Consider the following 288,358-nt stretch of genomic DNA (forward strand, 5'->3'; position numbering starts at 1 on the left):
AGCTCAGATGGATCACAGCCAACAAAACCAAAACCCGGGGAATGCCCAGCAGATCGATCATGGACCAACTTTGACACGCTCTCATCAAATGAAATCTCACATTGGCTCGGAAAATACGCCAAATCGCAATGCAAATTAGACATTTGCCCTACTAGTCTAATAAGATCTGCACCCAGACAATTCACAACAGACCTCACAAACCATGTAAATCACAGGCTTCAAAATGGGCTCTTTCCCATGGATAAAGGAAACATCCTACTTACTCCGCTGCCGAAAGATGCCAAGAAAAGCACAATGGACCTAAGCAACATTTATTCCACTTATAACCAAACTCATGGAGGGCATAGTGACAAAACAACTTACTGAATACTTAAATAAACACTCAGTTCTGCACGAGTCTCAATCAGGATTTCGGTCAAATCACAGCACCGAAACTGTTCTAGTGTCCGCAATGAACTCATTCAAACAAGCAATTGCAACTGGTAACAACATACTCCTCCTATAATTCGACATCTCCAGTGCCTTTGGCATGGTTGATCATGAAATACTATTACATATACTAGAATACTTCTGAGTAGGAGGCACAGTTCTCAAATGGTTCAAAGGATTCCTGACCACAAGATCATACCAAGTCACAACGAATGCAGACAGATCACCCCCATGGATACCTGAATGTGGAGTCCCCCAAGGATCCCCCCTTTCACCAACCTTATTCAACCTAATGATGATACCGTTAGCCAAACTTCTAGACAATCAAAACCTCAACCCCTACATATACGCAGATGACATCACAATTTACATTCCGTTCAAACATGACCTAAATGAAATCACCAACGAGATCAACCAAAGCCTCCAAATAATGCACACCTGGACAGATGCATTCCAACTAAAACATAATGCAGAAAAAACACAATGTCTTGTACTCAACTCACAACATAACACAAAAAACTTCTCCACCATAATCACACCATACTGTTCTCTTCCTGTCTCACAAAACTTGAAAATTCTTGGAGTTACCATTGACCGAAACCTCACTCTTGATACCTACATGAAGAACACGATGAAAAAGATGTTTTACTCCATGTGGAAATTCAAAAGAGTAAAACTTTTCTTCCCGAGATACATCTTCCGTACCCTGGTACAGTCAATGGTAATAAGTCATCTGGACTACTGCAACGCACTATACGCTGGCTGCAAAGAACAGACTATCAAAAAACTCCAAACAGCCCAGAATACTGCAGCCAGACTCATATTTGGAAAAACGAAATATGAAAGTGCAAAACCCCTAAGAGAGAAACTACACTGACTCCCACTTAAAGAACGCATTGCGTTCAAGATCTGCACGATTGTACACAAAATCATTCACGCAGAGGCCCCAAGCTTCATGCTAAACCTCATGGACCTACCCCCCAGAAATGCAACAAGATCATCCCGCAAATTTCTCAACCTACACTTCCCCAGCTGCAAAGGGCTAAAATACAAGTTGATGCATGCCACTACCTTCTCTTACATGAGCACGCAGTTATGGAATGCATTACCTACAGACCTGAAAGCAATTGACGAAACAACTATCTTTCGCAGATCTCTGAAGACATACTTCTTCAATAAGGCCTAATGAGAACCTACAACATCACTAATCCACCTCATCCAACCCACTCAGCTATGAAAGCCCACCTTCTATACCTACCCTAATTACTCCCTTCTTTCTTCCTTTACTTAATCTCTGCACATTACTAAATGTATCTGATATCCTGGAACGACAATGTTAACAAAACTATGTAAGCCACATTGAGCCTGCAAATAGGTGGGAAAATGTGGGATACAAATGCAATAAATAAATAAATAAATAAATAAATAAAATGCTGAAAACGATTTTTTGTTGTATGTGATATGAAGAGAAAATAGGAGACAAGCCAACTTGTGAATATAGCATGGTTCCAGAAGTGTTGGGGGAGATTTTAGCTAAACTGATGGTAGATGTCTTCTGTTTAGCTCGTGGTAATATTTTTTAAAACATTTACATATTTTAAATATGTTTTGGGTTTCTATAGGTCAGGTAAGTCAGAAGGACATGGGGAAACAGATGAATATTCGTTTACATTTGGATGTTATATTTAATTACATGAAATGGCAATTCTATAAGGTGGAACCTAAATTTAAGTTACTTTTGTATAAATATAAGTCACTTAGGACCTAATTCTATATATGTTGCCTAAATAATCAGCGCCAAAGGAAGTTAGGCATGGTTTACAGAATATGCCTGAATCTGTCCACATGACTAGAATTTAGGTGCAGCCAATTACGCCAAAGAAAACCTGGTATAAACAACCATGCCTAACTTTATGCACAGAGTGGGGTGTCTGGGGGCAGAGAGTGGGCATTTCTGTGCTAATCATTTAGCACTTTGGCATTGCCAGGTGCTAATTGTTTAGCATAGGATTACTGCCTACAAAATAGGTGGCGGTAAGGGCTAACACACTACTTTTTGTTAATGGCTATGCACTGAGGGCTAAAAAGTACAGAGGCAACAGCCCTCACAAACAGAACAGGTACACAATAACAGCGAAGGAGCCAAATAGACGATACTGTAATGACCAATACTTTATTGCATCCACTGACTCAACACAGGTCTGTGTTTCAACCAAAGGCCTGCATCAGGAGTCTAAAAAATGTATATACAGAAATATCAAATCAAAACTGATAAAATACATATTCAAGAATATATAAAATATTACAAAATTGAATAAAATATAGTAAATAAATATTATGATAGAAAATCAGGAAGATGGCTAATCGAAATTCAAGGAGTAAGAGCCATCAGAGAAACAAAGCAGAAAAAACAAAGTTGAAAATAGAATATAACAAACTCTATACGCATGAGAATGGATGACATGAATATTAAAAAGGTAGAATGTCAAATGATCTAGATAAATGTAAAAGAAAAACTATGTAAAATACTATTGAATATAGGCTAGTCTTATCAGAGTCATCACTTTATGCATTAATAAAGAAATATAATAGCTTTCTGCATACAAAATTATATTGATGTCATCACTTTTGTAAAAAGTAACGTTAACAGTGCACATCAAGCACAGACCAATCCAGATCAAAAGTATAGCAACTAAAGATAACGCAAACACTTGAGAAAAAAGTGTGCTACAAAAACACCAATAGTATAAATTGTAACCAACTACGTGAAACACACGTGTGAAAAAACACCAAAACAGTCACGCTATGCAAGTGTCACAAATAATATAAGTGCTGAATGATTCTACTGGCTACAATAATGTGTTGAAGAAACATGCCAACGTGGTGCTGGAGTACAGTAAATATATTAAGATCAATAAAATAAAGTACAGATATACAGAAAAGATAAGAGAAAAAAGAAAGGGAAAGACAAGGAATCTTTCAGTGCAGGGTGAACGGAACAAACATGCTGAAACCACTACTATATCACTTATAGAATACTGTGTGCCTGAAAAAATAAACAGTGATATACAAACAACCTTGCATTGTACCCATTTGTGGATATGGACTTTCCATGCAGTCAAGCAAAGAAAATAAAGGATCCATTTATAAAGGTGCGGTAACCTAAAAACGCTAGCACTCCTTTGAAAAAGGACCTCTAAGTATCTCTCGCTATCAGAGTAAAAGACGCCAGTTGAAAAGAGGCACCAATTTTAAAGGGCAAAATTGAATCATGTATTCTCACCACGTATGCAAATCTGATGACATCATAGATTACAGAAAAGAAAAAAATAACTACAATAAATCTAGAACATGAATCTAGAACATCATGACTATATAAATCATGATTAACAATAAATATAGAAACAGACTTTTCTGTTTTTCTTTGATTCAGCAGAGATAGGACATTACCTTTGTATTAATGGCTTCCCCTTTTTGGGCATCCATAAATTTACATATATATTTTATAACGTTTTATTTTTTAATTGTATTTATTTATTTATTTTTAAAATTGTTTTTCTAGTTACACTGTTCTATCCTATTTGTATTATCATGTTTTTTTTTCACCTTCATTTAGTTAACGAAACTCCAGTATATGTCATTGCAATGATAAGGGACGTTTCCTCTTTAATTGGGATATTTTTGCTCATCCATGTTGTTAGGCAAAATGATGATGACATAGATGAATCGTGGTTTCACTTCATTCGTTAGTTTTGCCAGATAAGAATGTTTTTGTTGTTTATGGGTTAGTTCCATTCCTGTTTGGTTCTGTATGGTTTTAGATATTATTTTAATGTTTTTTGTTTTATTTTTGGATTTTTTTGGCCACTCCCTCCGTTCGCACTTTGACCTTAGGAAGCAGTATATAAGATGTTAGCGCAAGCACAGTCTGTTTTCTCCAGCATTGCAGTGATGGCGAACCTTTCAAAGACCGAGTACCCAAACAGCAACCCAAAATCTAATTATTTATCGCAAAGTGCCAACAGGGCAATTTAACCTGAATAACAGGTGCCGGTACTCATTATGGGCGGGGTCACCGCATATGACTCCACCCCTATGATGGCCACATCCCTTACACCAGCCATGGCACATATAAACAGACATCACTGAAAATATTATGCTAGTGTAGGAGAAAAAAATAACATGATTTTTTTTCATTATAAATCATTTCTGTAAGCTGTTACAGCTCCAGTATACCCAGTGCAAAATAAGACAGCAGATGTAAATTCTCAAATTGGACATATTCCAAAGATTAAAATGAAAATAAAATGATTTTTTCTACCTTTGTTGTCTTGGGATTTTGTTTTTCTATTCATATTGGTCCTAGTCTCTGATTCTGCTGTTCTCTATCTGTTCTCTTAACTCCCTTTCCAGGGATTCCCTCCCTCCCAGCGGCGGGCTTCCCTCCCTCCCACCCACCCAGCACCAGGCATCCCTCCCTCCCACCAGGTATCAGGCATCCCTCCCGCCAGGCACCAGGCAGCACCCCTCCCTCCCTCCAACCAAGCACCAGGCGGCACCCTCCCACCCAGCACCAGGCATCCCTCCCTCCCACCCTCCCACCAGGCCTCCCTCCCACCAAGCACCAGGCATCAGGCCTCCCACCCAGCATCAGGCCTCCCTCCCACCCACCCAGCACCAGGCCGCCCGAGCACCAGGTCGCCCGCCCGCCCCCCCCCCCCCTCCGAGGACCAGGGCCCCCCCTCCGAAATTTAAAAGTCATACCTGGTCGGGGTAAAGGCGGCATCAGCAGTGGCAGTGAAAAGCGTGATGGCTCGGCGCGCCTTCAGCCTTCCCTTCTGTCTCTGAAGCGCTGGTCCCGCCCTCATTTCCTGTTTCCGCAAGGGCGGGACAGCGCTTGAGAGACAGAAGGGAAGGATGAAGGTGCGCCGAGCCAGCACACTTTTTACTGCCGCTGCCAACGCCACCTTAACCCCAACCAGGTATGACTTTTAAATTTCGTAAGGGGGCCCCTGGTGCTTGGAGGGAGGGAGGGCGGGCGGGCGACCTGGTGCTCGGGCAGCCTGGTGCTGGGTGGGAGGGAGGGAGGTCTGATGCAGGTATGACTTTTATTCAGAGGGGGGCTGGAACTGGCTGAGGTGACAGCACGCATGCCAACAGAGAGCCCTCTCTGGCACATGTGCCATAGGTTCGCCATCACTGGTCTAGTGGATTCCCAGTAGCTCTTGCCCTCACAGATTCCTCAGCCAAGATGGCTGCCAGGACTTCCTGCAGCAGCCTTGCAAGACTGCTACGGGAGGTCCCAAAATGGCCACTGAGACATTGGCTCTGCTCCTGGACCTCCCTGACACTGTCCAGATAGGGACAGGGTGATCTGTGGAGATTCTCGGCATCAATATGAGGATATGGCAGTTCTCTGGGTAGCAGCACCTGTTACCCATCTCCATTTATCATATATTATATTTATAAGCTTGTCCATTAAGGGCTAGATTCTGCATATGGTGCCAAAAAATCGGTGCCCAAAAATAAATAAGCACTAAGCATGCTGCAATTTGAGTGCCATTTGTAGAATAGCATTTGGCGCCAGTATTCATGCTGAATTTTGGGCATGAGGATTTACACCAAGTGAAACCTGGTGTATATCCTTGTGCCTAAATTAGGCATGGATTGGCCTTATTCTGTAACAATGCATGCAAATTCCAGGAACGCCCTTGACCTGTCCATGCCCCGCCCATGGCCATGCCCTTTTTTGGATCCACGCAGAAATATTTACACACGTATCTTTATAGAATAGCAACTATAAAGATGCATGTGTAAATTTCAATTATTGCTATTAGTGTCAATAATTGATTGTTAGCACCCAATTATTAGCAATCATTGGCTCATTAAGCAATTAAATTCTGTGTGCAAATTGGGCCTATGCAATTTTGAGCACTATAAATAGAATTAGGGGGGAAATATGTCTTCTTCAAGAGTATTAAGCATTGTTGTATGCTTAGTATCTGTTTCTCTTTCCATGCATTTGAAGTTATTTCATTTAGGCCATGTTTACAAAGACATGCTAGCGTTTTAATGCACACTAACTGTGTAGATGTACATAATGTTTCTGCAGGCATCTACCCAGTTATTGTGCGCTAAGTTTTAGTGTGAGCTAAAATTGGTAGCGCACCTTTGTAAACGGAGCAGGGTTTTTTTGTTTGTTTGTTTTCGATTTTCCTCCAATATATTTCAATTGCTCGATAACTTCACTATGTGGGCTTGATTTTATAACCGGGCATCAATGTAGAACATTAAAAAGGTGTCTATTTTTAATGCCTAATCTATAAGGGTGCCTATGTTCCTTTAATAGTGCTCAGTAGTTCCTGGGTTAAATAGCTAAGGCAGGTTGGTAAACTTGTAAATTCTCATAAAATTCTAATATGGGAATATCAAATTTTTCCAGAAAGAAAAATATAATTTCTTTAGCACACAGTTGGTATATTTATTTTTAATCCCTTTTGTTCCCACTGGTTGGGATTTTGTGATACTTCTAATGGGTCGAAGTAGTGATTTCTCTAATGCTAATGCTTGTTGTCTGTAAGTGCATCACTTGTTTGGTAAATGGATTTTTTTTCTCCCATTCCCAGTGAGTCTTTCAATATCCTTAGCAATATTTACAGTAATTGGAGTGCTACCTACATACTGTTGCTCCACTTGCTGCCATCTTTTATCTTTGATATCTCCCTGCCATTTCAGCAATGTTTTTAATTGGGCTGCTTAGATAATATTGCTGAAACTTGGTAATTCTCCAGTCTCCCTCCATTTTCCCATTGACTAGAACTTCACTGGTTAGTCTAGGAAATCTCTTCTAAATGTTTAAAATGCTTTTCTTGATACTGAACCAAAAAATCCAAAATAAGGGATGATCACAATGAAAACTTCATTCATCCAAAATAGGAGCTTCCTCAAGTTAAACAACTCTTCAAATATTAAGGAAACATTTTGGACCGCTATATGTAGAAGAGGATTCTTGGTTCTGATTTTTTTAACAAGTTCTGAAGTGCTCAAAAACATAAGCATCTAAAGTGAAAATCACATTTATCAGTACAATAATTTGAAAAATATTACTTAACTTACCTTTGAACGGTCTGGTGGTCTAGTGGATTCCCAGTAGCTCTTGCCCTCACAGGTTCCTCAGCCAAGATGGTTGCCAGGACTTGCTGCTGTAGCCTTGCAAGACTTCTGCAGGAGGTCCCAAAATGGCTATCGAGACCTCCCGCAGCAGATAGGAGTTGTAAGACCACCAGTGGTACTTCTATGTCCCTACATCATGCATCACATCATATTACTTTGTGGCGTTACATTTTGAAATGAATTCTGCTTCAGGGACTATTTATAGCTACACAGCCCATCTTAGGTGCATGGTTCATCCAGTAGCATATTCATTCACAGAACTTAGTACTACCTCTGGGATGTTGAAGCAATATGAAGCACGGGCAGCGGGGCTCATTGGATGCACCAAAAAAGCCCAATCTTTGCCCCTGCCCCAGAGCTCTCTAGTGGCTGATGTTATCTTGGGCAAAATATCAGTCAGGTCCCACCCATGTAGACCACCCCATTCTGCTGCCTATGATGTGAAATTACATGACCTGTGATGTTGGAGTGCTGAAATACTGCTACAGCTGGTGAAGTGATCTTACAACTCCTGATTGATTAAGTAATATTTTGAGACAATTCCTTTTTGAATTTAGATTGTTGTGTTTCTGAACACTGCAGAAGTAAAAAAAAAAATCAGGACCTATGATTATAATTACAGAGGAGGGAATGGGTTATGTTGATCCTCGTTTACATATGCATGAATGATCCAAACTTTCTCTTTATACTGTTTCATGTCTATCTGGCATTCTTCTCATGTTACAATCTCTGCTGCTCAGTAGCAGGGTTATGGATAAGGTTTTGCTCTTAATAAACTATTCTAAAATATCTATCCTCACCATATGATTTAATTTTTACAGTTATCTTGGCTCTCTACTTTCCAAGAAAGGACTATTTTGGAAATGTCTACCTGTATCAGCCAGCAGGCACACCTCTATTATACATCCATACCCTACCAGATATACAAGGGGAGGTGGCCCACTTTCATCTGTGCCATAATGTCTTTAGCCATCATTTGGGTCCTGACAATCCCTGGTTTCAAATAGAAGAAAAAACAGGAGTCCTCTACCTCAACAGGAGCCTGGATACAAATGAGTTCAGTCTTATCAGTAAGTACAAATACGGATAATCCTATTTCATTCCATTGTGTTCCAACTAGTTATTATAATGAACATTTCATGACAGAAATTTATATTGAAATTGCATATGCATATTTATATTGAGTTTTATCCCATCAGGGAATATTATAAAAATGTGAAAATTTAACATTTCAAATTATTTTGACTGTGTAACTACGAGGTTAGTTTTCAAAAGATTTCACTTACTGACCAGCTTATTTTCGAAAGAGATCGCCAGCCATCTTCCAACACAAATCGGGAGATGGCCAGCGATCTCCTGAACCCGGCCATATCTGTATAATCAAAAACCGATTTTGGCCGACTTCAACTGCTTTCCGTTGCGGAGCCGGCCAAACTTCAAGGGGGCGTTTTGGCAGGGTACAGAAGGCAGGACAGGGGCGGGACGGGGGCCTGGTTACGAGATGGCCGGCTTCACCCGATAATGGAAAAAAGATGGTCGGCTCTGACGAGCATTTCGCCGGCTTCACTTGGTCCATTTATTTTTAGGACCAAGCCTCAAAAAAGTGCCCCAATTGACCAGATGACCACCGGAGGGAATCGGGGATCACCTCCCCTTACTCCCCCAGTGGTCACCAACCCCCTCCCACCCAAAAAAAACAAATTAAATATTTTTTTGGCAAGCCTCTATGCCAGCCTCAAATGTCATACCCAGCTCCCTGACAGCAGTATGCAGATCCCTGGAGCAGTTTTTAGTGGGTACAGTGCACTTCAGGCAGGTGGACCCAGGCCCATCCCCCCTACCTGTTACACATGTGGTGCTAAATGGGAGCCCTCCAACCCCCCCCCCAAAACCCACTGTACCCACATGTAGATGCCCCCCTTCACCCTTAGGGCTATGGTAGTGGTGTAGAGTTGTGAGGAGTGGGTTTTGGGGGGATTTGGGGGGCTCAGCACCCAAGGTAAGGGAGCTATGTACCTGGGATCAATTTTTGAAGTCCACTGCAGTGCCCCCTAGGGTGCCTGGTTGGTGTCCTGGCATGTCAGGGGGACCAGTGCACTACAAATGCTGGCTCCTCCCACGACCAAATACCTTGCATTTCACCAGGTTTGAGATGGCCGGGCCCAGTTTCCATTATGGCCGAAAACCGAAGCCGGCCATATCTAAATCCGGCGAACTCTAAACCTGGCAATCTCAACATTTGACCTAAATGTTGAGATTTTGCCGGCCCCAACCATATTATCGAAAGAAAAGATGACCGGCCATCTTTTTCGATAATACGGTTGGCTCCACCCCTTTGCGGAGCCGGCCCCGAAGGTGGCCAGCCATATAGATGGCCGACGCCATTCGATTATGCCCCTCCACGGCAGTTAGCATGTTAAATCTGTCCAGTTAAAAATCTCTAACACCTGATGATTTAAATTTTTCTGTACAGAACCACTCTGTGCACAGATTTAGCAGGTTAAAATAGCTAGTTGCAAAGATATTTGATGCTAAATATGGCTGGATAACTTTAAGAACTGCAAAAGCAGGTCTAAAGCCAGGAATCTCTCTCTCTCTGTACATATACCCCTATTTACTAAGCCATGCGTTAATGCCAACACAGCCCATTCAAAGCGAATGGGCTGTGTCAGCATTCAGCACTTAGTAAACAGGAGGAATAGATAGATAGATATAGATATAGTTATAGATATAGATAGGCATAAATAGATTGATATAGATAGACAGATATACAGTAGATACAGATATTTATATAGAGATATATACAGTAGATTTGGGGGGGGGCATAATCGAACGCGAACGCCTATCTCCATGGGCGTCTATGTCTGAAAATGGGTACGCGAAGAGGCGGGACAGTGCGTATTTTTGAAAAAATGGACGTTTTTCAGCTCAAAAACGTCCTAATCCAAGCCATTTGGTCATGGGAGGGGCCACGATTCGTAGTACACTCGCCCCCCCCTGACATGCCAGTACACCAACTGGGCACCCTAGAGGTCAGTGCGGTGGACTTCAGACAATGCTCCCACATGCATAGCTCCCTTACCACGGGTGCTGAGCCCCCAACCCCCCTCTCCCAAAACCCACTACCCAAAAATGTACAACACTACCATAGCTCTTAGGGGTGAAGGGGACATCTACATGTGGGTACAGTGGGTTTTGCAGACCTCCCATTTACCAGCACAAGTGTTACAGGTAGGGGGGATGGGCCTGGGTCCACCTGGCTGAAGTGCACTGCGGTACCCACTAAAAGTGCTCGAGGGACCTGCATACACGCAGACCTCTAGGACTTGTTGCTGCTATATAACATTGGCACACCAGTTGACACCTGAAGACTAATCTCTCCGAAAACGTCCTTTATTGGAATAAGCACGCTTACTCACAGTTAACTGCAGATCAGAGATTGTGCCCCACTGGCAACGAGTCTCCCTGGTACTGAGATGAGCAGTAGGTCAGAGCTGGCAGAATGCTGTACAATGCCCTCTTTCAGCCACATTCAAGGTAACTAAGTTCTGTAACGTGGCCAACACGTGAAAGGGATCTAAAACTGGCTTACAAAAATGGCCACTACCTCATGGACTACCGGAAACAAAACAGGGCACACTCTGACCCAGTAGGCAGGGGGAAAAGCACCATGGGAGTAGAGCGTACCAACTACCAACATCATGAGCATTTGCCACAAGCTAGTGGAATCACGGAGCCCAATACCCTACACCCACCACAATGCATTGCTGATGTGACTCTGCAGTGCGCATAACAGAAAAGGTGTCACACTCACCCGAGAGCCACATCAGAACCAGGGAAAGGCTGTCACAGGATAGAACACATTCTGCTGTCATGGAGGTGGGTACGGCATTTGAGGCTGGCATAGAGGCTGGAAAAAAAGTTTGTAAAGTGGGTTTTTTTTGGTGGGAGGGGGTTAGTGACCACTGAGGGAGTCCGGGGAGGTCATCCCCAATTCCCTCCAGTGGTCATCTGGTCAGTTGGGGCACTTTTTTGGGACCTGTTCGTGAAAAAAAGGGTCCAAAAAAAAGTGACCCAAAATTGCGGTAAAAACGCCTTGTTTTTCGATTATCAGCTAAAGACGCCCATCTCTCCTCGGCCAATAACCACGCCCCAGTTCCGCCTTCACCACGCCTCCAACACGCCCCCGTCAACTTTACCCGTTTCCGCGACGGATTGCAGTTGGAAACGCCCAAAATCGGCTTTCGATTATACCGATTTGGGCGCCCACGGGAGAAAGATGGCCCATCTCCTGATTTGGGTCGCAATATAGGCGTTTTTCTCTTTCGATTATAAGCTGGATAGTGTGACATATAATGATTTTATTTTATTTTTATTTTTGTTACACTTGTACCCCGCGCTTTCCCACTCATGGCAGGCTCAATGCGGTTTACATGGGGCAACGGAGGGTTAAGTGACTTGCCCAGAGTAACAAGGAGCTGCCTGTGCCTGAAGTGGGAATGCTGGTCCAAACCCTCAATCTGCATCTCACTCTGTTCTCATCTTGTTAATAGAGAAGGTGTCATGTCTGATTTCTGTCCCAAACCCTTCAGCACCATATTTAAAAAAAATCTGGCTAACCTCAGCACCTTCCCAAGTTCTTTTGGCCAAGTACAACCCCTGTTGACTGTGAGGCTCTTCACAGGCTGCTTTGTTGCTTGAGCTGCTACAGAATGTCACCACTTAAGGACTTCAGAAAATCTGTTAAGAGTCTTTTATTGTGTCAGGCTTTGATTTCTGCCTGTTTTAACAATAAATATTTACTTTTCTTCTGGGGTCTTCTTTTGAATAGTTTGAGAACCCCTTGAGGGGTACTTTTGATATGATGTCTAAATTCGATTTTGGACATTTTGCAAAAAAAAAAAATCCAAAATCCAGTAGTGAACATGGCATTTTTCAAACTAGAAAAACATCCAACTTTTTGTTTTGAAGATGACAATTTACTAGACATTTTTGTGCTCAGTGCTTCTATCTTTTAGAACCGTTTTTGAAAACAAACAAACAAAAAAATACCCTGCAATGGAAAAATGCACAAAAAACAAGACATTGGGATATATGGGGGGAGGGGCCAGCATTCCTAGTAGACTGGCCACACAGACATCCCAGCAGAGCACTGGGGCACCCTAGGGGGCGTTGCAGTGGACTTCACGCAAAAGGTCCCAGGTACACATCTGAACATTACCCCCTTATATTGTGTGCTGAGTCCTTCAAAACTCACCAGAAATATTGTACCCAACTGTGCCATTTTGCCTGCAGGTGTTACCTCCTATGTGAGTACAGTAGGTTTTTGGTGGATTTTGGAGAGATCACACATTCTACCACAAGTGTACCAGTTAAAGTGGGATATGGGTCTGGGTCTCCTGCACCGCACCAACCACTAGGCTACTCCAGGGACCTGCTTGCTGCTCTAATAGGACTGGCCATAACATCTGAAGCTGTCATAGAGGCTGGTATGTACTGTTTCTTTCACAGATTTTAGGGGGGGGGGGGGGTCATATCATTTTGGGCACCTTTTGGTCAAAAAAGATATAGTGGAATTAGAAAAGGTACAGAGAAGGGTGACAAAAATGATAAAGGGGATGGGATGACTTCCCTATGAGGAAAGGCTGAAGAATCTAGGGCTCTTCAGCTTGGAGAACAGACGGCTGAGAGGAGATATGATAGAGGTCTATAAAATAATGAGTGGAGTGGAACGGGTAGACGTGAATCATTTGTTTTTCCAAAAATGCTAGAACTAGGGGGCATGTGATGAAGCTACAATGTAGTAAATTTAATACGAATCGGAGAAACATTTTCTTCGCACTCTGGAATTTGTTGCCAGAGAATGTGGTAAAGGCGGTTAGCTTAGCGGGGTTTTAAAAGGGTTCAAACGGCTTCTTAAAGGAAAAGTTCATAGACCATTATTAAATTGACTTGGGAAAATCCACTGCTTATTTCTGGGGTAAGCATCATAAAATGTATTGAGCTTTTCTGGGATCTTGCCAGGTATTTGTGACCTGGATTGGTCACTGTTGGAAACAGGATACTGGGCTTGATGGACATTTGGTCTGTCCCAGTATGGCAATACTTATGAACTTATGCAGTTGTGATTGAAACAGGTCTAGCCAAAACCACCTTAATTTTGGCCCTAGATGTTTACATTTTGTTCCAATATTGCAGAAAAACATCTATCTTTTGGTGCTATCCGTGTCCCGCCCAACCTATGCCCCCAACAGGTGTTGTCAAAAATTGCAATGTGGACGTTTTTGAGAGAAAAACGTTCTCCTGTGACCTTATGATGTTTTTTTGGACAACTTTTTGTTTTGAAAATAAGCCCCCTTATGTGTAGCCTTAGAAGTGATTTAGGTGGTCACCTTAGGTGGAGTTATAGTCTCAGTTGTTGAATATTGTGGCTGAAATGTGGGCATGTGGACATTAAAATCAGATTCACCGTTTCCATTTTTACTTATGGTTACTTTTAATTAAACTGAGGCTTAAATCACCAGATACTGGCCTTTGTGTGTTGCTCTGTGGTCTGTGCTAAACAAATAATTATATAGGGTTTTAATCTTACTGAGTGGATCGGAAAGGGAAATTCAGTGCCACTGAATATCCTTTGACTGCTGCAGCATTCCAGGGTTAGTCCAAGGGAAGTGCAGTCTGGATGAAGCTGGGAGTTATACTGGCCTTGGCAAAATGCCGTGCTGAGCAAGTAGGACTATTTAAAGAGCAGACCTAACTTTGCCCGTTTAGATATGTGGGTACAGTGCTGAATATCAGACAAACCTGCTTTCTGGCACTGCCATAGACCCAGATTTTCAGTGCTGTGCCCAGCTATGGCCTGGCACTGGATATCCATATCTGTTTTAACTGGTGGTAGTCAGTGTTAAAAAAAAAATACTGGCCACCACCAGCTGAATATTGACCCGGTAAAAGTTTACTTTCATATCTTAGGGGAATCGAGGTTTTTGGGTTGTTGTCCCTTCATTTGGATGGCTGGTTTAAAAGTAAAGTTATAGCTGTGTCACTCAGAATTGCAGGAGCCTGTATCAACGGGATGCTTTCATGCATCCTATAGGTAGTTAAGCTATTATATTGACAAGACATCCATATGTATTTGCTAACACAAATATAATGGTGAAATTAATCAAAAGCAAATATCAAAATTAACTATTTGAATGTTAACTATTAATTCACTAATGTTTTTTGAAGTTAGCAGAGGCCCATGCTACCTGAGAGGACACAGTGAAGTGTATATAAGAGTCTGACTATAATGGCTGCAGTTTATCTTTATAAATTCACTACTCATGAAGGGGTCCTTTTACAAAGGCATCCTGAAAAATGGCTTGCGGTAGTGTAGGCACGGGTTTTGGGCACGGGTCGATCCATTTTTCAGCGCTCCTGTAAAAAAGGCCTTTTTAAAATTTTTGACGAAAATGGACGCACAGCATAATGAAAATTGCCGCACATCCATTTTGGGTCTTAGACCTCGTGGTAAAGACTCACATGGTAACTCGGCGGTAATGACCTAAGCATGTCAAATGCTACTTGGTGCACATCCAAAAATAAAAAATATTTTCCAGATGCACGTATCGGACGCGCTCCAAAAATGAAATTACCGCAAGAGCCATGTGGTAGCTGGGCAGTAACTCCATTTTGGCGCACGTTGGGCACACGTAGACGCTTACGCGGCTTAGTAAAAGGACCCCTAAATAATGTTTCCAACACTTTGTCAAAATCTTCTGGACAATTGGAAGGCAATTGCTTTTTGTAAACCATGCATACTTGTTTCTTTTTATAGCTAGAGGAAGCACGGTAGCCTTTCCCAAAGTGCATCTTAGAGTCTCGGTTTCACACCAGCTGTTGCGTGAGAAGGAGTGCGACCCTTTGGCTATAGTGCATCTCACCATCCTTAATGCCACCGTGCCAACTTGTTCCTCTCTGAAGCCACAGGAACTTTGCTTTATGGAAAAGAACTTGATATTTAGTATCAAGGAAAATAAACCATCTAGTATGTTCTATCAGTTCCATTTACTTCCTGTTCAGAAGCAGTGCCAGAACGTCAGTATTTCCTACAAGTTAATGACAGGTAAAGATCTTATTCTTAATTGTAATGCGACAGACTTAAACTGTTCATTTGGTTTATAGTATCTGCACTGTACATTTTCTGATAGCTAGTAAAGTCTACTTATGTAAGTCTCACAGAAAGATAAAAGCTATGGCTCCAACATTCCAAAGTGCTTTTCCATATACCAGCAGTCTCTATTCCCCTCATTCTAAATTTGCATGCTGATTACAGATGTAAATTTATGGAATTCTAGCACTTAAATAGGTAACTGTAACCTTATATGCATAAGTGATTGCGCTGCTCTAAGCGCTATTCTATAAGTGACAGGAGCCACTCACTTAGCCATACCTGGCTTTGTAAAAGGGCCCCTAACGTGGGCCTACCTTGCACTAAAAGAACACTACCATGGGACAGTTTTTTTTTTTCGCTTAGGAAGTGCTAATGCCACACTGGAAAATATATATTTTTTCCAGTATGGGAGTTGTGCCCATGAGCGAAATGTAGGTGTGCCTGCACTAATCGGGTAGTGTGGGTACATTACCTGATTAGCACAGTAGTAGCGCAAGAGGCCTTACCGTCTCCTAAATAGATGCCCTTAAGGGCTACCGCGGTAATGGCCAGGCGCTAATGGGGAAATTAGCACATGGCTATTAAAAAAAAAAGTGGCTATTTTACTGGCATGCTAAAGGTGGCCACAGCATGTGGTAAACCCTTTTACTGCACCTTAGTAAAAGGACCCCTTAGTGTAAAATGTAAGGGGGTATTCACAAGGGAGAAGGCCTGGGCAGGGCCAGCATTTACACATGTAACTTATAGAATTCTGTAAGTGACATACCAAGGGGCCCTTTTACTCAGTTGCGTAAGGGCCTACATGCATACAAAGCACGTCAGATCAGCACTACCACCCAGCTAGCATGTGAGACGGATGGTAATTCTGAATTTGGCGCATGCCAAATCCCATGATAGAAAATAATTTTCTATCTTCTACCGTGAGCTGCTTACCCAGTGGTAAACAGCAGTTGGTGCATGCTGTATACGTAAAACATGTGTAGCGTGTAAGACCTTACTTCTAGGTCAATGGGTGGCGGTAAGGTCTCAGGCCAAAAATGGATGCGCACTGTTTCAATTTTAGCGCATGTATATTTTGAAACCCCTTAAAAAAGGCCCCTTTTCCTAGACGCAGTAAAAACGTGACCCAGCGTGCACCCAAAAGATGTGCTCACATTACCGCAGGACACCTTTTACTGCGGCTTAATAAAAGGACCAAGGAAGTAATTTTGTACAGGTCACCTAAAGTTAGGCACCTAAAAAATGTCCACTAGGCATGAATTCTATAACGCCAATTATGCACATAATAGAATACTAGTGTAAATCTACATTTACACGTTTAACTTTAGGGGTGACCACTTATGCCATGTCAAAGGCTGGTGTAAATGCCTGGGCCTAAATGTTGTCAGTTACACACAGAACTGACCGTATTCTGTAACCTTAGTGCATAAGTGCTGGGCATGCCCTGACTCACCCATGTCCCTCCCATATCTGCACTCCCCTAGCAGTTACATGCTAAAGGAATGATGCATTAAGGACTAGATTCATTAAATGGCATTATTTATTTATTTTATTTATTTATTACATTTGTATCCCACATTTTCCCGCATAGCAGTAGGCTCAATGTGGCTTACAGGTTCCAGAGAGGAGAGTACCAACTCCAGGAATATATACAGAGTGGAAAATACAGTAACAGTAGGTGCAAGGAAGCTGATAAGGTTCCGGAAAAGAGAATACAACTCTGGGACGACTATATAGTAGCATATACAGAGAAGTAATTAAAAAAACAGCACCGAAAAAAATCTGTGTGGAGCGGTATTCTATAAATGGTGCTCTCAGTTGCGCACCGATTACTGTGCCAAACGTTGGGAGTGAGAGTTTCCACCAGCTGAAACCTGGTGTAAATTCTGGTGCATAAGTTAGGCGCGGATCCCTAGCAATTAGTATACTGCGAACATCTTTAGTGAACGCTCCTGATTTGCCCATGCCCTTCCCATGGCCACGCCCCCTCAAAGGTTGTATGTGATAAGATTTGTATGTGGATCTTTATAGAATAGCTCCTACCAAGATGCGTACACAAATCCAAATTGTTGCCAATTAACTCCACTAATTGTTAGCACCCAATGATTGGTGCTAATTGGCTCATTAGCCAATTTAGTTGCATGCATATCTCAAGATAGCGTGCAGTTTTGCGCATATATATGTGCACCATTTATAGAATTTGAGGGTAAGGTTATAGAATTACAATTAATTGTAGTTATGCACATAGCTGCAAATTAGTGCCAATTAGCAGCTAATTTATTAATTCAGTTATGTGCATAACTGTCACTAATCTGTAACATACATGTGCAGTTTTATGCACTAAGCCTAAAATTGTGCATAGAAGGTTACAGAATGAGGGGGTAAATAGCTACATTTGGGTGCACCCTGCTATTGACATGGTATAAATGGGTACATCTAAATGTAGGCATGTTGATGCAGATTTACTCTGGTATTCTACAATGGAATCTTGGCACCCAGGTTCCATTATAGAACTAACACTCAGAATGCAGCATCTACAGTATGTCTCCCGTGCACCGGGAGCTACTTTTTCTTGACATTTCCATGCAAATGTAGTCTTTCTTTTCAAGGAAAAGGGTTTGTTTTTTTGGGATACTTTGCAATTAGAGCAGTATTTAAAAGGTAATGAGAAACTGCTATTTTTAGGGTTTAATTTGAGTACTAGATAAATAATCAGCGTCATATTAGTTAGCAGTGCCTAACTTGTTGTATATTTAAAATGGTTTAGCAACCTCCCCTTGATGTGGGCTTGTTGGTTTTCTTATGATATGGAAGATGTTTGTTTAAGTATATTCTTTTGATTCTGTTTTCTTATTTGGAAATTGTACTTTTATCAGTCCACTTCATCGGTCTAGTATCATAGCTCTTGAACATATTTTATTACTTGCACTTCTTAGAGAAAAAATTATTTTTAGAAAACATTTAGCTTATCTTGTTAAAATTCCACTTGACTAGAGGGAACTCTAGCCAACATGTTTCGCCTACCAGCTTTTTCAAAGCTCTCCCCTGCAACAAAGTATAACTTCCTTCAATATAGTAACACCCAATTTAATCACCTAGACAAAACTTAGAAAATATTAAATTCTTACCAGTGACGCCAAACACCACTTAGTAGGTACACCTACTAGGGAGTAGCCTAGTGGTTAGTGCAGTGGACTTTGATCCTGGGGAACTGAGTTCGATTCCCACTGCAGCTCCTTGTGACACTGGGCAAGTCATTTAGCCCTCCATTTCCCCTGGTACAAAATAAGTACCTGAATATATGTAAACTGCTTTGAATGTAGCTGCAAAAACCTCAGAAAGGCGGTATATCAAGTCCCATTTCCCTTTCCCTTCCTGGAACAATATAGCATCCGCTCACTCCATAACCATTTACCTACTTCCTACATTATCTGTCACCCAGTCACACCATATCTTGATTAAAGCAGTGATGTCCACTCAATCTCAACATTCAAGCTCCGGGGAACCACAGCATTTAACTGTAAATCCAGTAATGTTAGGTGTGGTTTATAGAATACGCCTAGCACCCATCCCTGCAACTAAAATGTAGATGCTTTGATTTATTCAACTAAAACCTGGTATAAATGCCCACGTCTGACTTAGGTGGAGATCAGGTGTATTCTATAACACAGCGTCTTAATTTTAGGAAAAGCCATGACATGGCCATGCTCCCTTTTGAGATCCACATGGTAGAATTTGCGTGCATTACTATATAGAATACGCTTAGCAAGTAATGCATGTAAATTCTAATTATTGCCATTTAGTGACATTAATTGCTTGCTAATGTCCAATTCTCAGTGCTGATTAGCTCATTACTTAATCAAGTTATGCATGCAATTCAGCCACATGACCAAAATTGCTTGTATAACTTTAATCACCATATACAGGATCCAGTGGACAGTGCATTCATATCATCACATGCTCTCTTTTGTGTGAATATCGATGAATTCCAGTGAATAGTGTTCATTCCAATATTAATGTCCCAAAAAAGAAGACATATGCAAATATTTGATTGTGAATTCCAACTCACGCATAAGAAAGAGCATGCGATGGCGTGAATGCTTTATAGGTCTAACTACTAGTTAAGGGTTTTCCTTTGGAGTGGCTTAATGATCATTTATTATTTGTTTTCATTATGCTGATGCTTTCTTACACTTTAAAATCTAAGATATGATTCAAAATTCAGAAGTTTGCCATGTAAATTTTAAAATGTATTGTTTGTAAGGGTATCGTGCTGTTTCCCTTTTGTGAGAGTGGTGGTTATTTTGGCCCCTTTGTTTGTGTATATGGATAATGTCACTGAAAATTTTTATTGACTGTCCCAGTATGATCTAAAGCAAGGGCAGAGAATTGATCTCCCGCCCAAGACCAAGCAGGCAATGTTCAACTATCCGTATAACTATATGTATACATTTAGACCAGCAAAAATGTGGGCTGCCGCAGGTAGTGGCACTAAATATAGGTAAAATATGTAAATGCCTTGGTCGGCATTTAAACAAAAGGCTGACTATGATTTCACTGTATATCAATCACTGATTAATATACAGTATACATAAGTGGTTATCAAACTTTCCATTAAAAGTTGACTGAGTCGAAATTTTAGGTTATGCCATTGAATGAGGCAGCAACATGGGATACGCTCACAGAAATGCAGTTTAAATGATCACCGCAGCAATTAATGTACTTGTGTTATGGTTAAATATGTAATGGAGCAAGCTAGTCTGTCATATTTGGACTAGGTGTTATTCCATCTTGTACTTATAACAATTGTTTTTATTTCGATATATTTTAGATTGTCTTATCTTGTATTGTCTTATTATTATGTATGTTATATTGTAACCTGCTGCGATATTTGGAAATTGTGGGCTATAAATATTTTTAAAAGAAGGAAAAGAAGAGGAAGACGAATAACAGGATTATAATCATCCTTGATGTCTCCATTCAGCCCCATGGTGGGGTAAAATTGAATTTGTTAAAATGATGCTAACACACAGAATAAACTGTATATTGTTGATGCATGGCTTCAGTCCTAGGGAATTTGGGGGGTCTTTTACTAATGATGCTAACACACAGAATAAACTGTATATTGTTGATGCATGGCTTCAGTCCTAGGGAATTTGGCGGGTCTTTTACTAAAGCTTAGCTTGAGTTATCTGCAGTAGGGCCCACTTTATTCCTATGGGCCCTACTGCAGTTAACTCGAACTAAGCTTTAGTAAAAGACCCCCCCTTTATTCCCAATTAGATAAGAAGTTACTTAGATTTTATGGAATGGTAAGAAAGTCATGGATCACTTTTTATTTTATTTATTTATTTATTGGGAACCGTCTTTATGAAGAGATTCACCCAAGGCAGTGTACAGTAGGTACAGTTTAACATCAAACTTGCAGTTTTGTTAACAGCATAACAATAGTAAAATGAATACGTATAAACAAATACAATGAAAGAGGACAACTTAAAAACCGCAAATTGAAACCTAATAGTAGGACTACTATTAAACAGGATCAATAACATTTAACAGCACTGAAATTCAAATAACAGAGATATAATATGATGTAAGCATAATAGTGATTAAATATCTAATAAGCACACAATTAGAACATTCAAATAACATTGCTATGATACTAATGCTTTTCTACAGCACAGCTTACCATATAGCTGAGGGGCCCTGATTTGTGGCACAGAGTCGGTTGGGATAAATAAATGGGTGGCTAAACTAAAGGCAAGTTCTTTGTACAGTTAATCAAGATATAAGGAACTGGTCTATGTTACACTGTGTGTAGCAAGCTTTAAAAACACTTAATACATTTAGGGAAAGGGAAAGTCAATTCCCTTTGGCATGATACGGACCCTACTGAGTAGCTGCTGATACTCTGATATCTCATAAGCCATGTGATTTAGAGTGGAGAAAGAGTTAATGATCCACTTCCCCTACAGTTTCTGCCAATGTTCATAATCCCAGAGGCACTCCAGACCCATGGCATTATGAAAGATATCTGGTTGACTCTTCTTGAGCTGGATAAGGGTGCGGAAAATCAAAGTTAGGATTCAAGATTTACATCTATCTGGTATAACCCTAAACATAAAATAAGGTGACACTTTGTATCCTGACTGACTTGGCAAGCTGCTGGTATTTGGGCACTGGGACAACTGGTGGAAAACAATAAACTTAACTTTTGAGTTGTGGAAGTATTCTGTTCCATGCACTCAGAAATATCATTGGTTGCAACTGCCCCTTGCTTTAAGTCATAGTGCTGTCAGGTACAGAGCACTTCAGAGTGATACATCCTTGTGAATTTGGAGTGGACTAACAATAGGTTTTTGAAGGTAGTAGCATTTCCAGTAAAAGTGAGGTTAGGGAAGATGTGAGAAACAGATCTAATATAGCTTGACCATATTTGGGGGGAAAGGTGAACAGACCAGCTTTATCAAGCAGCTTAGCACAATCCCTCTCCTACATGGCACACAAACGTTTTGGAGCCCATGGAGAAAATGGAAGGCAGGCAAGGTGATATATAATCTCTGTTGACATTATGAACAGGAAGTTGGAACACTGACTCATACTGTATAAGTGCCCTGTTATTCAGTGCTTCTGACAAAAGATATGTGTAATGTTCAGATTGCTCTATTCAGTAGGAATTGTTGATTCACACTCAGCATACCCTAATTTACTTTTGTCTGATTTGCAAACGTGTTTACTGGATATTTTAGTTCCACTATCCATAAACTATTATACTGGCACATTGGAAGAATGTGATCTTAATTTTATATTTTGGTGGAACCTATATGTTAACATATAAATACAAATTAAAAACTGCAAAAAAATATGTAATACTAGCAGAGCTCTAAGGTTGGTATAGCTGTTAGCACCTAAATATAAGGCACACCAATCCTGGATTATACTAGTATTCTATAATGCAGGGGTGGGCAACCACCATCCTCAAGGGCCACAACCCAGTCATATACTGCTTCCATTGTCTGCAAATAGATCTCATACATATTCATTGTGGAAATCTTGAAAACCTGACTGGGTTGTGGCCCTCGAGGATTGTGGTTGCCCACCCCTGCTATAATGGAATGCGAATAATTGCTCCCTGAAATGCATCATGGTGCCTACAAGAGGTGCTCATTTATAGAATTCCCACATTTTATCTGTTATCTTCAGACTCCAGTTGTGTCCTTACTGAGGATGACACTGTCGATAAATTCAGATCGGCCACAAACAGAAGGAAATTTTTTCCACCGAAGGAAAAGCACCAAGCAGAAACAAGTAGAGCAATGAAACCTCTCGCAGAACTTTTTATTAAATGCTTTTTTGAACACCATCTGCGAGAGGTTTCATTGCTCTACTTGTTTCAGCTTGATAAATTCAAATCACCTGGATCGAACCCAGGTCCAAGGACTGACTTCAGGTTCTTGCAGTTCATGAAGTAAGATTCTGCTCAGAACAGTAACCTAAAAGATTTGGTTTCAACCAAAAACACCTACTAGTATTTTATTTGTGTTGAAGGTATTGTCTTTCTTTTGAAGAGTTTCCATTTGTCTATAATGAGGACACCATGGAAGTTACCGTTTCTCAATCTTTGGATCGGGAGCAAAGAGAAGAGTACTGGATGATAGTGAAGTGTACAGTGAGAGAAGGGTCTATGGAAACTGAGGTGGAGCAGACCTTTGTGGTGAATGTGTATGATGAAGATGACACTGCCCCCTTTCTTCCAAATGGCACTGACACCGCTGAAGCCATTGTGGAGTTCAAGAGGAAAGAGGTAGAGTGGCTGTCAGTATATGCAACAGGACAGTGAAAAGCTGTGTCTGTTTTGAACTAGTGTAAGTTTCCACTGAACAACAACATTTGTTTGTACTTGTAACATTTTCAAGTACTCTTATTTTGCTCTAGGCGCTCGATATTCAAAGCAAGTTAAGCATTTGTTGGCAGCCAGCAAATACATAATTCACTTATCTAGATATTTTCAGCTTAAATTCAGACAAAATCAGACCATTTAAATTGTTAAGTGATCAGATTTTATTCAGATAAGGAGCCAGGTTTGTGGAGGTGAGTTTGGCAACTATCTATTTAATAGTGATATTTGACCACTGGACAGATGATTTATTTATGTACATTAATTAGTTTGTTTTGGCCAATTTACAAACCAAAAAAACCTGGCAGAAACAATTCTATGCCATTCACAATAGTGCTTATTTTAGAAGCCTTGTTCGTGTTTTGGATTCTTCAAATTGGCATTTAGACATCCATACTGCACGGACATCCAATTGCCAATTTTATAAAGACAGGATAGGGACATTTGATACTGCTGTACATCCATAGGGTAAGGGGGTGTGGTCTGGGCATGTTTGGGATGGGACAGGTAGGCTTAAAACACAGTTTTTTAAAGATCCAACAAAAGAATTGTAAAGAAATGTGAATGTTCATAGAAATGCTGTCCACTGGATCGTAGTGTTCAGCCCCTGTGGTTTAATAGTATGGATCCATCAATTGAATACTATTGAACCACAGGGACTGAACACTACGATCCAGTGGACAGCATTTCTATGAACATTCACATTTCTTTACAATTCTTTTGTTGAACCTTTAAAAAACTATGAATGACTTAATATGATGTCATCACGTATTGCTTTCTGGTCATTTATTAGTTAGGCTTAAAACACAGACATTCATCTCCCATTGCAGAAGGGGAAGAAATGTCCATGTCTATAAAGGTGGATGTCTGGATTTAGACCTGTCACCTGGAATGTCCAGGGGACCCATGTTGTAAGGGTCAGGAACTGTTTGCATTTATTATGTGTTATCTGTAGAACAGAACAGAATAAGTGCAAAGCCTGTGCCCAGCATATGCCCTGCATGTACTGTACAGAGCATGCTAAGCCCCATTACTATCCACAGTGAGGTGGTGCACCTCAAAAGCTCATGTCCCTCCTTCCAGCAGCCAAGCAGCTCCAAAGTCCCATCCAACACCCCTCCATCAAAAGTTCTGAGCCTCCTCCCAGACTTCCCCCCCCCCCTTCTGTGTTCCATCCCCCTCCCAAGTTCCAGTCTCCTCGAACCCCCTCCCCTCATTTTAAAGATTACAATGGGGGGTGGGATCAGAACCAATATGGGGAGAGGGGGATTGAAACCAAAATAGGGAGGGTTGGAAGAGGGATCAAGCACTATTCTGGGGTGGGCTGATAGCTTAGAGCAGTATGAACGTCTATGTTGTTATTTCACAATATAGGCAATCGTGCTGTGAAAGGAACCATCAATGTGCCTACATTTTGGCTGACCATTTTGTGGACTTTACTTTTTTGCTAAAATGGATGGTCATGCTGCACATAGCTGGCATAGACATCCAGTTCACACTGAATTTTAGAACAGGCTCTACGTCGGCAGATCTTGTTCTAAAATACTACTGGACTTGGACATCTGATTTCCGACTTAAACATCCTTTCTAAAATTCCACTCAATACGTATAACCTAATCATGAAAAAAAAATCAATTAAAAATTTGCACCACTAAGGAGCCCTCTTATTAAACCATGTTAACCTTTTCATGTGCACTTGAATATGGTAACAGCAAATGCCCAACGGCAGCAACAGGATTTACGGTAAAATGTTCATTAGTGTGTGGTAAATTGAGCATTAACGGCATTTTCTCTTAGGGGATGTGTGGCCTGGAGGGTGGGCCTGGAGCCAGGACAAACACACAGCAGATTAAGGAGAACAAAATCCTTCCAATACTCAGCTGATCGTCACCAGCTAAATTATCCCCCGATATTCCGTGCTGAACTATATTCGGTCACTGGCACTGAATATTGGTGGATAATTTGGGGCGAGTAGGATGCGGTCCTGGCCGATATTCAGCCGGGGCCGCATTAGAGTTAGGTTTTGGTCATTCAACTGAGTCAGTTCCTAGAACCCAAATTAATCTTTCTAGTCAAAACTATTTAGTAACAGTACAGTATATCTTTAAATTATTAATCTAACTCAGCACATTTTCTACACTAGTATAGTCAACACTCCTTTGCCAGGTCAATAACAACTCTAATGTAATTACTATAGTACTCTAGTTAAGGAACATAGCATTATCTCTGAAAAGTGGAAATTTGCTGCCACCTACTGTGCTAACACAAACATCCTGTAAAATATACTGTTTTCTTATTTTTCTTATCTTAGGGATCCTTTTACTAAGCTGTGGTACAAAGTGGCCTTAGCACGCCCTTATGCAGATTCTTCCTGCGCAATAAGGCCATTTTTACTTCAGCCATAAAAATTGTATTTTTGTATTAATTGCCATGCACTAATGTTTAGTAACCAAATTAATAGAAAACTGAAAAGAAAATATCATGGGAACCCAGTGACACTAGCAGCAGTGCATGGAATTTAATGAATTTTTGATCCTGTTATGCCTTGAAGCAGTCACTCGGTAAAACTAATTGGCTAGATCTTTCTCTGTTGAACACGGTGAATACACGATAAGTCACTTCTTTGGATTTGGGTTACTAGGGAAATTCTATATATGGTGCCTAAAAAAATCACCGCTGAAATCAGTGCTGACTAACCATATTTTATAATCAGTGCCTAAATTTAGGCACCGATTATAGAATACGCTTAGTTGATATTTCAGTGCCTAAATCTACACGCATCTATGTACACCAATGAAAACGTGACATAAATCCCTGCACGTAGATATGGTGCACTGGGCCATATTCTATAACTAGGTTCATAAATTTAGGAACGCCCATTTCCCCAACCCATAACCATGCCCCCTTTTGCCTGCACGCATTAGAAATTCGGTGCACATCGTTACAGAATACGCTTAGCAACTTGTGCGCCTAAATTCTTATCAGTGCCAATTAGTGCTCATTATTGTTTGTTAAATGCTGTTATCATTGCTCATTAGCTTGTTAAGGGGCTCTTTTACCAAGCTGCGGGGAAAAAGGGCCCTACGCTGGCAGTGGGGGCTGTTTTTCCCACATGCCAGGGCCCTTTTTACCACAGTGGGTAAAAAAAGCCCCCAGCATACATGGCCATGCGGTAAGAGAACTCTTACCACATGGCCATGTGACAGGGAGCCCTTACCGCCATCCATTGAGGTGGTGATAAGGGCTCCCGCGCTAAACCGGCAGTAACTGGGCAGCACGCGGCAATGCCCGATTACCACTGGGTTCCAGCCCTGCAAGCCATTTCCAGGGGTTTTCTTTTTCCCCAAGAAATGGTGCGTGCTCAGGGTGGGACTACCGCCAGCAGCCACGTTGGGCCGGCAGCAGTCCTGAAAGAGCAAGTGGTAAGCCTGCATTGGGCTTACTGCCACTCTGTAAAAAGGCCCCTCAGCTTGTTAAGATACGTGCATTGTTATAGTATCCGCGCTGATTTCAGCAGGGATCTCTAAGTGCACTATATAGAATCTGGGGGGGGGGGGGGGGGGGTTATTGCATTGCAAAAAGCCAGAACAGTTTTTCAGGAGGTTTATGCCAGTGACTTCACTATCTGCAACATCCTATCTGTAACATAAGAAGGTGGGGCTGAGGCTTTTTCCTCCCATTTTACCTTTCACTGTTCACCTCTATGCTAGAGTGTTTTATGTAAATCTAGAATAGACCTTGCCACAGTCCCAGGAAAGCGTTTTGAGTGTCATGCACTAATATTGCCATTAGTGCATGGCCATTAAATAAATTTACCATATGAGCACTTACTACCACCGCCTACCAAATGGGTAAGGACTCACGTGTCATCTGTGCCTTAATCCAGACATGCCCCCTCCAAGAAATATTTTTTATTGTGTGGTTTAGCGAACACATATTTGGCAGTTACTGCAGGATGCCTGAACATATCCCGCAATACAATATTAAATTGCATTAGGCACACGTTAATGCCCCTTATTTTGCAAACCCATTGTCATTATCCAACAGATTCTATATAGCGCACCTTGAGTTCCACGATGAAATCCAAGCATATTCTATAACTACACGCATAATTTAATTGGCATAACAAGCTAATCAGCGTTGTTAACAACACTTAACAGGCAATAATGAATAATAATTGGCAATAATTAGAATTTACATTCACAACTCGCTAAGTGTATTCTATAACGCACTACACCTGAATTCTAATGCGCGCAGTCAAAAAAGGAATGTGGTTATGGGTGGGGAAATGAGTGTTTCGTGGGTGTTCCAAATTTTGCATGCACTGTTATAGAATAGGACCTTCTGCTCCTAAATCTATGCACCGGGATTGATGCCACATTTTCATTGGTGTAAATGGAGGCGCAGAGCTTTAGGCGCTAGGAATATCAATTAAACATATTCTCAATATAGCACCTAAATATAGGCACCACTTGTAGAATATGCTTAGGTGAAAATCATTTCCATGTGGATTTTTCAGGCACGCTATATAGAATCTGGCCCTATGTGAATGTAGAAAATAGTTCTACTATATATTAAAATTTCTATTGAATGCCATATGTGACTTTATTCTTGCTTCATTAACACAGCTCATCGTAATGAAGGCCATATTATACCGCAGTAAATATGGGTCTGACTTATGTACAAACTTTTAAAAATGTAAGCAGAGCAAGAGCAAATGAATGTGCTTTAATTAAAGGGCTTTAGGCGTATATAAATAACTGGATCCCTATCATCCCTTCTTGTTCATGTCTTCAATTTTTCACAACCAGGGCACAGTCTTGGCAGCGCTGACAGTGTGTGATGCAGACATGTCTACTTATAACACAGAAAAGAAATACCCAGGCACCATCCTTACAAATGACTCATGGATCAATGATACCTTTCGGTTGGAGCATACCATTAAGGAAATAAAGTTCAGCCCAAATGGTAGATCAGTGCGAGGAACACGGCATGAATACAGTAAGGATTATTGTTTATATCCTATTGCAAGTTTTTTTCAAATGAGTGTTTACTGTTTATCTGGGACTAACCACTGCGAATACTTAAACTTAATCACACTCAACACTGAATGTAACTAAATTATTTTATATTTGTTTTAGGCACTAGACAGCAATTATTTTCTTGTTTGCTTCCAGCATTATTGTTATTAGTATTATTATTGTGTTGTTATGTCTTCTTGAGCCAGTCAGTGCATAAGGCAGACAGACACATCTTCCACAGTAGTCCGTGTGATGTTTCATCACAGATATTTAAATATTTTGAACAGGGGCGTATCTGTGTGGGGCCACAGGGGCCTGGGCCCCCGCAGAGTTTGGCCTGGACCCCCCTACCGCCGCCAACCCGTCGCCAATCTTTGCTGGCGGGGGACCCTAACCCCCGCCAGCCGAGGTCCTGTCTTCCTTTGCAGCAGGCTGCAAGTTGCAAAGCTTCCTGTTCTTCTGAGTCTGACGTCCTGCACGTGTACGTGCAGGACGTCAGACTCAGAAGAACAGGAAGCTTTGCAACTTGCAGCCTGCAACGGAAGAGAGGACCTCGGCTGACGGGGGGTTGGGGTCCCCCACCAGCAAAGGTAAGCGATGGCAGCGGGGGAGGGTTGGCGGCGGGAGGGGGTGGAGAGAGTCGTTGGTAGTGGGGGGGGGTCTGGCAATGGTGGTGGGGGGGTCAGTGGCGCCGGGGGGGCCTAAAATGTGCCCCCTCCCTCTGGCTCTGGCCCCCCCACCGCCGGAGTCCAGATACGCCTCTGATTTTGAAGGCAGCAACCTCTAAAACCAAGCACTATAATTCTGAAGCTTGAAAACTTGTTGTTGTCATTTGTTTTATAATCTTGAAAAGTAGCTCACTTTAAAAAGATTTTTTAAAATCTTGTCTCAGAAAGTATCTCTCCCAGGATTCAAGGATTAATCCCTGAGGATGCAATATATGAACAAGTCATCATGACTTCCAGGCAGAAAAGTGTCTTATAGTGCCAGAATGCTTCTATCAGGCTTAGTTACAAATCCAGTCTATGGTCTCACCTTCAGTGTTAAGACAAACTACAAAATTAAATAGCTTTAGAACATTATGGGCATAATTTTAGAAACATATGTGTACGTAACAGATTTACATATGTATATCACATACATGTGTAAATAGCAATTTCATAAAGCCACTATTTACACATGGAAATCCACACCACAGAGAGATTCCAAGGGGGAATGGTTTTGATGGGGCTTTGGCTGGACAAAAATCTACATGTATTTTCCCCATTTTCCAAACGGAATATGCATAAGTGGGGAAAATATCCATATCAGGTTTTACAGCAGCTCAAAGACACATGTGAAAGGCAATTCTATAAACTCACCCCTGGGGCCCATTCAGAGGTGGACCCTGGTAGTCCAATGTCTGTGGGCAGGAATGCTTCCCCTCTGCTCTTGCTACATCTGGTGCCAGCTCCAATATGGCATTGTTGACCCCTAGCTATATTTTCATTTCACTACCGCTAAGGTTGGCTCCTAGTGGCAGTACGGCAAGGCTACAGCTAGAGGTCATCAATGCCATTTTGAGTCTACAACAGATGAAGTGGGAGTGGAGGGAGACTGTTCCTGCCTATGGGCACTGGACCACCAGGAAGAACATCTGGGTAGGCCCCAAAGGAGGATTGGGATCCAGGGGGTTCCGGAGGCCAGGGAAGGCATCGGTTTTGGTCTGGGGAGGGCCTTTGTTCATAGAAGGAGCTTGGAGGAGGGTTAGGGAGATCAGATTCAGGAAGGGTGAAGGATCATAAGGGGGTTCCTGGGGGAGGAGGGGTTATGAGCAGGTGAGGAGTTTATGTCGATTTAAACTTGTGTTGTGATTGGGAGTGGGTGACCTCAAAGAGGGGGGAGTTGATTGGGAGGATGATGTCTATAGGGAGAGTGTGATCAGGGGTATTTGAATTCAGGAGTTAGAACAGTCTTGGGGGAAGATGTGATTAGAGTTGGCCAGTAAGGTATGAAGAGTGCAGCTCTTACCAAACCTTAATGACCATCTCTGTGAGAGATTCCCATGCTGAGAATACTTTTCTAGGTTTGTCAAATGGCAGTCCTACATATGTATGAGCCACCACTTATACATCTGGGTTGCCATTTAACAACCTATAAGTGTTGGTGTGGGCACATACACATGTATATACCCCTGCTTTCTATGTGGATTTCTTTTCTAAAACGGCTCCTCCTATACATTTATCCCTGTTGGCCCCTACATGCTCATTCTTGATTTTCCTTTAAACCAGGTTCTACATCAGCACATACTGTTCTAAAATACTACCAGAACAGTATATGCACTGACCTAGATGTGTCATGTTTATGGGGTTCTAAATGTAGAAAGATTGTTATTTAAAGAGTTAAAATACTAAGTTTGATTGTTGCAATTGTCCGGGTCTTGCCACGTCTGAGTAAGTAGGACAGATGTTTCAGCTATTGTGCTGTGGCTTTCTTCAGGGTATGCTGTGAGGTCTGCAGTTTGTCTTTATATATAGTGGGTTTTCAAGCCTGATTGGCTGGGGTTTGAGGTGGGTAGTTTTCTCAGGAAGGAGATTTTGGTGGCAAATTCAGGCGGGAAAGTGTTCATTTTCATAAAATAGCTTGTTGTGCTATTTTGCCACATGAAAATTTTACTTTTGGATTTAGTCACAGGTTAGTTAATCTGATAGTAAATCTGTTTTTGCATTACTGTAGCCAGGAATATGATGCGTTCCTGGCTAGAGCAATGCAAAGAAAGCAGGCCCCAATTCAGGCCTGCTATCTTTTAAAGAGCCATGACAGAGTATTCAAAAAGTACTCCTACCCCTTGATACACTTGAAAGAACCATCTACCCCCTGCACCTTTACCGCACCTGCCAGGGATCTCCCTTTAAGGTAGGAGGGGGAGAGGCAGGCTCATTCTGCCCACACTTTTATTTATGGCCGTGCGGAATGCGATAAATTTTACATAGGACAGCATTCTATCAACATTTGCAATCAGTATTCCTACTGACATACATTTACAGGTTTGCTAACCCCTGAGGCAGGCTCACATGCCGAAACACGGCCGTGTCAGGTCCTAGATGGGTTGAATCTGTGACTACAATAAAGGTCCTAGATACTTTAAAACTTTGGAAGTCCTTGCTGTTTTTGCCTCACTTCTTTGTTGTTGACTATGCAGTTAGTGTCAGGGCAAGGTGGGGGAGAAGTCAGGGCAGAGCAAAATGGCTGCCCTAAGTTAACCGGGTATCTATCTGGGTACCACCATTGAATAGCAGCACTACTTGGGTAACTCCTGGCAGGCCACCAACTGTCCAGAGATTCAGGGTTGGTGCCCAGATAGATGCTGACACTGAATATTGGGCACAACTCAGCCAGCAACAGCCAACATTTAAAAAGAACGCTGATGGCTGGATATTACCCCTAGTAATATCAGAAGGTAAAGTTGAGATTTTTGGAGGGAGCATTAATGACCCTGAAACAATTTTCATAGCCATTTCATTTAGTTTCTCTCAAAGGGAGAATGCTCCATAACTAATTAGAACTGTGCCATTTCTGAGTTACACAATATCCCTCAAACCATGAGAAATGAGAATAAAATCTTTATCTAATGGGCAATCATTTGCATTCTCTATAACTTGTACAATATTCCTTAAGTGGTATTCTCAATATTGGTCCCTAGTTATTAAAGTGTGGTCAGATTTTGGCCAAACTTTATGCACAGTAATTGTGAAGCCGCCATGTTAAATGATGGGAAGGGGGTGTTCCTAATTTTACCATTCAGTTAATGCAAGGAAATGGAATGACAGATAGGATGCGGTTAGCTCCACCTATTGAGGTGGCATTAACTGTGCCACGTTATTTGCCACATTAACATGTATCATGTGGTAACTTCCCATGCAGTAACTATAAAGTACATTGCCCATTGTCTGCCTATTCTCTGCCTCGATCTGTGTTAGCTGTTAATGCATAAATTAGCATATGTCAATTGTTGAGGCGCCATATTAACTGTTAATGCAATGCCCACATTAACAGTTACTGCATATTAAGTGCTGCATTAGCAGTTAATACAACTTAAGAGGTTCTATTGTAGTTATAGGAAAATAATAAGTTACTTTTGAAATCCAGGCTTGCTGACTAAACGTACAAATCTTCTGTTTTGCAGAACTGGTTTTGAATAAAAGTCTAGCAATCACTGAGAACCGCACATTGCAACTGGATGTTTTGGTGAATGACACAGAGTACCAAGGCCCCAATCCTGAGGCACTGATGAGGCTTCATTTTAATGTCAGGATCCTTCCAGTCATTATTCAGTTTCCTAACAGCGCCTATAAGTTTACAGTGAACAGAAGTGCAGGAAATTTTGCACAGGTAAGGACTGTTTGCATGCCAGAACCAACTTATTAGAACTAAAGCAAACTGAGACAAATATATTCAGATACAACAGGTGGCAGCAAAGATTTCTGAAATGCCCAACATGCAAAAATATATTTTGAATTTATAACTTTGAAGTAGGTGTCAAGCTGTTCTAGACAAGGTAACATACCACCTTGAATTTTAGGTCACACCTGTAAATATAATATACTAGTTCAGTGTATTCAGCTGTCAAAGAGTAGAAATATTCAAACAGAAATCCTAGATCATTATATGTGTAAAACAAATTGTCCAGTACGTTTGAATGACTAACTTGGAATTTATGGATAAAGGCAGCATCATGACTACAGATTTCTCTGAGGTGTACCATACTGCCAGCAGATGATCTAAATACTTGCGACAAGACATTTTTGAATGTGACTCTGGTAAAAAGATCAACTGACCTTTTTGAAATGAAACATGACAAATTATTGAGTCCATAGTCAGTTACTGTGATGAGCATATGTTTAATATACTGCCTGAGGTGTTTATAATAATAGATATATTCATCATCACTATCTGGATAGGTGGCAGCGCTGAATATGCATTGAGAGCCCTCATCACTGGCAGCTGTACCTATAGCAGCGATATTCAGCTGCTCACCACATAGCTGAGGGGTTTCATTTACGACAGCTTTATTTCTGGCCTAAACTGAGCTGCTTATCTATAAGGATAGTGTATGAATATCACCACTATCCATACAGTACCGCTGGATGAAACTCCCTCTCTATCCAGATAGCACCAAGTAGGGGCGGCACTATAATGAGGTCAAGTGAGGTGGTGGCCTCAAGCGGCACTATAAGGGAGCATCATCCTCAGTATCTTTCCTTCCCTTCCCTTCTATTCACCCCCAAGCTGGGCCGAGTCCCCCCCCCCCAGGCCAGAATCTACTCTTTTCCTTCCTCCCTCCCTCAGCCCTCTTTCCCCAGGTCTACCTTTAATTTGTTTCAAATCTTGCCACGTGGCGGCTCCAGCGATTCATAGCAGGGGCGTATCTGAAAGTCGGCGGTAGCGGGGGCCGGAGCCAGAGTGAGGGGGCACATTATAGCCCCCCCCTGCCACCGCCGCCACCATTTCTGACCCCCCCCCCCGGGCCACCATTGCCGACCCCCCCCCCCACCGCCATCACCTATCTTTGCTGGCGGGGGACCCCAACCCCCGCCAGCCAAGGTCGGCTTCCTCCTGCCGCTTTTAAGTTCTTCTTCGTCCTAGGCTCCGTCACTCCATGCTGTTCAAAGAAGCTGGCGCTGCTACCTCAATCCACTTTTGGAGTCTGACGTCGCTGCACGTTGTACGTGCAGGATGTCAGACTTACAGACGCTGTTTCTGTGAGTCTGATGTCCTGCACGTACAACGTACAGCGACGTCAGACTCCGAAAGTGGGTTCAGGTAGCAGCGCCAGCTTCTTTGAACAGAACGGAGTGACGGAGCCTAGGACGAAAAAGAACTTAAAAGCAGCAGGAGGAAACGGACCTCGGCTGGCGGGGGTTGGGGTCCCCTGCCAGCAAAGGTACCCACGACAATGGCGGGGGAGGGTTGGCGGCAGTAGGGGGGTCCAGGGCGAAATCTGCGGGGGCCCAGGCCCCTGTGGCCCCACGCAGATACGCCCCTGATTCATAGGCGCTGTCCTTCTTCCGGCCCAACATCTTCTCTCTGTACTGCGGTGGCCCTCCCTCTCTGAGGTAACTGCCTGTTTCCACTGAGATGGGTCACGCAGTAGAGAGAGAAAAGATGTCGGGCCGGCAGAAGGACAGTGCCTATGAATCGCTGCTGCCGCCCAGCAAGTTTTGAAAGAAATTGAAGGTAGACTCCAGGCATGCAAACTTTTTAGCGCGTGCTAATGCTAGAGACACCCATAGGAACATAATGGGTGTCTCTATCATTAGCGCGCACTAATTTCTAGTAAGCGCTTAAAAGGTAGTGTAGTTACAGCGCAGTTTAGTAAACACGGGCCCTAAAGCTGTTCCAGTTGGATAGGCAGTACCTTAAAAGGTGGAGGATAGAATATATATATATTTTTTTAACTTATTTGACAGTATTTTAATTTATTTGAAAGATTCCCATATGTAAATATAAATATATTTTTTTAATTTTTTATTTATGAATTTGCATTTCACATTCATGTATATACATAAATTCAGAAAATTAAGAAAAACTATTTGTTACATTTAGAACATTGTAAGAAACTAATACGATTTTTAAGACCACAATAATGTTGTCCAAGATCTAAGCAATCAAATATTATAGAAATTAAAAGAAATAAAGGTAGAGGGACATTTCTATGTGTACAGCCGATACATAGCATAATATTCAGGGTCTAACATTCTATTCCTTACTAGAGACAAATTCCAAAAGTTTCTCTGGTTCAAAGAAAATATAATTGTGGGAATTAAAGACTACAACACATCGACAGGGGTACTTAAGTAGGAAAGTTCCTCCTATATTATGCAATCTAGTTTTAAGCTGTAGAAAAGCTTTCCTCCTTTTTTGAGTATCCCTGGATAAGTCGGGGAAAATTTGAATCTTCGCGCCTAAGAAATCTTCATTAATATGGCGGAAATATAATTTAAAGATATTATTTCGATCTAACTCGATTGCAAATGTCACTAGCATGGTGGTTCTCTCTGTGATTACCTCTAATGAATCTTGAAGAAAATCTGTTAGATTCAATTGTGAAGCAGGTCTCTCTTCACGAATTCCGGAAATATATTGTATTCTAGTTATTGGTGGCATATTCTCTGTCGGGATAAGCAAAATGTCTTTCAGATATTTTTTAAACATCTCCAATGGTGGCAGTAAAGGAGTTTTAGGAAAATTAAGCATTCTTAAATTGTTTTTTCGAAGTTGATTTTCTAAATACTCAATTTTTCTAAACTGAATGATTTTTTCCTTGGAGACGGATGAAGAAAAGTTTTTTAAAGTTTATACCTCGGTTTCCAGAGCCTCCAGCTTAGTGTCATGGGTTCCAAGTCTGGTCGAGTAGTTTTCTTGATTCAATTTAATCTCCGCCAGTTCTCCTTGAGTTATTTTTTATGTCTGTTTCAGGATAGCGTGCAAGCCCTGAATAGCGTCCCACAATACTTCGAGGGTCACAACAGCAGGTCTAATTTGATCTCTGGGCTTTTCTGGAGGCGTCTCTTGTGCTAGCTCTGTCGGGGGTAAAACTCGCCACCCCAACCGCTCTGGTATCCCCGCAGGAGATGAGGTGGCGACGGGGCCTCCTCCTACAGCCGCCAGGGTCATTTCCTCTTCGGGTGCCCTATGGCATTGTTCCATCGACGCCACCGATCCGCCCCCAGGCCTCGGAGGGGCTGTGTTTGAGGGAGGGCTCAGAGAGACTCCCTCACAGCTACGTTCCGGTATCTCTACCGGAGTTATCGAAGTGCTCACAGAAGGTCCTGGTGTGCGCAGAAACATCGCGTCCAAAGTCCCCTGGTGCATCGGAGAAGACCCCAACCGACTCGAGGAGGTGAGAGCAATGGGCTTCCCCTTTCTTTTCCCCATAGTGGGCTCCAAAAGGTTCCAATACGCCTAAAAGACTATTGGCGTTCAGGAGCTGCTCTCACACACATCTACCTCAGGCGCCATCTTGGACAGGTCGGGGTAAATGTAAATATTGACTATCACTAAAACAGCTTAAAAATTATTATAGCTGATAGAGAAACAACAGTTATAAACTCTATTTTATGCTCATTTTTCTACACTGTGACTGTTCTATACAATACAGATGGTCAAATTTCAGTGAGGATATCCTATTTCTTGATGGGTGCATCTTAACTGTTGATGTAATCTGCCTTGGGAAGCCTGGTGTTATAAAGATGGAATGTACTGAAATTAAATGGAAGTAAAATTAAACACTTTCATTGGGGCACATAGAATCACATCTGCATCTGTTTTGTAGAAGTTTACATTTTAGATGCACAAATGGATTATTCTGTTTCAAACATGTTTCATGCAGATCTATTTCTTTAAAGAAAACTAAATGGGTTATAAGCCCTAATGCAGTCCATTTGTTTTCTTATATATTGTTCTTGTAATGACTTATACTGTGCCAAAACTTAAAACTCCTACTTCTTCTATCTGGTCGATAACAAAAGGAGCTCATTGTGAACACTATCCACCCTTAAAGGTTGTTTTGTGGCTGTACATGAGGAATTGTGATATTGCTTATTTTTGTTCCTAGTCATACATCTAAAGGTTATTTAATCATTTAACTTATTAGTGGAAAGTAACCACAAAGGAATGGTATGGCCATATTTTCAGTATGATAATACTAGAGACCAGCTAAGGAACAGGTTATTTTGAGTTAGTCTTCACTGGACCAAACTTGCTTTCCTTGTGCCATCACCATCCAGCTGGATAGGCAGTGTCTTAAAAGGTGGAGGTTAAAGGATTTTTTTTTTTATTTGTACATTTATATCACACATTATCCCAAGCAAACTCGGGTTAAATATGGCTTATATTTGAAAATACAGAGAGACAGAATAATAGAATTCAATTATATCATGGGAGCTGGTAGATGGATATGTCTGAAACATTTAGCAAAGTTTAGATTAGCACTCCAAAACAAGTAAAGTCAGAAACAATATAGTTTATACCTAATTGTCCAACCACCCTTAGGATTCACCTTTGGGTTTAAAAGATAAAACCATGTGAATGTATGGTCTGGATAAATAAATTAAAACAATCAAAGTTTAAGCAAATGCTCGTAATATGCAATATACAAGGTAGCAATAATGAAACAATGCTAGAAAATTCACATAGCAAACAGCCTGAGCCAACAGATTTATTTTCCATTGAGCATAATTCAATTTGTATGAATTTGATAGCAAATAGTGTGCTAAACTGAACAATGTTGGCACATTTAGACTGACACTGGTCATAACTTCTGCATGAAGGAAGCCGTTCCCTCATTATTCAATACCTGTCTGAAATAGAAGTAATAAAAAAAAAAGTTCATTTTTATAATATAACACTGCAATCCACAAAACAAAAGAAGCATGTTCCCACATTCCATCTTTTTCTTTTGGTGTAGACCTTAAATGCTCCCAGGTTTCAACCTAATTCATGTTTAATGTGAGATATAAATATCATAAATAAATAGATAGAAACTCTGAATGCTGAGCACCTGATTCTCATAACAGGTCTATTTTAGTGGCCCTTTACCACACGAAAAAAATCTTTGCACAAATATAACAGTGCTAGGGTGTCCCTATAATCAGCCCCTCCAAATGACAAACTGATTATAATTTATAACAAATTACTACTCTACCTATGAAAAGTTATTGCATTCTTATGCTTCCTCTGTGTACATCCGTATGTTACACAAGCCAGCATGTTTGAAAATATAAGTGAGATTAAATAAAAATGCTACCAACAATAAAGAATGACAACATGGATGCAGCAGCTCATAGGTTTGCTTGCTTTGTTTTGAGTGTACGGTAATGAATTGGCTTCAAATTTTTGACATCACCCAGTCTCCTGTTTTATCTAGCTTCTTTGGATCAGGGTACTAGAAAGAAGGGAGGGAAGGAAAATGTCAGACTTGGGGGAGAGGTGGAAGGGAGCGAGGAACTCAGGGAGGGAATGGGAATGGGGAGACTTGAGGATAGGGTAATGGGAGGGAGGGAAAGATGTCAGGAGGGGTGGGTGAGGGAAAGATGGATGGGGAAGGTGGGGCAGAAGAGGGAGAGATGAACTTGGGGAGAGCAGAAGGGGTTTAAGGGGGAAAGGGAGGATGGAGGAGCAGGGATAGATGGGGAGGGGGAGGGAGAGAAAGATGGATGAAAGAGGGCAAAGGGGGCTGAAGTAGGAGAGGGAGAAATGGTCAGTACAGGATGGACGGGGGCAAATGGGGAGCAGGAGAGATGGACTCGGGGGAAGGAGGAGGGGAAAATGGGAAGAAGGGGAGATGGACTTGGGAGCAGAAGGGAGAGAGAGATGTCAGATGGGGTAGAAGGGAGGGAAGGAGAGATGTCAGAGGGTGGAAGGGTTACAAGGGTGGTGTGAGGGATAAGGAGGGTAGATGCTAGGAATGGTGAATCCATATGAGAGAGGCCATGGAAGGGTTGTCAAGGAGATGCGTGAGAAGAGGATAGTAAGTACAAAGGGTAGAATGTAGTAACAGAGAGCAGATTAAAGATAAAAGGGATTAAGAGGATGGGAATTGTGAGAGCTAGGGAAAGAGAAAAGGAGATAGAAAGTTCATAAGTAGATGAAAAGTGAAAAGGAATAGAGCAAGAGGGTGAAATTTGAGTGGACAGAGGCAGAAAAAAATAGAGGAGAGAGCTTAAAGAGAAAGACTGGTGTGTCAGAGACAGGTGTAGTGAGAGAAGGAGGCGAGAGGAGGAAATAACAAATGGACAGCGAATGCTGGAAACAGATTTAGCAGAAGACAAGAAAGCAGAAAAAAGAAACTGGGACCAATGTGATGGAAAAATAAGGCCCAAACACACAAAAGTTGAAAAATCTGTTTTATTTTGAATTTATTAACTGGAATATGTTAGCTTTGGGAAATGTGCATCTCAGATGTTTATGTTTTGTGTTCAGTACAAAAGGAAATGTATTTGTTTCTTCAGTGTTGTTCTGTTTTACTTGAATAGATGTTTTAGTGTTTTAGGGTCCATTGTAATATTTGTAGTGCTGCCCTCCTGGATTAAGTGGCATAAGGAAGAAACAAGCAGCTGAATCAGACCAGCTCCTCCTCCTCTGCTGGCCTGAGCTCAACTGCTTATTTGAACTGCCTGGCTGTATGGAGTCTGCGTGGTTCAAATACGCAGTGGACCTAGGCTGGTAGAAGGAGGGGAAATGGTCTGATGTGCAGCTGCTTGCTTCTTATGCCATATGATCCATGAGAAAGACACAGTAAGGTAGTGGGCAAGGAGAGAAGGAATACAGAAAGGTAGGCATTGGGGGCTAAGAGGAGAGGAAGAACTAGGAAGCTGAGGGAAAGGAAGGGGTTCAAGCTAAGTCAGGGTAAGAAAGAAATGGAGAGGGTGGAGCCTGGAGAGTGATTATTATTGGGGGGAGTGGTCAGGCATTATGACTGAGGAAATTCTGCACAAAAACTTACAAATAATGCAGAATCTCCCAAAATGTTTTATGCAGTAATTTTCAGTTTGCGCTAAATTCCCTCAGGAATAATAAGTACAGTTCTTGCTGTTTGTATCATAGCATTGGTGCTACTGTTGTATGACTTCTTTGCTAAATGTGTATTGAGTTTGAATTTTCTTCAGGCTTTGTATTCATTCACAATGGGTGGGTAGGAGGGGGGCACATGAGCCCTGGCCCATTGGCAATTCATCTCTGTTTCTCCTTCTTTGGGGTTCTCCTGCATCCACTCTGTTGTTGTTGTTGTTGTTGTTGTTGTTGTTGCTGTTGTTTTCTATTTCATTTTATATCTACATATTTGTTTCTAGTTTGCAGTCTATTATTATTATTTTTTACTACGTGATGGCCTTTGTATTCCTTGTATAAAACAGGATCTATATTGATATATAGATTCTGTACAGGAATCTGAAGCAGTCTTATTTTTTCCAGCTGGAAAAGAGCCCCTGAACCTCCTCTCCTTAATAAAAGATACCCCTCCCCTGCACCTTCAATCCACCAGCTAGGCTATGGCATCTGCCAGCAGCAGAGGTCTCAACTCTGGTAGAACGGACTGGACATTTTTCTTTTGATGCATCAGGCTGTTTGGCTTTGGCTTTATGTGCATATCCTATATAATAATTCTCACCTCCAACGCTCTGACTTGCTGCCTGGGACCGTGGCTCATTCCGAGTTGGTCTGCTAGGCTCCGTAGATCAGGCTGATATCACCGTAGCCATTATGATGTCAACTTCAGTACCCGGGGGGAAAAACATGCCTCACAGCTGATCCATGTCTAGAGGAGGGTCGCTGGATATGGGTGGCTGGAGGGGGGGCAGGGGAGAGAGGAGGGTCACTGGACATGGGTGGCTGCAGGGGGGCAGGGGAAGGAGGAGGGTCGCTGGACATGGGTGGCTGCAGTGGGCGCAGGGGGAGAGGAGGGTCGCTGGACATGGGTGGCTGCAGGGGAGCTGAGGAAAACCTTGCTAGCGCCCGTTTCATTTTTGTCAGAAACGGGCCGTTTTTACTAGTAATATATAAATACATGATTCGTATGTATTTTCATGATTTCATAATTAACTTAATGTTTCCTATGACTCTCATCCCCCTTACTCCCTGATTGTAGTTTTAAGGAGTAGCTGGTGGGGGCGCCATTTCATCCTTCGCCTCAGGCAGCAGATTGCCTTGGGCCGCCCCTGGCACCAAGGCATTTAAAGGGATCTTTTAGTGGCACCATCAATACAGTGCTGGGAAAGTTCATGGAGAGAGGACTTACACATTTTGCTATGGAAGCTAAACACATTGGTGGTAATTCTATAAATTGGCGCCACAAAAGAAGCCACTTTTAGGACTAGATTCTATAGATGGCACCTAAAAAAATGGCACAAAAAAAATTTTGCTTAAGCTATATTTTATAAACCACTCCTAAAGTTCAGCATTGTTTATAGAATAACGCTTAAGCAGAAAGGTCGTGTGTAAATTTAGGCACCATTTGCAGCAATGAAAATGCAGTGCAAATGCCTACACCTAAATTTATTATACGCGTATAATTAGACTATCCAGCTTATTTTCAAAAGAGAAAGACGCCCATATTTCGACCCAAATCAGGAGATGGGCGTCCATTTCCCGTGGGCGCCCAAATCGGTATAATCGAAACCCAATTTTTGGCGTCCTCAAATGCAGTCCGTCACAGAGACGAACAAAGATCACGGGGGCATGTCGGAGGCATGGCAAAGGCGGGACTGGGGCCTGGTTATCGGCCAAGGAGAGATGGGCGTCTTTAGCTGACAATCGAAACAAGAAGGGCGTTTTTGACAAGAATTTAGTCCGCTTTATTTGGACCCTTTTTTTTTCAGGTCCAAGTCCCCAAAAAAGTGCCCCAACTGACTAGATGACCACCGGAGGGAATCGGGGATTACCTCCCCTGATTCCCCCAGTTGTCACTAACCCCCTCCCACCAAAAAAAAACCCACTTTACAAACTTTTTTTCCCAGCCTGTATGCCTGCCTCAAATGCCGTACCCACCTCCATGACAGCAGAATGTGTTCTCTTCCATTGCTTAACTGAAAAGACATTAAGACTCTATTCCCCCCCCCCCCCCCCCCCCGATATTCAAAGCTATTAAACCAGCTAGACACAGACACTGACCAGATAAATAGCATATTGGCACCTAACTGCAAATATTCAACAGGAGATAACCGATTATCTCTCACTAAATATCCACGGTTAGCTGCTAAGTGGCTATATCGTGTGACATAGCCAGTTAGGTGCAGATATTCAGCGTTTAACCAGCTATGTTCATTGATTAAAATATTTAGCGCTTAACCAGCTATGTTCCTGCTATCTTTAACTGCTAAAAAGTTAACCAGTTAGCATTGAATATAGGCTTAGCTGTTGATGGTTAAGAAAAATCCCAGATGTGCATTGCCGGTAGCCAGAAAAAGACTGGCATTGAATATCTGGGTTTAACGCTGGCAGCGGACAGCAAAAGCACTGGATGTCAGGCTGAGAAAGATTACTGTATGAAACAAAACATCATATATATTTATAACAATTAGAAAAGCACTGAAATTTGTGTTGCAAAATGGATGTAGCAGATGGCAGTGAAAAAGTTAAAGGCATGATAACTAGTGGAAAAAAACCTCTGTGGTACACCCCCTTCCCTTAGTACCCTTAGCACATACTTATTTTGCTTAATGGTTAATCCAGGGCAGGGTCGGCCACTTTTCTCAACTCAATGGCAGCCATAAGTTGGCATGCCTAAATGCGCCATGCCACCAAGGAGGTTTAATGACAGGAAATGGCATAAGCCTATCTGGCCCATTATGTAGGCTGAAGCCAGTAGGCGGAGCTTATTGCCCTATTAATTACATTGTTGTGGGTGTAACAAGATGACAGCGGCTGCATTGGGGAAAATTAAAACCTCCTTGGGTGGAATGGGTGGAGACGGGCCTTGTGACATGTTGCTAGATGAAATGCCTATGCTCCACCCATGTTAACACCCCCCATGCAGTTGTGTGTTAAGGGAGTTAAACACACATTTTATAGAATAGCTCCAGTGCTTACGTGTGTAACTGCCAATTATTGGTGCCAATCACATGCATAAGTTGTATTATTCTTTGAAGAATTGCATGTTATTGATGCCTAATTTTAAGCACACCTGTTAAAATTGCCCTTATTGTCCCTTGGAATGTTGTCCTGTGTATTTCCAGACTATTAGAACTACAACTAATCAGAATGAGAAATCACGGTAGAATACTTCATATAAGTAGTAACGTAGAGATGAATGCACATTTACCCCCTGATTCTATATATGGCTCTAAAAATTGTATGTGCTAATTTGGGCATGTACCCAATTGGTGCGCACAATTTAATGAGCCAATTAGCGCCAATTATTGGGCACTAGCAATCATTGGTATTTATTGGCAACAATTTGGAATTGTGCACGCATCTTGCTAAGCACTATTCTATAAAGATGAACATGCAAATCCTTTAGCGTGTAACTGAAAAGTGGTGCGGATATGGGAGGAGTATGGGCAGGTCAACTTCAGGGGTGTTGACTTAAGATGTGTGCAGTATTATAGAATTTGGGGGATGTGCACATTTACATGTGGAGATTTACACCAGGTTTCAGTTGATGTAAATCCTCGTGCCCGAAAGTTGGACGTGGATCCTTGCCCTATACATTATTCTATAAACAGTGCCCAACTTGCAACACCATTTATAGAATAGTGCTCAGAGTACATTTTTGTCACACCCACATTTGATCACCATTTACAGAATCATGGGGCCCTTTTACTAAGCCACGGTAAAAAGTGGCCTGCGGCAGTGTAGGCACATGTATTAGGCACGTGCCAGGCCAGTTTTTACCGCATCTGCAAAAAAGGTGTTTTTTTTAATGTGACAAGAAAAGAGCATGTGGTAAAACTGAAATCAACGTGCGTCTAAAACTGGCCTGAGCCCTTAACACTACCCATTAATCTAGCAGTAAGGGCTTATGTGATACATGCGTGGTGACTGGTCAGCCAACTGCCGATTACCGCTGGAAATGGCACGTGTGGGATGAAATAAATAAATAATTCATCAAGGTATTATGGGTGCACACAAAATCTGAAATTACCGCCAGGGGGGCGCGCTGGCCTGGCAGTAGTCTCATTTGGGCATGCACTGTATGCTCATAGAGCCTACCGCGGATTAGTAAAAGGGCCTCCTAGTCCTTAATTACATTGGTACATGCCCTGACTCAGACCAAAGCCTGTATTGTTTTTAGCACCCAGGAAATGCATAGAAATGCTTTACTTTACCATCGATTGCACATATGAATTATATATAAACAAAAAAGTTGCAATCTTTTAAAAACATTTTACATTTGCTCATATGCCACCATTGTCATTTGTTGAGGACTAGGCCACACAGTACTTGATTCATCCAAATTCAGGACTTAGTCATTTTTAGCAGAGCACTGTTGGGTAAATTTGGCAATATAGATGGTCATATTCTCTGCTGAAAGACCTCAGGTCAAGAGGCCTTGAAAAATTTGGGAGAACCAAATAAACACCTCATATGTGATTTTTAAATTTGGCCCTCGTTCTGAATAACATATTATTGCACTGTTAGTTTTATTTTGCATTTCTCAAATAGTTGTCACCAGCATTTTGACTAGATGAATCACACTGAGCATGCTTCCTGTATGATGGCTATTTGAGCAAAGCACGAAAAGGCCAAAAAATCCTGCTCTCACTTCACTCTCCACCCTACTGTGTTCCTAACTCTCTTATATGCCCCAAACATCATACAAAGCTTTAGATAAAAGTTTTGGGCCTAGTATTCAAAAAAGAATATATATATTTTTAAATTTGAGTCTGGTTTTACACATAATTATAGAGTAGAATGTGTATTATATATTGTGCTCTGCTTGTGGTTGACCACAGGCTTTGTTATTGTAAATTGCCCAGAGCTAAAGGTCACAGAGGTATATAAAATGTTCTGTTGTCTTAAACATAAAATTTATGCATAGCCCAGGAGATGCGGTTAGGGGTAGGCCATGAATTAGTACAAGGCTCTCGTCCAATACCATCGCTAGTTCCTACATTATTTGATAGACAGATTACAATGGTAACATTAATTACTTGACATTAATTAATTTAAATATCTTGGAATTACCATTGATTCAGTCCTTTCCATTAATCCTCAGATGTAGTAAAGAAGTCTTTATTTCCTTTGCCAACTGCGATTGGTCAGAAATATGCTGGACTTGGATTTATTGTGCACATTGTCATAAGCATATATTACTAATGTTATTATTGCAACATTATTTATTCCAATATTACAAAGGCCAATTTACAATGATTACAAACTATACAGAATACTACAGCTTGTTATTTGCAGTGCCACTAAGTACAGGCAGGTTCACTCCTCTTCTTCAGCACCTGCACTGGATCCCCATTTATTTATTTATATAGATCTTGCTCACACCTTTTTCAGTAGTAGCTCAAGGTGAGTTACATTTAGGCACACTGGGTATTTTCCTATCCCTGGAGGGCTCATAATCTAAGTTTGTACCTAAGGCAATGGAGGGTTAAGTGACTTGCCCAAGATCACAAGGAGCAGCAGTGGGATTTGAACCAGCCACCTCTGGATTGCAAGAGTGGTGCTCTAACCACTAGGCCACTTCTCCACTCCATTGAATTCAGCATTAAATTTAAAGTCTTAACCTTAACACATAAGGCACTCTATACTGCCTTAACCATTCCTTATACACCTTCTCTCACGCTGCACTCACTTGTTGACAATAGACCGGTAATACTATCTCCTTCTACAGTTTATGGGAATCTACACGAGCGTCAGTTTTCTATTTTTTGTCACCGGCACTAAGGAGCTCATTGCCGCAGCCAATAAGACTGGAAAAGTCTTATCCTCTTTTATCCGTACTGCTCTAAAGACTCATTTTTATCAATTAGCATTTGGTCCCTAATAAGGACTTGATTTTTGGCTCTAAACCTGCAACTGGAATTGCAACTGCCTTACCTGTCTGGTTTGGTGTGATTGATTTATTAATGTTAGGATGTTGTCTAATGTTTCTCTTGTATGAAAGGTATGTTAGTTTCTCTTTCCTATTTTAAATGGAGTTCTTTTAGTAATTGTTATTTTATATTAGAATTTTTGAGAACTGTTCTGATATGCTGTGCAATAAGTAATGGTATAGTAAAATAATAAACGATACAAAAATTATACACATAGCAGCAAAATTCAGTGGTTCTGCGTACAACCAATATGTATAAGTTAGGTCTGCTGAGGGGGGAGGGGGTTGGCCTAACTCATGCCTATGAGTGGTGACGTGATCACCAGTTAGGGGGAAGTTATCAATGTGGGCTACAGTTAAGATGCCATTTTAGCAAAGGTTTGTTTTATACAATGAGATTTGGGTTAACAATAAAATAACACATGTTAATGGTAATCTACATTGATAACTTCCCCCTAGATGCCTATTAATCAGCACCCTTTAAATGGCCGGTACCACTGAATGAAAGCATAAAGTTCATTGCTTAATTTTATCTGTTAGTCAGTCTAGTTGCCTAGTTCAATATTGAGCCCATTGTACCTGGTTTAAAAAAAAAACAATATCGTAAGCATGATGTTTAAGGCATTGCTATATAAAAGATAGGGAATGCTCACATGTGATTTGCATACTTTGACTTGCCTTTGTTACTTATCAGCAGCAATGGGCATCATGGAAAATCAATCAATATATTTTCCGGCCAATGTTTAGTCTGTACTAAATATCAAACATACTCCTTCAGAAAAACTAAATCAGGTGTTAGGCACTATTAAGAATCAATCTGCACTGCACAGACACCACCAAAGGGAAGGAAAGCCTCAGAACCACACCTCTGCAATATATCAGCAATGAGGTTTTAAAGGGAAACACCTCACAGGCATAAACAACCTTCCCTTGCTTGTAATAGAAAAATGCTCTGTGCAATGCAGAACCCAACTGTGAACTCACACAATAATACGATATTGAAAACTTACCTGCACAAGTAGCTCGGATTGACAATGGCCAGTTTTTCATATTTTTGCTGCCTCAGGGTGTAGACAGGAATGTTCAGTGAATTCCTTCATAAAGGCGGTAAATAAATCCTAAATAAAGCATGTGATAATGAATATTTCAGTGCAGCAGAGGACATGCTGGCCACACCCCATATGCAAACACTTACCTCACTTTAGTAAAAGGGTCCCTTAGGTAGTTTATTAAGATGTCTTTTGTTCTGCCAAACCAAACAAACTTGGGGGCCCTTTTACTAAGCCACGCAAGGCTCTACGTGTGCCCAACATGCGCCAAAATGGAGTTACCGCATGGCTACTGCGTGGCTCTTGTGGTAATTTGATTTTTGGCGTGCATCCGATACACGCAGCCAAAAAATAATTTTTTTCAGGCAGGCGCCAGGTGCCATTTGCTGTACATAGGTCATTACTGCCTGGTTACCGTGTGAGTCTTTACCACTAGGTCAATGGCTGGCGGTAAGGTCGCAGGCCCAAAATGGACGTGCAACAATTTTGATTTTGCCGCAGGTCCCTTTTCAGCAAAAATTTTAAAAAAGGCATTTTTTTACAGGTACGCTGTAAATGATTCTGCGCGCACTCAAAACCCGCGCCTACACTACCACAAGCCATTTTTCAGCGCACCTAAGTAAAGGACATCTTGGTTTGGGGCAGGTTACAGTTCTAACATATATAACAATCAAACAGAGTACCAAAAATTCAGACAAAAAAAAGAGAGATGCATCAACATTCACCAGAATTAAAGGCTACATTGAATGAGTCCTCACCTTTTTTTATGAAAAAGATATGTAAGTAGAGCTTCTGATTCTAGAAGGTCATCGGCTGCATATTTAGGTGTCTATTTTCAGCTAATTAGGGGGCTGATAAAGAAAGATATCATGAAACTAACTGCACATTTACCACAGGTTTAATATGAAAGTAACTGGCTGAGCAATGCATAAAGGATTTCAGCACGGGTGTTAACTTATGCAGAAACCATGATCACATACCGCATTAAAATGCAATCATTAACAATTTATTTGTTTATTTATTTATAGCATTTATATCCCACAATATTCGCACCCAAGGGCAGGCTCAATGTGGCTTACAACTGTCTATAAAAACATATAACAATTCTGTGACCATGCAGGAAAAAAATAAGTTTTAGGTGCACATGTAATGGGGAGCAGTGTTGAAGGGTTGGTTGAGAGGAGTGGGTGTCGTCTCCTCTTCCCTCAACCTGACCACCCTGTCCCGAATAGCTTTCTGCAATGGCCCCTAGTAGTCTAGTGACCCCCTCACGTCCTTCCCCCTAAAATAGAAAACAAATTTCCTAGTAGTTTAGTGCCCCCTCCCTTTTATGGCATAACGACCCTGCCCGGTGCATCTCAGTATGCACTGTGTGGGGTTGAGCATCTTCCATTTTGGAAGATGGTTTCAGGAGTGATTGGGCATTGCTGTTGCCTCATTTAAGGTATGAGGTCTGGAGGGCCTGTGCAAGGGGTCGGGGGGGGGGGGGGGGACTTTATTCAGTCAAGTTAGCTTACTTTGAAAATGGGGTGAACTAGCCAGAACTTTAAAAAAAAAAACAGACAGACAATCCAAAGTAGCAGGATCTGGAGGAATCCCTGAATTTTTATCATGGGGCCAGGGGTTGGCAGAGAGAAGGCTGAAACTTTAAATGTTTTATTGAGTTATGTTTTTTTCCTTCTGTAATTTAGGGTTTTAGTTTGTTGATTTATCTGATGGTTGATACACTAAATTATGGTAATTTTGGTACATTACCATCTCTGAGATATGGAAATTACAGTGTATGGTATCATGGCTGTTTTCTGAAGACAAGAAGGTTCACCTACTCACACAAGTGAGTCATAAAACTGTGCTCATTGTCTAGTGGATGCAAGTTTCCAGAGCCTTCTGGAAAAGGCACAAGCTTTTCTGTGTGTGCATGTCATTTCTTTTGTTACAGCATCTCCCTAGTTCCCCTCAGTTTATTTTTGACTACCATGGTTTGTTTTTTTTTGTTTTTTTTTACAGCCCTGGATCTTTATCTTAGAAGAAGTTCTTCATTTTTTTTTTACCTTGTTCTTCCCAAACTTTCCTAACAGTGGCACTTAAGATTTTAGTGATTCTTCAAATTTATTTTTCAGCATTTCTGCTGAGGTGGCCTTTAGTTGTTTTACCTTGCTACACAACTATTGCAAAGTCTGATGCTTAAAACGTGAGTAGGGTTTCAGCATGAAATCCCTGGGTTGTCAGCTGATTCCAGCCTCTTCCCACCTTCCTTCACCCTTTTTCAGCAGAGCTAGAAATACCTGTAAACAGTGGCATTAGTTCAAATAAGGAGCCTCAATGCAAAATTTGGCTGAGGGTCTCACCCCCACCCATGACTGCAGCTGTGGCAAGACAAACTCCCCTCTTTCCAACCCCTGAGTTGGCTCCCCTGCCTTTACGCCCCCAAAGCATAGAGGCAGTGTGGCACACATAACTTACTTCTCAAAAAGTTGCACACCACATCTTAAAACAGAAAGAAGTGCACTACAAAATAATTTACACATTAAAATAAATCCATAATGAAAATATACAATGAATCTACAATACCAATGTCCTAACTAAAATCAACTACTATATAAATCAGATAAAAGATACATTAGATAAGTTGAAATTCTTCAAAAACTCAACTTCCAACCTAATTAAGCATACAACAGAACAAGCTCAACATTAAAAGGCAAAATAGAAACATAGAAAGAAGGTAGATTAACACCATATGGACTATCCAGTCTGCCCATCCATACTGTCTACTCTCTTTCACTCCCTTAGAGATCCTATGTACCTGTCCCAAGCTTTCTTGAACTCAGATACAGTTTTCATCTCCACCACCTCCACCAGGAGGCCATTCCATGAATTTACCACCCTTTAAATGAAGTAGTATTTTCTCAGGTTACCTCTGAGTCTTATCCCCCTTTCACCTTCATCCTATACTCCCTCATTCCAGAGCTTCTTTTCAATTGAAAGATTCGCCTACTGTGCCTTTATGCCACATACGTATTTAAACATCTCTATCATAGCTCCCCTCTCCTGTTTTTCTTCCAATGTATACATATGAGATCTTTAAGACTGTCCCCATATGCTTTATGACGAAGACCACTGACCATTTTAGTAGCCAACATCTTGACCGACTCCATCCTGTTTATATCCTTTTGAAGGTACAGACTCCAGAATTGTACACAATATTCTAAAGGAGGTCTCGCCAGTCTTATACAGGGGCATCATCTCCTTGTTCCTACTGGCCATTCATCTCCCTATGCACCAAAGCATCCTTCTAGCTTTTGCCATTGCCTTTTCTACCTGTTGACCATCTTAAGATCATTACAAACGATCACACTCAAGTCCTGCTCCTCTTTCATGCACAAAAAGTTCTTTATCCCCTAAGCTGTGTGATTCCCTCAGGTTTTTGCAGCCCAAATGCATGACCCTGCGTTGTTTAGCATTAATTCTTAGCTGCCAAATTCTGGACCATTCTTCAAGCTTCACTAGGTCCTTCCTCATGTTATGTGAATCATGTAATTGCTAAGCAGCAAAATTATATCTATATTTTTAGTAGATTTTATTAACACCTGAATGCATTTTCTTCCCCAGATTTGACAGAAAAGCTCCTAAGACCAATGTTTCCTTTCCTCAAGTCAACAAGGTGCCTATAGGCCTCAACCCCCTCATCCATAAGATCAGTTCTCCCCTCAAACAAAGAGCTTTTAAAAAACTTCAACAGGAGGGGGCTAGTTTCCTGCTCCTGCCAGCATCAGCAAATTCTAAATGAATTTAATTTAATACTTAAATTGTGCCATAATCTCAAGTTCAAAGTGGATTTCACACCTGTGAGTCTATAGGATACTGCCCCTCTCCTTTAATAGCAGTTCCTCAGTGTCATAGCCACCTTAAACACCTAGTCCCACCCAAGAGGGAAGTGAGACAGGAGGGGTGGAGCCAGGATGGCATGGTCCAGAAAGTATATAAGCTGAGGCCATAGCTAAGTTAAGGAGGCCCAGAGGAAAGCAGTGATGTCCCATCCACCGCTTATATGTGAACTGCCACTGCTATAGTCAGGTACGCCAAGCTCCACTTGAAACCTTGTAGATTTTGTATTTTGACATGAGTAATTGCTAGAGACTTCCCTGATAACTTTGAGGAACTAGACCAAGAACAAGTAAAGCGTGCTGCTTGACTGAGAGGTCATAAGATACACAGTGCCCTGCAGGAGCAGGCCACACAAGTATATTGTTGCCTTTTTCCTCCTACCTGTGAACGGAACAGGCAGGAGGAAAATGCCCTTTCCTTTTACCTGTAACTACTGTGTGACTGTCTGTCTTGGACACTGAGCCTGCCCTCATTCACATCACCACAGTATCATTGTAAAATACCATCATCATCTCCAAACATCCACCACATCCTAACAAATCAAATCTATTAAATAAAAAACTTCACCATTAAACCTTCCACCCTCATCTAAATGTTGAAATTTTACCCATAGCTAATGCTGACTTTTATTCTGACTTAACTGCCAAGTTTTCAGAGCTTTTTTTTAAAAGCTTTATATGAAGGCTGCTTTTGAATCTCTAATAATAGAGAACTCCAAACAAAGGGGCTTTGCTCATATAGTCTCTCCTTGTCTCAGAGTTTAAAGCTCTTTCAGAGAAGTAGGCTAAGATAATAATTTCCTGAAATCTTGTCTTTTTGCCACATGTAAGAAAATAAAATGTATCCAGGAACCAGGCCATTTAAAATCTTTTTTTTTAACTTATCAATAATTTAAATAAGATCTGTTTTTTAATTGCAAATCAATGCAGTCCATTTAAAAATAGACCAACCCTCTGAAATGTTCCGGTTAGCTTTTCTACTTTCTTTTTCAAGCGTATAAATGTTTTAAATGTATAAATTGTTTCTATAGAAACCTGAAAGTAGCTGCTCATCATCTCAAGCACTCCTGCTTGGGCTCGTGTTATCCTCAAGCAGAAATAAATGTAGCAGGATCTGAGACCTGCTAGAGATTAATGCAATATGGTTAGCAAGAAAAAATAGACTGTGTAAAGCTGGAGGTTGTATTCACTACTTTGACTACCAGGTTTTATACACACATACCAAACATGGCTATGTTTCACCAAAAGGGCTACTTCAGGGGTGAATAGAGACCAGTAGGTGTAAAAGTCCAAACTTCACCCAGCTGGTAAAAACCATATCCGTGACCTGGGTTTATGTGTCATCCAGCATACTCCAAAAACCTTTTCCCAGTTTTATTATTAATATTATCTCTCCTTTTTTGTCATATATTTGGGGGGGGGGGGGCAGTGTTGTTATCTATCCCCCAGAGACTAAAACCATTTTTGGATGAATCAAGGGCACTGTGATGTCAGCCACTGGTCAGTGACTTAGAATTTCTCACCCATTTTAGAAGTAGTAACAGAGCTTTAAATCTGCAGAGATATTCTGAAGTAAATATTTGTTTGTCTAAATATGCTTATGCAATGGATAATATTGAGCTACCTCAAAGCAAATAAGATAGTCAATGGGGTATCTGACATCTTACGATCAGGAGTAGATATTCAGCTGGTGGCGTCAACATTTTGCTGACCGCTGACAGCTTTATTCCTGGATATTCAATGCCAGGCCATGTCCGGGCTCCAACATTGAATATCCAAGTATATGCAGCTGGCTAAAACTTATGCCAGTTAAGTGCAATATTCAGTACTTAACCAGCTAAGAAAAACCACATAAAAATAGAACTGTGTTTTATACAGTCCTATTTATGGGGTTATTTTAGCTGGTAAAGTGCTGACTTCTCCCCCGGATCACCCACAAAATAGCTGGTTTGGTTTCAGTGCTAACTGGGTATTTTCAGCAGCACTATCCAGTTAAGTGCTGCTGAATATGCCCGGTTAGCCCTGGGCATGCAATTTAAATAGCCAGGAGCCATTTCTAGCCATTTAAACTGCTTTGAATATTGACGCCTACCGGGTTATTATTTTATACAAAGGATGTCACCCTCATAATGAAACTAAATCGAAATACATGCACTAGAGAACTGTATTTTGCTTACCTCCCACTTTTCCAGGGCACATAATAGTGCCAAAAATTAATCTGGATATGGTAACACACCTATCTGAAGGAAAGTAGCACTTTACTGACACAGGGATTCCCAAAATTATCATTGTAATACATTAAAGCCATGCTTTCTCTTTCTCCTAGATTTTGCTTTCCCTACTCCTTCCTTTCCTTGCTCATACCTCTTTTCCTTTCCACTTCAATTTTCTCCCTCAGATTTACTTGCGCTTCTTTTTCCCCATTTTCTGTGCACATCCCCAATTTTCCTCCTTGTTTCCTCTTCATGTTCCTCAGCTTTTACAGTATTCTCTCTTCTGCTGTCCCTTCACATGCCATTTCTTTTCTCCTTCTTCCAGTACTCCTTTGTCCTTCTTCTCCAACCCAGTCCTAAGCACCTCTATCCTCCCCACCTCCCCTTGATCTGCTGTCCTTTTCTCTTCACTCCCCATGATCTCTCCTCCAGCCCCATGTCATCTTCTCTCCTATTTGTCTACATTGTGTCCTCCTGTTCCATCTTTTGCAATGGTTCCCAATCCAGTCCTCGGGACATACCCAGACAGTCTGGCTTTCAGGATATCCACAATGATTATTAATGAGATTAATTTGAATATAATGAAAGCAATGCATCCAAATCTCTCTCATGAGTATTCATTGTGGATATCCTGAAACCATGACTGACTGGTTGTGCCCCAAGGACTGGGTTGAGAACCCCTACTCTGCAGTGTCCTTCCATCCTTCCCCTGTATTACTTGCCTCTTCCATGAATTAACACTTCCACTACAGTTTTATGCACTATAATGTGTCCCAGAAATCAAGGAATGAATTCCCCCTAACCTCCCTATTCCTTATCCTTAGCCCTCACTAAACACAGATTGAGAAAAAAAATGTCCCAGATGTATAGACAGGTCCTACATGTCCTGTTGACTGACTAGTTTTACCATTAGCATGAACTTAGACAAATCATTATAAGCCAATGAAAATCTGAGCCATATATTTAATAAAATGCACAACCTGTATATCTATAAGCCCACTTACTAACAATGGGCATTAATGCATACAATTTGCATAGACACACACAAAGCCAGTTCTGGAGGTTGTGGCTCCCTGAACCAATTTTTGGTTTTGCACACCCTGCTGCACCCCCACCTATCACCTGCATTGGCCTCACCCTATCTCCTGCCTTGGGGTCAGATACATGGTTAAATTATTGAATTATGGTGGAACTAAGTGCTAGGCACCTGGAGCAAGGGTCCTGGGTGGATCAGGGTGGACCTGGGAGTCACCCCAGAGAATGCTGTGAGGATATGCAGATGGGCTGCAAGTCCTCCACAGCACCTGGAAGGCAGCTGCTGGAAGTGCTAGGCACCTGGAGCAAAGGTCCTGGGTGAATCAGGGTAGACCTGGGAGTCACCCCAGATAAGACTGTGAGGATATGCAGATGGGCTGCAAGTCCTCCACGGCACATGGAAGGCAGCTGCTGGAAGCACTAGGCACCTGGAGCGAAGGCCCTGAGTGGATTGGGGTGGATCTGGGAGTCACCCTGGAGAAGGCTGTGAGAATATGCCTAAGAACAGACAGCACTACAAATATTACACAGGGCCCTAGAATACTAATACACCTACTACTGGTAAAACAGAACAAGTGGGACTGCTGCAGAGTTCTACCCAGAAAATACTTGCCAAAACACAAAGTACACAGCAAGGGATCACAAATTAGAAATATAACGAGAAAAATCGAACTGGGAAACCCAAGAAGTCAAACTAAGTGTGTAACACAATATAGGAGAAATAAAAACCGAAATGCATTTCCTCTTGTACTGAAAAGAAAAAATACAAAGACATCCATGATGCACTTTTCCCAAAGCTAACATATTTCACCAAATAAATTCAAAATAAAACACTTTTTTCTACCTTTGTTGTCTGGAAACTATTTTTCCAAGCATGTTGGTCCCAGATTCTTCTTTTCTGCTTTCCTGTCTGTCTTCTGTTCTCTTTCCTGTGAGTGTGGTCCATTTGTCCTTTCTCTACTTTCCACTTATATTTCTATTCCCTCACTATATCTGTCTCTGACATATTTCCTCTCTCACTTTTCTGTCTCTCCTCTCAAATTTCACCTTCACTCTTCAGTCCTCCACCTATATTTTGCTTGTCAATTCCGATCAACTTTCCACCTCATCCTCTCACCTACATCTCCTGTCTCACTCCTTCCTTGGCTTCCTATTCCCTTATTTCACCCACTCCCAATTAGTACAATTCTACCCTCTGTTCTTACCATCCTCCTTTCACTCATCTCCGTGAGAACCCCCATGGTATCTCCCACATGGTTCCACCATGCCAAATATATCCCATCCCTGTCCATTACATCCTTGTACACCCAGCATCTCCCTGACTCCCCCATCCCTCTCTCTCCTCTATCACTATGGCCCATCATTTTCCTGTCCCCTCTCCCTTCCTTTTCACCCCTATGCTCCAGCAGTTCCTTTTTTTCTCTTCCCCCTTTCTCTTTATGGTCCAGCAACTCCCTGTCCCCTATGGTCCAGCTTGTTCTGTCTGTCCCCCTTCACCTTTTTGGTCTAGCCATTCCCTGTTCCCTCTCCCCCCCCCTTCACCTTTATGGTCCAGCCACTCCCTGTTCCCTCTCGCCCCCCTTCACCTTTATGGTCCAGCCACTCCCTGTTCCCTCTCGCCCCCTTCACCTTTATGGTCCAGCCACTCCCTGTTCCCTCTCCCCCTTCACATTTATGGTCCAGCCACTCTCTGTTCCCTCTCTCTCTCCCTTCCCCACAAGTGCAGCTTCAAAGTTCAACAGGGCAGCAGCTCGGAGAGGAGAGCCTACTCAGGAAACCCAGCCTGGTGGCAGAAGACGTGGCTACACATATCCCAATGCTATGCGCCTTCCCAGGTTATGTAAGTGGCAAGCTACACACTAGAAGTGAAAGCCTGCTAAATGTGGTTTACCACCTACACAAATTGGGAAGGTTCACAGCATCAGGGTTCGTGTACCTACATCTCTTGTGGGTCCAGCATCTCTCCCCTTCTCTTACTCACTTTCTCCTTCTACCTATTGTCTGTCATCTCCCCCTTTGCCCAGCACCCCTCCTTCCCCCCCCCCCCCCCCCCCCCCCGATGGTCTGCCAGCTTCCTCCTCTTGTTCCCTTACCCATAATCTGGCATCTCTCCTATCCCACTACTCCTGCAGATATAGCACCTGTCCCTCTCCCACACCCCATGGGTTCAGCATATCTCCCTTCTCTCCCATGTCCAGGACCTCTCTCTCTCTCTTCTTCCTTAAGCCCCTGCCCTCAAGCCCAGAACCTCTCCTTCTTGCCTCAGTGCCCCTCCATATATGTCCATCAACTTTTCCTCTTGTTCCCTCAGCTCCCCCCCCCCATGACCAACTCTTCCTCGTGTTCCCTTAAACCCCTCCTCCATGAGTCCAACAACTCTCCCTCTATCCTTCAGCACCCTTCCCCCCCCCCCGTCCAGCACCACTTCCTCTTCATCCCTCAGCCGCCTGAATCCATCTTCATTCCCACTTTTTCCCTCAGCCCCCTTGTGAGTCCAGCATCAATTTCTTTATTTTCTTTCAGTCCCTCCCCTGAATCCAACACCACCTTTTCCAGCCCTCCCTTGAGTCTTGAACTGCTCCCTCTTTTTCCCTCAGCTCACGTCATGAGTCCAGCACCTCCTTCTTCCCTCAAACCTCCCCCACCTCCGAGTCTAGCATCGCTTTCTCTTGTCCCCTCCCCTCGGTACATCAAACCCGCTTTCTTTAGAGGTCCCTGCAGCGATAACGGGCTGCCTGAGCCGGATCCTTCCCTCTGCCACTTCCCACCTTCACATGCATAGGAAGTTGTGTCAGAGGGGTACAGCGTGGCAGAGAGAAGGATCCGGCACAGACAGGCTGTTATTGCTGCAGGGACCACTAAAGAAAGCAGGTTTGATGGACAGAGGGGAGGGGAGGTGCTGGAGTCAGGAAAGGGGGTTAGGAAAGAAGAGGGAGCAGTATTGGTTCCACCGGGGGGGGGGGGGCAGGGGAGAATAGGGAGTAATTCATGCCGCAAAGTTTTTAAAAAATCTCCGCTGCTATGTGCTGGACCTGCAACACACCAGTTAAGAAACACTGGCATAACCTATAGGGCTGGTGATGTCACTGGCCTGAGCGTTTGGCACCTTTTATCACCGGCACCCTGGACCAGAACCTCACCTGGTCCATAGGTTAAGCCAGCCCTGGCTGTACATTAGCATGTTTAGTAAATATATTCAATTGCCCAACTAGTCACTTTAATTTGATAGCTGATTTTCTGTTCCATATACTATATCATCTCCTTGTGAGAAATACAGCAGCTGCCAGACTTGAATTGGGTCCTTTGTGATTTGAGGCTTAAAAATTAAAATGAATCAAAATGTATAGCACATTTGCTATTTATATTTCTAACACTGTTTTTGAGTCTAGATAGGAAAAGTCTGCATTAAAAACTGTATGAAGTTTGATGGAATAAGTATCAGCTATAAGTTGGAACCTTCGAACATGAGTGAACCTGTGGGCATTATCCAAATGCGGGAGAACACATTTGGAAGTCTCTATGTGAAGAATTCTTCTTTACTGCACAGCTATGAGACCAAGAAGCTTCTGTATACAGTAGTAGCCACAAACAAGCAGACCAAGAAACAGGACAAATCCCAGATCACCATCGTGCTGGAAGGAACACGTATGTATGCCTTTTGCTTTTATCCTTCTGCTAGCATACATTGATTTTTAATATTTTCTTTTGCTTTCCCTCTGACTCATCACTATTATCTCCTCTGGATATTTCTTGAAGTCAATAAATAGATATGACTGAATGACACGAATCGATTCTGATGAGGCCACTGCAGTTTTATAACTCTATCCATAAATAGATAGATGAGTGTCAAGCTTTTGATAGGGTCCACTCTGCAATTTGCATCAGAAATGGAAACTGAGCAAAACCCAGGAAATTAGTTCAGCTCTTAATTCACAACATGGTAATTGTTGCCTTAATGGCATTAATTAATTAATTAATTTGTGCATTAACTGCATGCCATGTAAGGGGCTGGAAACATGGAGGGTTATAGGCGGAGAATGGATGTGGACTGTGCACAGAACTTACTGCATACTGTCTCTTGGGCACTTACAGGCCAATGATCAGAAGCAAACGTGGAAGCTAAAGGCTATTAGCAACATACTAGTGCCTGCATTTGCTACCACCCCATGCTCATAGTCACTGAGCATGTAAGTAGCATGCAAATGCATGCTAAACAGGTATTTTATTATTCCTCCCCAATGATCAGCGGGCAGCACACCAAACATTAGCGCACTGATTGTGGCAAACCCTACGTCAGCTCAGAGCTGGCTTTAGGGTTTGCAGAACATTTGGGAGGAATGGTAAGCCCTGCCCAGCATGCATTTGCATGCTAGCAGGCCCCTATCACCCTCCCTGAGGAGCCCCTGAGCCCCCCACCCCAAGCCAGTGATGGGGGCTGGAGGTCTCAGTCCCACGACCTCCTCAGACACAAGTTCATGGAGGCTAGAAATCCGGTGGATCTCCAGTCTCCCTCCCCTCCCCCTCGCATCCCAATAAAAAGCCCTGGTGGCCCAGTGGGACATGAACACAAGCCCCCCAAACCTGGTGATCTACCAGCCCCCTTCCCTGCCCATCCCATACCTGAATGGCAGAGAATGTAGTAGTACAATCCCTCCTCTTCCAGCACTGCCCTGAAAATGGCGACACCCAGCCCTACCAGTGCATCCTGGAATGCGCTGGGTGGGGCTTCACCACCATATAAGGGAAAACTCCCATTTTGTCAGCGGATAGCTTGGACGTTTTTGGCTTTTTTTGGAATCATCAATAGATAATATCCCCACAAGGACTACTTGGTGATTTGGGGATCAGAAGTGGACAAAGCTTTATTATTTAAGAACTAGTGTCAAAAAAAATTTTTGGGTAGCTTGAAGGTTATGCTTTCCCCAGATGTGACTAATGCACATTGGTCAGGAGTAAGGCCATTTTACAGCTCAGGCCTAAAGTGGTGGCTGCTGGGGCCACCTTCTTTCTATACTTCCTCTGTGCGAATAGAATGTTGGGTATTATTAGGAAAGTTATGGAAAACAGGTGTGAGGATGTTATAATGCCGTTATATCGCTCCATGGTGCGACCGCACCTTGAGTATTGTGTTCAATTCTGGTCGCCGCATCTCAAGAAAGATATAGTAGAATTGGAAAAGGTGCAGCGAAGGGCGACTAAAATAGCGGGGATGGGATGACTTCCCTATGAAGAAAGACTAAGGAGGCTAGGGCTATACAGTTTGGAGAAGAGACGGCTGAGGGGAGACATGATAGAGGTATATAAAATAATGAGTGGAGTGGAACAGGTGGATGTGAAGCATCTGTTCACGCTTTCCAAAAATACTAGGACTAGGGGGCATGCGATGAAACTACAGTGTAGTAAATTTAAAACAAATCGGAGAAACTTTTTCTTCACCCAATGTGTAATTAAAGTCTGGAATTCGTTGCCGGAGAAAGTGGTGAAGGCGGTTAGCTTAGCAGAGTTTAAAAAGGGGTTGGACGGTTTCCTAAAGGACAAGTCCATAAACCGCTACTAAACGGACTTGGAAAAATCCAAAATTCCAGGAATAACATGTATAGAATGTTTGTACGTTTGGGAAGCTTGCCAGGTGCCCTTGGCCTGGATTGGCCGCTGTCATGTACAGGATGCTGGGCTCGATGGACCCTTGGTCTTTTCCCAGTATGGCATTACTTATGTACTTATGTACTTATGTATATTTGGGGAGGGGGGCATAAACCTTTCCAGAACTACTTCGATTATATTCATTTCTTGTAGATAAAGTTGCTTCTACTGAAGTTCTCTTTGTTATTAGTTACCAATCTTGTGTGTATACCTTTTATTTTGAAAATTATATACATGGGTACATGGGAACAAAAAATCCTAATGGATGTTGTACCTCCTTTTAATGTAGGTACAGAAAAAGGGGTAAACACTATAGATGATATTTGAAAGTGTCATTCTAATCAGCATACCATGCTTGCTTAACCCAACCACAACTCTAGAATTGCCCCTTAATAATAAAGCTAACAGTAGAAGAATTGTGAGCCCTTTACATTTATTTTGGACACACTGAGAATGGTAGCTCACAGACAGATCAACATATCTGAGTAAATTGCTATTTATAAGGATAACTGGCTTTGAAAATCGGTCTTATTGGAGGAGGGGGGGCTCGAAAGATTTTATATGGGTAAATACATGTTTACTGCATAAAAACAAGCTTTTGAAAATTGTCTCCTTCCATAATGGTTAATTCAGCAGAGGATAAGTACGTTTGGCAATTTCAGTTTTAAGTCACAGTGCATACATTCTGGTTTCTCCTCCACATGCTCCCAATCCTTTTCTGGCTATATCCTTTTATTTTTTTCTGAATATCCCAGCATGGAGCAAGTCCATCAGATAGTATCTTTTTCAGGCCACCGACCATGGAAACTGCCTGCCCCTAGATCAAGAGCAGTAATTTAATTAATTGCTCATTATCCTCTATGGCGAACCATATGGAAACTCACATGTCTCGTGGACTTCTTAATTGTAGGTCACTAAGAAGTAAATCTGTTCTTAGACAGGAACTTAACTTCTATTCAGTTGGATATTTGTCTCATGGAAACATGGGTAAGGAATGATGAAGAATCTCTTCATTATCAGTGCCTTCCATCTGGCTTTTCAGTTTGCTACTCAAATCGACTAACTAAACATGGAAGTGGTCTTACAGCCATTTATTCCACCAATTACAGGTAAAAGAGCTTTCATTCTATTTTCTTCCTTTTCCAGAACTTTTGTTATTTGAGATAGGTCTGAAACTCTCCATGCATTTGCTTCTTTTTTATTGCCCTCCCTCTTTGTGCATGGCAGAGTGGGATTTGATTTATCAATCAATTGCAGATGCCAATACCAAATTTTCTTCATTACTAATTCTAGGTGATTTCAATCTTCTCATTGATATTCCTTCTTAACCAAGATAAGCCCATTTTCTCACTTTTTTAAAGTATCTTAGATTCTTTCAGAATGTTAATATCCTTACACAAGCAGCTGGACACACTTTAGATTCAGTGATCTTGAGGTAGCAATACATTCTTCCACCATCTGCATTACAGACACTTTCTATTCCCTGGACAAACCACTCTGTTGTATCTTCTTTTTGGATCTACTTCTAAGCCTCTATCATCGGGTCATTGGTCAACACTTTCACTGCTTTGACCCTTAACACTTCCCTCATTAGGTGCCTCCTTCCCTGAGAATTTTTCAGACATAAATCTAGATGAACAGAAAATGTGTAGGAACTCTACTCTCCTTCGCTCTGGATCAATTAGTAAGCCTTCCCACCATCAGAAAAAAACCCACCCAGGTACCATCAGGGCATTAGATTGTTGAATAGGATCGCTATTTATCAATTACAAGTAACGTGTACTCTCCATTCACTCCTAACGGATGAGTGACCCCCTCCCAAAATCCCTGCCATCGCATCAGACTCAGAATGTTGGGAAAACCTATGACTGCTATGAAATGTTATCCAGAATCACTGCATCCATCATAGAAGCATGCAGTTTAGACTGGCTCAGAACACGTGGTAGCCAAGCGGCAGTTCTAATTTGATGTATGTTGTATGCACGTAGGTACCTACGTGTCTTAGTAAAAGGGTCCCTAAGTGCGTGTTAGTGTGTAACGCACCTTAGTAAAAGGGCCCCTTAGAGTGTAAACCATCTGGGCAAATGGAAATACCTGTATATAACTTGCCCTGACCTACTGAATATTCCTATATTTTTAAGGCAATCGGTCCTGGACCTGTATCATAATTTTACAGCACTACTAGACATATGGAGTGGAGGAGTGGCCTAGTAGTTAGAGTGGTGGACTTTGGTCCTGGGGAACTGGGTTTGATTCCCACTGCAGGCACAGGTAGCTCCTTGTGCCCCAGGTACAAATAAGTACCTAAGCTGCATTGAGCCTGCCATGAGTGGGAAAGCGCAGGGTACAAATTAAAATATATATATATACAGCACTCTACAATCACAGTAAACTCCTTTCCCAAACATCTTTATAGTATCTTAAGATTAGCTAATGTGAAATCCTCATTCACAAGTCTCAGACAATGTCATTCCTAAACACAAAGTTTGAAGATATAGTTTTTGCTACCCGTCTCTGAACTCCATGATGGGTGATGAGTATTCCATAGCATTGAAGACCCAAAGTATGAACTCTGCTGTTGTCAACCAAGTATTCTTTGAACACCCCTTCAACTAATTGGTAGCCTACTGAAACATACCTATAATTCCACAGATTTTTTTTTCTAAATGTTCCTGAGGCAACAGGGTGATAAAACAATTTAGCCAGGATCAGAAGGAATGTTCTGGGATAAGCAGGATTTAAACCCTGGTTTCTCTGTTTCATAGTCTATTGCTCCATCCTCTAGGCAGCCTACTTTTTTTCTAGACTGCAGGCTCTTTAATGGACCAGAAAAAAGGCATATGTGGTCCTCAATGCTCATATCCTGCAATTGTTTTTCAGATTATTTTTATATTGGACCCATAAAAGAGATTGTAATCTAAAAAATAATTTTGCTCCCATACTTTAATTTGTTTTGCTGTGGCAAGCTACTAAATTAGTATTACATCATTCCCTTTATACAATTCAGCACTAACAGGCCCAGTTGATAGAATCTGATTTCTTTGTATCTAATCAACAGCTTCCCAGTGTAGAAGAAGTTCCCTAAACCCACACTATTTTTGCAGATCCTAGACTTCACTCAGTCCACATCCTGGCCAATTCTTGTGCCTGCATTTTTTCATCTATGTACTGTACCCTAGAGTATAGTAAATCATGTCCACTGCCAACAATAAGATTTTCTGGTAAATAATAATGTCTTCCAGATTTTCAGCATCTCATTTCCTGTTATAATTCATATATATAATCTCTTCATTAGAAATGTGCTGTATATACGCAACCGCCTTCCTCATTCCAATCTATAGAGTGTTATTTCCCCAATTTTGTGGTAAATAGCGGTATATAAAAATTTGTAATACACATAAACAAAGCAGAGTCCCAGTTACAATTGCCCACTGCTAATCTCCCAAAAGAGCCCACAGACAATATGGCACATTATCTTGTTTCCTACATGCATCTACCAGTCTGAGAGGATGCAATGAAACACAACCTCTCTGCTGATTTAGCCCAATTCTGAATCTGCTATTTGCAGATTTTGTTGCTCCTTGTAGCCATTTTCTTTCTCTGGTAATTGGCTTCATGCATTTCAGTTTGATGTTAGAGAGATGTCTTTCAGTGAATAAAGGAATAGGGAAGAATTTCAAAAGAGCAAGTATGAGAATGGTATGAATTTCCACAGAGACAGCGGGTCCACATACCTAGTTATTAGGGTTAGGCATTGACATAGAAAAGTCCCAACCCCCACTTGAATGACAGTGCCTGTGGTGCACATATATGGTGCCTCAAACTTTTTTATATTCTTAGTTTTCAGACTATAAGCTTCTAAAATCCTTTATATATTTTAGAATGGACTCTGTTGGCAGATTCTGTTCTAAAATACTGATGAAACTGGAGACAAACAGATCTGCATGTCTCAAATCCTTCCTCTACGACCTGTCTAAAGTGGGACTGCACATGTCCTCTATTTAAAAAGAAAGATTGTTAACACATTTCTCCATCATATACTTGGTGCAATAAACCATTCCCTAGTGGAGGATTGTCATGCTGCCTACCCGTAGGCGTAGGCTGAGTCTCTGCTTACCCTGCCATTCACCCATCCACACGGGCCAAGCTTTTTTGCTGTTCACACTGCCCATCCATAAGCGTGGGCCAAGTATCCACTTGTTGCGCGATCCACCTAGTAGTATGGCCTGGTATTCAATGGATCTTCCCTATGCAACTTAGAGTAAACTTAGTCCTCGCAAATATTCTGCAAAACAAATCGTATTCAGTCCTACTCAACCATCACCATAGATCCAAATGATTTAAGTGGGAGGAGCCTCTCTTGCCCACTTAAATCTCTTACCACTGCCTATCCCCCAATATCAGTGGCGCTAAAGTGGACAGTGCTGCTGAATATCGCCACTGATTGGCTCCAGAAAAAGTAGGCAGTACAGAGGGGAAATGTTAGGGATCAGCCAGTTATTATTACTTATATGGGCCCTGGCACTGAATATTGGCTGTGACCCACATAACTCTCTTTTACCTTTAAAGTCTACTGCACCCATAGCCAAAGTTCAAATCACACTATATTGTAGGATTTCTGTCAGGTAACCATCCTCTGGACAATTCAGTCATCCATCCATCAGTTAGCAGAGGACCACTCATCACAACCTAAATAGGAGGTGCTAAATGATTCATGCTAACTGCTACCTCAGTTCCACAGACTAATGGACATTTTAAGGTGGAATCTGCTGGGCACACCCCCAATAATTGGCACCGTAGATTTGCACCTAATACATACATGTGGAGGAGTGGCCTAGTGGTTAGGGTGATGGACTTTGGTCCTGGGGAACTGAGTTCAATTCCCACTTTAGGCACAGGCAGCTCCTTGTGACTCTGGACAAGTCACTTAACCCTCCATTGCCCCAGGTACAAAAAAGTACCTGTATACAATATGTAAGCCACACTGAACAAATGTAATAAAAATATTCATTTATTGCATTAACTGCAAAATCTAACACACTTTAGTAAAAGGGCCCCAAGTTTGAAAAATATTTATTCATGCAGAGAAGCAAAGTAAAAAGAAGTGCACACCCCTAAACAAAGGAATTGGGACCTTCCAAGTAGGTAGATAAAATGAGGGAGATAGAGCAGACTGGTAACACAAAAGGGGGGCAATAAGGAAGGAGACATGGGCTAAAGGAAGTGAGAGAGGTAAATTCTTGTTGAAGGCTACCAGTTGCAATAAGAGTCCAGTGCACAAATGGTGGGAAGGAACCCATGAAGACATTGAATATAAATGTGTCATCTGCACTTATAAGATTATGACACCCAGTGAATCCTCTAATGCAGTGCACTGATGCCACCTCGTTATTCCCACAGCTATACGGCAAAGCGAAGAATGCCCAGATTCTTGTGCTGAGAACAAACACCGCTCTGAATGTGAAGAATGTGGAGGATTGGGCGTATTAGCCGGACGCTGTCAGTGGAGACAGGGGGATAAAAAAGGTAAACACAAAATGCTTTGCTCACTCTTCAGTGCTGCTTTGTACTATGGTTACAGTCAAATGTAAAGACACAAAACAAAATGGCCACCACTCAAGAAGCATAGAGTGTGATTTGTCATTGATCTAGGTAAATTGGCCTGTCGGGAATTGACCCGCCTCTGAGTGGCTATAAAGGTGGAAGTCCTTCCACAGAATGCCTGCTTTTAGCTGAGTTCAGGATGTTCCCAGGGAAGAGGTTGCTTATTCCAGAAAGAATAAACACTACAGGTGGGGTTTTCAAAAATCCATACTACTTTACCCTCCCTTGGCCACTGATGCAGATAGCAGATGCAAGGTATATAGGTGCTTTAAGATACTTTCTCTTTGAAAATGAAAAGTACTCCCATATTTTGCAACCATAGGGCCTGCTTCAAATTGTCCTCATAGTTTTAATGGAAATAGGATAGGATAGAACTAATCAGCCTTTTCTAAGTCTAAATCATCTTCCATTAGAATAATCCTTAATGGGTGCTTGAAACCCAAAGAAAGTAGGCTTTGTTTAATAGAGAGTTTTCTGCCAATGCATTGATTTTGGGAAACATTCTTTGTGAAGACCAGTGGCGTAGCCAGACTGCCAATTTTGGGTGGGCCTGAACCTAAAGTGGGTGGGCACAAATTTTCTCTGTACCCCCCCCCCCCCCCCCAGCAAAATTTAGTCACACTCAGATGCATTTGTCACACAGGGTAAAGTGCTGCTTTTCAGTGCATCCGATTTCAGACAATTTACTAATCATTTTCAGTGAGCTTTCAGAGGCCAAAACCTCCTGCCTCAGGTCAGTATAATGCTGTTACGGTATCCTCTCCTGACCTAAGGAAGGAAGTATTGGTCTCTGAAACTTTATTAACACCATATTACTTTATCCTAAATTAAAAATAAAATTATTTTCTTTACCTTTGTTGTATGGCCATTTACTTTGTCTCATTGTGTCTCTAGATTCTGCTTTCTTTCGTTTAACTCTTCTGCCAGGGTTTCCTGGCCATTTGTCATTTTTCTCTCCTTTCTTTGCTTTCTTCAATATTTTTCTGCCTCTCTCTGTGTCCAGATTTAATTCATTCTTACTATCCATTCTTTAATTTCCTTCATCTACTTATGGCTTTTCATCTTTTTCTCACCCTTGTCTCCCCATGTCCCTTCCTCTTATTCTCCAATCTTTCACTACTCCCCTTTCCATGCAGCAGCTCTCCTCTTTCTCTCCCCATCCTTCCAGTGTCTCCCCTCTCTCTCCCCATCCTCCAATAGTCTCCCCTCTTTCTTTCTGCATCCTTCCATCCAGTGTCACCTCTTTCTCCCTACCCTTCCATCCAGCGTCTTCCCTCTTTCTCTCCCCATCCTTCTACCATCTACCCTCTCTCCTGATCCTTCCATCTAATGTCTTCTCCCTCCTTCTAACCAGTGTCTATCTCTCTACCCTTTTCTGTTCAGTGTCCCTTCTCTCTCCACATCCTTCCAGTCTCTCCCCTTTCTCTCTGCATCCTTCCATCCAGTGTCTCTCTCCCCACCCATCCGTTTTCCCTGTTTCTCTGCCATCCTTCCATCTGTTTTCCCTCTTTCTCTGCCATCCTTCCATCTTCTTCCATCTCTGTACCTCTATCTTCCTCCATGTTTAGTATCTCCTTTTCTCTGTGTCCCTATATTACTCTGTCCATCTTCTCCCCTCTCTTTGTCCCCAGTGCCAATATATTTCTACCCCTCTCTGACCCTACCCCATCCAGCTTCTCTCCTTCTCACTCCCTCCTCTTTCCAGCATCTGGTTTTGGTTGCTTGATTTCCTGCCTCCCTCCCTCAAGCAGTAGGTTTAATATTCCCTTTTCCTTCATCTCCTTGGTCTGTATCTCTATTCCCTTCCCTCCTCCTTGTGCTGTACAGCAGTTCTCTCCCTTCCCTCAGTTTCTCCTCCCATGTCCAGCAGCTCTCTCCCTTCCATCCAGATCCCCTCCTCCTCTTCCTCCCACATCTAACAGCTCTCTCCTTCCACCCAGTATCCCCTCCTCCTCTTCCTTCAGCAGCTCTCTCCCTTCCATTGTCCCCTCCTTCTCTTCCTCCCATATCCAGCAGCTCTTCCCTTCCCTCCAGTCCCTTCCTCCTCTTCCTCCCTTGTCCAGCAGCTCTCCATACCCCTTCCTCCTCTCCCTCCCATGTCCAGCAGCTCCTCTCCCTTCCATTCAGTCCCCTCCTCCCCTTCCTTCAGCAGCTCTCTCCCTTCCATCGTCCCCCTCCTTCTCTTCCTCCCATGTCCAGCAGCTCTCTCCCTTCCCTCCAGTCCCCTTCCTCCTCTTCCTCCCTTGTCCAGCAGCTCTCCAACCCCTTCCTCCTCTCCCTCCCATGTCTAGCAGCTCTCTCCCTTCCCTCCCTCTTCCAGAAGCTCTCAGCCCCTTCCTCCCACCTCCAGCAGCTCTCTGCCTTCCAGTTCCCTCTAATCTCCTCCTCCTACAAGTCTGACTGTCTCTGGCAAAAGTATCCCTTCCCCCCCCAAACCCACAAACCACAAATCCAGCACTTGCCCCTCCAGGCCCACACCATCAATCCTTCATCGCTGTCGCTGCCTTTTCTCCCGCGGCTTCCGGGAGGCAGCGATCAGTGTTACCTGTAGTGCCTGCCCTGAAATTATGCTTCTTTTCTCCCCAGGCTTCGCCCCGTTCATTTCTTCGCTCGTCGGCAGCGCTACGCTGCGCTGCTATTCAACAGAGCTCCGCTCCTCTCCTGCCACGTCCTCCGGCCCTACTAAACAGGAAGTGCATCAGAGGGCCGGATGGACGTGGCAGGAGAGGAAGCGGAGCTGCCTGTTTGAATAGCAGCGCAGCGTAGCGCTGCCGACGAGCGAAGAAACGAGCGGGGCGAAGCCTGGGGAGAAAAGAAGCATAATTTCAGGGCAGGCACTACAGGTAACGCTGATCGCTGCCTCCCGGAAGCCGTGGGAGAAAAGGCAGCGACAGCGATGAAGGATGTTGGATGGGTGGGCCTGGAGGGCAAGTGGGTGGGCCTGGGCCCGTCCAGGCCCACCCGGGGCTACGCCCCTGGTGAAGACGAGTGAGTGAATGAAACAGTCTATGCTTTGTTAACGCCAACTGTCTGAGGTTCACAGTGATACACTTTGAGGGGGACATTTTTGATATGATGTCCAATCCGATTTGGACATTTTGCAAAAAAACATCCAAAACTCCAGTACCAAACATGGTCCATGTTTTGCCCAGAAAACTGGGCATTTGAAAATCGACCTATTTTAGACATTTTTGTGCTCAGTGCATGCTTTCTTGAAGGTCCTTTTCAACACAAAATTCCACAGGAAAACACACAAAAACAGCCATTAGGGATGTCTGAGGGGCCAGCAGTCTTACTAGACTGGCCACACAGACATCTTAGCAGAGCAGGGGACAGCCTTGGGGGCACTGCAGTGAACTTCACATAAAAAGGTCCCAGGTACACATCACATCATAACTGCTTATATTGTATGATGAGCCTTCCAGGAATAGCAAAAAATGTACTGTACCCAAATGTACACCGCTACAATAGCCCTAATGCCTGCAGGTGTAACCGATATGTGGGTTCAGTGGGTATTTTGTGGGTTTTGGTACACCTCACACTTTCATAGTGGTATACCGAGGGCGGGGTGGTGGGGACAGTCCGTCCTGGGTAATCACTGCAAGGGGGAGCAGGGAGTAGCCACACTGCTTTCGGATCCGCCGGTTCCTGCTTCTCTGACATTACTTCCTATTCTGGGGCAGAGAACTGGCAGAGCCCGACAGCTGCACACTGCTTCCAACACCCCCAGGAGTTAAGATGAGGGTGGGGGTTGGAGGTGATGTGCCAGGGGAAGGTGATGTGCAGGGGGGAGTGAGTGTTCCAGGGAGTGGGCTGCAGCTGACCTAGGAATGCCGCTGCACTTTCCACCACAATGTAACAGAGTGGGATATGGGCCTGGGTCTCCTACAGTCCACTGGCACCAACCACTAGGCACTCCAGGAACCTGTTTGCTGTTCTAGAGGAATAGCCATTATATCTGCAGCGTCAAACAGCCTGGTATGTACTGTCACTTTCACCTGTTTGGGGGGGGGGGGTTAGAGGGGGGTCTATGACCACTGGGGGATTAAGGTCAGGATCATGCTTTTTCCCTCCAGTGGTCATCTTGTCAGTTTGAGCACCTTTTTGGCACTTAGTCGTTCGTGAAAACAGGTCTAGACAAAAACGTCCTATTTTTGCACTGAATGTTTTTGCAATGTTCTATTTCACAGAAAAACATCGAAATCATAAGCCTGCCCTAGTCCTGCCCAAAACACACCTACAATATGCACCTTTGAGATTTAGACAAACTATGTAGAAAAACATATTAAAAATTCGTTTTGAAAATAGTGATTTGGTCATTTTTTTCAAGAAACAAATCATCCATCTGCTGCTTTGTGCCATTTTTGCTTTCAAAAGTCATTCATCCTACTGTGTAACCTCAGTGTACAAATGCATTCTGTCTTATTTTGGGGGGGGGGGGGGGCCGAGACCAGGTACACGTTATAATGCCACTTAACACACAATCAGAATGCAAGAAAAATTTAAAATAGGAAATAATGAGCATTTCTTACTCCCTTCCTCATGAAACAAAGAAAAACCATGCAAGGAATAAGCAAAAGAAACAAACTGGTCAATATTTAGCCAACAGTGTTCAGAAGTTTTCTAAGTGCTGACAGTTGTCAGCTAAATTAAACCAGATATTCAATGCCAGGCCATGTCCAGGCATCAACATTGAATATGTGGATATAACTGGACATATTATGGCTGCTAAAACGTATGTGGGTCCCAGCCGATATTCAGCTGTGACGCACATAAGGGGATCTGTGAAATTGTCCCATCCTCCTGTTCTGATCGCCCCCCCCCCCTCCCTGCCAAATCGGCATCTCAATACTTCTTCCACTCAATAGAGAGACACAAACTTCTGACTTCCATCCAATGGCCCCAAGGGGAACAGAGACCCCCCTTCCTCCCTCTCCTCAGGATTTACCTGGGGCCAACCCTGGTGGGATATTGGGATGGAGCAGAAGTTTTCCTCTTCTGGCTCTGGGTGCTAAATGGTGTCCACTGACCCTGGCACAAGTTTCACGGTACTACTGCTAGGAGTCAGTCTTCCATATAAGGGCATTTTCACATCAAGGCTGCTTAACTTACTTTGAATATTGACTCAAAGTAAAATATTAAGCCTAACATGAGAAGATGCGATTGTTCTTCCACTGTTTTCCAGCTAAACTGTGGAAGAGGCTGTTCACTTTCCAGTTTTCAAATCCTGTCTACATATGGATAATGGTCTGACTGAAAATTGTGCTGCTCACTAAGAAAAAAGGCATTCTCGTGGATGTGTATGTCCGAGGAGGAAAACAGCATATTTAAATTTAGGAGCTCATTTACTAAGCTGAGCTCAGCTTCTAGTGCAGGTTTTACCACATATTAAACATTAACACAGACCTGCTCTAATATCTAATTTATGTTAAAACAGACAGTAAAAATCCCTCACTAGCTGTTTAATGCAACAATGAGCAGTGAGTGGTCATGCTTGGGGCGGTCAGAGTGGTGGCCTGCTCTTACAGCACACGGATCATTATTGCACGCTAGCAGTTCTAACTGCAGAGGCAGTAACTACAACCATGCTGTCTAATCATAAGGCTGCTAACAGGTGAAATGGCCTTCCCATTCCTTCCCTCCCCCCCCCCAAAGATCTGGTCCCCCTCTCCCCCCCCCCCCCCCGCTGCAGGTTGGAACAACCTCCCAATCCTCTTCCCAGAGGTGTAGCTAGGTGGGGTGCAAAGGGAGCAGCTGCTCCCCCAATATGATTTTGAATAAAATGGTGCCTATAAGTATCAGCTCTTCAGCTTCATACTGACGCCTATTTCACAAAAGGTCTGCTTCCCCTGACATCAAAACATGGCTACACTTCTGCCCCCACTAGACACATGCTTCTCTCCCTCCCTCCCCCCTGACAGAAAATCTTACACAACATGTAACAGGGTGCCATGAGGTAAGTATCTGCCCTGCATGGTAAATGCTGGCCACACCACCTGTATCTAATGCACATGTGTCTATCTTTGCTGTTACAGCAAAACCTTACTATTACTACTACTACTTATCATTTCTATAGCGCTACTAGACATACACAGCGCTGTACACTGGACATGAAGAGACAGTCCCTGCTCGACAGAGCTTACAATCTAATTAGGACAGACAAACAGGACAAATAAGGAATAAGGGAATTACTAAGGTGGGAATAATAAAACAAGGGTACTGAACAAGTGAGTAAGGGTTAGGAGTTAAAAGCAGCATCAAAAAGGTGGACTTTTAGCCAACGTTTGAAGACGGCAATGGAGCTTGGCATACCAGCTCAGGAAGTCTATTCCAGGCATATGGTGCAACAAGATAAAAGGAACAGAGTCTGGAGTTAGCAGTGGAGAAGAGTGCAGATAAGAGAGATTTACTCAGTGAACGGAGTTCCCGGAGAGGAGTGTAGGGAGAGATAAGAGTGAGAAGTACTGAGGAGATGCAGAGTGAATGCACTTGTAAGTCAGTAAGAGGAGTTTGAACTATATGCAGAAACAGATAGGGAGCCAATGAAGTGACTTGAGGAGAGGGCTTATATAAGCATAGTGACACTGGAGGAATATAAGTTGTGCAGCAGAATTTTGAACAGATTGAAGGGGAGAGAGATGGCTTAGTGGGAGACCTGTGAGAAGCAAGTTGCAATAGTCTAACGAGAGGTGATGAAGAGTGTGGAAGGGGTTCTGGTAGAGTGCTCAGAAAGGAAAGGATGAATTCTGGTGATATTATAGAAAAGAAACAACAGGTTTTATCAGTCTATTGAATATGTGCAGAGAAGGAGAGAAAGGAGTTGAAGATGACCCCAAGGTTACGAGCTGATGAGACAGGGAGGATGAGAGTATTATCCACAGAGATGGAGAATGGGAGAAGAGGAGAGGTTGGTTCGGGGGAAAGATAAGAAGCTCAGTCTTGGTCTTACTGTACTTTAGTTAAAAAACCCCTTGATGTATGTCTGCTGTTTTGCCACTCGCATAAGTAGAAATGACAAAGCAAGTAGATGTTTCTAAGGCACATGTGTTGCACTTTGCAATTTTCAAATAGGCACATTTTCTTTGAAAATTTTCATAAAGTACAAATGTGAAACCACCAGCATAGGTCACAATTACATAGACAGTTTTAAAATTGTCCCCCTTCATATGCACAATTATTTCTGCTCTTCGCTCCGATAAGCTGCTACTATAAAACAGGGTTCATCACATAAGAAATATTGATACAAGGGATGTAAAATAAAAAAAAAAAACATTTGTAGATATTTACATCAAAGGAACAAGTATAATACTGCTTTGTCCTGTTTGCCACAGCCAACTTTTTGTCCTATTGTATGGCATTTTTAGTTTCTAGCGGCTTTTCTTCCAGGAATTACTACAAATTATTCTACCTGTACCCCCAACCTCCAGACATGCCCAGATGGAAACTGTGATGCCATTGAGGGGAAAGATCCATCCGTCTGTCCACAGGATTGCACAGGTATGCCTCATGGGGTTTGATGCCAGTGCCAGGATTGTATTCAAACTCTGTGCTCTCATATTTCAGATTTTGTATGGTATTGCCCCTGACTATATGTTGCCCTTATTACTTTGCCTTCTCTCAATTCATTCTTTGGTGCAAGAGACTTCCTGCTCTTCATTTTCCTACCTGTAAGAAAGTAGTTTATAAATCTATATTCAGCTACATTTTCATACCAAGGTACAAAATGGTGGAATTCCTTGCCGAAAAATATACAATCCCAACGGACTATTTGATTTTCGTAAGTTTTTGAAATCTTTCCTTTTCAAAAAATTTCTGTCAATTGACCCTGGTGCATAATCTCCCCTTCCATTCTCCCCATTATGCTTTATTATTGAATTCTTTATATATTTACGATTCTTTCCTTATTGATATGTGTGGGCTTATTTATTTTGTTTCATATTTTGTAATGACTTCTTTTTAGCTTGTTAGCCACATTGAACTCAAAATTGTATGGGAAAATGTGGGGTATAAATGTCATAAATAAATAAGAGTGGGCATTGCACTCTATGCCTCTTGCCCTTAGTTCAAGCTGACAAATGTGGGAGCATGCTCAGTATGTTTCCTTATCCGGTTCCAAATACTGGTCATATCAGAGGAGTGACTGATTATTGGGAAAGGGATAATGGGAAAGCTAATAATATATTGCATAGTTTTAAATGGAACTCAAACTAAATCCCATGTAAAAGGTGCCTATTCTCTTTGTTCAAGAAATGCTGGGCCTTTGAGCCAAGATTTTAAAAATACAAAGAAGTGATTATTTTCATTCACTAAAAATGGCAACTATATTTCTGTTGTATAATTTCTAAATCATAAATTTGGGTGAATTAAGTCCCATGTGCTTGAGGAGAGCATGTTCACAGTAGTTGAATGGTATTACAAAGCCACTTTTACAGTATGAATATAAAAGACCATAACGAAGGCCTCATCTAATCCGATGCCATCGTCACGGAGATGAGATTTTCTGTAAAAGGACATTTAAAAAGCCAGGCCTACAGTGCATCCTGGTACAACTGGTCAATTCTTAATCCCCGGTTTTAGACATATTGATAAATTCTCCAACATCAGTAATTTCAGTATAATCCTGCCATAAACAATGATGTCTATCTCTTGAGTTTAGTTGCTCAATAGCTAAATGATTGACTATTGTATATGTGTTTGATTAGAGAATGATGTCATTGGAGGTCATAAGAAAGGCCCACTTATGGGAATTCGGGCAGGATATGGGACATGTTATTGCTACCCAAGGAAGAACTGTTACTGTGAGAAGCATGACATAGAGGGTAAGTGCTGTACAGTTGAAGATTTTGCTTAAAATTAAAGCTATAGCATTTTTAAACAAAATGCACAGCATTCCTTATTTTTGGAAGTATATAAACATGTGAAATTACCACAAGATATGTAGGTAAAACTAATATTAAAATCTATGGGCCTGGACTTCTGGTGACATCATCGATAAGATGGTAGCTATAGCCTGAAACTCCATCATTGCCCTAATAATTAAGGTGAAATTTTAGCTTTTACGTTCTCAGTTTTCAAGTCCACTCCTGTTGCTCTATAGGAGCCTCCTCTGCACTCCAAGAATATGTCATGGCAGCACCACGGCAAGATCAAACACTATTTTGAGGCACCGGGCTGTGAAGGTCCCAATGGCCCACATGTTTCACAAGACACTGATGCAGTTTCGTCCGAGGAACAGGATACATCTGCCTCTGAGGAGCAGGAGAGTTTTTCCCCCTCGGATGGGCATGCCCCTCTTACAAAGAAAGACTTGCAGGTCCTGCGAAAAATTAAAATTAGATCTGCAGCGGGATGCGGCTCACTGAACGTCAGAATTGAAACTCCTTATCCAGGATCTCCACAGGGCCTAGAAGACCTTGGGACCTGAGTAGAGGAAACAGAACAATAATTGGAGTCCCATTCAGAGCACTGGCGAAACTTAGACACCTGAGTGACAGCTCACACTGCAACATTGGCCCAACTTACTGAAAAGCTTGAGGACATTGAAAATAGAGCACAGCATAACAACATTTGACTGTGTGGAGTACCAGAAACAGAAGCTGAGGAAGATTATGTGCAGCTTGTACGCACCATCTGCTCTCTCCTCCTTCAGACCACCATGACACAATCAGAGAGTACCTAAAGATTTTATGCTGGATAGAGCTCACTGGTTTCTTGACCCTGCCTGCAATGAAAGACCCCGAGACAACATAGTGGCCTGTTTGCACTCTTATCCTCTGACAGAGCAGATCTTAATGGCAGTACATAAGGCAGGTGTCATGACTCAGGAGCAGACCAAGGCAATCTGCCGCCTGAGGCAGGGATGAGATGCCACCCTGCCCTCACCTGGCCACGGTCTGGCATCTCTCCCCTTCCCTCCTCAACCTTCTTCCCCATCTTTACCTTCTTTTTTTCTTTTCCAAAAGGCGGCAGTGGCAGTGGCAGTGATTCCCATAGGCTGCCCTTCCACTGACACTGGCCTCTTTGATCTACTGCATCCCACCTCTGAGGAAACAAGAAATTATGCCAAGAGGCTGCCCACAGTAGGGAGAAAAGGTTGGTACCGGCCAACCTTTTCTCCCCAACATTTTGGAAAAAAAAAAAAGAAGTTAAACATGGGGAAGAGGATTGAGTAGGGAAGAGGGGAGATGCTGCTCCATGGAGACTGCCGTCTGAGGCCCCTGCCTCAGTTGGCCTAATGGTTAGGTTGCCACTGGTGTGAATTATAAAAATGCAAAAATTTAATTCTTCCAGGATTTATCCAGCACTACCTTGCAAAAATGCCACAAATTTAAAGAAGTCACCTATTTAATGAGAGGGATTGAATAAAATATAAATGGCTATTCCCCTTTGGCTTATCTTTTATGCTTAGTGAGAAATTACCAGATCAAAACTCCAGCAGAAGCCCAGGCCCATCTCAGGAAGGTGGGCTTGTGGAAGAGCCAGAATCTTCTTGGTCTTCGAGAGGCCATCTTACACCATGTTGGCACAGGGTCCCTGACCAGGCTCACCATCTTAAAAGACACTCCTTAGAGCCTCTCCAAGCTTGAAAGCCATTTTACTGTTGCTTGTTCTTTGAAATTCATCTCGATTCTGACACAGTGTTCCATATTTGGGGACTTTTCAGTCTTACAGTGCTATGTTTCACTTCTGTATATTATGTTTTTTCTTACCTGAAAGGTAATTGTCCTGAAGCTTGGGGCTCTAGACGTTATGGTTTTTGTATTTCAGGGTATTGAAGGGGTGAAGGGAATTCTTGAGGGTGGGGCGGGAGGATAGGGGACGCAGTCGGGACATGGTCTTGGGATGTTACTTTTCTGACTTTGTTTCCCTTGCTCCGCAGTTTTGGGTGGGTTCCTAGGAGATGTAGCTATTCGGAGGTGAGGAGGATGGACAGCTACCCCGGGATGACTACCATTAATGTTATCACTTGGAATCTCTGTGAGGTGAACTCCCCTATAACAAGAAAAAAGACCTTTCAGGCCCCGCATTGCCAAGGGGTGGGGGTAGCATTTCTCCAGGAGACCTATCTGACTACTGTGGAGCATGAGAAATTACGGAGAGAATGGGTTGGTCGGTGTTTTCATGCTACTGCCCCTACTCCTAGAAAAGCTAGTACTGTTATTCTAATCAATAAAATATTCTCTTTGAAGAACAGGGGGTGTTTCATGATATTCAGGGCAGATGGGTGGTGGTTCATTGCACCATATATGGGAAACCCTATCTTTTGACCTCTTTATATGCACCAAATATATTTGATAGTACCTTTTTTTACCAGTTTATTACAAATTCTATTGGATTATCCAACCTGTCCCATGTTATTGGGTGGCAATTTCAATGCAGTAGCAGATCCCGTTAGGATAGAAAATCTTTGTCATGTCCCTTTCCAGAGCCCAATGTGGGGGAGTAGAGATCTATTATGTCCAAGTCTAAACCACTTAGATATATGGTATATTTTCCATCCTAGGGAATATGGATTTACTGACGTCTTTAGAGCCCATGTGTGTGAGAGTTGCCTAGATTATCTTTTACTTTCTAAGACTCTTTTTTTCATAGCTAATGAACAAATGGATCCAAGTAATTTGGAACAGAACTTTTTCAAAAATCACAAATGAAAAGAAAATAAAAACCCCGAAACAAAACAAACAAAAACTTTCCCATGTACATTCCTACTTCAGTCTATGAGAGGGACTTAAGGATAACAATGAAATGTCTAGAAAATCATCCTGTCCAGAGAATTGTTTCTGTTATGGTAGAAAATGCAGGCGACAAAACCTGACAAATTTCAGTCTCATCCATGAGAAGGAGTTTCTGAGGCCTGTCATTAAAGAAAACATTACTGGGCATCCTGAGAATGTTTGGATAACATTTTCAAGATCACATAGAAGTTTTGCTTGTGGGAATAAATCATAGGAATAAATATGTGCATGCTTGATTGAAAAGAGAGAACATAAACTTCAAATATATGAAATTTTACAATCTCCTGCCTTTCTCTTCCATAGAGCCATTATGTGATGATGTCTGCAAGACTGTGATCGCAGGGGCAGTCCTCTTGTCTTTTATCATCTCCGTGCTGCTTTCCTCCTACTTTATCCACCGATACCATAAGAATTCACCTAAGCCCCCGATTGCTTCTGCAGAGATGACATTCCGACGTCCGGCACAGTCCTACCCCATAAGCTACTCTTCTACTAATGTCCGTCGACCTTCACTAGACTCGATGGAAAACCAAGTTTCTGTAGACACATTTAAAATACCAGTAAGATATTTTCTTTATTTCCTCTAGGGATATGCAGTCATTTGAGGTGGCATTTCCTATGTCGTTTCAAGTAATGTCCTATTGGAAATGTCTTATTTGATCACAATTCATCTTTCATTATTAGTACACACTATTTGCAAAATGTTTATGTTTATTTATTTTTGACATACCTTAATATCCCAAGCATCAAAGCAGTTTACATATAAAATTTCAATGAAAAAAAGTGAAAGGAACTCCATTTACTCATATAGGACAGAGAAAGTAAAATATCAGGTTTAAAAAGAGAATGAAAGAGTAAAAATGGTTGAAAGATAAGCATACCCCCCTCCGACTAGTTGGGGACTCAGAATATAGGGGTTCTTAAAGTTATTTTAAATTTGCATAAGAAGGTTCTGCTCATAATTGGCAAGGAAGGGTATTCTGCAAGGCTGGAGCAAGGAAAAGGAAAGCCGAATGTCTCGTCAATTCAAGAGAAGCTCGTGCATGAGAAGGAAGAGCGCATACTCTCAATGACTGTGACCTCTGAAACAAAAATTAAAACAAAATGAAAAATCCAGCAAATCATACAGGAAACTTACAGAGAAAGCTGCGTAAATGAGGCAGGGATGCATGTAGCTTACAGTATTCTGTAAATTACGTGTAAATGGAAGCCCTGCCTATGTCCCACCTCTGTGCCTCCTTTGCATATACTTGCCAAGTTAAGTGAATGTTTGCAAAATAGTGCTTGGACACCTTGCTAGTACATACACAGATAAAAGCACACATATGCCCATAAGTGCTAATATTCTAGACATTTACATATGAAAGGGGTGTGTGAATGCAGGTGTCTAGATGATAGAATTGCCCTTTGCATGCTATTCTAAATGTATAAATCTAATCAATAAGCCAATTATTTCTGCAAATATCAATGGACGGGGTAATATAATAAAGCAAGTAAACATAGAAGCAATAATGCACTTTGTAATAAGTAAGTCACATACCACACAAGGCGACTCGTTTCACAAGAGTATGAAAGCTCTTAGCTTGCATTGCCACCCCACTGGTCCATGTAGACTTCTAACATGCCATGGCATGCTAAGTTTTGAGGATCAGTCCCTGGTGCAGCTGATGTGAAACATGCCGCATATCGGTTGATGGTTCCTCATTGTATTAAGATAAATTTCTAACCTGAAGGCTTTTTATTAAAAAAGGGAAAAATGTATGAAAGTTTTCAATATAAACTTACATTTGAATACCAAACTATTAAAAGTGATAGAAGTCTATATGGACCAGTGAGGAGGCGAGGCAAGGCAAGCCAAGAATTTTTATTAAATGAGTCACCAAGAGCTTTTGTGAAACAAGTCGCCTACTGAGGTCTGTGACTTACTGATTACAAAATGAATTATTGCTTCTATGTAGCGTGAAAGTTTGGAGATGCTGGGTTATTGTTTACTTGCTTTATTCTAGATATATGTTTGGGTTGAACATGCCAGAACCAGGTATACCCTGGCATGTACTGCCCAAATGCATATGCTAGATACATAGGTGGTTGTTTTAGAAGCATCCCAACATGTAAATGGCAACATTAAAATATCTAGAGAAGTCCAAATGTTTAATGCCATCTCAAAAAAGTGGACATTCATATGTGGGAAAGCTGAGTACATCTAGACAGGGAGTGGTCTGTACCGCCCCAAAATCCAGATGTGCATTCCCTATTTCACATATCAGAGACACAGAGGCTATTTGCCATCAAAATACTGTCAGTTGTGCATCACAAAAGATGCTTTTCTATTTCGATTGAAAGGTGAAAAACAAACATTGTACTGCGAAGCCTGTGTTTAAGTCAATTCTTGGGAAATTGTGGGACTCTTGATGGTAGGCATTGTTTGCCCAGTCCCAGGAGTGTACAGGGCAAACATTTTCAGTATGTCTGGTATAACTGAAGGCAGTTAAATGTAAGCTGCACCAGTACAGAGTTATGCTGGTATTCTATAATTGAATTTAGTCACTGAGGTGCCCTTTTACTAGGCTGCGAAGTGGCCTGCGGTAGTGTGGACACGTGAAATTGGTGCACGCTGGGCCATTTTTTTTACTACAGCTGGGAAAACGGCTTTTTTTAAAATACGGCAGTAAATGGCCATGTGCTAAAATTAAAAGTAGCGCATGGCTATTTACTGCCTGGGCCCTTACTGCCACCCATTGACCTAGCGATAAAGACTCATGTGCTACTCACACAGTAATCATGCAGTGCACGCCAATGTGGCCGCACTACCAATTACCGCCAGGAACGCCCTTCGCAGTATAAGGTAGAAAATTACTTTCTACAATGGGAAACAGCATACACCACTGGGGTAGCGCAGGTGCCTGATGGTAATTCCAAAGTTGGTGTGTGCTATTTCCCATCGTAGAAAATAATGTTCTATTTTATACTGCGAAGGGTGTTCCCGGAGGTAATCGGCTACCTCTGCTTAGTAAAGAGGCCCCTTAGGTTGTGTTATAGTACAGGCTCCTACTGTGTATCCTTGGTGTGCCTAAATGTAGGCACCCAGCCAGTTGTAGAATTTTCTCCATATATAGAGAGGGGTAAGGGTGATGGATTAGATATACCTCCACTCTGTGGTACAACCAAAATGGTTTACAATTATTTGTTATTACAGTATATAGAGGTACTTTCTCCGTCCCTAGTGGGTTCACAATCTAAGTTTTTGTAACTGAGACAAAGGAGGGTGAAGGGACTTGCCCAGGGTCACAAGGAGCTGCAGTGGAAATTGAACCCATTTCACAGGTTCTTGATCCACTGCACTAACCACTAGGCTACTCCTGTGTGCTCCATAGTGGGGCCTTGCCCCTGAACACCCTTTCTGCACCCATTTTTCAGTGCATATAAAGCTAGGTGCACATCGGTGTGCATGTCTAGTTCTATTCATGCTGCTCCGCTGAACAGGGCCGCTGAGAGACTAAGCCGGGCCCAGCGGCGGCGGCCTTGCCCCGGGCCTGGGGCAGAATCGTCATCGCTGCCCCCCTCCCCAAAATCATCACCACCACCACCCCCTCCCAAGTACCTTGGCTGACCCCGCCAGCTGCAGGCAGCGCGGCTCCTTCCTCAGCCCAGCATTGCCTGCCCCGAGGCTGCTTTCCTCAGGTTGCACATGCTTGGTCTCAAAACTGAGCATGCATGGCTTGAGGGCCCAGCAGCTGCTAGGCAGGCAATGCAAGGGGGGCCCAGCGCTGGAGTTTTCTCTCTCCTGCTCCTGTCAGGACGTGATCACCCGGGTTCCGTCAGGAGCAGGAGAGAGAGACCCCTAGAACAGCCCTTCCCCCCAGAGGCCCAGGCCCGGGGAATTTTGCCGCCCCTGCTCTGCCCTCTCGGTGGCTATGCCACTGAAAATGAAATTCAAGCAGCACTTAAATGTCAGCTCAGCATAGAACGTCTAAGTGCTCTTTGAAAATTCACCTCATAATTTCCATGAACTAACATTGTTAAATAATAGAAAATTATATTTGCATTAAAATATAATAAAAATAAGAAAGAAAATAACATCTGTAGCATACACGTGGAGAGGCATAATCGAACGGGGCGCCCAAGTTTCCATGAGGGCGTCCTCACAGGACAGCCCCGTGAAGGGGTGAGGAAACCCGTATTATCGAAACAAGATGGGCGTCCATCTTTCATTTCGTTAATACGGTTGGGGATGCCCAAATCTCAACATTTAGGTTGACCTTAGAGATGATCGACCTAAATGTTGAGATGGTCGACCTTAGAGATGGTCATCCCCGGTTTTCGGCCATAATGGAAACCGAGGACGCTCATCTCAAAAATCACCAAATCCAAGTCCTTTGGTCGTGGGAGCAGCCAGAATTCCCCCTGACATACCAGGACACCAACCGGGCACCCTAGGGGGCACTGCAGTGGATTTCACAAATTGCTCCCAGGTGTATAGCTCCCTTACCTTGGGTGCTGAGCCCCCCCAAACCCACTCCCCACAACTGTACAACATTACCATAGCCCTAAGGGGTGAAGGGGGGCACCTACATGTGGGTGCAGTGGGTTTTGGGTGGGTTTTGGAGGGCTCACATTTACCACCACAAGTGTAACAGGTAGGGGGGATGGGCCTGGGTCCACCTGGCTGAAGTGCACTGCACCCACTAAAACTGTTCCAGGGACCTGCATACTACTGTCAGGGAGCTGGGTATGACATTTGAGGCTGGCAGAGAAGCTGGCAAAAAAAAAGTTTAGTTTTTTTTAAGTGTGTGAGGGGGTTGGTAACCACTGGGGGAGTAAGGAGAGGTCATCCCCAATTCCTTCCGGTGGTCATCTGGTCAGTTCGGGCACCTTTTCATGGCTCGGTCGCAAGAAAAAATGGACCAAGTAAAGTTGGCCAAATGCTTGTCAGGGACGCCCTTCTTTTTTCCATTATTGGCCGAGGACGCCCATCTCTTAATCATGCCCCAGCCCCTCCTTCGCTACGGTGCCGACACGCCCCCGTGAACTTTGGTCGTCCCCGTGACAGGAAGCAGTTGAGGATGCCCAAAATCAGCTTTCGATTATGCCGATTTGGGCGACCGTGAGAGAAGGACGCCCATCTCCCGATTTGTGTCGGAAGATGGGCGCCCTTTTGTTTCAAAAATAAGCCTGATAATGGGCCAGATTCTATACAAGATGCTTACAAAACCCGCGTGGTAAACATTTCTAGATAAGCATATTCTATAAATGACACCTAGATTTAGGCATGGTATATGAATACACTTAGTTGATATCCCAGCGCCTAAAACTACATGCCTCCATTTACATCAACAAAAATATGACGTAAATCCCTGCACATAGAATTTTCAATCTATTTGATTCAAGGGTCTCCTTAATATACAATGCTACCCCTCCACCAATTTGATCCACCCTATCACTACGATATAATTTGTACCCCAGCATGACAGTGTCCCACTGGTTATCCTCCTTCCACCAGGTCTCATAGATGCCTATTATATCTAATTTTTCATTTAGTGCAATATATTCTAACTCTCCCATCTTATTTCTTAGGCTCCTGGCATTCGCATATAGACATTTCAAAGTATGTTTGTTGTTCCTATTTACATCATGCTCGGTACTTGACAGTATTAATTTGCAATATTTTGTCTGATTTTTATTTTTATTTAAGGACACCTGATCTACTACGGTCTCTTCTGCAACCTCACTATCAGGATACCCTATCTTCCTTGTTTTGGTGATATCTTTGAAAGATACATTATCCCGAACCATGCACTTTTGAGCGACTGTCGGCCTTCCCCCCGTTTAGCAGAGATTAGGTGGCGACGCAAGTAATTGGGAAACCAAACCGGTGCTGGGCAGACTTCTATGGTCTATGCCCTGATCATGACTGAATAGATAGGGATGGGCTGGAGTGTAAATTTTAAGGGGCTTCAATGTTAGCTTCAGAACTCAGTACAAGAAGAGTGCTGGGCAGACTTCTACGGTCTGTGCCCTGAGAATGGCAAGGACAAATCAAACTCGGGTATACATCTAAAGTATCACATACCATATAAAATGAGTTTATCTTGTTGGGCAGACTGGATGGACCGTACAGGTCTTTACTATGTTAGATTTACAGGCTCTAGGTCTTATTCTATAACTATGCATGTAAATTTTGGAGTGCCCATGAAACGCCCATTTCCCTGCCCATAGTCATGCCCCTTTTGAACTGCACGCATTACAATTTAGGTGCAGTTCATTACAGAATACACTTAGTAAGTTGTGCGTGTAAATTCTAATTATTGAAGATTAGTGCTCATTTTTGCTTGTTAGGTGGTGTTATCAACGCTGATTAGCTTGTTAAGCCAATTAAGTTACAAAGATTTTTATGGAATACACTTATAATATAGCGCAGAGCGCTAAGCGCATTATATAGAATCCGGCAGAATATCTGTGAAAGGAGAATGCTATATCATTTCTCTGGTGACATAACTAATGAAAAAAAATCCTTCACTATAAATGATAATTAATGATCTGTTGCATTCTAGTTTGCAAGACTTGTTTGATGATATCACAGATGACTGGACTACTTTTTTGTTTTTTTGTTTATATTTTTTGTGTTGTTTTGTTCAACAGGAAGATCCAAAGTGGGAATTCCCTCGAAAAAACCTGGTTCTTGGCAAAACTCTAGGAGAAGGGGAGTTCGGAAAGGTTGTCAAAGCAACAGCTTTCAGACTTAAGGGGAAAGCAGGCTATACGACAGTGGCTGTAAAAATGCTCAAAGGTACTTTCCTACATAAATCACTTCCATCATATATTTTGCCACACATTTTATTTTTCAGGCTTTAAAAACAGGTCCAGCAGAGACCACTAAAGCTATTTGCAGTGTTATATATCTTTTATTTGAAGGAACATTAAAATTTGATGTAATGCAAAGAAGAAATGTTTGAAAAATAACATTGATATTCAAATATTATTTATTTATTTTTGTTACATTTGTATCCCACATTTCCCACCTATTTGCAGGCTCAATGTGGCTTACATAGTACCGTACTGGCGATCATCAATATCGGTATGAACAAATACAGAGTGATGTTGTAGTAGGGTGCGCATTATGTGTTACAGATATGTTAGGGAATCGTAAGGGGGAAGAGTTAAGTTGTGTCCAGTACAAGCTTTGGCTTCGTTGTGTTGCAGGGTTAAGGCATTTAAGTTGGATCGTTAGAGTATGCCTTTTCAAACAGGTAAGTTTTTAGTAATTTCCGGAATTTTAGGTGGTTGTTTGTTGTTTTCACGGTGCTTGGTAATGCGTTCCATAGTTGTGTGCTTATATAGGAAAAGCTGGATGAATAGGTTGATTTGTATTTGAGTCCTTTGCAGCTTGGGTGGTGGAGATTTAGGTAGGTCCATGTTGATCTTGATGTGTTTCTGGTTGCTAGGTCTATGAGGTCTGTCATGTATCCCGGGGCATCTCTGTAGATGATTTTATGAACCATGGTTCAGATTTTGAATGCAATGCATTCTTTGATTGGCAGCCAGTGCAGTTTTTCTCGTAGGGGTTTGACACTTTTGAATATCGTTTTTCCAAATATGAGCCTGGCTGCTGTGTTTTGAGCAGTTTGGAGTTTCTTTAAGATTTGTTCTTTACATCCCATGTAGATTCCATTGCAGTAGTCTAGGTGGCTTAGTACCATGGTTTGTACCAAGTTGCAAAATATTTCCCTCGGGAAAAAAGGTTTTACTCGTTTGAGCTTCCACATTGAGTGGAACATTTTCTTTGTTGTGGCTTTCAATTCGCTCTCCAGTGTGAGATTTCAGTCAATTGTGACTCCGAGAATTTTTAGGCTGTCTGAGATAGGGAGGTTGTGATCTGGGGTGATTATGTTGGTGGGTTTGTTCATGTTGTATTGGGATGAGAGGATGAGACAGTGTGTTTTTTCTGCGTTAAGTTTTAGTTGAAATGCATTCGCCCATGAGTTCATGATGTTTAGGCTGAGTTTGATTTCATTGGTGATTTCTGCTAGATCATGTTTGTAGGGGATGTATATTGTGACATCGTCTGCATAAATGAAGGGGTTAAGGCCTTGATTGGATAAGGACGTGGCTAGTGGGATCATCATTAGGTTGAAAAGAAGCGGTGAAAGTGGTGATCCTTGGGGTACTCCACAGTCTGCTTTCCATGGTGATGATATGTTCAAGTTTGATTTCACTTGATATGTTCTAGTAGTTAGGAAACCTTTATTGAATATTGTTTTAGTGCTTTGCATTTTTTTTAGCTTTTTGTCCTGAGTTTTAAACTGATTTTGATATGAATTTCAAGGAACAGTCTAGGTTATATAGTAGCAGTTAACAAATTATAGGTTGAAAGTGTTGATGAAGCTAAACGGAATGGGCTTTAATTTGCATTCAGGTAATGTCTTCAGGTTTCACCAAAGAGAAAGATGAAAATAAAAATGCTTTGTGGCTAAAGTCATTACAAACGTGAAAATCTTTACAGAACATTGTGAAATTAATCTTGGTACATGTCCCAGTGGACACGAATCCACATCACTATACAAATAAAATGGCATTAGAATTGACACTAATTAAATCTTTTTTTTTAATGGTCTTTTACATATGGCAATGTGTTCATTGTTAGGGTCCATCAGCCAAGAAAGAGTTTTAGAACAGAGTTTGTACAGTTTTCCTCTTCTTCCAGTGAAAATGCGCAGAGTGCAGTAATTTATGGAATGGCCTATGATTTAGGTTGCATGACCACAATCTCATTGTGGCTTGTCCTGATCCATTTATAGAGGAGTGTGCATTGGACTATTGATGTTGTAAATCGATTGAAGGCAGTCTGATGTCTTTAAGAATTGTCAAAACCAAGATGTGTTATGTTTGAATCAAGAATAATGTACTTTTATTTTAGAAGCCCAATTTGTGATTTACATGTGTAAATACCTGGCATTTACTTGTGTGCATCACATATACATCTAAACCTAAGTTCTGAAAGCCGGTATTTACACATGTAATCAGCAGTATGTGTAGACTGCAAGAGCACATGGTTTGAACAGGGCTTGGGTGGAATTAAAATCTACTTGTGCATTCCCCCTTTCAGAAAAGAATGCACTTGTCCCGATATCTCAGCGCCAGGATATACAGCTGCTCCCAAGCATGCAGAGATTTGTAAAAAGTGTTTGTCTGAGCCAATCCTTAGCAGGAGGGATTAGAGGAGTTCTCCCTTTAATTCACCATTACTTATCCCCCTCTCCAAAATGAGAATAGGAACTGAGCCTCTCCTGTACTTAAGTAAAAGTTTTGTCACTTTTACTTGTAAAGTAGTATAGGAAACTTTTGCTACTTTTAACATAAGAGCATAAGAATAGCCATACTGGGTCAGATCAATGATCCATTTAGCCCAGTATCCTGCTTCCAGCAGTGGCCAATCCAGGTCACAAGTACCTAACAGAAACCCAATGTTTTGTCTCAGGGATGAGCCCTTTCTTTATAATGGAAACTACAATAGACCAATCTCCCTTAAGTAGTGACTCGTGGCTGGCTCACAGAGGTCTATGTTCAGTAATAATATGGGCCCAGACTAGGCAGAAGTGGGCAGTGCCTAAATTGCAAAGGAGTAAGACTGCTATAAGCTGCACACACACACACACACACACACACACACAGAAGCCTGCAGCTTCTCCGGAACCCACTCACATAGAGAAGCTAGAAGCTGGAGGTGTGTTGGCAATCCGTCGTGCAGGCAGGAAGGAAGGCGTCTCAGGACCCACAGGAAGTAAGAAAGCTACAAGGGCGACTAACAACGCAAGAGCGCCAAAGCCTGGGACCACTCCTAGTGTGTCTGGTCGGCGTCTGACCTCACTACAGAGGACACACTGGTGGCTCACCTGCACGGTCCCACCGCTTCCTGGACAACAGCAGATGGGCTCTTCACAGTGGGTGAACTGGCTCTGGGTCCACAGTAGGACCGTGACACCCAATTAGTAGCAACATTCCATTCTACCAATCCCGGGGCAAGCAGTGGCTTCCTCCATGTCCATTTCAATGACAGACTATGGACTTTTCTTCCAAGAACTTGTCCAAACCTTTTTTAAACCCAGATATGCTAACCACTGTTGCCTCCTCTGGCAGTGCCTTCCAGAGCTTAACTATTCTTTGAGTGAAAAAATATTTCCTCCTATTTGTTTTAAAAAGTATTTCCATGTAATTTAATTGAGTGTCCCCTGATCTTTGTACTTTTCGAAAGAGTAAAAAATCAATTCACTACTACCCGTTCTACACCACTCAGGATTTTATAGACCTCAATGATAGCCCTCCTCAGCCGTCTCTTTTCCAGACTGAAGAGCCTTAACCTCTTTAGCCTTTCCTCATATGGGAGGAGGTCCATCCCCTTTATTATTTTGCTTGCTTTTCTTTGAACCTTATGTAATGCTGCTATATCTTTTTTGAGATAAGGCAACCAGAATTGAATGCAGTTCTCAAGGTGAAGTCACACCATGGAGTGATACAGAGGCATTATAATATTATTTGTCTTATTTTGCATCCTTCTCCTAATAATTCCTAGCATTCTGTTTGCTTTTTTGGCCACCGTCACACAACGGGCAGAAGATTTCAGCATATTATCCACAATTAGGCTTACTTTCGAAAGAGAAGGGCGCCCATCTTTTGACACAAATCGCAAGATGGGCGTCCTTCTCCCAGGGTCGCCCAAATTGACATAATCAAAAGCTGATTTTGGGTGTCCTCAACTGCTTTCCATCACGGGGATGACCAAAGTTCACGGAGGCGTGTCAGAAGCATAGCGAAGGCAGAACTGGGGCGTGCTTAACACATGGGCATCCTTGGCCGATAATGGAAAAAATAAGGGCGTCCCTGACGAGCACTTGGACGACTTTACTTGGTCCATTTTTTCTTGCGACCAAGCCTCAAAAGGGTGCATGAACTGACCAGATGACCATCGAAGGGAATCGGGGATGACCTCCCCTTACTCCCCTAGTGGTCACTAACCCCCTCCCACCATAAAAAAACCTTTAAAAATATTTTTTGCCAGCCTCAAATGTCATACCCAGCTCCCTGACAGCAGTATGCAGGTCCCTGGAGCAGTTTTAGTGGATGCAGTGCACTTCAGGCAGGCGGACCCAGACCCATCCCCCCCCCCCCCCTATCTGTTACACTTGTGGTGGTAAATGTGAGCCCTTCAAAACCCACCACAAACCCACATGTAGGTGCCCCCCTTCACCCCTTAGGGCTATGTTAGTGGTGTACATTTGGGAGGAGTGGGGTTTTTTTTTGGGGGGGGGGGGTTGGGGGGCTCAGCACACAAGGTAAGGGAGCTATGCACCTGGGAGCAATTTATGAAGTCCACTGCAGTGCCCCCTAGGGTGCCCGGTTGATGTCCTGGCATGTTAGGGGGACCAGTACACTATGAATGCTGACTCCTCCCATGAACAAATGGCTTGGATTTGGTCGTTTCTGAGATGGGCATCCTTGGTTTCCATTATTGCCGAAAACCGGGGACGACCATCTCTAAGGTCGACCTAAATGTTGAGATTTGGGCATCCTCGACCGTATTGTCGAAACGAAAGATGGCCACCCATCTTGTTTCAATAATACGGGTTTCCCCGCCCCTTCGACGGGACGTCCTGCGAGGACTTCCTCAGGAAAACTTGGGCACCCCGTTTGATTATGCCCCTCCACAATACCTTGAAAACTACGTACAATCACCTAAACTTCCGGAAAACACTAAAAACTAACTTGTTTAAAAAGGCATACCTTACCGATCCAACATAAATGCCTGATCTCTGCAACACAACAAAACTAAAGTACGTAATGGACATAACACAGCTCTTCCATTATACGATTCCCTAATGTGGCTGTGCCACATGAACTTTATCTTACCACAACATTTCTATGTATTTGTTCACACCAGAGTCTGCAAACGCCTCTCTGGTACTATGAAAGCCACATTGAGCCTACAAATAGGTGGGAAAATGTGGGATACAAATGTAACAAATATAACAAGTAAATAAATCTCATGACTTTTTAATTTTCTCAGGAGTCTCTCATGAGGGACTTTGTCAAAAGCTTTCTGAAAATCTAGATATACTTCTGGTACTACGGATGATTTTAATGACAGGTTACAGATCACTAACAACAGATCAGCAATTTCATGTTTGAGTTCTTTCAGTACCCTTGGGTATTTGCCATCTGGTTCAGGTGATTTATCACACTTTAATCTGTCAATTTGGCTTAGTGTGGCTTCCAGGTTCACAGAGATTTCTTTCTGTTCCTCCACATTGTCACCTTCGAAAACCATTTCCAGTACAGGTAGATCGCTGACATCTTCTTCCATAAAGACCAAAGCAAAGAATTCATTCAATCTGTCCGCTATGGTCTTGTCCTCCCTGAGTGCCCCTTTTGCTTCTTCATGATCTAACAGTCCCATGGATTCCCTCACAAGTTTTCTGCTTCTGATGTACCTGAAAAAGGTGTTACTATGAGTTTTTGTCTCCATATTATCTCTCTTTTAGTCTTCTTTATCAATGCTTTGCATCTAGTTTGACACTGCTTATGTTGCTTCATTCGGATCCTTTTTCCATTCTTTGAAGGATGCTCTTTTGGCTCTAATAGCCTCTTTCACTTCACCTTTTAACCATGCTGGCTGTCATTTGCTCTTCTTTCCATCACATGGAATACATCTGACCTGGGCTTCCATGATGGTATTTTTAAACAATGTCCACTCCTGATTTAGGGCCCTGTTTACTAAGCAGTGTTATAGATGCGTTAGCATTTTTAACGTGTGTTAACCATGTTCGTGCCTACAATATCCCTATAGGTGCCTGCACGGTTAGCGTGTGCGCTAATTGTAGGCACATTAAAAACTCTAACACGCCTTAGTAAACAGGGCCCTTAAAGTCTTAACCTTTGCAGTCAACACTTTCAGCTTCTTTTTAACCATTTTCCTCATTTTGTCTTGGAGGGGCATAATCGAATGTCACTGGCCAAATAGATCGCCGGCGATCTATGTTGGCAGCAGTGCTACAGCTGGCCAGAACCGTATTATCGAAAAAGATGGCCGGCCATCTTTTCTTTTGATAATACGGTTTAGCCAGGCCAAATGCCGTGGAGTTTGCCGGGTTTGAGATGGCGGGGTTTGTTTTTCAGCGATAATGAAAATAATGGAAAGTTATGTGAGCCATCTCAAACCCCGGCCAAATTCAAGGCATTTGGCCATGGGAGGAGCCAGCAGTTTTAGTGCACTGGCCCCCCTGACATGCCAGGACACCAACCAGCCACCCTAGGGGTCACTGTGGTGGACTTCAGAAAAGCTCCCACGTGCATAGCTCCCTTACTTCGGGAGCTGAGCCCCCCAACCCCCCCCCCCCCCCCCCCCCCCCCACACACACACACACACACACACAAATGTACTGCACCCACTAAAATTGCTCCAGGGACCTGCATAAAGCCTCTAGGACTTATTGCTGCTGTATAACTTTGGCACACCAGTTCACACCTGAAGACTAATCTCTCTGAAAAAGTCCTTTCTTGAAATAAGCACGTTTACTCACAGTTAACTGCAGATCAGAGGTTGTGCCCCACTGGCAAAGAGTCCCCTGGTACTAAGATTAGCAGTAGGTCAGAGCTGGCACAATGGTGTACAATGCCCTCTTTCAGCACCATTCAAGGTAAGAACTACGTTCTCTAACGTGGGTAATACAGGAAAGGGAACTAAAACTGGCTTACAAAAATGGCCACTACCGCATGGACTACAACAGGAAACAAAACAGGGCACACTCTGACCCAGTTAGCGGGGGGAAAAGCACCATGGGAGTAGAGCCCAGTACCCTACACCCACTACAATGCATTGCTGATGTGACTCTGCAGGGCACCTAACAGAAAAGGTGTCACACTCACCTGAGAGCCACATCACAACCAGGGAAAGGCTGTCGGAGGATACAACACATTCTGCTGTCATGGAGGTGGGTATGGCATTTGAGGCTGGCATACAGGCTGGCAAAAAAGGTTTTCAGTTTTATTTTTTTACTTTGGAAGGGGTTTGGTGACTACTGGGGGAGTATGGGGAGGCTTTTTGAGGCTTGGTCGTGAACATAAAAGGACCAAGTAAAGCCGGCGAAATACTGCTTAACGCCGTTTTTTTTCCCATTATCGGCGAAAGCTGGCCATCTGGTAGCCATGCCCATGCCCGCCCATGTCCCGCCTTCGCTAATCTACCGACACGCCCCCTTGAACTTTCGCCGGCGAAGCGACGGGAAAGCGGCGATGCTGTCAAAAATGCCGCTTTCGATTATACCGATTTCGCCGCTTTTAATAAATCGCCGGCCATCTCCCGATTTGTGTCGGAAGATGGCCGGCGATCACTTTCGATTATAAGCTGGATAGTCACCCTTTCGAAAATTAAATGCTGCTACAGTAGATTTCTTTAGTGACTTCACTCAAGATATCAGCTCAAATTTGATCATGTTATGATCACTGTTTCCCGACGGATCCAACACCGTTACCTCTCATGCCATGCTGTGCATTCCACTAAGGACTAGATCTAAAATAGCTCCCCCTCTTGTCAATTCTTAGACCAGTTGTTCCAAGGAGCAGTTATTTAAATAGAATCGGGCCTTTTTTCCTTAGTTCAATATTCCGCACATTGGCCCAATCCTAATACTTTCCAGGCTCATCTATTGCAATGCCATTTATGCTGGATGCAAGATCCATCAAATTAGAAAACTTCAAATAGTACACTGTACCGCTGCCCGCCTGGTGTGCAGGGTATCATGTTACTCAAAAGCCTCCCTTTACTTCTAAAATTACATTGCCTTCCATTAAAGACCAGAATTACCTTTAAACAATGTGTATTTGTATACCAGATTTTGTATGATATGTCTCCTTCATACATTCAAAACCTCATTGAACTGCCTAAACGAAATACTCTTCACTCTAGCTGAGATAATATTTAACCATCTCTCTGACCTCATGTGCACCTTTATTTAAATTAGTCACCTTATTTTCTAACTCCTCTTACTCTCTCACCTATCTATATGTTAATCATCTCTCCGACCTCATGTGCAACTTTCTTTAAATTAGTCACCTTATTTTCTATTTCATCTTACTCTCTTAGCCATCTATATGTTCCATCTTTGCTTATACCCTACACTGTCAATTAAAATGCTATATTACGTATTGTGTTGGCATTGTTAGTAGTATACTATCCATGCTTTGTATTGTTATTTGAATATTTTATTGCTGTAATTATCTATTGCTCATGTTTGATTTATTCTCATTGTACACTGCCTTAGTGAATTCCTTCAAAAAGGCGGTAAATAAATAAATACATTTATTACATCTAAGAATTTTACCTCCCTAGTGCTCCTTGATATAGCATTTTTCCACTCAATATTGGGTTAATTTAAATCATCCATTATTATAATGTTGCCTGATTTGCAAGCTTTCCTAATTTCTGTAAACATTTGTTCATGTATCTGTTCATTCTGTCCTGGCAGATGGTAGTACAGCCCTACCAATATACTCTTTCCCTTCACACATGGATTTTCTATCCACAAGGATTCCACACTGCTATCTGTTTCATGTAGAATATTTATTTTGTTTGACTCAATTCCCTCTTTACCATACAGTGCAACCCCCCCTCCAATTTGATCCACTCTATCATTGCAATATAATTTGTACCCTGATAACACAGTGCCCCATTGATTGTCCTCCTTCCACCAGGTATCTGAGATGTCTATTATATCTACCTCTTCATTTAGTGCTATATACTCCAACTCTCCCATCTTATTTTTTGTTTCTAGCATTTGTATATAGACACTTTAAATTGTGTTTTTTTTCTAGCATCTACAAGTTCCTTTGAAGTTGACGGGGATAATTTGCATCCTTTATTCTGTTCTCCCATTAAACACTCCTGGCTTTCTTTCCCCATTATCTTCTCTATTGGAATTACCTAAAGATCCTGTTTCAATAGTATTCTTCGAGGATACTCCACACCAAACTATGTGCTCCTGGGCGACTTGGCAATTGCAAACCTTGTCACACAAACAGTGGTTCTCTCATCTTAAATTTTGTTCTTCAGTGAATATAGCCTATAAGAACAGTGAAGTTTCCTTTGTTTGTTGAACTGGTTACTGATCTCCAGCCAAACAGTGATGAGTTAGGTTACTTTGAAATGGAGATTAAACTGAAGCTGATTGCAATTCTTGGTGAAAAGACATATGTCTTTACCATAACAGACTGCTGGTCATCCCATTGAAAATTTAATATTGAGTTGACTGTCCACTGGATTGGTAGTTTTTAGAGAGGAAGTCTGCTTGTCTGGCCTTAAGACTGAAGGGTTCCCACATATTTGACGTTCTTGCATCAGTTCTTGAAAATATTCAGTTTGCCATCAGATGAAAACTTGACAACAATGATTACAACTTTTAAAAAGCCTTCTCTGTAATTGGACAGCATGACGATGGTAGTGAAGATGAAGATAAGTACATATAAGTATTGCCATACTTCACTGGGACAGACTGAAGGTCCATCAAGCCCAGCATCCTGTTTCCAACAGTGGCCAATCCAGGTCACAAGTACCTGGCAAGATCCCAAAACAGTACATTTTATGCTCCGTATCCTAGAAATAAGCAGTGGATTTTCCCCAACTCCATTTTAATAATGGCTTATGGACTTTTCTTTTAGGAAGCTATCCAAACCTTTCTTAAATCGAGCTAAGCTAACTGCTTTTACTACATTCTCTGACAACGAATTCCAGAGTTTAATTACACGTTGAGTGAAGAAATATTTTCTCCGATTCATTTTAAATTTCCTACTTTGTAGCCTAATTGCGTGCCTCCTAGTCCTAGTATTTTTGAAAAGAGTAAACAAGCGATTCACGTCCACCCATTCCACTCCTCATTAGTTTATAGACGTCTATTATATCTCCCCTCAGCCATATTTTCTCCAAGCTGAAGAGCCTAGCCGCTTTACCTTTTCCTCATAGGGAAGTCATCCCATCCCCTTTATCATTTTTATTGCCCTTCTCCGTACCTTTTCTAATTCCACTATATCTTTTTTGAGATGCAGTGACCAGAATTGAACACAATATTCGAGGTGCGGTTGCACCATGGAGCGATACAAAGGCATTATAACATCCTCATTTTTGTTTTCCATTCCTTTCCTAATAATACCTAACATTCTATTTGCTTTCTTAGCTGCCGCCGCACACTGAGCAGAGGGTTTCAACGTATCACTGCAAGTATGAATTACACAGCAATACTAATGCAGATGATAAAGTATATTTGGCTGTATAGAAGTCAAGTGTTTCAGACAGATTCCCTAGATCAATACCTGCAGACCCCGTCAGAAGACATCACTAATATTGCGGCCTGGCCTAATTTGAAGGAATCCACTTCCTTCTAGATGTAATCAGTGGCGTTCCTAGGGGGGCTGACACCCGGGGCAGATCGCTGATGCGCCCTGCCCCCCAGGTGCAGCACCCCCCGGAACAGCGCGACGCCCCCTCTGGCAAAAGAACCCCCGATCCCCCGGTGAAAGAACCCCCCGGGGTGCACGCCGCTGGGGGGGGAGTCGCGTGCCTGACGGCTCTTCGTTTTCATGCTCCCTCTGCCCCGGTACAAGAAGTAACCTGTTCCGGGGCAAAGGGAGCATGAAAACCAAGAGCCGACAGGCGCGTGGCACCCCCCCAGCAGCGTGCACCCAGGGCGGACCGCCCCGCCCCCCCCCCCCTTGGTACGCCACTGGATGTAATTGTTGAACACCTTTTTAGCTGTGCTGGATTAATAACTCACAAGCACACTCGCATGAGTAACAGTCATCTTCAAAAGTTAGCTTTACTGAAAACAAAGTGGATTGAATTGTAGAGCAATAAAATTGTTGGGATAAAAACGTTAACAATAGTTGCATTCATTGTAGTTATGGTATTTGTACTTTTGACTCAAAAAGTGTTAGATTAGGCAATAACTTTTTTACTTTCACTTAAGTACATTTTTAATGTGTTCTTCACTGTACTTTTACTTAAGTATTAAAATATACATTTATTTTTACATTTACTTAAGTACTTTGACCTAGTACTTTGAACAACACTGCCAAAATTGCAGATATAGACATTTAAGTTGTGAATAATCAATATGCATATATTCCTCTGTTCAGTTTTTCAACGTGTATCTTTGTAACATGGCTGCTCCCCCTGCAAACACCGGCAAATACATAGGCACCCATTATAAGAGGCTTGGGGAGGCTAAGCCTCCCCAGCCCAACCGCTGCCCCCACCCCGCGAGCTGCAGGCTTCCCCGCTCCTCAGCCAGGTCGCCAATCATCTCCCGTCTGCCCTCAGATGCCCGATAGCCCTCGTTCCCTTCCTGCCCTCACCCTACCTTTAAATATTGTAATTTTCCTCGAGCGGGTGGCGCATTGCAAGCAGCAGCAGGCTCCAGCCTTCCCTCGCATGGCTCCGCCCTCTTCTGACGTATTTCCTGTTTCCGCAAGGGCAGAACCATGCGAGGGAAGGCTGGAGCCTGCTGCTGCTTGCAATGCGCCGCGCCGCCGCCCGCTCGAGGAAAATTACAATATTTTAAGGTAGGGCATTATGGATGATCTACTGATGTGATGAGAGCACCAGTTTCTAGATGACAGGGTTCCATCTCCCCCCGGGTGACCACGTCTTATCGTTTCCCAGTGCATCACGCTGTGATTAGATCACTATCTTGTTCTCTTTCCTTCAGTTAGCTGCCGGAATTCAATGGAGTGCTGAGAAAAGTGACCTATTCCCCATGGAGACTGCTGTTGTGTTTAGAGGTGCTTTGAAGGGACCTAGTTTGATGAAAAATGTAATATTAATCCATGTTATGATTAGTCAAATTGCAAAAGAGTGCTCTGAAAGGCCCGCAGCGCTTCGTCTTCACTTCCCAGGTTGTAATCGCTACTGGAGCTAAAGGGATTACTGGAAACCTTTTGCTGGGGCTGTGGGGGTTTCTTGTAGAAACATCGCTCCGATGACAATAGAGAGAATGAGCTCCAGAAGGAAGCTGTCTTTGGCGATGCAAGTACTATGGTGAGCTTCAGCAGTGAATTTGAGAAACTGGGATCATGCTCCACATACCCTGGCTTAGGAGTGAGGTTCATTACTGTCATGAATTAGGGTGTTTTGTGGCTCTACACATATCATGATATTATGATCCCTTGTTTCATATTGTTGACGGTCTGCATTTTCCGTATGGGTGGTATATTGGTATATTAGGTTCTGCCCAGTGTAATATTTATGGTACAGTAAGGTTCTGAGTGTGTTTTTGGACAAAGTTGTGCATAGTGTTTTGCAGTTGAGCGATTGTGGTTAGTATATGCTTTGAGCAACCACTTTATTCTTTGACATATGATGCATATTTAATATCTAAATTTAATAAAAGGTATTAATTGTGACATTTTTATTTATTTATTTTTTCTGTGTGTTATCAGACAATTATGGATTTAAGCTCCACCCCTAACCCTCCCCCAACCCCGCCCCCTTTAGCCTCCCCAAACAGTTGGGCCACCGACCGCCTATGGGCAAATACACATGCAATCCTGCATATAATTTAGAAACCCCTCTGGGCTAGATTCTATATATGGCGCCTGAAAATTCCACACTGAAAAAATACACCTAGGCGTATTTTTTAAGTACGCCTACATTTTATAGAATAGGCTTCAATTTCCACACGGTCTATAATGCTGAGGGCTTCTCCACGCGACCAAATATAGTTGTATCCATTTATACCATGTTTTACTTGGTGAAAATCCCATCACCTAAATTAGGAGTAGAGCAGGTATATTCTATAATGGTATGTATAGATTATAGAAACACCCATGTCCTGCCCAAGGCCACACCTCCTTTTCAACTATGAGACTTAGAGTTTAGGTGCACCACATTACAGAACACGCTTAGCAAGTTGTGTGTGTAAATCATAATTAATGCCAATTACTGCTGATAATTGCAGATAGCTAGTTAACCATTTAAGTTATATGCATTGTTATAGAATACGCTATGATTTCATTGCGGAAATTAAGGCGCCATATAGAGAATCCCGAGGTATATGTCAGCAGATCCTTTTCTACAGTACTTGTGGAATTGTACTTGTCCCTACCTGGATCTATCAATTCCTTTTTTTATTTTATTTATTTATCATTTTACTTAATTACATTCACATTTATCACATAAATGTAAGGAAATATAGAAATTAATATAAAAAGGAAAACATTTTCTCTCAACAATATATATTTACATAATTGTCCACAATTGGAAGATCCAAGATCAGGAAAACAATCTTAAAGAAAATAAGAAAACCTCAAAACGGTTAATCTTACACTTCACATTTTCTGAGGGAGGAAGGTTAATCGGTTATTGCAGCCGGTACAGTGGTAACTAAAGGAAGTTGCTGCAGAGGATTCTTCATCTGTTTCCACAAACTCTTATAATTTCTTAGGTTCAAACAAATAAGTAATAAGGAAATAAAACACTTACAAGGGAATCGCGCTAGGAAGGTCCCACCTAGGGCAATGATTCCTGGCTTAAAAGCCAAGCCCTCACACCTCCCAGTCTGCGATTCCCTTGATGTGTCAGGAAATATATGCATCTTTGAACCCAAAAAACTATCAACCATGTATCGGAAATACAATTTCAAATCATTGTTCCTATCTAAATCAAACTGGATCTATCAATTCCAATTTCTGTGTTCTATCTAAAAGAGGCCTATGCATGTTCTCTTCTCTTTCTCAGCCTTTGTCTGCATCTAGATGAGATTGTAGAAGGGTAGAAGTGCATTCCCAGAATGGGGACTGAGCCTCATCAGTGTGGCATATTATTGGATTGATTGACCAAGGGGGTATGAAGGTGTGCATATGGAGGTTGTTTCACTGCATTTTGTTTTAGGAGGGTTCTGTTTATGTTTTGAGGGGCTTTTCATTTTATTTCAGGTCAGGTTGAGTTTTAGTGTGTGCTATGACAGACAATGCACAGTAAAAATAAATTTAAAAAAATGAAGTGAGTTGTTTTTGTTTAATTTTGAAACAAAACAAAATGGACCAAGTTTGTTTTATTCATTTCAAAATGTGTCCCACACTAGTAGGCTGTAATTTGCAAGGAACACAAACACTTCTGCAATTATATGTCATTGCAAAAACTTGGTGGCAGAATTTCAGCAACAGTCCCTTGCATAAACCTACATTTACCAGTGGCACCCAATGGCTCAAAAGGCAGGGCACTGTTTCCCCCCCTCCTCCCCATCCAGGCAGACTCTCAATCCAAGGTCAGCCTGCAGCCTGAAAGAGGGGTCCTTTTCCCAAGCTGCAGTAAGCGCTAGCATGTGCTTACCACAACTTAAAATAATGATCATTTTTTTATCAAGAACGCTGTGCTTTATGTATTTTGCTGTATGTACACGAAATTGTGAACACTGCTATTCATATTCATTCATACCGATTTGTCGACTCCTGAGGCAGACGCCGCTGCACCGAAAGCGCAGATCTGTTTCAAGTCTGGACAATAAAATTATTTACTCAACCCTTGTGCTGGAATTAGATTGGTCCTCCCCTATTCTTTCTTTTTCCTGTAGTTTTCACTTAGGGAGTTCCATTCTTATTGCAAAGCACAATCATGTAACCCGGCTGTATGACTGGTGAACCGCTGTGTTCCGAGAATCCTCTGATCTTACTAAGGCAGAAATTATTTGTGAAGTCAGCAGCAGAACCCATCGCATAAATGCTTTTAAAAAATCTGCACAAGTGCTACAGATAAATTTAACTGTTCTGTATGTAAAACAATCAAATCTATCCATCTGGAAAAGGGATATGGTTTGGGGTCAGTGTGAGTGTTGGCAAAAATGTTATACATTTAGGGTTACATTCAATATATGGTGCCAAAAACATCAGTGCTGAAATTTAATGCACATAGGCATATTCTATAAACGTCACGTAAAGTAGGCACAGTTTATAGAACACACTTAAGTTAGGCGCAGTTTACAGAATATTTCAAAGTGCTTGATCCGGTGACTAAATTTAAGCGCAGCCATTTACGCAAAGTAAAACTTGGTGTAAATGCCCACACCTAATTTATATGTGGATTGGGCATATTCTATAACAGTAAATTGCCCATGGCCATGCCCCTTTTTCACATCCAAGTCTTAGAATTTATGTGCATCGCTTTTTAGAATACGTTTAGCAAGTTGCGTGTAAATTCCAATTAATGCCAATAATTGCTTGTTAAGTCACTAATTATTGGTGCTGATTGGCTTGTTATTCAATTAAGTTGTGCACGGAATACAGTATATGCATGGCTATCTATGCACAACTTATGGTGCCGTGTATAGAATCCGGGGTTTAAGGTGGAATTCAGTAAATGGCACCCAAAGTTAGGCACTGGGGAAATCCAAGCTAAGCTAGTATTCTATAAAGGGCACTCAGTGTGGCACGCTCTTTATAGAATACTAGCTTAGCGAGAATTTTAAGCCTAATTTTGGGCGCCTGCATTTATACCTGCAAAACCTGCTGTAAATGCTGGCACCCAATTTATGACACTTGGGAGCACAATTGATAGTATTCTATAACATTGCGCCTAACATCTGGGAACGCCCCTTGATTCACCCATGCCCCTCCCAGATCTGCATCCCTTTAGAGTGGCATGCTATAAAATCAGATGCACATATTATAGAACAGAGTGCAGGGCAAATCTGCACCTAAATCCTAATTAATGCCAATCAGTGCCAATAATTGATTATCACCTGATTAACTAATTAGTTAAGGTGCCCTTTATAGAATTTGAAGGAAATTGAATGCATGCCAACATGCACACCCCCCATTCCCCCCTTCCCCCTGTCTTTCTACAAATGTGCAGAGAAAAAAATTTTGGTTTATATTCAGTCCATTTTCAGAAGTTTTTCCTGATTTTTCAGACATTTTTTCTAGTTTGTTTCATACACTTATGCCAATAAAAAAATTGAATGCATGTTAGAACGTTGTAGGTTAATACACATTAATTTGATTTAACACACACTAAATTTTTATGGCATGCTAACAAAGGGTCAAATTCTATATATGGCGGCCTAAAAATCGGTGCTGAAAAACCATGCGGTTAGCATGATTCTATAAACTATACCTAGAGTTAAGCGCAGTTTATAGAATGTGTTGACGCACCATTTTTGTGACTAAAATATAGGCACACCCATTTAGGCCACCTAAAACGAGGCCTAAATACCTGTACCTAAGTTAGACGCAGGTTGGGTGTATTCCATAATAGTGCACATAGTTTTTAAAATGCCCATAATCTGCCAATTCCACGCCCATGGCCATGCCCCCTTTTCGACTGCACGCATTAGAATTTACCCACATCATGTTGTAAAATACGCCTAAAAAGTTGTGCATGTAAATTCTAATTAAAGCCAATTAGTACTGCTAATTGGTTGTTAAGTACTGATTATTAGTGCTGATTGGCTTGTTAATGAAGTTGTATGCACAATTTGGCCATGCGGCAAAATTAACGCACACACGTTAAGGCGCCATATATAGAATTTGAGGGAAATTGAATGTGTACCAACATGTACACCCCCCCAATCCCCCCATTTTCCCCTACCCCCCCCCCCCCCCCCCCCCGTAAGGCACATCCCTATCCTCTTTCCTCTAAGCCGGATGCTTAGTTCATTATATTTTACTTTACAGAGGTCATGTGGGATCTTTTATGCAGATATCTGTGTTTTTTGTGTTGTTCTGTTTAATGTTTTCTTCAGAAAATGCAGCCCAGAGCGAACTGCGGGATCTTCTTTCAGAGTTCAACCTTCTGAAACAGGTCAATCATCCGCACGTCATCAAACTATATGGAGCTTGCAGTCAGGATGGTAAGTTTCTCCATGTCATTAAAACAGAGGGAGTCAGCGAGTAAAAGAGAAGCTTTACATAATGTCGCAACACTCCAAAATTAAAAGGGCTACCTAACCTGGAACTGAGAATAACTTTTCACATGGAGAGATTAATCTTGGAATTGATCTCTGACTCTATAGATTAGGAATCCACAGTTTGAGTCAAGTCTATAAATTGGTGCCTCAAGTTAGACACACCAGTGCCATGAGCTGAACACCAATTCTATAATGTTAGTGTAAGTAGGCACTGGTGCATCTACATTTATGTGTGACCATTTATGTCAGGTGTAAATGGGTGCACTTCAGTACACCATGCAACATGCATAACTTATAAAAGTTATAAATTACATACATATGGTAGAGACACACCTATGTCCTTCCCTGCTCCACTCATGTATACATCTCCCTTGCAGTTACGTGCTAAAGGCACTTAAATGCTACCTTATAGAATAGCATGTTGTGCCATTATCCCCTGGATTCTATATAATGTGGCTTAAGTTGCGTGCGCAAATCCAGTCATATTCTGGATTTGCACACACAACTTAATTAGCTAACAAGTCAACCAGTGCTGATAATTGCCAATTAATAAAATATTGACACTAATTGGCATTGGTTAGAATTTACATGTACAACTATCTAAGCGTATTCTGTAAAGTGATTCGCATAATTGTAAGGCCCATAGCTGTAAAGGGGCGTGGCCATGGGCATGGAATGAGCAGGTCATTGGCATTTCTATAATCTATGCATGTTGTTATAGAATACACCTTATCCGCACCTAATTTAGGCATCGGCATTTACAGCAAGTTTTACTTGGTGTAACTGCCTGTGACTGATGGATGGGCACTTGGCTTATTCTATAAATCACACATAAATTTAGGCATGTTCTATAAAGTCCACCTAAAATTAGGAGTACTTTATAGAATATACCTTGGTGTATTTTTTGTGCTGATTTTGTTTGGTACCGTATATAGAATCTAGCCTTATGTGCATAGGTGCCCGTTCATTCAGTGTGTGTAACTGCTGGCACACAGTTATGGAATTTGCCATGTTTGTAACCTAGTAGTTAAAGCAACTGGCTGAAAACCAGTCAAGTTGCACTTCAAATCCTGCTGAGGCTCCTTCTGACCTTGGGTGAGTCATTTCACCTCTCTTGTCCCCAATTCAAACACCAGGCTAGATTTACTAACCCACATTGCATCTAACATGCATCTTTAGAAAATAGGCCCACTGACATTAATTAGGTTGATATTTAATGCATGTTCCATCACATTAATTTGTACTTACAGATGTTAAAAACTTCACGTGTTAGTAAACCTAACCCTTGGATTTGAAAGAGAAATTCCAATTTGTCCGGTAACCTTATGTGGTTAAGTGCTAACTACACCCTAACTTCACCCCTGATAACCCACAACATATTTGGATTTGGCTTAGGGAGTTAGCAGCACTATCTGATTATACGCCACTGAATATGGATGGATAGGCTGCACAGGTGACTTAACCAGGCAGGAGCCTCTTTTGCCTGGTTACATCACATTGAATATTGGCCCCTTAATTTCTCAGGCGTCTCTCATGTGGGATTTTGTCAAACAACTTCTGAAAATCCAAATTTGCTGTAATAGCTGGCTCTTATCAATTTGTTTGCTTCTAGTTGCCTTCATTTTTTTTGAAAGACTTGCCATTGCTGAACCCATACTGACTCATTTCCATTAAACTGTGTCTATCTGTATGGTCAATAATTTTGTTTTTAGTATAGTTTCAACCATTTTGACCTACACTGGTGTCTTGATCACCAGTCTACAGTTCCTGGATCACACATGGATCCCTTTTAAAAACTGGTATTATGTTGGCCACCCTCTAATCCTCGGGTATCATGGCTATTTTGAATGATAAGTTAAATATAGTAATCTGGAGTAACAGGTTACCAATTTCATGTTCGAGCTCTGTCAGGACTCTGGAGAGAACATCGTCTAATCCTGGCAATTTGTTCTCTTGAGTTTGTAAATTTGATCTACTTGATCTTCAAGACTTTCACTGACATGCTTTAGTTGCTCCAAATCAAAGCCATCCAAAAAGGTTTTGGGGTGGGTCTGACCCCAACATGCTCATATGAGAATTGTTCCATCCCCTTGATTGTTTCAGTCACCCTTCTCTATACCTTTTCAAGTAAAAAGATGCTGCCAGAAACTGAAACTATCTAAACTATCTTCTGTTTTATCAATGTTTTTATTAAATTACTTACCACCAACCTCAGACTAAACTGGCCTGTAGTTCTCAGCCTCCTCCTTATTTCCTCTTATAAGGAAAGGAACCATACTTGCCAATCTCCAGTCCTCTGGGACCATTCCCAATTCTAAAGAAGTGCTGAAACGATGAGACAGCAGAGCTGCCAAAACTTCCCTAAATCCCTTCAATACTATTGGATGAACACCTAGTACCATGATAACTAAGCATGCTCACACTGCTGCTAACAGCCATACTTTAGATGATCAGGCTGGTTCCAGATTTCTTCAGCTGGTGGGGCTTGGAGATCCCTGCCAGATAAGGTCATTTTAATTTATGAAGGGGAACTTGGGAATGAAGAGAAGAGAAAAGGGGAGGCAGAAAAAGTTGTATGTCTAGCACCCACCCATGTTCAAAATAGGTCCCCCCCCCCAAAAAAAAATAAATGTTTCTAGCTATGCTACTGCTTTTTACAGATCAGCACACCACTAGACATAGATCACATCTCAGTCAGAAAGCTTTCAAAAAGTGCCAATAAACAGACCAAAGAGACCCATTCACAGCACCAAGTGCATAAGAAATAAAGGCCAAAATGAATCCATGGTAATTATTTTCACAGCAAGAAGTAAATTAATTTGGGGCTAGTATTCAGGGGATGATATCTGCTTAAAGATAACTTCTCAATTTACTGCTGTTCTTCCCAGTGGTTGACTTTTGGAATTGTTTTTCTTTACAGTATTTTTTTTCCTGGTATGATTTCAATTATTGTCCCTTTTTCTTTAATTTTTAGATTGTAACTTCTGCAAATTCTATTAAAAAAATAACATACCCATTTATGTTTACATATATATGTAGTCAACATATATGGTAAAGCTGGACCACCATGAAATATGTGATCCTAAATCTAACTTGAGAATTTATCCCCTTGGTCTTCAGTCCTCAAGGGATGCCCTCAGGGTCTGGGAGTAAAGATCTAAAATTTTATCCAGTTAACTTTTAGGCCAGCCATTTATGCGGTCCTGTTTAACCACATAAAGTTAACCATATAGCATCCCTCATGCCTCTAGACTTTAGCAGCTAAATTTTAACCATACAGATGGTTAAGTTTAACTATTTGCTGGCATGGAATTGTTGAAAAGAAAAAGTTGTGCAGTTAACTCCAAAACTTAACTGCACAACTCTTTTGAATATTGATCTTTATTGTTTTCATTATGGCCTCATGCAGCAAAAACTTGTTCATTGGAAATAAAAATCAATTGCAGTGCGCGAAGGTTACCATATCTTATTTATGACAATTTTTCCTTAAGCATTTAAATTATACTATATAATAATTTATTAGATATTATTATGGACAGAAGGAATATGTTGGGTTGATACTAAAGGCCAACCGAATTTTGGTGTCAATTTTGGTGCTGAAGCTGGCCCGAAATCCACATTTGGCCTTGTTCCAGTTTTGTCTCAAAATGTCGGTGTATTTTCAACTGAATGCTAAGTAGTAGTAGTAGTAACCAAAACTTTTTCATGCTATGTCACATAGCTCTTCTCCTCTTCCCCCCTCGAACCAAAAGAGCTCTTACTTGGTCCTTCCCTTCCCTCTCACGAATAGAAGAAGCCACCAGTCCAGGACCTACCTATAGTCTTTCCCTCTCTCTGGGCCTTCTGTACTACCCTGGTAGTTTAGTGGCTAGTCGGGGCAGGAGCAATCCACAGTTATTCCTGTCCATGCTGCCTCCATAGTCAAAATGGTTACTGCAATTTCCAGTAACAGTGCAGAGACAACATTGGCAGGAGCAATTGTGGATTGTTCCTGCCCTGACTAGCCACTAGACCATCAGGGTAGTATGGTAGGCCTGGAGGTCCTATGGATGGGTCCAGGAGGGACGTTTTTTTCAGTTCTGGGGGGTGGAGTGGGAGAACCAATTGAGGGGGGAGGAGGGAGGGAGTGGTGGCTATTCCCATTTGGGAGCTGGGCTGGTTTCAGCTTTGGTTTCACCAAAACCAAGCAGAGAATTTCACCTGCAGGTTCAGTTTTGGTTGAAATAACAGAAGAAAAACAGTTTCAGTCACCCTCTGGTTAATACATTGAATATGCATGTGTGTCTTTCACCCTTTATCAGGTCCTACAAAAGACACATAGAGGCATATTTTCAAAGCACTTTGGGAGGCTAAGTTCCATAGGTTTCTATGGAACTTTGGGAGGCTAAGTGCTTTGAAAATATGCATAATAGCCTGTTTATCTTACTGATTAAAACAAGTTCCAACAAATTTTTCTAAATTATTTGGATTTTGCTCACACCTTTTTTCAGTAGTAGCTCAACGTGAGTTACATTCAGGTACACTGGGTATTTCTCGGTCACTGGAGGGCTCACAATCTAAGTTTGTACATGAGGCAATGGAAGGACAAGTGGCTTGCCCAAGATCACAAGGAGCAGCAGTGGAAATTGAACTGGCCACATCTGGATATCAAGATCGCCACTCCTCCACTACAATTATATTTTCTGTGTGTAGCCTTTCTTATGCAATGTATATGTCTGTGCTTCATAATAGTCATAACCTTTAATAATTTTGAGTTAGTTCTTCTACAAACCTCATTGTATATTTTATCTTAGGGCCTCTGTATTTAATTGTGGAGTATGCTAAGTATGGCTCCTTGCGCAGTTTCTTAAGAGAGAGTCGGAAGGTGGGCCCCAGCTACATGGGAAGTGAAGGCAATCGAAATTCAAGCTACCTGGACAACCCAGATGAAAGAGCATTAACAATGGGAGACTTAATCTCCTTTGCCTGGCAGATATCCCGAGGCATGCAGTACCTTGCAGAAATGAAGGTATGTAATACTTCATGGAAATAGATTCATTAGGCCTACTACCAAGTTTCAAACTATTAAAGAATATTTATTTAATATCTCTAGGGGGAGGGGTTTCACAGTAGAACAATACTGATTCACATTTCCTTTTCTTGTCTCTCCAAGCTTGTTCATCGTGATTTGGCAGCCAGAAATGTGCTGGTGGCAGAAGGGCGGAAAATGAAAATATCAGATTTTGGTCTTTCCAGAGATGTCTATGAGGAAGATTCTTATGTCAAGAGAAGCAAGGTTAATGACTAGATAAGTGGTCTTTCTCAAGTGATGCCTTGTTTTTAAAGAGATGCTGAAATGAAACCGGTTTATTCCATGAAAATAGGACAATTTTCAAATGATTTTTATATGGGTAAATGTATTTAGGGGCTCATTTTAAAACAGAAAAACATCCAAAAAAGTGACACAAAGCAGCAAATGGATGGGGGGGGGGGGGGTTGCCAAAACATCCAAATCACTATTTTTGAAGCATATTTTAAAAGTTTCTATGCAGTTTATTTCAAGGAGGCGTGTTGGGAGTGGAATTTGGACATTTCCAAAACTTGGACATTTTTCTGCCATAACGGAACAAAGCAAAAATGTCCAGGGCTAAAGGTTAGACGGTTTCATCTAGGTCTGTTTCAATCACAACTAAATCACAAAAAGGTGCCCTAAATGACGACATGATCACTGGAGGGATTAGGGCATGACCTCCCCCCTTACTCCCCAGTGGTTACCAACCACCTCCCACCCCCATAGATGTGAAAGAAACAGTACATATCGAGGGGCATAATGGAACAGAAACGCCTATCTCCATGGGCGTTTATCTCCGAGAACGGGTCCGTGAAGGGGCGGGGCGGATCGTATTTTTTAAAAGAAAAAGACGCCCATGTTTTATTCGTCAAGGTGTGAGCTGGGCGTTTTTGCTTTTCAGCGATAATGGAATATGAAATCGCCCAGCTCAAAAACGAATAAATCCAAGGCATTTGTTCGTGGGAGGGGCCAGGATTCATAGTGCACTGGTCCCCCTCACATGCCAGGACACCAACCGGGCACCCTAGGGGGCACTTTTACAAAAACCAAATAAAAGGTAAAAGAGCTCCCAGGTGCATAGCACCCTTCCCTTGGGTGTTGAGCCCCCCAAATCCCCCTCAAAACCCACTGCCCACAAGTCTACATCATTACTATAGCCCTAAGAGGTGAAGGGGGGCACCTACATGTGGGTACAGTGGGTTTGGGGGGGTTGGACGACTAGTAGCATTAAGCAGCACAATTGTAACAGGTAGGGGGGGGGGATGGGCCTGGGTCCACCTGCCTGACGTCCACTGCACCCCCTAACAACTGCTCCAGGGACCTGCATACTGCTGCTTGGGAGGAGGGTATGACATTTGAGGGTGAAAGTAAAAAGTTGTGAAACATCATTTGTTGTGGTGGGAGGGGGTTAGTGACCACTGGGGGAGTCAGGGGAGGTCATCCCCGACTCCCTCTGGGGGTCATCTGGTCATTTAGGGCACTTTTGGGGGCCTTATTCGTCAAAAAACAGGGTCCAGGAAAAGTGTCCTAAATTCTAGCTCAAAACTGTTCCATTATCGGCGAAGGGCGCCCATCTCTGTTCGCCCGATAACCACGCCCCAGTTCCGCCTTCGACACGCCTTCGATACGCCCCCGTCAACTTTGTCCGCATCCGCGACGGAGTGCAGTTGAAAGCGTCCAAAGTTCGGCTTTCGATTATACCGCTTTATTTGTTTTTGTGAGAAGAACGCCCATCTCCCGATTTAGGTCGGAACTTGGGCGTTATTCTCGTTCGATTATAAGCTGGATCAGCATCTATGACTACTACTACTACTTATGATTTCTATAGCACTACTAGATGTACGCAATGACAACCTCAGATGTAATGGCCAGTCCTATTAGAGCAGAAAGCAAGTCTCTGGAGTAGCCTAGCAGTTGGGGCAGTACACTTTAGAGAAGGGGACCCAGGTCCATATCCCACTCTAACTGGTACAGTTGTGGTGAAATGTTTGAGCTCTCCAAAACCCATCTACTGTAACTACATATAGGTTACAGACATAAGGGCTATTGTAGTGGTGTACAGTTGGGTACAGTAGGTTTTTGGTGTGCTTTGGATAACTGAATATCGCCACATTCAGATAACTTCCCAGACCGCCCTGGCTCTGCTGTGGTGGTCTGGATAATGCCTCTGAATGTCTCAGTAAGCAGCACTGTAATCCAGATAAATGCCTTTGAATTTTCACTCCATAGTTCCCCCTTTAAAATTTCCTTATGCCATTGTTTTCTTTTTAGGGTCGCATACCTGTTAAGTGGATGGCAATAGAGTCCCTATTTGATCACATCTACACAACACAAAGTGATGTGTAAGTTTACATTTTTTACTGAATTTAAGTACAAGTTAATATTCTATTGCTATAGCTTTTAAACATTAAGGGCCAGATTCTATATATGGCGCCTAAAAAATCCATGCAGAAATGATTTCTGACTAAGCGTCTTCTGTCAGCGGCACCTAGATTTAGCCGCGGTATATAAAATACGCTCAGTTGATATTTCAGTGCCTAAATCTACATGCGTCCATTTATACCAACGAAAACCTGGCGTAAATCCCAGGGTGTAGATTTACACACACTAGGCCATATTCTATAACTACACACACACATTTCAGAACACCCACAAAATGCCCATTTCCCCACCCATAAACACGTCTCTTTTGAATTGCGCATTTTAGAATTTAGGCACAGTTCATTATAGAATACGCATAGCGAGTTGTTCACGTACATTCTCATTATTGCCAATTAGTGCTCATTATTGCTGGTTAAGTGCTGTTAAATGCACTGATTAGCTTGTTAAGCCAATTAAGTTACGCAAGTAGATACAGAATATACACGGATTTCCACACAGATCTCTAGGCACGCTATATAGAATCTGGCCTTAAGGAGCCCTTTTACCAAGTTTTGCACTTATCATGCAGTAAAGGTTTTTTTCTCTGTTGTAACTATTGGGGCATGTCCAGCATTTTCCCATAGAATTACTGCACAGCAAAATGTTTTACCATGCAATAAGTATATTAACAGTGACCATGCATGATGTTACCTTGCACTAATTTAAATGAACAGTCCATGTCCATTCCTCATCCAGAATCTGCTCATTTCCAACGCTATAACAGGGTATGCAGTTAGCATGTGAATTAGCATGTGCTGTCATGCCAGCAAGATAAGTTATCATATGTTAATTCACATGCTAACTGCTTAGCACACATTAGTAAAAGGGCCCATAGCAGAAAAGAGCAATTAATGAAGATAAGCAGGTTCACTGAATTGACAAGTAGGCCATGTTTCTACACTTAGTGCCAAATGAATTGAAACTTTTAGTGCTTGCTGGTAAAAGCTAACATTTTTTTATTACATATGCACATATGCATAGGCTGTCGGTGACTCAACTGTTTGGGGAGGCTAAGGTGGGTGGGGTCAAGTTAAAAACCTTAGGGGTCAACACCTATATCAACAGGAAAGTGACAGCAAATGCATTTTTAAGCACAGTACAGAAGAACCCCTACCAGTTGCTTCCCCCTAGTACCTCTGTAACTGATGGTATCATGCACAATGAGTACACTCCAGGGAATTATGTACCAAAAAATGTAAAATAATACAATATACTAAAGAGAATAGTATGTGCAGTACTATGAGCAGGTAGTCTGACACTTGGCTCTTGGTCAGTCCTAGCTCCTCAGTCTAGCTTATTCCTATTGGCCATGTGAACAGTGATGCATTCTAAAATAAAAATAAATTTCTTGTTATTTACCTTTTGTTGTCTGGCCAGTTTTTCTCATTGTGTCAGTCCCAGTCCTTAGTTTCTACTTTCCTTTGTCTTCTCTTAGCTCTCTTCACTGGGTTTTCTCTCTGTCATTTCTCTCTCTCCTGTCATCTTCATTTCCTCTAACACATCTGTCTCCAATATTGATTTTTTTTTCCTATCAGCTTTATTCTATTTATTTTTCCATCTCTCTGTCCAAATTCAATTTCTCACTTTTACTGCATCTACCTACAGCTTTCTCTCTCCTTCAGCCCAGTTCTTCCATTCCCCTTCCTTATATTCTCCGGCCTTTCACTAATTCTATCCTCTCCCCCTCCCATTCAATAGCTTCCCTCTCCCTCCACCTTTCCATGCAGATTTCCCACCTCTACCATTTTCCATCTGGCATCTCCCCATCTTCATCCCTTTCAGCCAGTATTTCTCCTCTGTTCCCTTCAGCATTCCTCCATTCTCCTCATTTCAATGCGGCATCTTCCCCTCTCTTTCTCCACCCTTTCCATGCAGCATTTCTCCCCATCCTTTCCAGCCAGTGTCTTCCTCTCTCTCTATCCCTTTCCTGACAGAATTTCCTCTCTTCCATCTTTCATCCGGCAACTCCCCTCTATTTCCCACTTTTCATGCAGCATATCCCTTTTTCTCTCCACCTTTTATATCCAGTGTTTCTCCCACCTTACTCCCCCCCCCCCTTTTCAGCCAGCATGTCCCTCTGCTCTGTATAGCCTTGTAGCTAGCCTCTTCTTTCTCCAATTCCCCACACACACACAATCTCCCCTCCCCCTTTCTCTTTGCCCTCTTTCAACCAGCACCTCTACTCTCTCTCTCTCTCTCTCTCTGAACTTCCTGCAGACTCTTCTGGTTCTCCTCTAAAGAGCAGCAGCAATTTAAAAAAACAAACTGCGGAACCTCTGCTTTCATAGCTGTGGCTGCCTGCTCTCTGCCAGTCCTTCCCCCTCTGGAACAGGAAATCGATGTTAGAAGGAGTGTGACCAGCAGAGCCGACAGCCAGCCATGCCTATGAAAGCAGGGGCTCCCTCCCTCCTGTTGCCATTTCTGCCTCGCAGCATAGCTGTGTGGGACTGAGTCTGCACGCTGCAGCTACCACTTCTAGCTGACCCCGCCTCCTCTGCTATAACTTCCTCTTTCATTGGAGGTCAGCCGGCAGAGGAGGAGGCAGCAGCTGCAGTGTGCAGAGAGTCACGGTCCCGCACAGCTTTGATTTATAATTAGTATTGTTACTGTAGGAATGGCAGAGGTGGAGACAGGGAAGGAAAACCTCTACAGCCTAAGGCAAGAGGTGAGGTGGGGCGGGGAAAGAGAGGGGCAATATTAGGAAGAAAGCAGCAGGCGTGGAAGATTGGGCTGGGGAGGCTTAGCCTCCCCAAGCCTCTTATACCGGGCGCCTATGCACATATGCTCCTGACCTGCTACAACGCCTTATTTTCTCTTACTTTGTGGCCCTTTTACAGAGGCACAGTAGGCGCTACGCGCCTGCAGCATGCGCCAAAAATGAGACTACTGCCAGGCTAGCGGGCCCCCTGGAGATAATTTTGGATTTGGTGTGCACCCATAACACCTAGATCAATTTTTTTTTTAATTTCCTACCATGCAATGCGTTTCCAGCATTAATTTTAAGTTGATGCGTGCCAACTGGTCACAGTGTGTGTAGCACGAGTCCTTACCGCTAGATCAATGGGTGACAGTAAGGTCACAGGCCGAAAATGGACATGTGCTGGTTTCAAGTTTAGCACACATCCATTTTCCGGCCCCTTAAAAAAGGCCCTTTTTCCTAGACGCAGTAAAAAAATATGACCCGGTGTGTGCCCAAAAGACGCACTCGCACTACTGCAGGCCACTTTTTACTGCGCCTTAGTAAAAGGGCCCCTTCATTTGTCTGCCAAGACCATTGGACGTGCTTTATTTCTGTGCAGAAAAGTGTGTCTTTCTTTCATTTTTCTTTATATGACTTTTCTGCCAAAATCCCCTAGTATTTCCCGTGTTTCCATGTTTTAATTTTGTTTGTATGTATTTTATTATTTTTCTTAGACAGACTGGATGGCCTGTATAGGTCTTTATTGGCCGTCATCTACTATGCCGCTATGTTGGTTGTATTCTTTTGCAGCTTTGGTGTATGTAGCCTACATCAGACAGTTTCCTAACTAGAGAATCAGTTTATAATTTTTCCTGAGCCATTTCATAATTATTTGTACAGTGTGGCTGCACCAGCAGGCCATGTGATCAATTCTCTTCTTATCTTTGAATTACTTCCTAGTAAAAGGAAAATGTTGACATTTGAGTTTGCCTCATCCATTGTTCTCGTGATGTCTAATCTACAGAGATCCAGTCAGAGGACTTTGACAGCAAACTCAAGAAAACAAAGGCTGTCAGTCACCTACAAAACCAACTCTGGTGCTATCAACAGCACTATTCAAGGGAGAGCTGGGAAAAAATTCACCAAGGTCTTCACTCAACACATCAGCCATTGCACAGTCTAAGCATCTAGCACCTCTACTCAGCTTAACGTACAAGTACAAATAGTCTTATATTTCACAACATGCCATTAGATTCGGTGCGGATTCCATCAAAAGAGACCATTCATACATGGGAAGTAACAATAAATAAATCCCCTCTAAATTGCAAGAATATATAATCATTATCTAAAAATAACAGAGGTGAAAAGCTTACATTTCCAAATATGTTTTAATTTAAAAAAGATATCAGATCTGTCTTAACAGTAAAATATTTGCCTGTCTTCCTTAGATTGAAAGGGACAAAATAACAAAATAATAAAAAAAGATGGTTAGCATTTCAGCTCCAAGTATATCCTAAATAAGAATTTCAGATGTTTCTAAAAAAGCAAGTGTTTACCTATTTTCCTTATGTTAAGAGGGACAGAATTCCAGATACTAGTTGCCTGATATGAAAATGTAGAAATATAATTTCTCTTGGATCTATACAATCTGGGGTTGGGGCAATACAATAACAAGGTATCTTGTAATGTTCTAAATTTGCCTTCCTTTGGAATACAAATTGCATCCAACATGTATAATGGTGCCTTCCCAAACATTATACTGAATACAATTGTACAAACTTTAAAATGAATATGTGCCTCAATTGGAAGCCAATGTAATGATGTTAATAAAGGAGTAATCATATCATTTTTATATGCTGAAAAGATGAAGCGAGCAGCGGTATTCTGAATAATCTGAATTTTTCAAATAAGATGTTTATGACAACTAACAAAAAAAAACATTACAGTAGTTGAGTTGAGATAGAAGTAAACTTTGTACTACAATACTGTAATATGGATAGTTAACGGTTCTAAAAGATTTTTAAATCAATATACTTCTCAGTAACATCCATGCTGAGCATGATTCAAGCAGGAAACATTTCTTGACCCCAAAAGTCTCAGTTGACCCCAAAATTTAGACTTCTTGGAAGAGTCAGGGTCTGAGGAATCTTGGAGCTCTAGGAATATGTTAGAAGAGTCATCCAATTGATTCTCAACATGACCTTCTTTGTCGCAGGCTGGGAATAAATTTTCACCTGAAGATCTTTCCTTCCCAAGTTTTTTCCAGAAGATGACTAAGGTGTTTCATTCCAATTTACAGGTCCAAGGTGATCCTAGGGCACCTCCTTGTAGCCCCTTCAGATCACTGGATGTGCCTAAGGACCTGGCGATGGTGAAAAAGGATGTGGGACATGCTACGCTATACATCTTGTTAGCAGGAAGATAAACAAGAGGTATCATGTCCAGGCGGCTGAGTAATTTGCCATACTTCAATTACAGTGGTAAAGTGCAGTAGCTGAACCATCCCTAATAGGTCTAACAAGTCTAAAATCTTTGCTTTGATATCCTCGAGCCATGAGTTTCAAAATCTAAATACATTACTAGAATGCTGTGTTGCAGGGCCACATAGCTTTGTTCACTATCTGCACAATACAATACCTGCACAATACCAAAAGAAGCCAAGAATTTACCAAGATTCTACCTTAGAAGAGAGAATTCCATTATCTAATAAAAACCCATAAAAACACTGAAACACATATATTTAAAATAGCATGGAAAGCCTGTGCTGCGGCTACAGATTATTGCAGATTTTCACAGGTGTGCATAGGAGCCACCTTTTCAAAATGATTGGGGGTACTAAATGCAATACAAGTTATCCTTTCCTGGACACAGTGAAGAAGCTTGCTCAGAACTGGGAGTGCTCTGCACCACAGAGCTAGCTCCTATTCAGGTGTGGTCCTCAGGCCTTCATAAGGATGTTCATGAAAGGCTCACTGATGTGATAAGGTCAAAGAAATTGTAGAACTCATGAAACATCACTATCCTACACTTATAGTCCAATCTACTGCCACCTCTGAACAACCTTTGTCATCTCAAAGGTTTCACAATGGGCCATCCAGGAACAGATTTTTCCTACAAAGAAACAATTTCCCTGGGTCTACACCTCCTAGACAAATGCTTTGCTACTGTGAACAAAGAAGATGTAAGTCCTACACTCCTCCCAGTTGAAACCAGAGTTGGGTTTTTGACTGGAACCAGAAGAAATCTACTAGTACGTTGTGTTAGGCAGGCTTATGAGTAGGATGAATTGATCCCTTTTGTAAAGGAATTTAAGAATCTGGGTGTTTGATTGATCAATATTTGATGGAATTCTGGTTGGTTAAGCAATTGAGGTGACTGGCCAATAATGCATGCAGCATTCATTAACTAGAAAGACTACTGCACTTCCATCTATATAGACCTCACCAGGATAGTATTAAGGAGGTTGCGAATTCTTCAGAATATTGCCTTTAGGGTAGTAATTGGTAATAATGGGCATGTTAGTGCTCATGCACTATAACTACAGGTTCTGTGGTTGCCAACGAAGAAGCAAATTAAGTTCAATTATATTTGGACAACTATTTGAAATGGTGTCTTTCAGCTAAAGTGTGATGTAGCCAGGAATGGTTGCTGGAAGTACTTATGATGCAGGTTCTGAGGTGGGTTCAGCTGAGGGTAAGAACTTCCTTGGTGGTTGTATCTGAGCTTTGGAATAGTCTGTCTTAGAAGGTGAGGCAGAAAGTTAATATTTTAGTGTTTAAGAATATGGTGAATTTTTTCTTATTTCTGGATGGTAGATAAATTACTTTGTGATTCCTGATATTATATGTCAGGGTAGGGGGATCTAGATTGGAGAAGGATGGGTGAGGAGATTGGGTGATAGTGGCAGGACAGAATTGTAACATAGTCCTAAATGGCTGCCTTTGTTTTTATTCTGTTTAGTCATTTGTTATTGCATGTTATATCATTACTATTTGTTTTTTTATTTTGGTTTTTAAACCACTTCAGATAGCTCTGGTTTAGGCATGCTGTATATAAGATTTCTTTTCAATTATTTATCTCTTTCAATATATACATTTACCAAATAAATGAGGAAGTAACAGGAAATAATATGTTTCTATAAATATAAATAAGTAAACCAGCTATAAGAAGGAAGTTAGTGTAAGTTTTGTTTTTTTCTTTAATAAACTGTGGCTTACTGCAACATCAAGCAGTTAGGTCTTCTTCCAGTTAATAAAGGATAGTCACAGAACACATCTATCAAATATCTCTCCAATCCTCTACCCTAAAGTGTATTAAACCTTATACCAGGACTTGGTTCGTTTGGAAATCTCCTCCCTCTAGTTAGCTGCAACAGTCAAACTTGTTCAATAGACCCACAAACTCACCCACTTCCCATTTCAGAGTTGTTCTTCCCCTTCCCCCAATCAAATGAAAATCTTGGGAACCATGGAGTATCTGGGGAGTGGAAGGCTTTTGTCTTGTCCAGAAAGTTCTGGAAGATTCTGTCTGCCTCTGGGTATGATCACATGACCCTTTGTGTGACGGGTAAACTGAGGTCTTCAGAGAACTCAAATTGCAGGTATGCAACTTTGCTTTTTAGGCATATTGAAATATATATTGTATGTAGTTTTAGAGCCTACAGTCACTCTGATGACATGAATCAAATATTTCAAATTTAAAATAAATGATTACGGTCACAGTTATCAATTATTTTCCGTGCACTTTCTCCCGGTTTTCTTGTATCTTTCCTTCCCTTGCCCTCCCCCCACCCATTATTATTTGTTCCACCTCACTGGACACCCAAGTGATCTGAACAATCTTAAGTCAGAATCACTCATTTGACTGACACCCTCTCTGGGCTCATCTCTGAAGCATACCCAAAGCCTGCTGAGCAATGCAGCCTGAATCCTAGGGCCTACCTGACACACCTTGCTTTTTTAGCATATGGATGCTACTTCTTCATAGTCAGTGAAGATGACTAAATTAATGCCAGTTATCAGGCTGTGAATTTTCACACCTGCTGCAGTCAATACCTTCTTTGCTCAAGATAGAATTCAAAAATATACCAGCACTCTGCTGAATACCAGTGCACAACCTCACTTTTATATCGGGTACAAAGATGGCAACTTGACACATTTGCTCTAGGCTTCAATAAACATAAAATAAATCATATTTTGTTAGCATGTTATAATATGACATTTCTAGTCTTTGGAAAGTTACTATAACCAAACTGTTAAAATCCATTGATGTGATATATAGTCTGATCTGGTAAGTATCATATTTATACCAGGGCTATGATTCTCATCATAAAACATGAACATCTGTAGGATGTGGAACCTTTTAAAGGACCAACAAAAAAGATGCCTGACATGAACAATAGGGATACACATTCATTCATTATCACACCTTGAAAGATTTTGTGCATATGAAATTGGTTTAATGTACATTAATCTATGAATTAACTTGTGCAAAATTGATTAATGCATGTTAAATAGTTCAAACATATATTTTAAAAAAATGCATTAACAAAAAACTTTGAAACAAACTGAAAAATGTCTGAAAAAGAGGAAAAGTCTGGTAAATGACCCAAAAATAAAACAACAAATGTTTTACTTGCTCATCCCTAATGAACAAGACTTCACAAGCCTAACAACACAGCCATAGCATTCACAAAATAGTATGAATACCTTTAACACTAAAAAGAATAGTCTGGTCAATATTCAAAGCGATTTATGCAGCCAGGAGAGGCTCCTGGCCAGTTAAAACACTTGAGCAGGGCTTAGAGGGGATATTCAGTGGCACTTAAATGGTTAGTGTGGCCAAATATTTGTTTATTTGTTTATTTATTAGGATTTAATTACAGCCTTTTTGAAGGAATTCAGTCAAGGTGGTGTACAGTAAGAATAAATGAAACATGGGTAATAGACATTTACAGCAGTAAAAATATTCAAATAATCCAAAGTATGGCATAGTACACTATTTACAATGTCAAGACAATATGTAATAGAAGATTTTAATTGACAGCGTAGGGTATGTGAACACTATCAATAACAATGACAATATCAGCACTGATTGTTAAACTAAAAGCCTGATATTTTGTGGGCAGTCTGAGAGCAGATAAAACACAGTCCTATCTTTATGCACTGTCATGTAGGCGGGTTAAGAACTGAATATCACAATTAACCGAATAAGGGGTCCTTTTACTAATGTGCGCTGAAAAATGGGCTGCGCTAGTGTAAGCGCGTGTTTTGGATGTGCAGATCCATTTTTCAGTACACCTGTAAAAATGCCTTTTTTAAAATTTTGACCGAAAGTGGACGTGCGGCAAAATGAAAATTGGCGAGCATCCATTTTGGGTCTGAGACCCTACTGCCACCCATTGACTTAGCGGTAAGGTCTCACGTGTTAACCGGGCGGTAACCATCTACGCACGTAGAAATTATTTTCTGACACGTGAAAAATGACATTACCTCCCGGGCCACGCAGTAGCTGGGCGGTAATTCCAAACTGACGCATGCTGGGTGCATGTAGGCACCTACAATGCTTAGTAAAAGGGCCCCTACGTGATAGCCGGTGGCTGCTGCCTGGACATTGCCCAGCATTGACTATCGGAGCATAAAGCCAGTGGTGTCTAAAAAAATTACTGATCACCGCAGGATAAATATCTAGCTTGCAGTCTTTTAAACTATAGATAGCAGTGCTTACTTTACCAGATGAATGGTAGGGGCATGATATTCTAATGATAAGAAAATTAACTGCAAGAGCAAAGCACATCTTCCCACTCAGTTCAGTGACAGCTACAATATAATAAGCTCCCTACACAAGCCAGATTTGGTCACAATGCTTTAAAATCTGCGTTTAACTTTGAAAAATGCTCTAGGGTTTCTATACAAAACTGTCCTCATGAGGACAGATTTTTAGTTTCTCAATTTGTTAGAGATTGATAGACAAAAAGCTTTTCTAATGGTTGTGGCAAAGGCCACTGCCAGAATTATTTATATCACAAGAGTATCAGGTTCAACTCTCATTAAAATGCAAATGAATTACGTGGCATCTATTGCATTTGTGCCTCCTCGCAAATATTTCACATACTGAATTTTTCATCCAGCCCTCTTACAGGATATATAGGTCTGGATTTATGCGGGTTCCCCCTAATTCTGTAATCTTAGCACCTGAATGTATCGTTTGTGTGTTAAGATTATAGAATACTTAGAGCTGTATTTTCAAAGCAATTAGACTTACAAAGTTACGTGGAGGGCAGGGGCATAGCCAGACCTTGCAGTGGGAGGGGGCCAGAGTCCGAGGTAGGGGGGCACATTTTAGTCTGTCACCCCGCCGCTCCCCCCGCCGCACCCCACAACAGCAAATACTTTTGCTGGCGGGGATCCCCAACCCCCGCCAGCTGGTCTTCTTCAGTACCGGTCTCTGGCGCCGCCGCCGCATTCGCTGCTCTGTTCATTCTTCCTCATGACATCCCATGCACGCTCAACATATGGCTCCGGCTGAATATCGACCAGGCCCGCATAAGTTCCAGCAGCCTGTCCACCCGAAATTATCCCCCGATATTCAGTGCTGGTGCCCGGACATGGCTTGGCACTGAATATCGGGAGATAATTTAGCTGGCAACAATCAGCGTTTAAAAAAAAACAGCGACTGCCGCTGGCTGAATATCAGGGGAATAAAATTTAGATTCTGCTACAAATTCTGGATCTGTGTGGATTACGATACTAAGATTTCAAACTAAGTTAAGATCCCTCAGATATCAATTTAAATACTTTGTCCAAGTATTTTTAATAGCTTACAAAACTTCAAATAGTTGAAGGTCAATCTTAAGAGGGAGTGAGTTCCAGTATTGTGCTGAACAATACACAAAACGCATGGCATGAAACGATTTATATTTCACATCCTTTAATGTGGGGAACTATAGTAAACCACGATCTCTTAACCTAAGTGTAGAGTTTGCCTTTCTAATAACAAGCAAATCCACCAAGTATTCAGGGACAAAACCCACCAAAAAGCAACTGTACCTACATATAGGTGACACTTTCAGGTATAAGGGCTATCATAGTGGTCTACAGTTCAGTACAGTAGGGTTTTGGAGGGCTCACCATACAATATAAGGGAGCAATGGTGAGATGTGTACCTGGAACCTTTTATGTGAAGTCCACTGCAGTGCCCCCTAGGGTGCCCCACTGCTCTGCTGGAATGTCTGTGTGGCCAGTCCATTAAAAATCCCAATGGCTTGTTTTTGTCCGTTTTCCCCTTGGACTTTTTTTCCTCCCAAAATAGTCCAAAAAGATAGACGCACTGAGCACAAAAACATCTAGCAAATGGCCATTTTCAAAACAATAAGATAGCAAAACGTCTATGTTCGCCACTTGATTTTTGGACATTTTCATCAAAACGTCCAAAATCAGATGTAGACGCTGTACTGAAAATGCCCCTCTATATGTTTCAAGCTAAGTGAAACATTTACGCCTGCCATCTATATGGCATGATGGTGCCTAAATGTTGGCAAACAAATGTCGAAGTACACTCAGTTCTATAAAGTACTGTAATTTTCATTACTTACAAATGCATTATTGTTTCTTTTTGTACTATAGTGAAGCAAGGCCCCTTGTAATGTGAGACCCTAATCTGTAGCTTATCAAGCTTATACATAAATCTGGTTCTGATCGCATTGGAGGCATAAGCTACAACTTTCAAAGGAAAAGTATGCACATCTATTCCCTTTTAAAATTAGCCTACTGAAAATACCTGCAAACATTTACTCTCACTGTACAGACTTTTTAAGAAAATGTACATGCATGCATTTGAAAATTCTGAAGTATTCAGGTAAGGAATGCTGCTTGCTGCTGGTAAAAATATGCTCAAAATGGTAATTATGCACATACAATTTACCAAAACACATCCCGGGCATGATTAAAACAAGCCATTTCCATGCAAAAACCACTGGAAATAAGCCACGGTGTCTATCCTCTTCCTGTAATTTATGTCTACATCTTTTGCAAAACACTGACACTGCTATTAAAGAAAAGATAACACTTTCAATATGCAACATTTTTGAACTGATCCAGACTTGCCCCTGTTTGCTGTAGCGGGAAATCCCAGTGCTTCACAGTCATACAACAGGATGATACATCTATGTACAAGGATACAGCACATTAAGGGGTCCTTTTACTAAGGTGCACTGAAAAATGGGCTGCAGTAGTGTAGGCGTGTGTTCTGGATGCGCGCAGATCCATTTTTCAGCACACCTGTAAAAATGCCTTTTAAAATTTTTGACCGAAAATGGACGTGCAACAACATTGATGTACATCCATTTTGGGTCCGAGACCTAACCGCCAGCCATTGACTTAGTGGTAAGGTTTCAGATGTTAACCGGGCGGTAAGGGTCAACGCGTGTCAAATGCCTTGTACCGCCCAGTAGCTCTGTGCACCAGATAATAAAAAATATTTTCTGGCGCGCATAGTGGACGCGCACTAAAAATTAAATTACCGCCCGGCACACGCGGTAGCCAAGCGGTTGGCGCATGTTGTGCATGCATAGGCCCTGACGCAGCTTAGTAAAAGGACCCCCTAAAGCTCTACATCGCAATACATATCTGCGGTCAGTTCCGTGTAACATAATCAGGTTTCCTGAATGTCTACAGATTGTTTGCAGAAATCAGAATATTTATTGGCCTGTGTATGTTGGCACTGGAAAGTAGAGACAGGTACTGCCCAGCAGAATATGTTCAAATGGCATCTCCTCTGACAGATAATGGATTTTCTAAAACAAACAATTGAAAGATGTAGGTATGCGCATATGACAAATACTGTCTGAAACACACGATTAGGATATGGGTGTATAACAGTGTTGCACTTACTTCAGATTAACCCTGACTAACTGAAACAGTGCAAGGTTAGTTCTATTGATCTATGAACTTATAGTTCAAATGACAACAAAGTGAAGCAGGACTACAATAGTTTAAATGGAGAGGACAATCAGAACTGAAACAGACTGATCTACATCTGATGAAAACCATAGTGTACAGCTTGTGTGTATGGAGGGAAGAAGCATAATGGCTAAAAGTCTAGAGAACAAGTGGGCCACCATGGTCCTCGAGGGCCACAATCCAGTCAGGTTTTCAAGATTTCCACAAAGAATATGCATGCGATCGATCGATTGCTTATGGAAGCAGTAGTGACGTTCCTGGGGGGGCTGGCACCCGGGGCGGATCGCCGATGCGCCCCGCCCCCCGGGTGAATCGCCCCCCCCCCCGATGCAGCGCGGACCCCCCCCCCCCCCCGGTGAAAGGACACCCCCCCCCCCTGCCGGGTGCACGCCGCTGGGGAGGTGCCGCACGCGTGCCTGTCCTCCGTTGTTCCATGCTTCTTCTCTGCCCCGGAACAGGAAGTAACCTGTTCCGGGGCAGAGAAGAAGCATGCAACAACAGAGGACAGGCGCGCGTGGCACCCCCCCAGCGGCGTGCACCCGGGGAGGACCGCACCCACCGCCCCCCCCCCCCCCAGGAACGCCACTGGGAAGCAGTACATGCAAAGCAACCTCATGCATGTGGAAATCTTGAAAACCTGACTGGATTGTGTGTGGCTCGTGCTTTTCCCTGTACAGACTTTTCAGCATGAAAGATATGCTTACTTCCACTCTGAAGTCTCAGGAATTTATGTTCTTGTCTTTATACCCGCTGTTTAGCACACACAACATTTCTGAGCTATTTTATACTCATATGTCTGATTTTCAATTGGGTATGTATGTCCTTTCCCAATCCTATCCCTGGGAGCTCTTCTGCTTGGTCCAGGTTGGGGTTGTGCATTTTTCTATCATTTTGTAATGGTACATGCTATTCATAAAGGATGTCCTTTCAGAAGCATCTAGAATCATAAATGGTGGAATTCACATGTGTAGATCATATGCAGGTCCAACTTCGATCTTAGAACGTTGCTATTTGGATGTAGATATCCCCTGGGATAGCTTGGATGTGCCCCAAAAATAGATATGAATATTATTTTAAAGAATTTGTAACATCTGTTTTGTAACCCATTCTGTTTTGTTATGCAATAAGTAAAATAAATAAACGATAAACATGTACTCCCCATTTTACAATTGGAAAACACCTGGATTGAAAATAAAATCCATGTTGGCTTTTGCACCAGCACCAAGGCATATACAAATGGCAACTCCCATTTAAGATCTGGAGTCTCAAGCAAGTTGTAGGTGCAAAAGCCAGTGACGCCTCCTGATCCATTCTAGCTAGCCCACCTCAACATCCACAATATTCCTCCCCTTCCCCTGAACTCTCATAGCACAATTTACACTCTCTATCCTCCCCTAAATTCCCTGACGGCACCATTATTTGACAATTATTTGACAACTTATTGTCTTCCCACCCAAACCCACTTCTCCTCTCCCTCCACTCTCTATCTCAGTTGATAACACCCTCATCATCCCCGTCTCATCTGCCCACAACCTCGGTGTCATCTTCGACTCCTCCCTCTCTTTCTCTGTGCATATCCAGCAGATAGCCAAGACCTGTCGCTTCTTCCTCTATAACATTAGCAAAATTCGCCCTTTCTGAGCACACCACCCGAACTCTCATCCACTCTCTCATTACCTCTCGCCTTGACTACTGCAACCTACTCCTCACTGGCCTCCCACTTAGCCATCTATCCCCCATTCAGTCCGTTCAGAACTCTGCTGCACGCCTCGACCGATATACTCATATCACCCCTCTCCTCAAGTCACTTCACTGGCTTCCGATCAGGTACCGCATACAGTTCAAGCTTCTCCTACTAACCTACAAATGCACTCGATCTGCAGCCCATCCTTACCTCTCTACCCTCATCTCCCCTTACGTTCCTACCCGTAACCTCCGCTCCCAAGACAAATCCCTCCTTTCAGTACCCTTCTCCACCACTGCCAACTCCAGGCTCCGCCCTTTCTGCCTCGCCTCACCCCATGCTTGGAACAAACTCCCTGAGCCCATACTCCAGGCCCCCTCCCTGTCCATCTTCAAGTCCTTGCTCAAAGCCCACCTCTTCAATGTCACTTTCGGCACCTAACCACTACACCTCTACTCAGGCAATTTAGAATGCCCCAACTTGACATTTCGTCCTTTAGATTGTAAGCTCCTTTGAGCAGGGACCGTCCTTCTTTGTTGATTTGTACAGCGCTGCGTAACCCTAGTAGCGCTCTAGAAATGTTACGTAGTAGTAGTAGTAGTAGTAGTAGTAGTAGTAATTTGACCCCTAATGTTGTACCACAAGACTAAATCAAGGGGTCAGAGCTGTCGTTTTGATCTCAGGCACATGATGAGGTAGGACTGACTGCAGATCACTCCTGCTTCCTGCTAGATACTGAGGACAGTTTCTGGTAGGAGCCAAAGGGGTTCAGTGAAGGATGGCGGTGTAAGAGGTACTGTGGTGGCAGAGCCTTTAGTACAATAGAGAGGGAATTGAACACAACCTCACTTGGACCTCTCAATTCCCCTATCCATTCTAAATAATATGTGTTGTTCTGGAATAGCACATATTATTACATAATAAAATATAATACAAATAAAAATCAGAACAAAACAAATGCAACAAAATGAAATGACACAAAACTTTTCTGTCTGCACACCCCTAGTCTGGGTAAAGTCATGCGTGAACAGGGCATACAATATTCTAAAATCCTATTTCTAGGCATAATGTATTCCTTTTACACAGAGAAATGCTTCTGAGTATTGCCCTTCTATTGATTGAAATGAACTCTTTGTATTTCTTTTGTCTTAGGTGGTCATTTGGAGTTCTTTTATGGGAGATAGTAACTTTGGGTGGTAACCCTTACCCAGGTATTGCTCCTGAGAGACTCTTTAACCTCCTAAAAACAGGATATCGAATGGAGAAACCAGAAAACTGCAGTGAAGAAATGTGAGTTTTTCACATATTTATGCTCTGAGCTTATATAATATTGATATGTTGATTATGGAATAAACAATGCACAGTAATATTGGAATACGAAGATTGTTCTGGGTCAATTCAAAAATGAAAACTGGTTAGAGTTTTACAACTTTAAAGTGGCTATTTATACAGTATGATTCATTTTTTTCAAACTCAGTATCTCAGTTAAATAAGAAAATAGAAATTAATTCAATAAGGATCAACCAAAAGTTAGGCAGCAAGGCCACACTTACATACTGGTAGTCCAGTCCAGTGCTACTCAACCCAATCCTCAGAGCACACCTATCCCATCGAGTTTTCAGGATTTCCACAATGAATATGCATGAGATAGATTTACATACCTCATGCAATCTCATTGTGGATATCCTAAAACCCAGCTGGCTAGGTGTGCATATCTTCAACGGTGAGTACTTTGCAGGCAGGTATTTACATGGATGTGGTCTGGACGGAGCATGGGCAGGGCAGACACTTACTTGTGGAATTTATGCATCCCAGGTCTCACCGATCAGCTCAGTTCTGACTGACCCGGGCAACAAAAAGAGGAAGCAAATAATAATACTCCTTCTTTCCACAATTCACTCTGCACACATTCAGTCTTTTTCACTTGAGCTTGAGCACAGGCTGAGGTAAAATCCTGAAGGCCGTAGAATATTAAGCTGGACTTGATGAGTTTTCTTGATCAGTCTGGGAGTAAAAGTTTCACTCTCACTTCCAATAAATACTCTCCACACCAACGATTTGTAGTTTTATGTAAAACCAAACTTTACTGAACTCTGCAACTGTAGTAAATCTAAACTCCATAAATCCTTATGCACAGTTAGCTTTTGGCTTAAGAGGTTTTCTGTCCATCCAAGACCATTTGGTAAAGTCTTATCCACTAAGTGAAACGGTTTCTTCCAGCAAATCTCAAAATATGTACATATGTACAACTCCTCCAGTTCATCACCCATCCCTTTTGGGATGTATAATCCAAGGCTGTGCTGATAGCGTTGGTTGTCATAAGCAAACTCCTCCAGGATCAGACCATCTTGTCTGTCCTCTCCTCCAGAGTTGCACTTCACTGAGCTGCACCCTCTGGCCTTGAACAGGCTCTTCCCTGTTCCTGCTTGTGAGCTGGGCTTCCCTTGCCCACCCAGAGTACTCCTCTCAAACAGTTACTGCCTTTGGCTGATAGTAACTCCCTCTTAACTCAGGTTTAGGTTATCTGGCCTTTCCAGAATACCCCTTCTCCTCCAAGTGTCCTGGCGGGGTGAAGGCAACCAAAGAACTGTGCACTCCCCATCTATAACATTTATTAACTCTAATTCCTCTCACTCTGTCACTCAACAACAAGTGGTGTAATCAACTCTCTCCCCCTCTATCTCAATCCACTTCCCCCCAGTCCAGCAGCCCCTCCCCCCCCCCACCCGATTTACCTTTAAACATGTTTTTCTCTTCATAGAGGCAGCCGGAACGTTAGTGATTAACATAAAGCTGCCTGCGCCATTCCCAGAGCTTTCCCTTTGCTATGTCCTGCCCCCTTTGATGTCACTTCCTTTTTCCACAGGGCCAGAATGCAGAAATAAGAGGTGGAATTAATTGCTATATGTTCAATGCATCTAGTTTTACTAGGCAAAGAAGAGGCAATTCTATGTCTCGCCATCTTGCCCCAAGGTTGTGGAACAGGTGCATTTTAATGGACCAATGCACCTAGGTTTCATTCTAGATTGCCAGAATAACGTAGCATCAATGTGCCTAATACTTAGGCACCAACATGTAGGCCAACCATAGAGCTGGAATAAGTAGGCAGGGCTGATCAAACCCGGTAAGCGGGGTAAGCACCGCAGGGGGGTGCCTGCCTTTAAGGGCGCTGCTGCGGCACTGCACCGCCATACTGCGCCGCCCTTGGGGATTTAAATCTTTTATTTACCTCCGTCCCAGCGGCCGCGTCATTTCAAAGCCTTGCCTGTCTCTAGCCTTCCCTTCCTTCATGAGTTCATTCCCTCAGAGTCCCGCCCTTCTGACGTCATTTCCTCTTTCCTCAAGGGCGGGACTCTGAGGGAACGAACTCACGAAGAGAGGGAAGGCTAGAGACGGGCAAGGCTTTGAAATGACGCGGCCGCTGGGACGGAGGTAAATTAGAAAAGACTTAAACCACGCAGGGTGACAGGAAGAAAAAGGGGGATGTTGGGGGGAGAAGAGAGCGGAGATGCTAGACGGGGTGGGGGGCACCAGAGACCCTAGGACCGGCCCTGTAAGTAGGCATGGTTAAATGCTACAGAGATATACATAACTATGGGTCTCTTTTACTAAACCACGCTAGCGATTTCCGCATGGCAAATGTAATGCAGCCCATTCAAAATAAATGGGTTCAGGCGTATTTACCAAGCTGGGAATCCTGTATTTCTATAACTCTTCTCAGTTGCAGAATAAATAGCAAGCTATTTTTTTAATCAGCAAAAACAATTTAAACACACTTAAAATCAACACTGTTAAACAAACAATAGGAGGAAAAAGCATCAAAGCCAAACCTTTTACTTATTCACTGACTAGGGTTTACAGGCAATGACTTCATCAGCATAAAAAACCTCCTAAGTTCTGCAAGAGTGCTCTGTGCAACACAAAATGTAAGTGCAAAAAGTAAGACCAGTGGTGACTCATTTGTAGCTAATCGTGCTCATGTGTAAAGTTGATCCCACCAACAATGGCCAGGGCTTCTCTTAATGCTGCCTCAGGATATACAGGGCCAATGCATCTTTCACTCACACTGCTGACATTCAGCGTCAGTTGGTTCCCCTAGTAACACATATATAAATGTGGACAACTAAGTTGTAGAATTGCCCTGCTAATTACTAAGAGGCCCTGTTATTAAAATACATTAAAAAGTTAAAATGGGAATTAGCAGTGCTGCCTGCTAGCACACAATCATGCAAAGTTAACTGAGCAGCTTGATACTAAGAGAGCCATTCTATAGTAGAGCATCTATATTTAGGCACTTAGAGGTGGAGCCTATTCAGTAAAGGAAAGGAAATGCCTGTATTTTGTATTGAATACTAGCAGGGGTTGCCAAAGGCAATCTGCCGCCTCAGGCGAGGGCTCAGATGCTGCCCCCCCTCCTGGCTGTGGTCTGGCATCGCCCCCCTTCCTTCTTCAACCCCCCTTCCCCGAGCCTACCTTTGTTTCCCAAAAGTCAGTGGTGCCCTGCCACTGGCCTGCCTCTGAGAAAACAGGAAGTTACATCAGAGAGGCAGGCCTCAGTAGAGAAAAGAGGCGGTGCCGGCAGCAGAGCAGCCTATGGGAATCACTGCCGCCATCAACTTTTAGCAAACAAAGGTAAGCTCGGGGAAGGGGACTGAAAAAGGAAGGGGGAGAAGCCAGATTGCAGCCGGTGTGGGGAGATATGCTGCTTCCTGAAGAGTGCCGCCTGAGGCTTCTGCCTCAGCTGGTCTAATGGTAGAGCCACCACTGAATACTAGTATAATAGGTATATATGCATGAGCACTTATGCTTGCCTTAAAGCTGGTATAAATGCTCACACTTAAATATCTGGAAAAATGTGCCAACTATAGCATACCATAATTTATGAATGTAACTGTGCACCCCACCCATGTTCTGCTCAGACTCCGCCTATCTTCAAACTACCCACCACCCTATTTTGGTGCCATGTTATAGAATGTTCTAGCTGGAATATTTGTGGGTAAATGAGTGGTTTGCCATTGCCATCTCCTAAAACATGGAAAGTTAAGTGAGTTGCTCAAGGCCACAAGGAGCTGTCGTGGGATTTGAACCTGCATAGTCAGTCCCCAGTTTGCTGCTCTAATCATTAGGCTATTCCTCCTTTCTGGTGCAGACTACAGGGTTGATCTACAGCCAGTGGTGGTCAGAAACGTTGACCATCGCCAGCTGAATATTATTTTGTAGGATCTTCTAAATCAATGTTTCCTAATCTATGCAGGTATGCTTTCAGACATGATCAAGTGTGCCACTGCCTGATGTTCAGCTCCATTTTCTGCATCCTGCACCATTAAGAGGAATTCATGTACCCTTTTATGAGCCCATGAGCAGTCAATTGACTCTCTTTCCAAGCAACCTTCTGGATGTTGGCAGTGGCGTTCCTAGCTTATTCACCACCTGGGGCGGGTTGCCGCTGTGCCCTCCGCGCATCACCCCCAAGGTGCGCCCCCCCCCCCCTAAAGCGCATTACCTGAACTTTTCTCCCAACAAGGGGGTGAATGGAGCAGGTGCACGGCTGTTGGCTCTGCCAGTCCCCTGCCCTGGAACAGGAAGTAACATTAGAGGGGGCCGGGGACCAGCAGAGCTGACAGCCGCACGCCTGCTCCACACACCCCCTTGCTGCCTGTACCTGTAGTAGATTGCCCTCATTGTCCCACCCTTGGTACGCTACCGGATGTTAGAATTAATGAGCAACACAATGGATAAAGAAAACTGTACCTTGCTTTGTGCCATATGCACACCCAGGGATGTCTCCTTTGAATCCTGCAGCCTCTGATGGAGTTTTGTCTGGCTTCACTGGTGGCCATAAAAATTATCTCCAAGTATATTCTGTCTGCTTCAAGGAGGGTGATGTGCTGCACAAATATTTTTATTAACATAGGCATGTCTTGGGCTTCTTTATCACTGGTTGTTTCTCAGTTCTGTGATTTCCTCTTCTGGAATTAGTCCAAAACTCTCTTCCTTTTTCATTCTGACATATTTCCTTTTATCGTTTTATCTACATTAATTATGGTGGGTTGATTGAATAAGAAGAGCTTTCAAAAACAATAGACACTCTCCAGGAGTTAAATACAAGAGAGAAAATTACAATGAATCTTAACGATGAGACATTACCTGCTGAAATTCAGATGCTCTTCTTCTAACTTGTATGTTTAAGTGCCGACAGCCAAATAACAGGTATAACTTTATACAAATAAATTAGCCATACAAGTTTTATGTGTATATTCAGCAGTGGAACTTGTCCATTGAGTGCTGTTGAATAACTTTATATGGATAAATTCTTAATGAAAAGTTACACAGTTGCCAGCTGCTGAAAATTTAAGTCATATAAATGAAAAGTAAAATAAGCTCAAAGGGGCTGATTCATTATGGAGCCTTTTTACAATGCTGTGATAAAAAGTGGCCTTAGTGTATCCTTACATGGGTCTTTCCCGCATGCTAAGGCCACCTTTTTGCCGTTGCTGGATAATGGCCAATTTTCTATGTTTGGCATTATTGCCATGCACTAATGTTCCCACTATCAAAAACAGAAGGAGGTGAGGTCCTTATAAATCCTATAACATGAAACCATCCTCACACACACCTCATGGCTGGAAGGGAATGGCAGGATCACATCAACTGCAGACATTTACTTCAGTCCTCAACAAAACACTCTCTGCTACTCAACTGGCACGTGGGCCCATACCACCATCTCTTTTGTAGGCAGTAAGGGCACATGCGCTTATCACGCACTAAGGGGCCCTTTTACTAAAGGGTTGCCATGCTGCAAATGGCATGCTGCGCAGCATCCCGGAACTGCCACCAGCCAAACGTGGCCGCTGGCAGTAGTTCCACCTCGAGCACGCGCCATTTCCAGTACTACAGAAAAATTTCCATAGTCATTAATATGGCACAGCGCTGTGCGCTGCCTGGTTACCACCGGGTTACCGAGGGAGCCCTTACCGCCACCTCAATGGGTGGCGGTAAGTACTCCCTTGCATGGCCACATGGTAAATGCAATTTTACCGTATGGCCATGTCGATTTTCAGTCTTTTTTATCTGCTGCAGTTAAAAGGGCCCTGGCATGTGGCAAAATGGCCGCCGCCACTACCACAGGGCCCTTTTTACTGCAGCTTGGTAAAAAGGCCCCTGTGAAAACACAGTACCAAATTTCATTCAGTATGATTTTATTACAGATTGGGAAACCAAGTAGCACCTCTTTTAAGAACATTGTATAAAGACACATACAGTATATGCACCTATGCGTCATGATTTAATTGCAATTATCCATATATCCCAGCAGATATATCATTTCAACTAATGAAGCTACATATATTTTTAAAGTTTTTAAGGACCATTGGCGGTGATACCTTTCACATGAGACGCCAGAATCGTCATTGGTCCAATTTTTTAAGAGAACTTTTTAAGAAATTTTTTTAGCATTCATATAAATTTTAATTTTCACTCATATGCAATTAATTCCAATCATATCCTCATGTGTCATTGTAATAAATAATTCTGAAGTGCTTAGCCCGATTCTATAAAGGGTATGCATTCTTTATAGAATTACGCTTAGCACTAAGCTGCACCTAACTGTAGGTGGCTGCAATTAGGTCTGCTATAAGCAGGCTTAAATACTGGCGCATAAGTTAGGCGCACTTAGGTGTGATTCTATATCAACACGCATAATATCTGACAATGCCCCTAAATTGTTACGTGCAATAGGATTTAAGCACATTCCGTTACAGAATCAAATAAGCGCATAAATCCTAATTATTGCCAATTAGTGCTGCTAATTAGTTGTTAATTGCCAATTATCAGCACTGATTGGCTTGTTATGCAATTAAGTTGTATGTGCAACTTAAGGCTCCATATACAGAGTTTGCCGGATAGTATGTATTTGCAAGGCGGCGTACATGGAACATAGACAAGACATTGTTAAGTATGTCCATGCTGCATTTAGGAGCCCAAACTCACAACAGCTCCATGGCGGTTAGTGCAGGTGCCTACATTTTAGGCATACCGATACAATCCAAAAAGGTACCGCACTAGGTGTGGAGGTACCACACAGAGTGTGGAGGTGCACTTAATCCCCACAAAACAAAGTAAGGGAGAACAGAGGGGGGGGGGGGGGGGGGGGGGGGGGGGGGGGGGGGGGGGGGGGGGGGGGGGGGGGGGGGGGGGGGGGGGGGGGGAGATAGGCTCTTTCCAAACAACGGAGAAGACTTATGATTGTAAATAAAAAGTAATGTTTATTACAACAACTTGACTCAAGTTGTTGTAATAAACATTACTTTTTATTTACAATCATACGTCTTCTCCATTGTTTGGAAAGAGCCTATCTCCCCCCCCCCCCCCCCCCCCCCTCTGTTCAGGCATACCGATACCACATTACCCTAGTATTCTGTAACAGAATGTAATCACCTGAGTTCCAGGTGCCTACACAGAGATGCCTCCAAAATGTATGTTTCTGTGGCAAAACATTACCATTAGTAGATATAAAGTATAATTAGAACTCTTGTTCTTAGAGGTTTATAAATTAAAGAGTGGAGGAGTAGCCTGATGATTAGTGTAGCAGCTTGAGAACCTGGGAAACTGGGTTTGATTTCCACTGCAGCTCCTTGTGACTCTGGCAAATCACTTAACCTCCATTGCCCCAGGTACAAATAAGTACCTGTAAATAACATGTAAACTGCTTTGATTGTAACCACAGAAAGGTGGTATATCAAGTCCCATCCCCGTTTCCAAAACTCAGTCTATTTTTTTAATCAGTTTTGACTTATGTGATTCATTTCATTCATCAAGGCAAGATTTATTTACCATAGCTTATTCCTGTGCCAAAATTCACTATTTAATGACTTTATGTTAAATACTGTACGCAAAACTTGCTCAGTCCAAAAACCACTACAGTACAGTCTGGATTATCCGACTTTCGCTGATCCGATAATCTGGCATATCCAACAGACCACCCACCTGGTGATGTCATCACTGCATTTGTGCTCAAATGCCTTTAAAAAAAAGGGAAAGATGGAAGGAAAGAAAGAAAAACCAAGGAGCTTGAGAATGCATCAACCCTTCTCTATTGTCGAGGGTTGAGCTGCTGCCCGGCCATGTCGGCACTTCAGAGCCCAGGTTTACTGAAGGCAGATCTTGTGTTCTTTTATGATTACAGTTTTCTTTCCTTGTCTGGACTCATGCGCTCTGCCTCCCCTCATGCAGCCTCCCCCTCTCCGTCGCTCCGGTAGCTGCTGGCTGATCCCCTGCAGCTGATGCTCTGTGTCACATTACCGCCCATGCAGTCATGGAAACAAGGTCAAAGAGCAGGCAACAGGTCCTGCTGTACAATGTTTTTTCTTTTTATTTTTTCATTGCTGATTAGTGTTTTCTGTATTATCCAATTTTTCAATTATCTGACAACCGGTCGGTCCCATTTAAGTCAGATAATCGAGACTCTACTGTACCTATTTTTCTCAAAACTGTTGCTGATGAACTGAGTGAGTTTTGGAAAAGTGTTCTTCACTTGTAAATTTAAATGTTTAGGGGTTCTTTGAGGGTACAAAATATTGGTGTTTATGGGTGTTTTTGTGTCAAGTGCAATAACTGGTGAAGCAAGTTATCAAATATGATTAAAATCTTGCCATGCACCTTTTCCAGTGGAATCAAATATGCATGGTTGTTTCACTTGGGAGTCATAAACACAGAAGAAGCATAAAAACTGAGTGGAGGACACATGGTAAGCCAGGGGAGGAGTGAGGGTATATTAAGGGACCGGATGTTTTCTTAATTTTTTTGAAACAGAGGTGTTCTTTCAGTATTTATTGGTTAAAAAGTAAAATCAAAAGCCCTAAGTATAATGAACTTGGCAAACCTATTTCCCTTTTCTTACATGAAGGTATAATCTGATGCTGCGCTGTTGGAAACAGGAGCCAGATAAGAGACCAACATTTGGTGAGATCAGCAAAGAACTGGAAAAACTCATGGTGAAGAGTAGGGTAAGTCTTGCTGGCCTGAACAGTTCATGTTTCTTGTTGATGAATAATTGACAAGCAAAATTCTTGAAACTACTAATTTGGGGATCAGTATCCCATGTTGCTGTGGACATGACCTTCTACCACAAGATCAGAGCTGTTAGCCCCTGCTATGTCTTCCAGAAATGATTACTGTATCTTTGCTCCATATAACCTCTTATTCCTCTCCCAGAACCTACCCCTCTCCAAATTCCACACCCAGCCATTGGCTTTTCTCTTCCTCTCCTCCTCATCTCCATTGCCATCATCTCATCACCACCTTCTCTAGTTCCCCACTCTCCACCCTGCCCTACAACTGTTTAGTGACACAGAACCACATGGTCTAGTAGTAACTCCGTGTTCCTGGAGTACCCTCTATGCCATCCAGTTCTAAGTTAAAATGTTTGAAAGATATTTTATAAAAATTGTCTTTCTTATGCATATCAACTAATTTATGCAATTGTACATCAGAACCACTGGAAAATGTCAGAAAATTATTCTGCAACATTTTTTAAACTTTGCAGCCAATTGTACCCTTCAGCTGCTGCAGGAAACCAGTGGACTTGCTTGTAAGCTCAAATAAATACAGAGAAAATTGTTCTGATAAACAGCATTTTATTTATTTGTTACATTTGTATCCCACATTTTCCCACCTATTTGCAGGCTCAATGTGGCTTACATAATACCGTGAAAGCGTACGCCAAGTCCGGTAAAGAAAAAAATACAAGGTGATATTGTCGTCAAGTAAGGTACCTGTGTTTCAGATACAGAGGGGGGTCAAAGAGAGGGAAGGTTATAAAATGTCCATTACGAGTTTTGATTTTGCTGTGTTGCAGTGTGGGTATTTATGTTGGGTCGGTGGCATATGCCTTTTTGAACAGGTAGGTTTTTAGTGATTTCCTGAAGTTTTGATGGTCGTAGGTTGTTTTCACAAATTTAGCAGTGCATTCCATAGTTGTGTGCTTATATACAGTAGGAGAGGCTGGATGCATAGGTTGCTTTGTATTTAAGTCCTTTGCAGTTTGGGTAGTGGAGGTTTAGGTATGTTCAAGATGATCTGGTTGTGTTTCTGGGTGGGAGGTCTATAAGGCCTGTCATGTATCCTGGGACTTGGCCATAGATGATTTTGTGGACCGGGGTACAGATTTTGAAAGTAATACATTCTTTGATTGGAAGTCCGTGCAGTTTTTTTCGGAGGGGTGTGGCACTGTCGAACCGCGATTTGCCAAATATAAACCTGGCTGCTGTGTTTTGAGTGGTCTGGAGTTTCTTAGTGAGTTGTTCTTTGCATCCAGCATAGATTCCGTTGCAGTAGTCTGCGTGACTTAGTACCATTGTATTAGGTTGTAATATATTTCCCTCAGGAAGAAAGGTTTTATGCGCTTAAGTTTCCACATTGAGTGGAACATTTTATTTGTTGTGGAGTTCACTTGGCTTTCAAATGTGAGGTTGAAGTCGATTGTAACGCCGAATTTTTTCAGGCTGTCTGAGATAGGGAGGGTGTGTTCTGGGGTGATTAAGGTTGTGGGTTTGTACGTATTATGTTGAGATGAGAGGATGAGACAATGTGTTTTTTCAGTATTCAGTTTCAATTGGAAAGAGTCTGCCCATGAATCCATGGTATTCAAACCGAGCTTGATTTCGTTGTTGATTTCTATTAGATCATGTCTGAAGGGAATGTAAATTGTGACATTGTCTGCGTAGATAAAGGGGTTGAGGCCTTGCTTTGCTAAGGACTTGGCCAGTGGGATCATCATTATGTTGAAGAGTATTGGTGATAGTGGTGATCCTTGAGGTACTCCACAGGCTGCTTTCCACGGTGGTGATATGTTTAAGTTTGATTTCACTTGGTAAGTTCTAGTGGTTAGAAAACCTTTGATCCAGTTAAGTATTTGTCCACCAATTCTGAAGTAGTCTAAAAGCCTTAGTAGTATATTGTGATTTACCATGTTGAATGTGCTCGACATATCAAATTGTAGGAGAAGTATGCTTTTGCCTGTAGCTATTTCCTGCTTGAATCTGGCCAGGAGAGTGACTAGCACAGTTTCAGTACTAAGAAGGGGGCGGAATCCCGATTGTGACTTGTGTAAGATTGAGAATTTGTCCATGTAGTCAGTAAGCTGCATGGTCACCATGCTCTCCATTAGTTTAACTACTAGTGGTATAGATGCAACTGGGCAGTAGTTGGCAAGTTCGGTTGCCCTTTTTCTTGGTATCTTTAGGGATTGGGGTGAATAGGATGTTGCTGTATTCCTCAGGGAAAAGACCTTGTTGGAGTATGTAGTTTAGGTGAGATGTGAGGTCTGTTATGAAGCGGTCAGGGGCAGATTTTAGTAGGTAGCTGGGGCAGGTATCCAGTTTGCAGTGGGTGCTGGAGAACCTTTTGATTGCCTAGGTGACTGTTTCAACGGTGAGGGGCGCGAAGTTTGACCAGGTTTGATCAGCTGGGTATTCTCCAGGGTTTGGATCCAGGTTATTGATGAAGTTTTTGGTGTCAATGTTGTTCTGAGGTAGCGTTTTGCGTAAGTTAGTGATTTTTTCATTGAAATATTTAGCGAGTTTGTCAGCAGATGGGATGTCTGTATTGGTTGCAGTGACCACTGAAGTGTCTAGTAGTTTGTTCAGAAGTTGGTATAATTTCTTCATGTCTTTGTAGTCCGGCCCTATTTTGGTTTTGTAGTATGTCCTTTTGGTTTGTCTTCTAGCGTATTTGTATTTTCTTTGTGTCTGTTTCCATGCATTGAGTATGTGTTTGTCTTTTGTTTGTTTCCATGCTCGTTCGAGGTTTCTGGTTTGTGTTTTTAGTTTTTTCAGACTATCGTTAAACCATGGTATGGTGTTATGCCTGCGTGAGATTCTTGTTCATAGGGGCACTATTTTGTCTAGTATGCTTCTGCATCTTTCATCCCATTTTGTGAGATAGTGTGTGGAGTCTGCTTGTGCAGACCATTCGTTATTGTAAATCTGTAGCCAGAATGTTTCCGGATCTATTTGGCCTCTGGTGCTGTAGATTGTATGTTGTTGTGTGTGGTAAGAGCCCTTCTTCCGCCATTTTAGTGATAAGTTTAGTTTGTGATGATCGGTCCATGGTGTTCTGACCATTTAATATCTGTTATTGTTAGGTTCTGGTCTGCTGGTAGTTTGTATGAGATAAGGTCCAGGGTATGCCCTTTGACATGGGTAGGTTGCGTTTGTGGCCACGTGAGGTCCCATGAATGGAGGAAATCTTTGCATTCTCGTGCAGTAGTGGAGATTGGGTCTTCTAGGTGAAGGTTGATGTCTCCTAGTATTAGTATGTTGGAGTTGGTCGCTCATGTATTTGAGATGAAGTCAGTGAAGATAGTCTGGCACTCATTCCAGTTTCCTGGTTGTCTGTAAAACAGGACGGAGTTCAGAAGATCAAGCAGGGTTTTGCTGCGGATTCTGAGGCGATTTCAAATTGTGGTGTTATGGATTTGGCAACGGTTTCAATGGTAAATTGGGATTGATAGATTAATGCTATGCCTCCGCCTTTCTTTTCCTTTCTGGTCCAGTGAACGATTTTATATCCTGGGGGGCAAAGATCTAAGATTATGGGGTCCTTTTGGTCCTGGATCCAGGTTTCATTGATGAAGAGTAGGTTGAGGTTTTCTGACCTGATCCAGTCTGTTAGTAGTGTTGTTTTGTTTACTACGGATCTGGCGTTAATGTAGCCGATTTGAATTTTTTGATATGGGTCAGCTATGATTGGTGTTACGTGGATTGTTTTTAGTTGTTGATTCTTTGTTATTGTGGATTTGTTATGGTGGTTCTTTCCCTTCTGTTGAGGTTGTCCGCGTGTTGATGTTCTTTCTTTGTTTTGGTTGTTGTCGGTTTGATGAGGCAACGTGTGTCTGTTCAGTCTTTGGGGATGATGTAGTATAGGGATGATGTTGCTTTCTACGAGTGGGATAGCTTGAGTTAGGTGGATCAGTGATAAGGAGTAAATTACTAGGTATAATTTGAAGGTATTCATTTTGGTGGTAGATCAGTTTGGTCACCTGGTGGCCGCATACTGTAGGATGCTTGATAGGGCTTGGATCTGGTTTCTTTTGGATATAGATGATTTACTCACCAACAGGTGTTCAGAAGTATTTACTTGGGGCACAGAATCTTCGCAATTCAGGGAGCTGTGATGGTGGTTGAGGTAGTTTACTCACAGTTAGATGTTAGAGTTGCACCAGGTCCAAGGCTCCGTGGTTCTGAGTGGCCTTTGTTGGAGGTAGGTATCTGGAGGGGTGTTGTAATGTAGGCAGGCAGTGTTCCTGCTGGTTGAGGTAGCTCGTGATTGTGTGGCTGGGGAGAGCAGTTTCACATCCTGGGGTGCAGGACGCGTAGGTTAGTGCTAACCCAGTGACAGGAGGTAGAAACGTGGGTTTACAGATGCTAGTGCTAACCCAGTCACGGGAGGTGGAAACGTGGGGCAGTTAGCGGCCCAAGATCATCATCACTTCTTAGTCCAACTCTGGGGACCCCTGCTAGCAAAACCATGGGCCTGGAGGTAATTTGGGGGGCCATTCACACCTACAGCCTTTCCATAGATACAAATATACTCATAATGTCACTCACATGAACATCTACTCATATCCTCCCCTCCTCCCACCTACATAGCCATTGCCACCCTACTGGGACACACTCTGTCGTATGTCTCCCCAGTGGGTCCCCCAAAGACATGCCTGAGTCTGTGAACAGAAGAGCGGGAAACATGCCACCATGTCACACTGTAAGTGTGCACTTTTAAACTAGTTTGTTTTTCTCTCACTAGGGAGGGCCACAGCATCATGTGTTCCTTCTGACATCTTCAAAGATTATCATGCACAAGGGAGTATTACTAACATACATTAGAGGAATAACACATACCATATTTGACATGTGCACAAATGAAAAAATAGTGCATTATTTTACTGTGATGTCAGGGCCGGTCTTAGGCAGAGGCGACTAAGGCGGCCGCATAGGGCCCTGCGCCTAAGGGGGCCCCGCGCGGCGCGCCTCAACTCTGCTCGCTCGTGCCTCCACTTCGACCTCTGCTGGACCGCCACTGCTCACCTCGACGACCGCATAATCATCATCACCGGCGCGCGCCCACCCCCGGCTTGGGCCCGCCGTCAGCTCCCGAGAGTCCCCGCCTCCCCAGACCCCGGCGACTAACTGCAGCGATGCTAGCGAGCCAGGCCCAGCCCAGGCAGTGACGGCCCCTCCCCCGACAGCGACGACGACTAGGACAGACACACTAACCCCACCCAAGAACAGTGGTTCCACATGTGTAGGCCTGACCTTTGCCCTTCTAGTCCGACCTACCCTCAAGTAATATATTCTCTATCCCCTAATCCCCAACCCATCCCTGTAATGCTTGGTCCCCCCCACCCAGCCACCCTCAACAGCCCAGCGAAAATCTGTTCAAAATTTGACTCCGAGCTGCAGGAGAAACTCTAGTCAAATAAGCCCCTTTCAGGTTCTCAGGTTCAGAGCCCGCGGGGCCAGGCTCTGGAGCAAACGTGAGCCCTTGGGCTGCTGACGAGGAGCGACAGCAGCAGGCAAAACCCACCAACCAACGCTGGGCAAGCACACCAACACCGGCAGGGACTGCAGGCACCGCCCAGCAAGCCGGAACACACGGACTGGAACACTGGACTGGAATTCCCCGGACTGGAGGACACAGGACTGGAACCCCGGACCGGAACACTGGACTGGAATCCCCGGACTGGAACACTGGACTGGAATTCCACGGACTGGAGGACACAGGACTGGAACACTGGACTGGAGCACACCGGACTGGTCCACACAGCTTCACCTGCACTTAGCTACTAAGCCCCCCAGGAGTTGAGCTCCTGGGTTCGAGTAGCCGGCAGGACTTTCTGGATGACACAGGGACCAGGACTAGAACAAGCTGTAACTGAAGTGTGCCCAACTCCTAAACTGACCAAAAGTGTTCCTAAGCCCGGCACCAACAGAAGAGCTCCTAAGCCCTCCACTAACAGCAGTGCTCCTAACAGAAACTAACAGGAGTGCCCCTAAGCCCTACACTAACAGAAGTGCAGGGAAGCCACAAGGGAAAAGGAAGGGAAGACAAACGCCAGACCTAACACTGGTGCTTCCTAAGCACCATGCTGCAGCAGCTAAACACGGGTTCTCACCCCGGTGCTTCCTAAGCACCAAGCTATAGCAGCTAAACACAGGTCACGAGGAAAAGCGGGGAAGACACAAGGAAACAAGCAGGAAAGCCAAATACCCAAACAACAAAAGGTGCTTCCTAAGCACTTACTAACAAGGGTGCTCCCACCAAACTCACCGTAACAAAAGGGAAAAACAGGGAAGTCAAACACACAAGACACAAGTGCACATTGCACTAAACTAACCTGGACCTAAAGCAAGTAGCTAGAAGCAAACGTTGCGAATGCCCTGAAGGAAAGAACACCACTTCCTTATCAAGGCCCTCCCAGATGATGCCACTCTCCCTAGAGCCAGGCAGAACACATTGAAACCCCGAGAGGCCCAACCCACATCAATGCAGCACAGAGAAGCTCTAGAAGCCAGTACACCCAGGGAGAGGTAGAGCAACTCAGTCCACACTCACAGCTGCAGTGAAGTGAGACAATTAGCCCCATGCTGGCAGCAGCCAGCACAGAGAGAGAGAGAGCTAGCTCAAACAGGACAGAAAAACAGAACAGAAGCCAGCTAAAAAGCTGACCCCCAGGCAAAAGGTAAGTTTGAGAGGGGTTTTGACCACGATCATAACAGCCCCCCAGATCGCCAGAAACCTCTGCTGCCTCTTCGGAGACAAGTGGGCACCCTCTGACTCCCATATCATGAATTGATGTAATTTATTCCTCTAATACCACACACGGGGGGGGGGGGGGGGGGGGGGATGATCCTGAATCCAATGGTTAAGAATACATTTCTTTCCCAGAATACAAGCTTTGCCTAAAAATAACTTATCACCCAACTTTCCTGACCTCCACCAGCCTAATGTACAGAAAATCGCTTTTTCAAACATGAGGGACACCCTGCGTCCAAATACCAAATGGAAGAATCCCGCTATATCTGACCAAAATGCTCTTATGTATCTACACTGCCACAATCCATGATATAAAGAAGCCCCTATCGTTCCACATTTCTGACATTGTCCCGTATCCACTACCCCCGCATGGCTAGTCTGCTGAGGGGAGAAGTATGCTCTATGAAGTGTACGAAACTGACTGAAAAGTGTCTGCGCTATGCACCATTTGTGGGCCCCCTTTGAGAGTTGCCAACAATAGCTTTGCCTCAATTGACCTACCCACATCCTGCTCCCACCGGTCAGCCACCATTTGCAAGCTCGTCGTAGACAAATGATTTCCCAATTCTTTACAAAACCAAGATACCAAAACCTGACCCTGTGCATCCCCCTCCAGGAACTCCCACAGTTGCTGGCCGAAACCTGCTGACAGGCTGCCGGCTGGTAAGGCTGTCATGTAATGCGATAGCTGAAGATAGGCCAGAACCACCGCAGGACCCCTCTCCTCCAGAGGAAAAAGTTCTTGGGCAGATTTCAGGATCCCATCCTCCCTAACTACGTCTTCTAGCAATAGCACCCCTTTCGCTTTCAAGTTTCGTAGAATCCGGCTCTCACTACCTGGCAAGAACTCTGCATTCCCCCCCCCCCCCCCCCCCCATGGCAAAAATACGCTACTAGTGGGCTCCTGCCTCCACAAGGCAAGTACTGAATGCTAAAGAGACCACAATGGCCTCAAAAGTATGCTCTCACCCGAACCTCCCTGGGCAGGCGTCCATGAGGGGTATGGAGCAGATAATTCAAATGCCAGGAGTGGAAGTATGCTCTCTCTAAGTCCACATCTGTGTATGTGTTAGTACCCAAGAGCCAGTCTCGCAGGTGCCTCAATAGACAAGCCTGGTTGTATCTACCCATATCTGGGATACCCAATCCTCCTTGAGTCTGCGGACCCACTAAGAATCTCCACTGCAGTTTGGGCTCCCCCCCCCCCCCAGCAAAATTTCAACAGTATTTTCCATAAGGACTCCAAATCCCGACGCAAAATGTGAATAGGGAGAGACTGTAGCACATACAGCCATCTGGGGAAGATTATCATGCGATAGAGCTGAATCCTGCCCATGAGGGTCAGGGGAAGTGTCATCCAAAAAGCCAGCCTCTGCCTAGTATCCTCCAGTAATTTGGTAATATTAAGGTCATATAGATGCTTACGATTCATTGAAAGCTGTATACCCAAATATCTGAATGAGTCTTGGGCCCATCTCAATGGGAAGGTGTTACCTCAGAGTCGCCTGACCTTCTCTGAACTGGCCTATGCCTCTGACTTGGCTAGGTTAATCTTGAAGCCAGAGAAGTCACCATATTCCTCCAAGCTTTCCATTAGGTGGGGTAATAAGAACTCCGGATCCAAAATACGCAGTAAAAGATCATCTACAAATGCTGCTGATTTGAAAGTCTGCTCTCCAATCTTCACTTCCCTAATCCCTGCGTTTCATTGTATCTCCCTAAGTAACAGGTCCAAAGACAACACAAACAACAACGAGGACAAAGGGCATCCCTGCCTGGTTCCCCTAGTGATTGGGAACCAGTCAGAGAAAACCCCATTTGCAAACACTTGCGCCCTTGGATCCCTATACAATATTTGGATGGCCTGCTAAAAAAAAACAAAACACTGATACCATATGCTCTCAGCACATCGAAGAGATATCCCCACTCCACCCGAAAGCCTTTTCAGCATCAAAACTGATCAATAGAGCGGGGATATCCTCCAAACACACCCTTTCCAGCGCAGCCAAAATTCGCCTCATGTTCTTCGCCACCAATCTCCCACAGGTGAACCCTACCTGCGGCTCCAGGATCAGTGATGGCAACACTTTTGCCAGCCTATTTGCCAGAATCTTGGCCATATATTTAGTTTCCATGTTCAACAAGGATATAGGACGGTATGAATCCGCTTGATCAAGCGGCTTACCCGGCTTAGGAACGACAATAATTTGGGCCGTGTTTATATGTTTGGGCAACTGTCCTTTCTGTATGGAGTCATTGAACACTTCCGCCAGTATCGACCCCACTTCAAGATGTAAAAGCTTATAAAACTCATTACGCCACCCATCGGGCCCTGGCACCTTTCCCAAAGGACTCTGACCAATCACCCACTCCACCTCCTCCGCCGTAATAGGTTCATTAAGCTCTGCCAAATTCTGACCCATCACCTCTGGTAGATCCAGGCTTGACAAATAAACCTCCCCCTCCAGAGGCACTGACATCTGCGGCCCATAGAGATGACCAAAAAACTCCTTCAAAACTGCATTAATCTTATCATCACTATGCGCCAGGCTTCCTGCTGCATCTCGCAATGCGGCTATCTTGCCTGACCCCGAATTCCCATGTACCAACCTGGCCAAGAGTCTACCATTTTTGTTTGAGAATCTGTACAGTTTATATTTGTAATGTTCTTGGGACTTCACTGCTCGCCTATGCAATAACTCGTTTAATGCCTGTTGGCCCTCCAACAACAATTTCCTTACTCCTACGGAGTGACTTCTCCCATATTGCTGACGAAGAGAGGTTACCCGTCTCTCCATGTGCAACACCTCGCGGTGTCAGACCTACCACTGAAAACTAACATATGATATCACCTCTCCCTGGAGAACTGCCTTCGCCGCCTCCCAAAAGAGAACCGAGTCCCCCCTATGTTCCGCATTGCTGGTCTTGTACTCTTGCCATTTAGATTCTAGGAAGGACTGGAAGCGAGCATCCTTGTACAAAAAAGTGGGAAACCTCCAAGAGTCTCCCCGGGGGGTATCATCTCTGGTCTGCAGACAGAACTCCACCCAGGCATGATCCGAGATCATTATAGGCCCCAACTTTACCGTCTCTACATACGACAAACAATCCCTTGAGAGTAATACATAATCTATTCTGGACATTGTGGCATGTGCTCGCGATAAGTGTGTATAGTCTTTTTCCAAAAGATGAAGTGCCCTCCCACATCTAGCAAGTCTAGGGCCGAGCATAACATTGAAATTCCCCCCTGGGATCTGGTTAATTCTCTCCCTCTTGGCTGTGATCGATCTAATAAGGGATACGCCACTTCATTAAGGTCCCCTCCTTAATGGTAGGATCAACACCTCACCCATATTGTGTATTTTACAAATTAGCTGCCCATAGAATGCCTTCTCAAAGGTGTTCGGAGCATAGATATTACACAGTAGCCAAGGCTGCCTTTCCAACACCACTGATGCCAAAACAAAATGCCCCGCAGGGTCAGCATACACCTGTTTTGTCTCCAATTGTAGCCCCTTTCGGATCAGGATCACCATCCCTCCTCGCCTCCCCACTGCCGGAGCTCCGAAGATCTCCCCCACCCACCACCTTTTTAACTTGGCATGCTCTAAAGCTGATAGGTGAATCTCCTGTAAGAAAGCAACAGAGGCCCCTCGATCATTGAGGGGCTTTAGAATTTTTTGTCTTTTGATCAGACAGTGGATTCCCCCCACATTCCAGGAGAGAGTATTTTCATATTAGCCATATTCTATGTAATGGGCCCAAGCGGTAAAGGCTCATTCTGGTGTAACAGGCGACATTAACCCCCTGCCCAGACTATACCCGGGGTTAAAGTGGCCTAGGCCAGAGTATACCCCAGGGGATAAACTGGCCTAAAGGCCAGACTATATCCCCCTAGGCCAGAATATACCCCTGAGTTTACTCTGGCCTAGGCCAGAATATACCCCGGAGTTTACTCTGGCCTAGGCCAGAATATACCCCTCCAGGGCAGAATAGAATATATCCCTCCAGGGCAGAATACACTATCTATGCCTAGAGGGATAAAGTAGCCTAGGCCAGAATATACCCCCCCAGGGAAGAATATACCCATTTTTGCCTTGGGGTATATCCTGCCCTAGGGGGTACAGCCTAGGCCAATTTATACCTAGTAACATAATGTTTAATTAATTTGACTGTTCATAATATAATAAAAGTCATAACGTCCTGAAACTTCATCTTCTAAGACTAGGAGCTCCTCACTTTAATATAAACATTCAAAGTTAAACACTGATAACACCATCAAAATGAACCCCTCAGGGAAGAATATACCCACTTTTGCCTTGGGGTATATCCTGCCCTAGGTCCTGAAACTTCATCTTCTAAGACTAGGAGCTCCTCACTTTAATATAAACGTTCAAAGTTAAACACTGATAACAACATCAAAATGATCATGCTTGTTTTCAAGATAAAGTGTGTGTTCTGTTGTTGACTGCAGATTGAAACTTGCGGGATAAGTCAACCAATCCATGGAGTCACCAACTTTTGTGTGGATGACAATGTCACAACTCAGCAGATTTGCTGTGGCCATGATCTCTGCATCAGTTGCCCATACTCCATCACGGGAGATGCCAGAGATGTTCACATATTCATTCACCTTTTGGTTCAAGTAGTCCTGTAGTTTTCTTCTCAAGTCATTTTTCATGTGGTGGATGACTTTATTTCTGAGCAGGGAGTGGTTGTCCTCTGTTCCTGTCAGAAAGTAGCTGATGGCCTGGAAGTAGCAGTTGCCATCACCTTTGGTTTTATATGTATGCCGTGGTTGTCCAAGGTCCCTTGTGCATCCACAATACACAACCTTACCAAATGTAAGGCCAAGAGTTGTGCTAAGATACTTTCTTTCTGAACTTGGTAGTGGGTTGAAAGTCTTGGTTTGCTTATATTTCTGTGCAGCAGAGTCACTGAGACAATCATCAGAGGACTGAGGTGGTGGAGTAGTCTCTTCATCCTGGTAAATCTTAAGGTTGCTGGCATAGTAGGTGTTCTTCAGTATCTTGCCAGTCTTATTGTTCTTAAGTTTTACTCATCCCTTGGTCAAGGATTCCACAACAAAGTAGGGTCCAATCCAGCGTGGTTCCATCTTTGAACCCATGCAATGAATACGTTGCTTATTCTTGATGTAAACGATGGTTCCAGCAGTGATTTCTTTTTGGCTGTTGTGTCAATGGTCAAAGGCATGCTTCTGGTGTTCCTAGGCAGAGTGAATGTTGGTACTGACAGTTGAGCAGAGCTTTTTATGAATGGTTGTCAGTGTATTTAGCACATCAGGGTTGGCATCATCTGAAAGGGGCATGGTGTCCATAGTGTCATATTCTGAGGGATTGAGGTCCATAGGAAGCTTGGCCTTCCGTCCATACATGACCTCAAATGGAGTGCACTTGGTTGAGGCATGCACAGATGTGTGATAGGCAAACAAAACACCAGGGATGAACTGGTCCCAGTTGTTTCCTTGTTCATTGACAAGCTTACTGAGAGATTCCTTGAGTGTTCGATTGTCACGTTCCTGCTGGCCATTTGTTTGTGGGTGGTAGGCAGATGAAATGCGGTGATCTGTTTGAAAATGCTCCATCAGGTTGTCGATAATCGAGTTCACAAACTCTCGTCCCTGGTCACTTATGACAGTGTCCATACAGCCAAGGCGGCAAATAACGGAGTACAAAAAATTTGCTACTGACTTGGCACTCTTATCTGGAACAGCTGTAGCTTCAGTCCACTTTGAGAAATGATCAGTGGCAGCAACGATATATTTGTTGCCATTCGATGTTTCCTGAAGAGGACCCATCATATCAATCCCGACTAAGCTCCATACTTTTCCAGGCACTGGTATACTGTTGAGTGGTGGAGCCTCCTTGCTGATTTTGGGATTTGTAACAAAACATTTTTGACAGGCTTTGACATGTTGGTGAATGTCGTTCTTCATTCCCTTCCAGTAATAACGGACAGAGATTTTGGCTAATGTTTTATCTCTGCCAAAATGGCCACCAGAAATTGGGTTGTCATGACAGGCCTTAAGGATATTTGGCAGTTGTCTTTTAGTTAGAACCTCCTTTTCCCCATGGAAAAGAATCCCTCTGTCTGCTCGATATGGCTTATCTGTTTATCTGAACTGGGTCTTGGCATTTAGACGTTTCTTTGGAGGTAGATCGTAGATCCATAGGGGGTACTTTTGTTGTGCTGCAGTGTAGAATGTCAAAAGTTGGTTATACAGTTGGTCTTCCATGGTTGTCAACAATGGTAAAGTAAAGAGTTTGGTGTTAAAAGATGCAGCTGTGTGTATGAGGATGATAAAAAGAGATCTGCACTTTTCAACCAATTAGAGACAGGGTGAGAAAACCAGGGAAGTGACAACAGAGGAAGCAGCTTCTCAACCAATCAGAGATAGGCTGAGAAAGTGTTAGAGGAAGCAACCAATCAGAGACAGGCTGAGAAAGTGTTAGAGGAAGCAGCACAGATGGTATATTCTGGCCTGGAGGGGTATATTCTGGCCTAGGCTACTTTTATTATATTATGAACAGTCAAATTTGTTGAACATTATATTACAATTGCATTATATTGTTTTACAGGGAGTATGAATTGGCCTAGCCCCCAATTTATATTCCCGGGGTATAATCTGGCCTGAGGGGGTATAAAGTGGCCTAGGCCAGAGTATACCCCGGGATTAAACTGGTCTAGGCTAGAATATACCCGGGGTATACTCTGGCCTAGGCCACTTTAACCCCGGGTATAGTCTGGGCGGGGGGTATACTCTGGCCTGTTACACCGGGTCCCAATATCCGCACATGTAACCCACTGTTGGAGCGCCCCAGCCAACACCCCCCCCCCCCCAAAAGGCCTGTAAACTGCCAAATATAAACTGCTGCCTCCGCCGAGGGTCTCCACGCGAGTCACCAGGCACCACTCCCCCCTTTTCCCTCCCCCTACTTCCCCTACACCCAACATAACCCTCCCACCCCTCATCCCCCTTCCCTTATCCCAACTCTCACCACTTCCATACGTGAAGCCCAGAGTAACCACTATCCTATGAAAGATGTTGTCCTTGTCCCTCCTCCCCCCTCCAGACACTCTTTAAATGCCCCCTGTAAATATGCTTCAGGCATCCTCTTGCTGGCACACACAAAAACAAATGTTCTCCTCTTCCTCCCATATTAAGTCCCATTCATTCTCGCACTACCAGGCTTGAGGCAATTGCGCAGCTGCCCAAACCCCCGGGAGCCCACAAGCCTCCAGGGATAGAGTGTGTAAACATCCTCCACATGCCCACCAGCCTGGCAGCTGCTTTTCCGGAAGGATCTGAACAACAGTACATATACTGCCCCTCATTGTCTGGACTATCACAGTCAATCAAGCATACGATCCAGCAGTCCTGAGTAAATATTAGAGAGAAGAAAAGAAAAGAAAAGAAAAAAATATCATTCTGCTGCCGGGCAAGTCTTCCATGGCTTCACCTACGGGTGAAACGCACTACTCCACGTGCTCTTGCCCACTTGTTGATGACAGAGTCAAACCAGGCTTAACCAGAGAATAATTCCCAATTGCGCACTAAGCCACATATGATCCATTCGTAAGAACTGTAGGTCCACGCTTCCTTCAAGCTGCCTGTAATCCTTCCACATATGGCCGAGCTTCAGCAACTGTGTTAAACAGACGAACTTGCCCATTGTCCATGATTTTAAGTTTAGCTGGGTAGAGAAGGCTGAAACAAATTTTCATACCAAACAGCTTGGAGCACAGCGGGGCAAATGCTCTGCGGGCCCCTGATACCTTAGCGGAATAGTCCTGGAATCACAACACTCACACGTCCTGATACTCCATCTGCGTTCCCACTCTCAGGGCCTGCAGTATCGCCACCTTATGCACATAGTTTAACACTTTAAAGATTACTACTCGGGGCCTAGTATCCCCTTCTTTTCGTTGCCCCATTCTATGAGCTGTCTCTCCACCCGAAGGGGACCATCCTGGTCTTTCAGCTGCAGCACTTATGGAAGCCACGATTCCAAAAACGTGCGGAGGTCTCTTTCAAGGAGGGTTTCGGGTATACTGACCAAGCGCAGATTATTGCGGCAAGACCTATTTTCTAGGTCTTCTACTTTCATTTCGAGCTCTGAAATGCATGATATGAGCCACAGTTGCTCCGCCGATACCTGCTGCATGGTGTCCTCGATGTTCTCCACCCTCTGCTGGACTGTCTGTAACTCTGCCGCCAAGGTCGTATAACGTTCTTCCATGCCATCCAGCTTATCTAAAATTAACTGCAGCTTCCTACCAAGAGTTTGTTCCACAGCCATTGTCACTTCGGCTGTGATTTCTGCTGTCCATACTGAGCTTGGCGACGGCGTCAGCAAAGGCGGTATGCCTGCGTCCACCATCTTTGTCTCTTGCATTCGGCTTTTCTCTTTAACCTCTCTCCTCGCACTTTTAGTCGTCATCTGTGCCTCGTAATTGGCCCCAGAGCGCTCTAGTCTGTCTCCGACTCACCCAACAGCTTTGCTTTGTCAAATCCCGAGGGGGGGGGGGGTGGCAGAAGGCTTTATAATGCAGATTATAGCGGTCACTCTAGAACAGTGAACCCTCATGTCCTCATTCCTCCATGACCCAACCGGAAGTCCACAGGATCATTTTAAAGGGAACACTGTTAAAGGATACGGTGCGTGGAACAGAGGCATAGCTAGGTTTTAATGTCAGGGTGAGCAGACTTTTGTAAAATAGGTGCCAGCAGTGATCACACAACTGGACTAGCAGAAGTCAGGTTGTAAAACACAGGAAATAGTACGAGCATATGTATGGTAGTGGAGCAAGGCATTACATGTTAGAAAAATTGATGATATTTTTATCACGATCAGTTAGCTAATAATCTTCTAAGTATGTTACTCAGTAACACAATGTTATGAATTGCCATAACATCTTTCACTGAATTTTTCCTGAACTATGAAGCAAAATATTTGCAGTCAATTACCATTCACACTGTAACTTAGAGCATCCTCACTTCACGCTGGCTCTTTAGCACTTAGCTGCAATTCATATTCTGTCAACCAGGAGTGCTTGTGCTGCTTGTGTTGTCATGATCATGACTGAAGAGTGCAGCACTAGTGCCACCGGCACTGGCCCTTCTTCTGTGTTTCAGCAACACCAGCACTCCACTCTTTAGCCACGAGCCTGGTGACACCAGCAGCAGGAATGCTCCTATACTCTGCCAAGGAACAGACAACAAAGTATGTAGCCGCAAGCATATTGTGAAGTACAGTAGAGTCTCTGTTATCTGACGTAAACAGATGATCCACTGTTGGATAAGTGAAAAGTCAGATTATATGGACTATACTGAAAATTCATAGAAAATGTGCATTTCAAATGCTGCCATGAAAGCAGGGTCTCAGTAGCAAAGCCAAACAGAAATAGGTGCTGCTCCTCCAGTGAACGAGACACCAGGAAAGTGGAGAAAAAAGCCATGATGACATTGTTGGGGTTTTATTGCTAAACCAGATGGTTGGATTGGAGAGACTCAACTGTACAGTAACACAAGGCCTACAAAAGTCACTCAGAACCTATATAATCTACTATACCATAACACCACTAATTTACAGAAGTAACACAACAAAGATCATATCTAGAAAAATGCAACACAGGAAATACTGTAATGGAAACTAGAACATCAATATGCCTATTGGGAAACTGAACAAGTTGGATTCTTACAGATGCTTAAATAGAAACTTCATGCAAACAGAGTACTTGGCCTCAGTCACAAACACTGAACACAAATAGACCCTTGCCAGGTACAGAATAACTTAAGTGACCACAAAGTTAAAATATGAATACGTAGACAAAACTTAAACTTAAAACCCAAGAAGCCACACTGCATGCAGTGCAACAGTAGAGAAATAGAAATAGAAACAGCACCCTCCACTCTGCAAAATATAAGGTAAGGAGTGTAAACTTACTGTACTGACATTTTCCATTCAGTGAATTAAAAATAAAATTCTTCTTTCTACCTTTGTTGTCTGGTTGTTTTGTTTTTTCCCATCATGTTTGTCCCAGTCTCCGGTTTCTGCTTTCATTTGACTTTTCTTAACTTTCTTCACATATCTCCAGTCCATCTGCCACTTCTTCTCTGTCTTCTTCACTTCCTCTCCTATATCCACCTTTGACTTTGATCTTTTCCTTTCAGCTTTACTTCATTTGTCTTCAATCCTCCTTTTTATTTTTAACCATGTCTGCCTACAGCTTTTCATCTCCCTTACTCCAGCCCTCCCATTCTTCATTCTATTATTTTTTTTGCCCCTCTCTTCCAGCACCTTCTCTTTCCTCCCTTCTGTAATTGTCTTTCAATTTTCACTCCCCTGACCAGTATCTTCTCTCTCATTTTCCCTCATCTCCTCTATCCAGGATGTCCTCTTTCCCTCACCTCCATACAGCATCTCTCCCTGACACCCTACACCCTCCTTGTATCCAGCATTCCTCTGTGTCCCTCTCTCCTTTCCATGTCAGCATCTCCCCTATATCCCTACTTCTCCCATGTCCAGCATACCCCTTCTCACTCCTCATCCCTGTGCAATGTCCAGTACCCCCGTTTGTTTTTTTATTCCCTATTGTCCAGCATCTCCCGTCTTCCTACTCACCTCCATCCAGCATCCTCCAAAATTCATTTTTCCTTCCTACTTAATCTAGCATCATTTGCCTTCACTCCTCTTTAGAGACCTATCCCCTTCCATCCAGCATCTGCCCTTCTCTCCCCATCCATCCAATGTCTGCCCCCTCTCTCCCCCCCTTCTGTCCAGCGTGTGCTCCCCTCTCCTACTTACATCCAGCATGTGCTCTCTTTCTCTTTCCCCTTCCATCCACTGTCTGCCCCCTCTCTCTCCAGCATTCCAACCAGCATCTGCCTCTTCTCTCACCCTATCTTCCAGAGTCTGTCCCTTCTCTCCCACCTTCCTTTCACCATCTGTCCCCTCTCTAACCCATCTCACTGACTTCCTTCCAGCGCTTCTCCCTTCTAACTGACCCTTCCAGTGTTGGTCCCCCCTCTTTCCCTCCTTCCATATAGCACATGTTCCTTCTTGCCCTCCCTCCTCCCTCCTCTCTCTGACCATCCAGTGTCTGTCTCCTCTCCCTCCTTCCATCCAGCCAGCACCGGTCCCTTCCCTCTCTCCCTCCTTCCATCCAGTGTCTTTCTCTGACCCTCCCATCCAGCACCTGTTCCCTCTGCCCTCTTCCATCATCTGACCTCTCTCCCTTCTCCTCCCTCAGACACCCCCATGCTGCTACTACTGCAGACCAGCAACAGCAAATCAAAGTACAGCTATCGTGGGGACAAACTATGCAGTTTTGAAGCTGCTAGTCCCTGCCCCTCCAGCTCTGACATAATTTCCTTTTCTGGGGAAGGGAGAGGCAGCTGTGAATCTGCATAGTGCAGCCCCACAATAGCTGTACTTTGTTTTGCTGCTATTACCACTGGACTAAAGCAGCAGTGGTGGGAGGGAAATGAGGCAGGTTCTGAAGAAACTGCTGCAGGTGTGTGGACATGCAGCTTAGAGGGAACGGTGTGCATAGGTGCCATTTCCTTTAAAATCTATCCCTTTGTGCCCCACCTAGCTATACCTCCTAAGATACCTCTACCCTCTCCAAGAATAGACCCCCTCCTCCCAGAATAGACCCATGGACCTGAACTGTATCCCCACCATCTGGAAGACACTCACAGAGCTGCCAGCAAGACTCACCCCTGAAGACACCTCTCAGAACCCCCCTTCCCCCAAAGACCTACCCATGACCTACTGGGATTTTCTCTGTTTGTCTAGGTACTTGGGCAGGAGTGATCCCCAGTTGTGTTTGTTCCTTCGGGTCTGTGGTGAAAATAGTGCTGGTAGATCCCTAGTACAGGGGCGAAGCTACGGGTACCCAATTTAGGCTCAGGCCCGCCCACCACCCAAGCGCACACACGACACACTGCACTGACTGCAGCAGCCTAATGTACCACCGCGGCAGAGACGGCACCTGTGCTCAGCTGATATCCAGCCCGCCTACCTTTCGACCTTGCAGTGCAGAGGTACAGTGGCAGACTTGGGTCGGCAGTCCGCTCAGCAGGGAAGCAGTTGCAGGTCACATCGCAGCCGCGCAGCTCGTCATCGTAGTTGTTCTGCTCCCCTCTGCCCCGCAGCTGCTGCGGAGCCTGCAGCTTTCATTTATTGGCCCATTGCTGTTAGCGATTCACACAGGCATTCTAGGGTGACCTTCTCTCTGCTGTGTCTGGCACTCGCATAAATAGGAAATTCTATCAGAGAGGTCAAGATGCGGCAGGCTGCTCTGAAGTGCCTGTGTGAACTGTGAATCGCTGCTAGCAGCAACAGCTGAAAATGAAAGTGGAAGTGCAGCAACGTGGCCAGGCAGGAAGAGTCAACACTCTCGGACAGCTGGAACTGTGGGAGGAAAGGCAACAAGAGGTTGGAGGAAAAGGAGAGAGCTAATCGATGTGGGAGGAAGACGAGGGGGCTGGAAGGAACGGAGGGAGCTGCTAGATGTGGGAAGAAGAGGAGGAGGAGGAGGAAAGGGCTGGAGGGAAGGGAGAAAGCTGCTGGACGTCTGGGAGGAAGAGAAAGAGGGGGCTGGATTGAAGGGAGAGAGCTGTTGGACGTGGGAGGAAGAGGAGGAGGGGGCTGGATGGAAGGGATAGAGCTCCTGGAACAGCACAAGGGGGGAGGGAAACAGAGATGCCAGGCCTCACAGTGGGAGAGAGGGTGGACAGGCAGACAATCAAGCAAGCAAACCAGATGCTGGAAAGAGGGGAGAGAGGGAGAGAAGCTGGATTTGGAAAGGTAGGGTTGGGGAGGAAAGAGATATATTGGCCTGGGGGAGGAAAAGAGGGGAGAAGCTGGACAGGGAAATACAGGGACAGAGGCACAGTGATGGAAGAAGATGGATAGTGGACATGGAGATGGTAGAAATGTCAAATGGACAGGAGACCTTGGTGAGTGAGTTAAGATAAGACAGAGGGATAGCAGAAACCAGAATCTGGGTCAACATGATTTGAAAAATAAAATGACCAGACAACAAAAGGTAAAAAAAACAATTTTATTTTTCCATTTTGTGTTTAGAATATGTCAGATTTGAAACGTACATCCTGCCAGAGCTGGTGCTAAATATGGCTGGGGCCCAGGGCAGAAATTTGGGAGAGGACCCCAAAGCTTACTACTAGGCTGTACCTTCTTCAGCTTCCAGCTGTCCTGTAGTTCTCTCTGGCCAGGGGGCCAAGTGCAGTTGGCCTAGTCGTAATCCCTAGCACCCCCTGTGGCATGCGGTATCATTATATTTGCACAGTGTAGGAAAAATGCATCCATTTCTCTGGTGCTGTACTACATGCAAGGTTTGGCCTCTTGGGATTTCCATTGAAATTGTTTATGGTTTGCGGTCACTTATTCTGTATTTGCCATTTGTGTTCTTTGTGTGTGACCAAAGTATTGTTAGCATGAATTTTCTATGTAATATTCTGTAGTAATTTGGCTTGTTCAGTTTTCTTGATAGATGTATTCATACTTTAGAACCCCACTGAAATATTTAGGGCCCTAAAATATCATAGGTAGGATCCTTGTTTTGGATGTTAGTGCTGGCATAATAGAGTTGCTCTAGGTTCTGAGTGACTTTTTGTTTGATAGATTTTTATACTATACAATATGCCTTGTTATTGAGATAACACTAGAAACAAACATTTTTGCATGGTGAGTTTTATAGGGAAATGTCCTAGCTCTGCATCCACTGCTGGGGGAGGGCCAGGGGGTTCTATGGATACACAATATTTGGGGGAAGCATATGTGTGTTGGAGGACCGTGACTGAATGGAAGATGAAGAGTACACCCTCTTGTACTTCCCCTAGCCCTCAACGTGACCTGTAGCCACTGAAGCCAGCATTGCTACCCTCATTGAAGTTACTGGGAGTGGGGTAGGGGCAGGGCATGGGTGCATCAGGTGTTTCTCTAGTGCCCACCCATCCAACCTGTTGGCCCACCCAAAAATTGCCTTCTGGCTACACCACTGCCCTAGTAGTAGTTTCACAGTACTACCAAAACTATTTGGCATCTTGGCCACTAGCAGTAGTACCACAAGACTACCACTAGGAGTCAGCTATAACCATTTTGAACCTAATGCTCAACAGAAAAGGAGGAACTGGGATCGCTTCTGCCCCAGCCACTAGACACTAATATGCTTGACTCTTTTGTTAGAAGCCAAATAATTATTTTCCTGGCACAACTAAATAAGTACTCCACAATTAAGGGCCCACAAAAGTAAATGTCTTCCTTTGCAAGGACTGCAATCAAACAGCAGCTGTGCTAAGTGAAGGCTACATGTTGGCACTGAGGGTTTTCTTAGAAACATTCATTTCTCCATGGTGTGTAGACATTCACTATCCTGCATATTGGTTAGAGTATTAATTTTAATTTCTTAATGTCTTTGTACTCTAAATTGTAAGTTATTAAAAGACTGAATACACAAAAGTTAGCCAAATATCCTTTGAGCAATATTCACTTTACTCAGAGGGTAATATAATAACCAAAATTATATCCATTTTCTGCACAATTTTGCAAGACATTTAATGTGTACAGTAGAATCTTGATTATCTGATGTAAATGGGATCAACCCATTGCTCGATAAGTAAAAATTTGGATAATACAGAAAACAATGGTCCCCTTAAAAAAATACAGAAAAAAAGGCATAGAATTCCCGATGTTTTCATGAGCAGATTGGTAACTCAACCACAAGGATCGGGAAGTGAGCTGCTGGAGACTCCTAAGTATTAGAAGAACCCAGTCTCCCATGCATTGGCTGTTACTTAGCCCTTCCACCTACATCGGAAGGAGTCAAAGGATGAAAAAAAGAGACTAGCTTGGAGGACCTGGCAGTTGGAACCTTAGCACTGATGACAGCAGCAGCTGATGCTGGTGAAGCGGGTGGAGGTTTGGCGACAACAAGAGTCCTCTACGTCTCCACAGGTACTGTTGATGGCTATGGTGGCAACAGTAGAAGGAGGTAACACAACTTTTGTTACCGTCATGTTTGCAAACCCACCCTTTGGTGGATACTTTACATGCAATTTGGGAAGCCATAGCTGATCTGGCCAAAGCGTCAGTCCCTCAAATAAATGTGCAGTCCCAAAATTTAACTTTGCTACAATCGCAACCTGAAACGATCTCAGCAGAATTGGAAAAGGTGGTTAGCTGCGTGGCTAACTTCAAGAATGATAAAAATAACAAGGTCTGTTCAAACTGTGTTCATTAAAGACTTGATAAATATTAGTGGAAAAACTGAGACTTTAGAGAACGTGCTTAAAATAAGGAATTTGCACATAAAGTAGAGTTGTGATGATGTCAGTGGGGTTGTCGGATATGCCAGATGGTTGGATTAGTTGAGATCAGATAATCAGAGACTGTACTGTATTATTATGGCCAGGAATTCACACATTCTTGACTGTGCATTAAACCATGAAATTTAATATGTGTTGCCAATCTCCTGGCCTGTGAACTGCTCCCCAACACAGTACAATTCCTGATCGTACCTGTGGAGTGGGGCCTTCTCCACCCCAGCATGGCCCTAAATCCACTACCCTCCCCCCCCCCCCCCCCCCCCCCACACCTCTTAAAGCCTCATTCCCTTGCTGCAACTCTCCAAACCATTTTAGAGTCCCCACTAAAGCCCACAACCCCTCAAAACTTACTCTATAATTGGGCAGAGGGAAGTTCTTCATGGGGCAGGAGGAAGCCCCACTTGTTCCTCCTCTCAGCATCTTTTAATGAGAAGATACCAGCAGACTCCAAATGATGAATGCCTCTTATCATTTGACTGAGGTGTAGTTATCTTTTTTTGCAACAACAAACCAGCAAAGTCTTTTTTGCACACTTATCTTTGCAAAATTCTGCATTATTGAAAGCTTTGTACGGTTTTGTATCATAGCAGCAGCAGCGGTTCATTAAGAGGTACTCTAAAACTTTTTCTATGTAGTGGATACACACAAAAGTCTACTTTCAAAGTGCACATTTATAAAGTCACTAAGCAAACGCAGTTGCACTCCAAAAAATGTACAAAACTGCTGAAATGTTGATATTTTTCATGTTTGCATATTGTATATATATATATTTTCATGCACAGTTCATTTTTAAGGACTTGTATACATCACCCTCTCCATTTCTGATACTTTGCTTTGGCTTGCAAGAGTGAAGCATCATGGTAACTATTTGTCAGTAATATTTGTAGAGAAGCTAGAGTACTTTATGAAAAACAAGGTAAATGCTGGTTTAATTGCAGTATTTTTACTGCCCTTTTGTATCTCATACACAACGCAGCTCTCTATGAATATAAAGATATTTTAGTATTGTGCATCCTTTGGCGTCCTTTTACTAAGCTGCGGTATAAAGTGGTCTTAGCACGCCCTTATGTGGGTTTTTCCTGCATGCTAAGGCCACAGCAGTAAAATGGCTGATTTTCTGTTTTTTCACATTCATGGCCTTGTGCTGATGTTGCTATTAGCATGTGACCATTACAAAAGTTACCGAGTGAACACAGAAAGGCGGTATATCAAGAATCTAATAAACATAAACATACTGACACCTATTTTGTAGGCAGTAAGGGTTGTGCTATCAGTTAGAGAACACTAACCCCCAGATTCTGTAAAGGGAGCCCACATTTGGGCATGGACCTTGATATCCACGTGCAAACTAATTAGTTAACAAGCCACTATCAATTATTGTTGTTAATTGAATTTATGCACAGATCTGCACCCAAAGTGTCTCGCATGGAAACTAAAAGGGGACATAGCCATGGGAAGGGCTTGGGTGGGTCAGAGACATTCCTATAATTTAGAATACCCGGCGTTACATGCCTAACTTGTGTGCCAGGATATACACCAGGTTTCAGCAGGCGTGAACCTTCGTGACCAAAGTTGGGTGCAGAAATCCATGCTAAGCGCTATTCTATAAAGGCCATTTGCTGAATCTGTCCCTAAATGCACAACATGATGCTTCATTACATAGTAAAGAAAAGTTATATATCTGTAGATAGTCCTACTCAATGGAATTGATAGATTAAAGGCAATATTCAAAAGCCATTGATCCACTTAAAACGGTTGAGAATTGCCCACCCTATACCTATGTAAAAATCCACAGAGATCATGTACTTTACCCACAACCTGGCCTAGATGGGTGGCATTTTTTGCATTTTCAAAACTCTGCCTGTTGTTTGCCAGGGCAGACAAGCAGGTGCCAATCACTGCACTTATGAAAACTCATGCTTCTCTTTTGAACCGATGTGGATACTTTACTAGGTGGCTTTGATATTTACTGCACGATTTTGAAAATCATCACCGTTATAGCTTGTGCTAAATTTAATGCACTTAGAAATGACTTTGAAAATCACAGTTCTTGTGTCTACTGTTGCATGATCCTATTGGTTTGTTTGGTTTTTTTTGTAACCAGCACTTTTTTTTTTGTATATGTTTAATAGGACTATTTAGACCTTGCAGCTTCAACCCCTTCAGACTCATTACTTTATGACGATGGACTCTCAGAAGAAGAGACCCCTCTTGTGGACTGTAATAACGCTCCCCTCCCTCGAACACTCCCTTCCACATGGATTGAAAACAAACTTTATGGTAGAATTTCACATGCATTTACTAGATTCTAGCAACTCAAAATGTGATTTTCTTATGCACTGTCCTCACACTCTGTAACCCTTAAGAGTGTTTTCTGTCTGAATGAAGCCAATCAAAGTTTGCTTGGAAACCCTTTTTGTTTGTAACTGTCAAACTTTGCATCAGGTTCAAATTTGAATTTGCAGCTGTATTAAAAAAAAAGGATGTGAAAATAAGTAACATTACAAATTATTTATGTGTATATATTTAGATCTATAGCTACGTATATATCTATATGCATATATAAACTGTATAGATATATATTGTTTATATGTCTAATATATATATATGCATACATTAGCAAATTAAGATGAAACCATGGGATCAAAGACATTTAGAAGAAACTTCCCATATAGATTTTATGCACCTACAATTGAAATAACATAAAAAACTACTTTGTTTGCTAAACGTTTTGTGTTTGATTCCCTTTTGTGGATCAAGCAGTTTTGCATTATCCAGATGGCTTGCTGGGTCTCTGATCTTGAAGAAAAATTAAGATGAACAGGCATTTGTCTAGGGTTAGCTTCTCATGTGAGATGAAGGTTGTCACACCTTCCAAACCCACAGAAGCCAGGAAAGACTGAGTGCAGCTGCAGAGCCTGGGGAAGAACTGAATCATTGTTGGTCACTAGGAAACTACATTATTTCCACTGTTTTCACATCCTTTCTGCCATGTAATCCCAAGAAAACATCAGCTTGAAAGCTGTAGCAAATGTTTGATCAAAAAAGATATTTGTTTGTATTGTGGTGGTGATATGGACAGTAAATGTGGTTCTTGCCAAAACTCCTACTTTTCTCTCCAATTAATAATTGTACAAAGTCCAGGATCTATCTTATTTCATAGATGGGTATCATTTTGTGTGGCTTGGATAGCAAATCTTTAAAAAGTAGCCAGGGACTTTCCATTACTTTCTCCCAAATTCCTTAACTAGTCAATAGAAATCATTAAAAATAGTCTTTTCTGTTCACTTGAACCTGGTAAAACTAAAGAGCTCTTTTAAAGTTTTTTGAAGAGAGAAAGAGAGGTTGTAATTTAGATCTCTCTTTTTATTCTACTTCAGATTAATTAAATACGTTTTTCATTAGGTAGTTGTATAAAAGATCTTTTTACACAGCTATTTACTGTCTCTTTGTGTTGCCATAGACAAAGGATCTTTAGGTAATTGGAAGCTTAAAAGAAAGTAATAGGTTCCGCTGAGTTATTATTGAGGACCCAGTCTTGGTGGTGTCTTTATCTTCAAATCAGCTATTCCTTTGCGCTCTTAAATGCAACAAAGATTTGGGATTAAAGCCAAAGTTTGATTGGTAAATATGTAAGGGAGTTTTGCCAAGGGCCTTACTGTCTGCACATGAAGTTTTGGTTCTTCAGTGCAGAAAAAATTATCTGTTTTCATTTTTAGGCATGTCATATCCGAACTGGCCTGAAGAGAGCCCCGTACCACTCACAAGATTCGATGGCACTAACTCTGTCTTTTCAAGATATGCAAATGATAGTGTATATGCTAACTGGATGGTTTCACCCTCAGCGGCAAAATTTATGGACAAGTTTGATAGTTAAATTTTCTTTGCAGAAGGTAATGAACTTGTGAGGGGATGAAAGATACAAAAAAAAATAAAATATATATATATATATATGGAGAGTCCATTGGCTCTCTCTTTGTCATTAAAAACTGGTTAAATCCAACACTAAACTCTAGCTTGGAAAATTCATTTTTTTTATATTTTGTGTTATCAAATTTGTAAAATGGTTTTATGTATACTGAAAATTTTGTTCAACGTTACCCCTTTTATAAAACATATCGAACCAGACTTGAAATGGTTTTAAAGTTAGAACTTTATTTATTTATTTCATATTTAACTATGGCAGAGCATATGTTTTTTTCCAGAAGCATACCCTTCATGCTTCGATACTTTCCAGCCTTTGATTAAAGCTTTTTAGGGGAAAAAAAAAAGAAATAGATACTTTGCTGGTAGCATGGGCTGCTGTTCAAATAAAATATTAAGTGCAAGCATGGAGTATAAGGAAATGTACATTTCAAAAGATTTGGTTCACTTGATTAACATCAAGATTTTCACACTATCAAGTCACTGATCTATCTGAAAAGCATTTACAGGGTCAATATTTGTATTAAATATAAGGAAAGAAAATGCACTTATAATCCAGCAGATGAAGTACTGAAATTTAAGTTATTGATTCCTCTGGAATTTTTTGTTTGATAACACTATTCTTACTGGATATGTATTTCATACTAAAAATTCACACATGCATTAATGCAAGTTGAGTTCTTGTCCTTAACCAACACAACTAATACTTTGTTTCATTATGTCTGCCTTAATCATACAAGAAAAACTGATATGTCAGAGTTCTTTCAGAATGTAAATGTGGGCTGTACATATTTTTCATTGAAATTAAGGGCAATAGATTCACAATTTGCAAAAGTCTATTTCTTAGCTCTGTAATACAGATATAAGTCATTATAACACAGTATCCAATCACTGTCAAACCAGGGAAGTCCAGGAAACTATTATGTGTTCTGACTGGTGCAGCTAGCCTAATTTTTGCTCAATTATCTCTGTCTAAAATGTTGCTACTGATATTTTATTGTCAGTTTTGCTAGAAGAAAAGTTGTCAATGAAATGTTGCAACTTTAATATGGTATTATAGAGAATGATATAACTCTTATAGAGCTTATGGCTGAAAATTAAATAAGCAAGCCACTCTCTTTGTATCTTTTGTTTATATTCCCAAAAGTATCATACCATTACTCTTCCTCTTCATTTGCACCTGAATGAGTTGTGTTACATTTCTGAACCATATTGCTGGTGCATTTTAGCTCAACAAGATATTGTTCCTCTAGTCCTGGTAACGTCTTCTCAGGCCTTTCTCTATGTCAGCACAATGTGTACAATTAAAGAACTGTAATTTCATAAATAAAAAGCCGAGTTCATGAACCTAATTTGTTATAAAATGGCTTCAGAATTCTGAGGAATGAAGTAGTCTGATTTCCGGTGGTGGTCAAATGGTATATTATTTTAAGAAAGAACAAGCATAAAGGATTTACCTGTATGGCGTAGCATTTGTTTGTTCAGAAGTGTTGCACTGAACATACACTTTTTTCTGGGCACATAGCATGCACTAAATCATTTTCCCATGCACTAATGGGGTATAAGACACAAAGCAATGATATTACATGCATACACACACACACACACACACACCCTTTGAAGAATTTAAAAATACCAGACCTAATCTATACTGGTTCCTCACCTCCTGAATCTCAATATCAAGTTAATCTGTCCTGAGGTTTCCCTGCAGATACAAGGTCACAGACAGATATGGAGGAGCATTTTCAATATGACATCTAAATCTGATTGTGGATATTTTGCTGAAAATGTCCAAAAATCAAGAGGCGAACATAGCAATTTTTGAACCAGAAAAATGTTTGTTTTTATTTCCAAAATGGCCACTTGCTAGACATTTTTGTGTTCAGCGCATCTATCTTTTTGCACACTTAAAAAAAAAAAGGTCCATGGGAAAAATGCACAAAAACAAGCCCTTGGGATGTATGGGGGGGGGGGGGGGGGGCAGCATTCTTAGTAGACTGGCCTCACTACATAAGTACATAAGTATTGCCATACTGGGGAAGACCAAAGGTCCATCAAGCCCAGCATCCTGTTTCCAACAGTGGCCAATCCAGGTCACAAATACCTGGCAAGATCCCAAAAATGTACAAAACATTTAATACCGCTTATCCCAGAAATAGTGGATTTTCCCCAAGTCCATTTAATAAAGGTCTATGGATTTTTCCTTTAGGAAGCTGTCCAAACCTTTTTTAAACTCCGCTAAGCTAACCGCCTTTACTACATTCTCTGGCAACGAATTCCACACGTTGAGTGAAGAAAAATTTTCTCCGATTCGTTTTACATTTACTACATTGTAGCTTCATCGCATGCCCCCTAGTCCTAGTATTTTTGGAAAGCATGAACAGATGCTTCACGTCTAGCCGTTCAACTCCACTCATTATTTTATAGACCTCTATCATATCTCCCCTCAGCCGCCTTTTCTCCAAGCTGAAGAGCCCTAGCCGCTTTAGCCTTTCCTCATAGGGAAGTTGTCCCATCCCCTTTATCATTTTCGTCACCCTTCTCTGCACCTATTCTAATTCCACTATATCTTTTTTGAGATGCGGCGACCAGAATTGAACACACTACTACTAATCATTTCAATAGTGCTACTAGACATATGTAGCATTGTACATATTATATGAAGGTACTTTCTCTGTCCCTCGAGGGCTCACAATCTAAGTTTTTTATACCTGGGCAATGAAGGGTTAAGTGACTTGCCCAAGGACACAAGAAGCTGCAGTGGAAAATTGAACCCAGGTTGCCAGGATCAAAACCCAGTGCATTAACCATTAGGCCAATCCTCCACTACATTACTACTACTACTACTATTTGACATTTCTAAAGCGCTACCAGGGTTACGCAGCGCTGTACAATTTAACATAGAAGGACAGTCCCTGCTCAAAGGAGCTTACAATCTAAAGGACAAATGTACAGTCAGTCAAATACATCCCAACAGAGCAGTGGGACACCCGAGGGGGCATTGCAGTGGCCGTCACATAAAAGATCCCAGGTACACATCTCACTGTTACCCCCTTATATTGTATGGGGAGCTCCCCAAAAATCACCAAAAACCTACTGTACGCAACTGTACACCACTACAATAGAACTTATGGCTGTAGGTGTCACCTATACGTGGGTACAGTAGGTTTTTGGTGGGCTCACACTTTCCACCACATGGCATCACTACGGGGGTGCAGGAGGGGCAAATCCCCCTCCCCCCAAATAATCTTAGTTGCACCCCCAGTACTGCACTCCCTTCCCTTTCCTCAAACTTGCCCTCTCCCATAGCTCCTTCTTGCTCCAGGACCACCAGCAATGAGGGAAAAAACCTCAAACATTGCAAGCAAAGAGCAGCCGGCACAGAGCCTTATGGTGAAGCTCTCAGTCAGGCTCTGGTGCCTCCGCTCCCTCTTACTCACACTGCCTGTTGCTGTAAGGGAGGGACTGGCAAGGCCCAACTGAGAGCTGCAGGGAGCATGAGGCTCTGTGCGGGCTGCCCTTTCATTTAGTTTCTTTTTCACAGTCTGACAGTCCTGAGGAAAGAAGGATCTGAAGGAGGAAGGTAAGCTTGAGGGAAAAGGGGAGTGTACCACCACAGGAGGGGCAAGAAAGGGTGATACTGGGAGGGAAGGGGGCAAGAAGGGGAAGATGCTGCTAAACTAAGGTGGGGGGGGGAGAAAACCAAAATAAAGAAGCTGGGGCAATTTTGGAGTGCGAGAGGGTCTGATGTGGGGGCTGGAAGGAGGCAGACTGGCAGACTCTGGGGATGGGAGAACAGGGCACGTGAGAAGGGGGGAAATGATGGCAGATGGCAGTGAGAGAAGGGGGTTGATGCTGGGGAGTGAGAAAGAAGAGGAGGGCAGTGTGGCAGGGGTGAAACAAGGGCATATGAAGCGGAAGGTGGAGATGGAGGGTAGAGGAATAAAGGATAGATGCTGGGGCAAATATCAAAGGCAGGGTAATTTAGTATTGAGGAGGAGGCAGGTGAGCAGATGCTGGAGAAGAGAGTAGGGGGAAGAAATGAGAGAATGGATGCTAGAAATGGGAGAGAAGTGGGGCAATGGATGTTGGGGAAAAAGGATAAAGAGGCAGAGGGCTATGAAGAAGGTGAGATACAAAGGAAGGGGGGAAGTGTTTGAAGGAAGTGAGAAGATGGAAATGGGGAAGTGAAAGGGGGAATGGAAGCCTGTTTCAGGGGGTAAGGCATAAGCAAGGAACTGGAGGTGCAGAGGAGATGACAGAAAAAGAATGGGGTTGGTGAGGTGATAAGAGGAGGAGGTAGATGAGACTGATGAGTAGCTATGAATACAGAGTGTGGAAATAAGGAACTAGAGGGTGGTTGAAAGACAGGCAGAGACAAGTGGAAATGGAAGGACTAGAGAATTAAGTATATGGAGAGTAAAGGGGACATAAAGATAAAAAGACAATTACAAAGAAATGGAAGGAAAAAGATGAAAGAGGGGTTAAGTACAGAGAATGGAAATGAAGGACTAGAATAGGGAGTACATGATATATAAATGGGTTATAGGACAGACAGAAACGGAACAATGTGAACTCTGGAGAAGAGGTGAGAGATGGAAAGCTAGAAGGTGAAAATGAAAAGGTGGTGACGAGAGTGAAAAACAAGAAAATGAGGGTTAAATAGATATGAGTGAGTAGAGAGGGAGATAAGAGAAAAACGGAGAAAAAAGGAAACTGTCAGAGGCATGTAGAGGAGGAATGCAAGACAACAACAGGAGAGAAGAAATGAAAAGGAGACCCTGAAAAAGAACCTAGAAGGTTGACAAGAAAAACAGATAACAGAGAAAAGATGAGATAAGTGTAGAAAAAAAACATTTTTCATTTTTAGGGCTTAGGATTTGGGCACATCTGGGTTTTTTTTATATGTTTGCAAAATACAGGATGAAATGCATTTTAATTTTTCACTTCTCAGTCTAGCTTTTTGGGGAGTTTCTATTTCAGGTTTTGTCTGCATTTTCTGTTTCTAATTTGTGATCTCTTATTCTGCATCAGCTCAGGTGTAGCTGCTGTGTAGGGATCTCTATTAGGGCTTCTTTTACAAAGCCGTGCTAGTGATTTAGAAAAGGTACAGAGGGCGACGAAAATGATATAGGGGATGGGATGACGTCCCTATGAGGAAAGTCTAAAGCGGCTAGGGCTCTTCAGCTTGGAGAAAAGATGGCTGAGGGGAGCTATAATAGAGGTCTATAAAATAATGAGTGGAGTGGAACGGGTAGACATGAATCATTTGTTTACTCTTTTCAAAAATACTAGGACTAGGAGGCATACAATGAAACTACAAAGTAGTAAATTTAAAATGAATCGGAGAAAATATTTCTTCACCCAACATGTAATTAAACTCTGGAATTCGTTGCCAGAGAATGTAGTAAAATCAGTTAGCTTAGATGAGTTTAAGAAAGGTTTGGATAGCTTCCTAAAAGAAAAGTCCATAAGCCATTATTAAAATGGACTTGGGGAAAATCCACTGCTTATTTCTAGGATACGGAGCATAAAATGTATTGTACTGTTTTGGGATCTTGCCAGGTACTTGTAACCTAGTTTGGCCACCGTTGGAAACAGGATACTGGGCTTGATGGACCTTCAGTCTGTCCCAGTATGGCAATACTTATGTACTTATGATTTCCGTGTGGCAATTGAGAGAAAGCCCATAGGATTGAATGGATTTTCTCAAATTTGCTGCACAGGAATCGCTAGCGTGCAGGGGCGTAGCCAGACACCCAATTTTGGGTGGGCCGCCCTGGGCTCAAGATGGGTGGGCAGAACTCCACCCTGTCCCACAAGTGATTTGGTTTCTCCCTCTCTCGTCTGCATGCCATATGGTCTCTCAAACATCTCCCCTCCCCCACATTCCTTTTAAGCCTTCCCTCCGATGCAACTTCCTGTTTCCGCATAGGCAGGAATACATCAAAAAGAAGGCTGTGGGGCCAGTGCGAGCCATATGTATCAGTTGCTACTCGCTGCAGGTGAAGATCTGCTATTTACAAGGTATGCAGAAGGGCAGTTGTTGGGAGTTTTCGGCTGGTGGGGCTTGGGAATCCCTGCCAGCCACATCATAGGTGTGCTGCTACTGGGTGGGCCTCAGCCCAAAGTGGGTGGGCCTGGGCCCACCCTTGGCTACGCCACTGCTAGCATGGCTTTGTAAAAGAAGCTCTTAGTTTGATTTGTTGAGTTTTCCCAGTATGAGGTGTGTTGATTTTTCAAGGGCCTGGTGCAATATTTGTAGTGTTTACTTTTTACAGGTAGGGTTGTTGCAGTTAGAATCATGAGAATTAGTACTATTTTGGCATGGTGTTTGCTCAGTTCCGAGTGTCTTTTTTTGCAGGGTTTGATGTTACTTCCAGTGGAAGATGAGTGTGATACTAGAGTTTTACTATTTATATATTTTTGTATGCTGAATTATGTCCTAGCTTTATTATTGGGGAATGTGGAGTTATTTTTCAGAACTGGGAGTAATGGGTGTATACTGAGTTCCTGTCACATCCTCTATAGCATGCTTCTCAACCCAGTCCTCAAAGCACATCCAGCTAGTCAGATTTTCAGTATATTCTGAATGAATATGCGTGAGATAGATATGCATACACTGCCCCCTTGTTATGAAAATCATTCTCATGCATATTCATTGTGAATATCCTGAAAACCAGACTGTGTTGAGAATGTTCCCATATGAAAGAATTCATTGAATGGTGCTATGAAATAATACTTGTTCTCTGTGGAGCTGAAACTGGATAAAGTGGTGTCCGAGGCCTTTGGGACGTATAATATCTGTTTTAGCTGATTTAAAGGGAGGAGGGGAGGGGTGTAATGTGCAGAAGTGTCACTTTGACTTGCCTCCTCCAATACATGGGTTACGTCCCCTGTGCCCCTCCAAATACTTTTCTCTAGTGACACCACTGGTAACAGAGTGGGATATGGGCCTGGGTCCCCCTCTCTACAGTCCACTGCACCGACCACTAGGCTACTCCAGGGACCTGCTTGCTGCTCTAATAGGACTGGTCACAACATCTGAAGCTGTCAGACGCTGGTACGTACTATTTATTTTAAATCTTTGGGAGGTGAAGGGGGGGGTCAGTGACCACTGAGGGAGTAAGGGGAGGGTCATGCCTTAATCCTTCCAGTGGTCATTTCACCATTTTATGACTTAGTTGTGATTGAAACAGGTCTAGACCAAAACGTCTAACTTTTAGCCCTGGACGTTTTAGATTTGTTCCATTATGGCAGAAAAATGTCCAAGTTTGGGGAATGCTCAGATCCCACCCCCAATATGCTCCCTTGTGATTTGGACACACTGTAGATGAACTGCATACAAAACGTCATAAAAATGGGTTTGAAAATAGCGATGTGGATGTTTTGGCAAAAAAAAAAAAAAAACCATCTGCCGCTCTATGCCACTTATTGGACATTTTTCTGTTTCAAAAATGAGCCCCATGATCTCTGCAATAATTCTTTCCTTAGTTTAATTCTGTAAGTGGATGCTTCTGTTTAGAAACTGTAGTACCACATGGTGAGCATATACTCAAGAACAGCATTTGGGGACTACATTCCATTATAGATTACTAGCGTAACCTAGCAGCGCACTGAAAATATATGCGCCCACAGTTACCTAACTTCAACTGCATGAATGCGGCACAGATTCAACTACTACCAATCCCTTCATAAAAAAACTGCAATCTCTCCAGAATACCGCAGTGAGACTCCTATACCATGCTTGCTGCTCTGACCATATCTTCCCACTGCTTAAACTGCACCATTGGCTTCCAATCAAGCAGCATAATAAAAAAGTCCTTTTGCTTACTTTTAAAGTTTGTAGGTCTTGCACTCCACCTTATCTAGCATCCCTCACTATCTCCGACTCAGCATGCCGTGTCCTCTGCTTTTTAAACGACTACCGGTTAGTTCTTCCCAGCCCCAAAAATGCCATCCTCAATTCTACTAGACACTGAGCTTTCTACTTTGCTGCGCCTGCTCTATGGAACTCTTTACCTCTTTTCATACGACCTCAGCTTTCTTTGCAGAAATGTAAACTTCTGGTTAAAGCCTGGCTTTTTCAACAAGGCTTTTCTGTTCCTTAGGGTTGGGTCTCCTGGATGTTTGCTCCGGATTTACCATAACCCTTCCCCTGAGTGTTTCCCCCTTCTTCCCCCTTACCATTTAGGAGGGTCTTTTACAAAGGCGCGGTAGCATTTTTAATGTGCGCTGATTAATGCGTGCTAAATGCTAGAGACACCTATAGGAATATATCGACATCTCTAGCTTTTTGCACATGCTTATTTTTAGTGTGTGCTAAAAACACTAGCGCACCTTTGTAAAAGGCCCACTTGGTGTGTATTTAGTGTTTCTTAGTTGGTGTGTGCTTGCCTGTATTACACTTTTAGTTCTTTTCCTTACTTTGATTATGTTTTATGATTGAACTGATTGTTGGCAAAGGCAGTATAAAAAGACTGAATAAAATTAATAAATAAAAACTTGCAGCACTCTAAGGTGGGAGCCTTGCCTATTACCTGCCCATGCATATGCCCCCCTTGCATTTATGTGTAATGCTACTTGTGTGCGACCTTACAGAATAGCACTTAAGCAAGTCAGAGGTGAGCAACCCTTATACACAGAAGGCCACATGAATGTCAGTACTATCCTTGGCGGGCTGCAACATTACATAATGTTAGAACCAGAAATACATAGATCTCCATAGACATTCTGCGATAAATAGATAAGCACAAAAACTTAACTAAAAATGACGGAAACAAACTGAAAATATTTGTGAAATACAGCGGCCGATATTCAGACCACAGGAAGCAGCCTAGCTAACTCCCATAGTTGGTAGAAAACCCGGAAATTCAATGCCGGGCCATATCCAGCAACCGGCAATGAACTTCCGGGTTTTTTGGCCGCTATGAACAAAGCCAGTTAAGCCAATATTCATCAGCTAACCGGCTAAGCTATAGTGGCCAAAAATAGACCCACATAAGTAGTAGGTCTATCTTTGGCCACTTAATTTAGTTGGTCAGCCGGTAAATATTGGCACTAACCGGCTATATCGCGTGACATAGCCGGTGACTGGGCTAGCTGCTAAGTGCTAATATTCAGCAGAGATAGCTAGCCATCTTAAGGTTATTTAACCAGCCAGGAGCCGTTCCTGACCAGTTAAATAGCGCTAAATATCAGGCAGACAGTACTTATAATTGCCAAACGCTGGCTGATGACATTTTTTGTGTATACTTTCCATAGGGGCCACATAAAATTCAAATGGTGGGTCGCAGGTTGCCCACCCCGGCATACACTTGCCCAGAGCTCAGGAGTGAAGGAAGAAGAGGTACAGAAATCCTCTGGCAAATCTGTACTGTGGGAGCAACTTTCCATTCCAAGGGAAAAGCAACATCCTTTATGCTAACAGAGTCTAGAGTCTCAGGTATCCCTGAGCCTCCAAAGATAAGAGAAGCTGCTGACTTTTTTTACTTAGTGCTTTTTTTGTAGAAAAAAAAAAGTACTGATACTCATACAGGATCACTATCTCTGGCTCTACAGTGTTTAATACAGACAGTTCAACACAGACAACATTAGAAGACTCCTGAGGCAAGCTGGTTGGCCAAAACACAGCTGTGTTGAGTCTTTGTTAGACATTAAATCTCTTAGAATACTGAAGCATTATCCACTTGTGTTTGAATCACCTTAGACAAGTAATTCAAAAGTGTTTATTAAATAATTTAACCCTGTGAGTAACCCTAGCCTTACAAAAAAAAATTCCAAGGGTCAATGATATAAGACAAGTACATGGACCTGAGATAGTACCAAAGCAACCCCTTACATTTCAGGTGAGGATTTTAGACCTCTGTGCAGGAGGAAGTAGCCGTCTGGGAGGCTACGTGGGAGGTGATTGGGGGGGGGGGGGGGGGGGATTAACACTTCTTGAGATTATTGACCAGATTCCTTGATAGCTGGGTACGAGCACCAGATGGCCAGGGACTGAGTAAACCAATGCTCATTTGCATACGATCTACATAGGCGAATAGGCTGGGGGATTGTGGGAGGACTTAGGAACGTACCCTAACCTCAAAGGACTGAGATAGGACCTTACCTGGCTAGTCATGGTTGAGCATCCTGCAAGTCACTGTTGAGTCCGGCCTCCTCTGATGCACACTTCCTGTTCCTTGTATGAGTATGACCAGCCATGACTTGCAGTGCACTTGAGTTGAGGCTCTGTAGTGCTTCATAATAGGTAAGAAACCCAAAAGAGATCTAGCCAGTAGCCCTCTATTCTCTCCAGGTAAACACTTTTGAATTACTTGTGTAAGGTGATTCAAACACAAGTGGATAATGCTTCAGTATTCTAAGAGATTTATTGTCTAACAAAGACTCAACACAGCTGTGTTTTGGCCAACCAGCTTGTCTCAGGAGTCTTCTAATGTCTGTGTTGAACTGTCTGTATTAAACACTGTAGAGCCAGAGATAGTGATCCTGTATGAGTATCAGTCCTTTTTTTTTTTCTACAAAAAAAGCACTAAGTAAAAAAAGTCAGCAGTGCCAACACTATTGTGGTAATAGAAAGGAGCCACAACAGGAAGGTTTAAAGGGAGGGGGAACCCAAGAGGGAAAGTGGTAAGAAATGGAGATGTTGGAACACGTGGTGGGAGGAAAAAAGATGCTGAGCACTGTAAAGGAAACAATAGGGAGGCAGAAAGATGAGGAGAAAGAAAAGCAAGAGGAGAGGGAAGGTGAGGAAGTTGAGAAAGAAGAACTAAGGGTGAGGAGGAGAAATGAGTGGGATGGGGCAGAAGTGAAGGGAGAGGATGGTGAAGACGAGAGAAGGAAGGATGGAAGAGATGAGTAAGTGAGGTGAAGGATGAGAGATGGAGAGTGGGATGGGGCAGAAGTGGAAAGAAGGGAGAGGATGGTGAAGATGAGAGGAGGAAAGATGGAAGGGCAGAGGAAGAGACGAGTGAACGAGGTGAAGGATGAGAGATGGAGTGTATGTGGGGAAGTGAGGAGTGACGTGTGTTTTAGAGCAGGAGGAGTAGGAGAATGGAAGAGTTTAGGGGAACAGCGAGAAAAGAGAAAACAAAATTAATGGAACCTATAATAAAAGCAAAAAAAAAAAGATGACAGGATAAAAATATAGAGGACATGCTGAGAGAATATAACGGAGAGCAGAAGAAAAAAAAACCTAAAAATCATAGGGGAGAGGAAACATGGGGTGGGGGAGAAAATAAATTGATAAGGAAAGCCTAGAGACATGAAAAACAAAATCTAATACAATAACTAACATTTAATCCACCCCCCTCCTCTCTAGAAACACAAAGGTTTGGAAATATTTTCTTGTCTGTTAGTGGAATGTAGATGCAGGAAAGGAGCTGTGTCTCATTATGAATGGTAGCGAGGTAGAGGGAGAAAAGATAGGTGCATAATCCTGTGAGAAAGCCGTTCATTTGGCAACACTGCTGTATCCTCAGGCTAATCTGGAAGTCTAGAGCTCGTCTGATCAATGCCAGCAAGCAGGTATCGTGTGGTGCAACATCTGTTTATCCGCTTTTTGGGGGAGAGCAACAGAAAAGTAAGTCGGGTCAGGGTTTGGGTGGTTTTACTGCCTTCTAAGCCTGCGCTTAAGGGTTTTCCCTTTCTCCAGGCATGGGAGCAAGGTTCTTTCTGGCCAACTTTTGATTTCATTACAGCACAAACACGTTGCTTTATTGTACTTGTTCATCACCTGTTCTTGGCAAGCTTAAACCGAAAAGGCGCATCGCTGGGCACAGAGATCCGCTGATATGTATTTTATATTTAAATATATTTTATTGAAGTCAGCAAAAGATACAACTAGCAAGCACCTACAGATATGCAGGTTTATCGCAATACAAACCAATTCTATGTGACTACAATACAAGATCTAATATAATAAAACGCACCGTGAACGTTCTAATGAGGACAACGTTCTATGAAGCCATCTGACGTCACTCCCAGGCTGAGGCTGAAGGGTTCGTGGATTCGTGGTGTGAAGCCTCCCTTCAAGCCAGCCAGCCAGCCGTCTCTGCCCCGCCCTCGCGACAAAACAAACAAATCCGGAAGCGAAACGTCAGGGAAGGAGGCGGCGCTCCCGACGTCTAGCCTTCCCTTCGCTGTGTTCCGCCTTCAAAATAAGGCGGAACACAGCGAAGGGAAAGCTAGACGTCGGGAGCGCCGCCTCCTTCCCTGACGCTTCGCTGCCGGAAACGCCACGGTGACGGAGGTAAATTGAAAAAGAAGAAAAAAAAAAAAAAACGATGCATGGATGCGAAGGGGGGGAGAAGAGGGCGGGCCAGGCTGGGACATGGGATAGAGAGGAGCATGGATGCGAGGGGGGGGGGGGGGTCATGGAAGGGAGAGAGGGGACTTGCTGGAAAAGGATGAATGGAGGCGGCAGGGGACAGAGGAGCATGGATGGGCATGGATTGCGAGGGCAGGGCTCAGGGAGAGAGGGGAATTGCTGGAAATGGATGAATGGAGGGGCCAGGTGACAAAGGAGCATGGATGGGCATGGATTGGAAGGGCAGGACTCAGGGAGAGGGGAAATGCTGGATAGGGATGAATGGAGGGAACAGATGGGCATGGATGGATATGGATTGCAGGGCAGGCCTCAGGCAGAGAGGGAAAATGCTGGATAGGGATGAATGGAGGGGGCAGGTGACAGAGAAACATGGATGGCCATGGATTGGGAGGGCAGGGCTCAGGGAGAGAGGGGAATTGCTGGAAAGGGATGAATGGAGGGGGCAGGGGACAGAGGAGCATGGATGGGCATTGATTGGGAGGGCAGGGCTCAGGGAGAGAGGGGAATTGCTGGAAAAGGATGAATGGAGGGGCCAGGGGACAGATGGCCATGGATTGGGAGGGCACGGCTCACACTCTCTCTTTGATATACAATGTCTTTCTGACTCTCACTCTCACACACTCTGTCTCACACTGTATCACACTCACTCTCTATGTGCCACACAGTCACTCACACACTCGCTTGGTCTCATACACTCACTCAAACAGAGAATCTGTGTCTCACACACACTCTCTCTCTCTCGCCCACACACACACACTCTCTCTCACACTGTGTCTCTCATACACACTTGCACACACTCTCATTCTCACACACACACTCTCTCACAAACACACTCACACCCAGACTCACTCTCTCTCTCACACACTCACACTTTCACTCTGACTCTCAAACAGTCACTCTCACATACACTCTCCCAAACATACACACTCCGAGGAAAACCTTGCTAGCGCCCGTTTCATTTGTGTCAGAAACGGGCCTTTTTTACTAGTTTCTCATAATTCACTTCCAGGCATAAGTGAAGTCTTTCCCAAGTCTACCCAGCTAATAATTTGTGGACTTTTCCTCCAGGAATTCATCCAGACCTCTCTTGAACCCCACAAGGGGTAGTTGCAAGGGCTTCTAATACTGGTAGCTGTGCCAGCTGAGTCTTAAAAATCTCTTCCTTCTGTCCCTTGTCGTCTTCTACTCGAGACTCAGAGGACCCATTGATTTTGCTTTCAACAAAAAACTATGAGCTGCTTTATCTGCAGGAAAATAATAATGTGGAATGCTGGGAGATGAGTCACTCACCGGAAGGCACTGTCCATTTCCCTTAATGATCCACTTCTGAGGGAGAGAATATATTGTTTAAAATGAAAAACTGCCCTCTGATTGGGCTGTAGCATTGCATGTTCTAGTGCAAAAGAATCAGAGTTCACAATCTTGTCTTTGAGCAGTTGGGCATGGTAAAGTCAGACCCAGGGTAGAAGGGATTATGCCTGTTACTGAGTGAAAGATGAGCCCTTCCAGGCCTCTGGCCAGCGAAGGTTCCCTGAAAGTTTTGAAAACGAAGAGCAGAGGCCGTAGGGAGAGGGAAAAAAAAGGTGTAATAGTATATATTTTTTGTTGTTTCAGCATGATCACCAAATTAAAAGGACCTGTAGTAAATGGTTAATTATATACGATGGTAATATGATTACAGTAATTTCAGCTTGGCTGAATTGAAAAACAGCTGCCCCAGGCTTTTATTTTGTGTTAGCTGCACCTGAACCTATCCATGACAGCCTTGTAAATATGAAGCTCCTCTGAGAAGCCGAGGAGGGAGACAAAATGGTAAATTTTATAACACCTTGTCCCTAGTCACAGAGCAAACTATATGCTATAGAGGTTGAAATATCTTTGAACTAGCAAAATAATGTATATACAAAGATATTATTGAATGCAAACTTTTGAGCACATTAGCAGTTGTCTTGTGCAGAAATCTTTCTATCTGGTAATTGATTCCCCCTTTAGGCACTGTTGTACAATGTGTTAATGCTAGATGAGGGGACAGACATGGGGGTAGGTAACAAGAGGAAGAAGCCAGGGCACCCTGAACACTCTGTTTTTCACTGAGCTTGACTGAGAGAAATTTTAGTCAGAAAACCTGAGCAGATGTGAAATAGAGGCATAGGTATAGGAGGCTCCCTCCCTTCCAGCTTCTCTCTTCACACAGTGCCCCGCCTTCGTGGAAACAGGAAATGCATCATCACTGATGCTGAAGGCCGGCCGGCCGGAGCACTGTGTGAAGAGAGAAGCTGGAAGGGAGAGAGCCTGTTGTGCCCTTCTTCTTCTTTGATTGATGTCGCTGCCACGTCGGAAAGTAAAGGTTAAAACGCGTGGGGGGGGGGGGGTTGCCGATCGATTCGGGGAGCCACAGAGCGGGAACCAAGGAAGGAAGGAGGGAGAGCCAGAGCTGCCTCGCAAAACCGCTGCCACGGAGAGGAAAAGGGTTGCGCGGGGGGGTCAGAAAGGAACAGAGAGGAGGGCTGGAGGCAGGGAGAATCGCTGGATGTGGAGAGAAGGCGAGTTCAAGAGGAGAGAACAGACTGCTGTAGAGGAGGGGAGGGCAGGGTACAGGCGAATTACTGGATTTGGATGGTTGGAGGGGAGGGCATGGGGAGAGAAGAAATCGCTGGACAGGAGGGCAGGGGAGAGGAGAATTGTTGGACATGGATGGAGGGGATTGGCAGGGGAGAAAGGAGAATTGCTGGGCATAGATGGAGGTGACAGGGGAGAGAGCAAATTTTCTGGAGATGGACGGTCTGCATTTTCCCTATGGGTGGTATATTGGTGTATTAGGGTCTGCCCAGTGTAATATTTATGGTACAGTAAGGTTCTGAGTGTGTTTTTGCACAAAGTTGTGCATAGTGTTTTGCAGTTGAGCAATTGTGGTTAGTATATGGTTTGAGCAACCACTTTATTCTTTGACATCTAATATCTAAATTTAATAAAAGGTATTAACTGTGACTATTTTATTTTTACTTATTTTTTTTCTGTGTTGTCAGACAATTATGGAGGTAAGCTCCGCCCCTGGCCCCACCCCTACCCCCCGCCCTTTAGCCTCCCCAAACAGTTGGGCCACCGACCGCCTATGAATAGAGGTCAGATAGAGATTTTTAAACTGTCCCTTTGATGTTAAACTTTTATGGTTATTCACAGGACTGTTTAAGTTGCAGTGCTTGTGTGGCCTGTAAAATTACAGAGTACTCCATAATTTGTAAGGTACTCATTAATGTCCTCACGTAGTTCAGTTAAATTAATTCAGGAAACAGAACACAAGCTCCAGTTTTCACTTGGGCAGCCCTAGCAAACAAACCTTTAGCTGCCTGCATAAAAAGCACATTCTTAGCCGTCTGCAAAAATAACCATCTGTATTATGCTTTCCACTGTTTACAGATGACCTGACAACTGTGCTTTGGAATGGCTTTTTTTTTTTTGTGGTCGTTATGCCAAACGTACCAGGTTGACTAAAACTGTGGATCAGATGGAGTGCAGTCCAGAAAACTGGTCTTCCTTGATTTCTGAAGCACATTTCATTCACTGTGTAAACATTTAAAAAGCACACCGGTTGACCAGAGACATGTTTTCATCTAAACAGGTTAGTTGCTGCTTCTATACTTTAAGATCTGTCTTAATTTGGTAATCTTCTTGAGTTTCCAAACTGCTTAATAAAAATTGGAGCTTCTAAATATTACTGTTCCACTGGTTGGTTGGGTACAATTTTTCCATAAGTGTATTAATGGTAGAAGTTGGGTTTTTCATATACTAAGGACTTCTGTGCATCAAGCTTCTGGTAGCAGAATAAATTTGGGGTTACTAATGGAAAGAAAAGTTGTTGAGTTGCAAACTTTTTTTCTGAACTATGGATAAGTATTTTTGTTACAGTTGTTAAGGTTGATAAAATAATTACTTGGAGCACAGAGCCATGCCATTAATGCTCACATACAGTAGGAAGGGAGCACAGAAACACAAAGGAGAATGAAGAAAGAGCTTGAGACTGGGATTTGACTCCCTGACTCCCTGTCATCAGGGCTTCTCCTCATCCTTCTCCTCCCTTTGCCGCAAAGTTGCTCACAATGTTTACTAAGGTTTGTGCCCATTCTGTGTCTATGGAAGAAATGAAATTAGTAATTCAGGACCAGTGAGACTGATATAGTACAAACACTGTAAAAATTAGCATGATGTTTTTTTTGTATGAGCACCGATCATTACATTTACTACCAGTGTGACAAACCAATAATTATATTTATTTATTTAGATTTTGCTCACACCTTTTTCAGTAGTAGCTCAAGGTGAGTCACATTCAGGTACACTGGATATTTTTCTGTCCCAGGAGGGCTCACAATCTAAGTTTGTAACTGAGGCAATGGAGGGTTAAGTGACTTGCCCAAGATCACAAAGAGCAGGAGTGGGATTTGAACCGGCCACCTCTGGATTGCAAGACCGGTGCTCAAACCACTAACCACTAGACCACTCCTCCACTTACTCATCAGTGAGGTCTAGGAACTGGGTCATGGGCCTGTTTATACTTTTGATAGAGATGCTTCCTACTAGCCCTCAATTGCCTCCTGGTACTGCGAAACCGTGTGTTCCACTACCAATGCCTCTGTGCTCCCAGAGTGCCAATAAGTTAAAAATGAATCCTGAAAAGACAGACTGGATATTGTCTGTATAGGTGGATGTTGTCTGTATAAGTATGTTTTAAATTTTCAAATGATGCTACTTAGGGTCACTCTATCAGGCCCACAGACACATACATTATTCCATAATCTAGCCCCAGTAAAAGGAAAAGAAATCTCAAAAAAAGATTTGAAGCAAATGTTTTTCAGAGAGGAAAACCCTAATTTCAGGGTTTGCTAAAAACCTATATTTCTATCTACAGATGGAAACACCAGCAATTCAGTTAAACACTCAAGAGTTCAGCCCAGATATTGATTTAAAAATCACAGAACCTTAAAATCTACATGTTTAATTATAGTTAACCAGTTATAATCTCGAAAAACAAGTCATACTTTCAAATTGTCCAATTAATCTTGAATCAACTGTAAACATTTCAACTGCCTAGTCGAAATATGAAAGTAAAGTCAATTGCAATAACCTAATTGTGGAAGCAAAACTGCTTGATCTAAAATCTTCCTTTATTAAAAGAATCTTCTACTAAGGGTAGTAATCTGTTTTTCAAAAGAAAGCAGAATCCAAGATAACTCCCAATACCCTTGAATATATAAGGTGGGCTGCCATATTTTACACAATGGTTGTGGCCTCTTTACAGTAGCTTCTTTGCAATCTGCTCAGTGTGTGTGGCAGTGGCCAGGAAAGCAAATAGAATGCTAGGATAGGATTAGGAAAGGGATAGAAAATAAGACAAGGTATTATTAATGCCTTTGATTTGTCTATGGTGCAACCTCACCTTTAGTACTGTGTGCAATTCTGGTCATCATATCTTAAAAAAAAGATATAGCGAAATTAGAAAAGGTTCAAAGGCCAACCAAAAAGGGGCTAGCACTCCTCTAATATGAGAAAAGGCTTAAGAGATTAGGGCTCTTCAGCTTGGAGAGGAGACGGCTGAGGAGAGGATATGATTACAGGTCCACAAAATCCTTAGTGGAGTAGAAGAACAGGTAAAGGTGAATAGATTGTTTACTCTTTCAAAAGGTTAAGACAAGAAGACACTCCATGAAGTTACATGGTTCATAGTTTTAAACAAATAGGAGAACATGTTTTTTCATTCAATGAATAGTTAAGCTCTTGAACTCATTATTGGATGATGATGTGGAAAAAGCAATTAGCATATCTGCATTTAAAAATGTTTTGGTCGGAAAGTCCATAAACTGCTATTAAGGTTGACGTGGGAAAGCTACTATTTATCCCTGGGGTCGGTAGATGGAGTCTTGCTACTCTAAAATTCTGCCAGATACTTGTGGGCTAGTTGGACTATCGGTCTGACCCAGAATGGCAATTCTTAGGAGCTAAATCACGCTCCAAACCCTGCTATAAGAAGACCAAGTAGCAGGCATTATTTAAAATCAAGCTAACAATCTATGCCCCTTCCCCCCCTGTTCACTAAAGCTTAGCTCGAGTTATCTGCAGCAGGGCCCATTTTATTCCTATGGGCCCTGCTGCAGATAACTGGAGCTAAGCTTTAGTAAACAAGCCCCTATATAAGCAGTAAGTTTGTCACCATTCATGCATATAAGGTAGACCTTTTTATTTAGTTGGCTAAAGTTATATTCAAAGCAGCTTAATTTCATGCTCTAACCTATGATGGTCCCTTGTATGCCCTTAATTACCCAACCAGCGCAAATGAATAAAATAACTCCCGGTATGTTATTTAACACTTACGGCTTTGGTGGCAAATAGCACTGTACAAGAAGTACTCCCGGTGCTCGCTCCAATAATTCCGCCCAGCTGTACTTGCGATCTCTACCTAAGCTAAAGCAAGGAGGACCAACGACCGGTGCATGGGTAACGGTATGCCAACCCACGTGGAGATCGCCACACGAATGCGCCAGTAGATCAGGTGACCTCTGATGCTGCTGGCATGTGAATGTGTCAGTGTGCACTGTGCTGTGCCCTTGCCTCTTAGTAATCCTAAATCTCCTTGGTATAAGCCTCCCTACATCAGCCCCGCTAGAGAGCAAGTGCAGCTTATATCATATGGGAAAAAAGCACTTTTTGATTACAACAGCACGCCCACCGTATTGGTGAGTTTCAAGCGCTGGTACATTATGAGCCAAAATACTCAAATATCGCATAATAAGCTACTTCTTTGACCACACCCACAATTTCTTCCTAAGGTGGTGTTTCCCTTTATTTAAAATCAATCCGTAATACTTCCAGTATTCTGTCCACCTGCTCATATATTGATGCTAACGAACGTTCTTTTGCATACTTTAGATTGTGCACGAGCACTTACTATTTATTCAGCTCACAACATGCCCAGCCAGGCCGCTGATCTCAGTTCTTTCTTTCTCTACGGGTACGAGTCATCCGCCTCCCTCAACCAGTCACAAAACTAGAGTCAATTAAGTAAGGAGGTTAACTGCTTGGAGTCGGTTGACGACGAGGCTGCGTTGATGCACTTAGTGCTCCATCAAAGTATGCAAGGATAGCCATGTAGCTGCTTTACAAATGAAACAGACTAACTAAATCAGGAGACAAAAGGCGAATTGGTTCCAAAGCAATGCAGCTTTATTGCTAGCAATGAACAGCACTGAGTACTCTCAGGATACTGCTCCCTGAGCGTCACCTGACACTCGTTCTTATCAGTAGTCATGCGCAGTTACAGACAGAGGATCTTACACAGAACCCAGGAAACGAAACTTATCTTTGGCTTTGCACACAACCCTCTATTTCCAACACTGGTCTCTAGTCTATTCACAGTTATTTGGCATTGCATATACCATATAAGAATCCCAATTAATGCTTGATATGGAGCTTGCTCACCTTTTCTTTACCAAAATATCGACAAAAAGCAAGACAATTTCCCTCTATTCTCTTACTACAGAGGAAAAGGCTTCAGACACTCAGTGAGCCAATATTTTTAATTTATAGGCTCACTGACTCGTTTAGCGGCTGCAATTTCTCCGCATACTTAGCCTACCACGAGCATCCTCATTAGCCAAAAACCTTTGCATTCATTTTTATAACTTTTTTTGAAACTTTTTTTAGTCCTTAGTAGTGTCACTTTATTTCAATCAACTTAAAAGGTACACTTATCTTCTGCTGCTTTCTCATACAGGACTCCCGGCACGCCCTACAGCGAGCTCCCGTTTCGCCAACAGCTTCTTAAGGATATATAATCTCAAAGAGGGTAGAGAAAATCATTTACCAACAGTTAGAAAACTTACTTGAGAACTTCCTGTACTAACAAAATGCAGCGTCCTATCTTTCTAAAATGGCGGACGCTATTTATCATGACGCCGTCGATGTCTATCTAATCATATTCTCTTTGCTATTTAAAGGGCTAGGTAAGCTGAACACACTAGAAAAAAGCTTTCCAGTCTACTCTTGTATTGAGCCCTATAGGGATTAGAGTTCGCAGTCTGTGTATCCATCTTTGTTCTCTGTGGATGAGTAACTTGTCCCTGTCTCCGCCCCGGCTCGACACAGGGACCTGCTCTATCGCTATGCATTTATAGTCCTCAAATTTATGAGTCTTCTCTATACTATGTTTGACTAAAGGGGCTTCCATACGAGACACCTTTAAATTGTGTTTATGATCAGTTAACCGCTGTTTAAGTTGGCGAGTGGTTTTTCCTACATATAGTTTAGGACAGGTACATATCATGATGTATACAACGTATGTGGATTCACACGTTGTGTTACTCTTTAATTCATATCCTTTGTTGTCAATAGGATTCGTAAATCGTTGAGTGGTTAGCATATTTGGACAAAAGCTACATTTCCCACAATGGGTATGTCCTTTGCTCCTCTCTGCTGGTCTTTCATGTTCTTGTAAAAGTTCTTTCAAGTTTCTATCGCGGCTATATGCTATTCGTAATTTATGATTTAGGAACACTGGATGAGCTTGAATCAATCTCCAATGTTGTCTAATCACTTTGGTAACCGCCTGAGTACCTTGCGAATATCTCAGCACACAAGTTTGTAGTTCTGCTTCTTTTACTTGAAGTTTTTTATGTTTTGGGATTAACAATTGTTCCCTATGATTATTTTTTGCTCTGGTATATGCCCAATTAAGAACGTTTTTGGGATATCCTCGTTCTTCAAACTTTTGAACTACTTCTTTGGCTCTACTTTTAAATTTCCTCTTATCATTGCAAATTCTTTTATACCTAAGTAATTGGGAAAACGGGAGGCTCTCTTTTGTATTTCTGGGATGATTGCTGGAAAAGTGCAATAAAGTATTTCGATGTTCTTGTTCTTGTTGAAACTACTTAATATTGCTCTAACAAAAAATGTTTTCTTATTTAATGACCAAATTTACCAACAAATAAAGGGAGTAGCAATGGGAGCCACTTGTGCACCGTCGGTAGCTTGTCTGTATATGTCGGATTTTGAAGAGCATTGGATCCACACTAACCAGTGGAGACAACAAATCCTAAAATGGTATAGATATATAGACGATATTTTTATGTTGTGGGAAGGGGAAGTAAAAGATCTGGTTGACTTTTTCCATTGGTTGAACTCGAGGGATGTGAATATCAAGTTCACTATGCAACATTCCTTTGAACAAATAACATTTTTAGACGTAAAAATAATACAACAACATAATCATTTTCAAACCACGGTTTATGTTAAGCCGACAGATCGAAATACTTTATTGCACTTTTCCAGCAATCATCCCAGAAATACAAAAGAGAGCCTCCCGTTTTCCCAATTACTTAGGTATAAAAGAATTTGCAATGATAAGAGGGAATTTAAAAGTAGAGCCAAAGAAGTAGTTCAAAAGTTTGAAGAACGAGGATATCCCAAAAACGTTCTTAATCGAGCATATACCAGAGCAAAAAATAATCATAGGGAACAATTGTTAATCCCAAAACATAAAAAACTTCAAGTAAAAGAAGCAGAACTACAAACTTGTGTGCTGAGATATTCGCAAGGTACTCAGGCGTTACCAAAGTGATTAGACAACATTGGAGATTGATTCAAGCTCATCCAGTGTTCCTAAATCATAAATTACGAATAGCATATAGCCGCGATAGAAACTTGAAAGAACTTTTACAAGAACATGAAAGACCAGCAGAGAGGAGCAAAGGACATACCCATTGTGGGAAATGTAGCTTTTGTCCAAATATGCTAACCACTCAACGATTTACGAATCCTATTGACAACAAAGGATATGAATTAAAGAGTAACACAACGTGTGAATCCACATACGTTGTATACATCATGATATGTACCTGTCCTAAACTATATGTAGGAAAAACCACTCGCCAACTTAAACAGCGGTTAACTGATCATAAACACAATTTAAAGGTGTCTCGTATGGAAGCCCCTTTAGTCAAACATAGTATAGAGAAGACTCATAAATTTGAGGACTATAAATGCATAGCGATAGAGCAGGTCCCTGTGTCGAGCCGGGGCGGAGTCAGGGACAAGTTACTCATCCGCAGAGAACAAAGATGGATACACAGACTGCGAACTCTAATCCCTATAGGGCTCAATACATGAGTAGACTGGAAAGCTTTTTTCTAGTGTGTTCAGCTTACCTAGCCCTTTAAATAGCAAAGAGAATATGATTGGATAGACATCGACGGCGTCATGATAAATAGCGTCCGCCATTTTAGAAAGATAGGACGCTGCATTTTGTTAGTACAGGAAGTTCTCAAGTAAGTTTTCTAACTGTTGGTAAATGATTTTCTCTACCCTCTTTGAGATTATAATAATCTGCTTGTTATATATCCTTAGAGATAAACGGTACTGCTCCTTAAGAAGCTGTTGGCGAAACGGGAGCTCACTGTAGGGCGTGCCGGGAGTCCTGTATGAGAAAGCAGCAGATGATAAGTGTACCTTTTAAGTTGATTGAAATAAAGTGACACTACTAAGGACTAAAAAAAGTTTCAAAAAAAGTTATAAAAATGAATGCAGAGGTTTTTGGCTAATGAGGATGCTCGTGGTAGGCTAAGTATGCGGAGAAATTGCAGCCGCTAAACGAGTCAGTGAGCCTATAAATTAAAAATATTGGCTCACTGAGTGTCTGAAGCCTTTTCCTCTGTAGTAAGAGAATAGAGGGAAATTGTCTTGCTTTTTGTCGATATTTTGATATACTATATAAGGCAATATGCTGATAAGCAGCACAAGTTCCAGCTGGTTTCTGCTATCTGGCTACAGCTGCTTCTTCTGAGCTAACTGTCAGCTTGCAAGCCTTATATTTCAGAAAAGGCACAGAAGGAGAGAAAATGTATTTCACAGAAAAAACAAAGTTAATGGCTGCCATGCTACAAGTTACAGCTTCTTTTAGCTAAGCACAATAGATTGTCCTTTACAGCAAAATCTAACTCTAGTATAAACTGCAGCAAAACAGTAACTTATTTCAGTGTTCCAGCACATTTACACAATACAGCCTCTATGCATGGATCACGAGACTGCGCTGGCAGAGCCAGCTGCCTTCCCTACAACCCCAAATTGCTGATTACTACAACTTGTTATCTAGCTGCTGGTTAACAAATACATACTACTAGTAAAAGTCCAAACTGCACAGGTTTAGGTCTTAGTCTAGGCTCATTATATGAAAGCTGAGGTTTTGGTACAAAGCAAAGGTGCAAGTGTGAATGCAAAGTCCATAGGTAGTATGCACAGAGCCCGAGGTTGTCCTGCCAGTCTAGTGATGGCTGCAGGCCGTGCACAGTGTTTGCTTGTCCACTCCTACACAAATACATCTATGGGGGAAGCTCTGTGGAAATGCGCTTTTGTACTAGCCATTATCTGAAGACGATGAACGGTGTCATCATGAGGAATCTGCATTTTCATAGCAGAAAGACCCGCCGTTATCTATAGCGACAAAGTATGTTTCGGACATGCCGTGTTCTCCCCCTGTCTCTGACGCAACTTGACTTCCTGTTTCCGGCAGGGTGGGATGTAGAGGGAGAGAAAGTTGTGTGATGTGTAGTAGTGTATCATAGGGGACGGGGCACTGGAGGAGGAAAGTGTGGGATTGTTAGTGGGCGACCTCAGGTATGAGTTTGATCGAGGCGGGGGAGAGGTGCCGTATCACGGACAAGGAGGAGAATGGAAGATAGAGGGAGAGATGGCAGATCATGCGGAGGGGAGGCCGATCCTCGAATGCCTGTGAGGAGACCGGTCCCCCGATCCCCGAATGCCTGTGAGGATGGATGCTCGGCGTGTGAGAGTGTGAGTACAGCTTTAATGCGTGTGACTTGGTATTTATGCGATCTTAGCTTCCTGCAGATGAAAAAAGATTCTTAAGGTAGACTTCTTCACACTAGCTTTCGATTTGTAAAAGCAGTTCGATTTGCAAAGTTGTACTTCGGAGGTCCTTAAGGGCTGCTAAGAACCTTGGTTTTCAGGATATCCACAATTAATATTTATCAGACGTATTTGCATACATTTGAGCTAAGCATCAGGATGATTTGCATGGCTTTGGGGACCTGGAAAACCAGATCTGATAGTGACCCACTGATGAAGTTGTGCACCTCTTCAATGCAGTCTTTCTTCAGGTTTTTTTTTTTTTTTTTTTACAAGCTTGAGATGTAGCAACATTTACAAAAGTGTGAAAACATCTGTAAAAATTGATTTGCAAGTAGTCGAGGGTGAAGCCTTCACGGTGAGCTTTGCTGCTCACAAGTTTGACGTGTGTTAAATAAATCAGGCCGAAGAGTGTTATACCCCTGTGTTTTTATCCACCTCGTTAATTGTGCATCGTTCTATGCAATCTGCTTTCCAATTAGCAGCAAAATTGAGGAACAAAAGGTAAGGTACTGAAAAGTTTAGTAGGCGTTCAGTTATTCATGTAGTTAGGTACTTTTTTGCACTTTTATTTACCATGGTTAGTAAAAAATATCTTACAATAGTCAAATTTGTTTCCCCGAACATATTTGCGCTTCTCAGATGTTCCAAAGTGTAATTATCCTATCTCTCCTTGGGGCATTAGAGCATGAGATTGCAGAGGCTAAATTTCAAAGATGAAAAAAAGAGGTCTAGATACACATCGTTTACTCATGTACAAATGTGTGTTTTATGAATCAGAATGATTCAGAAAAAGAGGTTTGTAGAACTGGATTGAGACCCATTGATCTAGCAAGATCACAGACACAGTAGATCAGATGGAAGAGAAAGCATGGCGACCCTAAAGCCCTTCTGGTCTTAACTAGGTGACTTTAAAGATGTTTGGATGTGTACAGACATTTATAAAAGGAAGAGAGAGAGACCAAGGATCTGCCATCCAGTTTCTTCATTTTCTCCTTCATTTAACAGGAATTGTGTCCTTCCATATCATGCCGATCAATCCATAGACTGGTGGGTTGTGTCCATCTACCAGCAGGTGGAGATAGAGAACATACCAGTCTATGGATTGATCGGCTATGATTAATGGAAAGAAAATTATCAGGTATGATACATAATTTTACCTTTCGTTTTGTAAAGGGGGGGGGGGGGGCATCCTGATGACTTTTTATCATAATGAAACAGACTAACTAAATCAGGAGACAAAAGGCAAATTGGTAACAAAGCAATGCAACTTTATTGCTAGCAATGAACAGCACTGAGTACTCTCAGGATACTGTGTGTCACAAATCATCTGACACTTACATTTATACTTCCCTGCTGGGCCTGCGCATTAGGCCCCTTATACATCACAGTTGACATGCGCAGTAAACATTTGTAGTTCTTACAGTACACATTTGTAGTTCACAGTCCATACACACGTCATAATACTGAAATGATACTGGCAAGGGAAACGAAACTTAGCATCTTGCTCTATACACACAATGCTCCTTTCTAGCAGAGGAGATAAGGTTCGTTAGGCTCAGAGATGCAGGATGGGGAGGTGACGACACCCTCCAAGGCCATCTATTCATATTGCGCCTACGTGCAGGCTGGGTTTTGTGTGCAAGCCTTGCCAACTAATGTTACAAGCTGTTTATCTACTGCACCTGCATTCTGTCTTACACTAATAGGCAGCGAGGCAGTACAAACTGGTTAAGGCACAGTGCAATAGAACTTAAATGTCCAATACATTCAAGTATAAAGTATGCCCAAAAAGGCAAAAGCAGAGGTAGTATGCACAAAGTCAGTATGCACAGAGCTTGAGGTTGTCCTGTTGGTCCAGTAGTATCAAGTGTTCAGATCCACTCCTACAATTCCCCCCTTTTGATACTTGAACATCCATTCTGGTGGAGAGTATCATCTCCATAAGCCCTGAAAGGGAAGAGAGAGACAAGAAGCATTAGCAGGGAGGCAAAAAGGGAGCCCTAAGCTCTTGCGCAGCCGCTGGTTGCTTCGCCGGGTTTGAGACGGAGGGTCCCTAGTGGAATCCCCCCCCCCCCCCCCTTTGTAGCCGGACTTTGGCTGGCACAAGGGCGGTGGCACGTTAATTGCCTCGGGAGAACTGAATTCTGCTTCATCCGCATCATCCGCATCGAATTGGGGGATGGGGGAATACATCTGGAGGGCCATGAGTTGGGCGGCTGCTCGGCGGTCAGCGATGCTCTCCATGGTGGAGCGAAGACACCTGAAAACAAAGGGGAGAGACAAGGGTATTAATAAGCAGGACAACAAGAAGAGGCCACCCATGACGAGGAGACTCTTGAGGCTCCCAGACGTCGGTAGCCAGTTGGTTAAAGAGGATGTCCAATCCCAGGCGCTGTTCCAGGTTTGGACAGGTACGTAAGCCAGTTTCACCATGCGGTCAGTGATCTCCCTGATGACGTGACTCTGGTCATCAATTTGTAGACAGCAGTTGCTGAGATTAAATTTGCCACACACTCCGCCCTCGTGGGCTAAGAGGTAATCAAGAGCCAAGCGATTCTGGTATACTGCGGTAATCAATTTGGTGTTTTGGCGTGCCAAGATGTTAAGGGCAAAGGCCGAATCGTTAGTGAGGATTTCGAGCACTGCCTGCAAACGGATGATACGATTCAGCATGTAGATGGGGGTACGGTACCCATACGTGCCATCCTCAGCCCATGTGGCCGGCCCATAGTAATGAATGATGCGTTCTGGTGGCCACTCGTTATCCTTCCAATCTCCAATCTGGACCTTGGGCTTGGTGTCTCGAGGGGACCGTTTTCTTCTGCCTATATTTCCAGGCCCTTGTTCCATATAGAGAGGTATACCTAACGTCTCGCCTACGCGCAGGGGCAGGAGGAAGAAACTAGGACGGACGGTGCCCAAGAGACAGGTACCGTACCAGCGGGCCGGGAGCTGCTCATAGGCTCTGCGACCGCAAATGTAGTAGTAGCCCTCCGGGGCTATCCATTTAAGGGAGGCGTTTCCCCCGTATGTCCATGTTGCATTCAGTGTGGGTTCGGTCCAAATGGGCTCTGGGGCGGGCAGGTTGTCCGTTTGCCACCAGGTGGTTCGGCTTCCATTAAACTGAAGGACCCCCGTGCAAGCGGAATCTCCCACTGGGACGGAATAGCGCTTCGAGGGAGCTCGACTAGCGCAGAGGGTACCTATGATGTTGGTTCTCAGGGCCCACTCGTAGGGCCTCGGACGCCGGGGAAAGGTAATGTTGGTGACGTTAAGGGCGTCCCACATGTGCTGATGAATCTCCTTCGCTTCCCAGGGCCATTGTTCACCCATGTCGGTGCCTCCACAGACGAAACAGTTGGCAATTCCTAGGGAAAGGGCAATGTTTTCGGCCAGGTTGATGAACATGTTCCGAGCTTCGGGAGAGATGGGGAACTTAGTCGCTGCCTCCTCAGCGCGAGCAATTTCGTCGAATACATCCTGGTAGCCGACAACCGTGGTCTGATAGTGTGTGGGTGCCTTCTCTTCAAGGCTCTGGCTAATGGTAATGAAAGTTATAGGGTCCATTCCGGCCCCGTCGATGCCAAAACCCCAGGTTTGTCTCCAGGGGGTCCCGGGTCCCCTCAGTGGCCATTCAAGGAGCACGGTGTTGTCGGAGCCCCTGCGAATTTCACCTAGACCGGGACATCCGGGGTATCCGCCTCCTGTGTAGGCACACACTCGTTCCCATCCCGAGGTCCGGGTGTCTGCTGCACAAGGTAACCAAGACCAGGGAGAGCCATATCTTCCGTCTAGAGTAAGGGGGCAGACATACTTGTGATCATTTGCGTAGGCCTTGCGCCAAGCTAGACTTCCGCACTTGTGGGACCAGGGGTGTCTGTCTATAGCAACACAGACGTCAAAGGTAAGGGTGGCCACAGTTTGAGTACCACCTGCAATAATGCGGGTAGAATTCACGTAATACAGGATGCCGTCCCCTGGACTCCCATAGATCTGACGTACTGAGGGAGTCCCACGCTGAGGGTGACATTGTAGTATCTTGGCTTGACAGGGCTGTGGCAGATAGTGAGATTGTTCTGGAGGCACCTGTGAAACTGTTGGAGTCCAGTCGGGGTCGTAATAGCACAAACCGGAAGGGGCCGGCAATCACCTTCCGGAGGCTGTGATTGATGAATGAGGGTGGTGACCAGGTGATATCCCCCCTCTATGCGATGTCGTACTGAGCGCAAACACACAGTACAGTTCTGACTCAGGGTGGTAGACTGGTTCGAGGCTGAGCAAAGGAGGATTATGAAGAGCAGGTTCAACATCATAGGGATGGGGGGAGGTATCCCAATCTCTGCAGTAGGAAGATTATGAGACTGAGAATGACGGCTCCAATAAACAGGGAGCCGAAAAAGCAGTGGGTCCAATAGCTGAGCTTCTGTTGCTGGGTAGACATGGACCTGGTTCACTTCCTCGTCAGGGTCAGCCGTAGTGGAGCGTCAGGGTGTTGACGGGCGGTCCAAACTCTGGGTGTGCCGCCGGTAGATGCAGCAGGTTTCAGCCTGGTCCAATGTATCCACACGGGACTTCCTGCAATTTTAACAGCGGTTGGGGTAGTTAGGAGAACAAGGGAGGGCCCTTTCCACTTGGGCTTTAGACAGTCAGACTCATCCCACTCTTTTACCCAGACTTCATCCCCCACCCTAAACTGATGTGTAGGACTAGTAAGGACTAGAGGACCTATGCTCTCGGTGTACTGTTGGATGTCCTGCACTACCTCGCGTAGGGCCTTCATCTGTTTTACTAGGGAGCTCTCGCCCTGTATCTGCAAGGAATCGGGAAAGGAGGGTAGCGGTGGCGGTCGGGCGTACATCATCTCGTAGGGCGTAAGGCCTGTAGCCTTGGGGGTGCACCTGAGATGCAGTAGGGCCAGTGGGAGCAGGTCGGGCCATTTAGCTTTGGCTTCCTGGCATAACTTAGCCAGCTGGTTCTTCAGGGATCAGTTAGCTCTCTCCACTATTCCACTGCTCTGGGGTCTCCATGCACAATGTAACTTCCAATCGAGGCCCAGCCTTGTACTGAGTTGTTGTGTCACTTCGCTAGCGAATGCGGGGCCGTTGTTGGAGTTTATCTGTCTGGGAAGGCCGTATCTTGGCAGGAGGTGATGGATCAGTAAGGAGGTGACTTCTTTAGCCATTTCTGTTCGGGTGGGCTGGGCCTCAATCCATCCTGTGTAAATACACACGACGACGAGAATGGCTTTGTAGCCCCGGGCTGGGGGCATATGCGTGAAGTCAATCTGGCAGACGTGGAACGGGCTAGTGCCCCGCAGAACATGTCCTGGCGTCGGACCGGGCCCTGTCCTTGGGTTATTTCGAGCACAAGTTGCGCATTGGCTGGAAGCATTTTTGGTCCAGAGGAACAATTTGTTGATATAATAGGTCTTCTCCAGTAGGCGCCCCAGAGCGTCCTTGCCCAGATGGGTGTAGTTGTGGGCCTCCCTGGCCACCGTCCAGGCCAAGGCTTCGGGTATCCATATGCGCCCATCCTGTAGTACCCACCAGCCATTGCGTGACTCCAGGCCCTCTTGCCGGGCCCACTCAGTCTCTTGTGGGGCATAGATGGGGGTCTCTGTGGGGAGGTGAACAAAGAGTACAGGGTCAGAGGAATGAGAAAGGTAAGGGAGTCGACTCGCCCTTTTCGCAGCGTCGTCTGCCTGCTGATTTCCCCGGGCGATAGGGTCCGTCCGGCCTGTGTGGGCCCTGCAGTGCATCACAGCTACTTTCTTCGGTTTCCATACTGACTCAAGTAATTGGCAGATCTCAGCGGCATTTGCAAGTCCTTTCCCCTCAGCTGTCAGAAATCCCCTTTCCTTATACAAGGCTCCGTGCACCTGGAGGGTGAGGAAAGCGTACTTGGAGTCGGTGTAGATGTTAACAACTTTTCCTTCAGCCCACAGGAGGGCTCTCGTGAGGGCGATCAGTTCCGCTTTCTGGGCTGACGTTCCGGGCGGCAGAGCCATAGCCTCGATCACATGGTCCTCAGACACAACAGCATAGCCAGCTGTTCGAATGCCCTCTATCACCTGGCTGCTTCCATCGGTGAACAGGGTGATGCCCCCTTGCCAGGGTTGGTCCTTGAGGTCAGGTCTGCTGGAATGCACAGTGGCCATTACCTCCTCACAGTCGTGGAGTGGTGGTTCAGGGGCCGGAAGGAGGGTGGCGGGATTAAGATTAGTTGTATCTAGGATTCGCACCTCCGGATTCTCGCATAGGAGGGCTTGGTATTTAACCAATCGGGAGTTGGTCATCCATCTGGGTCCGTGGCTCTCGAGTAGGCCGCGGATGGTGTGGGGTGTAGTCACAAAAAGTGTTTGGCCAAACGTGAGTTTATTGGCCTCGTGTATCAGCAGACAGGCCGCCGCAATGCTTCGGAGACAGCCCGGCCATCCTCGTGCCACGTTGTCCATGCCCTTGGAGAGGTATGCTACAGGGCGTTGCCAGGTGCCGACCAGTTGGGTAAGGACTCCAAGTGCCAATCCCTTCTTTTCGTCGATGAACAAGTGGAACGGCTTGGTCACATCTGGCAGTCCGAGCGCTGGTGGGGATACAAGGGCCTCCTTGAGGTCCTGAAGGGCTTTCAGTTCGCGCTTCTCCCACTGGAGATTTTGGCCCTCGAGTTCAGGTCCTTTCAGTTTGGCGTACAAATCTTGGGTCAGGACTGCGAAGTTAATGATCCAGATCCGGCAATACCCAGCTGCGCCTAGTAATGCCCGCAATTCCTTCTTATTTGCAGGGGTGGGTTGATTGCGGATAGCTTGGGTACGGGGTGTACCGAGCCTTCGGTTTCCTTCTCGTAGGCGAAAACCCAGGTACTCGACTTCGATCTCGCATATCTGGGCCTTTTTTCGACTGGCTCGGTACCCCTGGGCTTCCAAGGTTTTCAAGAGGTAAAAGGTAGCTTCTGCACAGTCCGTGTACGTTTCACGGGCCACCAACAGGTCGTCCACGTATTGAACGACCGGCCCATACTCGTCCTGATACATCCTCAGGTCCTGGGCAAGTTGATCACCAAAGAGGGTGGGCAAGTTCTTGAATCCCTGGGGAAGCCGAGTCCATGTAAATTGTTGCTTACTTCCGGTCTGTAAGTCTTCCCACGTGAAGGCAAACAACTTCTGGCTGTCGACAGCAAGAGGGATGGAGAAGAAGGTGTCCTTCAGATCAATGACACTGTACCACTTGGTCTGGGCTGGCACTTGGGCTAGGATGGAGTAGGGGTTCGGTACGAGGGCAACTATGTCGGCTACCTGGTTGTTGACTTTCCTCAGGTCCTGGACGGGTCTGTACTCTGATGTCCCTGGCTTCTTAACGGGCAACAGTGGGGTGTTCCACACAGATCTGATCGGTTTGAGAACCCCTTGTTGAAGGAGTTTCTGTAGATGAGTTTGCATACTATGCCGGGCTGCATAAGGGATGTGATATTGTCCTTGGTTGACAACTTGAGCATTTGGTTTGAGTTCAATCCAGATGAGGATGGCGTTAACGGCCAGTCCACCGGGGTTCACTTCTGCCCACACGTTGGGCACTCCAGCCATCAGGGTTCTCCTTTGCCGTGCGAACGGGGTGTCCTGGCAATAACGGCAGTCGTCAGGGCCTGCAAGTAGGGGGGCGTGTAGTCTCCATTCTTCCCGCACAGGGCAGATAAGCGTCACCGGTCGGTCTTCAAAATGAGCTTCTACTTCACCCGTGGTCTTAAACTTCAAGGAGGCTTGGAGTTTGCACAATAGGTCTCGGCCAATCAGTGGAATTGGACATTCGGGGACATGTATGAACTGGTGAGACACCATCGTTCCCCCGATCCGGACTTGGCGCTCCTTGAGGAGGGGAGCAGTGAGTGACTTCCCGGAGGCACCCACAATCGGTATGGATTCTTTCGTGGCCGGGCTATGGCAGTGGTGATAACAGATCGCTGGGCCCCAGTGTCTAGTAGAGCCTTCATCCACCAGAGGGTCAGTGGGGACTCTGCCCTCCCGGTCCCTTCATGCAGTATGGTCCCGGGTAGCGTCAAGGGCCATCTGCCATTCCTGCCGTTCGCCACGTCCTCGGCCGCGGCCCCCGTCCTCGCTGTCCCTGTCTGGGGCCTCTTGGGTGGTCATCATCCTCCTCCCCTCTGTTCTGGTCCCGTGGCTTCTCCGGGCATTCTGCCCACCAGTGCCCTTCTTCTCGGCAATTAGCGCACTGGTTGCGTCCTATGGGGGACCGTGCCCCTCGTCCTCTCCGGCCCTTGCCTCTACCACGCGGTCTGGACCCCAGACGTTCTTCCAGTACCGTGGCCAGCACATCTGCCTTCTCGCGCATCCGTCTGGTCGATTCCTTCTGGGCTTCAGTCTTCTCTTCCTGGTCGCGGTATCCGAATACGCGATCAGCTATAGCTTTCAGTTGGCTGATACTCATCCCTTCAAATCCTTCAGTGCTCTGAAGCTTCCTTCGTATATCCGGTGCTGATTGACTGACAAAACTCATGACTACTGTAGGGACGTTCTTGGGATCTTCGGGATTGATTGGACTATGTTTTCTAAAAGCTTCCATAAGTCGTTCAAGGAAATCCCCCGGGCTTTCGTCCTTCTGTTGAACTACATTGTGGATTTTTCCCATATTAGTAATCTTCTGTTTTCCCTTTTTAAGGGCCGCCAGGTATGCTTGCTGATACCGGCGGATGACGGTTTGGCCTTCAGCGGTTCGATAGTCCCACGCAGGGGCCGCGGTAGGTACTTCCGTGTCTAAGAGGTTCTGTACGTTGGCATGGCCCGGGTTGGCGTCCCGGACGGCTTGTTCCATATTCTGCTGTAAGAGGCGGCGTTCCTCAGTGGTCAGAATGTGGGCACTCAATTGCCTGAGATCACCCCATGTAGGATTATAACTGTATATGATACCTTCCACCAGCTCTATCAGCTGTTCAGGTTTCTGGTCGTACGAAGGCCCATGTAATTTCCAGTTATACAAGTCGGCACTGGAGAAGGGAACGTGGCTGTAGACGGTGGACTCGATGGGCTGGCCCCCTTCCGCTGTCGGGTTAGGGGTATAGGTGGTAGATTGTCGGACCGGGTAGAGGTCAGTAATTCCCGCCCTGCGACTGGAGGGGAGGGTGTCTCGCGGACTCGATTGGGGAAACCGAGTAATTTTCTTCACGACCCTTTGGCTCTTCCTCGAAGTTGCGGGGCCTTTTGACTCGGGCGAGCCTGGTTGGGACGTGCCTTCAGCGTCTGACTCTGACTCAGAGGCCTCGGCGTTATTCTGGCCTTCCGCCACGTCCGCGAGGTCGGGGTATATAGGGGCGTAGGGAGGGGGCGCAATATCATCCTCGTAGGTCTCCGACGTAGCAAGTATCGGAGCCTTCGGAGCCACCTTTTCGGGCAAATCCTGAACTTTCCCTCGGGTTTCCTTCATGGGTCTCGTTCTGGGAAGTGTAGTGGTAGCACAGGGCGTGGCCTCAGTCTTAGCAGTGGTAGTACGGGGCGTGGTCTCTGGGGCTTCGATGCTAGGGGCGGACGGCCTTATGGCGGCGGTCCCTGCGGCCCTCGGAACGGCAACGGTTGCCGGGATTTGGAGAGTGAAGGCATGGGTCCGCAGGGCTTTGTGCTTTAAGTTTAGTTTTCCGCCCCTTTCTCTGGTTTACCACCATGAGGGCGGCCTTTTCTACCTTATGTTGGGCCCAGTTTGGCGGGTTCCGGACTACATTCAACCACGCTTCTATGTACGGTATGTCCTCGGGACAGCCTGGATTTCCTTCAACTATAACAATATCCATGACTGCCGCCACTTTCTCATACTCAAATGACCCTTCCGGAGGCCACTCAGCAATCCCTAGTCCAGGCCACATAAATTGACATCGCTGTATCATCCCGGCCCTACTACAGTTATCTTGGTCGAACACCTCGCTAAAGTGTTCCGTCATTAAGTCTAAAGGTGTGGATCCACCCCCGCCCATCCTAACCTGAGTGCCAAAGGATAGGAGACAGACAAAGGGGGAAAAGGATGGTGGAGGAGTAAGGGGTCTCGTTCCACCGGACACAGAAGGATCAACACTCGGCCTGACCGGAATGCGGTCGCCCGATCCGGAAATGCAAGCCCACTCACACAACTTCCACACGCCACAAGAAACCCTCCCGTACGGTTTCTTCGCCGAGCCTAGTGAGTTTCGGGACCTAGTCCGTATTAGTCACTGGCTAAAAGAGGGTGATCATGCCTCTTCTTCGGTCCTTACTGGGCCGGTCACTACGTTGAGTATACTCGCCTGTCCGCCGGGGTCGCAGGCTGCGCCGTCGGTGCGCTTCTCTCCGGAGTCAAAAAGGTGCCTTGCCGGAACCACGCAGCCCCACCTCCAGTCAGCCGGAATCGATCGGCCCTCCACCGGGGGATGGACACTGAAATCAGCGGTGGCCACTCACCACCTTCTCGGGAGGGGGTCGATGACCCGACTCAACTGCAGTGGGGGAGGGGAAGAATATAATCCGATTTCCCTTTTGTAGACACTCCTGGCTGGCTCGCCAATGAAACAGACTAACTAAATCAGGAGACAAAAGGCAAATTGGTTCCAAAGCAATGCAACTTTATTGCTAGCAATGAACAGCACTGAGTACTCTCAGGATACTGTGTGTCACAAATCATCTGACACTTACATTTATACTTCCCTGCTGGGCCTGCGCATTAGGCCCCTTATACATCACAGTTGACATGCGCAGTAAACATTTGTAGTTCTTACAGTACACATTTGTAGTTCACAGTCCATACACACGTCATAATACTGAAATGATATTGGCAAGGGAAACGAAACTTAGCATCTTGCTCTATACACACAATCCTCCTTTCTAGCAGAGGAGATAAGGTTCGTTAGGCTCAGAGATGCAGGATGGGGAGGTGACGACACCCTCCAAGGCCATCTATTCATATTGCGCCAAGTGCAGGCTGGGTTTTGTGTGCAAGCCTTGCCAACTAATGTTACAAGCTGTTTATCTACTGCACCTGCATTCTGTCTTACACTAATAGGCAGCGAGGCAGTACAAACTGGTTAAGGCACAGTGCAATAGAACTTAAATGTCCAATACATTCAAGTATAAAGTATGCCCAAAAAGGCAAAAGCAGAGGTAGTATGCACAAAGTCAGTATGCACAGAGCTTGAGGTTGTCCTGTTGGTCCAGTAGTATCAAGTGTTCAGATCCACTCCTACAATAAGAATATAAGAATAGCCATACTTGGTCAGACCAGTGGTCCATCTAGCCCAGTATCCTGTTTCCAATAGTGGCCAAGATAGGTCACAGGTACCTGGCAAGAAATCCCAGGGCAAGAAGTAGTTTCCTCATGTCTAGCTCAATAGCAGACTATGGATTTTTTCCTTTGGGAACTTGTCCATATCTTTTTTAAACCCAGATACGCTAACCACTGTTACTACATCCTCCAGCAAAAAGTTCCAGAGCTTAACTAGTCATTGAGTGAAAAAATGTTCCCTATTATTTGTTTTAAAAGTATTTCCATGTAACTTCCTTGAGTGTCGCCTAGTCTTTGTACTTTTAGAACGAATAAAAAAATCAATTCACTTCATCTCGTTCTACACCACTCTGAATTTTGTAGACCTCAATCATATCTCCCCTCATCCATTTCTTTTCCAAGCTGAAGAGCCCTAAACTCTTTGGCCGTTCCTCGTATGAGAGGAGTTCCATCCCCATTATCATTTTGGTTGCTCTTCTTTGAACCTTTTCTAGTTCCGCTATATCTTTTTTGAGATACTGTGACCAGAACCGAACGCAGTACTCGAGGTGAGGTTGCACCATGCAGAGGCATTGTAGTATTTTCAGTCTTATTTACCATCCCTTTCCTAATAATTCCTAGCATCCTGTTTGCTTTTTTGGCAGCCACCACCACACGCTGAGCAGTAGATTTCAGCGTATTATCTGCAACGACACCTAGATCTTTTTTTCTTTTTTTTTTTTTTGAATGCTGACCCCCAAGCTGGTAACTATGACTCGGATTATTCTTTCCAATGTGTATCACTTTGCATTTGTCCACATAAAATTTCATCTGTCATTTGGATGCCCATTCCTTCAATTTCCTAAGGTGTTCCTGCAGTTTTTCACAGTATGCATGTGTTTTAACAACCTTGAATAATTTTGTGTCATCTGCAAATTTAATCGCCTCACTCGTCGTCCCAATTTCCATATCATCTCTCTATATAAAAGGCAACCCCAACGTTCTGAAGCCTCCATGGAAGTTGAGGCGCCCGAGATATCCGGTGTGCCCTGGAGTGTCTGCACCGCCCTCGCGTCAAAATGTCATGACGTCGAGGGCGGAGCTATAACACTCGAGGGCCGAAACCGAAACGCCACAGGCACGGCCACGGAGGCGCAGCAAACAAAAAAAAACCAAAACCCTACCCACACACAGCGACGCGAACACCGAACAAGGCAAGTAGCTCAGAGGGAGGGGGGCCCTTGCTAGCGCCCGTTTCATTCCGCTCAGAAACGGGCATTTATTCCTAGTTTATAAATATGTTAAATCGCACTGGTCCCAGTACTTATCCCTGCGGCGCTCCACTATTTACACTCCTCCATTGAGAGAAATGACCATTTAACCCTACCCTCTGTTTTCTGTCCAGTAACCTATTCCACACCAGAGCATTGCCTCCTATCCCCTGACTCTTTAATTGTCTCAGGAGTCTCTCATGAAGAACTTTGTCAAAAGCATTATGAAAATCTAGATCCATTGCATCAACCGGCTCACCTTTATCCACGTGTTTATTCACACCTTCGAAGAAATGAAGCAAATTGATGAGGCAAGCCTTCCTTTGGCTGAACCCATGCTGACTCTGTCCGATTAAACTGTGTTTATTTACGTGTTTCATAATTTTATTCTTTATAATAATTTCCACTATTTTGCCCAGCACTGACGTCAGGCTTAACGGTCTGTAATTTCCTGGTTCACTCTGGAACTCTTTAAAAAAAAAAAAAAAAAGTTGGTGTTACATTGACCACCCTCCAATCTTCAGGTACTACGGACAATTTTAATGACAGGTTACGTATTACTAACAGCAGATCAGCAATTTCATGCTTTGAGTTCTTTTGAGTACCTTTGGATGTATGCCATCCGGTCCAGGTGATTTGCTATTCTTTTAATTTGCTGATTTGGCTCAATATGTCTTCTAGGTTCACAGAGATTTCTTTCAGTTCCTCCACATCATCACCTTTGAAAACCATTTCCGGTACAGGTAGATCTCTTACATCTTCCGTAAAGACCGAAGCAAAAAATTCCTTCAGTTTCTCCGCTATGGCCTTTCTTCTTCTGATGTACCTGAAAAAAGGTTGTTACTGAGTTTTAGCCTCTGCAGTAAGTTTCTCTAGTGTATTAAGGCCATCTTCCTCATTGCTGCAGATGAGAGAGTTACGAAACAAGTTTACCCCCATATTGCCCAGTTAACTATAACAACACTTTAATATTGTCAGTGTCTTTTGCTATTATATAGTCTTTGATCTTTTTGAGCACGTCTGAAGAAGGGACCTATATGGCCTTGAAGGTTGTTATATACAGTAACATTCTCGGGTAAGTAGAGAAAACCAAGGCACTGCAACCTGTTAAAAAAAAAAAAAAGAGAGAGAGAAAACAAAACTCTCAGAAAGCTTGATTAGAATTACTTTACATCAGGTTAATTTTTCCTTGGGGACTGATTTATCATTTTGTCTCCTTATTCGGTTTTATCAGGTGTTTCATATGCTGTTGATAAATCTCTTCTGTTGCTTCCCTTTCTGTCATGCTCTGCCATGACCAGACTTGCCTCTTCCCTCTGTGGGATGTAATTTAGCAATCCTGCAGTTGGTAGTCACCATAATTGCAAACAGATGGTCCAGCTTTTTTTTTTTATGAGCCATCTTATCGGTGGGAATAAGAAAAAAAGACTTTATCCAAGAGCTGAGTGGTTTTATCCTGTTTCAGGGGGTGGACTGTCAGGAGAAAACTGGAATACAGATGAGAAGCCCTTCAGAAAGTCAAATATTTTGAAAATGTCCCTGTTATGTGAGTTATAGTACAACACGTAATATCGCTGGTAAGAATTGATGTAAAACCATGAGTAACAAATAAAAGCTGCTCTTCCTGGCAACCAGTGGTTGTATTTGCTGTGCTTAATTGTTACTTTGTGTTGGAAGAGGACTTTGTACCGGAGAGCTTTTTTGCAAAAACACTGCTTTTAATAAGAGCTGAGTGAGTGATACAGCTGCACAGGGTGCAGTATAGAAGGGCTCAAAAATTGTCCGCTGTCCACGATCCTCTCGTTGGCAGTGGCAAAGTGGGTGAGGTAGGGTATGCTAGTGGCCCAATCACACAGGGGGGCATTCAGCGCTGGAAAAAATTGACACGGAGTGCCGGGTTGAGCACCATTTATAGAATAGTGCATAGAGCCCATTCCTGCACCAGGAGTTGGGTGCCGGTATTCATGCCAGCTGAAACCTGGTGTGAATGCCAGCACCCAACTCCTGGCATCTTGGTATGGAAATGGGGCTGTTCTATAATCCTGTTCTATAATCCAATTTATTGGAACGCTTCTGCCCCTCCCCTGCCATGCCCTCTTTGAATTGCGCACTAGGGTATTTAGGTGCACAAAGTTATAGATTAGGACAGATGCACATGCAAATTCCAATTAACTGCAATAATTGTTACCATCGGTTGATTGCTAACTAATGGTAATAGTTATTGCAGTTAATTGCTCATTAGCCAAGTAAGTTGCAATGCGCTCCTTGGCTCTGCGCCCAAATCTCAGCAACCATATATACAGTTTGGGGGGGGGGGGGTGTAATTATGGCTCAATACAGTCCTGTGACACACTCTGTGTTATTACAAAAGATTTTTTTTTACCTTAGACACAGACATAGTTTCTTTGCTGTCCTGATAAAAAGATTAGAGCTCTTAAAGATTTGTCACAAATATATTAAGTCAGCCTAATAAAAAGGGAAAGGTATCACCAACTTGTTTGTTGATCCTTTCTTCCACCTTTCCAAGAAAAAGTTGAACATGAAAACTGCATCATTCTTGTGTACTTAACAAAAGTTAATTGACTATGTTCGTTAGATCTCGAGGATGCTTACATTTGCATAGCAGTTCACTTAAGTGATCTTCAATTCTCCCTGCAAACCAACCTTTATTAGTTATTTATGGTTCTCCTTTTTGGCTGGTCTTCAGCTCACAGGGTATTCACCAAATGTATAGTGTTTTATGGCAGTGCTCCTACACAGGCAAGGTCTTCTGGGGTTTTTTTTCAGTATTTTTAATTTAATTCTGGTATTTGTATTCTGCTTAACCATCAAGTTCAAGGCGGAGAACAATCACACGTTATGAACAGTTTCCCTAGAGGGCTCACATCTCGGTTTTTGTGCTTGGGGCTATAGTGGGGTTAAGGGGCCCTTTCACAAAGTGTGTGCCAGATTGGCATTACTGCCCGGCTAGCACATGTGCCTGGTGGTAATTCCAAGTTTGGTGCACGCCAAAAACCCATGGTAGAAAATCATTTTCTACAGCGGGGGCATTCCCAGCAGTAATCGCCATTTGACATTGGCTGCACAGTTACCACGCTGGTAGTGCGTGAGTCCTTACCGTTAAGTCAGTGGGTGGCGTTAAGGGCTCAGGCCATAAATAGGCGTGCGCTGGTTTTCATTTTCTCATACACCCATTTCCTGACCCATTAAAAAAAAAATCTTTTTTTCCAGACACGGTGAAGAAATGGCCCAGTGCATGTCCAAAACACTTGCCCACACTACCGCAGGCCACTTTTTGCCGCACTTTTGTAAAGGGACCCCGAAATGACTTGCCCAAGGTCACAAAGAGCTGCAGTGATAATTGAACCCAGGACCCCGGGATCAATGCCTGCTGCACTAACCATTAGGCCACTCCTCTACAAGTATCTGAGTGATTGCATCTTCGCTGCTCTCTTCCTGGACCTGGCTATCACTTTGAGGAACAAGACCTTAGCCTAGCCTGGGATACCTCATCAATGTTGACAAATCAAACCTTCAGCCTACACAAAGGATTGCTTTCATTGGAGTGCTTCTAGAGATAAAGACATTACTCCTGTTAGACTACGTTGCCTCGTCCAGTCTGTTCAAAAAGTCTGATACTTCTCTTGGGGTCACAGCTGGGCTTAATGTGAAATGCTAGGACATAATGGCTTCCACATTACACATATTCACTCTCACTTATCTCGGATAAGAAGGCTGCAGTGGGCCTAAATTGTGAATGGAATCAGATGTTCCAGGCCTTGTCCTGCAAGATCTTCCTGTCAACTTGCTTGTAGACCATGCTGCAATGATGGATCTCAAAGGACAACTTCATCGAAGGACCCACCTTTTGCACATCAGCTTCATAATTGTATAATTGCCACAGATCTTAGAACATCAGGTGTAGTGCCCCTGTCAGCTTATGCAATATTCGAGGAAGCTTGTCGAAAACCGAAGGGGCTTCTTCACATCAACCTTCTGGTACCGAGAGCAATATTTTACTCCTTTGAGCATTTGTACATCAGCTTCAAGATCAGTCACTATGATTCAATCAGGTGGTTATGTTTTGCATCAAAAAGGAGGGATGGGAACCCTTTGTGTATGTTAGGAAGCAGCCCACATATAGCATTTCATACTGAATCACATGTCCATCAAATCATCTGCATAATCAGGGAGCAAAACCATCCAGTCAACAAACTCTGCAAAATCCTTTAACCTCACAGGTGATGATCTTCAAATATAACAGCCCATCTGAGAAACTTCTCTAAACACATTTACTAGCAGCAACAAACCAAAATACCTCTCTACTGCTCAATATAAATAACTCTGAAGCACCATGCACAGGATTCACTGGCTGTAGAATGGGTCTGGTACCTGCATTACTGGCTTTGACAAAACTGGTCTCCCATTGAGTACTGATTCCATTCAGTCTGTACTCAGATTCGTATTTCCAGCTTTAAGACATAGTTGAGGTGCACTACCACATCCCATTCTCTGGTCTCTGGCTTTTGATGGCCTGGAAATTCAACAGTCCCTAGTTGCTTCCTTGAGTTTACCACCCTAATTCAGGATGTGATCAGCAAGGAAATTTTCTATGAGAAGTCCTATGTTTTCAAGTAAAAAAAAAGGTTTTCCATCTAGCATTCTTTGTGTTCAGCATCCCACTACGTGTTCTAATAGAATATCTGTAACACCTTCAGCAGAATGACCTTCAGACATCTGTAAGATTTCACCTCAGTGCCCTTTCATCCTATCATATTTTAATAGATTGGACTTCAGCTTCTCAGTGTCCACATGTCTCCAAATTCACAAGGTCTTTTGCATTGGAAATTTGATATGCAAAAGCCTTTAGTTTCATGGGACCTAAATGTTGTGCTCTCTAATCTCATGAAACTGCCTTATATGCTGGTGAAATTCTCTTTCCTAAAGTACCTTATTGGAAACTACTTTTCATTGCAGGGGTAACTTTGGCCACTATCTTCCTTATTTCTTACATAGTAATATGTTAAATTAGCACAAACCTCTTACTCTGTTCATAATTATACCTTTTGCAATATAATGTAAGCCACTGCAAATAGGTGGGAAAATGTGGGGTACAAATGCAGCAAATAAATAAGATCTGTAAAATTAAAACCAGGGTCATCTATAAACTGTACACTCAAATTTTCTTGCAAACTTGACCAGAGTTCTTTACAAAGATTATCGAGGAGGTAGCGTTGCTTACTTTCCATCCTAAGCTTGATAGGCACCAACAAGAGAGAGCTCTCTATACTGAGCAAATCTAAATAAAAATATACTCTAGACCAGAGGTGTCCAACCTCGGCCCTCACCAGATCACGTTTTCAGGATTTCCCCATTGAGTATGCATGAGATCTGTTTGCACACAGTGGAGGCAGTGAATGCAAATAGATCTCATTCATATTCATTGGGGTAATCCTGAAACCCCGACTGGCCTGAGGTTGGACAACCCTGCTCTAGACTGTACGCGATTTACACTAATACTACCTGAAAAGAACAGGGTCCTTTCAGTAAATCCATACAGCAGTTTATCTTCTTTGACTTTAACAGGCTTAATATACTGGTGGGACAGTATACACATTTAGGGCTCGATTTCAGTAAATGGCACCCAAATGTGGGCACAGAACCTAATCAGTGCCAGCGCTATCTTATACAGAGCGCACCGAGATGAGTTCTCCTAATAGTATAGCGTTGGGCACCAAATTCCGCACCCAACTTTGGATGCAAGGACTTAAACCAGTTGAAACCTGGTGTAAATCCTGGCACAGAAGTTAAGCGCAGATCCCTGGCATTCAGTAATACTGCACGCATCTTTAGTGAATGCTTCTGCCCACCCATACCTCCCATGACTGCCCCTTTTGAGTTGTGCACTATGATGCCCTTTTATTAAAGGGTTGCCACTGGCCCAACGCGGTTGCCGGTGGTAGTACCGCCTCGAGCTTGTGCCATTTCTGCCGCTGTGGAATTTTTCCATAATTATTAGCGTGGCACTAACCCGGCGTTAATCGGGCAGTGCATGGCACTGCCCGGTTACCAGGGGGTTACCACGGGAGCCCTTACCACCACCTCAGTGGGTGGCAGTAATTGCGCCGCCTGCATGGCCGTGCGGTAAATGCAATTTTATTTTCGGCATTTTTTTTACCCACTGTGGTAAAATGGGCCCTGGCGTGTGGCAAAAATGGCTGCCACCGCTACTGCTTAACCATTTTTACCACAGCTTGGTAAAAGGACCCCTATATGATTTGTGTGCGGATCTTTATAGAATAGTGAACATACATAAGAATATAAGAGTAGCCACACTGGGTGAGACCAGTGGTCCATCTAGCCCAGTATCCTGTTTTCCAAACAGTGGCTGAGCAAGGTCATAAGTACCTGGCAGAAACCCAAATTGTGGCAACACTCCGTACTACGAATCCCAGGACAAGCAGTTGTTTCCCATGTCTGTCTCAATAGCAGACTATGGACCTTTCCTCCAGGAATTTGTCCAAACCTTTTTTAAACCCAGATACGCTAACCGCTGTTACCACATCCTCCAGCAAAGAGCTTAACTACTCGTTGAGTGAAAAAAATGTTTCCTCCTATTTGTTTTAAAATTATTTCCATGCAGCTTTCTTGTGTCCTCTAGTCTTCGTACATTTGGAATAAGTAAAAAATTGTGCAAATCCAGATTTTTGACATTTAACACCAATAATTGTTGGCACCAGTGTTCCATCTCCATCTAAGGAACGACCTGCTGTGTGCAAATATTTTTTTTTGAGCGCCGAAAATAGCCCAGTAGCCAAAAAAGAGCAGGGAGGGTGGTGTTCCCCTGAGCTATGTAAGGAGCAAAATTAGCAAGCCATGGTATATTGGCAACAGGTCTATAATTCTCTAGTTACATCTGATCCTAGTGCCTTTGGAATAGGAGTCAAGACAATATGAGTCAAGGCATTAGAAAAGAGAGAGACACGGGAACAAAGTTTGTCGCCGTCCCTTCCCCGACCCGTCCCCGTGGGTTCTGTCTCTGTCCCCATCGGCTCTGTCCTCATCTGCAGAAGCCTCGAACACTTATGATTTTATATTTAAATCTTTTTATTAAAATATAAACAGGAACAATATGCTGTGCAACTGTTGTTATTATTGTTCTCTATTTGTAATTTATGCACAATGAGCAGCTATAATAACCCTCCTTCCCACCACCACCCTCTACCCTTCCAGTCCCAACAATAGGTGATTTCTACTACACCAAGGAATCCTAATTCACACTATTAAAATGTCCAGGGGTATAAAATACAACCCGTTCTATACGCCCTAGAGGGGAAAAATATGCCCTATAAAGCACAGTTATGTTTTTTAAATCTGTGGATAAATAAGAAATCATTAACAATCTCAGGATTCAATCTAGCTCTCCTGTCTTCCACAGTCCTTCCTGGAACAGAAGTTGTCTTCTTAGAAGATGTGCTGGCAGCAGGATGTACAGGATCTCCCATGCAAAGTTTGCTAGTTGTGGCCAGTATGTTTGCTTGTTTTTCCAAAAAATTAAAATGTCTTTGTAGTCATCACTTAAACATAAATAACAGTCCAGTTCATTAACAGGCTTCAAAGTAGAAAATGACATGAGGACAAAATTTGTCCCCTGTCCCTGTGGGCTCTATCCCCATCCCCGCGGTTACTGCGGTTCCCCGTCCCTGTGTCATTCTCTACATCAGAACAACTTCCACTTCTCAGTGCTAAAGTGAGAAATTCAGTCAACAAAATTAAAAGACTAGATGGAATGTAGTCTAACATAAAATGGACAGATATCCAAAGAATAAGATTTTTTTTTGACAATTTATTTTACATAAAAAGCAGATAGTTGAAGGAACAACCAATGAAAACTGAGTCCAAATCCTGTCACCTGGAACTTCTTCCAAATTGCTTCCAAGGCTACACAAGATTGTAATGTATGAGTAAAAGTTTTCCTGACTTTACTGATTTTTGATTGAGCCTATCCCCAACTCCCTACCAAAAGTGCTCACCTGAGGTGGCGTGCCTCAGACCTGGCACACTCAAATACTGCTTCCCGGGCTGTGAATGATTATATTCTCTGAAGGGGCAGGGCCAATGCCGCACCACCTAGCTCATGAGCTGTAGAGGCAGAAAGATGATGTAAATCAGATAAGAGGCAGCACAGTTCTCACAAAAAATAAGTGCACACTGTCCAGCAGGGCTCCCCTCAAACCTCTTGTGCTCAGATACTGCTTCCTGGGCTGTGAGTGATGACACTCTATGAAGGGGCAGGGCCAACACTGTACTGCCTAGCTCATGGGCTGTTGAGTTCAAATATTGCTTCCCAGTCTTGAGGTGTGTCAGTGGAGGGGAAAATGGGGATGAATGAGACAGTGAGCGAACATTGACCTGAAGTGAGCGACACTCCTGGTTTGTATGAGCAGTTGCTCACCTTAGAGGGAACACTGGTTGGCACTCAATTATTGGTGTTAATTGGCTTATTAGTTTAGTTGCACGTACATCTTAGAATAGCATGCCATTTATAGAATCCCGGGGTAATTGTTTACTGTTACGTGTTCAGGTCTGTTACAGTCAAGCTTGTTTTGCTCTCGCCAACATTATTGAGCCTTGTTGATCAAAGCCACAGATGCTTCTGTAGCTGTCTCAAAATCTGTTCTGGAGATCATCTGCAAAGAATATTATATATTTCTACTTTGCACTCTCACCTGAATGAGGCCTCAGTCAGGGAAGGTACCTGTTCAGTGCTGCTTGACCAAAATCCCTCCATACGAAGTTTTTCATCTCTCACTTGCATATATGAATGGGTTGCTCCCCAGTGGTGGTCGATTTTTCTCTTGAATGCTGAAGCAACCCTGAGCTTTGGGAGTTAACCACTTGTGTTCCTGGTTTACTCCTGCTTGTGGATGAAGGAAACAACATTGCTTGTAACAGTTATTCACTGTAGGCGGCAAGATTAGTCAGGCAACACAATCCCACATACTTCCCCAAGACTTGATTCCAGTTTAAACTAAGTGAGGAGACTGCTGTGCGTACACAGAGCTTTACAATAATTCTGTGCTCTGTAAGATTTATTTTTTTTCCAGGTGCTATTAGATGGTATCCCCACACTTGTGTGCTTGATTAATCCTTCTATCTGTGGAAACCACCTGTTAACAGGTAAGCAACATCACTTTGCAGATTCAAACAAAAATAGAAAAATTGCTATGCTTTCATAAATTGCAGCATTTTCCTAGCCATGTGTCTGTAGAGGGAAAATAGTAAAGCAAGAAAGGATCAGTACTAAGACAAATTGCAATTTTTCTGTCGCAGCTGTTCTTTGGATTTTCCAGCTCAGTCAGCAGTAGACTAGGAATCTTTGCAGCTCTATTGAATATTTTCACCATTTCTTTGTCTTCTTCAAACCTGACCTTGAGAATGCCGTATAGCCAGCATGTTGGTATCACTCCTGCACAATTACTAAGGCTCCCAAAATTCCCAGCTACTTATCATATATATATTTTTTTACTTCTTTCAAATGCTTTGTTTTCCATAGGAGAAAAAAAAAGATAGCCTGTTTGGCTACCTAGAGATATAATCTTTTTCTTAAAAGAGCCCTTCAACACAGTTGATTCTAGAAATGTCTCGATTCATGTTTATACTTTTTGATTCAGGTAAATTAGAACATCTCTTGTTAGATAAAGAAGTTAAGTGATTTCCTGCTATTGCTTGATGTCTGTTAGATGGTGATTTTATTGCATAATTTGGGGTCTAGATTTGACAGGTGTTAAGCAAGGCAAAGTAGTTTTGCTGATTTACTTTACTTTCTTTTTCTTTTCTTTAAATTCTCTTAGCATGCCTAAGTAAAAGGACCCCAACAGGTCGCCCACATTACCTTTTGGCACGTGGGTTTTCCATGCACTGCGGCCACCTTTAGGGGCCCTTTTACAAAGGCACGCCTAAAAGTGGCCTGCGGCAGTGCGAGCGTGTCTTTTGAGCGTGTGCCAGGCCATTTTTACTGTGTCATGGAAAAAGGGCCTTTTTTTTTTTTTTTAAGGGGCCGGAAAATGGACATGTGGCAAAATGAAAATCAGCGCATGGCCATTTTCGACCTGACACCTTACCCACCCATTGCAGTGCGAGCGTGTCTTTTGAGCGTGTGCCAGGCCATTTTTACTGTGTCATGGAAAAAGGGCCTTTTTTTTTTAAAGGGGCCGGAAAATGGACGTGTGGCAAAATGAAAATCAGTGCATGCCCATTTTCGACCTGACACCTTACCGCCACCCATTGACTTAGCAGTAAGGTCTTACGTGCTACCCAGGCAGTAAGCATGCAGCGCGTGCCCACTGCTGTTTACCGCCGGGTAAGCGCCCTGCGGAAGAAAACAGAAAATATTTTCTACCATGTCTTTTTGGCGCTCGCCAAATTCGGAATTGCCACCTGTGGCACATTGTAGCCTGGCGGTAATGCTGATTTGGCGCATGCTGGATGTGTGTAGGCTCTTAAATGCCTTTGTAAAAGGGCCCCTTAGTGTGCCAGTAAAATGGCGCAGGAGCCTTACCGCCACCTATTTAGGAGGCAGTAAGGGCTCCCATGCTACTCCTGCACTAATCGGATAGTGTGCGAAAATGTGACCACGTTACCTGATTAACGCAGGCATGCCTCCCTCGCTGGTAAATATTTTCCAGCGCAGGATTAGTGCGCATTAAGCAGACAACTACAGCAGGGTGCCTCAGCACCCTGCGGTAATGCCCTTTTAGCGTGTGATAGGCCCGCATTAGGTCTATCGCACCTTAGTAAAGCGGCCCCTTAATCTCCTCATTAATGTTTACTTGTTTCTTGCTGCACTATATTGTATGTAAGATTTTGAAAATATTCAAAAAAAAAAAAAAAACAAAAGAAAAAATAAACACACAGCTGATTCCAAGACTTATCTTTAATCTAGTGCATCACTTTGAGTTTGTAGAACTCTACAATGCAGTGACTTCTAACCACAAAATAAAAACTGTTTACCACCATCACTCAAGGTCGTCTTTCTTTGACTGCGTGCGCAATCTCTGCTAGATCTGAGAGCGGCATGCACACCCTGCTGGTAAAGGTATACTGCCTTTTAGTGTGTGCTGTCCCTGGGAATATAGAGGTAAAACTTTTTCATATTTTCAGGTTATTTTTCTACAGACCACAAAGCACACTTAATACAGATACACTTTTTTTTTTTTCCCAGCGGAGGATTCTTATATGAAAAGTAATGCATAGGCTTTTGGAACAAGAATTTTAAGTCTTTTCCAAGTAGAGTTTTCCCATTTATGGTAAAATGCTGTGTGTTGGCAGATTACTTTTCCAGAAGTCCATCACAAACTGTCTGAAGCTGAGGAAACTAGCTTAGCTTAACCACATTTTGTGTATGAGTTGCACATCTTAACTCGAGTCTCAGCTTTCGTTTGCCTTGTAAAGTTGAAGTGCTGCATTCAAGCAGTCTGGTGAGTTGATCAGATGGCATCTGTCTGGAAGCAAAAGGAAAATGAGTAATTTCACCTTATTTCTTTTATTTAACATTTAATTGGTTGAAAAGTTGTAAAATTGGGCCCACTGTGTAGCCAAGCCACAGTGTTCCCTATGGTGCAGGATATGCCCTGGAGAGGGCCTTGGACTACAGCACTTCAGCTGCAGTGAATGAGGCTGCTGCTGTTAAGGCTGCGGTCCCTGGCATTTGAGGGAGTCTAGTTAGAGATTCCCCACTTTCCTTCTTGCAGTGAAGGGATCCTACCTTGCCCAGGCAAACTGTCTGGAGCAACATTAGTGCAGGCAAAAATTGTTTAAGATACATTAATAGTCTTTAAATTGGAGTTCATATGGTTTAGTAATTATATTGTGTTGTAAGAGAAACATATCCTGTTACCTAGAAGCCCTGTATCTAGCTTAAACATGATATTATATATATATATTTTTTTTTTATTTTATTTTTTTTTTTAATGTGGTGATCTTTTCAATGCTTAAAAATCTTTCACACAGTGACATTAAATGGCCCTTTATTTAAAATGTCTATGAATGGCATTATTGTTTCAAGCAGTATTCCAGTGGCTAGCAAGCTTAAATATTTATTACCTTTAAGAAATAAGTGTGATGTGTTTATGCTTTTTAAATACCTTGGGAGGTCTTGATCTTTTAAACCTCTTTTAGCAAGAAGAGAATTGTCCATGTGCATGATTTCTTAGTCTTTTGTATGTTAAACATGGGTAGTAGCTCTTAATCCTGCTTGCTCAGCAGGCCTGTTATTTCAGTATTTCAGTTTTCTTCATGTGTTTCCCAGATGGTAGGACCTATGTAATTCTAATAATCATTTTTCATTACACTCCAGGTCCTGCCATCATCTTGCTGACTCAGAGACTGGAAGCACCAGATGGAGGGTGGTAAATGTGGAAAGTATTTGGCTTGAAAATTGTGAACAATGATCAGGCCAACCAATGAAAAAGAATGTTTGCGGGCTGTTATGTGCATCTGCAGGTAAAGAGTGACTTTAACCTCAGATCAGTTTTCTGAAAGCTTAAGGAGCTTCAGCAGTTACAGAATTTTCTTTCTCATCTTGAGTTTTTTTTTTTTTTATTAAGTCTTTTTTAAAATGTAAAGATTTCCAACTATTGCTTTTGGAAAATTGAACTTTTTTATATGTATGGAGTTTTGTAATTTTTTGATTCTTTTACAAATTTGCAAAACACTTTAGTGATATGGTCAAGATGATGTGTGGATATTGGTCAACAGAAAATGAAGACAGATGGTATTACAGAAGTAGTATAATCATGACAAACGTTTTTCAAAATAGTTGCCTGAAATATGCAGCAGAAATCTAATGAAATAACAAAACAATTGGTTTTCTTCTTTTAAAAGATTTTTCTTAGCTTGTTCCAAAATGTCTCTGGCACACTATGATCAAATAGATAAATTAGAAATCAAAGACATATGAAGTTTCTAAGAATGCCTAGAAGAGGTCTCGTTTTCCAAGCCCGAACCCGTTGGCTATTGGCGGGCCTCGCCTTATTTTTCAGTTTGTTGCTGTTCATGTATCTCCTGGAATGCACGCCTCAAACAGATGGAAATGCATCCCTTCCTGGCCATATTGGAGAAAGCTATGGGAAAGAGTATTACCAGGCCCTCCTGCAAGAACAAGAGGAACGTTACCAAACTCGAGCCATGAGCCTGAAGCGCCAAATTGCCCAGCTAAAGCTAGAGCTGCAGGAAATGAGTGATAAGTTAAAATCTGCCCAAGCAAGAAAGAGTCCAAGCTTCAATATCATGGTCCACCAAGGCACCAAAGAACAAACTCCTAATCTTTTAGAGTTCCTCCACTCCCAGATTGACAAAGCTGAGGTAGGCCTGGGAGCCAAGCTATCTAGTGAGTATGGCGTGGTCCCCTTTGAAAGTTTTACCTCAATGAAAGTGTACCAGCTGGAGATGGGACTCACACGTCATCCTGAAGAGAAACCTGTTAGGAAAGATAAACGAGATGAGCTGGTAGAAGCAATTGAAGCTGGTCTAGAGGTTGTGAACAGTCCCGATGAAGACGAAGGGCAAGAGGGTGATGAAACCAGAGGAGAGAGAGAGCTGTATAATGAAAACGATTTTGTAGAAGGTATAGTAAAACAGATTTGCTATTATATTTTCTAACAAGTTGTTGCTTTTAACTTTTTTTTTTAAGTATTTGACATAATAAGAATGATTTGAATTGCTCATTCATGCAGAAATCAGACTATCATGCTTGTTTTTGATACCAGATTAGAAGGGTACTAAGGCGTGCTCACGTTTTTAGCGCATGCTAAAATCATGGCCGCACTAAACATTAGAGACACCTATGCATTCCTAAAAACGTGAGTGCGCCTTAGTAAAAGATGCCCTAGGTGAAGAAACAGTAGTGTTAAAATTCAAGATTTGTGTTAGTGGTGCAGCCCACCAGGGCACAAGTGTAGAGGGATGCAAACATTGCTCCTGGCCCACCATCATTGGCACTGGGGAAGCGAGGAGAGCACAGTGGAAGAGTCACATAAGGTGATAGCCATAAAAATCTATAAGGAATTTTAAAATTACATCTTGTATCAGGGGTGGGTAACCAGGCTCCTCGAGGGTCACAACCCAGTTGGTTTTCAAGATTTCCAACATGTCAAACTGTGTTATACCAATAACCCAACAAAACAGCCTGCCTGCCTGTTCTGATCAGTTTACAACTTACAATTTAAATAAAATTGAGAAAAGCATTCCACGAAACAATGAAAATTGGTCAAAGCATAAGCGTTTGGATAAACATTTAAAACCTAGGCATGTGTCTCAGACGAATAAAAAAGAGACATTCAAGAAGACTTCAATTAAAGAAAGAGATAAAAGAGAAACAGATAAGAATTACCTGAATAGTTTCATTCAAGTGTACAGCACAGGAAAGCATAAGCCTTACAAAACTTGACTTGAAATTTTCATCTGGGTATTCTAAATGTAGGAAGAAGGCAGGCCATGCTTTTAAGTTGGAAAAAAAAAAAAGCAAAAGTCCCTATTTAGAGCATCCCAGAAGTGATAAAACATGTTGGAATTTAAATTGTGCCCAGAGTCTTTGTTTCAGCAAAAGAACTGGATGATCAAGTTTCAAAACATTTGAAGAGAAACAGAAATGTCCAGTTGAAGGAATTAAGAGCAAAAAAAGAAGATTGGTACAAGAACATTCCTGTAAAAAAGAGAAAAATTGAGATGCCTTTAAATAAGGAAACTGCTACTTAAAATGGACTTGGAGAAACTCTGCTGCTTATTTCTGGGATACCAAAGAATAAATAATGGCTAAACTTAGTCCAACAATAATTTGTAAAAAGCACACAACAAAAACTGGACAAAGTTCACGTATTGCAATAGGGCCATAAACGGCTAGGGAGGTTATCTCATAACGTCAGAAATATCCGTGTGTGCCAACTGTTGTTCTGGCTCACCGGTCTGTATGTATTTGTAATCATTGAACACCTCCAGCCAGCCAATGGTACCCGCTAGTACTCATATGTGAAAAAAATTGCCTATATATTGTTCATTAATTTCAGAAAAAAGGCACAACAATGTCCGTGGGTACCATTGTTCAAAAATTCAAAAATTAAACATTATTGCAATTAATGAGCAAGTAATGCACAAAATCAACTTAAGTAAATGAGCAAGTAATGCACAAAATCAACTTAGCTTGTAAGCTCCCAGCTCTGTCTAATAACTTCAACGGCTGGAGCTCATCGGGTTTCAGTTTAGGTTAGTGAAACCTCTTTAGGCAACTCCGGTAATCTGATAAGCCCGACAGGACCCTGTTTCGCGGTCTCTTGCTTTGTCAAGGGCATATAGGTCTAGAGAACGGAGAACAAATAGTTAGTATTAAAAATAACATGAATAACGCTTACTTGTTAAGTAAACCCAGCGTTAGGACTCACAGCAGCCTGAGTTGTTGTCGGTAAATCGCCAATCCAAGATGGCGACAGCGTTGTAATTATACGCTTATTAAGCTCCGCCTCTTAAGGTCACGTCATAGTCAGCTGTTCGTAACAGTCAGTAAATGGATCAAATTAAATTAAAAGAAACAGTTCCAATGGAGAAAGGTGTTCAAGCCCTGAGGCGCCACTGTATTCAGGCGAAAAATCCATTGGGTTTCTTTTTGTAACAAGAGTCTATTGATGTTACCTCCACGGGCATTAGGCACAATACAATCGATCACCATACATCGTAGGGATTCAATCGTATGTTGATTTGCAACACAATGTTGGACAAGCGGAGCTCCAATCATACGGGCAGAAATTCTAGATCTGTGTTCAACCATTCTCGCGTTCAAAGATCTATTAGATTTACCAATATAGATCTTATCACATGGGCATTTGATATAATAGATGATATGGGTAGTACGACAGGTCGTGTGGTGTTTAAGTTGAACTGTCTGGCCATTGTGGTAAAAACTGGCTGTCTCGATGGTCATGGGGCATGTTTTGCATCCACTTCTATTACATTTTGTGTGGCTCCCATGCATATTCAGCCCAGTAGTTGCAAAGACTGGTAAATCGGCTGGACTTAGGATTTCACTTAAATTGCGTGCTCGGGAAAAAGCCATTCTCAGGCGGCAATTTTCAAAAATGGGATGAGCACGCATAATGTCCCAATGTTGTTTAATAATATGCGTGGCAGCTTCCCCACCTTGTATGTATCTCATAATAAAGGTCATCGTAGGATCTTCTTGTGGATTTGATGTCATATTTCGTAAGAGCACCTTTCTCCATTGGAACTGTTTCTTTTAATTTAATTTGATCCATTTACTGACTGTTACGAACAGCTGACTATGACGTGACCTTAAGAGGCGGAGCTTAATAAGCGTATAATTACAACGCTGTCGCCATCTTGGATTGGCGATTTACCGACAACAACTCAGGCTGCTGTGAGTCCTAACGCTGGGTTTACTTAACAAGTAAGCGTTATTCATGTTATTTTTAATACTAACTATTTGTTCTCCGTTCTCTAGACCTATATGCCCTTGACAAAGCAAGAGACCGCGAAACAGGGTCCTGTCGGGCTTATCAGATTACCGGAGTTGCCTAAAGAGGTTTCACTAACCTAAACTGAAACCCGATGAGCTCCAGCCGTTGAAGTTATTAGACAGAGCTGGGAGCTTACAAGCTAAGTTGATTTTGTGCATTACTTGCTCATTTACTTAAGTTGATTTTGTGCATTACTTGCTCATTAATTGCAATAATGTTTAATTTTTGAATTTTTGAACAATGGTACCCACGGACATTGTTGTGCCTTTTTTCTGAAATTAATGAACAATATATAGGCAATTTTTTTCACATATGAGTACTAGCGGGTACCATTGGCTGGCTGGAGGTGTTCAATGATTACAAATACATACAGACCGGTGAGCCAGAACAACAGTTGGCACACACGGATATTTCTGACGTTATGAGATAACCTCCCTAGCCGTTTATGGCCCTATTGCAATACGTGAACTTTGTCCAGTTTTTGTTGTGTATTTCTGGGATAAGCAGCATAAAATGTATTGAACGTTTTGGGGGGATCTTGCCAGGTATTTGTGACCTGGATTGGCCACTGTTGGAAACATGATGCTGGGCTTGATGGACCTTTGGTCTGTCCCAGTATGGCAATACTTATGTACTTATGAATATGCGTGAGATCTATTTAGAGTACATAGAAATCAATCTCATGTATATTCATTGTGGAAGTCTTGAAAACCCGACTGGGTTGTGGCCCTTGAGGATCGTGGTTACCCATCCTTGGTCTGGTCTGGGTATGTTCGTTTTTGTGACCTTCTGAATGAAGAGGTACCAAAACAGGAGAGTAATGCTGGAAAAGGGGGAAGATGGGGACATGGAGATAATGCTGGAAAAGTGGGAGATGGGGGGGGGGGGGGGTGAAGCTGCTGGAGCAGGAGAAGGGAGGGGAGGAAAGATACTGGACCAAATTGCAGAGATGCCAAGGGTGATCCATCCCAAATAGTGAGATTGAAGGACAATGAGTGAGATTTTTATCCTAGTGCATTTGGGGTATGAATTTGGCACAGTTGATAAGGGGCTAACAGCTAGATGCACAAAGCTTACCATGCTATTAACATTTTGTTTTAGATTGGTTCTAGCCAGTCTAAAGCAAGCGATCAGATGGCTAGTAATGCCCAAAGGGGTTTTCCATGGATCTAACGAGTGGCATTAGCAGCTGCCGGGAGTCCCTTGCAAATGTATTACAGTGAGCTCATTAGTTTTCGAATGGGGCGTGGGATGCACAGCTCCAGAGTAACGTAATTTTAATGAGAAAATGTTAATGGCTGCTCTGGAGATGTCGGTGAGGAGGGAAGCACAAGCAGGCTGCTTGTGCTTTCTACCTCTCAGCGTCGAGCCCCGTCGTGAGCTCAGCCCTCCCTCCGAAATAATTTTCATTGTGGTCCATTGGACCCTGTCCTCTCCGTGGACCTCCCTGAATCATTTTTTCCCTGGTGGTCTAGTGAACCCCCCCCCCACACACACACACACACATACACACACACTTCTGATCCCTGTACCTTTAGAAAGTGGAGACAGGAGGGCAAGAGGAACATCTTCTCCCTCCTGCCTCGGACCTGCCCAGAACAAAATGGCAGCACCCAAGCCCTGCCCAGTGCATTATGGGATATACTGGGCAGGGCTAAGCACCATGTAAGGAAAAAACCTCCTTATATGGTATTTAGTCCCACTCAGTGCATTGCACAATGCACTGGGCAGGGCCTGGGCGCTGCCATTTTGTTCCAGGCGGGTCTGAAGCAGAAGGGAGGACTTCCTACTCCTGCCCTCCTGCTTCCACCTTCTAAAGGAACAGGGAGAGCTGCACGAGGGGAGAGGATCGGGAGGAGGGGGTGTGTATGGTTGGGGGAAGGGGTCCAAATCACTAGACTATACAGGGAAAATTTAAAAAAAATTGTGGAGGGTCACGTGGGAGGAGGGGGGTCAGGGTCCATTGGACCACCAGGGAAATTAAAAGAAAAAAGATTTGGGAGAATGTGAGGGTCCACTGGACCAGCAGGGAAAATTTAAAAAGTGTGGGGTCAGTGCATCAGAGCTGTCAAATGCGTTTGACAGCTCGGACTTGCAAACAGCGAAAGTGCACAAAGGGGGATCTGTGCAGCTCATTTGCATGCAATCCTCTTTGTGCATGGCTCGCTGTTTGCGATTCACTAAATTTTACGAAGGCAACCAAATTTTACAGCTGCCTTTGTGCATTGGGCCCTGAGGCTTGAGGAATAGCTGCTGGCTACTTTTACTGACAAATAATGGCTTCACATGAACCTTAAAATGGATTTCTGTATCATAGCATGTTACATATTTTAAACTCAATTATTTCAAGCATTTACCAACACTAAACCACAAACACGTCTATGGAAACCATTCAATGACTACATAAACAAATTCGCTATACTACATGAGTCGCAATCAGGATTCCGACCCCAACTTAACACCAAAACAGTACTACTCAGTCTCCTATCCAATATCCTATCCTATACACGCGTCAACCTTTTCTCACATGAGCACGCAGTTTTGGAATACACTGCCGCGCAACCTAAGAACGATCCACGAGCAAGCTTCCTTCCGCAGATTATTGAAGACCCATCTTTTTGAAAAAATTTACGGAAAGAGCCAAAACACATAAAGACCACACTCACTGTTCACTAATGCATCATACATCCACTTCTGAACTCTCATCCCCCGTAATCTCACATCACTCATACCCTTACTCACAGAAATATGCATACCATATGTCTTTATGCCTTATTATCGCCCTCTGAGCTCTCATTGTCTCCTTCCAATGTTTCAATGTTTGTGTTCCATTGTTACATTCCTTAACGACACCTCGATTGTCTCGCATAACTCTGCACAATGTAATCCATAACCAATTTGTAACAAACTGTATTTCCATCACTCATCTCATATTGTAAGCCACACTGAACCCGCAAAAAGGTGGGAAAATGTGGGATACAAATGCAATAAATAAGTAAATAAATAAATAAATTCAAGCAGGAGATGGCAATAAGCAAAAGCAATTCTCCTCCTTCAATTTGACATGTCCAGTACGTTCAACATGGTTAACCATAACATATTGCTAAGACTCCTAGATTATTTCAGAATTAGTGGTAACACTCTTAACTGGATTAAGGGCTTTCTAACCACCAGAACATACCAAGTGAAATCAAACACCAACATATCATCACCCCGGAAACCAGACTGCGGAATGCCACAAGGATCACCACTATCACCGATCCTCTTCAACCTCATGATGGTCCCACTAGCCAAAGCCTTATCCACACAAGGCCTTAATCTATTCATTTACGCTGATGACGTCACACTATACATCCCCTACAAACATGATTTAGCAGAAATCAGCAATAAAATCAAGCTCAGCTTAAGACATCATGAACACATGGGCAAACGCATTTGAATTAAAACTCAATACAGAAAAAACACACTGTCTCATCATCTCATCCCAATACAACACATACAAACCCACAAACATTAGCACTCCAGGATATACCCTCCCGATTTCAGGCAGCCTGAAAATTCTCAGAGTAACAATCGACCAAAACCTCCAACTAGAGACCCAAGCTAAAGTCACCATAAAGAAAATGTTTCTCTCAATGTGGAAACTTTTCTTCCTGAGGAAAATATTTTGAAACCTGGTACAGTCAATGGTACTAAGCCACGCAGACTATTGCAATGGAATCTATGCGAGATGCAAATGAAAGAAACTTCAAACCGCCCAAAACATAGCAGCAAGCCTTATATTCGGAAAAACGAGTTTTGACAGCGCCAAACCACTCCGAGAAAAACTACACTGGCTTCCAATCAAGGAATGTATCGCATTCAAAATCTGCACGACAGTTCACAAAATCATCGACGCCGAGGCACTGGGTTACATGACAGACCTCATCGACCTACCACTCAGAAATACCATAAAATCAGCATGATCATACCTAAACCTCCACTACCCAAACAGCAAAGGACTGAAATACAAATCCACCTATGCATCCATCTTTTCCTACCTGAGCTCACAACTGTGAAACGCCCTACCAAAAGCAGTAAAAACCATACTCAATCACCTGAATTTTCGGAAAACACTAAAACCAGAACTGTTCAGAAGGGCATACCCCACCGACCCAACATAAAAAACCTGGACATTTGCGATACAACATAACCAAAGATCGTCAACAGACATATCCTTATTCTTCCTTCCCTTTACTATGTTCTCCCCAGTTGTCTTTACCATACATGTATCTCACTCTACCATAATATCTTACTCGCAACTTGTAATTGTTACACCGGAATCGGTTAATGCCGATTATGGTACCATGTAAGCCACATTGAGCCTGCAAAGAGGTGGGAAAATGTGGGATACAAATGCAACAAATAAATAAATAAAATAAAATTAAACAAATATTTTTAAAGACTCCTCAAGAACATAACATAAGAGTAGTCATACTGGGTCAGACCAATGGTCCATCTAGCCCAGTATCCTGTTTCCAACAGTAGCCAAGCCAGGTCACAAGTAACTGCCAGAAACCCAAATCGTGACAACATTCCATGCTACAAGTCCCAGAGCAAGAAGTTGCTTCCCCATGTCTGTCTCAATAGCAGTCTATGGACGTTTCCTCCAGGAACATGTCCCAAACTTTTTTAAACCCAGATACACTAACTGCCGTTACTACATCCTCTGGCAAAGATTTCCAGAGCTTAACTATTTGTTGAGTGAAAAAATATTTCCTCCTATTTGTGTTAAAAGTATTTCCATGTAACTTCCTTGAGTGTCCCCTACTCTTTGTACTTTTGGAACGAATAAAAAAAAATTGATTTGCTTCTTCTCGTTCTACACCACTCAGGATTTTGTAGACATCAATCACCTCCCCTCAGCTATCTCTTTTCCAAGCTGAAGAGACCTAACCTCTTTAGCCTTTCCTGATATGAGAGGAGCTCCATCCCTTTTATCATTTTGGCCACACTTCTTTGAACCTTTTCTAATTCCGTTATATCTTTTTTTGAGATATTGCGACCAGTACTGAATGCAATACTCAAGATGCAGTCGCATCATGGAGCAATACAGAGGTATTATAGTATTTTTGGTCTTATTCACAATCCTTTTCCTAATATTTCCTAGCATTTTGGCAACCACTGCTACACACTGAGCAGAAGATTTCAGCGTATTATCTACAGCAACACCTAGATATTTTTCTTGAGTGCTGACCCCCAAGGTGGATCCTATCATCAGGTAACTATGATTTGGATTATTCTTTCCAACGTGCATCACCTTGGATTAGTCCACATTAAATTTCATCTGCCATTTGGATGCCCAGTTTTGTAAGGTCTTCCTGCAATATTTCACAGTCCGCACATGTTTTAACTACCTTGAATAGTTATGTGTCATCTGCAGGACTGGCAGAACCCAGTAAGCATAGCAGAGGCCGTGGCGACCTCTGGAGGGCGCCACAAGCCATGCTTACCTCCGCCAGCTCACAGTTCCAGCCACAGCCCCCGGTCCCCACCTGCCCATTCTTAGCTCCTATTTTGTGCTTGTGACCAAGGTGCACTATTCTGCTATCTTGTAGTTTCTGTGTAGACATCTGTAGAAGTCCTTTTTTTCCTTCACTAGGTGGTCTATTGGAGTTCTAGGGCCTGGTTTAATATTTACAGTGCTGCCTATTCATTGATATGTTTGCTCTTCTGAGTCCTGGTAGTTAGTGCTGTTATTGGTATCTGAGTGTATTTCTGTACAAATTTGTGCATAGTGTTTTGTGGTGGAGGGATTGTGTGTTGGTCTTACTGAGATTACATCAAACATTAATATAAATTTGAGGGCCCTGTTTACTAAAGTGCGCTAGCGCTTTTAGCGTGTGCCAAAAATTAGCACGCAGTAACCGTGTAGGCACCCATAGGAATATTATGGGTGTCTACACGGTTAGCACATGTTAATGCTTAGCATTCGCTAAAAACTCCAACGCGTCTCTAGCGCAGCTTAGTAAACAGGACCCTTAGGCCCTGTTTACTTAGGTGTGTTACTGTTTTTTGCGCGCCAACACTTAGCGCATGCACTAACCGTGTAGGTGCCTATAGGGATATTGTAGGCACGTACATGGTTAACGCGCTTTAAAAATGTTAACGCGCCTATAACGCTGCTTAGTAAATAAGGCCCCTAGTTTCTTATACTATCAGATGGGATTTTAGAACATATTGCAAGATCTGATGTGTGTTCAGGTGAACATTATTTTGCTCTGTGCTTTGGGAATTTAAAGATTGGAGTTTAAAGGAAGAATTGTAGGTTATTAATAGGTAGTATATAAGAAAAAGCAACTTTATAAACTAGTCTCCATACCCTTTTCCCCCTAGTTTTAAAACTTGAACTTTGTACCACAGCATTAACAGCCTCTAGCAGGCACAGCAGGGCCTAGTTCAGTCTTAGGGAAAGAGCAAAAAGAGAGAAGCAAACATTAACTACTTTCCATAGTTTACAACCCTTTTCCCATAGTTTTAAACTGAAACTTTCTCTAGAGGTAGAAACTTTTCCCATACCTTTTCACTGAAACGTTTAGAACAAAATTTGAGTCGTTTGCTCTAAAAGACAGTTAGTTATTTTCTGTTCTTTGGCTGCTGAAGAAGTAGCACTGCTACTGACCTGAATTAGGTGCTAATTAATGTGTGAGGAAGTAGAATATTTGCAAACGTTATTAAGGGCAAAGTGATTACTGAGTTAACTTAAATTTTCTGCCATAGCCTGCAACCTTAACAGATAGCCTCTAGAAGGCACAGTAGGACCTAGTTTAGTCTTCAATCCCACCCACCCCTAGCACGACTTTTCATTTATAGGCAGTTATTCTCATTAGGATAACAAGGGAAGAGTGGTTTTAATTACATTTCATTACTTTCTAAGAAGAAAACATATGGGGTCTTTTACTAAGCCACGGTAGTGTTTTTATATCACAGTAGAAATCAACTTGCAGTAAACACAAGCTAAAAACGCTACCACGGCTTAGTAAAAGACCCCCTTACAGAGATCCAAACTATCCACAGAAACCTTCGTCTGTACCTGAATATGCACTGCTGTACCTTTTGTATTGTTGTTTGGTATTTTCACAAATATGGTTCATTTTAATTTTATTGTAACCTGCCTTGGCCTGGTTTCAGACTTGGTGGGATATCAAATTTGTAGTAAATATATGTAAGAAATTAAAATAAATAAAAATAAATGAAATGAAATATCCCACTGGAATTGCACCAGCATCAGGAGGCCTTTTTCCAGTTTGTAAATAAAGAATTTTACTTAATAGGTGGCATATACTCCAAACTCTAAAACTTCATTCAGTTTTTTAAAGTATCAGTTGTGTGAGGGGGACCTTAAGTAAATGAATAACTCTCAAGTTCAAGTCCATCAGTTCCAACTTCCTATGGACCACTAACTTATCCTGGACCAATCCCCAAAGCATATTTATTTTCTGATCCAAAATTTGCACTTCAGCCTTGCAGTCCATTAGATCTTTCTTTTGAAATTGATGTATCCATTGAAGTCAGTACAGTGTTTGGAGGGTTCAGAATAACCTGGCTAGGTTTAACTGTAGTCAGCCTCTTACTAATAACGTCCAAAGCTGCCGCAGCCAGAGTTGTAATATTGGGACTTACCCTTCTCAAAGGCACCACTAGTATTGCTTCAGCCTCCACAGTAGTACGTCCCATCGTACCACTTTCATGAGGGGGCCAATCAGGTGCTATCTGCAGCTCTCCTCAAATGACAGCGTCTTCACATCCTGCAGTGCTCACAGACCTAAACCACTTCCTGGTCCTTTGCTAAAGCAGGAATGCTGCTACACTTAACCTTCTCGGAGGCAGGCTTCTCACTCTGCTATCTGGAGACAGTCTTGCATTCAAGTTAGGCTGGGTGAGTCCCTTCTCCACCCAGTGCAGTGAGCATTTTCAACTTATCACAATCTGGCCAATGACCAGGTGCTTGATCATGCTGATCTGGTATATAATTGATAAAGAAGAGTTCTCCCTCAACTTTCCCTTCCTCTTTAGCATAGCGACAACAAGATAAAAGGCCAAAAGGGTAAGCAAAAGTCAGTCCAGGAGCATGGGGGAGCTCACTCATATCTCATATCTCCTCCTCCACAATCACTAGTTTAGGTCAACATATACTGGAATAGACTTCCTGAGCTGGTACGTCAAGCTCCATCTCTGGCCATCTTCAAATCTAAGCTAAAAGCCCACCTTTTTGATGCTGCTTTTAACTCTTAACCCTTATTCACTTGTTCAGAACCCTTAGTTTATCATCCTCACCTTAATATTCCCTTATCTCTTGTTTGTCCTGTTTGTCTGTCCTAATTAGATTGTAAGCTCTGTCGAGCAGGGACTTTCTCTTCATGTTCAAGTGTAGTCTAGTATGTCTAGTAGCGCTACAGAAATGATAAGTAGTAGTAGTAGTAGTAACATACCGTAGATGCTCATGCATCTTTTATGAAACAGGCATCCAAATAGTTTATATAAGATAAACACTAATCCTATATAATAATTTGCACCTCCAACGTTCCATTGCTGGCTGCCTGGATTCGTAACATCTGATGATGTCAGTTAGCCTCCAGCATTCCATTCCTCCTTACTGCCCTGCCCTCGCGTCAAAACGTAATGACGTCAGACGGCGGAACAGTGAGAGGGAAGGGAACGCTGGAGGCTGGCTGACGTAAGGAGATGTTATGAACGGAACATTACGTAAGCCAGCCAGAGCTTTCAGGTACAAATCAGCAAGTTGACTTCCGTTTCCTCCTCCCAGGCATTTTAAATGCCCAGTAAACAATTCTTTTAGCTAGCAGCTGGGACGTGTAAAATGTTGTCTGTGGGCCATAATGGAAATAGGTTTTAGTTTCTGAAGTTGAACAAGCAAAGGGGAGGGGAAGGTAGTAGGTTTGTTTAACAGAGCTGTTCCGATAATAGAGATACTGAGAGCAAAACTTTGAATGGGTCAACATGGTCCGTTTCTGCTGTCAGCTACTGTATGAGGCTTGAAACCTTTGCTGGGAACACACACACACACACACTCACTCACTCTCTCACACACACACACTCACTCACTCTCACACACACACTCACTCTCTCACACACACACTCACTCACTCTCTCACACTCACACACACACTCACACACTCTCTCACACACACACTCACTCTCTCTCACACACACTCACTCTCTCTCACACACACACTCACTCACTCTCACACACACACTCTCTCTCTCACACACACTCACTCTCTCTCACACACACTCACTCACTCTCACACACACACTCTCTCTCTCACACACACTCACTCTCTCTCTCACACACACACACACACACACACACACTCTCACTCTCTCTCACACACACACACACACACTCTCTCTCTCTCTCTCTCTCTCTCTCTCTCTCTCTCTCTCTCAAATACAGACTTTCTAATACTGTGCCTCTCTCCCCAGATATTGCATGTCACACATAAACAGAACATACCGATGGACATGGATGGAGAGGACAGAATTGCGGGACACGGGTGGGAGGGCAGGGAAAAGGAGAATCGCTGGACATGGAGGGCAGGGGAGAGAGAAAAAAACGCTTACACGAGAGCCTTGCTAGGCAGCTATAGCCTTTTTTTCTATATGATCTTTATCACAGGCCTGCTGTGATACATATGTCCAATAGTACATAATGCAAGCACACTGCCAGTTTTTCATATACAGCTCCCAAAGTAGAGGGGCTGGAGCGGAGTGGTAACTTTTGCTCACAGGGATAGCACAATACATAACCCCCCACCACACACACACAAACTTTCAAATGCCATTCCTCTCGCACGTAAACAGAACATACCGATGGAGAGGAGAGGAGAGAATTGCGGGATGGGCAGGAGAAAGAGAAAAAAACGCTTACACGAGAGCCTTGCTAGGGCCCCGTTTCATTGTGAGCTCTCCTGGGACAGAGAAATATCCGGAGTACCTGACTGTAACTCACCTTGAGCTACTACTGAAAAAGTGTGAGCAAAATCTAAATAAATAAATAAATTGTTGACGAAACGGGCTTGGTTCTACTAGTATATTCTAAAAAGATCCCAACATATTCTCTGTTTCACAAGATGTTCCCTCAGTGGGAATAGAATTGATCAAAGAGAATATAAGTTCAAAAATGGCTAATTATTCCTCTTTATATGTTCATTTGTTCATTTTGGGTTAGATTTTATAACAGGGCACCTACGTGAAATGCCCAGAAGGGCATCTGTTTTATAAAACATGTAAAAAAAACCTATGGCTCAAATAAAATATTTTAAAATAAACCATTACGGTGAAAAAGGTACAGTATAACAGGTTTACTTAGCCAATTATAAAGAGACAAACTGCCAAAGGTTGAAAAAAAGAAGTTGTAATCCCATGGTTTTTGAAGTTGTTCTGCATGTTTTCAAATAACTAATTTGTAAGGGTGGATGGAAGAATCAAGTAACAATAGGAGGAGTCTAGCAGGTTGACATTTAAAGGCACAGATACACAAGGGATACAAAGAATAGTATCTTTCACCCATCCTTTAGCTGTTGATACCAGCTGCTCTGTGTTAATTTTCCTACACAGTCAAACTTCAGTGGATATGCAAGGATCTGCTGGAAACTGAACTTTTTCAGGGCCCAGCATTGGCTGCAGGTGTCCTAATAGAGAGAGAAGGCAAGGCAGCTGATCTATCAGTGTATTTGCAGATAGTCAAAAGTGGTACCTCCCAAAAAGCCACTTCTCTATTTTTGCGGTTAGTGAACTAGATGTTAGGAGGCAGTGCGAGAGCTTGCATAATTGGGAAGTGGAGAAATAGACAGACTGTTAGTAGAAGGGATAAGAAGTATTTTGATACTGGATGATTCTGTATTGTGAATATCCCAAGAAGGCTAAAAGCAAATGTTTCACTTAGGCAAAGATGGAAAGAATCCACCTGGAATCCATTTTTGATGACATTGTTTAGTTATTAGTTTCATTAGATTGGCATAGGGTTTCTGAGCCAGTAACTGTATATTTGAAATGTTTATCTACATTGCAGACCACCTGCTCAGTTTCCTGTAATAATTTTGTGAAATGAAACCAGTCCTTAAAGATAATACACCAATCGGGCATAATATAGCTGAGGAGAGGAGAGAACAGAGCAGCTGGTAAAATCAGCAGCATGCATGCAAGCAAGCATGGTCAAACTACAGTGGTATGGCTGGATCATTAGTTCCAAATCAGTAAAGCACAAAAATAAACACACACAAATTTCACAGTACAATGCCTTGGAAAGACAAATCCTTCAAAATGAAGAATATTCTCCTTTGCATTCACCGTGGGGAATTAATTAGCTTTCTGATCTTGGAACCATCCCAAGCATTTGTTTCATAAGATGCACTGCAGCATCCTACTTTCTCACCTTGCAACAGACCTCAGACAGTTCTGCTGTCCTTTCTGAAGCACTGAGGGGTCAGCACAGCAAGATGCATTAATGCTTAATGCTGTGCTTTATTTCAATGTTGGGGAGTGAGTATAGTGGGAGAAAACTGAAAATAAAGATGGATTCATGTGGGAAAATCAGCATTAAAACACTGCACTAAAGGGTGGCACAGTGTGCATGCAAAAACACTTGCAAATAGCTGCATAAAATATTGTTACTGATGCAAAAAACTGTTAAAATGTAATGCAGGATTTTACGTTTTTCTAGTGCTGACACTGGTTTCGGGCAAGTGTAAAGATGCAGTACAGGAGCAAATAGATCTGATGTAAAGTGTGGTACTTCATCTCAGATTATTCAAGAGCCTTGCCAGCTTATTTTTGAAGGAGAAGAGCGGCCATCTTCCAACACAAATCGTGAGATGGCCGGCCTTCTCCTAAGGGTGGCCAAATCGGTATAATCAAAAGTCGATTTTGGCCGGCTTCAACTGCTTTCCGTCGCAGGGCCGGCCAAAGTTCAAGGGGGCGTGTCGGCAGTGTATCGAAGGCGGGATGGGGGCGTGGTTAAGAGATGGCCATCCTTGGCCGATAATGGAAAAAAGAAGGCCGGCCCTGACGAGCATTTGGCCGACTTTACTTGGTCCCTTTTTGTTCATGACCAAGCCTTGAAAAGGTGCCCAAACTGACCAGACGACCACCGGAGGGAATCGGGGATCACCTCCCCTTACTCCCCCAGTGGTCACCAACCCCCACCCACCCAAAAAAAAAAAGTTAAAAAAACATTTTTTGCCAGCCTCTATGCCAGACTCAAATGTCATACCCAGCTCCATCACAGCACTATGCAGGTCCCTGGAGCAGTTTTTAGTGGGTACTGCAGTGCACTTCAGGCAGGCGGACCCAGGCCCATCCCTCCCTACCTGTTACATTTGTGGTGGTAAATGGGAGCCCTCCAAAACCCACCCGAAACCCACTGTACCCACATCTAGGTGCTCCCCGTTACCCTTTAAGGGCTATGGTAGTGTTGTACAGTTGTGGGTAGTGGATTTGGGCGGCGGGGGGGGGGGGGGGGGTTGAGGGACTCAGCACCCAAGGTAAGGGAACTATGCACCTGGGATCAATTTGTGAAGTCCACTGCAGTGTCCCCTAGGGTGCCGTGGCATGTGAGGGGTACCAGTGCACTACAAATGCTGGCTCCTTCCATGACCAAATGGCTTGGATTTGGTCGGTTTTCAGATGGCCGCCATTAGTTTCCATTATCAGCGAAAACCAATGGTGGCCATCTCTAAGGGCGGCCCAAATGTTGAGATTTGGCCGGCCCGATCGTATTATTGAAACGAAAGATGGCCGCCCATCTTGTTTCGATAATACGGTGGGGTATGCCGCTTTACAGGGCTGTCATTAGAGATGGGCGCCCCCGTTCGATTATGCCCCTCTTGGTGGCCCAATGAGCCTCAGCCCTACCAAAAAAAAAAAAATCGCAAGTGGCCACTGGTTCCCAACCCCCTTCCCCCTCCCCCCCAAACTCCTAAGATTTCCATGGTGGTCCATGAGTCCGACCCTGCTAGATTTACCCCACAGTTCCAAGTGGACCTGCAAAAGTCTTTCAGAACCCCTTGATCCCACCTTTAAAATTGGGAGGCATGCGCGATGCTGTCTTGGAAATTGGCTACACCCAACCTGGGATAGCAGGACCAAGTGAGCTTCAAACTACTCACCACTCTGCATTTTTTTTTCTTTTAGTCCAACTTTATGGAATTTGTTGCCCTACTGAACAGTCCTACCAGCATTTCAAAGCGGCATTAAAAACTCTTTATTCACTATTGCTTTTTCGTCTTACTCTTGAGCTTTGGTTGTTTGACAGGCTAGTTGGCCTTACTTGATCTTCTCTGTTTTTATTAACTCTTCCTTCTTTTCCAGCCTTTCTTATTTCTCTTTTGATTTTTAGCTGGTGTTTCTTTTCTTTGTGTTCCACACTATAATGTTTTTATATTTTAATTGTAAACTGCTTTGATTTTTATGAAAAAGCCCCAATAAATGAAACTTTAAATGTGGAGTTTGGGGGGGGGGGGGGGGGGGATGTCAGGATGTATTGGGTATTTCACTTGGGCCCTAGGATAATTTTTGGTGGCTATGGACCATCAGGAAACTCTTTGCAGTTCAGTAGGCCAACTGGGAACTTGGAGAGGGGGTTTTGGGGGCTGGCTTTTTTGTTGTTGTCTTTCTGTCAATGTGCGAGTTCACATTCTGACAGGAAGGGAGTTATTTTAGTCCATGATACAGCAAATGGCTCCATCCTATCACAGTGGCTTGTACTGGTTTATCTGATATCACACACTTTTACAGCAGCAGTACTTTGCATGCACTCTTTTTAATGCAGCAGTATCGGGGAGCAAAATTTTTGCATTATGCTTGCATTAGGCAGCAATGCTTGAAGAACACTTCATGTACATTTATCTGTCAGTTCGATTTACAACTGATCTGTTTTGACCTCTAGGATATGAATAAAAGCTGAATATCAGGTTTTTCCCATAAATCTACTATCATAAATGGATGTTCGACTGCTTTTCAGTATGTTTTTCAAACTCTCTAAAGATTACGCTCAAGGGTCTAAATACAGATGTTTGAAGCAAACAGGAGATGGGGCGGAGTCCTGCTTTACTTTCCATTCTCAGCCTTCTCTCTACCTTCTCTGCGCACAGCAGTACCGTCCCTTAATGCTCCATGTCTAGATACATAGATTTTATTGGTAGCCCCTATTAGCCTCTAGTCTGAATATGGATTGCTTCAGTGCAAAGTTGAAGGGAATCTGACAGGCTTCCCTTTTGCCAACATAGTTCCTATAGTGCATATGAGAGGAAGGAGGACATTTTTATTTTTTCTTCTGATGGACAAACAAGAGGATTTGGATCATGACACAGTATCTTCTTTAATCTGTTTGAATCTGTTGGAATACAAGTCGTAAATTAAGGCAGAAGTGTTCTGAGTGAGGAATGTAAGTGTCTGTGCTCTCTGTGGCACCTTATTAGCAACTCTGTCAGACTGTAGAACAACCGCAAATCACATTGTCAATTGTGACTCCCCTACTGAGCTGACTTTATTTATGAGGAAAATTTTGTACAGATAACATTCCAGAGGAGCATCGATGCAATGTTTGCCGACTCTATAAAGCAGTGGAACTAACATCCTAAATTTAGTAGGCCACTCCTTGCTCTACTCCTGAAAAACTGATTGGACCTTAAGGAAAACTCAACAGGTAAGTTTTGAAAGGATTTAAACACTCCTTTTTGATGGAATTGTCCTAGATGATGATAATATGATGATTGAGCAGGGATTATCCTTGGTTGAGAAATGGGCAAATTATGTCTTAAATTGTGACAAAAACCAGATTTTTTAATTTTATCTGCACCCAAAATTGATGGTGTTTATTTGAAGGTTGAAACCAAATTGAGAGTTTTTGGGATCCTGATAGATCAACATTAACATTGGAGAAACAATTTCAGTTATTGGTAAGAAAGGCCTTTTGGATATTAAAGAAATTAAGGCAAATATGATATTACTTTAATATTCAATTGCTCATATTGTCCCAAATTGATTATTGTAATGTACTCTATTTGGGTTGCTCGAACTCTTTGAAGAAGAAATTGCAGACAGTACAGAATGTAGTGGCTAGATTGATTTTTATCCAAATCTAAATATGAGAGTGTGTCTCCATTGTATATTGTTTTGCATTGGCTTCCTGTTGAAGCAAGAGAGATTTTTTAAATCTGTATAATGACCTATTTGTTTATAAACGAGAAAATGCCTGGTTATATAAATCAGTGGATTTTATCAACAAAAATGAGAAGTAGAAGAATAAAAGGAAGCTGTTGGGACTTGGATTTTCTATCACCTAAAGGCGTTAAATTTAAAAGATTGCACGATTTGACTTTAGCATATCTATCAACAAAATATTGGAATGATTTGCCAATCGGCATTAGATCTTTGTCTTCTTATGCCTTATTTTGGAAATTTTTAGTTTGTATTAAGTGAGTTCCAATTAACAGCTGTTTATCATTGCTTCCTCTTCTTTCAGTTTCTGTGATGTTTTTATTATCTGTCATACTTGCTTGACATCTTATTGTAAGTCGCATTGAACTCGCATTGGAATAATTTCAACTCATAAGAAGTAAAGTAAAGTGCCCACATGTTGCCACTCGGGCAGTGTATATGGAGCCAGTCCAGTAGAAACCCTTTATAGAATAGCGCACAGCGCCAATACTCATACCCAACTCTGGGCACCAGACTTAAGCCTAACGAAACCTGGTGCCCAGGTTGGGCGTGCTGGCCCATTACTGTGTGCAAATATTCATAATGCCTATGTCACACCCACTCTCAGTTGTTCATTATGGGCCGGATCCTATATATGGCGCCTGAAAAATTTGCACAGAAAGCATTTCCACCTAAACGTATTCTATAAGTGGCACCTAGATTTAGGCGCAGTATACATGTAGTTGATATCACAGCGCCTAAAACTACATGCATCCATTTACACCAAGGGAAATGTGGTGTAAATGCTGTCATGTAGATTTAGGCGCACTGGGCCATATTCTCTAACAAGTGCATGTAAATTTTGGAACACCCATAAAACGCCCATTTCTCCACCAATAACCACAGCCCTTTTTGTCTGCGCGCAGTAGCATTTAGGCGCAGTGCGTTACAGAGTACACTTAGCAAGTTCTGCACGTAAATTCTAATTATTACCAATTAGTGCTCATGATTGCTCATTAAGGCCTGTTAACGCTGATTAGCTTATTAAGCCAATTAAGTTATGTACGTGGTTATAGACTACACTTGGATTTTGGCACAGATCACTAGGCGCACTATATAGAATCCAGGGGGTATGGAATTTAGGCACCCAGCGTTATAGAATATTGTGCAGCCAGTTGCATGTGCATTTCCTAATTGGTGCCAATTAACGTCAATAATTGATTTGCATCCAAATATTGATGATTAAGAGCTTGTTAGCCAAGTTGCATGCGCACCTCGAGAGCATGCCCAGATCCGAGTACCATATAGAGAATCTGGGGGATTGAGTTCACTTGTTTTTACAGCCAAAACTTGCCTAGTCCCCCCCCCCCCCCCCCCCCCCCCCAAAAAAAAAAAAAAAATTGTAAGTAGAGCTGATTTTAGGTTTTAACCAGGAAACGCTAATAAAACATCTCCGATGCAAAAAAAAATAAAAAGGTTTAATAGGTTTTATCCCACTTCTCATACTGTCTCACTCTCTCCTCTTGCCTGCCTTGGATCCTCCACTCTCTTTTTGTGGCCCTTCCACTGGGAGAGGTACCCAACAATTTCACCTGCAGTGAGAACACACCAATGAACACTGTTTAATATTCTCAAAGAACCCCCAATTAACTGAAAAGAAAGACCTGCATTTATAAACACCTAAGAATGTAAGCCCTAATTATAAGACTACAAACAGTTGACATTAAGGAATGTTGAAAAATGTCCTACTTAAATAGAAATTCAATGTAATTGACCAAATACAATTAAAGTTAGCATCTTAACCATTGTTTTAAAGCCCTGTCATTTATTTAGTGTGTTATTTAAGGGTGATATTGAAAATTATTGAAGATTTATCTGGTTACCTGTTCTTGGTCTCATTTATGCTCTTATGGACAAATGTTTTTTTCACTTCTTTACCTGGCAGCATTGGCCTTTTACATGAATTGGAATCTGCCCAACTGTTTTTGGGTTTTTTTAGCACTCTAAATCTTCGTTCCCAGCTGTCGCAAAGGAGGAGAGGGAGGGCAGCCTCTTCTATTGTATTCTCACTACCCCGCGGCCATTTTAGGGGCCCTTTTACTAAAGTGCAGTGAAATCTGGGCTTAACGTGTTTTAGTGTGGTACTTTCTTGCATGCTGAGCCCAGATTTAACACTGCATCCGGAGGATTTATTTTACTTCAGGTGATGCGCTTGTTATGAGCTTGGGAGAGAGCAAGGCACTAGACGCTTCTGCGTTAACTCTGCATTATCCAGTTAGCATGTGCTAATCCTAATGCCCTAGCTAGATAACGCGGGAATGCCCACTCCCTACCCATGACACCCCCCCTTTCATAATGTATTTAAAAAAAATAAGTAATGCCCAGTTACCATTCGCTTATAGGCAGATTACCGCAAAACACTTTAATGCATCTTGCGGTAGCCTGTTCTCATGTCCTAACCCTGTGTTAAGGGCTTAGCCCTCTTTAGTAAAAGGTCCACTAAGTAAACTATTTACTTTTTAATTCTGCTTTAGCTAAAGCTTTTCCAGTAATAGCTCGAGGTGAGTTGCATTCAGGTACACTAGATACTTCCTGTAGCCTGAGGGCTCACAATCTTATGGGCCCTTTTACTAAGGTGAGCTACAAAATGGGCTTAGTGCATCCTAATGTAGGAGTTCCCTGCATGCTAAGGCTACTTCTAGCATGTCCATAAAATAGGGCATTTTCAAATATATATATATATATATATATATATGTCATTAGTATATGGCAACTCCAAATGATTACAGGAGCACATACCGCTTTTTGTTTGGAGGTGCTAAGGGCTCCTGTATTAACCAGTTAGCACGAGGTAATGTGAGCACACTAGCTGGATAACGTTTCCATGTCCCCTCTAAAAAAATAAATAGCATGCCATTAGTGCATGCAAACAGGAAAACTAGTGCAAGATGCTCACCTACTCACACCTCTCCTACTCCCTTCACTCTTGCCCATTCCCCTCCGCCTCATCTACCCTCCAATTGCTCACTTACCCTTGCTCATACTTCTCCCACTCCCCTCATCCCTGCATTTCTACATTCTTATTTATTTTATTACTCCGATAATACTCAACTTATTTCTCTCCACCAATACTTTGTAATCCCAGTTACTATGTAAGCCGCATTGAACCTGCTTTGAGTGGGAAAGCGCGGGGTACATATGTAATAAATTTATCATGTCTTGCAGTAAACCTTTTTCGGTGCACTAAGCCTGTGTTAGGACTTGGCACACCTTAGTAAAATGGCCCCAAAGTTTGTATGTAAGGCAGTTTAGAGTTGAGGAACTTTCCCAGTGTCACAAGGGGAGTGTCGGCAAGGCTGCAACAGATGCAGCCGGGCCCGGTGCAAGACCATCCCCTCCCAAACCTGGGTTGCCGCTGCACCGCACCCTACCTTACACATTCGGGCAACCAGCTTCCTTACCTTCTGTGTCTGATTTCTCCTGTGTGCTGGGACCTGGATGATTACATTAACGCAGTATCCCGGGTCACCCAGGTTATTGTGTTAATGCAGTCATCCAGGTCCTGACCAGCACGCAGGAGCAGGAGAGAGACAGACCCGGAAGAAGCTTTCCAGCACTGGGCCCAGGGAAATTTGCCCCCTCCTTCCCCCCCCCAGCAGCCCTGAGTGTCAGTGAAATTTGATCCCAGGCTTCCCTGATTCTCAGCCACCTGCTCTAACTACCAGGCCACAGCCACTGCTACTCTCGATCACATTGGATGACCTCTCACTTGAAGACATGGGGTATCGTTCTTTCCAGAGATCAACATAAGTGAACTCAAAAGCTGATCAATAGATATCATTTAATGATGTCTGGCACTCCGAGGGCACTATGAATGTTGCATTTGTGGTTTCCTTGGTCCCTGCTCTGCCCTTCCTGCCTGAGGAGCAGTCAGTTGAAGCTGAGCTTCCTTTCTGGCAGTGCAGTGTGAAGACTGTCATTTTGGTAAGTAAGAGAATTGGTTGGGTTTCACAGTTCATGCTAGCTAGATATTACTGTGGTTTCAAATGGAATTTTAAAAGTTAACATTTGTTTCTGTAAGTTGTGAAGCACCATTGCAATAATGCTTTACTCTGTGGTTGTCCAGAGTAAGGCTCACAGACCCACCATGGGTTTTCATCTGGCCTGGGGTTGCTCAGTATTGTGTGAGCACTGCAAGTTTTTCCAAAATTTGTGGACCAGCACATTGTGTATGCTGATATCCTGTGTCGAGGTCAGCAACAGGAGGGGTTGATCACAGCTTCTAAAACTGCCCACATTATTTCCTCTCTCCCTGCCCTCACCCTCAAAAATAGAGGATGGTATGGTATGCTGCAGGCCTACCAGTGCAAAAGATGAAGACAGCAAGAGGTGTGGACTGGATCTCCAGAAAACGGAGGCCTAACTTGTTGCCACAGTCTCATCTGTTGTTGCTGAAAAAGGGGAGTTTGAATTCTACTCCATAAAGGGAGGAGGTGTTTTGGAGACAGATGGTGTTGGGAAGAGAAAAGAGATTCTGGTGGTAAAAAAGAGAAGAGGAATGGAGGGGGGGGGGGGGGGCGCGGAGTCCATAACTCCTAGAACAGTGTATGCAACTGCTGCTAGGGAAGATTTATTTATTTATTTATTTATTGCATTTGTATTCCACATTTTCCCACCTCTTTGCAGGCTCAATGTGGCTTACAATACATTATGTAACTGTGCAGCCAGCAGGTTTGCTATCCAGAGACAAGGGAGGTTAGAATGGAAAAAAACATTGGAGAATGATAAGAGAGAGGAAGGAAGAGAAGGGATAGGAAACGGGGAGATGGAGGTTACCGATTATGAAAGGAAGTAGAAAGATGTGCAACTGAGACGAAAACTGGGTAAGATGGGGTAAAGCTAAAAGGTGTTGGACAGCATATAGCATGGAGAAGATTAAAATGAGAAGTGGAAAGAGAGAAAGAATATTGGTAAGATGCAGAATTGGAGGAATCGATAGGAGGTAAAATAGGAAGAAAGCCAGGAAGTTTTCTGCAGACGTGTAAGAGGAAAGAATGCTAAACTTTATGAAGGGTGCACTCATCCCACTATTGAGTGACTGTGTTTTTCGCACACTGCCCTGCTTTTCAGTCCCTTTTAACTTAAGCAAATGAGATCGAGATTCTCACAATGAGTGTGCACTTGATCCCGCATCTTTCCACATTCCCTGCAGGCCGTGCTTGTGGACGGTAAAGGTAGAAAAGCAGTTTCTGTTTTAGGTAGTTATTGAAATATGTAACAGACTGCAGTAAAACTAGAAGGGGAACTGCTGGAGGGAGGGTTAAACAACTTCTTAATTGCATAACAGCTTTTCTTAAATGCACTGTCTTGTGGTGGCTGAAAAATTGTAAAAAAAATTGCATTTACAGCAAGAAGTTATATAACTTTTATTTCACATTTAGCAACACTGGTTAGGTCAACCATACGCAGCATCAAATCCACTGTAATCTACTCTTCACCTTCTACCCTAAGTGGAAGAGTAACCTAATGGTTAGTGCAGTGACCTGAGAACCAGGGAAACCAACCAGATTCAATTCTCACTGCAGCGCCTTGTGACTTTGGGGAAGTTATTTAACCATCCATTGCCCCAGGTACAAAATAAGTACCTGCATATAACATGTAACCCACTTTGATTGTAATAGTAGAAAGGCGGTATATCAAATCCCATCCCCCTTTCCTCCATGGTCATGATAGCACTATGTTGTCATGTATCTAATTTCAAACCAGACCCTGAATTTGGAAAAAGAAATGTTTTTTGAACTGTGGGTGGCTTCTCACATGAACAGGTTGGGCATCCCTGCTCTATGCTCTTCAGTAGAGAATGACACAGGGACAAAGTTAGGCCCGTCCCCACAGGTTTTGTCCCCATCCCCGCAGAGTCTGGCCCTGTCCCTGTGGGCTCTGTCATCATCTGAAGAAGCCTTGAACACTTATGGTTTTATATTTATAAAAAGGAACAATGTGCTGTGCAACTGTTGATTATAAATCACAAATAGAAAACATTAATAACAACAAGCAGCTATAATAACCTCCCTCCACCACCACTACCCTCTATCCTTCCAACCCCAACAATAGCTGACTTCTACTACCCCAATGAACCCTAATCCACCCTGTTAAAATGTCCAAGAGTACAAAATACAACCCATTCTGTATGCCTTAGCGGGGGGAAAATATGCCCTATGAAGTACTGTTATGACTTTTTAATCTGTGGTTGAATAATAACTCAACAGAAATCTCAGGATTCAGTCTAGCTCTCCTGTCTTCCACAGTCCTTCCTGCAATAGAAAATGTTTTCTCAGAAGATGTGCTGGTAGCAGGAATGTACAGGATCCCCCATGCAAATTTTGCCAGTTGTGGCCAGCACTTTTGACACAGGGACAAAGTTTGTCCCCGTGGGATCTGGCCCCAGCCCCACCCCATCCTCTCAGGCTCTGTCCCCATCACCATGGGTCCCCGTTCCTGTGGCATTCCCTACTGTTCAGCTATACAGTTCAACTGAGCTGACCATTCTGCTTTCTTTTCTATTGCCCCCTGCCTCCTAATATTCGCTCTGAACAATTTCATTCTAAATTTAGAACCCCAGTGAAGATGCAACTTTTCACCCAAGCATTCCCATCAGATGCCGGAACCCAGCTAGACTAGCGCTTCTCAATTTCTTTCCTCCCTCTGTTTTATGATTCTGTTTGGTTCTTCATCCTTGCTGTATCTGTCCTATTCATTTTGTAGTTCTTTTCAAATTGTTTTTACATGGCTTTAATTGTAAACCTCTTTGATTTTGCCTGAAAGGCAGTAAATCAAAGTTTAAATAAACATAAACATTGTGTTAAGCTTTTTATGGGCAGTGGGCTAGATGCACTAAATATTTTCCTCATTTTATGTCTGTGGGAATAATACTTAGTCCATCTGGCCCATTTGGTAAGTGATTGTGCTCCAGGAGAGCTGAAGTTAAAATGAGCTTGTGGAGAGCCAGCAGTTTCTGATGTATATCCTCTCTAGTTCCTGTGACAGATCTTATTTCCTGGATTTCAGCCATTGGGTTTGGACGATGCATATCAGTTTTATTGTCATTTCCTCAAGGCATAGAGAAATGTTCAATAGATGAGCCTTTCCATTACCTTGCACTTTAATTTTCATACACTTGATTCCGAATGAAGCTGCAAATCGATCATGTTTTCTTGTACTGAGATTTTGTATAATTACACAGGTTACACTTTTTATATGTGTGTTTTTCTTTTTCTGAAGAAAGAATCCATGTTTCTGTGGATGATTCATTGGAAACAATTCCCGCTTATAGCAAAGTGTACACCTTAGTAAGATAGCTTTACTGCAATGCTTCCCTAAGTCTGCTGTATAGTTTTGTTCTATATTCATGCTTTACATGTAGAGGCCCTGATTTACAAAGCTCCCCCCCCCCCCCCCCCCCCCCAATAGACTTAGAATGGAGGGAGAGTCTTGCTAATACATCGAAGGGATCTTTTACAAAGCTGCACTAGCATTTTTAGTTTGCGGTAAAAATCAGCTAGTGGTAAATGCTGAAACGCCCATTATATTCCTATGGGCGCCTCAGCGTTTACCGCCAGCTGATTTTTACCATGAGGTTAAAACGTTAGCGTGGATTTTTAAAATGGGCCCCCTGAACGCGTGTGGCCCATTTAAGGATGACCACTGTAGTTTCCGGACCTAGCCTCTGCCATTATTCTGAAACAAAGTGGGAAGAATTTCTACAGGGTGACTGGGAAACTGGAAGCCATTTTGTGGGATTTTTACCACAATGGTGCCTTTTTAGCGTAGGAAACAGTAGTGTGGGCCCCATGTTAAGAAAAGGGCCCCATAATATAAATAAAAACAGAAACATAGTATAGTTGGTTTTTGAAAAGTATTGAAGATATGATGCAGTGGAAGGGTTTAAATATTAAGTAGTAAGATTTGAAAAAAAAAGAAGGGATATGAATTCGCAATCCTTTTTTTCTATTATTATAAACATATACACATTTTTCTTGAATCTAAAAAGAGATCTAAAAGAAATTCTCAAAACAAAACTCCATTCCAAGAGAAAGGACTTCTAGTCTGTTATCAGAAATTGTTTCTTCTCCTTCTGGGCTCTTTTCAAACATTAGGAAGAATGTGAATCTTGTGTTCCATAAATAAACGTGGAGGAGCGTAATCGAACGCGAGTGCCCATCTCCATGGGCGTCTATCTCCGAGAACGGGTACATGAAGGGGCAGGACAGACTGTATTTTCGAAAAAGATGGGCGTCCATCTTTTTTTTCGATAATACGGTTTGTGCCGGGCAAATGCCTAGGATTTGTGTGGATTTGAGCTGAGCGGTATCGTTTTTCAGCGATAATGGAAACCGAATGCGCCCAGCTCAAAAACGAACAAATCCAAGGCATTTGGTCGTGGGAGGGGCCAGGATTCGTAGTGCACTGGTCCCCCTCACATGCCAGGACACCAACCGGGCACCCTAGGGGCACTTGTAACAATTAAAAAAAAAATTAAAATACCTCCCAAGTCCATAGCTCCCTTCCCTTGGGTGCTGAGCCCTCCCAAATCCCCCCCAAAACCCACTGACCACAACTCTACACCATTACCATAGCACTTACGGCTGAAGGGGGCACCTAGATGTGGGTACAGTGGGTTTTGGGGGCGGTTTGGAGCGCTCCCATTTACCAGCACAAGTGTAACAGGTGGAGGGGGGATGGACCTGGGTCCACCTGGCTGAAGTCCACTGCACCCACTAACAAATGCTCCAGGGACCTGCATACTGCTGTGATGGAGCTGGGTATGGCATTTGAGGCTGGCATACAGGCTGGAAAAAAAAGTTTTTAAAGGTGGTGGGAGTGGGTTAGTGACCACTGGGGGAGTCAGGGGAGGTCATCCCCAATTCCCTCCGGTGGTCATCTGGTCATTTAGGGCACTTTTTTGGGACTTGTTCGTGAAAAAAAAAGGGTAAAAAAAAGTGCCCTAAATTCTCGCTAAAAACAGATATTTTTTTCCATTATCAACGAAAGCCGCCCATTTCTGTTTGGCCGATAACCACGCCCCAGTCCCGCCTTCACCACACCTCTGACACACCCCGTCAACTTTGTCCATTTCCGCGACGGAGTGCAGTTGAAGACGCCCAAAATCGGCTTTCGATTATACCGATTTGGGCGGCCACGGGAGAAAGACGCCCATCTCCCGATTTGGGTCGAAATATGGGCGCCCATCACTTTCGATTATAAGGTGGATAACGTTCTAATTTAGAGGGTATGATTATATAACAGAGTTATGTCCAGGTTATCACAGGACAGATCTGCCATCTGAGCCGACTGTTCTTAGTTGTATTGTTCTAACTGATGGTGATGTAATCTCCCCCCCCCCTCCCCAAGCTAAATTTTATTAAGAGGAAGGGAGAGTTGTGACTGGAAATTTCAAACTTAATTCAAAACTCTCTGGAAACGCTCCATAGAAGATATTAAAACCCGAAGAAAGGTCAAATGTGCTGAATAATGTTCACAATTCTCCAGTTATTTATATACAACTAATTTGTTCTATGTTATAGCCGTTGGCCCAACTATCGGAATTATATATAAGAACTTATATATTCCTTCCATTTTCTGAGTCTGGGAGGCAAGCTGGGACTTGAGAGCCTGTATTATCTGTGAATTTTTGTACCAGGACTTAACAAAAGATCAAACACCAAAGCGATAAACTTATTTACCGATTGTCTTACTATCGGAAAAAAAGCCTTTTACCAACTGCGGTACAAGGGAGCTTCGGCACACAGCATATCTACATGCCGACGCCACCATAGGGCCCCTTTTACCACAGCTTGGTAATAGGGCCCCTTGCCCCAAGTACTGAAAAAAAACCCACCTTAGATTGTGAGCCCACTAGAGACAGAGAAAGTACCTGCATGTAGGGACGGATTCAGTAAATAGCATCTAAAATATAGGCGCATCAGAATAGCGTGAATAGGAAAACGTGCTTACATTTAGGTGTGGCCATTTACTCCACTGAAAACCTTGTGTAAAAGCCTGCACCTAAATGTATGCACGTTCCCCCAAATTCTGTAACAACATGCATAAATTTGATTTGACGCCCTCAGCATACCTACTTTCCTTCCATGGCCGTACCTTTTCAGTTACGTGAGTTGGAATTTCTGTGCGCCTCTTTTTAGAATACGCCTAAAAAAAAGCATGTGTAAATTCCCATTATTGCCAATTAGTGATAATTGGTTGTTATCGGCCAATTATATACACGAATTGGCTCGCTACTCAAATGGGTAGCACTTGTAAATTGACTGTGTGCACATTTTAATGCACACTACTCATTGAGGCTTATATAGAATCCAGCCCATAGTGTTTACAGCACAGTGTAGATCTAGTAGTGCTATAGAAATGATACGTAGTAGTAGTAGTGGAAGTTGTTGTTGTTGTCGCCGTCGTCATCTCTGGTGCTTGGCCATTCTCAAAAATTTCCTGAAACAAGTTGTTTAGCTCAGTTCTTTAACTGGCTGATCCTATATCCAGCATTGTGGAATTTGGCACTTACACTGGTAAATGTTGCTTTTATGGATAAACCCTGAGTGAGGCCACTTTCTTTTTTTTTTTTTTTTTTTTTTTTAATGTGTTTGAGTGGCTGTTTCAGCTGTATGTAACATCCTTATTTATTTTAGAAAAAACTCAGTTTTCAAAAAACTTTATGTAAAACTTGATGGGAATTTGTTTTAATGTATTTTTATGAAATTTCAAAATATAATTCACAAGCATAATACTCGATTGGAAATATTAGAACAAATATACAAAATTAAAAATCACAGTAAGCCAATAGTAAAGAATTGATATAAATTCCACTTTAATTTTAAAGTCGATAATTTAGGGGACAGAGTTAGATGAAGGAGTGGGTAAAGATACAATAAGTAAATAAAATTAAAAGCCAGCAAATAACAGCGCAATCTAGCTGCCAATGAGCGCAGCATTTAAACAAGCACACAGTTAAACTGTCTAAACAGACACAGTTTCTTGGAGGTCACTATCTTGAAGTAATTGTAGAACTTCTATCCCTCAAAAAAAAGCATTTATGTCTAATATGTAAACTGCTTTGGTTGTACCACAGAGAGGCAAAAATCTATAACATAATATAGGGGCCCTTGTACTAGGCTTCACTAAAAAGTGACCGATGCTGCTGTTAAAAAATAGGTTTTCCATGTGCTGCGACCACTTTTAGTGTGGCTGTAAAGTAACCGCAATTTCATTTGTGCCATTAATTTTCCCAAATAGCTCATGGTCCTTACTGTCACCTATTTTGTAGGCACCAAAGGCTCCCACGCTAACCCCTTTTTAATCGGGCATCGTGCGGTAATTTGCCTGCGCTGCTTAATTAGTGCAGGGCACACCTACTCTCCACCTCCATACACACCCCCTTGCTAAAAAAATATCTAATATTTTTTAGTGTGGGATTTGGCGCTCAGTGATCCAAGAACTACCGCGGGATGCGTGAGCATGTCCTGTGGTTGTGCCTTTCAGCTCATGGTAATCATGAGTTCGTGCTTATCGCCGCTTAGTAAAAGGGGCCCCATAGTCAATTGATGGTTCCAAGAAGAAAAAAAAATTAGTGTACAAAAGTGTTTTAACTGGCAGGAGAGGCTCCTGCTCATTAAATCCCATTGAGCCTAGATATTTGGTGGCATTTAACAGGTTAGAGCTGCCGAATTTCCCTCTGACCACCATGTACTAACTGGCTAGGTTAGCGGTGGTCTAGGGAAGGAGCATGGGCAGAGCCAGCCCTTAACCAGATAGCAGCAATATTCAGTCTGCTAATGAGTTAAGTGAGTGGATAAGGTTAGGACAGCTGAAAGGTTGTTCTAACTTTATCCGCTGAGTAAACCAGGCTCCACTCTCAATATCGGCCAGTGCCCAGAATTTGCCTTGATATTGAATATCCAGAGTTAACTCAGCCCACGACTGTGAGCGGCTTACAAACCCAAGAGTGCATGGTTCGGTGTGGAGTATCCTTGAAGGATACTACTCAAACAGGATCTTTAGGGAATCCCGATAGGTTTCAATAATAGTAAAAGAAAGCCTTAAAAATAAGATAGGACAATTGGTGTATATAGCCCTAAATGAGGAGGTAGATATAATAGACATTTCAGAGACCTGGTGGAAGGTGTTAGCAGGGTACAAATCATATCGCAATGATAGAGTGGATCAAATTGAAGGGGGGGGGGGGGGGGGGTTGCGCTATATGTTAGGGCATTGAGTCAAACAAAGTAAACATTCAATATGAAACAGATAGTAGCATGGAATCTTTATGGATAGAAATTCCAGGTGTACAGGGAAAGAATATACTGGTAGGGCTATACTACAATCTGCCAGGACAGAAAGAACAGGTAGAGGAAAATATGTTCACAGAAATTAGAAAATCTGCCAAATTGGGTAACATTATAATAATGGGTGATTTCTATTATCCTAATATTGACTGGATAAATGTTACATCAGAAAGTGCTAGGGAGGTAAAATTTCTAGGTGTAATAAATGACTGCTTCTTGGAGCAACTGGTCCAAGAACCAACGAGAGGGGGAGCTATTTTGGATCTAATCCTTAGTGCAATGCGGGGTATAGTATAAGAGGTAACTGTGTTGTATCCGCTGAGAAACAATGATCGTAACTGTCATGATTGTGGCCGTGACCCCCCCCCCCCCCCCCCCCCCCAGACTTACCTTATTTCTAGGGTCAGCTTCTTAGCTGGCTTCTGTTTCTTTTGTCTGGCCTTTCTGAGCTAGCTCTGTCTCTCTATGCTGGTTAGGCCTCTCTGGTTCAGTGTAATGTCTGTCTGTGTCTGGTAGTGGTGACATCATCAGGCTTGGCCCTGATAAGGAAGTGGTGTTCTTCCATTCAGGGCCTTTGCAACGTGTGCTTGAGATAGGGTTAGTGCAGTGGGCAATTCTTCGGATGTGTTTGGCTTCCCTGTTTGCGTTTGCTTTAGGTCCAGGTTAGTGTTGGTGCAGTGTGCACATTTGACCTGTGTTTATGTGTTTAGTTTCCCTGCCTTTCCCTTGTAGCTCCCCTGCTTTTCCCTCTTGGTGCTTTGGAAGCACTGCTGTGTTAGGTTAGTGCTTTGGAAGCACTGTTGTGTTTAGGGCTTTGGAAGCTCTGCTGTGTTTGGTGATTTGGAAGCACGGTTGGGTTTGGTGCTTTGGAAGCACTTTTGGCTTTGTGTTTAGCTTTTCCCTTGTGGCTCTCCTGCTTTCCCTTTAGGGCTAGGAGCTCTTCGGTTGTTCAGTGCGTAGGTGCACTGCTGGTAGTTTGGTACTTAGGGGCACCTTAGTTAGTTTAGGGTTGTAGAGCGGTTGATCTTGGTGCTTAGTAGCACCTGGGTTAATTTCTGTGTTTAGGTTTCCTGCTTTCTCCCTGTGGCTGCACTGTTGTTCCCTGGTTAGTTTAGTGCTGTGGAGCACTGCTGTAGCTTGGTGCTTAGGGGCACCTGTGTTAGCTTATGTGTTGAGCTTTCCTGGTTTTCCCTTGTGGCTCCCCTGCTTTCCCTTTTGTAGCACTTCTGTTGGTTTGGTGCTTAGGTAGCATCTTTGGTAGTTTAGTGCTGTGGGACACTACTGTAGTTCAGTGCATAGGTGCACTGTGGTTAAGAACACTTTTGTTGGTTTCTGTTAGGAACACTGTTGTTGGTTTCTGTTAGGAACACTGTTGTTGGTTTACTGTTAGGAGCACTTATGTCAGTTTAGGATTTAGGAGCACTTCTGTTGCAAGCCTACTCTAGTATCCTGGTCCCTGTGTCATCCTGTATTCGGTAAGTCCTGCCGGCCACTCGAACCCAGGGGCTCAACCCTTGGGGGGCAGTGGCTAAGTGCAGGTGAAGCTGTACGAACCAGTCCAGTGTGTTCCGGTCTGGTGTGTGTTCCAGTCCGGGGGATTCCAGTCCACGTATTCCGGCTCGCTGGGCGGTGCCTGCAGTCACTGCCGGTGCCGGTGTGCTTGCTCAGTGTTGGGTGGTGGGTTTTGCCTGCTGCTGTCGCTCCTCGACAGCAGCCCAAGGGCTCACGTTTGCTCCAGAGCCCGGCCCCGCGGGCTCTGAACCTGAGAACCTGACAGTACCATGTTCAAATTTGAGCTGTTATCTGGAGCAAAGTCACTAAGGAAATCTACTATAGCAGCTTTTATTTTTGAAAGAGCAACTATGACAAAATGAGGAAAATGGTTAAAAAGAAGCCACAAAGGTTAGGACTTTAAATCAGGTATGGGCGTTGTTTTAAAAATACCATCGTGGAAGCCCAGACTAGATGTATTCCAGGAATTAACAAAGGTGGAAAAAAGAGCAAATGACATCCAACGTGCTTAAAAGGCGAGATAAAAGAGGCTATTAGAGCCAAAAGAATATCCTTCAAAAAGGTGGTAAGTAATGCCTAATAAATAAATAAATTATTATGCTTAAGAGCTCATTAACCAATTAATTTGCATACACATCTCGGCAGCACACCCAAATTTGAGCACCATATATAGAATCCGGGGATTAGTGTGCAAAGTTGGACACCCAATTTATACCATGTCATTTATGCACATAAATCCATTAATTGGCTGTTAATTGAAGGTAACAGCCAATTCCATATCATCAAGCTGATCAATCCATAGACTGGTGGGTTGTGTCCATCTACCAGCAGGTGGAGATAGAGAGCAAACTTTTGCCTCCCTATATGTGGTCATGTGCTGCCGGAAACTCCTCAGTATGTTCTCTATCTCAGCAGGTGGTGGTCACACACAGCAGCAGCTCTGGCTAGGCCTCCAAGCCTAATCCTTAGGTTTTGTTGAGGCCTGGGGTTGAGGGCTCTTTTGAGCAAGTGCAAACCTGGTGGTGCCAGGTCCCTCCTTTTCTCCCCCCTCCCGCTGGCTTTGTTTAAAAAAAAAAAAAAAAAAAATTTTAAACGTCTTTAAAGGCGTTTAATTCGACGTTTCTTTAAACGTTCATTGCAGCTACTCACTGGGACACCAGTTCGTTACAGCTCGGAGCGGCAAGCAGGTAATTTTACCTTTTTATAGCGGGCAGGGGGTTCCCCGATTCTTCTCCTCGTGGCATATGGCGTCGGAGGGCGAGGGCGCAAAGGGTCGCTCCCCGGATCGCTGGAGCGCTTCTAGAGGGGATGCGGGGGTTTTACAACCTGATTCGCCCTTGATGGGTGACAGTTTAGTGACCGATGAATGTCCCGGTCGTTCCTCCGGCGTGGCGGTTTTTTCCCGCCATAAACGCCCATCCCCCGCTCCTCGCCTCCGCCATCTTGGCCGGCCACGCGGCTCGGACGGCTTCTTCGTGGGCCGCCCTTGAGGTTGGAGACATTAATGCCATGAACGCCCTTAATTTGGGCGACGGCACAAGCGGCTAAAGTTAAGCGCCGTTCTTCCCGCGCGGCTCCTTCGCGGAGTTTCGCGCCGGACGCCATTTTGGATGCGCAGCATGTCTCTCCCCCGCTATTGCGAGCGCCGGTTGAGAGTGCGTCTAGGGCTGTTGCCCAGGCTGCGGAAGTGCACAGTCTGGGGGGTTTCTCCCCCGAGTTTGTTTTGCTGCTGCATCAGGCTTTCCTCATGCAAAACGCTGCCCCTGCTCCCTCTTCTGATAAAGAGGTTGAGGTTCCCAGAGGTAAACGCCCTCGGGTTGATTTCCAGGCCTTGGAGGACTTTGTCTCCTCCGATGTAGATGAGGGCAGCGTGTCTGAGGTCTCCCAACGGTCCTTTGCGGATTCCTTGGAGGAGATAGATCCCCGCTCGGATGGAGCGGATGACCCCTCTGCAGCGCGGCTTTTTAGCCCAGAGGAATTGCCCAACCTGTTTTTACAGGCCATGGACACTTTGAAGATTTCCTCTCCGGAGGACGTCTCTCCCTCAGCCCCTGTTGGCTCTGCCATTATGCTGGGGACGAAGCGCCCGCCTAGATCCTTCCACGTGCATGATGCCATGCACACCTTAATTGCGGCTCAATGGGATGTCCCGGAAACGAGCCTTAAAGTGGCTAGGGCTATGTCCCGCCTCTATCCTTTGGCTGTGAGTGAACGTGAGGCCTATCTGTGGCCTACCGTGGATTCTTTAATCACTGCGGTGACTAAGAAAACGGCGTTGCCGGTGGAAGGTGGCACGGCCCTAAAGGACGCCCAAGACAGAAGATTGGAGGCGGCCTTAAGGTCGTCCTTTGAGGCAGCTGCTTTAAGTTTGCAGGCCTCAGTTTGCGGCTCCTATGTGGCCAGGGCGTGCCTGACTATGGTGCAGCGGGCTTCCCCCTCGGATCTTTCCTTGAGGGCTGATTGGCCGGCCCTGGAATCGGGCTTAGCCTATTTGGCAGACTTGCTGTATGATGTCTTGAGAGCCTCAGCTAAAGGCATGGCTCAGACAGTCTCTGCGCGGCGGTGGCTTTGGCTGAAACATTGGTCTGCTGACCACGCCTCTAAATCCCGCCTGGCTAGATTGCCTTTTAAAGGCAAGCTGCTCTTTGGGGTCGAGCTGGACAAAATCGTGACCGATCTCGGCACGTGTAAGGGCAAGAAATTCCCAGAGGTCAGGGCTCGGGCTAGTACTCGTCCCGGTACCTCCAGAGGACGGTTGCTGGAAGCCCGTCGGTTCTGCCCGGGCAAGTCGGGTTCCTCTGCCCCCTCTTCCTTCAGGAGGAATTTCTCCCCCAAGCAGCATTCCTTTCGCAGAGACCGCCGTCCCGGAGGGGCTCCCTCCGGTCCTCCCCCAGGGTCTCGTACCCAATGACGGGGCCTTGGTCCACGCCCCAGTGCAGATTGGAGGACGGCTGTCCTCGTTTCTGGGCGAGTGGACCACTATACCTTCAGACGCGTGGGTGCTGGAAGTCATCAGAGACGGCTACAAGCTAGAGTTCTGCCAACCCTTAAGAGACGGGTTTGTACTCTCTCCCTGCAAGTCTCCGGTCAAGCTGTGGCAGTGCAGCAGACCTTGGACAACCTGATCCGCCTGGGTGCGGTCGTTCCGGTGCCAAAAACTCAGATTGGCAAGGGACGTTACTCCATTTACTTTGTGGTTCCAAAGAAAGGAGGTTCTGTCCGGCCTATCCTCGACCTCAAAGGGGTCAATCGGGCCTGGAAAGTGAGGCACTTTCGCATGGAGACTCTCCGCTCTGTTATAGCGGCAGTGAAGGCAGGAGAGTTCTTGGCTTCCTTGGACATCAAGGAAGCGTACCTGCATATTCCCATCTGGCCTCCTCTCCAACGCTTTCTGCGTTTTACAGTCCTGAGACGACACTTCCAGTTCAGAGCCCTCCCTTTCGGGTTGGCTACTGCTCCGCGGACCTTTTCCAAAGTAATGGGGGTCATAGCGGCCTTCCTGCTAAAGGAAGGAGTACAAGTCCATCCTTATCTGGACGACTGGTTGATCCGAGCCCCCTCTTATGCAGAGTGCGGCAAAGCTATGGACCGGGTAGTTGCTCTTGTGAGCTCCCTGGGATGGATCATCAACTGGAAGAAGAGCCAGCTGCGCCCGACTCAGTCCCTGGAGTATCTGGGAGTTCGATTCGACACCCAAGTGGGCAGAGTGTTCCTGCCAGACAATCGGATTGTCAAGCTTCAGGCTCAGGTGGACTAGTTCCTAGTAGCCTCTCCTATTCGGGCTTGGGACTACGTGCAGCTGTTGGGCTCTATGACGGCCACGATGGAAGTAGTGCCCTGGGCCAGGGCTCATATGAGACCACTACAGCTATCTCTGCTGCTGCGCTGGACTCCGATGTCGGAGGATTAGGCTGTGCGCCTTCCCGTGGACCCAGCAGTGCGCAAGGCGCTGAGCTGGTGGACGCAGACAGACAAGTTGTCTGCAGGATTGCCTCTGGTGACCCCGGAGTGGATTGTCGTCACGACAGACGCCTCTTTGATGGGCTGGGGAGCCCTCTGCTTGGGAAGGACAGCGCAGGGGCTCTAGTCTCCTGCAGAGGCAAGTGGTCTATCAACCTCCTGGAACTCAGAGCCATTCGGTTGGTGTTATTGGAGTTCATCCCGGTACTGGTGTTGTAGCCTGTACGGGTCCTGTCGGACAATGCCACGGCTGTGGCCTATATCAACCGCCAGGGAGGTACCAAGAGCGCCCCTCTAGCCAAGGAGGCTATGAGTCTTTGCCAGTGGGCGGAAGCGAACCTGGAGCAGCTTTCAGCGGCCCACATTGCCGGAGTCATGAATGTCAAGGCGGACTTTCTCAGTCGCCATACCTTGGAGCCCGGAGAGTGGCAACTATCTGCTCAGGCGTTCTTGGACATCACGAAGCGCTGGGGCCAGCCGAGCCTAGATCTGATGGCGTCATCGGCCAATTGCCAAGTGCCGCGCTTTTTCAGCAGAGGACGGGACCCTCGATCCCTGGGAGTAGATGCTCTTCTCCAACAGTGGCCGACACAAGAGCTCCTCTATGTGTTCCCGCCCTGGCCCATGTTGGGCAGGGTGCTAGACCGGGTGGCAAAGCATCCCGGCAGGGTAATCCTGGTGGGTCCGGATTGGCCCAGACGTCCCTGGTATGCGGACTTGATCAGGCTCTCAGTCGACGATCCTCTGCGGCTGTCAGTGGAGCAGGGCCGGTTACATCAGGGTCCCGTGGTGATGGAGGATCCCTCTCCCTTTGGTCTTACGGCCTGGCTATTGAGCGGCAGCGTCTGAGGAAGAAGGGCTTCTCAGACAAGGTCATCGCCACTATGCTGAGAGCGAGGAAACGCTCTACTTCTACTGCTTACGCCAGGGTTTGGCGTATCTTTGCAGCATGGTGTGAAGCAGGCTCTCTTTCTCCCTTCACTGCTCCAATTTCTTCAGTGTTGGCGTTCCTGCAAGAAGGTCTGGAGAAAGGCCTGTCGCTCAGTTCCCTTAAAGTCCAGGTAGCGGCTCTGGCTTGCTTCAGGGGCCGCCTGAAGGGTGCTTCCCTGGCTTCGCAGCCAGATGTGGTGCGCTTTCTCAAGGGAGTTAATCACCTGCGCCCTCCTCTGCACTCAGTGGTGCCTGCGTGGAATCTCAACCTGGTGCTAAGAGCATTGCAGAAGCCGCCTTTTGAACCCTTGTCGAGGGCATCTCTGAAAGACCTGACGTTGAAAGCGGTCTTTTTGGTGGCTATCACTTCAGCCAGAAGAGTTTCCGAGCTCCAGGCGCTCTCATGTCGAGAGCCTTTTCTGCAGTTCACTGAGGCAGGAGTGACTATTCGCACAGTGCCTTCCTTCCTGCCCAAGATTGTTTCTCGCTTCCATGTGAATCAGCAGCTCTGTCTCCCTTCCTTTCGTAGGGAGGACTACCCAGAGGAGTACTCTGCTCTTAAATATCTGGATGTGAGACGAGTCATCTTCAGATACTTGGAAGTGACCAATGATTTCCGGAAATCGGATCATCTGTTTGTCCTGTTTGCAGGTCCTCGTAAGGGTCTGCAGGCTGCTAAGCCTACAGTGGCAAGATGGGTCAAGGAAGCCATTGCAGCGGCTTATGTGGCCGCGGGGAAGGTGCCGCCTATCCAGCTGAAGGCTCACTCCACGAGAGCTCAGGCGGCCTCGATGGCAGAGGCCGGATCCGTCTCCTTGGAAGAGATATGCAAGGCGGCAACTTGGGCTTCGGCTCATACATTCTCCAAGCATTACCGTTTGACTGTGGCTGCACGGGCGGAGGCCCGGTTTGGAGCTTCAGTGTTGAGGTCAGGGATTTCAATGTCCCGCCCTGGGTGAGTACTGCTTCGGTACATCCCACCAGTCTATGGATTGATCAGCTTGATGATATGGAAGGTAAAATTATGTATAATCATACCTGATAATTTTCTTTCCATTAATCATAGCTGATCAATCCATAGCCCCTCCCAGATATCTGTTCTGTTTTTATTCTGGTTGCATTTCAGGTTCAAGTTTAGTCTTCAGTTATTTCAGAAAGACTTCGTGTTCAAGTTCTTTCACTTGGATTCTTCAAGAGTTGAGACGAGTTTGTGTTACAGTGAGCTGCTGCATTCCTCTCCCCTCCGTTTTACGGGGCTGGATTGAGACATAAATTCTGCCGGCACTCCCTCCCGCTTCGTGCGGCTGTAGGGCAGCTTTGTACCCCTCCCGCTTCGGCGGTGTTAGGGTCAGTCAGCTCCTCCCGCGGTTGCGGTTGCAGGATAAGCCAGATCCCCCCGCATCGGCGGGTGTGGTGTCCCTCCCCCGCTCCGCGGGGATGAGCTGGACGGATTCCCCTCCCCCACTTGTGTGGGGATGAGCTGGGTTAATTCCCCTCCCCCGTTTCGGCGGTGGTGAGCTGGGCAGAGTGTCCCTTCGTGGGTGTAATTCTCTAAGTGCTGAGTCCTGCGGATGGAGCTTTGATATCGACATACTGAGGAGTTTCCGGCAGCACATGACCACATATAGGGAGGCAAAAGTTTGCTCTCTATCTCCACCTGCTGGTAGATGGACACAACCCACCAGTCTATGGATTGATCAGCTATGATTAATGGAAAGAAAATTATCAGGTATGATTATACATAATTTTACCTTATTGGCTTAAATCGGTGTCAGTTGGCATTAACTGGCAGTTGTGCATGCAGCTGACCTTGGTCGCTATTTTAGAAGCTGCATGCTCATTTTCCATCACCCTGCTGTCTTTCAAGGGCTCACATTTAGCTACACTACGCACATCTTTAGTGTACACCACTGACCCACGGCCACACCCCCTTTTGAGTTGCTCACTAAAAGATTTGCGAGCGGATCTTTACAGATTACTGCGTAGCAAGATGCGCATGCAAATCCAAATTGTTTGCCAATTGGCACTAATCGACTTATTAGCCAATATAGTTGCATATGTATCTCAGGATTGCACACAGTTTTCTGCATGGAAATTTGAGCAGCATTTATAGAATCCGGGGGAAAATGTGTGCCCATTACATTTCCACCCAAACTGCGCCCCTATAGGAATCTTTCTGGTGCACGTACTTATGTGCGTCTATGTAGCCGCATGATTTTATAAAGCGCTTTACTGCGTGTAAATCAGGCTCTACACACAGAAAAATTGCCCCTGTTTTACACACAGTAAAAGGCTTTTATAAAATCTTGTAGCTGCATATATACATAGAAAGTAGATGTGTGGAAAATTGTGCCTAATTTTTATACAGTCTGGGGTGGATTATATAACTAGCGCTCAAAAATCGACACCAGAAAAATCAGTGCTAAGCAGTATTCTATAAAGGGCGCTCCGAGATGAGCGCAAATTTTTTGAACAGCATGACCCACCCATGCCCCTCCCCTGGCACAGCCCCTGCGCTATGGGATTTAGACGTTCGGGGTTATAATGTGCACACAGATGTGCGCGGGCAAATCTGAATTAGTGCCAATTAAGTTGCAATTATTGATAAGGCCCGCTAATTCATATATGGTAGCTCGTTAGCTAATTTGGTTGCATGTGCGTCTTGGATCTGCACCAGTTGTTGGGGACCATATACAGAATTCTGGAGTCCATGCGTAGGCATTCCTGGGGGCTTACTTTTGACGGAGTAGATGTGGCAGTGTAGAAAGCCGGAAGGTATACGCATAAGTGGAAGCAAGCTAGGGGAAGGGCAATCTGCAAAAAAAAAAAAAAATGCAAAGGGAGTTCATCCAGAAAAAATGTCCAGGATCCCACAAGTGCTTAAAAGAGCTCTAATCTGTAACACGTGAAAAGACAAAAATTAACACATTGAAGACTTATCATTCTTGGTATTATTCTATTACCAGGTCGCCATGGGAGAATACCTGCACTTTTGTTACTAATTGCCTGAGGCTTTCTCCTGTTTTGTTGCTCAGAAAGGTAGTAAACAGGTTCTTCATGGGTAATACTTTCTTATCTTTCTTTTTTTTTTTCAAATATTTCTTAGGTTACTATCGCACTGAGAGAGACAAAGGCACACAATATGAACTCTTCTACAGAAAGGTAGATCAGATGGACTACAGACATGTCACACTTTTCAGGCCTTTTGGACCACTCATGAAAGTGAAGAGTGAAACTCTCGATACCTCCAAATCCATCGTTAATATCATTGTCCCTCTCTCAGGGCGGACGGAGACATTTTTACAATTTATGCAGAATTTTAGGTAAGGAAATGGGGAAGAAGCTAAGGGGTCCTTTTACTAAGCTGTGGCAAAAAGTGGGCCTAGCACACACTAAGACTGTTTGTTTTTATCTCTGCCATAAAACGGCCAGTTTTCTATTTTTTTGTATTAATAGCCATGCACTAATGTTGCCTTTAGTGCGTGGCCGTTTTAAAAAATTACAGCCTGAACACTGACCACCACCCACTTTGTAGGCGGTAAGGGCCCACAAGGTATTCTGCGCTAACAGGATGTGGTAATGTAACATAGTAACATATAACATAGTAAATGACGGCAGATAAAGACCTGTATGGTCCATCCAGTATGCCCAACAAAATAAACTCATTTTACATGGTATGTGATACTTTATATGAATACGTCAGTTTGATTTGTCCTTGCCATTCTTAGGGCACAGACCATAGAAGTCTGCCCAGCACTCTTGTTGTCCTAAAAGTTCTGACGCTAACGTGGAAGCCCCTCTCCGATAAAGAAGATGACATGGTGGGAGCTCTATCACTCAGCTCCTCCAGTCTTTACAGGCATCCACACCAGCCATCTCCCCTGGTGGTCCCTCATCAACCACGACCATCGAGGACTCTCCAGTAGCCCCAACTGGCAGTAGACCAACTGGCACCTCTGGCTCTACTGCACTAACTGTTTAGCGTAGGAGTGCACACTCGCTGCCCATGACACACCCCCTTAAAAAGGTTTTTTAGCACATTTGGTATTTGCAGATTTGGCACTTACCACAGACACCTGAATGCATCCTACAGTACAGTGTGTTAGGCCCACGTTAGCGCCTAACACAACTTTAGTAACAGGTCCTCTAAGCTCTTAAAGGACCCAGTTGTGCTTTCCACAGATGAATTTTGCTGCCAGCATGTTTCAGATTTACAGAAGAGCTGCAGTGCTGCATAGAAAGAGGGTAATTTTCAAAGCCATTACTGTAGGTTAAGTAATGTTTTAAGCACAAATGAGCTTCTCCAATTGCCTGTCACATTTATGAGTAAAAGTGTCATGTGCATGTATATTTTTTTTTACTTAGCGAGCAGATGCAATCCTGGGGGTGAGTTTGGCAAGAATTTTCATGTACATACACATTCTTGAAAATTCAAAATATACATGTTTAATACTTGTTGAGAAACAACTTGCATTCCAAATAGCAGGTGTAAACGTGTATATAGTTTTCCTGGGTTGAGTTTCAAAGCAACATTATACATATATTTTTCTCACCTATGAAGTCACTTGTAAATTAGCTTCAATTGTGGGGCTTTCTCTGAGTTTTTCAAATGTTTTATGAATTTAGCTCATGTTTTTCTCATAAGTTCAAGGTAAGTTACTTTCCAGTACGTTAGGGATTTTCCTGTCCCTAAATGGCCTGCAGTCTGTTTGTATCTGAAGCAATGGTGGGTTATTTGACTTGCCCACCATCCCAAGAACAGCAGAGGGATTTGAACCCTGGCTTCCCTGGTTCTCACCTGCTGCTCTAATCATTAGGCTACTCCTCCACTAGGGAGATAGATATAGATATTTTAACATCTATGTATTTATCTGAACAAGAAGCTTAGCTATGTTAATTTCTAAGTAAGAGAGATGTCTCTTTACAGAAGCAGTGCTAATGGTGGTTTTTCCTGTAGGGATGTATGTATTTATCAAGATAAGAGGATCCACCTCACAGTTGTATATTTTGGAGAAGAGGGTCTTTCAGAAGTCCGACGCATCTTAGAGGAAGTAGCAAGGTATGTAAGTTAACTCGGAACAAATGAGCTGCCAATATAGTTTATATTTTCATTTTTCTAAAAAAAAAAAATACAAGGAAGTTTCACATTTAGAAAGTTGGTCTAAAAGAAAACATTATGAAGGCCCTCATTCACTTAACTTTATTTCCCTGAGACGCAGGAAAGGAGAAAAGTCATAGTAAATCAGATCCAAAGTGACAAAAATAGATGTACAAGAGCTTTATATAGTGGAATTGGAAAAGGTGCAGCGAAGGGCAACGAAAATGATAGCGGGGATGGGACGACTTCGCTATGAAGAAAGACTAAGGAGGCTAGGGCTTTTCAGCTTGGAGAAGAGACAGCTGAGGGGAGACATGATAGAGGTATATAAAATAATGAGTGGAGTGGAACAGGTGGATGTGAAGCGTCTGTTCACGCTTTCCAAAAATACTAGGACTAGGGGGCATGCGATGAAACTACAGTGTAGTAAATTTAAAACAAATAGGAGAAAATGTTTCTTCACCCAACGCGTAATTAAACTCTGGAATTCGTTGCCGGAGAACGTGGTGAAGGCGGTTAGCTTGGCAGAGTTTAAAAAGGGGTTAGACGGTTTCCTAAAGGACATGTCCATAAACTGCTACTAAATGGACTTGGGAAAAATCCACAATTCCAGGAATAACATGTATAGAATGTTTGTACATTTGGGAAGCTTGCCAGGTGCCCTTGGCCTGGATTGGCCGCTGTCATGGACAGGATGCTGGGCTCGATGGACCCTTGGTTTTTTCCCAGTGTGGTATTACTTATGTACTTATATGTACTTTATGCATGTTTTGGTTTTCTCCTGTAGCATTATCAAGAATGCATGTATGAGTGAGTGTCTGAATTTGTTCCAAGTTGTGGAATGTTTTTAGTTAGGATTTCTGCTTTAAGACGGGATCTTCAGTGCTGAGCTAGAAACAGTTACTCATCTCGCAGCTGTTTGTGAAGTGCTGATGGAGGAAAATTTTTATACAGAAAGGCACAAGGTGACACATCTCATTCATTGGAAACTCTGTAAGCATTACAACATCAGTGTACCAGAAAAGCATTGGGATCTTGACCCTAAGACAGGACCTTCTGTGCTGAGCTAGAAACAGTTACTCATCTTGCAGCTGGCTGTGAAGTGCTGATGGCGGAAAATTTTTATACAGAAAGGCACAACAAGGTGACACATCTCATTCATTGGAAACTCTGAGTAGAGAGATGTGGTAGCTGTGTTAGTCCACTTCTAAAGACAGTCAATAGAAATAGTATAAAATAAAACATAGAAAAGAAAATAAGATGATACCTATTTTATTGGACTAACTTAATACATTTTTTGATTACCTTTCGAAGGTAGCCCTTCTTCATCAGATCAGAAATAAGCAAATTTTGATAAGTAACAGCATATATAAGTGAACTTCAAAGTATTTCAGTGACAGTCTGAAAGGATGAGGGAGGGGTGGGCTAGGTGAGAAACAGAGAGGATGAGGGACAGGGAGATATGCATGGTGATCAGAGGGTGACAAAGCAGTGAAATTTCATGGTTTATAATTGGCTAGAAAACCCAGATCTTTGTTAAATCCTGTCCGGTGGGTGTCAAAATATTTAATCATTTTGACTTCAAAGGTCTTGCGTTCCTGTGTTGTTTTAAAGTTTCCTTTAAGTATTCTCACTATAAAATCATTAGTACAGTGTTCTGGTTTTGTAAAGTGCAGTCCCACAGAGGTAACATCTTGGTTGGCACTGGCATTTTTCATATGATATCTATGTAAATTAAATCTCTTCTTCAGCATCTGGCTTGTTTCTCCAATATAGCACCCTTTGTCACATTTTTTACACTGGATGACATATACTACATTGGAAGATGAGCATGTGAAGGATTCCTTTAGGTTGAATATTTTTCCTTTGTGAATGACTGGGGGGTCTTGTGAAATGTTTTGGCATAGTTTGCAGCTGGATATATTGCAAGGGTGTGTGTCATTCTCTTCTTTATGGGTCTCTGTTGAGAGCTTGCTTCTCACTAGCTTGTGTTTTAAATTGGGTGGCTGTCGAAAGGCCAGCATTGGTGGGGATGGGAATATCTCTTTCAGTAATTCATCCTCCTGGAGTAGTGGCTGCAGATCTCTTATTATTTTCCTCAGTTTTTCCAGCTGTGGGTTGTATGTCACTATAAAGGGGGGGGTTCTGTCTGTGGCTTTCTTTTCCTTGTATTGTAGCAGATTTTCCCTGGGTGTTTTGAGGGAGGAGGCAATATTCTTGGAGATTATTTTGGGGTTGTATCCTTTCTGTTCAAATTTTGAGTTGCCTATCTCTGTCCCCTGGGTCAGAGCAGATACGGTGGTATCTTGTGGCTTGGCTGTGGATAATGGATTTTTTTGGTATGGTTTTTCCTGTAGAAAATAAACTGGAAATATAGATAATAGCCAATGTCCTCAATCCATATAACTAACACTTGGTATGACTGGTACTAGACAAAAGAATGAGTTGTATTAGCTTTTAGGATGTGATGTTTTTCCTGGCACAGCTTCTGAGTGTTGAATAAAGTACTAGTGGAAAGTGGTTTGAGGTAGCCATTGTAATATTTCTCAATCCAAAGGAGGTTATTTACTAACAGCATGTGCAAACAACATAAATGTGCATTATTTACTGCAGGGTCCATCACATAAAATGCACCCTGGGATACATAATGCATGTTAGTGATGTTAGTGTACTGTTGATAAATGACCCGCAAAGTATTGTAGCTAACAAAAAAACTAAATTATGATCTGGAACAGCACTGAAGTGAAACGTCACCAAATTAAAAGGTGTTTGCTGATCCTTTGTGTGTGTGTAATGTATGCATATATTTTGTAGAGAAACAGACTTTCATAACTACACATTGGTTTCCCTGAATGAAGAGTTTAATCGTGGATGGGGCCTAGAAGTTGGTGCCCGGGCTTGGGAGAAGGGTGAGGTCTTGATGTTTTTCTGCGACGTCGATATTTATTTCACAGCCGAGTTCCTCCACAGCTGCCGTTTAAATACCGAACCTGGTGAGTTTATCATGTTTATTGCTATGTCAGGTGACTAGGGAGAAGGCGTGGCCTAGGGGTAAGAATAATAGATTGGGAGCTTGGACTGTGGTCAAGCCCTGATGCTGTGCCCTTGGGCAAGTCTTGTTTGGCCATTGCCTCACTTATTTCTGCTTAAATTGTAAGCAGTTCAGGGCATGTATTCATTTTTCTTCCACATAATTGTTCTTTGATTTGTATTCCCTATTTTATAACTTGTTTTTCAAACCAGTTCTGGAGTACCCTTAGCCATCTAGTGTTCAGGATAACCACAATGAATATGCATGAGACTTACATACACACGCTCTCCATGGCATGCAGATCTGTCTCATGCATATTCATTCGTTGTTAATGTCCTGACCACCCAACTAGCTAGAGGACACCCCCCTCCCTCCCCCGGAGGCAGCCATGGCACTGTTGCAGATGTTTTATTGTAATCTGGAATTACAGAGATGTTTGGACGTCAGTTACTCCTGGGGGGAATTATGTGCAAAAAATAACATAATTCTATGTAAAAAGTTTGAAAATTCTACATAGTTTATTTGTAGTGTTTTTCATAGAATTCCCTCATTATAAGGCCTGAAATTTCTTTCTTGCCTTTTCCCTCCCCAGGCTTCAGCCACCCCAGTTCTATCTCTCACTCTAACTGCAGGTCTCTTTCCCTCTGACTCCCAGCAAGACTCCTAATTCTGTCTGCCCCAAAAGTCTTCTCCCACATGCAGTACCCCCACTTCTCATTCTTTTTCCTTCCCTCCCTAGCTATCATTGTATCTTTCTCTACCCTCAGGCTTTATCCCCCACACATCAGTTACAGTCTCATCTTTCTGTCTCTCCCCACCTCTCCTGCAGCAATCACTATGGCATATTTTCACCTTGCTCTGCCTCCCTCCCTCAATCCCCATGGTATACTGTCACCTTGCTCTGGCATCTCAGCCAAGGCCAGCAGCAGCTGCACTGTTCATTCTCTCTCTCCCCTCCCCCTGCTGGGCTCACACAGCAAGAAGAGGGGAAGTGAACCCAATGTACAGCTTAGACGTAAATGTTTATGTGAACTGTGGGGTTATAAGAAGGCTTGAACAATTCACATATACAGTCAGGTCTAAGCCAGCACTGGAGGAGGAAGTGACCCCAATATACAGCAGTTTACTTCCTCCTCTTGCTACATGAGTTCAATAGGAGACAGGGAGAGAGTGAGTGAGTAGAGCTGCTGCTGCCTATGACTGCACTGAATTTTTAACGACAAGTGTAGAATTTTGCACATTCTACGGCCCTGGGGAATTTCTGCATTGCGCAGCTACACAGAAATCCCCTAGGAGTAATCATTGCTTAAATCTTGAATTCTAACTGATATTTCAGTGAAGTGCTAAAGTTGAAAGAACCAAAATACTTAAATAGTTGAAGCTCCACATTCAAAAAATATAGTTAGAAGCCTCTGTAGAACTGTGGACCAATTCTTTAATCATCATTCATCAATTTTCATTTTAAAAACTATGGCACAAGATCTCTAGGGCCTGCAGAGCTAAGACAGGTGTCAATCACAGATGAGCTGGCTGTAGTTTGACATGTTAGGATAGAGCCCATAGACAAAGTCATTTTTGGTACTGGAAGAAAGAGGAAACTTGAAGGATGCATCAAAACATGGCAGTCTGCAGTTCTGATTGGCAGTAACAGCATCCTGAGCAATAAATAACCCATTTTAAGTTGCACATCATTCTTTACAAAAGTTTATAGATTAATGAGCAGCACCAAATTACACAGCTTTGACCTCTAGGCTTCTGCTTGTGGGGTTTTTTTTTCTCATTTGTTTGAAAATGTTCATTTTGGTGTAATAAGTAAGACCTGTGTTCTTATGGAGCCTTTCTTTCCAGTGTTGTGCTCCATTGGTTTTGTAATAGCAATAAACAATGCTGGAATAGGTATTTAATGGAGAGATAAAGTACAGGTGGTGTAGAATGTGTGTCATTCTGTTTTCTAGCAGACCAAAAATGGTTCAGTCTGCTCGCTGAATCAAACTATTTTGCGCCATGTGTGCATTTAGCTATTTAATGCATAATCTACATGAAGGGCAATGGCAATAAGGTAAAGGGGTGTCTGGAACAACTATTATCCCCTGGAGGCGCACTCTGACTAGCATTTCGGGGCAGGAAATACACACTGTGGTAGGTAAAGCGGCATTGGCGTGACATGTCTTTTGTACACTGTATATATTTAGGAGCATATACAAAGTTGTATTTCCATAGCGTCCCACAGATCAATCCAGAGACTTGTAGGTTAAGTCCCTCTACCAGCACGTGGAGATAAGAGAGAACCTCCGAGGTTTGCTATATGTGCAACCATCTCAACCTCAGTATTCTTTCTTATCTAGCAGGTGGAGGGACATTCCTGTGCAGCTCTGATTTGATCTGGCTCCTGGTGTCCTTTGGGCCTGGTTGAGCACAGACAGGGGTTGAGTTGCTGCTCGCAGATTGCTGGTGTACACCCGGTGCTGCCAGGACCCTCCTGGTCTCCCACTACCTCCGTCATCCTGGGGCTGGATGCCTGACCGTGTGCTTTCTTTCTCTCCTGCCTCCTAAACAAGTAAAAAACAAAGGTAAGTGGTACCTTTCAGCCTTTTTTTTTTGGTAATCAGATGGAGGACCTTCGGTAGTGGTGCCGTGAGCATCTCGGGACAGTTCATAGAGTTTAGAATCCTGTCTGTGCCTTCGGAGGTGGCAAAGTGCTGTTCCTGGTGTGGGAGCCAGAGAGCAGCATCGGGAGAGTGTGAGCTGTTCTGGTGTCAGGCTGATGTGAGCAGACAGTGCAATGGGGATTCCCCTCAAGCGGGCAGTGAGGCAGAGATGCCGCAAATGCCAGCAGGCGCCATTTTGTCTAGTCAGGTGCGTTTCTTTGTGCACGTGGTACTCGAGATTCAGGCTGCGGACTGTGCTTCTCCGGATCCGGCCTCGAACTGCCTTGCAGAGGGAGCCGTGGAGTCTTTTTCTGAGCCTTTTTCACTGGAATTTGTTTTGTTGGTGCATAATGACTTCCAGCCATGGCCCAGCAGGTTTCTGTCCCCTTGAGTTTCAGTCTTTACTTCCCAAACATCCCCAGGTGGATTTTGTGGACCCGGAGGACGTCTCAGACCCAGAGGACCCGGTTTTGTCCGAGGGGTCTCTCTCAGATTCCATGGATTTCGCGGAGGAGGCCGTTTTTACCTCCTGAGGAGGGCGATGATCCCACTGCAGCCCGCCTTTTTCGCAGGGAGGAGCTTCCCTCCCTTATAGTGTGGGCATTCGAAGTTTTGGATATCCCCCCTCCCCCCCTCCAGGAATCTTCTGGGGCGACTGGCCCAGCGCCCTCGATTATGTCGGGCACCAAAAGCCCACCTCATTCCTTTCTTGTGTATAAGGCAATGAAAATCCTTATTTCTGCGCAGTGGGATGCGCCAGACAGTGGGCTCAAGGTAGTCTCTATGCACTGCCAACCTCTGTCTTAGAGCTCTTGAAATTACCTACAGTGGATTCTTTGATAACAGCGGTCACCAAGAAGACCACTCTCCCGGTAGAGGGTGCGCTTAAGGACCCTCAGGATCGTAAGTTAGAGGCATCTCTGAAGCTCTCCTTTGAAGTTGCAGCGCTCCGCCTCCAGACCTCTGTGTGTGGCTTCTATGCGGCACAGGTATGCCTGTCATGGGTACAGAAAACCTTCTCTCCAGAGGAACTGGTCACCTTTCTGCCGGCCTTGCAGTCCGGCTTGGCCTTCCTCGCTGATCTCCTTTATGATCTCTTGATGGCTTCATCTAAGAGTGTTTTCCTTGCGGTCACCGCACGCCGGTGGCTTTGGTTGCGGCATTGGACTGCAGACGTGGCTTCTAAGTCACGGCTGGTAAAGCTCCCTTTCAGGAGAAAGCTGCTTTTTGGGGCAGACCTGGACAAAATTGTGAAAGATCTGGGTGACTCTAAAGGCCAGCACCTCCCTGAGGACAAGCCTAAGTTGGTTCAGCTGGCAGGGCCTAGGCCTAAGTTTTGAGATACCAGACGTTACCGTCCAGGTCACGGGGCCTCCTTTCAGAGGGCCCGCTTTGCTCAGAGACCTCAGCCCTTTCGTAGTGACCCGTGAATTAATTAGTTCACTGTAAATGTTTAGGTCTTTTTACCACCTCTATGAATCTTCATATACCAGTTACCTACAATTTGTAGAGATAAAAGACCAAGGATGCCGCTTGTGAGAAAAGCAATTTATTTACTTGTCAAGTATTGATTCAATTAATATTTTCTCATGGGAGGGTAGAACTACTGCATACATATGCTCTCTGTATCTATCATTCCAACATACTGAACTGAAACAGCTATTTTTATACACTTGTGTTTAACAATGATTTACAAGGCTTCAGCCAGTTATCTTACTCAGGATCATCTGGTCTTCTTTCAAAACTATCTGGTTTCCTTCACCTGCTAAACCACATTCTCATGTTTGTTTATGCTTCTACCTTTCCCATGCCTGTTTGCCTGTAAGGATATCATATCAGATCATAAGTTCCTGGGCCTCACGATTTATGGCCTTTGCCCTTTGACTCTACTCCAAGGTGCATAACTGTGTTTATTATCTACACCGGTGGGCCCCGCTCACAGGGTCCAGAAGCCAACCCGTGGCCAGGTCCTCCCAATGATGGGGCAGGCTGTCCCTCTTCCTGGCAGAGTGGACCAGGGTAACATCCGTCAAATAGGTCTTGGAAGTCATCCGAGACAACTACAAATTGGAATTTTCTCGGCCTCTAGCTGACTCCTTTCTGGAGTCTCCTTGCAAATGCCCCGCTAAGTGTGGGCAGTTCGACACACCCTGTTCAACTTGCAGTGCCTGGGGGTGGTCCAGTTGGTATCCCCCGCAGAAAGAGGTTGCAGTCACTACTCAACAGATCTTTACGGGTACGACATTTCCACATGGAAACCCTGCGATCGGTTATCAGAGCGGTACAACCAGGAGAGTTTTTGACGTCCCTCAATCTCAAGGAGGCTTATTTGCAAATCCTGATTTTGCCTCCCCACAGACATTTCCTTCAGGTTTGCGGTGCTCGGTTGTCATTTTCAGTTGAAGGCTATCCCCTTCAGCCTCACTACAGCGCCTCAAACCTTTTGCAAGGTCCTACTACTTATCATTTCTATAGCTCTACAGGATGTACACAGCGCTGTACACTTGAACATGAAGAGATAGTCCCTGCTCGACAGAGCTTACAATCTAATTAGGACAGGCAAACAGGAGAAATAAGAGATAAGGGAATTACTAAGGTCCTAATGGTGGTGGCGGTCTTCCTCAGGAAAGAAGGGATTCAGGTTCATCCCTACCTCGACTACTGGCTTGTGCAGGCGTCTTCTTACGAGGAGAGCCGGCTGGCAACAGAGTGATCGGTTTGCTGACGACTCTTGGTTGGGTGATCAGCTTCCTAAAGTGCAAGCTGTGGCCCTCCCAGACCCTGGAGTACTTAGGGGTGTGCTTTGACACCCAGAGAAGGACAGTTTCTCTTCCTCCTGCTCGAGCGTGGCATTTACAGGATCAGTTGCGACAGTGCAGTGCCTAGGGTCTCTGGCGCCCCCCTGCAGACTATCAGTTGGCGCACCCCCCCCCCCCCCCCCCCGGACCTGCCTGGCAATATGCTCCGCATCCGCTAGCGAGGCTCCAAGGCGCGTGGATGTCAAAGAATAAAGTGGTTGCTCAAAGCATATACTAACCACAATTGCTCAACTGCAAAACACTATACAAAAACTTGTGCAAAAACACACTCATAACCTCACCAAACCATAACAGCACTAATTCCAAGGACAGGACGAGCTACAACCTTATGCGTGGAAAGGCAGCACTGTAATTACACCAGGCTCTAAAACACCAGTACACAACCTAGTGAAACAAAAAAAAAAAAAAAACCACCCAAAAGGGCTGAAAATACTACACGCTAGCAGAATACTGCACCTTGATCACACATGAAAAACACATGACACAACAGATATGAAGGCAAAATACTGAACTGGAAAGTTACCTCAAGAAGTCAGACTCAGCATGCAGCAATACTAGAAAAATTGTAACTTACATGCAAAATATCACAGATGCACATTTCCAAAAGCTGACATATTCCAGTTAATAAATTCTGTTTCGCATCTGCTGCCTCAGGGTGTGGTCTGGTATTGCTTAAACTGCACTTAAGCATTGTACTGAAATGCCAAGTCCTGCTTCATGCCTAAATTATACACATGCATTGACGCTGCTACACAAGCATTCTGTAAAGGAAAATGGGTACCTACTTTTCCTTTTTCATTAGGTTCCAAATAGGCTCCCTCAAGGCACCTCTCTGTAAAACTGACTTCAATTCCCATCCTGAAATACACCATCCCGACCTATTTGCAAGATAATATAAGCCCTTATTATATCTGCCAGAAAGTATTAAGCCACAGCATACATTTAGCAGCACTTGTAAATAATCCAAAACACCTAAAGTCATGTACCCTGCCATAGGTGTGAGGTTCATTGCTGTCATTGTACTCACAAAGCTAATCCATCTGGTGGCACTGTCCCCAAGAAAGAGAGAGAACAGACTGTCAAACAAAAATACAGTCCCAGCTACAAATACAGAATAGAAATATGTTATTGTTTTATAACAACATGAAAACAGCTGTGACATTTTTTTTTTTTTTTATTTATAAGAATTAGCAATTATGCTGTACAAGAAATGCATAAATAGTGTAGATTTACAAAGAAATAATTTTTAAAAAGGAAACATCAAAGGAAGAACAGATAGAAACCCCCACTAATATCCAGTCCACAACTGAGAGGGAAGGCAAGGCACAGTTCAAAACAATAATAAACAAATATGTTGACCAAAAGAAAACATATTAGAACCAGGAGCAATTATATAGCCAAGAATAATAAACAATACGCTCTTCAAGGGGTAGATGTTAGCAACTCTCCAGGGTCAGGAGCAGGCCTTTTCACAGGTCTGAAGTTGAGAAAAGCAGTAGGTGAGCTGGACCACAAAATTTAATGAAATGTTTACTCAGAACAGCACTGCCACCTGTAAGATTTGGTCTTAATGCCATAAACTACTGTTGTCTCTTTTGGGTGGACCTAACCACATCAGGGAAGGCCTTTATTTTACAATTAAGAAATAGTTTCCCAATTCCCCCCCAAAAGTCTTAAGTACGCTGTCGGCTCTGCCGGTCCTCTGCCCCCGGAACGGGAAATTGACGTCATGGGGCAGAGAACCGGCAGAGCTGACAGCGCATATCTGAAGGCTGCTGTGGGCGGCCCCGCGCTTCTTTTTCTTATGCTGGCTGTGGAAAGAAGCGGCGCCGGCGGCAGCAGCGGATCATCAGCGTAGGTCTTGTTTGGCGGGAGTCTAGTACAACACAGTAAGCAGGGTAAGTGCGACGCCCTTGAAGGCAGGCGCCCCCCTGCGGTGCTTACCCCACTTACCGTGTTGGCATGGCCCTGAGTTGCGAGGTCTGTTACGAACTCCAGCCCCACGTGTCTGGGATTATGTGCAGGTACTGGGGTCCATGGCATCCACCTTGGAGGTGGTAACATGGGCCAGGTGTCACATGCGCCCGCTGCAGTGGCACCTGCTCAGTCGCTGGTCTCCTCTCTGGGAGGATTATGCGATCCGTGTGCCGTGGTCGTCAGGTCTCCCAAGTGGACATGCACTGGTGGCTAATCCAGGGAAATCTTTTAAGAGGTGTTCTTCTGGTACCCCCGGAGTGGAGGATCGTGACTACAGATGTGTTGCTTTCCAGCTGGGGTGCTCACTGCCTGCAGCAGACGGCCCAGGGCACTTGGTCCTCTACAGAGGCATCTTGGTGCATCAACTGACTGGAATAACGGGCAATTCGCCTGGCCCTCTGGGAGTTTCTGTTTCTGCTATGTGGTTGCCCCATTCGAGTTCTCCTGGACAATGCGACCTCGGTTGTGTATGTGAACAGGCAGGGGGCACTAGGAGTGTGCCCCTGCTCTCCTGGTGAGTGGAGATCCATCTCTCCCTCTTGACAGCGGCTCACATAGCTGTTGAAGCGGGCTTTCTCAGTCACCACAAGCTGGATCCTGGAGAATGGGAGCTCTCTTCTCTAGCCTTCAGTCAGATAACAGCACGTTTGGGGCTCCCAGTAATGGACTTAATGGCTTCCAGGCACAATGCCAAAGTACACGGCTTTTTCAGCAGGGGTCAGGAGCTGGGGTCAGAGGGAATCAATGCCCTCCTTCAACCTTGGCCCCGGGGACTTCTCTATGCCTTTTCCCCTTGGCAGGTTGTTGAATCGCATCGCCGTCACCCCGGTCGAGTGTTTCTGGTGGCCCCAGATTGGCCGAGATGGCCTTGATATGCGGATCTGATCCTGTTTCTGTTCGATCACCCCCTACTTCTGACAGCAGCAGATGGGCTCCTGCTCCAGGGGTCGGTTTCAATGGAGGATCCCTCCTCCTTTGGTCTTACGGCCTGGCCCTTGAAAGAGCGCGGTTGAGAAGGAAGGGGTATCCGAATGTGGTTATTGCCACGATGCTTCAGGTTCTGAAACACTCCACCTTGGTAGGTTACGCTAGGGTGTGGCGTACCTTCTCGTTGTATGCGAGTTTGGGATTTTCATCGACTTCGGCCTTGGTGTCAGTTATTCTTGCCTTCCTTCAAGACAGCGTGCAGAAGTCGCTCTCTTTCAGTTCGCTAAAAGTGCAGGTAGCTGCTCTGGCCTTCTTCAGTGGGCATCCATCACCTCCCATCCTGATGTGTTTTCGCTTCTTGAGGGGCGTGAACCGTTTGTGCCCACTTCAAACGCCAGTAGTACTAGCCTGGATTCTTAACCTGGTCCTCAAAGCTCTGCAGCGTCCTCCTTTCGAACCTTTGTTGGGGATTACTTTAAAGGATCTCACCCTGAAGGCAGTTTTCCTAGTAGCCATCACTTTGGCTAGGAGAATTTCAGAGTTGCAGGCCCTTTCTTGCAGAGACAACCTTTTGTGATTCACGGAGGTGGGGGTGTCTATTAGGACAGTTCCTTCGTGCTTGCCCAAAGTGATTTCTTCCATCTGAGTTAGTCGATGCATTTGCCGGCCTTTTGCCAGGAGGATTATCCTGAGCACTTCCGGGCGCTTCGCTGCTTGGACGTGAGACAGGTTCTTCTCAAGTATTTGGAGGTGACGAATGAGTTTTGCCTTTCGGATCACCTCTTTGTTCTCTTTGGGAGATGTGAAAAGGGTGAGGCGACCCTCAGGGGGAGGAATGCTGGCTTCGGCCTAACCCCTGGTAAGCCTTTCCTCAGCTGAGAGGTGCCCACCTCTACCACCGGCTGCCTTTCAGGTGCTGTGGAGGACTTGCAGCTCATCTGCATATCCTTACAGCCTTCTCCGGGGTGACACCCCGATCCACTCAGGGCCTCCGCTCTAGGCGCACGGGGCATTTTTCTCTTTGTATCTAATCTTTTTCCAGTTGCTAAAGTACCTTAATCGTTTATGGCCCCTATTCACATTCTTTTCCTAGCTCTGTCCCTTCCTAATCTTTTCCCTCACCCCCTACCTCTCTCCACTACAGGAACTCACTTCCCATCCATTGACTTCATCACCTCACCTTCTCTCCTACCCTCTTCCTCCCTCTTGGCTTTTAATCTCCGTCTCTTTCTTCCCTCCATTTTGCCTTCCCCATTCCAACTAAATACCTCTCGCCTTCGACGCCTTCGTGGCCACACCTCTCCTACTCTCCTCCGCTCTCTTTTACTCCTTCTCTTACTCTCAGCTGGTGACATCAATCCCAATCCTGGCCCTCCTCACCAACTATTATCCAAACTCTACAGATCTCACCGTGACCTCTCTAACCTCATCTCTATTCCTCTACTCCCCTCCTCTTCTCTGCCCTTCTCTTGCGCCCTATGGAATGCCCGCTCTATCTGTAACAAACTCCCCTATATCCAGGACCTCTTTATCTCGTGTCACCTCCATCTGCTCGCCATAACAGAAACCTGGCTCTGCCCTGATGACTCTGCTTCAGTCGCAGCCCTGTGCCATGGCGGTTATCTATTTTCACATGCTCCTCGCCCTGCTGGCCGTGGGGGCGGTGTTGGACTACTTCTCTCTCCCTCCTCCAGATTTCAACCCCTTCTTCCACCTCAATCTCACTGTTTTTCCTCCTTTGAAGTCCACTCTATCCGCCTTTTCTCTCCTCTGCCTCTTCGAATAGCGGTCATTTATCGTCCCCCTGATAAGTCCCTTTCATCCTTTCTCAGTGACTTTGACGCCTGGCTTGCCTTCTTCCATGATCCTTCCTCCCCCTCTCTCATCCTTGGTGACTTTAATATTCCTGCTAATGATCCTTCCAACTCTTATATTTCCAAGTTACTCGCTTTAACGTCCTCCTTTAATCTCCAACTATGCTCCACCTCCCCCACTCATCAAAATGGTCACTGTCTTGATCTCATCTTCTCCTCCAACTGTTCACCTTCTAGTTTCCTTGCCTCTGATCATCCCTCCTCTGATCACCATCTTATAACTTTCACACTTAAATCTCCTCCCTCCCAGACCCGTCCTATCCTATCTAATTTATCTAGGAATCTTCACGATATTGACCCTTCATCTCTATCCTCCCATGTTTCAAACCTCCTCTCTACTGTGGCACCATCCACGTCTGTCAACGAGGCTGTTTCTTCTTACAACAATACTCTATCCTCTGCCTTAGACACTCTTGCACCTTTGATGACCCGCCCTGTAAGGCGTACAAAACCCCAACCTTGGCTGACTTCTAATATCCGCTACCTACGTTCCTGTACCCGCTCCGCCGAACGCCTCTGGTGGAGATCTCGGGCCCTTGCTGATTTCTTACACTTTAAGTTCATGCTGACCTCCTTCCAATCTGCTCTTTTACATGCCAAACAGGATTATTATATCCAACTGACCAACTCTCTTGGCTCTAATCCTCGACTTCTCTTCACCACATTGAACTCTCTCCTCAAGGTGCCCCCTCCCCCAACTCCCCCTTCATTATCTCCTCAGACCCTTGCTGAATTCTTTCACAACAAGGTTCAAAAGATAAACCTTGCTTTCTCTACCTCACCAGCTCTCCCTCCACTAGTCCGTTCCCCTCTCTCTCCTTCCCCTCATTCCCTTTCCTCCTTTCCTGAAGTTACTATTGAGGAAACTACACTTCTCCTTTCTTCCTCAAAATGGACCACCTGTTCCTCTGATCCCATTCCCACCCACCTTCTTAATGCCATCTCTCCTACTCTTATTCCTTTTATCTGTCACATTCTCAACCTCTCACTTTCCACTGCGACTGTCCCTGCTGCCTTTAAACATGCTGTGGTCACACCTCTCCTTAAGAAGCCTTCACTCGACCCTACTTGTCCCTCTAATTACCGACCCATCTCCCTCCTTCCTTTTCTCTCCAAATTACTTGAGCGTGCTGTTCACCGCCGCTGCCTTGATTTTCTCTCCTCACATGCTATTCTTGACCCATTACAATCTGGTTTTCGCCCTCTCCACTCAACCGAAACTGCGCTTACTAAAGTCTCCAATGACCTATTACTGGCTAAATCCAGAGGTCAATATTCCATCCTCATTCTTCTTGATCTTTCCGCTGCTTTTGACACTGTCGATCACAGCATACTTCTCGATACCCTGTCCTCACTTGGATTCCAGGGCTCTGTCCTTTCCTGGTTCTCTTCCTACCTCTCCCTCCGCACCTTTAGTGTTCACTCTGGTGGATCCTCTTCTACTTCTATCCCTCTGCCTGTCGGCGTACCTCAGGGTTCTGTTCTTGGTCCCCTCCTCTTTTCTATCTACACTTCTTCCCTTGGTTCATTAATCTCATCCCATGGCTTTTCCTACCATCTCTATGCTGATGACTCCCAAATCTACATTTCTACCCCTGATATCTCACCTTGCATCCAAACCAAAGTTTCAGCGTGCTTGTCTGACATTGCTGCCTGGATGTCTCAACGCCACCTGAAATTAAATATGACCAAAACCGAGCTTCTCATTTTCCCCCCCAAACCCACCTCCCCGCTCCCCCCATTTTCTATTTCTGTTGATGGCTCTCTCATTCTCCCTGTCTCCTCAGCTCGAAACCTTGGGGTCATCTTTGACTCTTCTCTCTCCTTCTCTGCTCATATCCAGCAGATTGCCAAGACCTGTCGTTTCTTTCTTTACAACATCTGTAAAATCCGCCCCTTTCTTTCCGAGCACTCTACCAAAACCCTCATCCACACCCTTGTCACCTCTCGTTTAGACTACTGCAATCTGCTTCTTGCTGGCCTCCCACTTAGTCACCTCTCCCCTCTCCTGTCGGTTCAAAACTCTGCTGCCCGTCTCATCTTCCGCCAGGGTCGCTTTACTCATACTACCCCTCTCCTCAAGACCCTTCACTGGCTCCCTATCCGTTTTCGCATCCTGTTCAAACTTCTTCTACTAACCTATAAATGTATTCACTCTGCTGCTCCCCAGTATCTCTCCACACTCGTCCTTCCCTACACCCCTTCCCGTGCACTCCGCTCCATGGATAAATCCTTCTTATCTGTTCCCTTCTCCACTACTGCCAACTCCAGACTTCGCGCCTTCTGTCTCGCTGCACCCTACACCTGGAATAAACTTCCTGAGCCCCTACGTCTTGCCCCATCCTTGGCCACCTTTAAATCTAGACTGAAAGCCCACCTCTTTAACATTGCTTTTGACTCGTAACCACTTGTAACCACTCGCCTCCACCTACCCTCCTCTCTTCCTTCCCGTTCACATTAATTGATTTGATTTGCTTACTTTATTTATTTTTTGTCTATTAGATTGTAAGCTCTTTGAGCAGGGACTGTCTTTCTTCTATGTTTGTGCAGCGCTGCGTATGCCTTGTAGCGCTATAGAAATGCTAAATAGTAGTAGTAGTAGTAGTAGATATGGGTTCCAAGGCCACCATAGCCCATTGGTTGCGGGAGGCCATAAGTTTGGAGTGTCCTAGGGTAGGTCAGCTCCTTCGCAGGTCCGGGCGCATTCTACACAGGCTCAAGCTTCCTCCTATACAGAGTTCTGTTTGGTCTCTTTGGAAGATATCTGCAGAGCCGCTACATTGGCGTCGACCCATACCTTCACTCATCATCGGGTGGATGTGGCGGCCCGGCAGGATGTGGTATTTGGTGCGTCAGTGATTTATGCCGGATTGGGGTTGTCCCGTTCTACTTGAGGACTGCTTTGGTACATCCTACAAGTCTCTGAATTGATCTGTGGGATGCAATGGAAGGAAAAATTAGTTCTCACTTGATAATTTTCTTTCCATTAGTTCCAACAGATCAATCCAGAGTCCCACCCTGGCCTTAGTATCTGGGGCAGAATTTCGGTTTTGTTGTTTTTTGTCTGGTTCGACTGTTCGGAATGTTTCCTTCGTGTGATTATTAAAGAAAAAAAAGAGGGGCAAAGTATGGTGGATGAACTTGTATTTTTTGCAAGAGGCAGGAGAGTTTTATCTTATTGAATTTTCCACTGCTTTCGTACCGTTCATACTGAGGTTGAGGGACATAACCCACAAGTCTCTGGATTGATCTGTTGGGACTAATGGAAAGAAAATTATCAGGTGAGGACTAATTTTTCCTTATTTATGCATTCATTCTTATATCCCGGATTATCTAAAAATCAAATTTCAGTTCAATATGGCTTACATCAATGAGCAACAGTTTACATATAATTAGAATTAGATTGGGGGTTTTAATATTATTGGTTACATAGAGAAATATTTTTTAAACAGATAAGTTTTTAAAACTTTTCAGAGTAGAAGATAGGAGCTTATGCTTCATATGTCTTTTGGAATGAGATTCTACAATTTGGATCCTAAATAACCAAATCCAGCTTTATAAACAGGATTTGAATGTTACATTTTTACACCTAGGTAGATGTAATAACACATAATAAGTCCCTTATCTCTTATTTGTCCTGTTTGTCTGTCCTAATTAGATTGTAAGCTCCCTTCATGTTCAAGTGTACTGTAGGCATGCTAGAGGTACTTATATATCAGAGAACATTACCAGATAGCAATACTATGGACTCGTGTCTAGGGAGGTGTACCTCTATAGCCCGAATGACAAGCTAGCTGTTGTAAAAGAAACCATGCCACAGATGGAATATATTATTGTTTATTATGTAAAGAAAAAAATATATATATAAACAGTACTGAAGCAAAATGCCAAGCAAAATACAAAAATAACTTGCTATAAAAATAGATTATCACCAGAATAGATAATACAATATGATTATCCTAATGGACAAACTAAATGAATGATTATACCAATCACGACTGATATCCTAATGATTATTAAGAGAACTTATCACACGTCTTATGCAAAATACAGTTAGCAGCTGAATACACAGACCAGAAGTCCTGACTTTTATCTGTCTCAGACAAAACTAAGGACTAATTATCCCTGTGACCATAGGTAATATATCCTGTTATCTCACCTTGCCGTCTGTCACAGGCGATGGTAGAGAAGCGGATTTCTCCTCTGACTCAAGCTGAAGCCTCAGCGACTCTCAGTCCAGAAATAGGTCCAAGATTTGTATATCTGAATGTAGATTACACAGTCTTCAGTAGGGCCTTGTGGTAGCTGAGCTAACCTTGAGTTTGTTACAAGGTATGCAGTTCACTGCAGTTGAGGAAAAACAGTCTTTTGCTCTCTTCAGAGCATTCTATCCACCTGCCAGTCGTCTGGTGGTCTCACCGACTGTATTTCTTCAGTCCAAACCTTTGGTATCCAAGGGTCAGATGATACCTGTGGACCAATAACAGATGGTGACATAATGTCCAGCCAACTTCATGGTCAAGAAGCAAGGCTTGGTTCAATGGCATGCAAACTCCCTGTCTGAGGCCATACTCCTGGAGCCATGTCTCTCTCTCCTCCAATGTTCCCATGAGATAACGGGCTAGTTTGCAACACAGACTATGTCCTTGGATGAAGTAATCTTGCAAGGCTCAGCAGTAATTTTCCTTTGCAAGAAAGCTGGATTCTGCTGCTTACAGATGTATTCAGGTCACAGGCTGTAGAATCCATATTGTTATAAGAATGGTTCAGGCTTGTATAGGCCAAGACCAGCAAAGGTGAGATCTCAGGTAAATACTCCTACAGTACAGTGCTGCATATGTCTAGTAGCGCTATAGAAATGATAAGTAGTAGTAGTACATATTCCATTGATCTTGCTTGTTTTTCGAAATGACAATTCATAATGTCTGATTACTACTTTTTTTCTGCTAATCCTTATAACTCAGGGGTGTTTAAATATGGAAAGAAAGATAACTCTCTATTTGAATGTATGATGCTAAACTATATTACTCCTCAAAATGAGGGAAACATTTTTTTTGAGAGAATTTTATTTTCTACATAATTTCTGTTTCTTTTATTTATCAAATAAAACACTTGTTGAAAAATAATTACAGGTCCAAAAATAGTCATAATTCCTGGTTTTATATTGGTAGTAGGTCTGCTTTCAAGACCCATGATTATATAAATAGTCAATAGGTTTAAGGCCATTGAATTTGGTGCATCTTCTGATTACCTGAGAGTTGTCTCCCCATAATAATCTTGAAGGTGGCACTCCCTTACAGACATCAAACAAATAATAATAATAAATCCTGTGAATTAAGTGATCTGTTGTCCCTTCCCCTGTTCCCCAACAACCAAATCTGTATGTTCAGCCCAGATGATTGAAAGCCCCGTGCTGTTCCAAACAGCGCTCTAAAAATAGCATTGGAACAGCGCAGGGCTTTACCGCTGCTATGATCAGAGATAATAGCATGCAAATTTATGTGCGTTATTATCTCTGATCATAGGGTAAAATGCGGGAGGATGCTCAGGCTCAATCTTCCCGCACTTGTTTGACAGGTCTGGGCTGTCAAAAATGCAGACCTGTCAAACACAGACCCCAAATGCAGACCCCAAACAGCATGGCCCTGGTGGCCTAGTGCAAGTTCAGGCACTAGTATGGTATTAATATCCTCTAGCACCTGTTTTTGCTTCTGATCATCAGCCCATCAGTGTGCTCCCCCCACTCTCCTAATGAATATGTGAATGTTTGCTGAGTAATTGTGTGCAGAAGCTGGGCAGTAATGAGAATTTCATTTTAAATATGCAAACATATTTAGATCCATGTGAAACTTACAGGAAATTTTATTTAAGAAAATTGGTTTTATTTTATCTCACCTTCATTTTAAGGTTATTAAGGCATAGTTTTTTTTTATGAACTACCAAAAGCACACTAAGGAAAGAAAATAAATCATTAACCCCAGGATTCTGTATAGATCACCCAAGGTTGGGCAAGCAAAGTGGGTGCCAATTGCAAATCTGCGTGCAAATTAATGAGGTAATGAGGCATTAACATTCAATAATTGATGTTAATTGGCAATTTGGAGTTATGCACACATCTTCCCTAGGCACTATTCTATACATTCTGGGAGAGATTCTATACATGGTGCCTAAAAAAATTGGCACTGAAGTCAGTGCCAACTAAGCATATTCTATAATCAGTACCTAGATTTAGGCGCCAATTATAAAATACACTTAGTTGATATTTTAGTGCTTAAATCTACGTGCATCCATTTACACCAATTAAAATGTGGCATAAATCCCAGCACATAGATTTAGGGGCACCGGGCCATATTCTGTACCTAGGTGCGTAAATTTCAGAATGCCCACGAAACGCCCATTTCCCCGCGCATAACCATGCTCCTTTCGCCTGCGCACAAAAGAAGTTCAGCGCACATCGTTACAGAAGACGCTTATTGAGTTGTGTGCCTAAATTCTAATCAGTGCTGTCACAAAATGCCTAGCCACCCGCCTGGAGTTCCCCATGGCCACTTAAAGGGTTTATCCCCAACACAGCTCAGGTCCACCTGCACCTGCCGCTTGTGCTCTACACTAGCACCCTCCTCCCACAGACTGGGTCTCAACCGCCTCTGGGCGAGTCTCCCGCTCTCATATTATCCCTAGTGATTTCTAGGTTACTGGAGCCCACTCTCCCAGTGGTCCTACAGTTCCTAGAAAGCACTCACAGACCCAACACACAAACCACTAGGATTCTTCATCAGTCCAGACAAGCAGGGGCAATAAACTAAAATTGTTTATTGTCTGAAAAATTGAAACAGAAAAAGTGCAATCAGCAAAACAATAACAGGTAACTGAAATATGTATCAATTATAGCACTAACTAAACATCTGTTTAATATCTAAGTAGTACCTGGGGAGATCAGGACACATATCTGTTCACCAGTTATCAAATATAACTGTTTTTACAGGGCTTCAGCAAAGAGATTTCTCTCTCTCTTCTCCCAGGCTGAAACTGGAGCAAAAGCCAGTAACTCCTGGGTAACTTCAAACTCCAGGCCAATCAGAGCTGAGAACAACATTTGAAAATAGCTGGCGACGTCACTGCAGGCACTTCCCCTTTCTCTGTGTTAACTAAAGAAGGAAAGGTCAGTTCTCTGTAACAGCTTTAAGCATAAATATGCACCACCTGCTGGCCAAACTAGAGAAATACATTGCAAGAAAACATCAAAACAGTTATCGCAGGCTTAAAACACACTGTTCTGTCACTAGTGCCAATTAGTGCTCATTATTGCTTGTTACATGCTGTTATCAGCACTCATTAGCTCGTTAAGCTTGTTAAAATACACGCATTGTTATAGAATCCATGCCAATATCGGCGCGGATCTGTAGGTACACTATATAGAATCTGGGGGTCTGCGTCTAAATTTCATAGTGCAGAACTCCAAAGAGGAGGGGCATGGGCGGGTCAGAGGGCATTCCAAGAAATTAGATATGGTGTTCGAGTACTATCAGTTATGCACCCAACTGCCATAAATTGGGTGCCAGCATGTACACCAGGGTTTGGTAGCCATAAATGATGGTGCCCGAAGTTAGGCGCAAAATCCACACTAAGCAAGTATTCTATAAAGGGTGCTTTCTGGGCACCGTTTACTGAATTCCACCCTAAATGCCCTCAAAAGCTATCAAAAGTGATATTTGGAGCATGACTGACAGAGTGACAAAAGCACAAATCTAGCAAAGTATATACAGAGAGAAAACTTTAGTGGCATTGCTTCTGTGTGGGCATGGGGTCGGGGAACGTTTTCATATTTCAACTTGCTTGGCTTGAGTCTAAGTTGAGCTGCTTCTCCAGTTGTTAGTACTGAATCTGTTCTCTTCGTAACCTTTTTTGGATCAGAGAATGTTGTAGTAAAGCCATATCTTGGTCCTTTACTATAGGAGAACCTTACTTTAATACATCACATAAACTTCCGGGGGTAGTTGTGTTAGTTTGCCAAAACTCATCCATTAAAGCTCATGCTTCAATAAACTGATTAGTCATTCTTGTTATTCCAAAGTGGAATCTTATCCATTAGGGGCCTTATTCTATAAAAGTTATGCTCCTAAATTTACGCTCCTAAAATTGATGCTCCTAAATTATTAAATTACTTTAGGAGCGTAAATTATGCTCATAAATTTAGGAGCATAACCTTTATAGAATAAAGCCCTAAGGGCCCTATTTACTAAGATGCGCTAGTGTTTTTAGTGCGCTCTAAACGTTAGAGACACCCATATATTCCCATGAGTGTCTTTAGCGTTTAATGTGCCCTTAGTGCTGTTTAGTAAACAAGCCCTAAATGTTAACATACAAGGTGTTATCAGCTTCTGTCATTTTTACTTGCATACACACATTAGACCTCTTCTGTTTAGAAATGCTCTATCACTGAGATACTTGCTATTCTGTTTTTGCAGGCAAGAAGGTGTTTTATCCAGTGGTATTCAGCCTTTATAATCCTGCTATTGTTTATGCCAATCAAGATGTGCCACCCCCCATAGAACAACAGCTGGTAAGGAATAAACTGTGGACTCATTTACTATCTGAGACACAAACGTATTTAATGTACTGCAACTGTGCCCTTTACACAGTCAGAATTCAATTCAGATCTTATATACCCAGTGCTTTTTTTGTGCCGGTACGCAACGGTACGGCATACCGGCAACTTTTTTTTTTTTTGCTCCCCCCGCCCCATGAGTCCATGTCCCGCACGCAGTGCCAGCCCCCATTTCCGGCCGCTGCTGCTTCTCCTGTTGAGCAGCAGCGGCCGCTACACAAAGAACAAGAAGATAAAAAAAAACAAAATTGAAACCTGGCTGAAACGCAGCACCCCGGCACTGTAGACAGCCATTAGGCATTGGCTGTTGCCCTGCAGCCGCTCCTACTCTTGCCTCTACGTCACTGCGCTCCTCCGGGGTCTTCCTCCAGGGGCAGTGACGTAGAGGCAAGAGGAGGAGCAGCTGCGGGGCAACAGCCAATGCCTAATGGCTGTCTACAGTGCCGGGGTGCCGCGTTTCAGCCAGGTTTCAATTTTTTTTTTTAAATCTTCTTGTTCTTTGTGTAGCGGCCGCTGCTGCTCAACAGGAGAAGCAGCAGCTGCCGTAAATAGGGGCTGGCGTCGCGACTTCGGGCCGTTCGCGGGAAACTTGGCAGGGAGAGGGAAACCAACAGAGGGAAGGATTAGGGAGAGAGAGAAAGAGGGAAGGATTAGGGAGAGAGAGAAAGAGGGAAACCAACAGAGGGAAGGATTGGGGAGAGAGAGAAAGAGGGAAACCAACAGAGGGAAGGATTGGGGAGAGAGAGAGAGAGGGAAAACAACAGAGGGAAGGATTGGGGAGAGAGAGAAAGAGGGAAAACAGAGGGAAGGATTGGGGGGGGGGGAAGAGAGAAAGAGGGAAACCAACAGAGGGAAGGATTGGGGAGAGAGAGGGAAAACAACAGAGGGAAGGATTGGGGAGAGAGAGAAAGAGGGAAAACAGAGGGAAGGATTGGGGAGAGAGAGAAAGAGGGAAAACAACAGAGGGAAGCATTGGGGAGAAAGAAGGAAAACAACAGAGGGAAGGATTGGGGAGAGAGGGGAAAAACAGATGAAAGGATGGGGAGAGAGAGAAAGAGGGAAAACAACAGAGGAAAGGATTGGGGAGAGAGAGAAAGAGGGAAACCAACAGAGGGAAGGATTGGGGAGAGAGAGAGGGAAAAAAACAGAGGGAAGGATTGGGGAGAGAGAGAAAGAGGGAAAACAGAGGGAAGGATTGGGGAGAGAGAGAAAGAGGGAAAACAACAGAGGGAAGCATTGGGGAGAAAGAAGGAAAACAACAGAGGGAAGGATTGGGGAGAGAGGGGAAAAACAGATGAAAGGATGGGGAGAGAGAGAAAGAGGGAAAACAACAGAGGAAAGGATTGGGGAGAGAGAGAAAGAGGGAAACCAACAGATGGAAGGATGGGGAGAGAGAGGGAAAAACAGATGGAAGGATTGGGGAGAGAGGGGAAAAACAGATGGAAGGATTGGGGAGAGAGAGAAAGAGGGAAAACAACAGAGGGAAGGATGGGGAGAGAGAGGGAAAAACACAGATGGAAGGATTGGGGAGAGAGGGAAAAACAGATGGAAGGATGGGGAAAGAGAAAGGGAAAACAGATGGAAGGATGGGGAGAGAAAGCAGAGCTGCTGGATGGAAAAGGGGAATAGAGAAAGACTGGAGAATAAGAGGAAGGGGCATGGGGAGAACAAGGGTGAGGAAAAGATGAAAAGCCACAGGTAGATGAAGGAAATTAAAGAATGGATAGTAAGAATGAATTAAATCTGGTCAGAGAGAGAGCCTGAAAAATATTGAAGAAAGCAAAGAAAAAGGAGACAAAAATGACAAATGGCGCAGAAGAGTTAAGCGAAAACAAAGGAAAGCAGAATCACAGACTGGGACCAATATGGAAAGAAAAACAGTCACCAGACAACAAAGGTAGAAAAAAATCATTTTATTTTCATTTTAGTCCATTTTATGTCCAATTTGAGAATTTACATTGGCTGTCTTATTTTGAACTGGGTATACTGGAGCTGTAAGAGCTTACAGAGATTATTTATAATCCTTCCGGGGATCCTGGAAGGGCTGATGCGCCAGACTGTGCCGGCGCCGGCGTGCTCTAGCCCGGTGCCGAGGCCTTCGACGCCGCTTGCGGTGCCGGTCTCGACCGCCACGCAGGTAGAGTCCCCGTCGATGGAGGGAGCTTCATCCCCGCCGGCGCGGGAGTCCACCGCTCGACGACGCCACCGAGGCCTCGGTGCCTCGACGTCGAGCCAAGCCCGGCTGAGGACTGAGCTGCAGTAGCTCATGTCCGACACCGAGGAAGAGGCCTCGTGGGGGGAGGAGGAGGACCCCAGATATTTCTCCTCAGAGGAGTCTGTGGGCCTTCCCTCTGACCCCACTCCTTCACCAGAGAGAAAGCTCTCGCCACCTGAGAGCCTCTCCTTTGCCTCCTTCGTCAGGGATATGTCTATTTGCATTCCCTTTCCTGTGGTCTCTGTGGATGAGCCGAGGGCTGAGATGCTCGAGGTCCTCGACTATCCATCACCACCTAGAGAGTCCTCCACGGTGCCGTTGCACAATGTCCTCAAAGAGACACTGCTTCGGAACTGGTTGAGACCATTATCTAATCCCACCATCCCCAAGAAAGCAGAGTCCCAATACAGAATCCACTCGGACCCAGAGTTAATGCGGCCCCAATTGCCTCATGACTCGGCGGTCGTGGACTCTGCTCTCAAGAGGGCACGGAGTTCGAGGGATACCGCTTCGGCGCCCCCGGGGCGGGAGTCTCGCACTCTGGACTCGTTTGGGAGGAAGGCCTACCAATCTTCCATGCTCGTGACCCGCATCCAGTCTTACCAGCTCTACACGAGCATCCACATGCGGAATAATGTGAAGCAACTGGCGGACTTGGTTGACAAGCTCCCGCCAGAGCAGTCCAGGCCTTTTCAGGAGGTGGTCAGGCAGCTGAAGGCGTGCAGAAAGTTCCTGTCCAGGGGTATATATGACACCTGTGACGTGGCATCTCGTGTTGCGGCCCAAGGTATAGTGATGCGCAGGCTCTCATGGTTGCGTGCCTCTGACCTGGACAACCGCACCCAGCAGAGACTGGCCGACGTCCCTTGCCGGGGGGATAATATTTTTGGTGAGAAGGTCGAGCAGCTGGTGGACCAACTGCATCAGCGGGAAACCGCCCTCGACAAGCTCTCCCACTGGGCGCCTTCAGCATCCACCTCAGCAGGTGGACGTTTTTCCCGGGCCAGGCAGGCTGCGCCCTACGCCTTTAACAAGCGTAGGTACACCCAGCCGGCCCGAAGGCCTCGTCAGGCACAGGGACAGTCCCAGCGCGCTCGTTCCCGTCAACAGCGTGCGCCTAAGCAGCCCCCGGCGCCTCCACAGCAAAAGCCGGGGACAGGCTTTTGACTGGATCCATGGGAACATAGCCGCCCTCAAAGTGTCCGTACCGGACGATCTGCCGGTCGGGGGGAGGTTAAAATTTTTTCACCAAAGGTGGCCTCTCATAACCTCCGACCAGTGGGTTCTCCAAATAGTGCGGTGCGGATACGCCCTGAATTTGGCCTCCCTTCCACCAAATTGTCCTCCGGGAGCTCAATCCTTCAGCTCCCATCACAAGCAGGTACTTGCAGAGGAACTCTCCGCCCTTCTCAGCGCCAATGTGGTCGAGCCCGTACCACCCGGGCAGGAAGGGCAGGGATTCTATTCCAGGTACTTCCTTGTGGAAAAGAAAAACAGGGGGGATGCGTTCCATCCTAGACCTGAGAGGCCTGAACAAATTCCTGGTCAAAGAAAAGTTCAGGATGCTTTCCTTGGGCACCCTTCTGCCAATGATTCAGAAAAACGATTGGCTATGTTCCCTGGATTTAAAGGACGCATACACTCACATCCCGATACTGCCAGCTCAGACAGTATCTCAGATTCCGCCTGGGCACACGGCACTTTCAGTATTGTGTGCTGCCCTTTGGGCTCGCCTCTGCCCCACGGGTATTTACGAAGTGCCTCGTGGTGGTAGCGGCGTATCTACGCAAGCTGGGAGTGCACGTGTTCCCATATCTCGACGATTGGCTGGTCAAGAACACCTTGGAGGTGGGAGCTCTCCGGTCCATGCAGTGCACTATTCGCCTCCTGGAGCTACTGAGGTTTGTGATAAATTACCCAAAGTCCCATCTCCAGCCTGCCCAATCTCTGGAATTCATAGGAGCTCTGCTGAATACTCAGACGGCTCAGGCCTTCCTTCCAGAAGCGAGGGCCAACAACCTCCTGTCCCTGGCTTCACAGACCGGAGCGTCTCAGCAGATCACAGCTCGGCAGATGTTGAGACTTCTGGGTCATATGGCCTCTACAGTTCATGTGACTCCCATGGCTCGTCTTCACATGAGATCTGCTCAATGGACCCTAGCTTCCCAGTGGTATCAAGCCACCGGGAATCTAGAAGATGTCATCCGCCTCTCCACCAGCTGCCGCAATTCACTGCACTGGTGGACCATTCGGACCAATTTGACCTTGGGACGTCCATTCCAAATTCCACAGCCCACGAAAGTGCTAACGACGGATGCGTCTCTCCTGGGCTGGGGGGCTCATGTCGATGGGCTTCACACCCAAGGACTGTGGTCCCTCCAGGAAAAGGATCTTCAGATCAACCTCCTGGAGCTCCGAGCGGTCTGGAACGCACTGAAGGCTTTCAGAGATTGGCTGTCCTGTCAAATTATCCAAATTCGGACAGACAATCAGGTTGCCATGTATTACATCAACAAGCAGGGGGGCACTGGATCTCGCCCCCTGTGTCAGGAAGCCATCGGGATGTGGCGTTGGGCCTGCCAGTTCGGCATGCTTCTCCAAGCCACATACCTGGCAGGTGTAAACAACAGTCTGGCCGACAGACTGAGCAGAGTCATGCAACCGCACGAGTGGTCGCTCCATTCCAGAGTGGTACGCAAGATCTTCCGAGAGTGGGGCACCCCCTCGGTGGACCTTTTCGCCTCCCAGACCAACCACAAGCTGCCTCTGTTCTGTTCCAGACTACAGGCACACGGCAGACTAGCGTCGGATGCCTTTCTCCTCCATTGGGGGTCCGGCCTCCTGTATGCTTATCCTCCCATACCATACCATGATTCTGATAGCGCCCTTTTGGCCCCGTCAGATCTGGTTCCCTCTACTTCTGCAGTTGTCCTCAGAAGAACCGTGGAGATTGGAGTTTTTTCCGACCCTCATTTCGCAGAACGATGGAGCGCTTCTGCACCCCAACCTTCAGTGTCTGGCTCTCACGGCCTGGATGTTGAGGGCGTAGATTTCGCTTCGTTGGGTTTGTCTGAGGGTGTCTCCCGTGTCTTGCTTGCCTCTAGGAAGGATTCCACTAAAAAGAGTTACTTTTTCAAGTGGAGGAGGTTTGTCGTTTGGTGTGAGAGCAAGGCCCTAGAACCTCGTTCTTGTCCTGCACAGAACCTGCTTGAATACCTTCTGCACTTATCAGAGTCTGGCCTCAAGACCAACTCAGTAAGGAATCACCTTAGTGCGATTAGTGCTTACCATTATCGTGTAGAGGGTAAAGCCATCTCTGGAGAGCCTTTAGTCGTTCGATTCATGAGAGGCTTGCTTTTGTCAAAGCCCCCTGTCAAGCCTCCTGCAGTGTCATGGGATCTCAACGTCGTCCTCACCCAGCTGATGAAACCTCCTTTTGAGCCACTGAATTCATGCCATCTGAAGTACTTGACCTGGAAGGTCATTTTCTTGGTGGCAGTTACTTCAGCTCGTAGGGTCAGTGAGCTTCAAGCCCTGGTAGCTCATGCTCCGTATACTAAATTTCATCATAACAGAGTAGTACTCCGCACTCACCCTAAGTTCCTGCCAAAGGTGGTGTCGGAGTTCCATCTTAACCAGTCAATTGTCTTGCCAACATTCTTTCCCAGACCGCATACCCGCCCTGCTGAACGTCAGTTGCACACATTGGACTGCAAGAGAGCATTGGCCTTCTACTTGGAGCGGACACAGCCCCACAGATAGTCCGCCCAATTGTTTGTTTCTTTCGACCCTAACAGGATAGGGGTCGCTGTCGGGAAACGCACCATCTCCAGTTGGCTAGCAGATTGCATTTCCTTCACTTATGCCCAGGCTGGGCTGACTCTTGCGGTCATGTCACGGCTCATAGTGTCAGAGCCATGGCAGCGTCGGTGGCTCACTTGAAGTCAGCCACTATTGAAGAGATTTGCAAGGCTGCGACGTGGTCATCTGTCCACACATTCACATCACATTACTGCCTCCAGCAGGATACCCGACGCGATAGTCGGTTCGGGCAGTCGGTGCTGCAGAATCTGTTTGGGGTGTAAATCCAACTCCACCCTCCAGGACCCGAATTTATTCTGGTCAGGCTGCACTCTCAGTTAGTTGTTCTTCGTAGGTCAATTTCTGTTATACCCTCGCCGTCGTGAGGTTCCATTGACCTGGGTTCTTGTTTTGAGTGAGCCTGAGAGCTAGGGATACCCCAGTCGTGAGAACAAGCAGCCTGCTTGTCCTCGGAGAAAGCGAATGATACATACCTGTAGCAGGTGTTCTCCGAGGACAGCAGGCTGATTGTTCTCACCTACCCTCCCTCCTCCCCTTTGGAGTTGCATTTCATATTTTTGCTTGTCATTCAACTGAGCGGGAACGGTCGCGCACGGGCGGGAAGATGGCCGCGCATGCGCGGTGGGTGTGCCCTGCGTGCGGGACCACCCGCAAAGTTTTGTTCTGGTTGGTGGGGGCTGCCGTGGACGTCAACCCAGTCGTGAGAACAATCAGCCTGCTGTCCTCGGAGAACACCTGCTACAGGTATGTATCATTCGCTATATCCAGTTTGAAAATTAATCTTGCTGCTGTGTTCTGTACATGATCTGCAGTTTTTTTCTGGTATTGGGTCTTAATACCAAAGAACAAGACATTACAGTAGTCCAGATGTGGTAGGATCAGCATTTGGACCAGTAGTGCAAAGGCTTTATGATCAAATAGTGACCTGACTAAAAGTGGTTGTCTCATTTTAAACATTGTGTTTTTCCATAGTTGGTTGATATGGGATGAGAATGATAGGAAGGAGTCTAGGTAGACCCCAAGCACTGTGGCTTCTGATTCAACTGCGAAGGTTCTGTCGTTGGATAGTGTTATTGAAGTTGGGATCTCGACTCCTTGATTCCGGAACCATAAGATCTTTGTCTTTTCCACATTCAGTTTTAGTTTGTTTGCTGAAGCCCAGGTCTGAATAGCATTCATCCCAGTTGTTACAACTTCGAATGGATCTTGATGAGAAGATGTTAGCGGTAGGAGGAGCATGTTGTCGTCAGCATATAATAACAGTAGCTCTCCTAATTCCAGGTGCATTGAACTGAGGGAAGACATGAAGAAGTTAAACAGAATAGGAGAGAGCGGGGATCCTTGGGGGACACCACATTTTGGGATCCAGTAGTTGGAAAGGAATTTGTTTTGTTTTACAGTGTAGCTTCGGTTCGAAAGGAATTCATTGAAGACAGAGCCTGTTATTCCTATCTAATTTAGTCATTTGAGTAATATCATGTGATCCACTGCATCGAACACTGTCGAAATGTTGAACTGAAGTAGTAGGATCTGATTGCTCTTGCATAGATATTGTTTGACATGTGAAATAGCTAGTTCTTGGGTGGAGGAACATGTTTGAAGTATATTGTCTGCAGTGTAGGTGGCGGTTAGGCTTCTGACTAGGTTGAATAGTTTTTTTTTTTTTATTGTTGAGGATGTCCTGGCCCACTAAGTTGCTATAGTATTTTCACTTGGAATCAGCTACTTTTAGTTTATAATGATGAAAGTCGAGTTTCCAATTGGATCTGTCTTAAGAATGAAGATGGACTTGGTGGAGGTATTTGGTTTAAACCAACGATCTCATGAGACTATGGAATTGAAAGCTTTTTTATAAAGCTCTCTTGAAGTTGTGACTGAAGAAAGAACATTGATTGCCAGATTTGCACTTGAACATGGTAGAAATGTAATCGTATGTTCATACTTCAGGAAAACGGATGTGGTTTTCTTAGGCTCTAAAATATGAGTTTTTCCTGACTTATGTAGTGAGACCCAGAAAAGGAGGAAGGACGTTTTGGCCTTGCGGCCTAGAGCCTTGGCTCTTGGAGTAACATTTTCTTTGAGATTTCCATGTAGATGTTTTATTACTTGTGGTTCTGTTAATTTCCTATTTTTTGAGCCCAAGCAACTGATTGATTATTTAGTTTCTAGGGAAAGTTCCGCGTCTTATAATGACTAGTTTGAACGCTCTTGCACACTGCTGTTTGAAATATTTCTGGTTTATCTGGAATATTTTCCCTTTAATTTTATTTCTAATGTTGGATCCATTACTTATGGACTAACTATAGGTTTATTTGAGATAATTATTGCTTTCTTTCTTTTATTATTCTTATTTCCATTTGTGAACGTGTTGGAATGTACATAAATTAAAATTTCATAAATAAAAAAATTAAACCAATGGGCTATTTTTGTTTCTCATAGAAGAGGATTTTATCAGAAGCTTTGTGGTTTGTACTGAAACCCAGAAACTCTACTTATCGTTTAGATTGAGTGCATGCTTTTTTTTCCACTCATGTAATGGTTTCATTCACAATCAGTAAGATTACAAACCTTATCTGTTCACCAACTTTTATAGATAAGTCTTGAGTGATTCTATAATCATTTCAGAAAAATGTTCAGCAGAAGTTTGTATTGATTATAGGAAGTGTGAATGCTTAAGTGGAACAAAGTCCTTATAAAAGGATGATACTGGGATTAGACATTCTGGAGTAAATTGTGTAAGTTGCGCCTAAAACCAGTGCCAAAAATGAAATGCATTTAGCGCAATTCTATAAGGAGTATGCATCCTTTATAGAATCTCGCTTAGCACTAAGCTGTGCCTAACTGTACACAGCTGCGATTAGACCTGCTATAAGCAGGCTGAAATACTGGCGCCTAAGTTAGACGAACTTAGATGTGATTCTGTATCAATACACATAAAATCTTGGAACACCCCCTAAACACGCCCCCAAATTGTTACATGCAATAGGATTTAGGCACTTTCCGTTATAGAATCGGATATGCATGTAAATCCTACTTGCCAATTAGTGCCAGTAATGGTTGTTAATTGCCAATTATCGGCGCTGATTGGCTTGTTGAATTAAGTTGTGCACACAATTTGGCTGTGTGACTAAATTAGTGCATACAGCGTTGGGTGCCATATATAGAATTTAGGGGTCTGAGGATTTATTATAAACCAGAGACCCTGTTTACTAAGATGCGGTAGCGTTTTTACCTCACGCTAATTTTTAGCACACGCTAATGTTAGAGACACCCATATTCCTATGGGTGTCTCTAGTGTTAGCGCGTGCTGATTTTTAGCATGCATTAAAAACAGCGCGCCTACAGCACGGCTTAGTAAAGAGGGCCCCAGGTTTTCTCTTAAAATTCCGATTTTTACATGTAAATAGGTTCTTATAAAATTGACTGCTTTGAACATACATTATGCCAGAAAAAGAAACCTATCCCTGATGCAGCTAGAGTAGTGAATTGTAGCGCTATGTTGGACAGGGTTTCTGTATAATACGTTTTTGAAAATAAAGAGCTGAACTGTTTAAGATAAGTGGAACTTTATCTGTTATAGAAATTGAAGTAGTATGATGATATAAGGAAGAAGATATGAAAGTGATTTTATATTCCTTAAATAAAATTGTTTGAAAAAGAGTAAATTGTAAAAAGAAAAAATTGGACCAATGAGGATATTGGGTATGATGTCAAGAGTCTTGAACTGGTGATAAAAAGCAATGCTATCCACTTTCTGATGGTTCTTAAAAATATTAAGATATAATGGGATTCTCATATATATATATACAGAGGACTATTTTTTGAGCACCCATTTGAGATTGGTTTTGAGACCACGTTATTGATTACAAGTGTCTGTTTCATAGCATTATCCCCATACTTTTGCCTGTTTGCTGTCTTATTTTTTTTATTTATGGAATTTTCAGTCTGATAACTCGAGGATAACTTGATCAAGAAAAGTACAGTAGCATAAAAAGAGAGAAACCACAAAATTACAAAGAGAAATTGCTAAATAGCAAAAATTAAGCATCACTTACCCCCGGATTCTATATATGGCTCCTAAAAATCTGCACAGAAATCGAAGCGTATTATATAACAATGCATATAACTTAATTGGTTAACTTAGCGCTGTTAATTAGATTTTAACAACAATTATCAGCACTAACTAGCATTGAGATTTACGCACACAACTCGCTAAGTGTATTCTATATCATGCTGTGCCTAAATTCGTAGTTGCATAGTTGGAAAGGGGGTGTGGCCATAGGCGGGATGTGGTTATTTCTAAAATTTATGTGCATTATTATAGAATACACCTGATCTGCGCCTAATGTAGGCATCGGGATTTACACCAAGTAAACCATGACCTAAATGGCTGCGACTAAACTTGGTCGTGTGGAGAGGCACTCTGCGTAGTCTATACACACTGCAGAAATTTTAGTCTATTCTATAAAAATGTAGGTGTACTTTAGAGAATACGCCTAGGCATATTTTTTTACTGCATGGATTTTTCAGGCAGGGTACAATGTAAGAAAAATGTTTTAAAAAATTTAAAAAAGACAATGAGAGGCACAGTTATACAGATAAAAAGACTCTAAACATTTCCCCGAACCTCAGCCATTAATCCTGTACAGGAACAGGGAGACCCAAATTCTTAGCATCCAATAGAAATTTCAATCATTCAGGCTCAAAGAATATCTACCTAGTTGTAGAAAAATAATTAAAAGGTGCTCTTATTTTATAACGGGTGTTAATCCACTTTTAATGGTAATAAATAGAAATAAAGCAAAAACATAGAAAAGAAAATATGATGATACCTTTTTTTTATTGGACTAACAATACATTTTTTGATTATCTTTCAAAGGTATCATCTTATTTTCTTTTCTCTGTTTTTGTTTTATTTCTATTTATATCTGGTATAGAACTTAGAAAATGTAAATTTAACCTGATAACTCTCCTAAACCTACAGGTCCACAAGAAAGACTCGGGCTTCTGGCGTGATTTTGGGTTTGGAATGACCTGCCAGTTCCGGACAGATTTCTTGGCAATAGGTGAGTAGCCCTGATTAGAGAAAAAGGATAGGAGAAAAACCACCATCCACTGAAAGGAATGAGAGCACTTACAGGCTCCCGTCTCAGCTCGTCTTGATTTAAAGTTGCTTTGTACTATTAAGAGAGCTGCATTCTAAATATCGGTGTAATGTGTTAACTGTGGCTGGCCTCGATGACACCAGCAGAGCAAATGCATGAATGAAAGGAATCTGAAAATCTCAGTGCAGGTGATACGGATTTACTCCTTTACTTAGGGCTCTGGCTTCGGTTTTCTGTACAGTGGTAGAATTTATTTTGGTTTGTTTACCTATAAATAGAAACAGAGAAAAATGAAGGCAGATAAAGACCATCCCCTCCTAATTCTATAAGTCACCCAAAATTGCATGCGCAGATTTGGTTGTCTGCCCAATTTAATTGAATAATGAGCCAATTAGTGCCAATAATGGGCTTTTTAACAAGCAAGTATTGGCACTAATTAGATTTAATTGGCATTTACTCATACTTTGGAAAAGAGGTGCATACTTTTGCAACACGTTTCAGTTGGTGCAAATAACCGTGCCTGAAGTTAGGCGCAATTCCTGGGCATAAACGCTATTCTATAAACCTTGCCTAACTTTAAGCACGGCTTATAGAATAGTGCTTTTTTGGCACTGGGTTTTTTGGTGCCATATATAGAATCTAGCCTCTTGTGGCCTATTCGTTTGCCTGTATTTACCTTTTATCTAGGAATCTGAAAGAAGCAGCTGAAGGAGAGGCATAAGTGTGTATACACACAGGTTTAAAAAATGAGAAAACATGAAGTACAAACATTTCCTCTTCAGGGCTTTTTTAGTACATGCTAATGGACATTAGCATGCACTAAATGCTGCGCATCGTATTTCATACCTGTGGGCTACATGACTCTTAGCACATGTCCGTTAGATCGCACTAAGCTTTAGTAAAAGGGCCCCATTGCTTTTTGTCCACAAATATCCACCCAATAAGACAAAAATAGGAAGAGAGGCATTTGCAGTAAGTACATAAGTATTGCCATACTGGGACAGACCAAAGGTCCATGAAGCCCAGCATCCTGTTTCCAACAGTGGCCAATCCAGGTCCCAAATACCTACAAAACATTTTATACTACTTATCCCAAAAATAGTGGATTTCTCCCAAGTCCAATTTAATAATGGTCTATGGACTTTTCCTTTAGGAAGCCATCCAAACCTTTTTTAAACTCTGCTAAGCTAACCTCCTTTACCAAACTGTGGCAAAAGGGGGCCTTCGCTGGCGTTGGTGCGTGTTTTTCACATGCGCTGAGGCCCCCTTTTACTGCAGCAGGTAAAAGAAAAGTCTCTCCTGCAGGAAATGGCCATGCAGCAAGTAAAGCATTTGCTATACAGCCATTTCGGGGGGGGGGGGGGGGGGGGGGGGGGGGGGAGGGGAGGGGAGGGGAGCCCTTACCACCACCCATTAAGGTGGCGTAAGGGCTCCCGTGCTAACCTGGTGCTAACCGGGCAACGCGCTTCACTGCCCAATTACCGCCTGATATGGCGGCTCGCTAGGGGTGGAAGTACCTCTAGGCTGCTGTGGTAGCCCAGCGGTACTTCCTGTTTAGCGAGCAGTAAACCCGCGTTAGGCTTACCGCCGCTTAGTAAAAGGGGGCCTGAATGAATGTCGCCAAATCTGTGATAAGTGGCAGTAAAATACCAGATTTAAAGCCTTACAAAACAAGTAATATAAGACAAAAGGTCCTTTCAAATGTATTATTGTAGTTTCATTCTAGGTAGTGTTTGTGTGTTCTTAGTTTTCTCTTGTAGCCTTTGAGGTTTGATTTTTGAACAAGTGACACTTCCCATGGCAGTTTCCATGTTAGGACTGATTATATTTATTGTACAATAGTACAAGAATAGCAGTTCTGGTCTTCAAGTACCTGTAAATACACCTGCTGTTTAGGGCACCAGAATTAGACAGTTTAATTTTGTTCTTAGACCAGCCATGTACAAATCTATCTGGCCACTATTCATTGTAGATGTCTCAAAAACACCCAGACCTGTTTGCAGGTCTTGAAGGTCAGTCTTGCCTGCTTACTGCACTATGTTATCCTTTTGGTTTACTACAGCTGATGGAAAACTCAGTACTGGGATAATGCACATTGCCAAATCACATGGGTGGGGGGGGGGGGGGAGGTTCTGAAGGAATTTTTGCATGCAAAGGGTCTTTTATGGAATTGCCCCTGGGTTACTTGTCAACCATGCAACAAAATAATGGGACCAGCATACTATTTATTCTTTGTGTTTTGAGAACTCGTACTGTTCATCTTCTCTTGAAATGGCAAAACATACAGATACTCAGTATCATTCACAAACGTATACACATAGATATCAGTTAAAAGTGCCACAAAGCACAGCTCATTTCCTCAGATGAGCAGTAAAACAAATGTCCACTGGCAGCAAATGTTTTCTGTTAGTATGTTGGCTTGGTTATTTTGTTGCATGGTTGACTAGAAATAGGAGTTCACTATAATATAATCAAGTGACATCCATATTAGACTGTATGACTCCTTGTCAAATCCAATCCCTTGTGCCTCTTACATATGTAGCTGAGTGAGAGTACCTTGTGATTTTCAGTTGGCATCAATAAAACTCTTCAAGAATATAAGGTTCTTTGACTTTGTTTTTCAGACATAATCTCGTCTCCATTCTGCTCCCCTTCTTTCCTCATACACATGTTATACCCCTTTGTAAGACACTTAGCTTCTTCCAGCCAGGTAGAAAACTTGTTGTGTGGCCCTCACAGGGTAATTCTGAAACTCTCAACAATGTAGAACCCACTTTCCTTTATAGAATACTCATGTGAATGGGTAGATGCAAACTTAAACTTCAGCACTTACTTCAGCCAAATAGTTGGCGTGTGGGCTCCTAAACGCTGAATACATAAGTTACATCTGTAAGTGCGAGTCCTGCTCGTACTCGGCCAAACTCCACCTATACACTATCCCCCAGATTCTATATAGAGCGCCTAGAGATCCAAGCCAAAACCCGAGCGGATTCTATAACAATGCGCATAACTTAACAAACTAATGAGCACTAATTGGCACCGATTAGAATTTGCAAGCACAACTCGCTAAGCGTATTCTGTAATGCAGTGTGCCGAACATCTAACACACACGGGAAAAGGGGTGTGGTTATTGGCGGGGAAATAGGCATTTCGTGGGCATTCTGAAATTTACACGTGTAGTTACAGAATATGGCTCAGTGCGCTTACATCTGTGAGCCGGTATCTTCATTGGTGTAAATGGATGCGTGTAGTTTTAGGTGCTGAGATATCAACTAAGCGTATTCTATAATCACGCCGATTTATAGAATACACATAGTTGGCTCTGAATTCAACACCGATTTTTTTTTAAGGCACCATATAAATATAATCTCCCCCTATGTAAGATATGCAACTTTGGTTGTCCAAAGTTTACTTTTATCTGTTTTAGATTATAGTAATATCATTTATGCAGGCTGTCAAAAAGGCCTTTTGAGGAAGATTCAGATTATCCAAAATACGGCTGCACGATTAATTTTTTCTGCTCAAAAATATGATAATGTTTTCCTGTTGTTGCGGGACCTCCACAGGTTACCAGTGGAGGCTCAAATCCAATTTAAGGTGTGCATTATAGTTCATAAGATTCTTTATGGACTAACCCCAGAATATTTGCTTGGTTGGGTTCAAGTGGCTAATAAAGACAGAGGCCTTTGAGATCATTTTTTACTTCATTATCCCAGTCCTAGTAAATTGAAAAATAAGACCATTTACTCTGCAAGACTTATGTATCAGGCCCCTTTGTTTTGGAATTCTCTCTCTATGCAATTGA

The 288,358-nt window shown here is 43.4% G+C and overlaps 2 protein-coding genes across 9 annotated transcripts in view; both read left to right on the forward strand.

The window, feature by feature from the left end:
• The first annotated feature begins 1,931 nt into the window (after positions 1-1,931).
• On the forward strand, positions 1,932-159,356 carry RET (ret proto-oncogene). Its single transcript, XM_030204979.1, has 20 exons — positions 1,932-1,998; positions 8,424-8,672; positions 15,422-15,709; positions 23,326-23,561; positions 28,466-28,655; positions 32,841-33,046; positions 57,767-58,022; positions 65,421-65,546; positions 73,011-73,121; positions 74,327-74,443; positions 77,663-77,919; positions 83,999-84,146; positions 101,134-101,241; positions 106,092-106,306; positions 106,451-106,573; positions 108,620-108,690; positions 124,245-124,382; positions 132,997-133,096; positions 157,413-157,560; positions 159,000-159,356. Exons 1-20 carry the CDS (start codon positions 1,932-1,934, stop codon positions 159,155-159,157), a joined length of 3,312 nt encoding a protein of 1,103 aa, XP_030060839.1. The 3' UTR covers positions 159,158-159,356.
• An 11,366-nt stretch (positions 159,357-170,722) lies between these two features.
• Positions 170,723-288,358, forward strand: part of CSGALNACT2 (chondroitin sulfate N-acetylgalactosaminyltransferase 2) — a 121,396-nt gene continuing 3,760 nt past the window's right edge. Inside the window, exons 1-9 of one of the 8 annotated variants that reach the window (XM_030203253.1) lie at positions 170,723-170,788; positions 174,953-175,154; positions 197,413-197,524; positions 208,306-209,574; positions 249,536-249,752; positions 251,387-251,488; positions 254,342-254,520; positions 273,272-273,366; positions 284,433-284,514. In XM_030203253.1, the coding sequence (XP_030059113.1) occupies positions 208,905-209,574; positions 249,536-249,752; positions 251,387-251,488; positions 254,342-254,520; positions 273,272-273,366; positions 284,433-284,514 (1,345 nt within the window). In that variant the 5' untranslated portion in view covers positions 170,723-170,788; positions 174,953-175,154; positions 197,413-197,524; positions 208,306-208,904. Of the gene's footprint in view, positions 170,789-171,436; positions 171,458-174,952; positions 175,155-182,926; positions 183,371-183,754; positions 183,950-197,412; positions 197,525-208,305; positions 209,575-249,535; positions 249,753-251,386; positions 251,489-254,341; positions 254,521-271,825; positions 271,859-273,271; positions 273,367-284,432; positions 284,515-288,358 lie in introns of those variants that run through there. The other 7 variants (XM_030203252.1, XM_030203256.1, XM_030203255.1 and 4 more) reach the window with 7 other exon arrangements.

The sequence above is a fragment of the Microcaecilia unicolor genome, chromosome 5 (assembly GCF_901765095.1).
Source record: "Microcaecilia unicolor chromosome 5, aMicUni1.1, whole genome shotgun sequence".
NCBI lineage: Eukaryota > Metazoa > Chordata > Amphibia > Gymnophiona > Siphonopidae > Microcaecilia > Microcaecilia unicolor.

What these genes read in the sequence shown, in the direction of transcription:
- RET (XM_030204979.1), top strand. Translation starts at nt 1,932, where the DNA reads ATGGTTCCAGAAGTGTTGGGGGAGATTTTAGCTAAACTGATGGTAGAT. An exon ending in AGGAACACGGCATGAATACA is followed by an intron (nt 28,656 to 32,840) that starts GTAAGGATTATT and finishes TCTGTTTTGCAG; the next exon opens with AACTGGTTTTGAATAAAAGT. An exon ending in GTGCAGGAAATTTTGCACAG is followed by an intron (nt 33,047 to 57,766) that starts GTAAGGACTGTT and finishes TTTTGAGTCTAG; the next exon opens with ATAGGAAAAGTCTGCATTAA.